A 288,358-nucleotide genomic window follows, 5' to 3' on the forward strand; every position below is an offset into this window, starting at 1 on the left:
TACTGACCATGTTCTCCTGGGCCACATATCTCCCTTGATACCTCCAACCTTGCTTGCACTCTAACTCCATTACATTTCCTCCAGCCGCCCTAGGACCTCTCAGCATTTCTTTTTATCCCTTATAACTTGTAACTATCTCTCTTTGATGTTTAATTTGTTACTCTTTCCCCTCTAACTAATGTTAGGACACAGAGTTTGGTGATCAGAGTACTGTCGGAACCTAGAAGAATAGCACAGGTGCTAATACAACACATTTTGGATTCAGATCATATAGAGTCAAATCTCGGTTCTAGTGCCTTATGTGTCTTCCTGAAATTCTCCTGCCGTGGGCTCTTTACCTGCAAAATGAGGATAATATAATTTTTGTGAGAATTACATTAGGTAATGTTTCTAAGTGCTTGGCATATGGCTGGTACATAGTTAAGGGCTCAATAAATGGCACACCTGGTACATACCACAATTCAGATACTTTTAATGAAATAGAATAAAAGCTTCTTAATAGAGCAAAAGTATTCAATGAAAATAATATTATCTCATTGTTACCATAATATGAATAAAATAATGACAAGGTTTGCTGAATGTATCAAAAAGACCCATGCAACCAGTTACAGATCTCTTTACACTACATTTTTATAACTCTGAATCTGGTGGACATTAGTAGTCAGCAATAAATGACAAGCCACTTTTCAAAGTTATGGAGAGGTTAGAAAATAGGGTAGTTAGCCCTAATGACCCTTGCTTCCTCACGTTCACACCCTTATGTAGTTCTCTTCTGTGTAAATCAGGGCTGGGATGTGATCAATAGAATACAGTACAGGTCATGGCGAGTGACTTTCAAGGCTAAGTCATAAAAAAGAATAGTTTCTGCCTTGGTCTGTTGGAATCCCATTCTGTTGCCATGTAATGGAAGACACTAAGCATCCCGCGGAGGTGCCTGCAAAGGATACAAAGGGAGACCTCCAGCCAAAACCCAGCGCTAACTTGTCAAGCATTGAATAATCCACCTTGGAAGTGGATCCCGCAACTACCAAATCTTCAGATTCTGCAGCCCCAAGTGACATCTGACTATATTCTCATGACAGACCCTTGGCCAGAACTAACCAACTGAGCTGCTCCCAAATCTATCACCCCAGAAACTGCAAGATAAATAAATGATTATTATTACTTTAAGGTACTTAATGGATTGTGTTATTCCATCATCGATAACCAATACAGACAAGGGGGACTTAATGTAGCCACAGTCTCTTATCTCAGTCTTCGTGTTCCTTAATACTTTCAGCAGGAAGGAACTCCATTTCTTGAAGGATCTTTCACCTTTTAGACTCATCTCATGTTAAAGTCTCTCTCTGAAAATAGAATATTTTCAATTAATATCATCACCAGCTGTCTGCTGGATCTTGCGGCTAATACTTCTAAGTCACTATGATTTTTATCTCTCCTCTGTGTTTTTATACAGATTTAGGTGAATTAAACTTTTAACTTCATACTCTACCCATATTCTCTTACCATGTAGCCTTTCTTGGGCCATATTTGCATGGAACATATATCCCCACCAGCCATCATTTTGCTCAGTGGCTCTTATGAGCACATTTAAGAGATGAGTGAGGGCAATATATTACTCCAGGGCTTTAATGTGTTTGATTTGTGGTTATTCTTCCATTCTGTAGGGTTGTGAGTTCTCCTCATGGGCCAGGCAGAGCTCTGTGCTTATTTATGGGTCTCAGTTATTTCCTGTTGGTTTTGGATCATATCAACAATCTTCTTAGATTGTATAGTAATTTTCCACATACTTCTTGTATGTCTAGAATGTTCTAAGGCAGAAGGTTCCTGAAAAGGCCAATTAAGATGCCTTAGGAGTTCTTTAATCACTAAATTTTAGCTGATTGGTCATAAAAAGTATGGGACTATATAAATAAATATAAATACTAAATAGTATGGACAGGGACAAAAAAAAACCCACAGGAGACATATGATCAGATTATCATATGTGACTCTGACCAGGTTCTTTACCCTCTCTCAGCTTCAAATCCTCATCAGTAGAATAATACCACTCAAATTTGTAATGAGGACAGGATTTAAAGTTGGTCTTGGATACTCTACAAGTGGCAACAAGTATTGAAGGGGTTCTTTTGTGACCCAAAGAAGGACGCATTTCCCTTTCATTGTCCCTTTACATGAAAGTGTTTTACCTTTTATTCTTTTTAGAGTGATCAAAGTCTTTTAGAAAATATGTGTGTTTGACTTTTTCAATTAAAAAGTTGGGAATCCTAGATAAGCCCCCTCTAGTGGTCCTAATTTGAGGTCTGTATAAATTACTCAAGGTTATTTACAGGTTATCAGATATCTCAAAAGGTCTGCCAAACCTTGGAATATATCCGTCAACTAAATGCTCTACAATTGTCAGCAGAGCTTTCTGGTTAAGAGCATGCATTTTGAAATTTGACCTGCTAGCTTCAAATTCCAGTATGGCCACATGCAAGCTTCATGATAAGATGCTTACCCTCTCTGAACCTCAACAATACACATGCACACATGTGTGTGAGTGTGTGAGTATGAGATGAAGATATTAATGCTACCTGCCTCACAGGATTTTTAAAGGCATTAAATATGGTAAACATATTGAATACTCAGCACATTTTCAAGCCCAAAGAAAAACTCAGTAAAATCCCAAGAGATGCGTTGCTGTGAGGGCAGTAGGCGATCATGTCACCTTAATAATTCACCTGGCTCACTTTTGCATGAGTAAAGAACCTAAGTTCTCCTTTTCCTTTTCCCATTAGAATAATCCTTCCCAAATAGATTCCTCTACCACATTGGGGTTTGAAATATATTTATGGTGCAATTTAAGAAATGATATTCAGTCTACTTATAGCCCACATTGAAGTGCTCCTCAAAGCAAAGAAATATGTCTACCACTCCATCAGACTACTCAAAGAAGTTAAGACTAGTTATAACTCAGGTTTCTTCAGTGTTTCTTCCTTATTGAAAATCCGTTCTTGTCAAATGTCTTAAAATGATGCATGTCTTCACTTTTGATGACATTGTGCTCTGGAAGTTTGTTCCAGATGGTCTCTGGAGTTGACTCATTACAGTTTATAGATCAGCAAATATATTTCAAAGCATTTCCATTCATAGCTCCTGTGTTAAGTGAATGAGACCTGGATTGACTCCCCAGGTATTTTCTTCACCATCAGCCATCATCGCCAGACCAGATTCCATCAGAGAAATCCTGGTATGCTCAATCAGTGCAGCACAAAACTTCCAAGGGTCAGTTATCTGTCCTGTGTGGAATGTTGTTTTTCACATTCAAAAATTCTCTTTTGCGCAAAATTGTAATTAAGCTGGTGTCCTCAAATCCAAGGGAAATTAACAACTGACTGTGGCTATCACACATGAACATGTGATTATTTATGTAATTAGCATTACTTATCTCCAGCTTGATAAACAGAACTTTGTCGTACCAGTGAGAGTTGAGATAACAGGAAACATGTTTTCATACTGTTCATTGCGTAATTTATGGCTAGACCTAGTATTTGGGACCAGGAGAAGGAAACAGGAAGAGATGCGAGGACAGGCAGCACTTTAATCAGATAAGTTTCTTAAATGTTTCTATTTATAAGCTTATGTTACTACCTTAGGAAAATTAAAACAAAACAAAACAAAAAACCATAACCCCACAAAATCCACATAACCTTTGTTGATATTTTTTGAATCAAAATGAATACATGCACGTGGCTTAGAATTTCTGAGTGTTTACACACACACACACACACACACACACACACATATACACACACAAATACACTCCTATGTATATATAGACAAACTCATATATATCTATATATATATATAGATAATTACATTTATCTATATATATAGGTTATATATAATTACATCTTATATATATATAATTTATATATATTTTTAATTACATATATATGCATATATATTTACATCTATCTATATTAGGTTATATATACATATTATTTATATATATATATATAATTACATCTATCTATCTGTATCTAAATATCTACGTAGGTATTCTAAGAGCATATTATGCTCTTAAGTACAGGTATTTTTATTTTATATACCTGAGGTCAGACTGGTAGGTAATATAGTTAATTGACTCAGGAGAGGTAGAAGATAAACAAATTTGTAGGGAGAGGTATTTTACAAGTCACTAATTTGTATCAACAAATCTTAAACTGCTGAGATTCGCCCAAGGTTCAAATATTTAGTCTGTCATCCATGGGTCTTACAATTCATCATAAAGATTTTGGTTAGCACATTTTTACAAGGGAGGATAATTCAGGAGCAACTTTTTTTGGATACAGGAATTACAAAACCTATAGTAACAGTAGCTAATGCGAGAGATAGTTTATTCGGCTTCAGGTACTATGCTAACAGTTTTTAATTTAATCTTTGAAGCACCTTATGAAGGAGATACTATAATTTTTCTCACTTTACAAAGGAGGAAATTCAGAGTTAAGCAATGTGTTCAAAATCTGATTATCAGGTCCAGGATTTGAAACCAGGTTGACCCAACCATAAAGTCGAAGTTCTTAAAAAATCGCTACAAGAAACATTCTAAGACCTAGTAGGTATCTGTCTCACTTTCCAACACTGAGACTGTGCAGTCAATATGTAATTTTTAGACTGAGTACACATATAGACACTTTATGATTCTCCCTAATCACACATTATGATAGGAATGATGGTCTGTTTCACAAATGATTTTTTTTAAAGATTTTATTTATTTATTTGACAGACAGAGATCACAAGCAGGCAGAGAGGCAGGCAGAGAGAGAAAGAGAGGGAAGCAGGCTCCCGGCTAAGCAGAGAGCCCGATGCAGGAGTCAATCCCAGGACCCTGAGATCATGACCTGAGCCGAAGGCAGAGGCTTAACCCACTGAGCCACCTAGGCGCCCTCACAAATGAATTTTAAAGATGGTTACAGATTATATTAAATGTTTTAATAACGTGAATAGCTTTGAATAAATGTTAAAAATATTTTTCTTTTAAATTGAATCCAGATTATTAAAATAATTTGGTTTTGCAAAACATAGTCAATAGTTTAGACTACAAAATAACAGCATTTTGATTGATCAGATTTTTCTCCTATTTTCTATTTTTTCTAAGAAATTAGGTATTCAACCTGTCAGTTGCTCTTTTTCTGAGGTATCACTAAACAAATACTTTCATGGAAGTCTCCACATCAGTTTCTTCAGCATCTAAGGTACTTTCAAGGGGGATTGATGTTCAGAAGGATGACCTTCAGCACTATGAGATCACCATCATCAAAGATTCGATGATACGCCCACATTTACTAACGTAACCCTTGATCAAAAAAGAAAATCAACCCAATGAAAACACCTCATAACTGGGAAAGCATAACTATTCTCTTGAAAATTTAATAAAAGGATGAGTAATAAAGACAAACTCTGGAGATAGATAGGCATAGAAAGCCATGGATGTGGAACCCAAACTCAACAATGGAGAATCAATCCAGGGTAAAATGGAATGTTCATTGCTTTGGCCAGAAACATCATGCAGGAAAAATAATCACTGTTATGAGAAAAGTAGAACCCTGGGAGAGAATTTTCCAAGTCTTATGCCAAGGTCTATAATGTTACTATTATTTTCTGTATAAATATATGTTCTGTAAAATGGACCTAGAGTGATTTGATACGAAGACCTGATTCATTAGCAATATCCAATAAATCACAGCTGTGACACAAACCCTCACAGAGCATCTAATCATGAGGCATATTTTATTTGCAACTTTGGCTCTAACCAGAAGTGTCAAGTTATTAGTTTTTGGATTTTATAGACCGGTTTTAGCAGATTCAATGTAGCCAGGGGATTTAAGTTGGTATTGGAACACCCTTATGGAATTTTCCATTGAAGCCTGAGGAAATTCCGGAAACTACATGTTATAATTCATGCATATGAAGGTGTATGAATAAAGCTTTCACAGAGAAAGTGAGAGCACCCGGTTAAGGATTCATTTATTCATTCGTTCGAAGGATATTTATTGAGTGACTACTGTATGCCAGACTTCGTTCTAAGTTCCAGAGAAACAAATGAGGAACACGAAAGACAAGGCTTCTGTACTTCTAGAGTTAATATTCTACTGGAAGGAGTTGGGTAGTATACAACTAAGCAAAAAAGTGAATAAGATAACTGCTGACAATGCTAAGATCTATGAAGAAATAAAACACAAAGATGCTATAGAAAGTGACTGGTAAATGTATGAGTAGCTTATTTCTGGAAGAGCTCATGAAGTGAAGACTGTACTAAGATCAAAATGTCAATGAGATCCAGGTACGCCAAAAGCTGAGGGCACAAATTATGCATGCTTCCTTTTGAACATACTCTGGTTTTATATTAGCCTTTTGAAGTTTTATTTTTCATATACCTGTGTATGACTCTCTAGGTCATGAAACCTCATGATGCCTGGATCTGGTCATCCTTTCTAATTCCTCGCCTTAATAGTTAGGTACACTCCCATTGCAAAGCTCCATATCTAGCAAGCCAACTCAAGGAACCAGGCAAGGGCTCCTAGAGTCTTTAGGGCAATGTACATTTTAGAGTGTGACTACCTGACTGTGAGTTGATAAAACTTCAGTTATAACCTTTTGAGAGGATGATACTTTTCCTTACTACCATGCTAAGCTTATAGTGAATATAAAATTGTAGAAAACAGAGGTGCCTGGGTGGCTCAGTGGGTTAAAGCCTCTGCCTTCAGCTCTGGTCATGATCCCAGTCCTGGGATCGAGTCCCGCATTGGGCTCTCTGCTCAGCGGGGAGCCTGCTTCCTCCTCTCTCTCTGCCTGCTTCTCTGCCTACTTGTGATCTCTGTCTGTCAAATGAATAAATAAAATCTTTAAAAAAATTGTAGAAAACAGTAAGGCACAGTTACTCTAAGAAGTTGAGGAACGACAGATTAACTTATACAACTAGAAGAGCACTTCAGTTTTTCACATAGTGGAACATGGATGTCATTTTACCCAAGGGGAACTAAGTGGATTGCAAATCCATTGTTTTACTTCCTTAGAAATCTGCATGGGGTACAAAGAATTTTTAATCAAAGGCAAAATCAAAGCTTCATAGGAAAAAATGAGGATATGAATGGTTTTATTAAAGGATTCAGTTTGGGTATTTGCAGCTATAATATGTATTTCAGAATTGTGGAGTAAGGGTAGTTAGGAAGGGTGTTATCTGAGAAAATACATTCATGGCTCAGATTTGCATCTTAAAATATGATTCTCATTTATCCAGCATTGCCAGTCATGAAGATAGTTAAAATTCCTACTCAGTTATTAGAGAAATCATTAAATCATGAAAAATGAAAAGATGTTCCCAAAAGCCCAGAACTCATCATGGAAAGTATAATGAATAAAAAATATTTTTATTAATCATTCATATGCTTTTCTGTAATGACTAAGGAAGTAGTATACTTAGAAATTGAAACATGTTTCCTATTCTTGGTTTCTGTAATTTTGTCACTGACATTTTCTGTAGCTTTTATTTTGGTTCTTAAATTTCCCATGCTATTTATTTTTGCCAGGTATCCAAACTTTAACTTAATAATTTGACATTTTAGCTTCCTTTAAAGTAAATGAAATAAGAAAAAATAGATGTATAAATATTATGTTTTAATCATTAAAAAATTCTTAGTTTTGCCGCAGGTTTCTCTAAGACTAGCGTAGATCATGTCTTATTCTCTAGATTGACTTACTCAACATCCCTTCCAGCCTTCTTTTATAGTGCTTCCCTGTGTAGAGAGTCTGGAAAGGTGTAAGTGGAAATTCCTAGACGCCCTTGAAACTAGGGCTCCAGATGCGATATTGGTTCTGCTGAGCAGGTAGACTCTGAAGAGAAAATCAAGGCCTGAAGCATCCATTTTATAGGCGCAGATCAGCAGGTAGAGAGCATGCACTGGAAGCCAACCTTTCCTGGAGTTTTCTCCTGACCTCTGTATCACTGCTGAGCAATGATTTCCTGGAGGCAATGATGTAGTAGGTGTAGCAACTTCCTGAATGGATTGTGGATGAGCTAATGTAGCACCAGGGCCAATAGTTGAAATAATGGTTTCCTGATTCCCCAGATTCCTTATTGTGGAAGAGAGAGCAAGTCCCATAATAAGCAATTCTTGTAGTTTATTCTGGGAGTCTTTCTTAGGGCACCAAAGCTATAACTTTCTCCTCTACCCTTTTTAGTTATTTTATAAGCACCTAAGAGGCTGTTTCAAATCTCCTTCTGCTCAGAGACCAGGTAGCATTAAATTTTCAATTTGGATTAAGATGAAAGATGGCGGCTCTATTTAAGTCTGTTAGCTCAAATTAAACTCAATATTCATGAACTTTTAAAGGATGAAAGCAGAGATTAAATCCTAAAACTGGGAGATGTTTATGACTTTAAGGGTAAAATAAGCTACTTTTCTCTTTATGAAATTGTTATTATTATTATTATTATTATTATAATAAATTGTGGGAGGGATCACTTTATAAACTACATGGTCCAGTTTCTTCTCAATATCCTTGATTCAGCTCCTGATTTTATGGAGTTGACCAAATGAAAGTATTTTGGATAAAGATATCAAAAATTCTACTTGAAAATACTGCTGTAATCCTTGAATGGGTGGGGAGGGAATTCTCAGCTGTCCTCCATGCCAAGAAAAACTCCTTGCTCTTCCCAAGGGAATGTTTTATATATAGATACAGATGCAGACATAGACATGAACAGAAATAGATGCATTATGGATACTGATTGGGCCTCATTTACTACTTCTTGGCTACTGGCAGAGTTAAGTGCACATACCTGCATGTTAGACGGAAGGGTAGGTAAACTGAGTCTTAGTTTTTTGAGTAGACTCAACCATCTCACCTTTTGCTCTCCCTTTCTCTCTTAAATGCTCCAGTACCGTCGTTTCTTATGACTCAGAGGCCAGATGGGATAAGTGTTCAACTGAACCAAGAAAAAAGATACTCTAATTTCAAGTCTAAGCTGATTTTCCAACTGAACTTTATCAGAATACCATATTGATTCCAGTCCCTAGATGGGTTAATAAAAATGTAACACCTATTCTGCTATTATTTGAATGTGGGGGTATCTTTGGGGCTTCTTGGGTCATAGACAAGGCAATGGTCAGTCATTCCTAAATTCTGGTGATCATATCAAAAACTTCAGTCCTAGCTGGGGAGTTGGGAGTTTTTTTAATTGCTGTTCTGGTAATCTAGTAGTTGTGTGGACATCCAACAACCCAAGCCTTAAAACTATAAAATGGGAAGAGATAGTCTAGCTGTGTCCAAAATAAATATTCACACATGACAAGATAATATTTGCATAAATCCTTGACCTACTTGGGTGAAGACAGTTTTAGAACTGTCAGGTATTCTGCTTAAGCCACAAGGGAGTTAGTAAAAGCAAGCACAGAAATAACTAGGACTACATCACTTCTTGGAAAAAGTACTGGTTTGTCAAGTTCTCATTATTTTTAATGCTATTCTTCCTCTAAAATAAATATTGAATTTCCATTTTAAGCAGGTATGTCAAGGTAGAAACAAGATCAGCCACTACTAAGCTATGGTACATACATGATCAGCCAGGTACACTTTATCAAATACGTGCAAACGCCAAAATGCTTAAGTCCTTTAAAACATGGCAATTTTGGTCAAGAATCCAAGGTCAGATATATCACTCATTAGCTGTTTTAAAGATTTTATAGATAATAGAGAGATAGATAGATGATAGATGATAGATGATAGATAGATAGATAGATAGATGGAGGCTAAGTGTAGCTAAATCTTGGGTCTAATCTTGCCAAGTTAGGTTCTTTCAACCCCCTGCAGAAATTGGTAGCAAATGCAGGAGGCCCAGGGTTAAGAGGTAGATCTAAGTAAGAAAGCGAGACTAATGAAAATCAGGTTTAAACGTTTCTAGATGTAGATTTCTCCACTCACCATGACCGTCTCCATAGTTTACAGTGCTTTGCACACTGACAATCTGGCTGAGAATCTTGATCAATTTCATCGGCTAACTCATTTGAATCCCAACTCAGCTATAAACACCTTAAAGACAGGAATCAATTTGAGTATTTCAGGCAAGGACAAAGCTTGGCTCTCCCACAGTAAGATGTCCATGGAAGTTTGTAGAATGAATGAACTGTTTGCCAGTTTGACTTCCATCTAGATAGATGGTATCAAGAGCTCTAGCCAAGAGCTTCTCAAAACAAATGTGAATGATGACTTGAATTCCGTCACAATTCTGATTTCTGATTGAGAAGATCTAGGGTAGGGCTGGAGATTCTGCACTTCTGAGGAGCTGCCAAGCTATGCAGATGCTGCTGTTCTTCAGACCATACTTTCAGAAACAAGGATCTAACACACTCCTAAAGGGTCTTACTTCTGAAGGCTACGCTGCTTAGCTGTTAAAACTATGAAATGGAGCGAGAGAGACATGAGTTTGAGTTTATTCCTATACTTACTAATTGAGTAAATATAGGAAAATTATTAATTTCTCCATGCCTTAATTGCTTTATGCATAAAAATTTTGATAAATATATCAAATTTTGTGGGCATTATATCTTAATAAAATAATGTCTGAAAATATTTAGCAGAATCCCTAGCACATGGCAAGCACTCTAGATGCATTCTTACGATTTTTTTCTCCCTGCCTGGGCCTGAGTTTGTATGTTCAAAAATGTCTTTGTAGGCTAAGCGAGGTTAAACCTCAAGCCAGTCTTGCCAAATTTGATTCCCCTGACCCACTGCAGAAATTGATAGCAAATGCGGGAGACCCAGGGTTGTGAGGTAGGTCTGAGGGAGAAGGCAAGACTAATGAAAAGCAGAGACTTAGAGATACTGGACAGTAATATGGAGTTAATTACTGAGAAAAGCAGAGTTTTTATAGTAAAATAAAGCAGGAAAGGGGGCTAAAGAGGAACATATAGAGGGAGAATCTAGTTCACGGGGGGAAATGGAAAATGTTTACAGAATATAAAAATGGCATTTGAAATTCTTCTATTTCCTAAATCTTAGGTCAGTTTGCCCACCAGAACGATGGCAAGGCCAGTATTCATGGTAGCGGTTTTGTAAAGGAGGTTTTCTCAGAGAAAACCGGTATGAGTGTGGGAAGCTGATAAGGGCTGGGGAGAAAGCCAAAGAGGTAGACCAGCTCTCAGGCAACGTCTCACAGAAGGAAACCTCAGCCGGACAGTCAGGGCATTCCTGGAGTAGAAATTCGCCTCAAAGATGTCTTGACTTGAGGAGAGTGAGCTGGCTTTTTATTCAGTGGTTTCAAGATACCCCAGAGAAGGGGCGAGAGACAAACATTTAAACCGCCACACACTTGTAATCCTCTACAAGTGCTGGTAAAACAGGCCCCCGTGCCTGAAAGCAGTGTTTCAATAAAGAGCCACAGGTCCTTCAGGCTTGAAGATAAACCCTACAGAAAAGGAGGCAGAGGACGCAAATGATAGATGCCAGAATACTGAAAATTAAATTATAAAGGCAATGTTGTTGTTTACGCCTTCCCAGGACAACTGCTAACAATGAAAGCAGTTCTTCTTCTCCCTGATTCTTTCAGTGCCTAAAGCATCTTACTGTGAGCCATTAAACAGAAATGCCAATGTTCCCTGCAAGTCAGGTTGATTTTTCAACACGAAGTCTTGTCTTGTTTCATTTTTTATTTCATTTTTTAAAATATTTTATTTATTTATTTGACAGAGATCACAAGTAGGCAGAGAGGCAGGCAGAGAGAGAGGAGGAAGCAGGCTTCCCGCTGAGCAGAGAGCCCAATGCGGGGCTGGATCCCAGGTCCCTGAGATCATGACCTGAGCCCGCTTTAACCCACTGAGCCACCCAGGTGCCCCTTTTATTTCATTAAAAAAAAAAAAAAAAAATCACTCTTCAACACCAGAGCCAGTGAAAGCAAGCAAGATAAAAGAAATGTTAGTAAGCACTAGTTTGTAGAGAAATTAGGATAAAATTTGGATTGAAGATTAGTTATAGGCAAGTTGCTTAAAACTTAGTGTTGTAAACCAGAAAGGAAAAATGTTCAAAAATGATGTACCACAGTGAATCAAATGATGGCACCAAAGATGTTCATCTCCATGATTTTAAAAATTGTTTCCTCCTTCTGTTTGCATTCTTACTTTCTGAGATGGATAAGCTCTCATGAAAACTATAGAGCTGGACCAGTGATATAATGATTGGTGTCCGAAATAGCAGTGCAGTTTTAAATTTCATAACTTGACTGGCAGAAACTTAGAAGTTGAACGTGGAACTGAGTGTCTTAGGATAAAAATAAACTGCGGTGTTCTGTTAATGCAAGCACTCCCATCTAGTCCCCTATTTCCTATGACACACAAACTGAATCGGAGATGAAAAACTAAAAATACTTGAACATATTTTTTGCATTTTTACAGAAAATACTGAAACTGGTGGGGTGCCTGGGTGGCTCAGTGGGTTAAGCCTCTGCCTTTGGCTCAGGTCATGATCCTAGGGTCCTGGGATCAAGCCCCGCATCGGGCTCTCTGATCAGCAGGAAGCCTGCTTCCACCTCTCTCTCTGCCTGCCTCTCTGCCTACTTGTGATCTCTGTCTGTCAAATAAATATATAAAATCTTAAAAAAAAAAAAAAAAAAGAAAATACTGAAACTGGAAGAAAAGGAGTAATTGCCTTTTTTCCAAAGACAAGAAATATAAAATATTTTCTTCTAAAATTTGGAGAGTTCAGTGAGATAAGACAGGCTCTAGGTTAACACTCAAATAATAGCAGTTTAAGAGACCAACAAACATGAGTATGTGTGTCTATGTGTGTGTGTGTGTGTGTATGAGAGATATATGTATATTTGTTGCATGTATATATATATATAATCATTTTTTCAAATTAAAGATTTTATAAATAGTAAGATAAAAATATTACTTATAATAAACGACTAGGAGAAGTAAATGTCTCTTATTTAGGGTCCTTTCAAGTACTTTAGAAACAAAAAGCAGTTCAAAAGAGCAACAAAAACTATAAAATACCTTGGAAGAAACTTAATAAAAAAGGCCCAAGACCTATGAAGAATAAATTAAATAATACAAATGAAAAATAATAACAAATGAAAGAAGAGCTATACAATTTTCCCAGAGAGTAAGACTCAAAAATTACAGAAATGTCAGCTCAAATTAATATGTAAATTCTATATAATCTAAAGAGAAAGTCATTAGATTTTTAGATGGAATTTGGCATGGTAATTCTAAAGTTCACCTGAAGTAGAAAATATGTCAGAATAACAGAGAAATTCTTGGTAAAAACAATGCAAGGAAACCTACCAGATATCAAATCTATAAAGATACACAAATTAAAACAGAGTGGTTGTAATAAAAAGATAGACCTCAAACAGAATAGAGAGTCTAGGAGTATTTGCATGGGGACTTTAGTATGTAAAAGTTAACATTACAAAACAGTGGGAAACATATACACTACTTAATAAATGGTGTTGGGATAAAGGGATCTCCGTTTGTATTTGCTAACAGCAAAGATATATTCTATATGGAATAAAGAGCAATTTTAAATGAATTAAATATAAACAAAAATATACATAAGAAACATAAAAACTAAAAACTACAACATTTTAAAAGAAAACAGAGGGAGATTGTTTTCATAATATTAAGGTAGGGAAAACTTTCCTAAGTGAGCAAATTAGAGACTGTTAAAAAGAAAAACAAAGACAGAAGTGGCTTTTAAACAGCTAAACTATCACTATGATAAAGATGTTATCAAAAGAGTTAAAATAGGGTGCCTAGGTTGCTCAGCTGATTAAATGCCTGGGGTCTTGGGATCAAGCCCCACATCATGGGCTCCCTGCTCAGCGGGGAGCCTGCTTCCCCCTTTCCCTCTGCCTGCTGCTCCCCCTGCTTGTGCTTTCTTGCTCTCACTAGCTCTCTCTCAAATAAATAAATAAAATATAAAAAAAAAAAAAAACAGTTAATCTATAAGGGCGGGTTTGGAGATAAAGTATTTGTAACATTTTTTAACATACAAAATGTTAACATCTCAAATATATAAGGAGGCTAAAAACCTATAAGATAAAACTAGAGGTAAAGGATAAACAGATATTTCACTGAAGAAGAAATACCAATGGCCAATTACCATATAAGTGATCCTCAATGTCTTTGGTAATCAGGAATACATTATATTAAATACATTATAAAATGAGAAGTTATCATGAAGTTATCATGTAAGATAAGAATATGTTTGTAAGAAACTTGGTAGGGTAAATTGTATATATTTAATTAATATTTGAATAGGTAATATTCACTAGTACAAAATATTATATAATACAATTCTCCTTCCTGCCCAGTTCCCTGCCAGCAGTTTCTCTCTCATAGGCAACTAATTCAATTAGTCATCTGTGTATTTTTACAAAAATATTATATGCAGTTACAAGCAAATATACAATACCTGCACTTTAATTTTCACATAAACACACAGAGAGCTTTCTCATTCTTTTTAATGACTTTATCATAGATGTGATGTGATGTAATTGATGGGTATATAGGTTGATTGCAATGCTATAATAAAAAAAAAGCCACTGTATGTAAATTGTATCACATAGATGTGAATAGTTATGCAGGATAATTTCCTAGGAGTATAATTTCTGGATCAAGGAAATATTTATACATTGTAAATGAGTGTAGTCTTTTGTGGAGGATATTTGGAGAGAGCTTTAAAATTTAAAATAGTTATGCGTTGGGCCCCAGAACCTATCCTGTAGATGTACTTTTAATGTTAAAAAATGATGTCTGTGAAAGGATGCATATTGTAGTATTTTAATAGCAACAAACTGGAAATCTAAATGTCCTTACTTTGAAAATGGTTTTACATATTGAGGAAAAAATTACATAATGACCTATTTTCTTTCCAGAATAACATGCAACTATAAGAAGAAATGAGTTAGGTCCATATGAACAAAGATGGAGCTGTCTCCAACAGATAAAAAGCAAATGGCTGAACAATATATATCATGTGAATTTTTTTGTGTGTGGAAGTGTACACACCAAGTTGTTAAAAGTGATTATCTCTGAAAAAGGAAGAGAGACAGGGTATAGGTGATGGGGCAACGAGACAGGGTATAGGGTATAGGTGATGGGGCGATGTGGAGGGGCATTTCATTATTTTTGCTGTATGTCAGGAATTACATTGTTTCTTAAATTTAGAAAAAAAAGGAAAATGTTAAAAACACCCCTTGAGCTGTGAGAGGCCGGGACCTGGGTGAACTCTGCAGGAAAAAAGTCAGCCTCTAAAATCCTTTGCCCAGCAGCACCCTGAGATGCTAATGTGGAGGTTGCAGACGACAAGATAAAAAAGGCATCTGCAAGGATGACAGCCCGCCAAGGCCGGCCCAGGCGGGAAGGTAGACTACCTTTGCCGGTACATATGGTATTCCCATTCTAAAAGTGCCTTTTCAGCTAAAAGTCATAAATCTCATTTTAAACTAAAACACAAAGAAAACGTAGTCAGAATCTTTGCAGTTTTTAAATGATGAAATGTGATCACTTCGGCAATATATATAAAATGCATTTTGTGTAAAAAGGAAAATGTGGAACCAATATAAATAAATCATGTTTTACAAGTTTTTTTGCAACTGACTGCTTTATATGAATCTACCATATGAGTCTATACTTACACCTTATAAACATGAAAAATAACTAAATCAGCAGGAGACATTTCTTTCCCTCAATAAAAGAACCACATGCCAGGTAGAAAGTAAAATAACCACAGACACCAATGTTGTTTCTGAACCTCTATCCTTGTTCAGTAACAGTAAACAGCTACCATCCATTTTACTTAGTGACAGAGAGTAATCTTTACTTGTGATGTGAATCCGTGGAGCGGCCAAGTAGAGACTCTCTGTTCCTGATTCAATCATCTGACAAGTTACACACAGAAATATTCCTTTCTTTTTTTTTTAAGATTTATTTATATATTTATTCGAGAGGGAGAGGGAGGGAGAATCTCAAGGACGCGCCATGCTGAGCCCTTGAGCTCCATCTCAGGACCCTGAGATCCTGACCTGAGCCCAAACCAAGAGTCAGAAGCTTCCCTGACTGAGTCACGCAGGCACCACACCCCCCACAGAAACAGTCTTGCTGGAAAGCTGAATACAGCCCATCATAAAAACCCGGTATAAATGCCCCTATTCCACATCCCAGTGGGGGCGGGGAAGGGGATCAGCAGATGCTGTGACCAAGGAAGTCTCAGAATCCTCAGCTCAGCCCTTCATGAGGCCAAAGTCCCCACCCACCAATCAAAGCCATCAAAAGCCAGGTGAAAGTCGAAAAATCCCCGTTTTCCATTTGAATCTTTCTATTAAAAGGCTTGTAGTTGGTCAAGATATCTAGTTCCGCTGTTGATTTCACTAGTTTAATACTTTTGAGCATTGCAATTGTGTGTGAGAGTAAAAAGAGAATCTGATTGAACAGAGAAATATTTTCACTGTTATTCACACAGGATTTTGTCCTTACACCTACTCTACCGTGTGTTAAGTGGAATGTTAAGAATTTAACAATTAACCCGGTACTGTTTTTAGTATCCTACATTGGAATAAGACAACAACAACAACAACAAAAGTTACATTAATTTTAAGTCAATTTCTTTGAAAAAAAATTTTTGTTTATACTATCAAAGCCAGAAAGATCAGCCTTTTCCTCACTATATTAAAACAAGTCATTAGTAAATATTTAGCATGTAATATCACCTGTCTCCCAAGGGTCTTGACAGGGAAGCATCATCTGTAAATACTTCAGTACAAAAAGCAAGGTTTAATATGAATCTTCGACTTCGTCTGGCTTTTATCATTCCAGAGCCAGTCCTTGGGTCTCCCCTACTCTTTTCCCCTTTTTTCCTTTGCCCTTATAACAGCAATTATGCTTGCTTTGCCTTCATTTTAATATTTTTACTGAAATAGGAAAATAATAGGAAATAGGAAAAGTAATGTTAAAGATTTCAGTGCACTCTATCACTTATGCAATAACAAATACGTTAAGTCAAATTTTAAGAAAAAGAATAGATCAGGGTGCCTGGGTGGCTCGGTCGTTAAGCGGCTGCTTTCCGCTCAGGTCATGATCCCAGGGTCCTGGAATCGAGGCCCACATCAGGCTCCCTGCTCAATGGGAAGGCTGCTTCTCCCTCTCCTGCTTCCTCACTGCTTGTGTTCCCTCTCTGTGTCTCTCTGTCAAATAAATAAATAAAATCTTTTAAAAAAAAAAAGTTTAAATAAGAAAAAAAAGAAAAGGAATAGATCAACTAAGTCAAACTTACTTGATATAAAACTTAACACTGAGCTAATATAAAACTTAGAGTCCTGGTTGCATTTCCACTGTCAAAACTAAATATTCATTAAATTCTGTTAACCCTCTTAGTTTTAAGAGGGCCGGGAGTGGGCAAAATAGCTTTTTATAACTTTTCGTAACAAGCAACTCTAAATTTCATGATTTAGTATTATTGTTGGAATTTAGGGTAATCTAAGCTTTAACAAATTTTTTGTAAGTGAACAAGTCCCAAAGTATACAATGGAAGTGTTTATCTTATGCTCATTTCTTATCACAACCAGAACCTTACCTAGCAGGAGTTCTGGTAAGGTGTCCACTAACTGAATGAAGAACCAACTGCATGAATGAGAAAATAAATAAGGAAAACGGGATTCCTTGGATAAGTAGGTGCTCTGTAAAGGAAGATTCAGTATAGCATATTTTACGTGATTTATAAAACGTATTGTGTGTACATATTATGCATATTGATGATGAGTCACACCTCTCATTCTTTGTTGCCAACACAGACACTCAGCAATTGAGAGAGTCTTAACTGTTTTGTCAGTGAAATAAATACTACTAAATAAAGTTAATCATAAATAAATTCTAAGAAATGCTAACTATGCCTCCTTGATTTAAAGTCACATGTTTCCCATGTGTAATGTGGTGAACCTTTCCATTAATGGCTTATGTAGGTCAGGAAAGAGATCAGCTACAGAACCTCTCTCTACCTTACAGTACTTCAAACACTCGTCTTCAGCCACCTCTTTATCTTAGAGCCATAAAAATGTGTCCAGAATTATGTGTAAACAACACACGCAACATTGAATCAGTGATGAATGGTCTGTGTGGCTTTACCAAAGACCTCTTCTAGCAGTTAAAATATGAAGAAACTTGGCAAGTGGCATTCATCACTAGAAATTTGGGTCCAGAAAGTTTTCTCAATTCTACACCTTGTATTACTCATATATACTCAATAGAAATACATCATAGCTCATGTAATCATTGTTTTTTCCTAAAAAATAGGCGTATTAACCAGAAAAATGATTCAAAAACAAAATATGTGTATAATAGAGAAACAAGTTTTCTTAACTGTATCCTTAAAAATTATGACATTTGTCCAAATGATCTATTATGTTGGATATATTTTAATAAGCACTCAAGCTTCACTTTAAGTGTTACTATTTACGTTGTTAAAATGACTTGGTAATCTATTCCAGACTGATAGGTATGTTAGGAGCACAATTAAATCATTGTAGTGGGAATTCACTGCCATTAATTTAAGTAAAAATGTTATAAAAGATAAAGTTTAAAAGATAATATCTTTTTAAAAAAGATTTATTTATTTTTTATTTATGAGAGAGAAAGAGAGAGAAAGCATGAGCAGAAAGAGAGGTAGTGGGAGAGGAAGAGGGAGAAGCAGACTCCCCACTAAGCAGGGATTCCCAACACGGGGCTGGATCCCAGGGTCCTGGGATCATAACCTTAGCTGAAAGCAGGCACTTAACTGACTGAGCCACCCAGATGCCCCTGAAAGATGATAAACCAATCTATAAAAGTGTGCTTCATATGTCATCTAGGATATTTTTCACATTAAAATTAACATAAACGTAGCAGCTTCATTTTAATGATTTTCTCTGTGAATCTTTTACTTCTATAAATGTTTGCCTACATAGATGTGTGTGTTCATGTTCTTATTTCATATCTGTCTTCCCCATTAGTCTACAAGTTTCCATGATGGCGGGATTCACGGTTATTATATTCAGCCTAACTGACAAAGACTCCGCCCTTGACCAAGCTTTAAGCAGGCTCCTCTGAGCTCACTACTCAACTGGACCCTGACTCTTGGGTTTCCTTGTTCGTCTCTGCATAGTCCAATTTTAACAAGAATGCTGTTAACTAAATTTAACCAGAATTCCCCACCCTTGATCGATGTCTGATTACACTCAAATCTGATCTGCTTGCTCATCTTCTAAAATCCATCGACAGATGGTTGATCACCCTGGCCTGACTTCAGTAGAAAGCCTGCTAATCAGTTGGTTAAGCCAGAGTCCCCCTCACCCCTGATGTTTCCTCTTAGCAATTATCCATCCACTGACCCCCTCCCCCCACCCCCCGCTGCTTGTCTGTAAAATACTTACTCTTCCTTGTTGTAAGTTGGAGTTCTCCCCAACACCTTCCCCTACTACAAAAGTCCATTGCTGTGGTCCCTACACCTATTGAGATGGTGCTGAAGAAAGTCTGCCTTACTGTCTTTAACAAGAGGCATGAATAATTTTTTCCTTAACATAACAGAGCGTAGGCCCATGACGATATCTTTTAAATTTTTTAAATAAAATAAAAATGTCTCTCAGTTGGAAATCAATGATGTGTACTAGCATATTCAAAGTTCTAATGGACTCTTCAGTAAAGGAAACTTTAATTTTTAAATTTCTGTTTTGCAAGTTGTTGACATCTTTTGAAATCAGTGTTCTGGAATTCATTTTGGGAAATTGAAATGCTAAGCGAATGGTAGCTTTCCAACTCTGGCATGTAATGTGGTAGAAATGAAATATAAAGATAAGAAAAAAGTGGCTATGAGGGTAGATATCCAAATCAAGACGTATCTTTAAGGCAGAACTCATATTGCAAGCTATTTGGGCATTAAACAAGCTGTGCTGAATATAATTATTATGTTCCATGGATTTAACTTGGTTTTTCATTATTTGAATCCCATATACACATTGCTATGTATACATAGGCAAGTTACTGCCTTAATGCCATCTTTACTTATATATTTTTCCCATGCGTAAGTTAACAATATATATCTAAATTCTACAAAATGGGCCACATTAAGTACTGCATTCTCCTGCACTATTAGTAGCACCTACATGATAATTGATAGGTAGGCATGATAATAACTTTCTTGTATAAAGTTAACACACCCGTATTACTGACTGGAAGTTATAATTTTCATTTGAACAGCTTATTTTTATGTACATTCAGCCACAGTCTTAATCTTCTAGACTTAGACATAAAGCCATTTAAAATAAATTATGCATACAATCATGTATGTAAAAAAATATATATATATATACACATTATGATGTATATGTAATCTTTTGCCTTTTAATTTTCTATACCTACAGGTACCTTTTACATATTTTTCTATTTAAAGTCTAAACTCCTAATAGTAATAAGTTTATTTATTTCTATTGCTTAAAGTATAAATTCCAGGAGCAAAATTCTGAAAGATAATGCAAAATATTGTTTCAGTATTTCAGCAGAATCTATCAGTGGGTCTCTCAGTCCAATCAGTAAATCCTTCAAAGATAAGAATGAATCATTCCCCCCCTCCAAAAATCTGTAAGTGTCAATTAAGAAAAATTTAATCATAATTCTCTGTACCTTTAAGAAATAATATCATATTTTTCCCACTTGCATGAAAAATACTACAGATGCAGAAAATGTATAGTCTGTATCTTAATAAAAATAAGCTACTTATTTCTGCATTATGAAATCTCTCATAAGAAATTACATCTTTGACTCTTTTTACATAAGCCTTAAAAAAAGGTTGTTAATGGATTACTTAAATATTCGTTATACAAAAGAGTCTCAGCAGATATGAATTATTATCTTTCCATGTTTATATTTCTAGAATGATCATCTGTATAATAATTCATGGTCAGGAATATATCTTTCTGTTTACTGCCTAAAATTTTATCAGTGTGTATCAGTTTTCCATACTTTCTTATATGCTTTTTACTATTCTACCTTAAAATTACTTATGCTATTTTCTTCATTTGATTAAGTGTTTCTGGAAGGAAGAAAATCTCAAATATTACAGTTGCATTGATAGGTATATGAACCAGGAGAGAACTATCTGAATTATTTTTTCTCTGACACCCACTCTCCCCAGTTCTCTGATATTTTACACTGAAACTGTTTCTTAAACAACAATACATACTACACAGCTGAAAGTATATTATAGATGTTAAATTATCATTAGTACTTATGTTGGTTTTGATAATAATTGTCTCCGTTACTCTAGAATTTAGAGATTTATCATTTTAACTTAAACTGGAAATATATGGAAGCATTAGCCTATGTAACAAAAATTAATGCACCTTTGCAAACAAATTGAAACTATAATTGAATCCTAACTATTTTACCTGTTCTTAGATTATCTCTACCATCCATTTGGATTATCTTGGATATTGCATGTGTAATTTTAGAATATCACTAGATGAATAAAATATTTATGGCTTAGAGTTGTACTGTCCAATATATTAGCCACTAGTCACATATGACTCTTCAAATTTTACTTTATTAAAATTAACTTTAACAAAATTAAAACTTCAGTTCCTCAGTCATGCTAGCATCCTTCAAGTACTCAGGAGACCCAGGAAGCTGCCAAATTAGACAGCACAGATTATACATGCTAAAATTATCTTTGCCATTACAGAACATCTCATTCTCACAGAAATTCTATTGCTCAGCTCTGGCTTAGTGAATTGAGATCAAATCATCTGTAAGAACTAGAAGGTATTTTTTCTGAAGTCATAGCCTTACATATAAATAATTCAAGATTCCCCTTTTAATCTCCTCAATATTTCAGTGACAGAGGCAGCTGGTTAAGTAATGTTTCCTGCACCTTTCTCACCGATGTGACATGGAGGTGATTATTTTTCTGTTTCTTTAGGGCATGTTATGCTTGGAGTTCACCATAGTACTAATTCCCAGGATTTCATTATTCTTTTACTCTCAAACATTTTACTGTGACTGAAAATCTAATTTTTTTAACTTGGCTGATATAAAGTAATTACTCTTCACCATCACTGGCTGCCAAAGAATCTGGATTAGTTGAGGTTTACTTATACTGGATGGCTTTATCATGAGAAGAAAACAATAGCATACTCGGTGCTCTCTCCCCTATGATTTAATATGAAGTTTCCCTATCAAGGCCTGAAATTCCTTCTAGTTTTATGAGTTCTCTCTTTCCAAAAGACACCTCATTATGGTTATTTCATACCTTCTTTCTTCTTAATATCCTACTTCCTTCCCTCTGTCCTCACTTACAGCGAGTGACTGTGTAATATTTTCTTTACCAAGATCAAGGTTATCTCGTGGCTTTTTTTTTTTTTTAATATGTGAGTTCTCTCATACACTTTGCTTCCACACACTCTTGTCTACAGTCCTGCTCTCTCTCCTCCAGGACGTTGTAATGCTCTGGGAAACAGAGCCTACCTCCTCTCCAAAATAACTTTTCCATTCATTGTGTTTGAACTCTACCCACTCTTGTCCTTTCCCTAATGTCTTAAATCTCTAACTCCTTCCTGGTTCCTCTTTATATCAGATGGGATTATAGGGTCGCAAACAACAGGGATTATCCCTAGCCAACCTATAAGAAAGAAAATTTATTGGAAGTATATAAATTCCTCACAGATTTACAGGAATCACTGGAAAAAAGAGGAAAGAGCCAGAAACCAGAGAAGCTCGAAGGATCCAGACGATGAGCTCAAGTCGGCCAGGACACCATGATTAAGGTGAATGGACTCCAACCACTTTTTTCATGTTTTGGTCTATGGGAGAGCAGAGCACCTTAACCAGAGTGCCACTAGGCTATATACAAAGGGTCAGGATAGTTTTCCTAAAGCAAAAGCAAGGGCCGTTACCTGAGGCACCGCACACTAGAAGGCATATACTATAAATCTCCACTATACTTCCCTTTCAAACATGCACAAAACCACTTTAGACACACATGTACGCACAAATGCACACCCTAAAATATTATACCTTTGGCCTCTTACAATTATCATTCCATAATAATGTAACCATTAATTGAGCATTTACCATATTGCAAACATTACTCTCAATATTTTCATACACTGTTATTTATCTTTACAAGGACTCCATCAGTAGGTGCTCTTTGATCCTCATTTCTCCCTGAAGAAACCAATTCTGTTGGTCAATAGGGTCTAACTTGCATCTCAAATATTGCATTCTGAGTAAATACGCTGGAATACTTCTATTTGCATTGAGTTTTCCAAGTCAGTCAGGGGGTCTGGGGTCTGTTTTCTGTGTTTTTCTTGCATTGATAACTTCCTTTAGTCTTCTAAAAACTGTCTTATTTTTCTTTCAAACCTTAAGAAACTACTTATTCTCAATTTATCAAAAATCTTTTAGTCAAATGCAAGGCTATTTCAGTTCCTCTCGGCCTTCTGTTTCCAGATGACACCATGGACCATCCTCTTGTTAAAATGTTGTCCTTCAGTTTTTGTGACATAATGTTCCTCTTGTCCTCCTCTCATCTTCCTGTATGTTATCTCTGAAGATTGTTCTTCCTCCTTTTGCACCATAACTGAGTGATTTTCTCAGTGTGTAAGACGTAAGTGTCAAAGAAAAAAGCCAAGGCAAACGACAGAACTTTTTTTTTTTATTAACATATAATGTATTATTAGCCCCAGGGGTACAGGTCTGTGAATCGCCAGGTTTACACACTTCACAGCACTCACCATAGCCCATACCCTCCCCAATGTCCATAACCCAACCACCCTCTCCCTACGCCCTCGCCCTAGCAATCCTCAGTTTGTTTTGTGAGATTAAGAGTCTCTTATGGTTTGACTCCCTCCCGATCCCATTTCGTTTCATTTATTCTTTTCCTACCCCCAAAACCCCCCCATGTTGCCTCTCAACTTCTTCTTATCAGGGAGATCATATGATAATTGACTTTCTCCAATTGCCTTATTTTCCTAAGCATGATACCCTCTAGTTCTATCCACGTAATTGCAAATGACAAGATTTCACTTCTTTTGATGACAGCATAGTATTCCATTGTAGATACATACCACATCTTCTTCATTGATACATCTGTTGATGGACATCTAGGTTCTTTCCATAGTTTGGCTATTGTGGACATTGCTGCTATAAACATTCAGGTGCATGTGCCCCTTTGGATCACTACATTTGTATCTTTAGGGTAAATACCCAGTAGTGCAATTGCTGGGTCATAGGATAGCTCTATTTTCAACTAAGGACAGAATTTTAATGCTAACTTTCTTGGATACCAAATCAAGTCGTACAACCATCATTTCTCAAAGCCATTTAATGTCAAATGCTGTATGCCAATTTCTAACTCTTTAAATTCTACTTTTATATTTGCAGTTGTCAGTGGACCAGTAGACTTTCACACTTATTTATAAAATGTATCTTAACTGACCATCTTTTGGAACAGCTCTATTTCTGTATTAGCACCATTAGACTACTAAATCCTGCCAACTATCTAAATCATTTTAGGATTTTTGCATAGATCACTGAACTTGCCTTTCAGATGCTGGAATGATGATTGCTTCATTAATATTAGTCTTATATTTTTCCCAGTCACTTTGATCTCCAGAACCCAAAACATCTAAATAGCATACACCACTCTGCTCCCTTCCCTGGCTAATCCTCACCATGGAACAGAGCTTAGAAGAGATTCTAGTGCTCATATACTCAGTATCTTCTCTGCCTTTCTGAGTCATGAACATCCACAAATGAGTCCATAAAACTCAACATCTTCAATCCCTGCTAAGGAAGGTGGTATTATGCAGCAGTCATTCATATATATATATATATATATATATATATATATATATATAGTTTTATATATATAAATATATATTATATATATTTATATATATATAAAACTTTGACTGAGTTATTTAATTTTCTATTCCTCAGTTTCCTTATCTGCAAAAGGAGGAAGATAATGAGATCACCTTACATGGTGCTGTGAAGAAATAAATGACTAATCAAATAAATGAACAAGGAATTCCACACAGTGATAAGTGCTATAACAAACATAAAACAGACTTATATAATAGAGTCAATCAAGTGTGCAGAGGGTGGGTGGGAGAGTGAGGGCTACTTCATACAATCAGTGGACCCAACCAACAGCCACCCAGCTCATATTCTTCCATCTGAGGACACAAAGCTTCCCTGAAATATTTTGCCAATATCTTGCCCAAATCATGGTAAGTTTTGCCTATGGCATTTCCAAGAATACTAGCCTAGTAAACTTCACTTAAGTGAAAAAATTTTGGTTTTCATAACTTGTTCTTAGTGAATCTTGGCCAGCTGCTGCTAGTTACTTTCTGCTTTTGCCAGTGCTCATCAAATCATCTGCTCAGTGACTGGCTATGAATTTTAAAGCAAAAAGCATTATACTTGTTTCTGTATCTTCTTACCTATGCTCAGACTATATAGAAAACCACAGAAAACGACATCTTTAAGTTTGATTTATCTGGCTACTGTGACTCTATTAAAGAAAACATTATTCTGATACTTGTAGGGTATCAGATTATGTTTTACATTTAATATGTTTTACATTTAATAATGTAAGATATGTTTTACATTAATATTTAAATTTAAATTAATTAAACTTAAATTTAATTTAATATTTACATTTAAATATTAAATATTTACATTTAATAATGTAAAACATTATTCTGATACTTGGTAAGGAATATTTTACTCAATACTATTGCAGTAGGGGAGATATCAGACTCAAAGATGGCCTGATATCTATAGAAGAATTGTAGGGTGAGGGAGCAACAGGTGGAAAATTACTAAGAGGAGACATCAGACACAAGGAGATTCTTGCTAAACTGGCCATACAGGATTCTTGGTAAAGACAGGCCAAGGACCTAGACATTTAAAGTGGGGGATGAAGAACTTTATCAGATATCAAGGGTGATCAAATATCAAAGGTGAGATTACTTTGCAGGATTATTTGCTAAGACTGGGCTGAGCAGGCCAAAGACAGACCTGGACAGGGGTCAAGTATAAAGATTGGTTGAAAGAGGGTTCAGAGGAGCCTAACTAAAATTTAGTTGAGTAGAGAGTGTTTGCCAACTTGAAGTCACCCATTTTAGTTAATTTCTCTATGACCTAATACGGGTTGGAAATTAAAAACAAAATGAGGGACAGCTGGGTGGCTCAGTGGGTTAAGCATCTGCCTTTGGCTCAGGTCATGATCTCAGAGTCCTAGGATGGAGTCTGCATCAGGCTCCTTGCTTAGCGGGGAACCTGCTTCTCCCTTGCCTGCCGCTCCCCCTGCTTGTGCTCACTTACTCGCACGTGCTCTCTCTCTGGCAAATAAATAAATAAAATCTTTGAAAAAAATGAATCCCATCCATAGCTGGCTATGAACAGAATGAAGAGCACTATTGTCAATGACTAAAGAAAAAAAATCCTTTTTTAGGTGTTTCTGGACTTAGTTAAAGCTTAGCAACTTCCATCCTTTGGAATAGGCTGAAGAAATCACTATGGGACATACAAATAATAACCTGTGTTCAAAATGTTACGAGGGCCCATTTTTTGGAAAGTTATTCTGTAACTCTGTTTTTGTTTAAATTAGTCACCATGCATAATTATACCTTCAAAGAGCCATTGTAAAACATTTATTGTTTACTCACGCAGAAATTTCATAGAATATTTAAGGCATAATGAACAAATTTCAATGTATTCAGTTAATGTAAAATAGGATATTTGAGTAATTATTATATTCTCTCTTTTCTTTCTTTCCTCTAATCTTAACACTGTGTATCTTTATGTATGTATCCATAATTAGGATATCAGAAAAGGTAGAGATTTACTTGATAACTAATAAACATTGTTAACCAAATGTGTTCTCTTTTAAGACATGCCAAGAGTTTGCAACTTCCGGTTGCAGAAATCAGTCTTTTCTGACTCAAAAGAAAGTTTGAGAGGAACTCGTTTGGTACCTCCATCTCAAAGTTACATACAAATCATTTTCAATTAACAGATCTTCTAATTATAAACAAAGTCTGTCACCTCTCTTAACTTTTTAAAAAGAAAAACAACTTCTAGCAAAATAAATAAATTAATAATAAATAAATGAATAAGGAAGTTTGGTTGTTAATTTTATATTATGTATAATTGTTTATAGCAACATATACATACATTTTGTTTTATCATTTATCCAATTGTCTCTTTTCTCTGACTTCTCTTTGTACCTTCTGTTGTTATGTTATGTATTAGTAGTCCAGAGAGAAAATATACCTGATTGTTGCACAATTGCTCTCAAAGAAGACATAAATCAGGTCCATAGAGTCTACAGATCTATTTAAAATTTTTCAAATCAATGCCCCACTGATGAGTATAAAATTGATGTATCTAGTCACCTTGGTGATGGTTACCAAATAAATTAAATGGTGACTGTATTGACGTATTTCCTTAATTGTATTTATAAAGATTATTTTTAAGAAAAATATTTGGTACTCTCATTGTCTATAAAAATTTTGCATGCCTACTACTTTAATTCAACAAAAGCACACAAAAAAAGTAAAAATCTTTCCTATCCTACTACTTAGCAATAACCATCATTAAATTCAGCTAAACTGCCAGATACTTTTTTATGGATAGATCTATGTCTATACCCATGTTGATACCTGTATACATATCTATATCTATACAGATGTATAGATAGGGAGTCAGGTAAGTAGACAGTAAATAAGCAAGCAGATAAATAGTAGGCAGTATCTATTATGTACGAATAGGTAGGTATAAGTAAGCAAGTAAATATTTTGATTAAGTGATTTTTTAATTGAATTATATTTGACATACAATATAACATACAAAAAAATAACATTACAAAAATGGAATTCAACAGAAAAAGTTAATGGACCCTATGCAGAAAGACCCTGATCTTAACATTGTAAATAATATCTTCTACTAGGGCACCTAACTTTCAAGGAGCTACATTTTTCTTTCCCTTAGATAGAAAAAATAAACTTGTCTCATCAAAATATATTCTTGAAAAATGAGATAATACAATCAGCAGACACTACCACCAAAATGACACAAGTGTTGGAATTATCTGACAAGGATTTTAAAGCAACAATTATATAAATGATTCAATAAGCAATTACAAACACTTAAAACAAATGGGGAAAAAGGAGGGATCTCAGTAAAGAAATAAAAGATAAAAAGAAGAGCCATGTGAAAATCTTAGAACTAAAAAATACAACTGAATTAGAAATTCAATGGAAGAACCCAATAACAGTGTTGAGGGAACAGAGGAAAGAATTAGTGAACTCAAAGATAGAATTACAGATATTACCCCCCAAGAAGAAAAGAGAAAAAACAGACTGCAGGGGAAAAAATTATGAGCAGAACTCAGTGACTTGTTAAAGTGTAATGAAATCTTTAGCATTGTGTCATTGGATTCATGGAAAAGGAGGAGAAAGAGTGTGGGGCTGAAAAACATTTTTAGGAATAATGGCTGAAATTTTTCCAAATTTGGCAAAAGACATATAAGTCTATAGATTCAAACATGGTTGGAACTCAAATGTATTGGGCTAAGTGAAATAAGTCAGACCAAGAGAGACAAATATCATGTGATTTCACTCATATGTGGAATCTAAAAAAAAACAAAACAAATAAATGAACAAACAAAAAGCAGAATCAGATTTATAAATACAGAGACACACTGACGGTTGCCAGAGGAAGGGGGTTGAGGAATGGGCAAAATGGGTGAAAGGGAGATTGGGAGATAGAGGCTTCCAGTTATGGAATGTACAAGTCATGAGAAAAAAAGGCAAAGTATAGGGAATATAGTTAATGATATTGCAATAGCATTGTATAGTGACAGATTGTAGCTACACTTGTGGCAAGCATAGTATAATATATAGAGTTGAATTACTATGTTGTACACCTGAAATTGATGAAATATAGTGTGTCCACTACACTAAAAAAAAATTTTTTTAGAAAAGCTGAGCAAATGGGATAAAGCCAAAGAAACCCACAAAGATACTTCCATCAACTATAATCAAAGAAAAAAATCTTAAAGCAGAAAGAGAAAAATGACATTTTATTTATAGAGGTAAATCTATTTAAATGACAGGTTTATCATCATAAACCACAAATGCCAAAAGGGAAGGGCACATTTTCAAATGCTGAAAGAAAAGCCATGTCAAATTCTATAGCTGATCCAAATTATCTTTCAGGAATTAAGGGGAAATCAAGACATTCTCAGATGAAGAAGAATGAAGAGAATGTATCACCAATAGATCTACCCTAAAAGAATGCCTAAAAGAAGTTCTTTAATATTCATGCACTTGGTTATTTTGCTGAAGGAAGATGTAATTATTCTTATCCAAATTGTATAAATGAAAAGTTGGAAGCTTAGAGCAATGAAGGAATTTATCCAAAGTTGTCCAGAGATAGTGTTTTATGATAAAAATCAGTCATAAAGCAAAAGCCATTTAATGAGGTTTTTATTCCCCCCTTTTTGTGTCCTTAGTTGTGCTTTAGTTCCCTCACCATAAAAAAATCATTGTTTTCTTTAATCTTTAAAACTCTTAAATGGAATTATAAATGCCTTTTTAATTGTAATATGAAGTGTAATATTCCATTCATAGAACTAGACTATAAAAATGGGTATAATACCTTTAACAAATTACAGAGGCCATATTCTTCAAATATCCTGCCTTAGCTAACGTCTATAATGACAAACAGTGAAATCATTTTGAATCTACTGGGGCCAATTTACTGGTGCAGCACACAACGTCCAGGGCTTCCAGCTATAATTAGAAAATGGCGCCAGCTCTCGATTAGTTTCGGTTACTATAGTAATTCCATATGCAACATATGCCTGCTGACTAGTGAACTAGATCGTGTATCTTTTGTAAATTGCTCTTGTTAGTCACTTGTAATTTATTTTATGTTCCCAACAACAATTTCAAACCAGCAATGTCAGGAACACATGTTTTTGCAATTATTAGAAAAACAGGCCAGACAATGTGCACCTCCAACCTCATCCCCACTCTTGGCTATCAATATCTATGCAAACTACTGATTATTTTTTAAAATCATCAAAGGTTGAGAACATATTTTTTTAAAATACAAGATAGGAAACATACTGCCTTCTTGGCCCAGAATATTTATTGCAAAACTATGTGATCACTTTATCTCTAAAGGAAACTATAAAATAATTTATAGTCTTCCTTGTTTTCCCTGTTCTTCTTTTTGACAGTCAATATACTAGTAATAGATTATTTGAAATTTTATCTTAACATCCATTGCAGATTCAAATTCATTTAACATTTTTAAGGTAACCAATCTATCTAAGATTAGCAAACACCTTTTACCAATTCTTGTCCATGGCGCATCTATATTCAGTGAAGACCAACAGCGTTCTGTTTTCTCATTCCATTTTGGCATATTGTCAATGCTCATAAATGCATGCATAGTCTCAAACAGAATATCTTACAAAATAAGTATTGATAATATGTCAGATGCTTGGTATAATAATGAATATTTCAACAGCTATTCCATAGAGCTTCGAACAATTATGGGAGGTAAAATATCCAATATTGATTTACACATATATCCATACCTTACATATTGCTTTCCAGATGTACTTTCTTTTAAGAAATAAAAAATTTGGTTCATAACATAAAAATATGTAAGCTAAATAAATTGGTTTATAATCAGTTTTAGTGCATTAAATCACAGACTGACATGTAAGTAGGTGATCAAATGCTATTTGAACAAATAAATGAGTAAAAATTTGCAATGCAAATATGAAACTGAAGGATATAGTGAGGAGGCTTTGTAGTGATAAACAAATAAATATGCCTCCAGGATAAATCTATTTTAAATATTGATGTTTAAAACCCAAATTTCAGTACAAATTTCAGATATGTCCCTAACATTGAGATTATAATAGACCTTGTTCAGAACTTGATAATCCTATCTGTAGTACTTATATAAATGTAAACTACACCTGATTATTCATTTTTTATATCCCTATGCTTACACTTCTGAATTACCTTATATAACATTTTTCTGAGATTAAAGTCCTGATCATTGATGAGATAAAAAGATAAAACCACAATGAGACTTTAAAACCCTGTAAGATCTTTTAAACTCAAATCTTTACCCCAATATTAAGAGTAATGGAGCTTCAAGATCCAGTTGTATACACATTAATTATTGTAATTATTCAAGCTGCTTTCCCTTAGGGCCACCAGATTTCTAAGCCGAAAGGGCATTCTTAGCCCACAATGACAATTAGCACCTGATAAATGATATTACTGCCACACTTCTAAGATAGTGATTGATCACTTCCAATTAATTCCTAAGAGAAATCAATGCTTCTTCCTACACCATTTATGTTAACTAATTTATGTTAATATAAATATCCTATATCCACCATTATCTAGGGAAAATGAGTCATTCTATTTATAACTGGCTACTACTTTAGAGCATCAGTGTACTGTTTCAGAGCTCCAAAAGTGTGTAAAAGAGTTATAAAAACCAAGTGAAACTGAGCAATTTAACCACAGCAACTAAATCTTGACATCGATGAAGGTGGATCCATGTCAAATGCAAGGAAGTAGCTTCAGAAGATTTTTCAGATTGCTGGGTAACAGTTTGAAAATGCTACCACATTTTGAGGTCTGCACTCTTTTTGTTTGGATTTGTCCTCTTTATAGCCACTGGGAAAATTATTTATGTTTCTTAAAGATAAGACCCAAAGGATAACACTCTAAAGAAATGTTTACTCAATTCCTATTCCTATTTTATTGTTTACTCCATTACCGTGCATTCATAGTTACCAACTACTTAATATGCCAGTACGTTTAATGTTGTGGAGAGGACAAATAACTTGATACCAGAAAATTATCCTTTAAACTTGGCATCAAGTATTGAGGGCAGAAGTTAAGTTGCTATGGGTTAAAGGAAAACTAAAGACTTCTACTTCTGGCAAAGCCATAATTGTATGTTTGGTAGGGCTCAACAGCTACAAACATTTAGATTCTCAACAAAACGTACTTTCAAAGCTTCCTTGGAATTTTAGGAAATAAAGGAAATTTCCAAGCCACCTCTCTCACCCTACCCCTCCAACCCCCTGCCAAACGTGTACCTCCAAAGGCATAGATGTGAGGAGACTGAAAACATGCGGCTTCATCTTTGGGCCCACAGCGGTTGTTCCCGTCGCAGTCAGCCATACGATTCAGAGTAGCTCCCTAGAACCATACTGACATTCCAGTTCATTGGAAGGAAGGAACAGGACATAAGGGCAAATGATTTCATATTCATAGAGGGTGAACCCTAAACTGTGCGTATCAATTCTGCTTACCCACTGCTGGTCCAAACCTAGTGTGAGGGTCATACCTAACTGCAAGAGAAATGGGAAATTTACTCTCTAATTGGGTGGCCATTTCTAGCTAAAATGAGGGCTGAGGTATTCTTATGTATCAAAAAAGATATATGCCAAAACATGACACATGTGGTGAAAGCAGAATCCTGAAGACAATTTAAATGTTACATAATAATACAAAAAGAAAAGTTACAAATAAGCTAAATATTCTTGTTTAAGAAGTAAGGAAAGAACAGAATAAAACAAAGAAAATAGGTAAAATAAGAGCATAAACTTTTGAAAAGGAAAAAATGTATGATAAAGTATTAGTTTTCTGGTAACATTATGTAACATTTAACATCTGAAGAGACTAATCAAAAAAAAAAAAAAAAAGCAAAGACAGGTTAAATTAAAATAAAGAACAACAACAACAAAAAAACCCAGAACTACAGACACACTAATGATGAAAAAGCTAAGAAAATACCAGTGATTAAAAAAAAAATCACTTTGTTCCAATAAATTTGAAAAGTTAGATGAAATAAATCTTTAGATAAATGTAACTTACTGAAACTGACTTAAGAAGAAATTGAAGTGTGAATAGCACTTATAACCACTTACAAATTTAAATTTTTTTAGTAATTTAAAAAATCAAGCTCAGATTGTATTAGAGAATAATTCTACAAAACTCTCAATCGGTCATTCCAATTTTGTAAAACCCTTCCATACAACAAGAAAAATAGAAATAGTCCATAATTCTAACAGTATGGACACCATAATTTTAATTTCAAATAAAAGTAAGAATAAAAAATTACAGACCAACTTTACTTATGAACTGAGAATAAAACATCTAAGCAAAATATACATGAAATTGAACAGAATATTAAAAAGTGAATACACTTGACTAAGTTAAATATCCCAGAAATGCAATGACAAATTACCATTAGAAAAGTTAAGATAATAAAGGTGGAAATAGACCTCAACATTTCCATCTCATTAAATTTAGGAAAAGCATTTAACTAATATTTATTCAGGACTTAGTGCAAATCTTCCTTATTTTATTTTTAAAGACTAAACATGAAAATGTTTGATAATTTTATAAAATCTAGAAATAGTATGTATATGTTATAGCTATAGAAATAGTGAACATAGACCAAAAGATAGAAAGGAATACATAGACATTAAAATAGTGCCAAGGTGACAGGATATTCCTTTAATATTGTTATTATGTTATTTATACTATAAAAATGTATTTACTACATTAAACTCTCAAGATCATCTTAACCTCATTTTATTTTTAAACTTAATTTAATGGTCAAATCTAGCAAATTTCATTCTTAGTTATTACATTTTTATGTATAGTTGCTTTTCAAAAATACTAATGAATTAAATGTGGATCATAATTTATAAACACACATTATGTTTATCAACCTAGAGAAGTGAATATGCCTGTTTATAACTTCTGACACCATTTTCATATGTTATCATTTTATCTTTTAATTATGGTAAGTAGTAGAAAAGGTGGCATTTTTCCATTTAACAGATGAATAAACTCTCATTTAGAGAGTGAAATAACGTGGTAAAAGTTATAGCAGGTGGTAATAAGCCAAACTTTAAAAATATTGAAAAAATACAGGGAACAAAAAGGGATTTTAAATTTTATGTATATACATTATATGTCGACCATGGGCCAGACTCTGTGTTAGTTTGGAATTTATAATGATGCTACAGACCTTTTAACTAAATACTGGTTTTCAAGTCACTAATGACCTAAAAGCATCTAGATTTGTGGAGCAATTTAATTTAGAAAAGATCCAGATCTAGATTGACTTTACCACATAAGAGCCATACAATGTTGGGCAAATTGCTACCCTGAGACTAATTCCTGAGTCTCAATAAATTGGAAGCTCACAGCACATTGCCCTTACAGAGGTTCTGCTAGATGATTTAATTGTAAAACTTTGTAAACTATATGACACCATACATGTGCCTTATTTGTTCACCAAAAGCCAAATCTTAGGTTTTTTCCATTGGATTCAGAACATTGTAAGTAGCCCAAACATATACAACATTTAGATTTGAAATGTTCTAATATACTCAATAGATATACTAGCCCAAAAGAAGTGCAAAAGAGAACATTGAGGTGTGTGTCCTCCGATAATAGCAAGAGCAATAAGAGACATGAAGTCATTTTATTTGCTAACTCATGAGAAGCTTGAAGTTATTTACTCAATTTCCCATTTCTCCCTTACTTTTTTTTTATAGTTTTTTAGAGAAGATTGCTATGATCAATAGCATAGTTTATATTTAATTCTGTTTAAAATAAGATGGAGAATACAGATTAAGTTTCTAATCCTGGTTTCATTTATTCAAACATTTGGAGTACCTACCACATGCCAGGCACTGTGCTAGGTTCTGGGGGAAAACAAAACCAAACCAAAAAACCAGATAGGGCTTCTGCTCTCATGTTGCTTATTTTCTGTGTGCCCTTGGGTATTTTACTTGATCTCTTTTAGCCTATGCTGATTTATAAGAATACAGTTGTGTTATGAAAATTAAACAAGATTATCTATGTAATGAACATAGCATAGAGCCTAAAATAAGATGTGGTTAAGTATAGAAATGGATTTTAAAATTTTCTTAAGTCTGTATCAATTATTATCATTTTAAGTAAAGTGTGCAATATAGCTACAGAAATATGGAAATAAGTTTACAAAGTGCCAATCTCCAAAGCTAAAGTTTAGAGTTATGGGATTTAGGGTTATGGGTCAATATTAGGCCTTGCTCCTATAGAACTTCAGTAGGTTGTATCCTCAAAACAGTTCATGTAACTGACAGAAGGAATTGCCTTTCTTCCTGCATTAATGGCAGGCAATCTAAAAAAGACGGTCTACATGGATTAGAGGCAGAAAAAGGAATCAGACCACAGGAAAAAAGAACTTGCTACTGTTAACCCAGGATTATCTATGGGAAAAAAAAAAAAAAAGTGTATATGCTAGTAGAACAGTAGCTTACTCCAGGTTCTACTACAGAGTTAAAAATTCTACATTATTCAACTCATTCTAACTCCATTTCTGAAGTTAGAAATTAACTTTCTGAATATCCCTATGTTTTCCAAAAAATCTTGCTACCAAACTACTTGGGTAGGGACAAAAATATCTTAATGAATGCAAAGTTATATCCCTCTAATAAAACATTTAAATTTGGTGATTGGGAATCACTCTGCCAGTTGTGGAGCATCTGGGTAAACTCACAAAATTAGGTTCTTGCACACATGAGACAAATATTCTTAACTGTCCCCATAGGGCAGCCACTAAGGAAAAAATGAGGAAACTTAACTATTTAAAGCACTTTGTTTAACATATGAGGCAACTGTAGCACCAAGATTGTGATTTATTGATCTAGTCAATGGCTGAAACAGTAAAACCTGGGTCTTCTAATTCACATTTGGTTTCTTTTACCATCAAATGCTAAATCCAAGGGTATGTATTTGTATTTACTACACTTTGAACAATTTTTTTCTCATCCTTAAGTCAGTGCGTTAAAGTACTGTTTGGCTAAAAGAAAAAAAAATAGTTTGGTCTCTGAATTTGAGAGTAGTGATTTGCAGAAATAAAAACAAATTTGTTGAACAACAGAATTTTAATACAGATTGAGGCTGGTTAATTGATTAGGATATTAGGTTTAAAAGGCCAAAGTCCGGCGTTTAAACTCCAAACAGGCCAGTTAGTTCAAACCAACATGTTTTTTGACAACACAGGTTGTTGGTTAAAGAAAACTCTTCACCACTCAGGAATGGGTGGTGGTGGGGGAACCTAAGCCATACTGATAGATAAAAAAAGGTGTTTTGTCACTTTGAAAAGTACATATCTTTCCAGCATTCTTAGAAAGGGGCCTTCTAATAAGCAAACTATTGTTAATCTCATGGCTTTAAGCAGGATGCTTCCAACATCACTCCTCTATCCACAAAAGCCATGACAGTACAAACCAGTTCCTTTACAAATTATAATTGTAAATTATAATTCCGCCTATTATAAATTAGCACGCAAAATAATATTTTGGACACAAGAAGGTAGAGATCTGGTGCAAGCACTGGAATTTTAATTTTGTAAACCATACATATAAATAATAACACAACACTGCCCATAGTGAACTGGGGCCTGGGCTGAGACCTAAGACTCCCCCCACCCCGCTCCGCCCCCCAAAAGCATGATCATGACCCACTCCCAAGAGCTAGCAACAGGTCTGTCCAGATGCTGACACCCGGAACTTGGAAATCTCCATCCTGCGCCTTACAGGCCTCCAGGGCAGTTAGAACTTCGTCTTTCAGAGGTGGAGGGGCCCGACAGAGGCTTTGAAACCGGCCGTAGAGCTCCTCCCAGGACACGTGTTGGGGATCAGCTCCAACCCAAGTGCCCTTCTGGAGGTCGTAGTGCAGGCGCCGACCCCAGTCTGTAAGCAGACCCAGATAGGCCCGGGAGAGCGCGGGGTGGCGGCTTGCCACCGAAGTGAGAAGCCCGACCGGGAGGCTGTGGCAAAAGGCGGCCAGGACATCCGACTTCGCCAAAAGCCAACGGACCAGCTCCTGAGCCCCGTCTCCGGGCGTTTTGGGGGTGCCCAGCTCCAACTCTTCTCCCTGGGGCCGGGGAGACGACGGGGGAAGCAACAGCGCGGCCGCCATGACCTTCAGAAAGTTGTTCTGAGGCAAGCGGTCCCACAGAGTGCTGAGAAACGTGCTGGGGCCCTCGGCTTCGGCCTTCGGCACCTCCCGCAGACGCCCCAGCAGCAGCTCCGCCTGGGTCTTCAGCACTGGGTCCTCAAGCGCCGACTTCTCTCCCGGGCTGCTGAAACGCAGCAACTGGACGGCGGAACGGCAGCGGGCTAGGCGGGCCAGGCTGCCTTGGAGCGCCTCCTCGTCGGTATCCAGGACGCCTGGGCCCGGAAAGAGCTGCTGCAGCAGGTAGTGATAGGCGGCATCCCCGAGGGCCCGGTTCTCCAGCAGGCGCAGAGACAGCAGGAGGTCACCGCGCCCCAGGGCCTGGAAGTTCGTCAACCCGGGGACTGGAGCGGACCCAGACGCGCCCTCCTGTCTCCACTGGTTTTGCAGCCGCCGTTCCAGAGCCCTGCGAATGCGAACATGGCGGCCAAAGCGCCTATGGACGTGGCGCAGGTAGCGAGCCCACTGCAAGGCCCTGCGCACGGTTGCGGGGTCCCAGGTGCTGACGTGGGTGGTGCGGGAGACTGCCAGAAGCTCGGAGAAGCGCTGAAGGTGCTCCACGAGCGATTCCATGGGGGCGTGCTTACTTCCGCGTTCACCTTGGAGACGCCGACTCTCTGCGTGCCGATTGGAGCGTCCGTGTAAGGATACGCCTCTCTACAATGCTATTGGATAAGTTCCCTATCAATCTGACCGCGGCTTTAATCCGGGTATTTTGACCCCGGGAAATTTAAACCGGAGAAAAAGCCCGTCGGTTTTACTTTCTCCCGCCAATGTTAAGGAGGCCCTTAGGGCTGGAGGAGAATAAATGTGGGGCGTCCTAGAGAAAGTTCCCAGAACCACGTGTAAGATGCTGTTAGGTACGAAAGTCTCCATGCTTCCTTTGACTTTGGAAATACTCCCTAGTGGAAATTTCCTGAGCTTTGCCTGAGATAGTCTGTGCTGAAGTTTATCATAATTGGGCAATGCCAGACATGGTGTTAAATATTAAACGAAGGCTTTAGTTAAATCAGTTTAGTAGAAAATGCACTGGCCTCTGATTAATTAATGCCGGGCACTCTTAAATCTGGGCCTTCATGTTGTTCTTTCATTATTAGAACTGAAGCCCAGATTAATTGGAGCAAACAAAAACTTCAATATTAATACTTCATTAAAAATGTTAAAGGAACTTAAATTTTCATTTAAAAATTGCACTATTTTGTGTTTTCATTTTTTTCCATGGAAAAAGAGCTCAGCTGAATTTTATTTCACACAAACAACTAATTGAGCAAAAATAACAGTTAAGAGCCTATACCAAAACCAAATATTGGACTATGATTGTGGGAAGAGGGAGGGAAGAGAAAGAAGGATCTATTTCTGGAATGTCATCTGGATTATTCACTCATTTATGCATTCAACAAATATTTATTTGCCAATTACTAGAGGTTACATTGTTAAATACCCACAATTTTTTAACATTTTATTTTTAAAATTTCTTTTCAGTGTTCTAGAATTTATTGTTTATGCACCATACCCAGTGCTCCATGCAGAAGGTGCCCTCCACAATACCCACCACCAGGCTCACCCAACCTCCCACCCCCTCCCCTCTAAAACCCTCAGTTAGTTCCTCAGAGTACACAGTCTCTCCTAATACCCACAATTTTTAACTTAACTGATACTGATGACACAGCTCATTTGAGGGGAATTTCTTTACAGTTCTAAAGACACTAGCCAAAACTAATTCTAATTCTAAGTAGGCAGAATTGATGTTTTGTTTAAACACAAGGGAAAGAGAAACATTTAAAGGGGGGAGAGTCATGTTTCATTTATTAAAATGATCATTCCCACATCTTTAAAAAAAATAAAGCAGTGATGCTTATTCTGTTAATTCAGTCTTACTGTTTGATATTTATCAGCCCACACTCATTTTGGTCCTGAAGTATTACTAGATTTTATGTCAGGAATACTATATCCCAAAATTCTTTTTATTGGCTACTAGACACTGAGCCCACTGTGCAGTGTGCCTTTAGGAAATGTACAGGCTTCACTAATTCATTCATTTATTTATTCTTTTATTGAAAATTTATGATGTCACATCATGTAGATACTAGGGATTTAGTGATAAATAAAATAAGTAAATAATATAAATAAATAAAATAAATGTAGCCCTTGTCCTAGTGGAGGAGTTTATCTACTAACATTGAAGAGAGACATTGTACAAATAACCTCTGATGTGATAGGAGGATATAATAGAGGTAGGTCAGGAAGACTTAGGTAACAGAAAGACCTTTTTAGGAAAGTGGTTCTTCACCTTAAAGCTCAAAGGTGAGTGCTGAGAATTGTTTTCATGGCCAAGGAAACAGTTAAGTTGCAGATACCTGAGTTGAGAAAGTCTAATCCATTCAAGGAGGTGAAAGAAATCCAATAAATATGCCTTTAGTTCAGGATGGGGTGAGACCTTATGGCAAGAATTGTTCATCTTAACTTCTGCATCTTCAGATCTTTCACTTATCTCTTTAAAATACTATTGTATTTTAGTCCTAACGAACATTATAATGTATAAATTCATACATAGTTCAGATTAGCCTCTTTTCAGTAAACAATGTCTATGAAGTCTGACTTCCCCTTTAGAAGAAAGAAAAGCCTAGGGTTTAGAGCCTCTCCTCAATGTTCCATTTCATTAAACAAAATTCATTGAGCATTTATCAAGGTACTACTGTATTAATGTCTCAGGAATTGAAAGATGATTATGACAGGGCTTTTGCTTCAAGAAACCTACAATCTTGAGGCAGGGGTGGGGAGGGGCAAAAGAAAAATCAACTATAATACAAATCAGATGTTACATGTTTTAAAAATTGCAATAATGATTCTCTGAGAGACCAGTTATAAACTGGAGAGTTCTAGGAAAGTTTTTATAAAGAACCAGTACTTCATTTAGGCCTTAAATTGTTTGAGCAATCATGGAATAAGGGAAAATTCAAATGAGAGAAATAACAATGTAAATCATCTAATAACATGAATGTGTACAGTGTGGGCTCCATGAGCAATCTCCCACTTGTTGGTTATGATCCCTAAGGTCTTGGATACAGTAAATTAGGACAGTGAATGGAAGGCCAAATCTCAGGAGATTTTTTTGTTAAAACATGATAATCATTCAAAACATGGCTGTTAAGAAACATAAACAGCTAAGGTTCAGAAAAGAAAGGCTTTCATGAAAAACCTACCTCACCAAGTCTTGGGGAGGATGAAATGAGATAATAAATGTAAAATGCCATACTTGATATTATGACTATCTTTTAATATCCATTCTATCATCACTTTCACCCACTTTGAATGATAACTGCAATTTGGGATAGGGACTCAGCTCAGTTCAAGGAGTAGTGCCTGGTAATTTTGAGTCATGCATTTTAATCTGCCCCTCTTTTTATTCAGTAATTAAGTTAGGAACCCTATCTGAAAACTGTCAGTGCAGTGTTTCCTAATGAGAGAAATTTGTTCAAAAATAACCAGGTGAATCATTTGCAGTATCTTATCTTGGATGATTCAGAGAATGCTTTCTTCCTCTTGAGAGTTGGTGGAGCATGAACATTGACTAATATGAAGAGGAAGTGGTAGTAGACCAGCTGCATGTATACAATCTGAAGGGCAAGCATGCTTAAGAATTAGTTTCTCTCTTCCTCTTCATATTGTTATATATTTATAGGAAGCCCAAATCTGCCACAGCCATCTCCTTCCCAGAGCCAAGAGAATCTCAGAATCACACAGAATACATTGGATTAAGACAACCCTCAAACTAACCATGTTTAGGATTATAGCCCTGTATGTTCCCAGTTGTGTGGGTGTGTGTGTGTTTGGTTGCTTTTGGTTTTGGTTTTGTTTTGTTTTTGTTTTTTTTTTTTTTTTTGGTTTTGGGTTTTTTTGGCATGTGTACCAGTTTTCCTTTCATTTTTGTCATTTTCAGCTAAATGCACCCAACTACTACAAGCACTGTGGGACTGTATGACATAGATAAACAATAAACATTGGCTGTTGCCATTGTTATTACTATTTTTTTTTTTAATATATTTATTTGACAGAGAAAGATCGCAAGCAGGCAGGCAGAGAGAGAGAAAGGAGGAAGCAGGCTTCCCGCCGAGCAGGGAGCCCAATGCGGGACTTGATCCCAGGACCCTGAGATCATGACCTGAGCCAAAGGCAGAGGCTTTAACCCACTGAACCACCCAGGCACCCCTGCCATTGTTATTATATAAGCCTCCAAAGTATACATCTGCCCAGTTCGCTAAACTCTATTCTTACCAAAGGTAAAAGATCAACCACTGTTATGGGCAGTGGTGAAGAACAGTTTACTGAAGAAAGATGGAGGTTGCTGCTGCAATATTTACTCTTGGTCCTGCAAGTTTTTTAATACAGTCTTGTTCAATGGACTATAAAGACTAGAAAAATCAAACTGGTTTTATTATCTAGATTAGATCTAAATCTTTGGTCCTTTTAAGATATACAATCAGCTGGAAATTATAGGACACTATGAAGCTGAGAGACCAACAAAACCAAAATACTCTGATATCTCTTTTTTCCAGTCTAAACAATGTCATAATCATATGTCACCACATTAATTTCAGCTATTGGGTTGTTGAAATAATATTTTCTATATGAATAGGTAGACCTGGACCCCGCATCTTCAGGCAAGACAGACACAGGGTTTTTTCTTTCATCCAAGAAGCTGCTTCATGGAAGGAAAGTGTTTTGTCCTTTTTACAGCCCCTCAGGGGGCAAATATTATGGGCAATGATTACACCTGATCCTGACTTCATTACCTCATTCAAAACAGAGGTAAGAGTAGGTCTCTCTGGATTCTTTAGTAACAACAATAAATAACAAGCTGGCACACTTTTTAAAAAAATTATTGTTGAAATATAGTTGACATACAATGTTATATTAGTTTCAGATGTACAACACAGAGGTTTGACAATTCCATACATTAAGCAGTGCTCACCACAATAAGTATAGTTACCATCTGTCAAGTTGGCACAACTTTTGAAGAGATATTTCTCATAAAAACTTGGCAGACGCATTTATCATTTTTTTTTTCCAACAATGCAATCTATCTTTCTGAGAAACCTGTCTTGGGTAAAGGGCCCAGGAAATTAGTGGAAGAGTTCCAGATGTCCAAGAAAGACATAGCATTGCCCTGGTGGATTCAGGAAGGTGGGGGAGAAGGGATTAAAAGGTAGGAATCTCATTGTACACATAGGTATAGATGTCTGCTCCAAATCTCTTTTTCCACAAATTTGAGACACTCCTTTCCATTTGTACTGTATGTGAATGTAAGTAGCCTCAAAGCTAACAGTAGAAAGACTACTCTTACAATGCGTATGTATTCTGAAAATCAGAACTTTCATGAAAACTTGAAATACTTGATACTAGAGATTTTTGGATTCAAAATTCATTTGCATCATTATAATAAAGTTTAACATTATGTTGCCTTTATAAGGAAAGAAGAACTTTTCTTTAAATATAATCTCATTTGGGGATGCCTGGGTGGCTCAGACCGTTAAGCAAGCAACTATTGTTCTCAGCTGAGGTCTTGATCTCAGGGCCATGAGTTTAAGCCCCATGTGGGGCTCCACGTTGGCTGTGGGGCCTAGTTTAAAAAAAAAAAAAAAAGACTAAATAAAATCTCATTTCTTTAAATTTTGATTGACTATAAAAATGGTTTTATCTGTTTATTGATATTTTTAGTCAGTGGTGATTCTCAAGAATATGAAGAAAACTTAACGTCTTGATCAAGAATTGTGACTGACCCTGCCAAACATAAAACCAATGTCCAAAAAAATCATGGAATCAAGATTTTCTGTCTAAAAGATTTCAGAGTTTTAAATGTCAGTAAGAAGGTCCATATAAATTTGATATGTAGAATCATCTCTATTCATACTAGCATTCTAAAAGAGTGCAAAAAAAAAAAAAGTTTTTTTCACCCAGTCTTTTATACACGGCTTCTAAATTCTCTTTGTTGACTGCCAGGTGCCACAATGTGGAAAGGGTGGAAAACAGTGCTCTAACATAGGCTTTCTAAACACAGATAGCTAAGGAAAAGGGACAAAATAAAGGGCATTGCAATTCAAATCAGCCTGCCTTCTGTTCTTGTAAATATCATGGGGAAAGAGTTAGTTGGCTCTCTCCTTTTGTACTTCCCATTTCACTTCATCTGTTTTCCTCCTCCTTTTCCCTGCTCTGCACAGAGGGACTGGTCTGATCCTTGACGGGGTCACCCTCTTTTCTTCCCCCTCTTTTTGCTGCTAAATTGACCAGTGAGAAGCATTAGTAAGCAATCAGAAGGAGGAGACACTTGCAGCGTTTTTCTTTCTCTGTTGTCTGCTAAGGCCTCAGGATTTTTGTTCCTTCCTCTAAGAGTTCTAGAAGGCTCCCCTGAGCTTTTGACAGCAACTACGCTTCCTGGCGGCCCTGGAGACTTCCTGCTGTTGCTAATCCCTGGATGCCTTCACATACCTTATTGATGCCCTTAACCCTGGTCATACCTTTGTAAGTAATGCTCTGTTAAATTATTTTTAAAATCCCTGCTGACTGTGCCTGTTTCTTGCCAAGACCTTGACTGACACAGTTATTTGAATTTTGAGCCATTCCTATAATTAACATAAGTCTGTGAGTCATAATACTATCAATCAGTATATGTTTAGGGAATGCTGAGTAGCCTAGCACAATGATTCCCAAATACCTTTCATTGCCACACACTGATGCACATCTATGACAAAGTCATCATTATCACAGTGATACATGACATATGATAGAACAATGTGAAATGTTTTCATAAGCATAATTAAGCAAAGGGAAGAAACATTTCTTTATAAAGCAATGATTAAATTAAATGGCAATTTAATTTTATTAAATGGCAATTTTGTTTTTTCTTTATTTGGAAAGATTAAAGTTTGCTACAATTATCTTAGACACCTAGTTTAGAATATATGTGCGTATATGAATTGATATATGTTTACATCTAGCTATATAAATTATAAATCTGTGAAATCCATAACTCTGAAAATCTCCTGTCTAGTGTAGGAAATTGTAGTAGTGTTCATGAAGATATTGGAATATTATACTAAGTAATAGGGTCTGTGTTCATTTGGCAATCAAACGCTATTCACAGTTTTGGGGCATAAGATTGTCATGATCGTATCTGCTGTAACACAATGTAGACAATTGCTTGTAGCCAGCTGGGGCAAATGGCTAGAAATGGAGGTCCAGTAGAAAAATACTGTTCAGGGTGCCTGGATGACTCAGTCAGTTGGGTGTCTGCCTTTGGCTCAGATCATGGTCCCGGGGTTTGAGCCCCACATAGGGCTCCCTGTTCAGTGGGGAATCTGCTTCTTCTTCTCCCTCTGACCCTCCCCCTGCTCCTCTCTCTCTCTTGCTCCTGCTCACTCTCTCTCTCAAATAAATAAATAAACTCTTCAAAAAAAAAAGAAAAATAGTGCAAAAGTGTATAAAATGACAGTTTCATTAAGGAAGTAGTAGAGGAAACATTAAGGAGTCATGGGGAGAGGGTAGTAAGTAGATTTGAAAATTCTTTGTGAAGAAGCATCAATTTCTTAATGGAGAGGAGAACCAAAATTACCTGGCATATTCTCTTGTAAGTGATCAGTGAAGTCTCTTTACTTTTGGAATGATTAATTTAGACAGATATAGTTTTGAGAAAAAGAGAAGATAATAAAATCTCATAGCAAAACATGGTTAAGCAGAAATTTTTATGAACCTGTTGTTTAATCCTAGACTACGGTAATTCCTTACACTCTTTTGGATCCCCTAGACTAGCATATTAGGTAACAGAATAAATAATTATTGAATAGTATATCCAAAAGACATCTTGGTTTCATGAGGATTGAGTTATTAAAAACATAGATTGAATTATGAAAAGGAAGAATTTAAACAAGAATCTCTCCCTTCCTTAAATAATCTCTAATGCAATTTCCAGAATCTGAATATTTAGCTTAATACCTCTTGGGTTGCTAATGTTCAGGAACAACTTAAATTAATCTTGAATTAATCACACTGGAAGAAACACTCCTGACTTTTATCATTTTGGTATTTTTTCTCCTGCCTGGGACATGTTTTGGGGTTTTGTTTTGTTTTGTTTTGTTGTTGTGTTTTTGCTTGGCACATGTTTTGAAAAGAAATTCTATGTGTAAGGGACAATGATGAAATTCATGTTGACCTTGGTCGAATTTATTATCACTACATCTCAATACATAGATTATGTACCCTTGGTCGGATGGTTTTATCACTACATATCAATACATAGATTATGTACCCTTCTCTATGTATTTGTGGATATTTGTATAGAAGTAAATAAGATGAAATTTCTAATAAGAAGATAGTTGAGCCAAATAATTGAACTATATTTATATTTAAGATTTATTTTTTCTTTTACAGTTGGTGACTTTTTCCCTAATGTCCAAACCAGAGAGAAAAAAAAAAAATGTATGAATCAGTTTTTCTCTTTACCTTCGAATTAGAAGTTTGCTTTCCATGCAGGAGAGTTCTGTAATAATGTCTGGTGCCTTTATTTTTATCCCACAGTTATCAGTATATTGCTATATGACTACCTGCCAGGAAAGGCTTTTTTTTTTTTTCTTTTTTCTGGTTCAATAACTTTTTAAGTGTCTGTTGTTCCCATTTTCAAGTCTCCAAAACTTTTATGTGAATTCTTTCAGCACATTTTTTTCATTATTTCCCAACCTTCTTTTTTTTCTGGATGGCTGAGGTTTCCAGACATATAACCTGAAGTGTCCTGAGAGAATTAATATGTAAAAAAATAAAGCTAAGGAAATGGAAAGCAAAGTATGCATGTATAATACATGTGTATAGATACATAAATTCATTTTAAATTTTCCTTGAGAAAACAATAGATAAATCTAATTTTCCTTATTAATATTCTCTCAACCAAGTAGCAAATATGGTAGAAAAGTTATCAAGAAACTTTCTTGTTCTTAATAACTTCCAGACTTAATCTTAGTTCTTAGATTGGGCTAGTCTGTTAATATCATTAATGTCAAGAAGTGTTTTCCCCAAAGATCCTTAACACTGCAAAATAAACTGGCTGAAATAAGCCCAATAGGTGATTAAAACAAAATTCACAGTATCACAGAGACATTTTATTGGAATGTAAAAATTCTTTCTGGTAATGTTTTTATCAGTTAGTTATAAAATTTTAAATATAAAGGGAGGCTTTAAAGGGAATATTCCACTGTCAGATGTGAGGGAAACAGTCCATTTGAGGGGAGAGAGAGGTGTTTGAAGCATTTTTGCCATAGCTAATATTTCTTTTTTCTTTATTCTATTAAATGGACTAATGAAAGTTGTAGTTTTCTACCAGTTTGTGTATCTTTACTCAAACAGATGCAGTGAGTAAAGGCCCCTATTTCTTGTTTTCTTAGAAAATGATGAGTCTTCACCTTTCCACTAGTTGGTATATTTTGGTATTCATCTGTTTTATTGATACTGACATAAAGGAGAGGATGTATACAATGGAGCAACATCTCTTTTTCCAGGATGTCCATAGTCCTGGATCCATATGAAGACATTTCAGTATTTGGTTGACAATTCAACATGCCAGAAAATGCCAAGAGGGTAGCCTGTGTGGCTCAGTGGGTTAAGCCTCTGCCTTTGGCTCAGGTCATGATCTCAGGGTCCTGGGATTGAGCCCCGCATCGGGCTCTCTGCTCAGCAGGGAGCCTGCTTCCCCCCCCCTCTCTGCCTACTTGTGATCTCTCTCTCTGTCAAATAAATAAATAATATCTTTTTAAAAAAATGCCAAGAGTTCAGAACAAGACAAAATTACTGAGGGAATTGTAGGGTAGAAGGAAAAAAGTAGTTATAATAATAAAAGCAAGGTTTAAAAATATGTATGTAACAAGTTAAATTTGACTGTATAATGGGACACATTGAGAAAGTTTTTTTTTCCAGAGAGTTATTTGCCTGAGCAAATATTGTTATTGAGATATTACAAAGTTAGGACTTGTAATCAATAATATAATTTTAAAAAAATTGAAAATGTCAAATTTTATATTAAAATTTTTTTGTCTATTAAAATCGTAATTTTAAAACATGTCCACCTAAGTAAAGAGGTAAACTGAGGCAAGCTCAAATTACCAGAAATTGTTCAGGAATAGCAGAGGATTGCAATTTAAGAAATGCATACTGTAACGATCTACATGTAGCGGAGTCCATTGAAGTTTTTGGGTGGGCTGCATTTATGGTCCAGGAGTGCAAAGAGTGGGGAGTTCACCCATAGCCCAAGCAGTAAATTCATTGACTTGAGGATGGAGAGGGACTCTTCGTGGGTGTTAGTTGGTCAGGAGATAAACCTCCCTCTTCTGTAAAGCAGGAATTTATGGGAAACCAGTTTCTCAGTTCTTAAATTCAGTTCTTCTGAGGGTGCACTCATGAGATTCCCCATTTCCTCTTTCCTGGTTGAATTGTGGGTTGAAATTCTTTCACCACTGTAATGTTCTTAACTCTTTCTAGTTCAATTAAAATTTTCTGTTGGTGGTGATCTTGGTTGTAAAAATACAAAATACACTTGATTTTATTCATTTAAGTGAGAAAAAAAAGGACTTGGTGCCCAACCAGGAGAATATCAGAATATATTTGCAATTCTGTATGATGAGAAATGATTTACGTGAACTCTGTGTTCTCCTTTAGCTTTGCAATGTGATGATTTTATTTAGCTTTTTAAGTAGATTTTAGTAAAAAGGGAAAAAATAGCTTAATTTAAACAGGATGACTGAATATCTCTACAGTGTGCATTAGGATGGATTTTACCTTTTATTTCCTATGCTAGATTTTCCTTTACTGTCCTCTACTTTTTCAGACTTAAAGTACATTAAATCTAGCTTGCAAGTTCTAGCAGTTCAAGGATTTTCTACTTTTTTTTTAATTTAAAGATTATACATATCTATATATATATACACACATATATTTGACAGAGAGATCACAAGTAGGGAGAGAGGCAGGCAGAGAGAGAGAGAGAGGAGGAAACGGGCTCCCTGCCGAGCAGAGAGCCTGATGCGGAACTCGATTCCAGAAACCTGGAATCATGACCTAAGCTGAAGGCAGAGGCTTAACCCACTGATCCACCCGGGAGGCTCAGATTTTCAACTTTAAATTCATCTATGTGTTCCTGAATTTTGTAATCTTGTTAGGTATGTCGTTGAGGAATATAAACTATGAAAATTAAACTGATACCCAGATGATAGGAAATTGGAAGGACTCTACACAGCATTAAAGGAAATAAGCAATTTGAACTGCCAAAAGAAAAGTCTGTTTTGAGAAAGGCGGGGTGTTTGGGAAACAGTCATAGGACATTTGACTAACTGTGTTAAATTGTTTTTGTATGGCATCTCTTAGAAGGTAATCCAGAAATCAAAACCCTCCTTCATACACCAGCTTGGTGACGTAGTATTAGCACAGCGCCAAGTTTGTTTCTCTTTCTAAACTTTCCTCCCTCTTTTCCCCTTCCTTCCTTCTTTTCTTTGTATATTTCTTTTCTTTCTGTTCACTCCTTTGCTTTTATATATGGTCAGAATAAGACTCACCAGTTTTGCAGAATACAAACTACTCAGAAAAGGGAGGTAATATTATTTTGTGTATATCGGAGCTAAAAAAATGTAGTGAGGAATATATGCAGGCTTTATTTTATGGTATTTTCTAAAAAAAAAAAAATGCACCTTACCTTTAACTTGACGAAAGTAGTCTTATTTCTATTCCAGAACAGTCTTGTTCTTTCTTTTCTCAACCACTTTAGGACGAATGTTTCTTGCACCTGGAATTGTTGTCTTCCCTTCTGCTTTGAGTGAAATACTTCCTACCATGCTACAAAACCTAAGTCAAATCCTACCTTTCATGAAGTCTTTTCTGATAACTCCAGCTGAAAGTAATCTGTTGTGCTTCCAGATTCCTATAACACTTGTGGTTGGACTGTTAATTTGTCATTTACTATTTACTGCCTTTTACTACAGGTTAGGTTCTTATTTATGATGCGAACAGCATAATCATTAATAACATGAACCTACTGGGTCCATTACCAATCCAGGTATATTGCTACTGCAAGGATTCAATAGTCCAGGTTTATTGTACAGGGTCTCTCCTCCACAAAAAAGGCATGAATACACAAGCTAATTAAATTTTCAAGTGGATGTGTGCATTTTAGCTCTAACCTCACCTTTTTGAATGGGATGACTGTGTCTTAAGGGTATTTTTAAAGTCTGCAGTAATTCTTTTTTTTTTTTTTTAAGATTTTATTTATTTGACAGAGAGAGAGAGATCACAAGTAGGCAGAGAGAGAGGGGGAAGCAGGCTCCCCGCTGAGCAGAGAGCCTGATGTGGGCTTGATCCCAGGACTCTGAGATCATGACCTGAGCCGAAGGCAGAGGCTTAACCCACTGAGCCACCCAGGTGCCCCTAAAGTCTGCAGTAATTCTTACAGTACCTTAAAGGATATAGGAATGCAAGATGATGGACTGGAAGGGATATCCATTTTCTTAGATGGTAAGACTTCTTTTCAACAGACATTGAGCTTCTAAAGGGGAGGGACTAAGGCATTGGACCTTTGGTTCTTAGCATAATCACTGTTACATAGTTGGTATTTAGTAACTGTATATTGAGCTCAACCAAATTTTGGAATCAGACAGACCTGGGATTAACATCAGTGTTGCTTTTATGTCTACTCTGGACAAGTTACTTAACTTTTCTGAGTCTGTTCCTTCATCTATAAAGAAAAGATAATAGTATTTGTCATACTGTTATGATGACTCAATGAGATCATGTTTGCAAAGCACCTAGCACACAGTCACTGGTCCACTATCGATATATAATTCTATTAGAGAGTTCTTGGACAGGGAATTGAGAAGGATATTCTAGCTATGAGGACTGTCAGTATGAAAAAAAGAAATAAGATGAGCAAGATACATTTGAGAAATAGTGTATTCATTTTTTCAACTAATACTTTTTGAACCCATATCATGTACCATATTATGTCCTACGGGCATAATGATGAATATAATAGATTCTGCATAAGTAAGACCCAGTCTAAGAGAGAAGAAAACTTCAAATAGTCAATAGTCAGAGTTATGATTGGGATAATGGATATGGCCATTTTAAACAGGGTCCCAGAAATATTTGACACTCCTCCTATGGAAAGGATAGACCAATATTGCACGACAAAGGAAAGGCAATGTGACGCCTAAGGCTAGAGCTGAAAAGGTCACACGACTGGCTTCCATGGTTCCCTTGGACTGCCTGCTCTCAGGACATTCCTCTAGCAACACTTCCTCCGGGAGTCTGGTCACACGCTGTGAGAAGGTCAGTTCCCTGAAGAAGCTCTAGTCATCCAAGCCCAGACACCACATGTGTAGGAGGGGCAAAGTCTGCAGATTATTCCAATCCCTGAGTTTTCCCACCTGAGACCCCTAGGCATTTTGGGACAGAGATAAGCCATCCCTGCAGTGCTGTTTGATATTTTCCATAGGGTTTGTTAACAACATCATGTGGTTGTTGTTTTACACCATTAAATCTGGGGTGGTTTGTTACACAGCAATAGACACTAGAGCATGAGGTGGTACCTGGACAAAAGTGCTTAATTCAAAACCAGGCTAAATAAAGGCTATGAGGTCATTATCACTTAATGGTCCAATAATATTTTAAAACCCCTCCAGTTAGAATTATTTAAATACTTTCCTTCCTAAGTAAGTGTAAAATAACTTGTAAAATAATTCATAGGTCCAAGTGATAGGAAATTAATAATAAATAATGTAAAAGTTACCCATTTTTTTTCTGGCAAAGAGACATTCTTTCCCAATATGTAGTGGCTCCCTGAATCTTTATTATGAAGATAATAAATAGATGATAAAGAGTTAAATAGTTAACTGTAGAACTATTCCTCATGGTTAGAAAATAAAATTTTTCATTAAAGAAAAAAATATACTGTGTGATCCTTACATCTGAATTAATAACCAAATCTGTTAGAAAATTCATTGAATTGAAACTTGAGTTATACTATTTAAGAGCCCACACTTCTTAATTTCTTATCCAACATTATCTAAAATCTGGTCAGATCCTCATCTCCACTGCTAGCCTCTTTGATCTGAACAGCTAGGCTCTCCAGACTTCGTCTCATTCCCCACAGAGCATATACTTTCGCACCCCCACTCCTGGGATCAACTCCCCTATGTTATCCTGTAAAGATCATCCCACTGAGCCACCTGCCCTGATTCCCAGAGACAAATGACCTTATATCACTTTGCTTTTCTCTAGACAGTCATTTGTCTCAATATTTAGCTCTGTGTTAGGCTAATTCTTAGTGTCCATTTCCTTCACCAATGGAAGATTTTTCAAGGGAACAATTGTGTCTAACTCATCTTTGCATTCCCACAGGATCTATCTTAGGTACTTAATAAATATTTCCTACATGATAAGAAAAAATACAAAAAGTACTCTGAGGTAAGTTTGTAATACAGCAAGAAACCTTTCAAAAACACTGTCGGAATCTCTACCTATTCTTTAATTCCAGAATTTGTTCAAGAAACTCAAAACACAAGAACAGCAACAACAACAACAAAATTACTGTACTTTGTTGGAATCATAAACCCCAAACTGTAGAAATTGCCAATTTGTCTTGGAAAAAAAAAATAGTGTCTCTGTTCATAAAGACATCTGTATAATTCCCATACATAATTTGGTTCCACTTATAAGCTCTGCCTCAATGAAAAAAAATTAATGTATGGTTTGGCAGACCTCATAAATGCCTCATCTGCTCATTCAGCAGAAAAAAAATTAAACCAAACCATAAAATGTAAATAATATTCTTTCTTGGTACAGAGCCTAGCTATATTCCCTGATCTTCTCTGTGTCTGGCACAAATGTTAAATATTAAGTTTTAATTAGCAAAATTAGTGCAGTAAGTAAGGGCGAGTATATGAGATTTCATAAGTTACTTAATAATTCCAAGGACGAATCTTAAATAAACTTTTTGTCTGTAGCATACTTTTGTACTTTCTTTTTTTTTTTTTTTTTTTAAAGATTTTATTTATTTATTTGACAGACAGAGATCACAAGTAGGCAGAGAGGCAGGCAGAGAGAGAGGAGGAAGCAGGCTCCCCGCTGAGCAGAGAGCCCCACGCGGGGCTCGATCCCAGGACCCTGGGATCATGACCTGAGCCGAAGGCAGAGGCTTTAACCCACTGAGCCACCCAGGCGCCCCACTTTTGTACTTTCTCTACCTCTTGGATCATGCTTTTTCCCTGTTATTTCATAGAAATATCATGCAGTAAAAAAATAAATATATCTTTATGTGGCGTCGTATTGTCTGAATAAAACTGCAGACCAAAGTTATTCATAAACAAGGAATGAACAATGTTTCAAAATAAATTGGAAATTCATTTCAATCACGTTCGTAATTTCTACAAACCTTAGCCAGAGTTTAGACTAGTTATTGATATCACTTCTGATTCTTGACGTAGAACTTGGGTCTTAAACTTGGCGATATTTACTGAAACTTGAAGCTTCCCTCATCTCCTTCTGAGTTGCAGCAACATGTGTCATTAATGAAGGGAGTTGGGAAACCTCCCCGCTATTGTTCTTAATTCAGCACATGACAGACACCAACCTCCAATTAGGGAGACCTGCCTAAGGCATAGAATGTTGGAAATAAATAACCTGATGAAGCAAAGAGGATGATGTGAGAATAGAAAAAAAAAATAGAACAGAATTATGTAAAGGAGAAATCGAATGAATGTGAAGAGAATGTTCACATGTTGGAGGAGGAAAAAAAAAAAACACCAACAGTGTATAATCCGGGTAAACTATAAAAAACTACTAGAATTAAAAAATAAATAAATAAAATTTATTTTTTTATTCTTTAAAAATAAATAAATAAAATTTTAAAAAATAAATTTTTAAAAAGTTTACCGAGAAGTAAAGCTTATGCTTTGGCAAATCCACAACCAAGTAGTAAAGCAATATTAACAAATGAAAATCATCCCCATACCTTATTCATAAACTATAAGATATATGAGCTAAAGAAAATTGCTGACAGTGGAAAAAGTCAAAGGCAGTTCAAGTTACAGTGGATATCATGCAGTTATTGCTTATTACTTTCCTACTGGTGATGTCTGTCATGAGTGTGTGTGTGTGTTTGTGTGTGTTACTTATAGCGCTTACATACTTTTGTACTCTCTACTGGATGTTTTCATTTTTACTCCATTAAAGTTTAATATTTTTGTTCTTTAGTTTTCACTTTTTTGAAGTATTTAGAGATAACTTAAAAAAGCGCAGAGAAGTATGATTAGTATATTCCTATAGAAAGGAGATAATGAGAAGGAAGGAACATCTAGGAGAGAAGGACAATGAAGCAGAAAGAATCTGGTAATCACGTAAGAAGAATAATTCTGGAAATGTGAATAAGGTCAAGAAAGGGAAATGGGATGAAAACAGAGTTCTCTATCTCTTCCTTCCTGTTTTATACACTTGAAGTTTCTTTTCATGGCAGGACACATCAACATGGTGACTCTAGGAGATGAAAGTCAGAACTCTTTGTTACAGCTCCAAAGAAGAGGAGGGCGCCAGGCAGAGCCACTCCAGGGCTTGCTCCCTGGGACAGGGTAGCAAACTGGAGCAGTGGGGGATGGTTTCTGCATGGCAAGCTCAGTGGGTTTACAAAGTTTGTCAGAACTCCCTGGAGACTGGATAATTTGAATATTTCCTTGTCTCCTTTCTCCTGTGGTGGCTAATTTTATGTGTCAGCCTGACTGGGCCCAAATATTTGATCCAATATTGCTCTGAGTGTTTCTGTGAGAATGTTTTGAGACATTTTCGATGTTTTAACATTTAAATTGGTATACTGACCTCCCTAGTGTGGGTGGGCCTCATCTAATCAGTTGAAGGCTTGCTTGACTAAAAAGACTGACGCTCTGTTGAGTAAGACAGAATGCTTGATGGATTCTGAACTAGAACATGGCCTTTTTTTCCTGCCTTCAGACTCAAACTGAAACACTGGCTCTCCCTGGGTCTTGAGCATGCTGGACCTTATATAGGAACTACACCATCCATTCTCCTGAGTCTTCAGTTTGCCAACTCACCTTGCACATCTTGTGATCTGTCAATCTCCATAATCACAAGAGCCAATTCCTTACAATAATCTCTTTCAGTCTCTGGGCTATTTAGCCTGCTTATGCTGTGGGAGCTAATTAACATGAAGACTTCCCTGACTTCCACCTATCCTCTCCTGCAGCCAAAGTCAAAAGGAAGGAAGATTTTGAAGGCTTCGCTTGACTTTTCTTGGTCAGATAATTTATCACAATTCCTTCTGCTGTGTTCCTTCTGTGAGTTCTTCATACTGCTATAAGGTATTTGACTTAATTCAATGTGACATGGAACCCTCGGCACCAAGGGCAGTTCATCTGGCCTTGAGTTAGGATACCTTACACCAGGTTTCCTCTTTTCAAAACTGGTTCAATTATTTTTCAGAGTATTATATTATCATATTTTAAGATTTGAATATAAATTCATTTGAATTTTATCTCAGAAGTAAAAACTGTTAATGTATAGGCTGTTTCCTCTCCTTAAAAAGAAAGAAAAAAGAAAGCAAGGTCATAAGGAAGGGAAGAAGGAAAGAAATGGAAGGAAGGAAGGTTGAAGGAAGGGAGGAAGGAAGGAACCATGAAGTCATTGGTATAAAGTGGTATAAAATGGAATGCCATAAAGTGAGGAGGAGAGAAAGATTCTGAGAAAGGATGCATAACATTATCTGATCTTCTGTAAATTTAATGATGGTGACATCCTTATCCTGGGATGGGGGAATGGATTGTTGTAATGAGTCAATAAATGATTTAGGTGTTTGATTAGTCATAAAATGCCTAACATTCATTTCACAATTGCTGTATGTCAGACAGTAAACTAAGTATTTTATAGGTGTTCTATAGCACTTGAGTCATGCCTGTGAGAGAGGAGCTGTTGGTTATCCTCTCTTCATAGACGTGGGAACTGATAATTAGAAAGGTGAAGTAATTTGCCTATAATTTTTAGGAACTAGGCAAAGACACTAGAACTTGACCTTGGTTTTGTTTGGCTCCAGTGTGGACTCTTAATTATTATGCTAGTTGTAATAACTATTATTTTTACAATTTAATATGTCTACTCCTTGACAGCTTTGGTGAGGACAATGGCTGGTGAAATCTCTTGAGTCCTAGGGACCACTATGACAGCAATAGTATTTCTCTCTGACAAGAGAAGCCCCTGAGACTTTCCTGAGCTGCTCTCTCACTTGGGCTAAGTGTGCCACCTTTCATGGCATGTTGCCCTGTCTAAGAAAGTCCTTTGATGAGATAACTTTAAGAGCCATTTCTCTAAGTTTAGTGTAAATCAGAGATTGGCAAAGGTTCCATGTTTGTAAACTACATTCTAGTTACAACAATGGAAATTTCAGCAAGTTTTCTCATCCTTCAACAAAGTAATCCTAAGTTTGTTACTATCAGTGTTTATAAAAAATAATGGCTACCTGGACCAAGGTTCACCTGTGAGAGAGTCACAAGAAATGTGACAGTAAAATGTCACTTATAATGTAAATTCTTCCATCCACCATGATGTAAAACCAACAGCTGATGCCATCTCAGCAGAAGAATTTCCATTTAGTTCTCTTTTGATGTGCACACTTCTTCCCATCTTGTATCTGTTCCATGACCCAGAGACCACCCACTTTTTCTTTCTCAGATATTCCATGGTTTATGTTCATTTATTCATTCATTCAATCATTCAACTACAATTGGTGTTGAGTACTTGATATGCAAAGATGGATAACCTGGTTTCTGCTCTCAAGGGACCCACAGTTTAGTCTGTGTATGTGTGTGTGTGCGTAGGGGGGGGTTGATGCATAAGAAAATCACTGTGATGCTATGTTATAAATGAGATATACTAGAAATGGAAAAATTCTCAGAGCATCAGACAGAGAGACACAGCAATATTTCTACCAGAAAGATCAAGAGAACCACAAAGAAGACTATTAAGTTGGTCCTGGAAGAGTGAATCTGCTTTCTTTCAAGGGAGAAAGTAAAAGGTAAAAAGATCATTCTAGTCAAACATGAGCTAAGACATGGAGGTGTGAGGGTGTACAAGATTTGGGATATTGTTTGGGATATTGTGACATGACTTTATGTCAACTCTACCACTAACAATATATATGTACATCTGTTTTAGTTTATAGTGAAATCATCTGTTCACTGATACCCTATCTCCATTTTCACTGATTTTCTCCTTAGTTTAGTTTCTGGGTCAGATTTTTTTTTTCAAACTGTGGGTTGTGAAATATATTTAGCATTTCTTCAACAGCATTTCTTTTCAACTGAATGGCATCAAAAGACTAGAATAAATCCAAGTAGAAAAATATCAGAAAAAAAATAAAAAGGAAAGAAAAATATCAGAGCGCATTAATGGAGGAAAGTTTAATACTGTTATGTGAAATTTGTTTTGGTCCTGTGTGTCTAAGTGTGTGTCTATGTGTCTGTTCCATAATGTATTTTTTATTATGGGTCACAATAAAAAAAAGTTTGAAAGCCACTGAAGTAGTAATTTTTTTCTATTACTTTTCACTGCACTCATATTATATTGGTTATGATTAAACCTTGAGTCCAAATCAACCTTGGTTTTTAATGAAGTGACAAGTGACACAGACTGACCTCATTTATAAGCCTGGCACACAGGCAACCATCTGTTTTACTGAACACTAGTTACATTTTACCAGATGAAATGATTGTAGCTTGGGAATGAAACCATCATTTATAATGTTATTTTAACATTATTTTTCTATTCTGAGATCCAAACTACTAAATTAAAGACAATATATAAAACCTAACCAATTAGTAGTAAGTTTCCTAAGAGACTGGCTTTTACTGTAATAATCATTTATTCATTCAACAATTATTTATCGAGCGCCTACTATATACCCTTTGGCATTCTAGATGCTGGAGATAGCGATGGTATCAAAGACAGACAAGATTATTGAAATAGAAATATTTTATATTAAACACTCATTATTAAATTAGAGCTTCTTGCAATTCAGATGACATGATATTTTAACAAAAGTTTTAGGAACAAGCCACAAAAATATTTAATGAAGAGGAAAAAAAAAAAACAACAAAAACTTCCAACTCAGTTGAAGAAAATCACACAACAGGATACATTGTATACGGTACTTAAAACTAGATGAGACAAATGGCATCATTCATGAAATGATGTTAATCTATCCCCCGTGTAAAAATGAGAAGACATCAGCTTACATATAGCACACATTTTGCAAAAATATGAGCCTTGAACAGTAGGGAATGAATATCAATGCTACTGGATTATTTTGCTTATAAACTTTAAAGTTCTCCGTTGAGAGTAAAGCAATAGATTTTTTTTTTTAAAGTTGCATGTCAAACTGAGTAAACCTTGAACTTTTCCCAGGAAATTTCTCTCATTTATTCTTTGTCGTTTCATACATGAATGGTGATGAAAAGTCACAGCCTTTACTTGTTATCCCTAACAGTGTTTGTAATTACCATACAAGGACTTTGGTCTGCCCTTTGACATTTCCAAAAATTGTATTTCAGTATGTATCTATTGAAGGCCTATCCTATGGGCCGAGATGCTAGGTAGAGAAATACAAGGATATTTGACATAACTGATAAAGTATTTTGGTAAAACGTAAGTACTTCCACGGGTCCCATTGTTTAACGTGGTCTGCAGCACCAGTGTGCGTCTTCAGGCTGCTTTCTGTATCATCACTCTCACCCGCTTTTCCAGCTATCACTTGCCATCTTTAAGTCCTGTTCGCACTCATTTAGGGATATAAGAATGACTTGGTCTCCTTTGCAAATGTATCTTACTCAGCGTCTCTTTCCACATGATTTAATTTCTTTCAACACGCCATCTGATCCCCATCATACAGTGAAGGTTTGCCCCACTTTCCAGAATAAGTGAGTATTTATTATTTCTCTGGGGGAGAGAGAAGAGGGAGGAAAGAGGGAGGGGAAAGGGGAAGAGGAGATGCTAACCTATAGATGAGGAAAAAAGAATTCTATTGCTCATTTTCTATATCTATATACAGAAATTTGTGTATATGTATATTTTTTAAGAGAAAAGGTCCAGTTCATATATGAGACAATATTGAAGATTTAGAATGCCCTTAAAAAGGAAAACTGAACTACATTTTCTCTAACTCTGGCTTAACTTTTCTTCTTTATGCTGTCAAACTTCAAGCATGGATTTAGACTTTTTATTTTTCTTTCCTTGTTAGATGGGGAATTTATTTCCTTCACCTTCACACTGGAGAGTATGTTATAGTTGAGTCTATTGGGCCATGGTTTTCTAAGATGAACATGTTTAGGTTGAGACTAAGGCAAGAAAATTCTTGGACAAAGAGAGGGTCTTACATATGTATCAGCGGCTAACTGGAATACATAAATAAAATTTTGATTCTGAAAATCACAAAATAAGAATCAAACAGAAGTTAAAAATGCTGGACAAATGTTAAGTGAAAACATTTTGATGTCTCTTCAGAAATCTTTTGTATTATCTCTTTTTAAAATATTTTATTTATTTATTCTGAGAAAGAGAAAAAGTGGAAGTGGGGGGAGGGACAGAGGCAGAGGGAGGGAGAGAATCTCAAGCAGACTCCATGGCAAGTGCCAAGCCCGATGCAGGGCTCAATCCCACAACCTTGAGATCATGACCTGAGCTGAAATCAAGAGTCAGACGCTTAACTGACTGAGCCACCCAGGTGTCCTGTATCACTTCTCTTTTGTCACCAAAGGAATATCTAGCACAATTCTTGGATGTTAAGGGAGAAAATATTTATTTCTCCTAGCATTTTCCTTATGGTTCTTGCTAAAAGGACAGAGGATCGGCTATAAAGCAGATACTAAAACTAAAAATACCTGGGAGGAAGGGCCTTGAGGGAGTAATTTGGATGACTACACTTCCCCGGTGCTTCTGTAAGCTTCCTTATTTGTGTTGAGCATGCTCCTTTGCTTTTTATATTATCAACATTGAACAATGTGACAAAATTATTTATATCTGTAGAGAGATAGGATATAAGATTTTCAAAATTCATAGTGTTAGGGTCTTCAAACTCTTATTATATACTGATGATACTTAAATTAACATCTATTGGCCAATGATATTTTGATCATGAAAAATTATCAAGGATGTTTGGCCTTTTGCCTAACACAGATTCAGAAGCTCAAGATACTTTATTGGGGCTCTTGGAATATTCAGATCTGGTTAAATTCTGATAAATTTTATTATTCAGCATCATTTACTCAAAGTCGTCAGTAACCTGCACTTTGTATTTTTTTGTTGTTGTTTATGTCTATCTATACAATAATATAGGCTTTTTATAATACTATTTCTCTTTAAAATGAGGAATGGCTCTTTTCACTGCCTTGTGGGAAGCCAAGGGGGACTATAGAGCTGACAGCTGCAACATCAAATCAAACTAAAATAAAAATCTTGGAGTTCAATGCTACCAAACTTTTCCATCCTTCTCCCTTTCTTCATTATTTGTTCTGCTACAAGCAAAGAACTGATGCCGTTTCTACATGTTTTAGAGCAAATAACCACTTCCAGATGGAAACGTAATACATGCAAAATGCCTTTTTTCAATGATATCTAAAATTAGCCACATCACTTAGCTATATGGATCTACAGGTAGATTTTCTTTTGCGGAGATGGGTAGGGTAAGTTATTCACCATATAAACAAAAACGGTATCCAAGAGAGGATCAGAGTACCTGTGTCGTTGCAACCATAGGCATTGGATGGAGAAGCACAGGGAACTGATGAGCGTGTAAACAAAATCACAACACAAAAGTGTTCAAATTTTCATGTACTTTCCGCGGAAAGTGGTAACCTGCCGCCATTAGGACACTCGGCAAGAGTCAAGATGTGCGGAGGAGGTGAAGCAGACACTTGAACATCTGTCCACTTCATGGGAAGGCTTTTCATCCTAGAATACATGTACTAATAAACAACAGTTGGAGAAAATTGTCCATGACATTCAACATAAAGCTGAGCTTTAGCTGAGAGAAGGAAGGGTCGAATTGTATTTCCTTTTGCAAAGCGAAAACAGCCGTGAGTGCTGCTTCTTCTAAAACCTAACGTTTAAAAAGAATTGTAAGAAATCAAATTGTTCAGTTTGGAACGAAGAGGGACCGAAGTTACTGGAAAGCTCATGCCTCTGAGTCTGCAAAATCACTGGCCAGGAGAGCAAAACTTTTCCAACACCCAATTTTAATACTGTGCTAAAGCCATTGACTCTGTTAAAACCCTGGAGTTAAATATGATCCCCTCCCCGCTGCACCCCCCCCCCCCCAGCCCTTTCTCTCTTAGGTTAGTGTTTGGGGGACAAGGGGGCTGGAGCTTGGCCCCAACCTCGGAAAGGCTGCCAAAAGCTTGTAATACAATCTCTCCCCATTTGAAGGGTAAATCAGTGTCAATTGCGTTTGCCGTCCACCAGAAAAAGTAAGCATTTTACTTCCGCTCGGTCTATGTGGACTGATGAAATGTAGGAAATCTGTTTCTGGCAGGGGGGAAAATCGTTTTCCCAAACAGCACCGAGAGGAGCCATCAGAGAAGTATGAAGAGGGGCAGTGCGGCTGAAGCTGCTGCCGCTGCCGCCGGGCTGCTGGGGTGCGGAGCGCGGCTGCTGCAGGACCTGCGCCGGGAGGGGGCCGGCCCCGAGACGCTGCGGGAGGCGAGCCGGGAGCCCCGGCGCCTCTGAGAGCCGCCTGCAGCCAGCTCCAGACGCGGGGTGAGCGAGGCGGGCCGGCCGGGTTCCCGCCAGGGTCGCCGCAGCCGCCGCGCGCGCTCAAGCCTCCGGGGCAGCGGGAGCCCTGCCTGCGGGTGCGCGGGGGGCGGCGGGGGAGGGCGCTCGGTCGGGTGACCTCGGGGGCGCGGCTGGGACCGGCGAGGAGCCGCAGACGGCTGGACCGGCTCCGGCGCTCCGTGGGTGGGCACCGCAGTGGGTGACTCGTGCGCCCTGGACGCGACCCTGTGTTCCTCATCCCTGTTATGGAACAGCCCACATGATTGCCGCACCGAGAGCCCGCTGGGGCGGCTCAGCCAACCAGGGACGGAAGTGAGGACTTGCAATTAGCGCATGGATTCGAAACGCACACTTGGGCATTCGTGCGCCGGGGGGGGGTCTCCGTGATGCATGCTCAGCGTGGTCGGTGGCTGGGGAGAGGGGGGCCGAGCCGAGGCGGTCTTCCCGGAGTGATCCCGAATGCTCTGCGAGAGTGGAGGAGGCCGGGATGGGAGGAAAGAACACGACACTTAGGATTTGGGGAGATACTCTCTGTTTTCGACTGATGAGTTTCACAGAAATGGACTTTTTTTTTTTTTTTTTTTTTAACGTGAATACACAAACGAATGAATCAACCCTCCTTGGGAAGATTTTGCGCAGTGGTATTGTTCTTTTCATCCGAAGAGCAGGGTTTGGGAATCCTAAGTAGTTTGGGGGAGCCCCGAGGAGCCAACTTTGCTTTGGAGGCATGAGGTATCGCTGCAAAATTAACTTCTGTCAGCCCAGGAAGGTGAATTGCCTAACTTAGCCCAGACCTCCGAAGTTTCTACCGTCTTGACTAGAGAGGGAGCAAAAGCAGGGGTTAACAGACTCTTTTCTTCGACATTCCAGTACAATTGGGGTGGGGGTGGGGTGGGCTGTGCAGTACTTCCCTCCCGTTAACCTTTTCTGAAATCAAAGCCTTTCCTTTTCCGCTTTCTTCATCTTCATTCTCTGAACCTCCTTCCCCTTCATCCACTTCTAGTTAAGAGTCTGCAAAACTTTACCGTCCCTCTTGTAAACTCCTCCCTCGCCCCAAGCACCCTCTCCAACAAAGCTAAGTCAGTTGTTTATAGGAGACCTTTTGTGGGGGGAAATAAGATCTGCATGTGCACAGGAACACCCATTTGGCCTCCTAGTGTTAAAATAAAGGCTCAGACAAGTCGGATGTGCCAGCCAGGCGGGGGAAGTCCACCTTTCCCCCTCACCTAGCGCGGAGGTTCGCAGACGCCAGGCTGGGAAGGAGCCCTTGTGGCTCCTTGCTTCCTTCCCCCAACCTCTTAGACGCGGGGACGCTGATTAGCTGCAGCTGGGGTCTAGTTAGCCCGGCCTTTGAAATCGATCAATGGGTTCCTTCTCGAGGAATGCTCCCCCCTAACTGCGGAGGAGGGGGTGGTGGCTGTGGTGGCCTTCTCCAACATGGGCGTCCTGGTTCTGACCGCCTAAGAGAAGGTAAGGGACAGACAGCTTTTGCAAGCACGTAAGGGCCTTCTCACAAGGCTGCCAGGGTGGGCTCTGGAAGGGGAAGGTAGCTTGAATTTCAGCCTGTGAAACTAAACTTTGGGCTTATTTCTTCACTTTCGTGCTAAACGCCCTGCATTTGTGATGTGGACGGACTGTGCTTTACTGGAGATACAGTCATATGGCACAATTTCTTTCACCTGGTGCAAAAAGGTCATGTGATTGCCACTAAGTTTTCTGGAATCTTGGTAAGAAATCTTAGTTAAAGCTTCAGCTTACAGGTATGGTGAAATAGCAGGTCTTAGATTAATCGCAAGTACCTTATGTATAATTTTAGAATTTTGACTCAAGGCTGCAAATCTGTATTATTGACTTTTGGAGCCTTTGGAAGGCCAAAGTTACCTTGGTTGAAAACAATGAGGCTCTGACGATTTCTTTGCCAAGTTTTTTTTTTTTAAACAGCAGCTGATGTTAAGGCTCTCTTGGTATCTTTGTGGTTTTGATACAGAGACACAAACAGAATCCCAGTATTTCTTTTCATTTCTTCCCAGCAACAATCAGGATTTTCCACTTAGTGTTTTTAGACTAGAGAAAAGACTGGAGAGAAGGTAGAAAATACCTGCTGTCAAAATGAGTAAGGCTTGTGTAGTTTCTCTGTCCTAAATGTTTTCAGGGTCAGTTGGGTTTTTACTACTGTTCTCTCCTTATATGAGACTATATGCAACAAATACATATTCAAGACGGTGTAGAACTCTGCTAGCTCTCAACTGCATTATAGTTAAGTAAAACAGAAATCTTTGTATCATAAACAACATCAAAACCCCCAAAATGTTCTCATGAATTAAGGTTGACTTAATCAACTTAGATGAAATTTTGAGGTAAGCCCTTAGTCTAATTGATTCATGACTTTCAGATGGTTTTCTATTCAAATTGTGTTTCAAGTTAATCTGGTAGGGGTCCCAAAACCAGTGCTAAATCCTTTGGAAGAATGGATTAGTAGGATTTTTAAAAACTTGAAAGAAATTGCCATGAAAATATAAGAATCAATCCCCACTCAGTGTTAACTTTTGGGTCATGATTTGAGAAGGAATTATTACAGTTATACCATCATTTAGTTCAAGACAAATCATCACGGGGTTTGTAGGAAGAGAAATATTTTCTGGGGGGAGAAATAGCATTATTCTAAATTGGAGGCCAGGAGAGCTGAGTAGGATATTTTTAATGACTCTGTGAGTAAATAATCTTGTTACTTTGGGCAAAATATCTTAGGCCTCTAGTCTCTTATTAAAAACAAGGAATTTGGGATTCCTGGGTGGCTCAGTCAGTTAAGTGTCTGCCTTCGGCTCAGGTTATGATCTCAGGGTCCTGGAATTGAGTCCCACATCAGGCTCCTTGCTTAGCAGGGTCCTGCTTCTGCCTCTGCCTTCTGTTCTCCCTGCTTGTGCTCGCTCTCTTGTGTGCTCTCTCTCTCTCTCTGACAAATAAATAAATAAAATCATTAAAAAAATAGAAATCAGGAATTTGACTGCTATATCTTCTAAGGCTCTTTTGAGTTTAAAGATTTTACTACAGACTTAGAAAAATTGATAATGAGTATCATTTTGCCATTATTCTTGGTGCTTTTTTTTTTTTTTTTTTTTTAATTTGTGGACAAGTTGTGCCTCTTAGCCAGCGTGTAGGTCCACTTTTAAGATCTAGAATAATCTTTCTCATTAAATGTTAGACTGTTATTTTCAAATTAGGGCCTTAGGATAAGATTTGGCATTCATGACATTGGTTGAGAATATGTAGCTTTGTAGAGATGTTATTGGTTAACCAAAATGAATCACAAAGGATGAAAGAGCTCAGAATGATGGAAAAGCCATCTAGAGTAGTCCTTGGTTATTGGTTCTTTGAATTTCAGTTGAAAGATAGCATTTTATCCTTCCAAATTTTGAAAGGGTGTTTGGCGTGTGGTGTTCTTTGTTAGTTTAATTTTTAATTTTTTAAAATGGTGTTATTGGCCTATAAATTTTCTTTCTTCATTGTTTCACACTCATAACACACAGAATTGAATAAAGATGAGGTCAGTGCTACAGATCAGAACAAAATTGGTTTTTGGGGATGGGGCCCTTGACTTCGGGTTCATTAGCTTTCTGTTTTAAATGGCTACTATTAAGGAGTCTGTGTGTGTATGTACGTGTGTGTGTGTGTGTGTGTGCGCGTGTGTGTGTGTATGTGTTGGGTGGGGGGGTGTGTAGTGACACCCTTTCTCATTTACTTTGAAGGTACAGCGTTCCCCTATCTCTAACTGGTATCAAAAATGAGGTATAATTTGTTACCAAACTTTACTTTTAAAAACACATGTAAACATCTCATTTTAGAGCTTAACATTTCCTTCATCGCTTGGGGTTTCATCTGCGTCAATATGAAGAAAACTTTGGATTTTCCATTAATTACGTTTTACTTAATCAACACTTTGTTTTCGTTTCTCCTCTTTTGACTTTTTTTAGTGATTTGTAGTTCAATAAAATATTTCTATTTTGTTACAGAACTGTTTTTCTTTTTAAAATATGTCAATAGGAGTTTTATTTTGGTACATTTTCTATGAGGTTGATTTGGGTTTAGCTATTACAGGGTATAAAATATAAACCAAAAAGTAGAACAAATATTTAATCTTCACAATTATATTTGAGGCATTAGCCTCCATTTTACATGCTGGAGAACTCCAGTACAAAGAAAAATTCATCCTACTGGAATAGAACAGCTATTAAATAGCTAGGTAGTAGAAGTATTTGACCCCACCACTTCTGATTCCCAATCTAATATTCTATCCATTAATCAGGCTTCTCAGTGGATCTCATAGTAGACAGTAGTGATATAATATTTATAATTTTACTCTCATTTTTCTTTCTTTCCATTTATTTTCCATGCAGTACATTTTTGGTAACATGTCAGCAAAGTCTAGAGAGAGACTGGAAACCATCTTGATTGTAATCAAAGCACACCTCTAGGTGGCGTGAAAGCATACTTTTTTTTCAGAGTCAAAACTATGATGTCTTTAATGGGGATTCTGGAGCAACAGACTAAACAATCTTTAAACATGTGATATTTTACTTATGGAGTCACTAATTTTTTTTTTCTTCTTCCCCCGGGCTAGTTCAGTCTCATCATATTCATAATGGTTATTCCAGAATCAGTTCTACTATGGAAAGAAAGAAAAAATAATACACACACACATTCTTTGAAGATTTTTGTATTAAGTTTCTGCATGTTTTTCCCTTTAAGTTTTATTTTTCTGAATTCCAAATCCTGAGGGTTGAGTTATTCGTTTTTAGAGAGACCCATACAGCTTGGAGAAGCCATAGTTCAGAGGGTCATAGAAGCATTTCAGTCCTTCTGTCTCCAAAACAATTGGCTTTGCTTAGTACTTATCAAAGTCACTTATCAAGCTTTTAAAATATTTAGATTATCTGAACTTCCATGGTAATATCTTTCAGTGTTTAGATATATCATATAAAATGTTTTTCTTTCCCCCAAACCTAACTTTTTTTCTTCAAGTCTAATAGATCCTTAATCATTTTATTTCCCATTTTTAAAAGCTACTCCTTGGCATCTCTTTTGGTTTTTGAAAACTTTTGAATAATTCAAAGGAGCAGAAATGATCTTTCTGTTATAGTTTGTTCTTTGTGATCTAATTCAACTCATCCACTTGGTTAATGCTGAAAATTCTAAAAACGTTACAATCTTGTACTGATCTTTTGTCTGAGTAATATAAATTTATTTGATTGTTATTCATGCTTAATGAAATTAATGTTATTCATGTTTAGTCATTTCTGTTAAAAACTACTTCACCATGGGATAATTCTTCCAGACTCCAGATTTTGATCCTAGCTGGGTTCATTTCCGTGTTTCTTACTCATGTCTCTGCCATATTTAAAATCGAAGACTTTCATGCAGTGACTTTCAGCTAAACCACAAATTCATGCTAGGTTTGATGGTGATTTGAAATATGAAAAATGGATCAGTGGAACTTGGGTTGAAATCCTGATTTTTTCCCAAGACACGTAAACAGAAGAGCCCCTGTCTATGACAGTGACTCTAGGTCCCCGTATTTGGCAAGTGTTTAATTGTTTAAATTCTATCACCTGCTAATTAACCACTAAACCTTCTTTCTCCCACTTTTGCTTCCTGGGGAAATATAATCTTATTATTTTTCCCCTTTGTATATAATTTTGATTATGTCCAAAGCAGCATAACAAAAATTGCCTAATTACTCTGATTGTTTTTCTTACTAATCATCTATAAAGATCAGAAGATAGTTTGAATTACATTTCTGGCAAAATACAGGACACACTACATGAGGAATAAATGTGCCACTGTCAAGGAAAAGAAAAACTTCACTGTTGGAAGGACTGAGGGGAAGGATTGTGTCCTTCTGGCTCATTGAAACTGTTACATGCCATTAGGCTTACTGTAAACTATCCCTTGATGAATTCTTTGCTAGACAATGAGCTTAAGTATCTGAGGTGTCTTCTTGCTTTTACAGTGCAAAGTAGGATTCTGGTGCTTAAATGGAAGTTTGCAGAGCACATAATAGGATGTAGGTAAAGTTACTGAACTACCATATCTCACTTTCAGGAAAGTAGTGGGAGAGATTGTGTCTTGAGAAGAAAAGCATTTTCGAGGTAACCCTTTTAAGATTTCAATTAGTTATTTAAATGTATGAATCATGTGCTTAAATGTATTATTACTTAAATGTTTGTTTCTGAGGCTAGCTAGCCTATAGGAATCCTAAACAGCCACAGGGAGATGTCTTGTTTTCCTGGGACTGGACCTATTTTTAAAAGAACTGGAGCAAAAATTTTTAGATTTCTGATATTTAATCACAGGGTTTGGACAAAGCTTCAGGACATTATATGAAAAATATGATGATTGACTGCAAAAAAAATAGGCAATGATGACATTCTGTAATGATGATTTAGTAACCTATGACAAAATGTACTAAAAATCTTTCACTTTTGCACTGGTTCACTTTAGATAATTAGATATATACAGATTTATAAAAAATGTTTTCAAAGATAATTAATGACTTTTTTTTCAGAAAGTTATCCGAAAGCATAATTGCTTTGGAAATGAAATTGCCTATGTCTTAAGATTATACATTTATGACACTTTTTAGGTATTGACTCATGTTATCAGTCTTTTCTAATATTACACCAAAATGTTTGGGAAACCATCACATCTTGCAATTTTCTGAACACCAATGTTGTCTTATTTTTTTTTCCAGAAGCAGACTTAAAAGGCAAAAAATTAACCTATGCTAAGAGAATTAGAGTATAATAAGTAGAAACAAATATTACATAAAGATAAAACTGACAGAATTATATACAATTTATGTTGGTAAGTTTAAAATACCATAAATCTTGAAATACAGCTGAAAGCCCCATTATATCTATTGTACTCCTTGCCAGGTGCAAATATTTTCATTTTCATTAGTCATACTATATTTGGTTATTTCATATGCACTATTTGTACACAGAATACAGCCCTACACATTGTTAAACTGATGATATTACTGATATGATATTACTCCTGTAGTCTTAGGTCCGATAAATGATGCATGCAAAGTGCTACATTCAAGACCAAGTATATATTCAAACATCCTTTCTATAACCCACGCAGGGGACTGTGCCATCTATAAGGTGGTCGGGTTAATGAATCTGTTTTGTAAAATATATCATTCTGGAAAGAATAATGGTCTTAGAGTATGAAGTCCCAGGTTCAAGCCTGACTCTGTCATGATCTAGTATATATGATCTTGGTTGTCACTTACCCTCTCTTGTTTTTTATTTTATTTTATTTTATTTTGGTTGTTGTAGTTGTTTGTTTTTTCATTAATTCTAAGATGAGGAAAGTGTAGCAGGTATTCTTTGAAAAAGCATTTCCTTTCCTGTCTCCTCACCAGTTCTCTAAACTATGAGTCCATGATAGCTTACCCATATGCAAAGAACCAAGTGCTCCGCTTAATCTTCCAGGTAATAGTTTTAAGAGTAGGGGTGCCTCTGAAAAACAATCTGAGGGTTTTGGAGGGGCGTGGGATGGGAGTTTGGGTGAGCCTGGTGGTGGGTATTATGGAGGGCACGTATTGCATGGAGCCCTGGGTGTGGTGCATAAACAATGAATTCTGGAACACTGAAAAGAAATTTAAAAAATTTAAAAAAATTTTAAAAAATAATAATAATAAAAAAAAAAGAGTAGGGGCACCTGGGTGGCTCAGTCAGTTAAGCCTCTGCCTTCTGCTCAGGTCATAATCCCAGGGTCCTGGGATCCCACCCCGAATCAGGTGGTAAATCTGCTTCTCCCTCTTCCTCTGCCTACAGCTCTGCCTACTTGTGCTCTCTATTATTCTGTCAAATAAATCAGTAAAATCTTAAAAAAAAAAAAAAAGTAGTGACCCTAGGTTCACAGTAAATCGTGCAAATTATATCATTGCTTGTACTCAGTACTAAAAATTCTGTGGAAATCTATGGTTCAGCCATTAACCCAAATGTTGGGAGTTTACAATTTGGATACTAAAATTTTAATCAAGCCCTTTTTGTTACTTTTGAATAAGTGGAATTTCTTGCCTTAGAAGCTCTTTTCCAGTGTGATGTTTTACATGAGCTTAGCGCTTAGTGTTTGATTTTTCTATTTGACCTCAGATTGCTGCTGTTTCCTACCAGGTGGTTGGTCAAAAGGGATAGGCCCAGTACAGAAAAAGCAAACAATGTCTCGTGGGGTTTAATAATTAATAACCTGACCTGTCATCAAAACACCCATGGACCTGGTTCCTTCCTATGTCATTGGCAGGAAGATTTTAACAAGAGACATCTAAAAAGCAACTGCTCTTTTGTTTCCAAAACAGGTTTTACGAGTGCATAAATAATGTGCACTGCTCTGAGCCCAAAAGTGCGCAGTGGACCCGGCCTATCTGATATGCATCAGTATAGCCAGTGGCTGGCCAGCAGACATGAAGCTAATTTGCTACCGATGAAAGAAGATCTGGCCTTGTGGTTAACCAATCTATTAGGTAAGGTTATAAGATCTCATTTGGGGAGCAAAGATAACAGGGTATTTTTTCCCCCTCGTGTCGTGTCCTTCACCTAGGCATGTGACAGCAACTTGGGAAGAAAGATGTCATTATTTGGATTTTACGTCTGGGAAACCTGAAGAATGTGGAAAATTTAAAGGAATTTCTCAATATCTCTCGCATGAACTGTGCTTAGCAATTCCAGTGTCATGCACTGAAAGGTGGAAATATGTGGCCAGATCGCTTGTTTCATCTAGAAGCTGATCTGATTGATCTTGGATTTCTCTTTCATGCAGCTGACCACTTTGGCCTGTTCTTTCGACATTGTACACAGGCCACAGCCTGTGAAATCAGACTTCTAAAACTAGATTTCTTTGCCCTACTTTCGTAGCACACCTTCTGAAACTGCTGAATGCCCACGCTTGAGAACAAAAACATCTATCCTCTGTCTAAATGACCTAACAGGAGTCACCCAACCTTGAACTGAAATTTTTCTTCTCATTTCACTTTTGTTTTTAAGTACTCTTCCAAAAGTTGTCTCTGAGAAACATGCTACCTCATATTAAGGCTGACTCTTTTTCTTTCTTTCTTTCTTTTTTTCCCATTTCTATAGTGCCAGCATATTCATAGGATATAATTTTAACCCTGTGCAAAATGGAGTCATGCATTTAAAGAGTCGTCATCTAGAGCAGTGCTGTTTTCATTAGTAGATTTTCCCAGAGAACAGGATGAAAACCTGAGGGAAGGACCCTTATGGGCATATAAGAATAGAAGATTTGAATATTGAGTAAACATAGAATTTATATGGTGCTTTATTATTTGCAGAAGGGATTTCACTAACATTATTTTCTTATTTAAAAACTCCTTCAAGGCAAATATTTCTTTTTCTCCCCACTTTCTAGCTGATGGAACTAAGGAGCTTAGTGAGGAGCACCCTGTTTATCTAAAGTCCTAGCAAGGTTTTTAACAAGGTTTGGCAAGATTTTGGCACATTTCAGCAAGATGTTCCTTTTGCTCATCACAGCTCTGGGGTTTTGCATGGTCACTACATTTTTTTTTTTTTTTAAAGATTTTATTTATTTATTTGACAGAGAGAAAGAGATCACAAGTAGGCAGAGAGAGAGGGGGAAATAGGCTCCCTGCTGAGCGGGGAGCCAGATGCGGGGCTCAATCCCAGAACCCTGAGATCATGATCTGAGCCAAAGGCAGAAGCTTAACCCACTGAGCCACCCAGGTGCCCCCGTTACATTTTTTTAAGCCTTCATCATGAGGGTAGATGTCTCCTTTTTCCTCAGTGTGTACACCATTTTGACGACTCTGTGTAGTATAGCCGAAGCTACTGCCTATGGCTGTGCAGGGTTCCTGCCACAGGGTAAGGACAGAAATGCAGAAGACATTCCCGGGAAGACCCTGCGCTATGCTGTGGCACTATATCCACTAGAAGGAAGGGGCTACCCCTCTTAGGAAGACATCTGTACAAAGGAGGAGGTTTTATCTTCATCACATACAGGGAGTCAAATTTGTCTAGGCAGATGGATTTTTTTTTTTCCTCTTCCTCTCCTTTTTTATTTCCTTTTTTATTTTTTTGTCTCTCGAGGTTTCACTAATGTTTGTTATGTATGCGAGTAATTTATTATGAGCTTTGAGCTGTCTTCAACTGTGGGCTACCGCAAGTACAGAAGCATAGAGTGGGAGTTACAAACACGGACATGAACTAGACTGCCTGCTGTGTTTGAACCTAGATCTGCCACTTACTAGCAATATGACCTTGGGCAAGTTACTTGACCTGTCTGTGCCTCAGTCTCCTTTTTGGTAAAGTGGTAATAATGTTGGTGTCTCCTTTGTAGGGTTGCTGTGGGATTAAGTGATTACATTAGGTGTATCTCAGTGCTGGGCATATTGTAAATACTATACAGTTCTTCATTGTTATTCCATTGTTATTCCATTTACAGAGTTCAGTGATATTGTTAATTTGATTGTGCGGGTAAGTTTGTATATTCAACAAACGTTTGAGCATGCTGCAGCGTAATATATTAGTTTAAAAAATGGACTCTGGAATCAGAACACTTGAATTCAAATCTCAGTTCCACCGTTACCCCCCTCTTATACTAGGCAAGTGTCTTAATGCAATGTGCCTCAGTGTTGTAATCCGTAAAACAAGTATAATACTAATAACAACCTCATTGTTTGAAATTTGAATGAGATCCCCAGCTCTAGAACAAGATCTAGCACATTATAATCAACTAGCTGGTAAGTACTAACTATTTCGATTAACTGTGTTTCAGACACAATCCTCTAAGTACTGGAGAGTAAAATAGTGATTGGGAATAGAGTACCAGTTCTTATAGGGCTTGGAATAGATTGACAAAGAAACATTTTAAATAAGGAAGTGAATAAATAATTCATTAATTAGACTTGTTTTTTTATTTTATTTTTTTAAGATTTTATTTATTTATTTGGTAGAGACACAGTGAGAAAAGGAATACAAGCAGAGGGAGTGGGAGAGAGACAAGCAGGCTCCACACTGAGCAGGGAGCCCGATGTGAGGCTCGATCCCAGGGCCCTGGGATCATGACCTGAGCTGAAGGCAGATGCTTAACAACTGAGCCACTCAGGTGCCCCTAACTGGACTTGTTTTAAACTCTAAAAGATATAGGTTGCAATAAGAATGTAAAAAGAAGGAAGTAGGAATGGATTAAAACATCACACGGCTTGGGGTGGGGGATCCCTTTTAAAAAATCTTATATTTAATTGAGAACTGAAGAATAATTAATAGCTAGCTGGACAAAGCATGGGAGAAGAGCCCAAGTGGAAGGAATGGCATATGCTGAGATAGGAAGGAGCTTGGTACCTGGGAACTGAATGAAGACTGGCAATAACAGCAGTGATCAAGAGGGGGGAGAATTTCATGTGATGTTTGGGGGCTGGTTGCATAATGCTTTGAAGACAGTGTTAAGGAGCTTTATAATTTATTGTATGATCAAGGAGGAGCCTTTGAGATTGTGGGAAAGATTGTGATTAGAGTATACCCTGATTGTGTAGGCATGTTCCAATGTCCCATGGCTTGTCATCAAAGGCATTTCAGTTGGTGAATGTGATCATTTACAGAGCAGTTTGATCAGGGTAAGCAGCCCACGACATCCTCAAAGAATAGAGAGTCAGTGTGTGTGTGTAATGGAAAGATCCTTGGACCAAAATCCAGGAGACCTGGCTCCTAACTGGGTGTCAGGAGACCTGGCTTCTGATTCTGGCTTTGCCACTCAGTAGGAAATTTGCCCAGAGTCACTCAGCTATCTTTTTTGGGCTCTGTGTCCTCAACCATAAAATGAAGGCCTTGGAGTGGATGATCTCTAATGTCCTTTCCAGTTCCAAAAGTTTAGGTTTCCAAGAAATCCATCTCTTCAGACCCAGTTTGAGATCATCAATATGCATAAACAAGGAGCAAGTAATTTACATACATGAATACTCTTTCTTTTAAAGAGTAAGAAGAATAATTTTTTTTTGATGCTGGTAGTTGGTGACAAAAAGGCAACTAATGGCTTGTGAATTTTTCTCAGAAAAGGAATCTTCAAGATGCAGTCAAGTACAACCTTGCATTGACTTAAATTCATAAAAGTAGATAGATAATACCTTTCAAGTGAATATCCTCATGGTAACTTAGTAAGTAGACCAATAACTTGAGATGATTTTAAAGTGGTAAAACATATGGAGTTAAGAAAATACGCTATGTACTAGAATTGTGAAAATAAGGAAGGGAGGAAAAAAATGTATGGTTATATTAGGAGATATTTTTATTTTATTTTATTCACATAATTTAGAAATGGAACCATTTTCATGGAACCATGAAAGTAGATTTTAAAATTATTTATTATTGACCATTTTATCACTTCACATATTTGCAAATGTACATTGTGTAGCTCTCTTTCAAGTCTCTACTTGAAAGTTAGAGATGTTTTGAAAATAGTTTCAATGTTGATACTGTCTCCATGTAAAGTATCTGCATTTTTTGGATAGTAGAAATTTATATACTAAATTAAAGCTTTTAATTAGGTAATGATGTGGATCTACTTGTGGAATGGCTTTCTGTCTCTTTTTAGTAATACTTGATTGGAATATAACTTTTTCCCTTTTATATCTTTTAAAAGGAGTATTAATGGTTTTCTAAATTCATGTATTTCTGGTCCTATACATAAAATGTCAACTGGAAGATGTAGTTTCTTAAGGAACACTCAATGTGTATTCAGATTTTTTTGATAGATAAACATGTTTGATAGAGAAGAAATTATTTCATTAGTTCATAGACCAATATTCACATTCATGCCATATATGGAGGTATAATACATAATTTTCAGGTGCTATATACTTACTTAATCAGTAACAATAATAAACACCACTTTACATTCTTAGGCATAGAATTAAGGCAACAATGGCAAATTTTTAAATTAAAATTTGTGTATTACAATATTAAATTCCAGCTATGTTGCAATAAATTAACTAGTTAAGATGAATAAATAGTTATGGTAGTTGGGATTTGTTTATGAAATATCATACCAACTTGAATCATGAGAAGATCATCACATAATGTTTACTGTCTACTCACATATCCTTGGAGATATTTACTAATCTTGTTGAAAATAGTCTTCGTAGTCCAAGTACGTTTTCCGGTGGCTAGCACCATGGTGCATTTTATGACCAACTTTCAGAAAAGACAACAAATGAATCCCAAAGACCCCTTTATTGTTACCTATGAAACATTTCTCTGGCCATTGTCCCCTGCTACATTAAATGTATACATTTCCACTTTATTTTCAGTCTTCTGTTTTGTTATTTTTGTTCATGAAGTTGCTATTGCCCATTTATTATTTAACTGTGCCCTTAGGACATGTTTGAGTATCAAATAATTACACAAATAAGTCTTGGGAGACATTTAATTGTTATTTTGAAAAAATAGCATGTTTTTAAATTAACAGTCCCAGATTATATAGTCCATCATGAGGCACATTATGAACTTCATGGTTACTGATGGAGTATTGAAGATTGTTGTTGACTTAACTTTGAAATGAATATACTAATGTAAATGATCTCAAATTGTTTATTTCACCTGTTGTTTCTTTAATCATTTGAAAATAATGGTCTACCTTTATTTTCAATTAGTATTTGCTAAATAACACTATGTGAAACATATGGCAATATATTTTTGAGAAAAGATTTTAGTTACTAAGCATCAAAGAAATTGACATTGTTTTTAAAGATTATAGATATTTAGAATGTAAGGATATATGTATTTGGATATATGGACTTTGAGTAAATCATAAAATATATTACAAATTACTTAATGTTCAATTGATTTCATTTAAATTTAGAAATGCATCATGGTAATTGATACTATGGTGATTTACCCTTTGTCTGACTTTCCCATATGCACAGAAAGGAAAATCCATTTGTGATATGCTTAATATAATCGATAAATAGTATTTCAAAAATTTCTGTTTTTTTAAAATCAATCATATTTCAACATTAACCAGTTAAGCACCTATTTATTGGAGTTGCTGCTGTCAAATGCAACTGCTTTCTAATAAGTTCAGAACAACTTTTCTTCCTTCTTTTTCCTAAAGCCATTTACCAGATCCTTAGCCAACCGAATTCTCAATATAGGCAATATAGATATAGACAATAAAAATTCCTTAGGAAAGGTGGTATTTTATGCTAGTTCAAAAGATTAAAGCATCAAATTTATGTTCACAAATTAACACCTTTCAGAGATGATAATGCCTCACTTTTTTTTTTTTTTTTTAACCCAACTCTTCCAACAGAAACAGCTTTGTCTTTTCTTGACATTAATGCCAGATAGATACTTTGAATCAGGGGAGAGCAGGTACTGATCTAGGGCTTCTGGATATAATGAATCATTTCCTATCTCCCTATCTTCAAAACCCTGAATAATCTTAAATTAAGACAGCAGATGAGTTGCTTTGAGTTCTCCAATTAGAGAAATATACTGGGATAGAGAAGGGCACTTGAGTCTGCAGTAGAGTTGGGTCCTGTCTACATCAGCTTAAGAGATAATATGCATCAGTTTTCTTCTGCAGGGAATCAGGACTTTCATCAGAGCATCCGGAATGACTTCCTCAGCCATTCTCCGATGTACACAGTGGACTGCTCTTCAGTCTTTAGCAACAGTATCTTTATCCCCAAGTGGTTTTTGTTATTGTTTCAGAAAGGTTTCATTGGAGTTCTACAAAGAAAAAGAGCACAGAATTAGGGAGACTGCTTTATTATAGAAAATAGTCATTGGTGCATTTAGCAAGTATTTGTTTTAAGTAGCCAAGCATAGAGGCTAAGAGCATTAGGCTCTAAACCGAGATATCATGGGTTAAAGATCCAGATTTACTGAGTAATTTTAAACAAATTACTTAATCTAATACCTCGGTTTCATCATCTGTAAAATGGGTACCATAATGGCACCCCCTTCACAGATTGGTGAGGAGATTAAAAACATGGATACATATAAAGCGCCTGGCATACAGTTAAACCTCGAATGTTAAACAGCATTATTAGATGTTACTGTACCTTTAGGAACCTGTGTTTAGTACTGCTAACGTACTGGGAGGAAAACTTTCTTTCTCAGCGAAGTAGAAGATAAGAAGGATTCTTTTTCCAGGTGGATGCAGTCTAAAACATTACTGATTGCTACTTAATCATTATGGAAATTATGGCAAGTGCATACTTCTGGGAGGAATGTACTGATGTCTATAAGCATGTGTGCTGATTTAGTTACTTGACAAAAAATTTCAGGCAGATCTTTGTTTCATATGATTGGGCCCCAGCATTTTATGAGAAAGTGACTAACCACAATCTTTAACCAAATTCCCTGATCTTTGTCTATTGGCAAGCTGCCAGTCGTGACTAAATTGGTGATATGAAGATGAAAGGCCACGATTATGAACTCAAGAAGTAAAGATATTACTACTAGACTGGGCTATTTTTGTTTTTTTTTTAAGTAGGCTCCATGCCCAGCATGGAACCCAGCATGGACTTGAACTCACGACCCTGAGATCAAGACCTATGCCGAGATCAAGAGTCAGAGGCTCAACCAACTGAGCCACCCCAGCACCCCTAGACTAGGCTATTTTAGATAAACCTTCAAGTTAATAATCTTTACATTCCAGTGTGGGTCAGTTTGTACTCCAAGATTACTTAATTGTATCTAGTCATTGCCCTATGTTTTCTGAAATATACCAATAACATGGAAGGACAGAGCTAGGGAAGAAGTGGTCCTACGATTCTAGAATCCTACTGCATCTAGTGGTTATAATCTAATGTGTCAAAAGAGCTACACAATTCTGATTAAAGAAGATCTGGTTTTGCCTAACAGAGATATTTAGCTTTTTATAATGTTTACTCAAGAAATTGTAATTAGTGCTTCATATAACTTGCTCTAATGGACTTGTCATGGTTAAATTGAGCTAACTTTATATAATGATTTTTAAAATTATTTTGGTAATATTAATGTAATAAGAATGAGGTAATATATAATCTATATAAAAATTATATTGACCTCTTACAATTATAAAGTATGTTTAAAATAATTTTATGATTCTTTGGATGGAAAATATGTTACATATGAAGATTAAAAAAACTTCTCCATCTTGCATTTTCCCTTCATTTGAGGCAGTATGTTTCAACTATTATGTAACACTGTCTGTTTTAGCAAAAAAATCCACCTTTTGGAGCTATAAAATATACAGAATTGAAAGCTAACTCCTAATATATGTTTCATTAGATACAGACATTTAATGTGAATTCTTCAAGTAGTCATAAAAATCAGAATAAATAAAAATTGTCAGGTATAATGCAAGAAGCAAAAATCATTCCTTTTGGTAAATTGCTAATAACTTTTTAATGAAAGGCATTTTTCTTTTTATACTTTACAAGTTCTTTTAAATTCATTGTAATCATCTTGTCATTTAACATTATAAATAGAATCTTTAAATTGCCATGGAACATTACGGAATACAAATACCTAAGGCCTTTTTCAAATATAGAGAATCTTGTAAGTAATTTATAAAGGAATCATTCAGCAATTTGGAGTAAAATCTACCTTCTTTACCTTGAAATCTAATTGGTAATTTTGAAAATATTTCTAATTACTTTTCATACTTATTTCCAAAATAACTTTCTTACTAGGGAATGCAGGCCAATATGGTGAATGCATAATACAAATTTTGTTGTGCTGACTTTTTGTATCCTGAAAATATTACTTTCATTCCTGAATTAAGTTGAGCTGTGTACAATTTAAAAATAATAGCAGTTTCGTACAGGCTACCTCTGTGGTGAGTAGTTAGAGCTACTATGTTTTACCACCTGCAGAAGTCATTATCTTAACTGGGGGGGCTCAAATGCAAAGTATCCTGTGGGGGAAAAAGAACATTTTTAAAAAGGTAATTTTCTTTCCTTCTTTACCTGCCCTTCCCTCAAAACGGTCAAAAAAATTTTTCAAACAGATATTTCTTGAAATCCAAATATATTACGTATTGTAAGTTGAACTTTAAGCCAATAGTTTATCTGTTTTCCAGTTGGATTATATTTGAATGTTCATGGGTTTGAGCTGCATGCATTTTTTTCTTAAGATAAAAGCTAATCCCATGAGATTCTCTGTCTAAAACTTTTTCTTTTTGCTTGAACTTAACTACTTTTTCCAAAAATAGTACCCAACATTTTCTCAAAGTTTTCCAGTAGTTTATTTCTTCATTTGTAACTTTATATGCTCACTGAACACATTTTCTAGGTGCCTACCAAGATAACAACATACTTAAATCTGTAGGAACACACAGATACACACACAGACATACAGACACAATATGTCCCAAGAGGTTTGAGGAAGACAAAACTTTACACAAAACATATTACTAGCAATAGAAGAGGTTTGATAAGTTGCCAAAATGAGTGATGCCCTTGGGTGCGACCACATAGAAAAGAGATCAGTATCCACTAGGAAAATCTCTTTCTGGATTTCTGATTAAAGGAAAGAGAGAACTTGGTCAGGTAGGTATAAGGGAGGAGGACATAGTAGGCAGGGGCCATGCCAGGAAGAAAGGCACGGCAGTAGGATTGGGAAGTCTTGCTGGAGGACTCTGAAGCCAGGGTGCTGACCAAGAATCAGGGGGGACTATAAGGATGTTAAATTAGAAAGGTGAATTAGAAGCATAAGGGTCAGTCTTTTGATACGTTCAAGTGGTTATATTTCATATTTTGGGTGGCAGAGAAGACTAGGGACTATACAATGAGGAAGAATAATGACCCAATGAGGCTGGTGTTTAGCAGTCATAATTTTAGCCATGAATATGATGTGTATTGGAGAGAGAAGTTGAGGGTACAGTGAAGAGCCGTTGTTTTTGTTGTTAGAGGTTTAGGTATCAAATCATGAAAATTTTTATTAAGATTATGGTACCAGAAACAGAAAGAATCATGAATCTACAGGACTTGTGACTAATATGTTATAGGAAATTAAGCCAGGAAAATAAAATATGCCAAAACTTAGAAAATTAGAGTACTAGGAAAAGGAGAGAGCTTTGGGGGAAATGAATTTAAGAAGCATATAAGAAAAAAATTAGTTGGTTTATAAGGCTGAGGGAAAAAAAGGAATCAGGAGTGACAGGTATAGAGTAGAGGGTTTCTTTTGGAGGTGATAAAAATGTCCAGATTGTTTGTGGTGATGACTGCACAACTCTGTACTGAAAGCCACTGAATTATACACTTCAAATGGGTGAATTGTAAGGCAGGTGAATTACGTCACAATAAAAATTACAAAATTAATTACAAAATTAAAGGGAAAAAAGAACAAAATATGTTTTGGGAGAATATAAGAAAGAAGACAACCTTTAACTGGTTAAATGTCAGGGATAGACAACTGTGACTAATGTTCAAATGAGCAGTAGTAGAAGCTGAGTGGTTTGGAGAAGAGAGAAGAGCAGAGATGAAACTGATAATCTGTAGTTCAAAGATGGTAGTAAGAAGATGGGTGGTGAGAGAGGTAGACTTTCTTTCAGAGTTTATCCCTTGTATTGGTTTTACCTGTAATATCTTAATCAGGGAAACACACTCGATAGAACTTAGAAGTGCGATTTATGCATTGGCCATGCTAGTACAGTTGCCAATGGTGGCTGAATTTTGATGTACCTTCCTCTATTTCAAATTAAAGAGAAGAGAGCTTTGGTGTCTTATAACCAAAGACATAAGCAAAACACAGAATGTCTGTTCTGCTTTTGTCTTTGCCTTGCTTCCCAGAGTAACTGAACGGGCTATTGAGGATGAGAACTAAATGAATATCAGAGGGTCAAATTGTACAATCATTGACAAAGCTGTTTGGGTTTCATTGACTGGTTGGTTTTTATTCCTCTTGATTGCCAAGTGGTGGGACTCTCACGTAGGATATCACTTTGCCACTTTTACCATGAAATAAAACTTTAATGCAGTTGAAAGTATGTTATGAAAATATAAAATGTTGAGATTCTTGCTGCCAAAGGAAAACATAAAATTCCAAAGAAACCATTCTTTTCCTTGAGTTCCCATCCCAGATATTTGTAACTCAACTGGAATAGAAATTTTGGTGATAAAAACTGTGTCAAATATGCTGGCATGTATGTCACATTTGCACTGGGGAATGATTGTGTATCTATAATGCTTCTCTTTATTACTGCAGGGAAGGAGATTACAGCAGAAACTTTTATGGAAAAATTGGATAATGGTGCCTTGCTCTGTCAACTTGCAGAAACCGTTCAGGAGAAATTCAGAGAGGGCATGGATGTTAACAAGCCTCCAAAGGTAAAAGATCCCCAGGCAAAAATCATTCAGGGAGTGGATTTCATTTATGAAATGAACGGAGTTTAATTTTAGTATTTTTGTTGTCAATGGGCATATTAATATGTCTGTTAACAAAACACAGAGGGTGCATTTTAATTAGACAACATATTATTTGTACTCTACGTAAATTACATAATCCTTTCAGTAAGTCTAATTAACTAGAAGGTTATGGAAATTGATGGTATTGATACAAAACAAGGACTGTGTATAAACTGGTTTAGTCTGATGTATTGATTACAAATTTAGCACAGAAATATTTACGTCATCAGGGGATGAAAAAAAAAATCTGGCCAAGAATGGTTTACTAAATCAATCTTTGTTTCCAAATAGATCATTGTGGCAGATTATTAGAATAAAGTGTCTAGAGTGTATAATTTTTTTGTTTTAAATAAGTTGTAGCATTGAACTAAGTCCTTTGGACAGTTTTTTTCCCTGAGTGCTCAGATTTCTTTTCTGCATATATTCTTTTTTCCTTTCTTTTTGAAAATTTATTTATTTGAGAGGAAAGAAAGAGAGATAGAGAGAGCATGTGCTGTGCTCATGCGCTCTGGGCTGGAAGGGGCCAGTGACAGACAGAGAGGGAGGGAGAGAATCTCAACCAGACTCCCCACTGAGTTCAGAGACCAACCTGGGGCTCAGTCCCAGGACCCTGAGATCATGACCTGAGTCGGAATCAAGTGTGGATCCTTAACTGACTGAGCCACGCAAGTAGTCCATATATTATTTCATGATTATTATAAGCACATAATGAGAGTATGGTGCTTGATACTTTTTGAAGGAAAGAGATAGTTGACACTTTTCCTAATTTTTGATAGAGAAGGAAAAAGGTAAGAAAAAAATCAGGTTAAAATAATGTTGAAAACAGCTTTAAATGAAACGAACAAGAAAATTGAAATCAATGAACTGAGTTAATGAGTAAAAAAAGAGTAAAGAAAAAAAAAAAGAGTGAAAACCTGGTGCTCCCACTGCTTGTGTTCTCTCTTCCTCTCTGGCAAATAAATAAATTTTAAAAATCTAGGAAAAAAAATAGAAAGAAAGAAACTGGCCTCTACTTCAACTTACCAAGGAGAAAATAACACCAAAGAGGAGGACAATTTACATAGAAGGTTCACTGTGAAATGATTCGTAAAGGGATAAAATTTCTGGGCCCAGATTCTTTGGAGAGCTTTATGTTAATTTGCATTGGTCCTAAAACTTCCATTTGATTTGCTTATTGTTAAGAATAGTGGCCATTGGGGTGCCTGGGTGGGCTCAGTGGGTTAAAGCCTTTGCCTTTGGCTCAGGTCATGATCCCAGGGTCCTGGGATCTAGACCCACATTGGGCTCTCTGCTTAGTGGGAAGCCTGCTTCCTCCTCTCTCTCTGCCTGCCTCTCTGCCTACTTGTGATCTCTGTCTGTCAAATAAATAAATAAAATCTTAAAAAAGAAAATAGAGACCATTGCCTCAGTGTTAAGGTCTTAAATCCTTCATAGTAACAGAGAATAAACAACTCTACAAAGGCTAGTGTAAGGTTTTCTGGTTTTGTTTTGTAAGCTTTTGCTTGATAAAACAGAGGCTGAGGAGCACCAGGGTGGCTCAGTCAGTTAAGCATCTTCCTTTGTCTCAGGTCGTGATCCCAGGGTCATGGGATGGAGCCCCATGTCAGGCTCTCTGCTCAGCAGGAAGTCTGCTCCTCCCTCTCCCTCTGCTTGCTCCTCCCCCTGTTTGTGTTCACTCTCTCTCTGTCACATAAATAAATCAAATCCTAAAAACAAGCAAACAAACAACCCCCCCCCCCACACCCAGAAGCTGAGATCCCCAAATAGAATTGTAATCCTAAAACTGTCAAGAGCAAGCCAACCCCCCAAAGCATTAGCCTGTAATTCGAAGGCTTGGGTGTCTTGAGCACATTTTGCTTGGGTTCCAGTTGTGTAATTTACTAATTAGACACATCTATCCTTTGTTTCCGTGCCCATAAAGTAGGAGTAATGATTATGCATATATACTTTCCAGAAAGCATGGCATAAAAGACTCTAGATAAATATTATTTCCCTTCCCAATGTGAAAGATTTAAGAGCTCCCGATGAGAATTTTTGATTTGCTAGAAGAAACTAGAAGAAAAATTTAAGTACTTTGCAAATGTTCATAATTGACATGATATATACAAATAGGTTGAAACTTTGCCCTAAATCTCCGTATGATAATATGTAATATTGACAATAGTTATAGATCAAGATTTTGATAGCTGTTTTTCCTTTGAAACATTCATTTCAAATTATATCATTTTTATAATAAAACTATAAAACATAAAAAGAAACAAATTAAGCTTTCCTTTCAAAGTGAGTAAAAATGCAGCAAAGTTTTATTAAACTCAAAATACTTCCTTGACCCTAAGCCATTTGTTTAATTAAATATAAAGTTTAAATTTATTCTGATTATGATAAATATATTTTAGTATAAAAACTCAACTGTGATAATTGAACAAGTGTAGGTTTAAAAATACTCTTTATGACCTCACTTTCAGTGCTCAAAAAATCAAATTTAATCTGAGTTAGAAGTTGATACAATTACTCTTGACTGAATTACCTTCTGTGTCCTTGGCAGAATTATATATTTCACAACTTACTTCCAACAATATGCAGCTTAAATCAAAATAGCATGTGTCTTACTATATGAAAAAAATTCAAAGAAGGCTAGTTTTTCTTTTTTACATTTTATGATAAATTTTTCAATAGATGAGAAGCCAAATGGCTAATACTTCACAGCTATTATGGGTCATAAATATAATTTTGTCAATCCATTCAGGTTTGACACAAGCATTTTCATAAGTCAAATATAATTTTATTTTCAATCCATCTTTTGCCTAAAGCAGGAATAGACGTTATACGAAATTGCACATTTTGCTATTATTAAATTGAACTTTTAAACAAGAATAAATTTGCTAAAACCCAGATAGTTAGGTGTACATTGAACATTTCCAATAGAAAAAAAGGAGGATTTCAAATTGTGTATAAATAACCTGTAGGCTACAGTAGTATGTGTGTGTGTGTGTGTGTGTGTGTGTGCTCACGCGCATAGGTAATTATTGTCCAGCTGGGCATTTTAAAATCTAGGAACAGTAGTGGTAGAGACAGATAACTTGGTCAATACCTTCGATGAATTAGAGAAACTGTTACAGTTAGGGAGATGTTAAAACAGAATTACTATTAAGAAAATCAACTACGGGGTGCCTGGGTGGCTCAGTTGGTTTGGCGGCTGCCTTCGGCTTGGGTCATGATCCTGGCGTCTTGGGATTGAGGCCAACAACCCGGCTCCCTGCTAGGCGGAGAATCTGCTTCTCCTTCTCCCTCTACGTGCCGCTCTGCCTACTTGTGCTCTCTATTCCTCTGTCAAATAAATAAATCAAATCTTTAAAAAAAAAAAAAAAAAGAAAATCAACCACAAACTTGATCCCACCTAAAGTCATATCACAGGAAGCCCTTTGAAATTTTCTCCTAGCACTTAAATTTCACCCACTTATTCTCACAGCAATATTTTTACTCTTCCTGATTGATCTTTAATTTGGAGAATTTACAGCTGTGTAAACACATTTGAGCAAGGAAGTTATGCCTGGTATGTGTGAAGTATGTCCATGTTAAGAGTGACTTAAACACTCCTAATACTTGCAAGTGTATTTAATAAAGACATTAGACAGTTTACGTATTTAATATTTTAGTTATAAATCCATGAGTCATATCCTATTATGGCTTGATAAAATGCTGTGAATGAAAATAGATGATATCCTATGATTTTTTTCTTTCTAGGTTTCAACAGATAATAGAAATAGACTCCCTACATTTTTAGCTATTAGTAGTTAATCCTAGCCTTTGTATTTTCTCACTTTACATGAAACAATGCAGAATTTTCAAGGAATTAGGCAATGGTTAGGTATATACTTTTGAGCCTGTTGTATAGCAGTTTAATGTATAATCTGATTTTGATTAGTTTAAATGTCCCATAATATGATCAATTCACTCTAACTACAAATGTTAATATTCCTGGAGCTCAGGACCTTAACAGGCAAAAAGCTAACCCAAACTAATCTTTCCAATATCGTATTGGGATGGGAAAACCAAAATAAGTGATAAATCCAAGGTCAGATTTTATGCTTTTTGACCTTTAGTCACCTGACTCAATGTTGGCATCTCTAATCAAGACAGAATAATTGTTACATTGATGTATGACCTTTCACTTCCTGGTCCAGACAGAATTCAACTCTATGAACCCCTTGTTATTGTATATTTATTCTCTTCTTTTTCCACCAGTCATGACTTGCTGATTTGTGTACGAGATACTCTCAAGGATGGGGGCATCAACGTGGTGCATGACATTCAAAGGGTTCAACTCTATTTTTCTCCTAACATTCCTTTCTGTTTGTCTCATTTATCTTGAGAGTCCCTGCCCCAGACATCAGTTTCCCTGGGTTCAGAGCTTCCTTTGAGTTCAAAGAGCCCTGGGTGGTTAGATCAGTTTTGAAGCACATGAAGGGAAAAGCCAAAAAAGAAGTTCTGTTACCTAGTAGAATGCTACATTATGCTCTAAGGAAGGAACTGAACATTCACCATCTAAATGTAGAATCCAGTCCTTGTTTGGGGAAAGAACACCCTAGTCAGATAGAATGTCCATAGGACATTTGCCCATCAAGAATATCTAGTTCTCTGAGCTGCAAGATAATGCTACTTCAGGATATTTTACCATCCAGGAATTAAATAAAACATAGAGATTAGAGTTTTTCCCCTCAAAAATCAATAGCACATTTTGGCTAGAGAACATCTTATCAAGATTGATTTCAGAGAAATCCAGAAATCTGTGTTTACTGCTGATACCTCTGACAGAACAAGAAAGTGTGGTAGAAGGGATAAAAGGTTTTTCTTGAAAAGAAAATCTCAACTGTGATTAGAGTCATCTGTATCTGGCTATGCAACCAAAATAATTGTGTATTCCTTAAGAAATTCATGGTTTTTAAATGCAAATATAATGTTAGGACTAAGCCAACAGAGTGAGTCATAATAAATGGAGAGAATACAGGTGTAATGATGTGGAAATAAATGATTTTTTATGGGTTATTTTGCTGTCTGGGACTGAGAGGAAAAGAAAAAAAAAAAGAAAAGTTAGTAATAAAGTCCAATCCTTCAAGATTTAAAAAATACAGATATCTTCAAGTTTTAAATATATAAAAGTAAGGTATTTCCCAGTATAAAATTAATTCCCCTATCACCATTTCTCTAAGTTCTTGACCACTGGGAAAATCTTTCCTCTTTTAGTCAGAAACAATGAAATATCTTGCTGAGTTTTTTTTTTTTTTTTTCCTCATGGGGAGTGTTTTTCTTCTGTCCATCTTACAAAGTTATGCCTAAGTAGGGTTTTAATACATAGCAATAAATGTTGATGTATCATATAGAATGATATGAAAAGGAGCTTGACTTTTTTGTCTCTACCCATAATCAACTAGTCATAGGAGACTTGAGATGGGGCTTGACTGGGTTGCTGTATGTGTGTGCTAAGGAGCACAGAAGCAGCAGGATTAAAAAGTAAGCATAATAGGGAGTGAATGATGGACTTATGGAATTTACCTGGATCTTAAGGCCTAATTGAACTAGTGCCAAATGTGAGAGAATAGCTCCATAGATGATAGTGTATTGCTAGGCACAACTGAAAATGTGGCAAATTTGATCATCTGGTTCTAATTTCGTAATGAACATTTCAAGTTCCACGGTCCCTCATGTCCTAAGATGGAGATTCAATCTCCATCAGACAATAGCAAGCTAGGAACAATTGCATGGTGTCCTTTACAATGAAGGCAGTGCTCCTACAGGGTTCCTACTACTGGACCCACAAACCTCATTTAGTTAGCAAAACCTCCATCCTGGGTGATTTATCTTCTACCCTCTGGAGTGCATGTCTGTTATGAAGCTGTCTGGTGTGCCCACTTTTCCTGCTCTGTAATATCAAGTCAGCAAAATACCATGATCTAACAGAAAAGTATGTTGTGTGATGTTGACATGTTCCTCTAGGTTATGTCGCAGAGCCTGAGCTGATGTACAGGATAGTAACACACTTGGGTTATTTTTGTCAAGTATATGCAAACAACTTCTGGAATTTTCTATTTATTAGGATCAAGAAAACTGCATTTTTCAGACCAATAGATGCATGTTAAGTGGTAGGATATTTTCCTTTATCCTTTTTTTCCCAAGGTCTGATGTATGTATTTTGAGAGCGAGAGAAAGCATGCAGCGTGCATACGCAGGGGGAGGGGGAAGGGCAGGGGGAGGAAGAGGATCTCAAGTAGACTAAACGCTGAGCATGGAGCTTGGCATGGGGCTTGATCTCAGTCCTGAGATCATGACCTAAGCCTAAATCAGGAGTCGGGCGCTTAACCTACTGAGCCATACAAGCACCCTTAGGATATTTTCTATACTTACTCTTCAGTGGAAACACCACATCTGGAACAGAAACTCTGACTGAAACTGTTACTTCATTATAATTTCCCTGCTGTTGCCCACATCTTATCCATCTTCTACATTGGCTTGAACTGAATGGAGATGTGATAGAAATCACTTTCTTTGCAATGTTGAGGTCATTGACGATAGCATGAACCTCTGATTTTTTCTGAGTTATGATATTTTATCTCATATGTTCGGGAATAAAAGTTACGACAGTTGCTGATATTACCCTTACCAATTACTCATTCAGGGAAAAATATAAAAATAACTTCTATATGTACAAAGGCACAATAGTTATAGTATAATTTAGGCTTAGGTCAAAACTCCATCTGTCACTCAATCTCCATAAGGCACTTCCCTCTCCCTAATGCATAGCAAACTATTTAGGTCCCTTTAAAGATTAGAAGGAAGCTTTACAGGAAAAGTTTGAGATCTATACCCCTTTCATTCAGTGAGCCCTGGATCTATAAATCGGCTGTAGTCTAAGAACAGGGTGATCAGAAAGATTTTCCTCTCCTTTTGTTGCTGTGGCTGTTTATAGTATACAAATCAAGAACTTAGGACGTTGCCTTTCAATTTATAGCTATTAATAAACCATAGTCAGATCTCCTGTGGGGCCGATTATTCTAAGAGATTAGATTAGCCTACTTTGATTCTGGCAACCATGTCCACCTTGCCTATGAACGTTAAGGGTCACCACGCATTCCCGCCACCCTGAGAATCCTCATTCACATTAACAAGAGAAAACTCCTGTCACCAGCATCCTCTTTCTGGAGTGAAAAGTCACATTAGGAAATTCTGGAACATTCCTAACCAAACTGTTCTCCATATCTTAGTTAAAAAAAAAAAAAATAGAGCCTCTTTGGGCCCTGCCGAGGGACTCTGTAAAAAGTAGGCTTAGGTGAAGTGCACATTATCAATTGCATGCAACATTTCTTTTCCAAGTTTTAATTCTTTCCTCTATATTTTACCAAGTGGTTTCTGGCCTTTTAGTGGCATTTAGTGTGCACTAGCTTTGCATCTACGTTTGTGTTAACAAATCTAGCAGACTATTAACAGGATCATCTGTAGCTATCCGTGTTAACACACTGAATTCTAGTTAGTACAATTAAAGTACGTTAATTCTGCCAAATCTAAAATTACATCCTGCTCTCCTCAAACCAACACCCTTAAAGTCTATTACACAAATAGAGAAAAACCCGGCCATAATATACTTAGTGATGCTCAAGATTTTAAACATGTGTAGAGACAGTGTTACCAGTCAGCCGGGAATTCCTGGCTTGGCTAGGAGTTATGCTGTTAGATGGATCTAAATCCCCTGATCTAGGCTGCAATATTTTGGTACCAGGTGGAGATCATCAGCTCTGACTATGGCTAGCTGAGATTTTAAGGACAGAGCAATGGTTCCAGGAATGTTCAGGTTAATTGATACTCCTTTCTTAGTCTGGTCCAGGAGAATACCAGGGGTAGTGGAATCTACTATGTACCTTCCCTACTTCCTGAGAGGGAGTCCCAGCCTCTCCTCCCCTCTTCATATCTCTGCCCTGCCCCCCAAGATAAGAATTTAGCTCTTCTCATTTGGAAACAGAAACTGATCGGGGGACAGGAATTAAGCAAAGGACAGGAGCCAATACCAAATGCAAATCATGTTATTTGAATTCTTTATATCACAATGATTCTGTGGAACATTCTTCTGCATCCAAAAGCTCACATGTAAAAGAAACTTGATCGATTTCTCTAATTAATGTAAAAGAATTTTTGTAGATTTCAAAATTCATGGTATTTATTAATGATGAGCTAAAAGGCTGAGAGAGAATATCCTAAACTATTAAAAAGATTTGTTTGGCTTAATCATGCTAAAAGAAAGATTGGGTTATCTTTCTATTCTCCCTACGAAAATATTTCTAAGTTATTCTTTATGAAGAGGCAGTCAGAAAGTATAGAGCCAAAATCTATATAGAAAAGCAAAATAGTGATCTGTCAGGTGGTTGATTAACTAAAATATTATGTTCGTTTTGTGCACTTTTAATGGTTCTAGTGTTTCTCATCTTTTATTTATTTCATTTATTTATTTATTTGTTGTGCCTAGTTCCTTATCTAATTTTATATTCATAATCTTGTATTCATTTTCATAAAAAGGATGCCAAAATAGTGTAAGCTTAAAAGCCCACAAAAACAGCTTATTCTCCAAAAAAAGAATGTTAGTTTCCCATTTTGGTTTTGTTCCAGTATCAGCCTCAACACCAATTCCAAATATCTCATAGTTTTCTAATGCCCAATGCCTGAACTTTACTCTCTGATGCTAAAGAAATTTAAAAAAAAAAACAACAGCTTTGGAAGACCAAGAATTTATACCAAATCCCAAGGTTATAAAACACAGATACCTGGGGAATCCCTTCAGAGTACAACTGTCAGAATGAATCGTTTGAACACCTTTAGAGAGCTTAGCAAAGCAGAGTGGTTAATCATGTGGACTCAACAGCTGTACTTCCTGGGTTTAAATAATGACTAAATTGTTAATTAGCTTGGGAAAATTACTTAATTTCTCTGTGCCTTAATTTCCTCATTTGTAACATGTAGCTAATGATAGTACCTAACTTATCAGTTGTTACGAAGGCCAGATTTAATCTACATAAGCACTGAGTAATACCTAGTATGTGTGGTGCTCATTAACATGAAGCTATTAAATCCATTTATCATTTCTCTCAAGTTTCAGATTTTAGCAAGAGGGAATCTGATTAGTGTGATTAACAGCCGACTCTCTGGCCAGGTCATGGCCTCACCTTGACTGCCATGTTCTTAGACTGAATAAAATGAGAAAGAGAGATCATTTTCTCAGGAAAAGGATGAGGGATCTTGGAAGAGTAGAGAAGTTTTCAGTGATTATACCATGTAGGTAGTACTTGCCTCCATATTTATGGTTTCTCCATCCATCCGAGCACCTGAACCATTTTGTTATACTTAGTTTGCTTGCTTTTATCCCTTGACTAGAAGCTAAGATCTTCGAGAACATGGTTAATGTTTTATTTGTATATAGGTCTATCCTAAAATCAGGGGTACAGGTGCTCAGTAGATATGTTTTTGGATGAATGAATGAATGAATGAATGGCCCAATGTAGATATTTACTTGCAGATCCAGAATGCTATTGTTAGTGAATTTTAGCAATTCTTGATTAAGAATCATGAAGACTTATTCTCACCAAGTTTGAAATTTTTCTCTCAGTGCTGGTTTTTCTTAACTCAAAAGTCTTTGATGTTCGGAAACGTAAAGAACAAAGCTGACTTTTAGGTAATAGGGAAAATGGAATTTGGGGATGGTTCAGGGAAAGAAAAAGAATCTGAGGACATTTGAAGTGCTGACAAGATATTGGCAAAGTAATAAACCATGGAGGTCTAAATTAGTAAGAGAATTCTGGAGGTTGGTCATTTAGTTAATTGCAAATGTAATTATATAGTCACATGATATGTTATTACTTGAGTTCAGAGTGTTATCTAAAGGTAAAAATGGTGACAAAAATAAGCATATTAATATCCAAATGTTTCATTCCTTTTGAGGATTATTTTTCAAGATCTGTTTATAGTGTTTACCATGGCTCCAATAAAATAAAAACTGGATGAGTGATAACTAGTGGTTCTATGAATTTGTTCATCATGGATAATTAAGAAAAAGGATAATTGTAGGCCTTTTCATGGAATAAGTTCTCAAGAGATACCTTTGACTCGAAATGAGGTTTTACTACAATAATTAAGGGTTCTGTCTTTCAATTACTGAAGGAGCTGTAAAGATGAAATCACTGTAGAGGGTGTTTTCTTTGCATCTTTTCCTCAATAACTGCCCCTTTTGTCCAATAAAATAGTTGGTGAGTGAAATGGGAATATAAGAACCATTGTTTCTTCTCAGAGCCCCTAATTAGCCATCTACCAAAACACTCTTTAACAACAAAGGAAAAAATACAGTTTCTATAAAACTGCAGGAGGGAATCAGAGAATTCCAGTGTGTAGGAACAATGAGCAGTAAATGCTGCTACTGGCTTTCCAAAAATATGTTACTTTATTAACTAAGGGATAACTGAAAAAGGAGATGAAAATGATCATGGAGTATAACATGTTCATCATTTCAGCAACCTTTAATATAGAATATTATGAACTACAAATATTTTATGACAACTGAGTCTTTTATTATATATGTTATTTTAAAGTTTGAAAGATGATTGATGAGTATATATTAGGAACAAGAGATGATGCTATTCACTGTGAATATTTATATACATAGGTGTTGTTGGTAAGAAAGGTAGTGATGCAAAGGTGGACCACAGTCTCCTCAAGGAATTTACTCTCTACTGGGGAGAAGTAAGATGGATGTAGTATTACTTAGGTGTGGAGATGAAAGTCACAAAATGATTTGAAAAAAATTAATTTTAAACAGTCACAGGTTAAATAAAAGAGAGGCAATATTTTATCATGTGGTTGAATTTAGAACAGAACTTAAAATATACAGTAGTATATGGAAAAGTTTTTATAAACATAGTTGTTTAAAATTTTTTATTTTGAGTGTGTGTCATCTACTTCTTAAACCAAAAGGCACACCAGTGAAAAATAATAATACCTACTTCATAAAATACAATGGCTGTGCACACATCTCAGTGCCCACTATGCTTATTTATGAGGCTATTGGAATGATTTAAGTGGGTTTCAGTATATTAATTTGACCATTCCTGCTACCCATACATTATTATTTCATCTTTTTCCTTTTTTATTATCACAAAGTCAAAATTTTAATTAAATTATTCTCATTTGGTCATCCTCAGTAAATCATAGAAGAATCGCTACAGTCTCTCTTAGATAACTCTTTCGGTGAGTGGCCGAGATAGCCACCGTCTAAGAAGGTGGGCTGAGGATTTGCATACTTACAATTATTTGGACAAGTGTACAGGTTCTAGCTAAATGGATTATAACCAGGTGCAAAGCACGGAATTAACCTTTGTGAAAAGCCCTCATGTTTGAGATGGTTTTCTTTTTATGTATAAAGAACCAAAGGAAAAGAATCAGAATTGTTATAGAATGTCCCTCAAATTACAAGAGAATAAAATATCATCACCCATTATCATGTTTGGCTCCTTGCCTGTTTGTTACAGACCAGTAACAAACTGGTCCACCTTCTTACATGAGCGAGAGGAAGTCATTTTCCCACATTCTATTGATCTTTTCATATCAGAGCTCGCTTCTGATGACCTAGGCAATGCAGGAGGGCATCTCAATCCCCACTCAGTACTCTGCTAAGAACCCCCACATTCCAGAGTGAGGGGGAGAGGAGAAAGACTAGGTAGCAGCATCTAACCTAGACATTTACCAAGCGTCAGAGGCTACAAATGTATGGGAGTCTGCTGATAAAGCACCTTGCTTCAAAACTACTCAGCAGTTCTTTCCTTTCAAAGTTAAAACCGTAAGCTGTTGTTGGGTAGTGTAAATAATGGTTGCGTTAGAAGCATACGAAGCATAGGACTAAAAATAAAACATGTTGAACTGAAATTCTGAAAGCATGAAATAAATTAAAACAAATTCTGGATTAGAAGAAGGAGGAACACACACACACACACACACACACACACACACACACTCACGCATTTTTCATTTACATAATTTCAAAGCATCAGCAGAACATTGCCCCTGAGCGAAAAAGTAAACCTGATGGAATTTTTCCACAGTGACATCATCTCTCCCACTTACAGGCTCACATCCTGCATTTAACCACATTCAGGCACACGGGCAAGGAGTGTAACTGGGGAACTGTTTTCCTGATATTTGATAGCACTGACTGTGGCCACTGCTGTGTCAAAGCACTCTGGATATGGAATTCCATGTCACGAAAAGTCACTCTCACCATATGGAGAATAGAGAATTAATTACTTTAAAATGAGCTGTTACTCCATGCTTTGGAGAAATTCAGATCATTTAAAGAAATCAAGTATGAACACGCATGCCATTTCTTAAAGTAGAACACTTACAGATTTTTATAACAAGAACCTTTTTGAAGGGACTGGAAATTTGAGGGAAAATGTTTCTTTTTCAACTTGAAAATGTCTGAGGATTGCTAGAAGACATAAAATGTAAGTTCTCATCATAGGTATGTGTGTGTGGTCCAAAATATGTGGTATTGGCACATTACAGAGTAATGGCATCACGGTTTTTAGATGAGGTAATTGAGTTTGTAGTATATGGAGCTCTTCAACTGTATCTTAAGCTTTTAGGGGCTGACTACATGAATACCTGCTTTTGTTCTGCTTAGTGGTTTGAAAATGCTTTACATATCATGCCTGAAGCAGTCTAGTGTGTATTTTGTGTTTATATTGCTTTGCTAGTCATGTCTAATTTCACACAGTGTAGACGGTTCATCTAATGGATACCTTGCTAGTATGTCACTATGCCATGTAAGAAATAAATAATGCACCAATTCCTGTAACTAGAAGCCAAAGCTAAAATCAAAATGAAACAAAAAAAACTTACCTCTATCAACAGTTGGTCAAAAGAAACCGTCTGAAGTAAAAAGAAAGAAAGGAATCTTAAAATGGGAGTGAACTAACTTCTGAGTATGAACTCTGTTGAGTGTGCAGGAACTCTGTGGAGAGTCTGTTTTGTACTAGATGTTATGCGGGACGTGAAGGCAAATACGTTCTAGACTCTTCCTTTTAGATCAGGAATACTTATTTCTCTGCCATGCCTCCTTTAACCATTGGCTGAAGCCTGCCAATCCTTTTTCACAGTGATGTCTTTAAGAGTATAAAACACAAAATAGAGAGAATCAATTTTATTGAAATACGGTTACTACAGTATTAAAAATAAATATTAAAGCACAAATTAAAAAATAAGCAACATATTTGCTTATTTTATTAATCTGGCATCGGTTTTACAAGTATTATAGTTTTAAATTTTTTAATTTTAATCCTAGTATAATTAACATACAGTGCTATATTAGCTTCAGGTGTACAATATAGTGATTCAAAAACTCTATACATTACTCCGTGCTCAAGGTAACTCTTTACCCGTTTCACTCATCCCCTCCCCACCTCCCCTCTGGTAATCTTTTGTTTGTTCACTACAGTTAAGTGTCTGTTTTTTGGTTTGTCTCCTTTTCTTTTTTTTTTTCTGCCTTTGTTCATTTGTTTTGTTCCTTAAATTCCACATAGAGTGAAATCATAGGGTATTTGTCTTTCTCTTACTGGCTTATTTCACTTAGAATTACACTCTCCAGATCCATCTATGTTGTTGGAAATGACAAGATCTCAATCTTTTTACATTTTACATGGGAGATTTATCTCCTGCTTTCTGAGAGACAAAGTAGGATGTGTCCTTTTTCTTCTGACTGTTTTCAAGTACTTTTAATTCAAAATAATCAGTGTGTCAAAGTAGCATATGTTGGGGTGGCATATCTTCTCCCCTTTTGTTGACTTGGTGGGCGTGGTGATGAATTGGATAGGAAAAATGAGGGAGATTGGTCCAGGGTTTCATATGTGAAGAAATGGATGGTGGTGCTTTATTTTACAACTGGAAAGACAGGAGAAAAGTAGAATTGGGGGAAAAATCATGGGTTTCTACGCAGTATATCCCCATGATTACCCAAGGATTATGAGCCCTGTGAGTTCCCTCTTACACCACTCCTAACATTTCTGCTCAAAAAAATTTAAGCAAACTTAGTTGGGCAAAGAGTTAAGGGAAAGTCAGAGAAAACTCTTATATGTTGGGCTCTGCGGTGGAAGGGAGCATGGGGAGCAGGCAAGAGTGGCAGCAGAAGCTGGTGGGACGATAGGGGAAATTGAGAGGTCACGTGCTAGCTAGGTCAGCAGGGGGGACCAAGACTAATACAAACCGTAGAAGTTGAATTATAAGCTTTGTCTTTATCCTAAAAGCGCTGGAAAGTTAAATTTGCCTTTTGAAAAATCCACTCTAATTAGAGTGTGGAGAACAGATATGAAAGCACGGCATAATAATGAAAAAAATTAGAAGGTGGATAAAAAACAAATTGTAATTAAATCACCATGAAAATATGGAGCATCTGTTCTAAATTTTTTTCCCCTAAATGCATGTGGGCTTATGACAGTAATTACAGATGTGACGATGTAACTTGTCTCTATTTTTCAGCTCTCCTTGGAGCCTTCTTTGCAAACAGACCAAAAGGAGACATGTATTTGTATTTGAAAAAATTAACACTAATGGAAGATAAGCAATCATCTAGAATTGGTATTAGGCACTTTCCAAAACATCTTATTTAATTCTCAAAAGATGTCACGAATGATAGATCTGAAGTTCCAAAAGCTTAAATAGTTGAAGTAACTATTTCTGAAGGCTGAATCTTATTGCTGGTCAGTTGCAGTTTCAAGGCATAAACCTTGCCTCTTTGATTTACTATAAGTTTAACATTCCCATCTTTCAAATATACGGAGAGTCTAGGGAGATATCCCTATTGATGAACACTTACAGTGTACCCGAAATCTGCAGTGCAGTGATTAAAACAAAACAAAAGAGAGAGAGAGAGAGAGAGAAAGTCTTTGTTCAAAAGGTGTTTGGAAGTATGTTAGCCACTGAAACAAATTAGGTTTCCTGGAATCCATTCAGGAGACAATCTTGGGACTTCTGATAATGCTTTTCTCTGTTGGATATTTTACACATGCCTACCAAAAAGTCGCCTTAACTAAAATATTAGAATCGGTGACTCTGTGAACTCAGAATTTGCTGCCAATAATTATAAATTATTATGTCTTAAAATGTACAAAATATTTGTGGGGAAGGAAAAAAATTTGAGACACATTTTAAAGGAATTTTCTTGCTTGTTTCCTTAATGTAATACCTTAACTTTAGAAGGGACCCAGAAAACTAACATATATTCTCAAGAATGTCCTTAAAACTATCATCATTTTGTTTGAGCCACTATAATTAATTAATAATTGACAATTACTATTAATTTTGTTGAGACTCTGAGGGACTACTGTGCCTGATAGCCAACAGCCCTTTCTCTGAGAAATCTTTCATAGTCACAAAGTTTAAGTTTCTCTTATTCCCATGGAAGCCTTACTCTTGCCATCTTGCTACTCTTGCTATGAAGATGGAGGTGGTAGAACAAAAAGAAATCACTTGTTTTTTTCCTTCCACAGAATTACCTACATCTTTTTCTTTATTCCTTTAATTTTCCCTTGAGAATAAATGACATAATTCTTTTTCCAGAGGACACATACAGTCGGATTCCTTCTTAGTTTAAAATGTTAAAAATCTTTTCATACTCCCCAGTAGGAACAGTGAGACTATAAGCAGACAACCGCATGCATCTGTCTACACATTCAATTGTTTAAAGTCAAGGAATTTTCACATGAAAATATCTGGATTTCCAAATTCATCTAAAAAATGGAAGGTCTAACAACATTCTAACAACATTGAGACTATATTTTTTTATGGTAATGACTTAGAATTAAATAAATATGGCTGCCCTTCCTGGACATGGCATGAGCTCTTCAGTTTTCCACAATCCCCACCACGCCTTATAGTCCCCTGGAGCTAACCACTTCATTCTTTTATTTGATTTGCCTGGCCACTTCTGGGCTTCTGAGTTTAGAACCCTGATTGGGATTACAATATTGGTAATCCTTGTTAGGTATAAGATACCCTTTGTGATTCTGGCCCAGTTGGCTTTTCTGGTCTCATTTTCTCTTCTACATACAATCTGCACTCATCCATAACACCCAATGCCTGTTCAAGTCTCGTCAGATGTTCCACTTTATGGAATGTACTGCCCTTCTTTTCTATGCCTGTTGAACATTTGAGATCCTTCAGTTCTGTACATTGCTGCTCCTCTGTAAAGCCTTCCTATAATGAATTCCAGTTAACCTCTCCCCAAAGTTAAAAGCATACCCTGAAATTTCCCCAAGAGCTAAATTTTAACTTCTATTTAAATACTTAAGCTTCCGTTGTATTTCTCACCATATGAAATGATGATTTTAAAGCCTTTTACTCTATGGTGACGAGCATAACACAATAAAAAAATAAACAAATAATAAAGTCTTTTTCTCAAAGATACTGAGGGGCTCCTGAAAGGAAACTTGGCCTTCTCCTTTTTGTATTTCAATCTGCAGTGCCAAGTGTCACCCTGATATGGAGTTGTGATGTAATAATGATTGGTTGAATTGAATCAGATTAAATGATTTCTTTTTAAAATCACCAGTTGACTAAATTTTAAAGTGTAGGACTAGACTTTTGAAATTTTTAAGAAGCTAATCTCTGTCTTGTCATATGTGAATAATTAGTTGGGAGAACAGAAGCTTTCCATAGTAATGTAGCATTTATATAATGATTACTGTATGGGTATATATGTAAAATTAAGCATAATGTATATAAAATGTACATGAAAATGCAACAGAATGCATTTTCTGTTTAACAGCATTTTTTTTGTCCTTTGTGAAGCATTTGGTGCTTTTAAACAACTATCAATAACATAATAATGCTCTTCTATGCTTTAATTTTTAGAGCAGTTTTAAGTTCATAGCACAAAGAGCAGGAAGTACAACAGAATGGCACATTTGTTACAAATGATGAACCTACGTTGTCACATCACCATCACTCCAAGTCCATGGTGATGTTAAGATTCAGTCTTGGGCTTATGCACTCTGTGGGTTTTCATAAATGCATAATGATGTATATCCACCATGATAGTATCATATAGAATGGTTTCACTGCCCTAAAAATCCCATGTGATGAATCTTGTGATGAACCTCCCTCCCTTCTCCCTAACCTGTAATTATTTTACTGTCTCTAACACTTTACCTTTTCTAGAATGTCATATAGTTGGAATCATGTAATATATAGCTTTTTCAGATTGGCTTCTTTCACTTAGTAATTTACATTTAAGGTTCCAACATGTCTTTTATAGCTTGATAGCTCATTTCTTTTTAGTGTTGAGTAATATTCCATTGTCCGGATGTGTGACAGTTTCATTCACCTATTGAGGGCGTCTTGCTTGCTTCCAAGTTTTGGCAATTATGAATAAAGCATGTTTAAATAAATACATGCTTTAAATAATAAAGCATGCTATAAATATCCATGTGTATGTTTTCATGTGGATGTAAATTTTCAGCTCTTTTACATACCAGCTTTTCATTATCCATCTCATCCTTTAAGCCTGAAGTTTGAGCACCAAGCTCAACTTTCATTGCCAGCATCATTTTACATTATGCCAGAGATAATTTCAGATGATTCAAATCTTAACGTATTTTTCCATCTTTATTATTCAAGTGATTTCCTTATGATTTTACCAGGTATACCAGAATTGTGATATGAGGAACCTTTTTTTTCATATTTTTAAAATTTATGTGACTGTTTGTATGGTGTTACAGCATGAACATTACACTAAACTTTGCTATAAGACCTGTTCTCTCTACAGTGGGATATATCTGGAGAAAGAAAGGAGAGGCGAGGTCCATTCTGAATTCAATCCAGTGAACTCAACTGCTACTGTACTAAATCACAGCTCACTCTGTCTGAGGCATGAGGTCCTATTACAGAATCCCCAGGAGAGGCTGGTGGTACCAGAAGGAATTTTCCCCCTATTTTTCATTTTAATAATTTTGATCTTAAAGAATACATTTTCATCCCTTCTAAAGCCACTTGGTAGTCATAGTTAGATACCTTGATACTGTGAGTGTTCAAATAATTTTATTGAGAGGTTTTCTTCAGGAAAAATATATAGTGAAACTAAAAGCAGCAAGGGGATGCAAGTGGAAACATTCTTTCCATCATGGAAAGAGTGACTTTATTGCCTGCATATTTGAACAGTACATTCTATATACCCTTTGGAAAAAGAAAGATATTAGTTCTTGGCAATTTCCACATCTTCTTTTATGTATCTCTTCTGTTTTATATCTGAAATGTCTACTCGGTGTAATCAAAGGGAGTAGTTTGTCTCAAACTTTTGTGAAGAATGGATTATTTAAACTACTAGTATTAAATTTTCAGTTCGCTGCATATAGAAAAGTAGAGAGGGCATTCTCTCAATTTCCTTTGTAGTTTGAGTAGGGGAAAGAGAGTACATATCTTTATTTTAATGTTACCTGGCCAAAAAATGAGGAAATAAATCAACTGCTGAAATATATTAACTTCCAGGCATTGGTGAGTGGTCAAAGAACAGTTAGAAGTATATTGGTATAGGAGATTGAATGATTTGATTTAAACTGTGTATGAGCTCAATTTTTTTTGTCTTGGAAAATGGAGAAAGTATCACCTGCCTAATTCATTTTTTGATAATTAAGTAGGATAATTTACATGAAAGTAAGTTTTGTGTGCCTGAAGCATGATTTACATTTACAGTGTTAATTCCCTTTTTTCCCACCCACCATATGGTCCAGAAAAAAATTAAAAAAGTCAGTTCTTCTTATAGATAAAATAGTATACTTGATGCTATGGCAATATAATGGTTAAATAAGATCTTGGCTCCCTAGGTGTAGGCTATTATAAAAATTATAAATAGATCTATAAGTACTATAAATAATCACTAATGCTCTTTTGAAGCTGTAACACTCACAACCTTAACTAGGACATACACAGGTTGAACTCTGCAGCATATAAGTAAACTCTTTGTAAATGACCAACATAGTTTTGTGTCCCAGTAACTATATCCAGGAGAACTACTGAATTTGAGGGTAGTTTGAAGACATAGTGATGGTATTAGTTCAAGGGAAACTAGTCAAGAGGTCAAATATTGCACTCACAAACCCCAAATAATGGCTTTCCTTTCCCTATTACACATGTACTAATAGGATGGCCACAAGCCACATGTAGTTATTTAAATTTAAATGGATTTTTCCCTATTTTCATGAGAAATACTTGACATACATCACTGTATAAGTTTAAGGCATACAGCATGATGGTTTGATTCACATATATCGTGAAATGAATCCCACAATAGTTCAATGAACATCCACTGTCTCACATAGATTAAAATGAAGTAAAATTGACAGATTAGCTCTCCAGTCACACCACAGTTCAAATGTTCAATGAACACTAGTCAGTAGTGGTTATTAATGGAGATACAGAATATTCCCACCATCACAGAAAGTTCTGTTGGAAAACTATTGTAAGGTGAGGTTCAAGTTTAGGATGAAGATAGAAGTAAATTATTTGTCAGTCTTTTCCTGAGTTCTGGTACCCATAACAACAACAACAACAAAAACAAAAAGAAATATTTGAAAGAAAACACAAAAGAGGGAAATCAGGTAATTTGGTATGTTTTCATATGCATTGATACCAGAGATAATAAATAACCTGTGTGGAACACTTACTTCTGTACTTGGGTTATCTTATTTAATTCACATTCACACACACATAGCTGATGACATGCATTGCTTACTATGTGCATTGAATAGGAGAGTGAGGCACAGAAACATTAATTTGCCCAAAATATCATCCCAAGAAGGTGATATAGCTCAGGGAATTGGGCTCCAAAGCCCCAGCAGATAATGGAGTAAATTAAAAGCCTTTAGAAGTAAATTTAAATTCTTCTTATTGCAACTTAAGTGTGCTTGTTGCATGAAGGGAGAGGGAAGGCACATTTGGAATTCAAAACATTCCTTTGTACATCAGTCATCCAGTCTGTGGTGGGCCCTGAATACATATCCTGAGTTAATCCCAGTGAGAGAAAAAACAGTAAACATCAGATTCTTGATATTAGAAAAATTAATGTACACCCATGTGATGGTATACTGGTAGTCACTTCTCATTTTGCTAACACAAACTATGGAATCTGAAACCATGGAGATGGATTCAGTGGTGTGACTCTTTTTTTTTTTTTTTTTAATTAACATATAATGTATTGTTTTCTTCCAGGGTACGGGTCTATGAGTCATCAGTCTTAACACAATTCATAGCTCTCACCATAGCACATACTCTTCCCAATGCCCATCACCCAGCCACCCCATCCTTCTCACCCCCTCCACTCCAGCAACCCTCAGTTTGTTTCCTGAGATTAAGTGTCTCTCATGGTTTGTCTCCCTTACTGGTCCCATCTTATTTCATTTTTTCCCTCCCTACCCCCAATGACCCCCTGCCCTGCCTCTCAGATTCCTCAAATCAGAGAGATCATATGATAATCGTCTTTCTTTGATTGACTTATTTCGCTTAGCATAATACCCTCTAGTTCCATCCAAGTCATTGCAAATAACAAGATTTCATTCTTTTTGATGGCTGCATAGTACTCTTATGTGTGTGTGTGTGTGTGTGTGTGTGTGTGTGTGTGTGTACACCACATCTTCTTTATCCATTCATCTGTTGATGGACATCTGGTTCTTTCCATAGTTTGGCTATTGTGGATATTGCTGCTATAAACTTTCGGGTGCATATGCCCCGTCAGATCACTACATTTGTATCTTTAGGGTAAATACCCAGTAGTGGGATTCCTGGGTTGTAGGGTAGTTCTATTTTCAACTTTTTGAGGAACCTCTTCACTGTTTTCCAGAGTGGCTCCACCAACTTGCATTCCTACCAACAGTGTAGGAGGGTTCAGTGGTGTGACTCTTGGGAGCAAGCGTACCTAAATTTTTACCCAATCTCAATTCAGCTTAGCAGTTATTCTCTATTCATCATTCTCTCTTCAGTAACTTTCAAAAATAGCTCAAAGATGTCACGTAAATTTTTAATGTCTTGATTAATGGAAATCATTAAACATTTCTTAATTTATAGAAATCATTTAATGTAAAACTTATGCTATGAATTTCATGAATTCTGAAGGCCCTGGAAATATGTCTCCTGGGAATGTGAAAACTCTAATACAGTGTTTATGTCTGTCCCATGCTGATTATAATCTAGTTTGAGGGGTCGAGTCTTACCATTCATGCATGCATTCTTCAGTCAGGTTTTGAAGCCTTAATGTGTAAAAGCACTGTCTGGAAAAAGTTACATAGTAAATAACTGAAGATGGTCTATAATTTAAATGCTGTAAGAGTTGCTTGAAGAGGTGAGCAGTAAAGGGAAAACTGATATGGAAGATATATCTCAGATGAGTCATGTGGGGAAGTTCCCTTTTGCATCTCCAGTTCTTTAGATCAGAAGTTTTCCTCTTCATATCTGTGGTCGATTTCCAGCTTTTCCAGTATATACATCCATTAAGGCAGTTCTCTATTCTAAAGCTCTTCTTCAGGATATCCTTGGCAAGGAAATAGTTGTTATTCAATCTATTGTTTTTATTATATTTAGCGATAGGAAAGAAGAGATGCAGAGCTGGGCTCCCCCACCCCAGGATTTTCATAAGAACCTAGAGAAATTAACAATTTAAAAAAAAAATCACAGAACTGGAAGTGGTCTAATTGCCAAGGCTTTCAGAACTTTAAGAACACTTTTGTGTAAAAGATGTCAGAAATACTTTTAAGTTCTACAGTTACTGAGGGCTGATATTCTTGAATCATTTGTTCTTTAATTCAAATGAAATCAAATTTATGCCCTAAGACTCTTCATTATAAATGGCAAGGTAGCCCTGGAAAGACCTTTGATTTGGGGTCGGTGTTCAACCAGGAAGGAAGAATATTAGATCCCACAACACGCTACTGCTCTTAGCCAATGCAGAGAGATCCTTACTCCTGGTTATGCGTGATGACCTTTGTTAGTACTATGTGTGAGGGCTCAGTTCGTTAGTCTTCTGGATTAATGAGGATGACTTTTTAAAATTTTATCAAATAAAACATTTCATCTGGATGAGGACAGGAAGTTTCCACTCACTCGGTTTACAGTGTCCTAAGTCTTTAAGTGACTGGAAGCAGTAAATCTGAGAGGTCCAGAACAGAAACAGATATCCCATAAATCACTTAACTACTGCCTTGTTCAACTGCTGTTATTACTGAATTCCACTGCACTAGGTATCCCCAAGATACAAAAGATCAATAGCCAGCTTTCATTTTACTTGTCCTATAATAACTTTTATGTCTTTGAATAGGAATGAATTTTAAATACTTATCCTCAAGTATATGTTACGTAAATGACTTCATAAAGACCAGAAGCTTGTCAGGGAAAATGCTGTTTTCACTTATATGCTCAGTGCTTGTCCTTGTAAGTTCTTAAAGAGTAGGCTGAATGATTTCTGAGGGCTTGTTGCTTGTGGGTATTCTCTCAAAATGTGTCCCTTGGTAGATTAAGTGTCACATCAATCTCTAGCTTCTTCAAATACAATATGGATATTGTATTTCTTTCCCCTATGCAAGCCTTGAAACTTTTGTCCTAAGGTGCCCTTAGCGTTGTCAAATAGTTTTTAATTTCTAAGTCATACTTCCTATATGCAAACTCATTCCTGGGTTTTAAGTGGTTTTCCACGTTTTATTCTTTCACACTCAGGGATAAAGGTGGCAAATCTGAACATGGCTCAATATTTAAATGTATTTATGTTCTTTTCTTAGAGATGACCTTTGCTTTTATGATGACCTCATCATAAAAAAGCTTTATGGTCATCTCTTGGAGATTTTTGTTTCCAGCAATTCCTCTTTTATGTTTCGGCTGACACAGTTTACCAATTTTGATTATTTAATCTGAAAATATTGATAGGATATAAAAGTCATTAAAAATCCTCCTACCTGGGATGCCTGGGTGGCTTGGATGGTTAAGTGTCTGCCTTCAGCTCAGGTCATGATCTCCAGGTCCTGGGATCTAGCTCCATGTCCAGCTTCCAGATCAGCGGGGAGTCTGCTTCTCCCTCTCCCTCTGCCTCTCCCCTGCTTGTGTTCTCTCTATCTTTCTCTCTCAAATGAATAAACAAAATCTTTAAAAAAATTAAAAAATAAAAACAAAATAAAATAAAATCCTGCTCTTATTTTAGAATTATGTCAGTGTCCTGGGATCAAGCCCCATATCAGGCTCTCTGCTGAGCAGGGAGCCTGCTTCGCCCTCTCTCTCTTCCTGCCTCTCTGCCTACTTGTGATCTCTCTCTGTCAAATAAATAAATGAAATCTTTTTTTTTTTTTAAAGTCAGTCACCAAGAAAGAGCTAGACCTTTGAGACAGGACAGACATAGACTTTAAGTGGTATAGTAACTGAATGTTTTAGTTATGGGGCCATAAAATTCTCAGACATGAAGAACTCTATTAATATTATGATGTTAGCAGAACTTCACCCGTACTCTAAGACAACTATCTCATTTTTTTATAACCATTCTTGCCATTGAGTTCAACAATCAACAATGTTTTGCTTCTAGTTTTTGGCTCCCAGTGAATGAAGGAAACATTCTATTTATCAACTTAAATCACAAAGTGTTTCTCCCTTAATCTTTTCTCTCTTTAAAGTGAAGCTCTATGTAGCCCACATCAACCAAAACCATTGTTTAGTCTTTCAAGTCACAGAGAACTGCATTCTGTGACTTCCTGGAATGCCATGGAAACTGATTATGTTCTATTAAAGAAAATAAGACCACACAACTCTCTAACTCTTGGTATGGTGCTAGTGGAGATTTCCTATCTAAAATTTTATGAGAGACTGTTAATAAGAAAGTCTGTCCAGGTTCAGGCCCTCCTATATCTTAAACATTTCCTTTTCTTCTTTTTTAAGTTATTATTTATTTATTTGAGAGAGACAGCATGAGCAGGAGGAGGGGCAGAGGGAGAAGGAGACTTCCTGCTGAGCAAGGAGCCATAGGGAGAGGCTCCATCTCAGGACCCTGAGATCATGACCTCTTCTGAAGGCAGCTGCTTAACCAACTGAGCCACCCAGGTGCCCTTAAGCATTTTCTTATCCCAGAAGAAAAATGATGCATAATGTCAATATCTTTCAGGGTCAGATGGCAGAAATCCAACAGAATTATTTTATATTATAATGTAAAGTATTAATAATGTAACATATTGATGTGTGTGTATGTGTGCACATAATACAGGTTTGTGTCTTACATATTGTTTATATTCATGTAGTATATTTATGTTTCATTCTTCTTTCACAAATGAAAATACATTTATAAATAATTTTTGAGAAGTAATGGTAAAATACTTGGATGGAACATAAGGCCAAAAACAAAGAAACAAAAGACAAAAAATACCAAAGACACACCCAAAATAGAAGAGAAAGAAAAGAGGAACACGAGCCAGGGAAGGGACTTGCTTGTATTACTACAAGATGGTAAGAAAAAAAAAAAAAATCCAGGATTTGTTTATATGCACAGATTTTTTTATAGTTTCTTAGTGACAACTAAGTTTCATGTACATTTCACTTCCTTTTCTATACCTTTTCACTAACCTATTTATTGACATGAGGTCATTCCAAAACATTTTGTTGAAAACAACTGTCTATTTAATGTGTCCCTGTGATGACTTTGTTAGATATAACCACCAGAGTGAGATTTCTTTGTTTTTCAGAATCTGCCCTTGAAGAAGATTCCGTGCAAAGCCACTGCACCCTCAGGCTCCTTTTTTGCCAGAGACAATACAGCAAATTTCTTATCCTGGTGCCGAGATTTAGGGGTAGATGAAACGTGTCTATTTGAATCGGAAGGTTTGGGTATGTATTTCCTTCAGAATTTTAGCTGATCAAATTGTTACGTGTCTTTGTCAGTAAAACTACCTACACTTTTTTTATGTGATATCATTTCATAGATTGGTAACTTTAAAAAATTCAAAGTGTTGTCAGCTTGCAGGTTTGTTGTAAACTGGAATCTTTGAAGGTAGAAAAATGCAAGTCCTTTTACGGTTGGTCATTTTGTGCATGAAAGTGTAGGGATATAAGTAGCACAATTCTAAGCTAAAATCAAATATATATAATGCAAAATGGGTGCTGCTTGGAAAATGGAGTTTTACATTTTACCGCCAAGCTCTGGCCTGGACTAGAAAGGGAGCTGTATATGCTCCAGCCATAAAGGCACTATTGTTTTTTACCTCTACCAAAGGCTGAAACACCATTTCCTGTAAAGTCTAGCTTTGTTGAAAGAGAAGTTTATTTATGTATCTATTTTTAGTGAATTCAAAATCAGGTAAGCAAGCAGGAAATTGGAATAATTGAAGATGGAGAAATAAAAGATAGATACCTTAGTGTCTAACGCTACCCACATAATTGTGGGGTTCTTGTCTTGTTTTGCCTTATGATTGAATATTGGCAAATCCACTTCCAGACCATAGAACAAGCTTTTGTATTTCCTTGGGACAAAACATACGTTGTTCAGTGTTTCAACATTACTTGATATGCTACTGTTAAATGTTCAGTCCTCCTGTATCCGTTCTGCCAAGAACAGCTTTCATATGGAGAGTATTGGAATTAAATTCCTATTCTAATGAAATAGGACTGAGTGAAGAAAGGAGACCTCGGTATGGGAAGGAGGGGAGCCTTGGTTCTTTTGCTTGAGGCTTTAAAAAATCAATTCACAAAATCACATAATACCAAATATTAGTATCAAAGAAAGCTGAGCGTCCTTCAGAGAGAACAAGTATACAAATTGCCTTCTAAACAGAATACCCTTGCCCCTAGGCCTCACAAAACAACATTTCCCAGCTGAACCTAGGAAATGGATGGTAACAGCTAAAATCTTACTCATTTTATGTGCTTATGGAAATTTGTATTTCTGCTAAGAGCAGTGAATGTGATATGGAAAAGATGGCCATCAGATTTCTGAGAATTCTCTCAACAGAGAAGAAAATTATGTGAATTTGCACTAGGAGAATATTTTATACCTGAAGGGAAAAATAAACTAGAGTAATTGCCCAGGAGCCTCCAAGGTACAGTAGGGTGCCCCTCCACTGATCGTTATGTAAATGGACTTTGATAGCTCTTACTATTTCCTCACATTTAAGTAAACCAAACTTGGTGGAAGAGGTGTGTGTATGGAGATAGTCCTCTTTCAGTCTGATGGCAACTTCAGAACTGGATTTTAAGTTTCATGTGTCTAGGAAACTGTATGAGTGAAGAATTATAAGAAGGGAGTATGATGGAATTTTTTGCAAAAAAAAAAATTTGAAAGATCAAATGAACGGATGAATGAATGAATAATAAATAAATTCAGATCTTAGATCTTAGTCACAAGGCGTATACTCTTCATGTGTGGACAGACAACATCATGATTTAAAATTCTCCAGTCCCCTGCATCCCTTAAGGAACTGCTACACGGGGAAAATGCCTTATTATCTGTGAGTTTGCTGATTGAACAGGTTTTCATTTAAGAAGCATCTTTTAAGAAACAAAACAGATGAACACAGGGGAAGGGGAAAAAAAGAGAGAGGGAAGCATAAGAGACTTTTAACCACAGAGAACAAACTGAGGGTTGCTGGAGGGGAGGTGGGTGGGGGATGGGCTTAGTGGGTGATGAGCATTTAGGAGGGCACTTGGGTTGAGTACTGGGAGTTATATGTAAGTGATAATCACTAAGTTCTACTCCTCTAACCAATACCACATTATATATTAACTAACTAGAATTTAAATAAAAATTTGAAAAAGGAAAATAAATAAGTATCTTTTCCAGTAACTACCATAGACCACAGTGGATGACTAGAAGCTGTCAATGCGAAAAAAAATCTTGAATCAATTTTCTCATTGCCTCTGAGTTCTTCTGTTAGTTGAACTAATAAAGCTTTCAGTTGGAAACCAAAAAGCTTGGGTAGCTTTTTAAAACCCCATTCAGATAAGTAGTGCATTTTATCTTGAAACAATAAAGCCTAAAGCCACTGTATAATAATAGTCCTGATACATAAATACATACTCAGCAGAATATAAAATTATGTCAAGATGAATGTTGAGATGGCCTAGTTCTTCACTCTGTTTGAAAAAAATAAAAAAACACCTGACTTCATAAAAAGAAAGTCCTAGATAATTTATACATAATAGCTACTGAGTATTTGGTTTAAACATCTTTCATTTTGATCATCTTCTTTATTATATCTTGGCTTATAACTTGCAAAGAAACCAAGTTTTCAAGTAATTTTTAATCCTCTCAGCAAAAGCAGACAGTTAGGCTTTCTGGTTTGTTGCTCAATGAAAAGAGAAATTTGAAATTTCTGCTGCTCAGAATAGGACATGAGGTGAGGTGAGGTTTAATACCCCCATGGAGACAGCAGAAGGGAGCCAATATTATAGCATCGACTTCAGGATTATTTGGAGAAAGAAAACAGCTGTGCCCGTAGATGTTAATCATAATCAAGAGGAAGGACAATGAGAAATTCCATTTCTCCAAGTGGAACCCTTTCTTCTTGGATTTTTTGTATGATTCACTGTGGGTAAGGAAGTGATTGAGCTAGGGCTGATGGCAGTGGTCTCTGTGTTGCAGAATTGACTTTCTCACAACAATAACACTGTGTACTCTGCTTGATGTCTTTTCACACTTCACTTTTGAAAGGGAATTTAGGGCAAGGGTTTTTCTTTTTTTTCCTACCTCAAGATTTCATTTCAGTAGCGCACAAGATGAAGTGCGTCCTTTGTGTCCCAGTGTTTTGAACAGCAAATAAAATGAAAAGATGCCCTGATGAAGGGGGAAAATCTATTTGAATGAATGATAAAGTAGATCACTGTCCCCAGTGTGTATCAAGAGGCTTCTGTCTTTAGCTGTTCAAAGGTCTTTGCCTGCACAGAGCATCTTATCTTTGTGGCAACTGATAGGCTACCCTCTGTTGCAGAGCTCTTTTGTAGTTATTTGCAAGGGGATCTTGATTCACAACTCGCTCAATCTGTTCTCTTTCAACAGCTAATGACAAGAAATCTCCGTGGTGGGGAAGGTATGCTAGGGAGGAACTGCGGAGCATGGATAGCAGCTTATCCATATGCTTCCCTCCTGTTTCTTGCCTTTTGGATTCTTGGCAGATAACTTTCGATGCCACACGACACAATCACATACAGAGTATAACCTGTAGTTTATCTTCTGTGAAATTCTTGATAATTTTTTCTCTGAGAAATGTCAATTCTCAGATTGTAAATTCACTATATCTCGAATAGTGTTTCAAAAAAGAGTCGATAGAAAAACGGACAAAGGTCATGAACAGCCTTGTCGTAGAAGACATAAAAAAACCTAGGATGGCACATGATGTGGTGAGCCCCGGGTGTGGTACACAACTGATGACTTCATTGAACTCTGCAACTGACGCTAGGGATGTACTCTGTATTAGCTAATTGAATTTAAATGAAAAAAAAATCTAATAAAAATATAAAAATGTTGGACAGCTTAGCAATAAGGTAAATGCACATATAAGCTATGAAAAATTAGCAAAGATTGAGAAAATTATATGCTTAGTGTTGAGTATGTAGGAAAATAGGATCTTCTATACTTTGCTGAAGAAAACTGGAAATTGGTATGCCTTCTTTAGAGGGCAATTTGACATTGTGTATCAAAGACCTTACAAGTATTTAATGTTCTTTTGTCAAATTGGTTTCTAAAATTTTATCCAAAGACAGTAAGTAGTGGTAGGCATCAGAATGTCTACTGAAAATTTTTTTTCTAACAGTAAAACAAATGGAAATGAAAGGAATCTATAACATTTAGTGATATCTTAAACCAACTCGAGTCATCATCCTCAGATACCAACCAAAAATAATATTCTTGAGACTATTTAAGAATATAGAAAACTCACAAAATGCTATGAACATGAGGCCACCCATTTATATCTAGTAAACAACAATAAAATATATTCCCAGAATTTGAAGGAAAGATAAATAGTAATTACATTGTCAATGATGTCATTTTCTTTTTCCACTACCTGTTAACAAAATTGAGAGAGCAAACAGGTGTGGCATGTAATCTAAAGCGTGAACAATTAATTTTCTTTATATTAAGATACAATTTGAACCATTTTGTATAGAGCATTATTTGTTGACCTAAAATGTTACACATTGAGAATTATAATGGCAATTTTGCATTATTGAGGTTAAACGGACATTTCAAGGGACTGTAGACTTTTACACTGCTGTAAGACCAGATGATACAGATCTTTGTGTGCTCTGTGGAACATGCTTTAACACTGTGGGTCTACACTTTATGCTCAGCAATAACCCCCACTGTTCAAATCAGGCTGATACATATGCCAATGACTAGAAATCGGTTTTTATCATGTCTCATAATTGATTTCATTGGATTCCTTAAAAATATTTAAGATTGTTAATTGTAAATTAACAATTACCATCCTAATTGTAAATCCTGATTGTTTAATCAGTTTAAAAAAATGAACATGAATGTTTCCTTGAATTTAATAGTATATAGTTTATCAGCCTAAAGGCAAAATATTCTTCTGATAAATTTTTTGTAAGAAATGAACTTTACTTTTAATAGTGGAGTAAAAAAAAAAAACATTTAGAAGATTTCTAGTGTGAAAGCAATTTCTGTTTTCAGGTATAAAAGTTAATAGAATGTATTAATAGTCTCCCTAATAGTAAATATAATGATTTTTCCAGGATTAAATACTTTAATAACCTTTTCTAACATAATGCTGAATATTTTGATATGGCCCATTTTTATCATTTAAATTAAGACCAAAAATCTATGATTTATTCTCAATCTTAAAAAGTTTTAGGTTATGAATCCTAAAATTGATGCTCTTATATGTGACTTTAAATAAGAAACTATTTCCTTCAATTAATGATATACTTGTGTAGGGATTTATTATTTGTAATTTACTTTAGTATACTAATTTAGATATTGCCAAGTGTCATGATTTTTCCAGAGTCTTGTTTATGTTGCTTAATTTGTAAGCATTCTGCTGAGCTGGGAGATGGGGGGGAAAGAAGGTTGGGGGGAGAATACTTTAAAAATGCGTAATTTTTGTTTGCTGTAATTGTGTCAATATCATTATGTTATTGGATGATTGTAGGATTTGGAAGCCAGTGACAATTCTTCATCTATTTCTCAGAGAAAGAATCTACTCAGCGAGAAAAGGGTTTGCTATCTGCTGTGCTAGCATGCAAATGTGTGTGATTTTTTTCTGTTTTTATTTTCTGTGTTTGTGTTTGCTGTGTGGCACTGTTTTCTGTTGATGCATGACTCTGATGAGTAGTTTTACAAAATCCTTTGTTTTCCGAATGTTGGTCAAGCACCGGTCTATCTGCAGTGTTAGTTTGATGCTTCTGTGGAAAATTAAAAAGGATTGTGTGTGGATTTGTAAACATTGTTTTCCATTTTATACTTGGAAGTCATCTGTTACATCAGAAAAAGAATCTTTGTCTACCTTCCAGTGTTTGATAAGTCATCTCTTTTCTGTATTGAGGACTCAAAAAGTATTTCTGTGGGGAAAAGGCAATAATTACTATTACTAGGTATAAACAACAATTTCAAGGTAGCCATTCAGCACTATGAGTCATTTATATTTATTTTCTTTGCCAGGGACAATTTATTTTAGGCTTTTGGTTTTTTAAAACCTGTTCTTATACTTACTTGGTTAGCATCTCAATTCTGTTTTTTCCTTTTGAATTCAGATAGTCTTTCCAAATTTAACCATTTGCCCTATGCCAGAGCAAATGTAAGAGAAAACAGTACAGAATCTGATTGGGAGAACTAAATGTCTCCCTGGAATGAGAATTAAGTCAGGATTCAGCAGAGTCAGTGTTGAATTAGGGAAGCAAATGGCTTTCTAGCTTTCCCAGAATCAAATTTTTGCTGCACCATATTCAATAATAATAACCATGTGCTCCATACTGTTGGCTAAGTAGTACACATGTTACCATATCTAATCCTCCAACAACCAATGTTTTATAAATGAGAATGACCCAGAGAATTAAATAACTCGCCCCAAGTACACTTCCCAGCTGCCCAGCCATAATAGGAATTCAGCTCCATTTACCTCCAGAGATCATGTCCCTGTGTTACAGAAAGTGATGCTCTGTTTGAATAATTTTAGAAGTTCATATGATTATTCCAAGTAGGAGGAAAAATAAATCATAAATGTAGACAAAATTAGAAAAAATTCTTGCCTCTTGTTGCTGTTCTGAGTGTTAGTGATGTAATCTATTAATTTCACATAAGGTTCAGGTACTGAGGAAAGGAAGGGCATACTCATTCTAGGACATTTCTCAACTTAGTGGCAAAGGCAATTAACTAGAGTTTATTCTTTTTTTTTTTTTAAGATTTTATTTATCTGTCAGAGAGAAAGAGAGAGAGAGAGCACAAACAGGTGGAGGGGCAGAGGGAGAGGGAGACGCCCTCCCTGCTGAGCAGGGAGCTTGATGAGGGACTCGATTCCAAGATCCTGAGATCATGACTTGAGCTGAAGGCAGATGCTTAACTGACTGAGCCCCTCATAGATTTTCTTCTATATATCATACATAATTAATGAGATTATGAACAAATTATCTTGGTTTGCATGAATATGTGGATGTCAGATTGAAAAGTGAGCAGTGATTCTGAGAAATCTGGATACACACAAACTCAGCATTCATGAGCTGGTGAAAATCTTTGCTTTGTCTTCTCTTTGGCATCCCTGATATCAGTTTCAAATTTAAAGGTACCTAAATTTCTGTGCTACTCCTAATTGCCTCTTACCTTTAAAATCAAAGGTTTCTGCATGGGTCTTACCAGGAGTGACATGATGAAGGGAGTGGTTTGTGACTAGCCCTTCACTTTTTGGGAAGCAACTTTTGTGCTTTATTAATCTTGGCACAAGAGAAATGCTCATAATCACCACTAAGGGCTAATCCAAAGCATGAATTATTTTTCTTCCAATCATCATCGTCATCACTGTTATCTGAAACATTTGTAGAGTGTTTTGAGAATATCTCTCTATCTACATAGATAGATAGATATCTCAAAGCACATTTGAATGTTTTTAACAAAACACAGGAATTATAACTGGTGTTTACTATAATACACAACATTGGTTAATACAGTGCTTCTCCGACATTAAAGTGCGTACCCATCACCTGGAGAACTTGTTTAAATGTAGGTTCTTGTCAATAAGTCTGGGGTGGGACCGAATACTTTGTATTTTTATCCAGCTCCCAGGTGATGCCAATGCTGCTGGTCTGTGGACCCCACTTAAGTAGCAAGGGAGTAATATTTATTGAGCACTTGCCATATGTACCAAGTACTTTTAACCATAAATCACCTCAAAAGGAGAGCAAGTAGAAGGCAAGATGCCTGTTTGGGAGATGAAAAAATGATGCAGCTTAGACTAGAACCCAATCCTTCTGACTTCTCATTTATTGTGTTTTCTATCACACCTCTCTTTCTGAGTATTAGAACTTGTTCTCTATTCTGGGAAGGTGGACAACTATTAATTTATGGTATTTTCACAATTAAATAATAATCAGCCAAAGTGTATTTTTTTCAAGTTTCCTTCCTAAATTTAAATCTTAATTAGCCCAGTCTCCTTTAAAACCAGTGTTAATATTGTAGTCTCTATTGTACAGACACCAAACAGACAACACACTTTTTCGTGTTTCCATTTCTTTGCCCAATGTGTTAAAATTTAATATATTTAGCTAAATTACATTTATGGTGAAATGCATTTTATCCTTGCAGATTTTGTGACATTGAAACTCTATCCTTTGCTTTAGTGGAAGACCTCATTTTCTATTCCTGGAGCTAGCAGCACTCCATTTGACATTTGATGCCCATGAGATTTTTATAGAATCTAGGTTATAAGACTGCGTCTCTTGCCACATATTTTTGAATAGGGATCTGTCTTACTTTTCTCAGAGCTGTTCTGCATTATGATTTTCTTTGAGGTGGTTTTGATTATTTTAAAAAATCCAATGATAAAACCCTTCACATAATAATTACCATTGGCTGGAGAGCTTTCTATTTTTTAAAAAACAATTTTTTAGATGAAAGAAAACAATAGTGATTCCCTCTTCTCCTAACTCAAAGCAAAAAACCATATGAATATTTCAATGACAGAGTGAAAAAAATAGTGTAAACTTTAGTATAAGGAGAAGTTTTATTGTTTTTTTGAAAAGGGGAATCATTAAAATGATTTAAGATGAGTATCCTTATGACTCAATACAAAAGCTTTCATTTAAATGTAATATACAAAATTTGTCTTTTATAATCAACTTAGGTAATTTACTAAAAATAGACTCATCTAAATTATTTTATTGTCAGAGACAGAAAAATTAATGGTAAGGTGTTTGCTGTTTCACAAAACGACACACTTTTCTTAAGCTTTATACTTAGCTCAAACTTGTAATAACTATCGGCTATCTGCTTTATATTTCTGAATATGCTGATTAAATTGACCTACTTAACCTGGGATTTGATTTAGATTGATTTATAATTAGTGGTCTCTGATATAATATAAATGATAAAATATTCAATATATACTCATTGTAATAGACCATTTTAGATTATACATATTATACCAATAGTAATTTTTTTATTCCAAAGTTTTTATCATGCCTAGCATAGTGAATGACGCCCGATTGTTGCACACACACAAAAATGTTTTTAGGGAAAAAAATAAGTGAATTATTGTTGACTAAGCCAAATGAAGACAATCTTTAAACAAATAATTTATAATAACAAAAATTTTAAAAACTAATAAAGCTAGCGTTGGGCTAGTCTTTCCTATTTGCCACGCACTGTGTCAAGAATAAAAATAAATATTACCTTGTTTGATCCTCACCAAAACCTTCCAAGATATGCAGTTTTGTTTTTCCTCAGAAAAATGAGATATTGTAGAATTACCTCCCAAGATAATGCAACCAGTAAGCCTTAGAGTTGATACTCACACCCAGATCTTTGTGGTTTGAATCCCCTGGCCACTATACTCTATCAACTTACTTTAGAAACTTGCTTGAGTGCAAAAACCAAACAAAGTCACCTCCTTGGGAAATTTAGATACTATTTAAAGACTCTTGAATTTCGTTATATACCCATAAAGCAAGAGTATTTGCTTTTACAATTAAATAAACATTGACATCATTTGTGCTTTCTCAAGACACCAGGTAAGATGTTAGTCTTTATTTAGCTTGTTCATTGTCGAAACCACGATCATCACTGGATGATTGTCATCATCCTTGATTTTTGAGTTGTAATGCTTAATGGGTAGTTACTGTTTTGTGCTAAATTATGCACCTCTACAGCTTCATCTCATTCATGGCTCACTGGTCATCAGACCAACTTGTTTTTTGTTTTGTTTTGTTTCATTTTTGTGGGGTTTTTTGGTCGTTTTAGGCCAGGTATAATATACCTGCTTTTTAAAAAGGCATTATTATGTGAGACAATAACACAGGGGTTTTTTTGAAGCAATTTATTTTCTTTATGAAAATTAACATTTCTAAGAAAATGGGGAAGTACAGTAATCATCCTACTAGTTTTTCCTAAGAAATGATGCTGAGGGAGAGGTTCATTTGTCTTAAATTTTATAAGCTTGTTCTTTTAGGGATATGAAAAAATTTTATGTATGAAATTTACATATATATATACATATATATATAAAATACTCTTTTAAGGATGTAAAATGAAGAATCATGCAGTTACTTCCTAGTTTGCCAAAATTGATTTGCCAAAATGAGTCCATGGTAGATTCAGCCTTAGAGTTGGGCATTCCAAAGCTGTTTTAAGTCGCTAGCTCAGTTGAGGAAGCAAAGAAATACACAATAGTAATGTGTCTCACATATGTCTTTGTTACTCACATTATCGTTTTTCTTCAGGATGAATTTTATTCTCTGTAAAATGTATCTATTCAAATACTTACATAGTCCTCAAGCTATAGATAATGAGTTGGTTAAGGAATCTTTATAGGTGGGTCAGGTATTACTTTTTGTAACTGGTTATTGACTGCACATTGACACAATTTGGTCAGGTTAGTAGTAATTTTTTATATTTTGACCCTATTTCCATCAAGAAATACAGGAGATTGTGTCCAGGACTTCCAGAGCTATAGCCACTTACTTTGCATAGCGTTCACTGAAGATGAGGTTATTAACAGGGCCTAAATAAAATCTTCCTCTCAGTTCTTATATATTCTTTTTTCCATTCAGAACCTATGTTTATTGCTTTGTTCCATGGATGGGGTTTTTTAAAGGCCTAAATCAGAAAGAATTTATTATCTAGACAGAAAGATTGATTTTCATTGTCTGCTTCTGTTTTGTGATGTTTGTGATTGTTCTCTTTTTGAAATTGATGCCTTTGTGGTATTATAGTCCATTTGTTATATGGCACTGTAGTTGATTCAATGAAGTTGTGAAGTTTGTATCATTCTAGCCTGAGTCAACCGGGTGGTGCCTTTGAAATTGGAGTTATTAACTACCCTTATTTTTAGATCCTTTAATTAGAAATAACTTAAGGCTTCCTGATGAGGGGAATTCACTCAGGGTCACCTAAAACCAAACTTTATATTACCAAGAATTGGAATATTCTATAACTGAGATTTTTCCATAATTCTTTTTTAATGAAAATTGTTGATGGGAATAGAATTTATTTTGTGAGCTTCAAAAGTGACATTTTATAACAAAATAATAAAATTGTGTCTGTTTAAAGCCAATTATGACTTTTACACTCCAAGTAAATGTTCTATTTCTCTTCACCACAAACTCCCAATAAATTCCATTCTGATGTCAGTGGACCAATATTGCCAGTACCATAATCTGTGGAGTGAAAGAATTAGATATTTAAGTTAAAGGAATAGAATAATTCTGGGAAGTGGAATTATTATAAAATTCTATGTTTAAGAATTAAAGCAATATTACTGTTTTTCTTAAAATTGATCAGTAAGCTAGTATTTTCTTTTATCAGGATATTGTCTATATAAAGACCATTCTTAATGCATCATATTTTTTTAAATATCTGTTGGCTTTATTAGGTGCAGTACATAACAATGTATTTAAAATGCTCTATCTTGTTAAAAAGAGAGCAATATAAGCAGGACATACACTTTTGGTAGGCTCAACGAATGCAAGTATGATTTGTCAACATTACTGAATGCGTCCAAACCAATTAGTAAAGCAAGATTTATTAAGCAATCAGAATATATTAGAATCTGATCAATACAAAGAACAGTCTTGTAATTTGCTCATTTTATGGACAAAGTTGACTATTGGTGTATATTGATACATATTTACAAATCCATTCTGTTGAAAGAATATCTTTCTAAAGTATCATTTAATCAGATTTGATTAGCAGAGGACATCAAGTTTCAGAGTCTCACTTGATGTCACTGCTTGGAGTATAATGAAGGACTGTGGTGTATCATTTTTATCCTTATTCATTGCATTATTTCTGCTCAAATCACTAGTGAGGTAGACTCAGGATTTTGCAAAGTCCAGCTTTGTTCCACGGTCTTCCATGTGCTGCATATTTTTAAATATCAACTATTTATATTATAATGACAACTACATATATTTCCAAGATCGACTTACTAATATTATTTAATAAAAGAAAACACTTTCAGGGTGAGATTAACTCAGGGTAAGATTTCCTGAGACTCATGACTTTGAGAAGGGAGGTTAGGCGGAGAGTTTTGAAAGCTGCTTTAAGACTTTGATAGAGCTAAGTGTATGTGGGATGGGATGGCTTCTGTGAATGTGAGAAAGAAGACTAGCCCATTGACGGGAAGCATGAGGGATGAGAGATCATTGGCAAGCCTGTTCGCTATTGAGCTGCTTTACAATCCCTTCTATTGTAAAGATGTCCACCTCTGTCTTATCTTTCAGTCCTCCACAAGCAACCCAGAGAAGTGTGTCTCTGTTTGCTGGAGCTTGGCCGGATTGCAGCCAGGTAGGTCAAACTGCTGTCACTATTTCAAGACGTGGACCATCTCAGCATTGAAGCAACTGAGAAGCTTGCTGGCTTTTCATTGCTAATTTAACCTGGGCATTGAGAAGCTATTTTTTCCAAATATAATTAGTACAAACATCTCAAGAGCAATTGTTCAAACGAAAAGCATGCCACCAATATTCCTAGCCCTACAATCTTGTCAAAGCCACTATATCTAATAAGCATTTACTAAAAGCGTATCCTCTCATCTAAGACATTTGCCTTCCAGTCTTTTCTTGGGGGAGTGGGGGAGGGTCTTGTACATCAAGTTGTGTGTGACAATTACTCTTTCTGCTAAAGTCTATTTCTGTTATGTCTCTCTCTCCCAACTCCTCACCTCCTCTCTTTCTGTTTATTTTTTATAATTTAATTCTTAATATAATCCCTAATATCATCTACTAATATTTAATAAATTTATTATTAAATAAATTTCTTTTTTTCTCATTATCCTTCATTCAGCATCCCATGTCTTAGGTCTTTTAGCTTCTACTGCTAAGTAGAGGGATAATTTTTCAGTTATTTTCCGTATTTTCATTAGAGAATGGCATAGAATATTTTCCTTCATATGTGAAGATACATTTGGAATCATTTTCTTCTAGGAAAAGAAAAGTAATTGTAAAAGTCAAAATCATAGCTAAATAGACAGAGAAAGGGACTTTATTACTTCAGGTGACTTGCTTTGGTTTCATGTCTTATCTTTCATTTTCTTGCAAATGACCAAACAGAACTTCTGACAGTTCTATGAAACCCAAAGAATTAGAAATGAAGATGTAAGTAGTCAAAGAAGACATGATTCAAACTAAAAATTCAGAATTACTTAGATGTTTTTCATCAAAATCTGGGTTCACTGTTAGGAGAGAGATCAGATGAGCCAATAAGATAAAGTGAGAGCTAGCTCTGGGTGAGAATTCTCAAAGAAAAATTTATAAAGAAAATCGGGGTAAAGAAAATACGAGGCATACCCATCAGAAAATTATAGCAATGGGTAGAAAGCTTGCTGCCAGTGAATAGACCTGGGCTTTTTTGTTTGTTTTTATTTTTGGTTTTGATCCAATGGGAAATTAACCTGCAATCAGAAGTAACTCCAGGTTCCGTAAAACATGATTGACAACATAATCTCAATAAATTGTATATCAAGTATGAATTTTACTTTACCACAGTATGTGGGTATGATGAAGATTCTTTAATTAAAAAAAAAATCAAATTAAGTACGACTGAAGCTCCACTCAAAATGAAAAAGCCAATTTGAGACATTTGGAGGTTTCCCTATTCTCTCCCATACTGTGCCCAGATACTGTGTGAAGGCCTTGGGATAGGGTCCCTGGTCCTCTGTCCACTCAGGCCTCTACTGCTGGAGCTTAGTTTGAGCTTGGAGGGTCCCATTCTTTCTTTAGACCCCCCCCCCCCACAGAGCTGTCACCTTCTTGGGTTCTATGAGGGAGCGAGACAACGGCAGACTCTGCTAAACCACCTAGTCTTGGGGCTTCTGACCTGTAGGGCAAACGACCTTGAGTCAAAGGAATGGTATCCTTTGAACTCTACAGATATCCCCTAAAAGGGGGAAAGTGAAAAATACAAGGGGAAGAAAAACACACAAAGTAAAATTTCAATAAATGAGCGGCTGCCACTGAAATGTTAGAGTGAGAGAAACATGGATGGTTCCTACTTAAGAGATAAGGCAGAACATTTTTTGTTCAATTTTTTAATTTTAATTATACTGCTAGAATATTCTAAAGGGCCAGATTCCATTTTGTTGTTTTAATAATCTAAATACATGAATCAAGTCAGCATCATGATTCTGAAAGTCACAATGTATAGGTAGAGAGAAGGCGGTGTACCATCTGCAGAATTAGTCACGAGATGTCATTATCCTCTTGTTAGTTTATAATATTTGCCTATTTTCTAGGTTTATTTTTTTGATTATGCTTTTTATTACTGGAGCACTCAGATTAGGAATCCTGCTGGACCAGACTTTTTAACTATGACGGAGTCATTAAAGGAGAAGACATGACACCCAATGACAAAATCCCTTTAGAAATCCCCTTTCCTTCAGTTCCAAGTCTGGCATAAATTATCCCTTGCCATGGTACATAAAACAAATTAAAATCTTAATTTTAATGACAGAGATCATAAGGGCCTGGTCAATTTCATGGTGATGGATCATGTCAAGTTTTATGTGTTTTTTTTCCCCCAGTTATTTTGAAACTGAGAGTCTGGGTTGCTCTATTTCTTTATCATTCTTTTTTTTTTTAAAACCAGTTTATTGGGTGACATACAAAAAGGTGTCCATATTTAATATATACGAGTTGATGAGTTTGGAGATGAGTGTATATCTGTGCAACCATACCACAGTCTAGGCCATTAGTCGATCTATCACCCCTCACATTTTCATCCTGCTAGTATTAGTATTAGTATTATCACCATTGTCATTGTTATTTATGATACAAATGGGTTGCTCCATTTCTGACCATACTTACAACCATGTAAGCTGGTGAAAGCAGTAATTATTCATATTACAAAGATATTACTAATTTCAAAAAGGAATTATCTAAGGATTAAGATAACCCTTATGTTACAATGCTCTATTTATAAACCTTTCTTTTATTTTCTTCACTTACCTGAGTGACGTGAAATACTGTACTTACACTGAAACCCAGAAAACATGCTGAGATCATTCAGGGTGTTATTTTGTTGTGTGCAGCATAAGGTAAAACAGTTGAATACCAATCGGATAGATTGAACATTTAAGTATACCTGTCTACTTAAGTTTCTATCTGTACACATTTGAAGATCTTATCTTTTTTTTTTTATTTGAAGGGAGTTCAGTTGTTCTTTACAGACAGCAAACCAGTAAACCCAAATTTCACTCCCTAAGCTGTATGTTGGAACATATTAGTTAAAGGGGAAAAAAAAAAGGAAAATTCATCCACCTGACTTCATTTTATTCCTAAATTTTTCTTTGAACATATTGAAACTATGTCTGCATCTTTACCTTCTGCTTCCTCCTCTCCTTGTGTCTCCATTAGAGAATTACAGAAATTACTGAGTTAAGACATCATTGACCAAAACTAGAAGTGATTTGGGGAAAGCTCTTATGAATCAGTACATTAATTTGTACACACGCTGGATGAGTTTTTTACTATAATGAGGTCCCCAGCACAATCTTATGAATTGTGAACGTTTTTCTAATAATCACTGACAGTTGATGTTTTTAATATTTGATTCTAAACATTAACTCCTTGAAATTACATAAATGTCATCTTAAAAGTATCCACATCACTTCAGATATGATTCTCAAGATGTTTCTGATTCTCTGCCATCTTCTCCTGACTGGGAAAACTCAGTGACACTCCTTTGAGAGCTGTGGGCTTCTCTGAGTTCTGACAGGGGAGAATGAGACCACTTATTTTTGTTCTTATGGGTAAAACTTCCTTTTATTTTCAACTGAATAGAGCTATCATCACTGGAGAGTGAAATCCCACTGTTAATATTTCAGAAACCATGTCAGTTTCTGTGTGTAAAATATGCATGTTTTCCTTTTGAAAAGTAAAACCCTCAGCAAAAGCAGGTCAGTAAAACCTGAAAGATCTTTTTAATGGCAATGCTTTGATATTCATTGCTGAAAAGTGTCCCTATGAAGTCAACATTTTACAGACTACAGAACTAAGATTACCTTTATGCTAGAAGTTAAAAACTTTTGATATTTTAGTCTGGGGCCATAATCATTAATATCTTAGTGGAGCTTTTTATATTATTATTTTTGAGTGCTTCCTTAATTTTGAACAACACTTATGACCATTTGAAAGAAATACACTTGGTGAACATTTTTGTTAGTCTATTTCAATGCATGGCCTAATGAAGTGTTGCTTAAAATAAAAATATTCTTATACAAGGTTTATTAATTAACACATCCTACTTAAAACACTTGACTCTGCTAAGAATATCACATGTGCTCATGTGAGTGAAATTTCCTTCCAAATGCAAATCTGTCTTTAAATTACTTCAGAACAGAATAAAAATAGGGCAAAACTATCTTGCAAGAATCTATAAACTGTCAACTATAAGCTCATCTGTTTACCTATAAACTTATCGGCCTTAAAAAGGGGGAGTTTCTAAAATGTGTCCCCCTTACTCTACGGACCCTTATTCAGTGTGAAAACAATAAATTCTCTCTCCCAAAACTCAAAAAATCTCATAGCTGGAAAGGAGTAGAAAACAGTATAGATTTGTGACAACCTCACAGAGTAGAAATGTGAGGTGGTATAGAATTAATCATGGAAACCAGTAAAAGCAACCTTTTGGAGAGTAGAAAAAAAAAGACCTATTTGGTGACTAAGTTGGCTTGCAGGTGTGAGCCCCCAGCCTCAGGGGAATGTCATGATTTACAGCCTGTTGACATCTCCAGACAGACAGGAAGCCAATGAATCGTATTTAAGTGTGCATTTTGGGACTGGCTGACTCTACCCTAGGCAGCTTGAAGTATTTAAAAGCCAATATAAGCAGAGATTTGGAGCTTAGTGTTGATTCTCTATGTTCAGTGGCAGAGCTAATTTTCAGCATTCCCAGATAAAGAAAAATCTTCAGGGCAAGGCTTTCCATGTATGACTTTGTTACCAACTTCATTCAAACTTAGGCTAACTTTGGATCAGACATGGTGAAGCCTATTGTTCCTCTAGTAATACATTGTTATTTTACTTGTAAAAAACAGAGAGAGAGAGAGAGAGAGAGAGAAGAAAAGTAAAAAATTATGCAGCCTGTTCCTGAAAGGTGGCCTGAATCCACCAACAATTACGAATGAAATCATATTTTCCAACTGGCTTAATTTATACGTTCAAATATGATGTTTTTACTTGTGATTGACTTTTAATTTTGGCTGTGAATTCCAGTGTGTTAAATTCCTCTAGGTTCACTGCCCAGTTTGTGTTATTCTCTTAAGAACATTAAATATAATAAAATTTTATACCTTGATGGACTAAGAATTCAAAGAAGTCTGGGGAGATGAAAAAGAGTTGCCTGCTGAAGTTCATCCAGGAGTTAGGAACAAAGCTGAATTTCTAACTCGTTTGGCTATATCCAGCACTAAGAAATTTCTGCTGCTCTATAATTCTAGGAAAACGAGTATAAAGAAAGCCTATAAGGAGTTCCTTTGTAAAGGATACAAACAGGAGTAATAATATAAACCGTAGTGATAATACTCCATTACATCTTAATTTTCAGGCCCTTACATTATTTCATCTGGTGGTATAATACATTTTTCAAAAAGCTTCGTCAAAAACACTTTAGTGCTATAGTTTCCTAATGGTAAAACTTTTGATTCATCAATTATCAACACAATTTCAGAGGCTGTGCCATGTGTTAGACACTGTATTGAGCATATAATGGATACTCTTTCTTTTTTATAATGATTTTATTCATTTGAGAGAGAGAGAGACAGAGAGAGCACTCGCGCACAAGCAGGGGGGAGAGGCAGGGGGAGAGGAAGAAGCAGACTCCCTGCTGAGCAGGGAGCCCAATACGGGGCATAATCCCAGGACCTGGAGATCATGACCTGAGCCAAAGGCAGATGCTTAACCATCTGAGGCACCCAGGCACCCCTGTGAAGGATACTCTTTTAATTTCTCCTAACAACATTAAAACAGGAGTTAGAATTTCCATTTTACATTGAACTTACAAGGAGCCTCAGAAAGAATGTACGTCAGGATGCCCGACCGTGCTGGGGACCCTGAAGATGTTCAACAGCAGCTACCGTTCCAGCAACCTCCCTCCCTCCCTCCCCGCACCATGACATCAGACCTCCGGGGCAGGCCAGTTTCATGTCTACTTTCCTGATAGAAAACAGACTTCTCGAGGTTAAGCGACTTGCTAAATTTTAAGAGTAGGTTAATGACACAGTGAGCTCAAGTCTACCTCAGGGAAGAAGGATACTCAAATCTCCATGTGAGTGTTGTTGGTACTTGTCAGCAGTAATGAGATGCTGGGTTGACCTCAGTGTAACTAATGAAGTACTGGAAAGAAAAATAATGTATTTGGTTTAGTTTTGGATAAGGTTTAAAATCTGCTGGAAAATTTTTTGGTAAAGCATTTGTATGCACTTAATATTGACATGTTTAATTAAAGTGATATATGCAATTGAGGCACCTAGATGGCTCAGTTAAGTTGTTGGACTCCTGGTTTTAGCTCACGTCAGTATCCCAGGGTCGTGAGATCAAGGCCCACCACCACCAGCTCGGCCCTCATCAGGGGAGTCTGCTTAAGATTCTCCCTCCATCTTCCTCTCCCTCTGCCCCTCTCCCCACTCATATGTGCTATCAAATAAATAAATAAATAAATAAAACCTTCAAAAAAGATAAAATGATATGCAATTAAAGATCCAGGACAATGAAACTAAATTCATATTTGGATCTCAAAATTATTGTTGTATGATACAATGGGATTTTTTTTTTTTTTTTCATTCATATGGCAGCCCTTAAGTACCTGCTGTGTGCCAGGACCTATGCTTGCTCTGGAGGGTGCTGTGAATTAGACACTAGTCTCCACTGATACAGATTTGCAGTCTAGTGCATGTTTCCATTATGTCCCATTAACTGGATAATATATATAAAACATTAAATATATGATGAATGGTGCATAGGTCTTTTAGCTAATGATTTATTTAACTAAAAATTATTCAGTTCATTAGAGATGGTTCTCAAGAAAGCAGTTGTTCTGTGGAGTTATGACAGCCTAGACTGTTTTGTACTAAATTTCAAGTTTTCAGTTCTCAAAGAGCTTCTGACACAGCATGCATCCTTACCCTCTAAATTCTGGGAAAAAAATATTAGAAAATGGAATAAAAGAGTTCCAGATGGAACATTAAATATCACCTTTACTACTGATAAGATCCAAGTTGATGAAACCAGGGAGGGAGAAAAACCATGAGACCCTTAATCTCAGGAAACAAACTGAGGGTCGCTGGAGTGGAGGAGGGTGGAGGGATGGGGTAGCTGGGTGATGGACAGTGGGGAGGGCATGTGCTCTGGTGAGTGTTGTGAATTGTGTAAGACTGATGAATCACAAACCTGTACCCCTGAAACAAATAATACATTATATGTTAATTTAAAGAATTAAGAAATAAAAAAAAAGATCCAAGTTGGCAGACATGCTTAGTGTCTTTAACTGACCTCCAGAAATAGGGCAATTAACTACCTAATTACAAACAAAGATGGAGTTTTCTATGGAGGCCTTTCTGGGGACAGCTGCTTCCCTAGAAGAAAGGTGAACTGAGTCAAGCAAGTTTAACTGATTCTTAGATTTTACAGTTTGATAAATCCCTCCGTCTTGCTGGAGAAGTGTGAGTAATGAAAGAGAGAGGCCAGGAATTAAATCGAGTACCCTTGACAAGAACAAAAACATCAAGAGTGGGGAAGTTGCTTCCTCTGGAAGTGTATCCTGAACACATGTGTGATGATGTGAGTTAAAGTAACAAGCCATTAGAACAGGACAATAATCTTAACTTTTGTATTCAATGATCTTTTTAATATATTATTAACTCTAAGGTAGTAGACATACCATCTACGTATTTATTCTATGTAGATTATTTTCTTTGTAGATTATCCATCACCTATTTTTTTAACTTTCCAAATGACTCATTCCTCTCCTTTCTAACATGTAATCACCTGATTAAAATGTCAGAGAAAAAGAACCTCAGCCCTACACTGAAAAAAATCTGAATTTGCGTCTTTGTCTTGCTCCCAGTTGATTCTGTATCCTTTCTGGATCTTTATTCTTTATTTTGTAAAAATTTAAGCTATAACTAGATGATCCCAAAGATCCTTTATAACTCTCACATTCTGGAATTATCTTTGGTCTTCTTCACCCAGGTATACTAGATAAGCATCTAAGAAACCGAACCAATTTTAAATTTAGCTAAAGAAAATTACATTTATGGGAGATAAGAATGCCAATAACAACTATTACATCTCTCTTTTTGAACTTCTAGGGTATTAATAATTTATAACATAATTTTTAACATTGTTATTCTAAATTATTTCTCTATTTGCTTTTGTTCATTTTCTTTTACGGGACCCCATACCTACTTTCATTACATTGTTTTTAAGCGTATAACCTAGGACACAGTACAATCCCACACAACATTGTTCTGGACTCAAAGGAGGTATACAATTAACAGTCATTTCTTCTCTGTTAAATCCTTTAAGGATGTTCATTTTGGGGATTGCTATTTTCATCTTTAACAAGCTTGTCTTCAAAATAGGAATTCAATTACAAATCTCAAATCTAATAAATCTAAAAGCTGAAGACTAAAGTTTACATGATAACTCATGTTATTGCCTCAATGTATTACATGGAGTATTTTTATTCTTAATATGCCAGTTGTCTATTCATGTGTCTATATGCATATCTGAACGTAAGTGTATATGTATATATCTATATCAAAATCAGATATATGTGCTTTTTCCTGCTTTAAAGGAGGCTAATTTTAGAACGTACCATTTCAGTGCCAGAGAAAGTTAGTTTTAAAAAGTCAGGAATTTGGTCCTATGGTGCTCATGAGCAAAGGTAACATATGGTAAGTAAATCATTAGAAGTTATGCATGTGTACTGATCTGGTGTCTTTTAAAAGGTATGGTGTGGAACCTCCTGGTTTGATAAAATTGGAAAAAGAGATTGAACAAGAAGAAACACTTTCTGCGCCCTCTCCTTCACCTTCCCCTTCATCAAAGTCTTCTGGAAAAAAGAGTACGGGGAACTTACTGGATGATGCCGTAAGTAAAATTGGTTGGATTTCTTACCAGCACTTACTCTTTTTTGAACTTCAAAACTTATTCTGTACAATCTCTCGTCAATCTAACCTTCACCTATTTCAATTTCATTCAAATTCATTTTTAAATCCTATGAAAAAGTTTGTAGTCCTGCAACAGTAGAAGTAGTCATTTTGAGATTCCAAACTGAGCCAGTCGTTTAAAATAAAGTGACCTGATTTCTACTGAGTAGTATCTGAAATTTTAGGATAAGCTAACTTCCTAAAAATTATCTTTGCAAACAGTTCAACCTTGATGTTTTGGGTTATGGTTTTTTGTTTCACAGATAAGAAGCCTGAGGTAGGAGACGGGAACACCAACATTCCACAGGGAACAGAACTGCCCTTTGCTACCTGCCTGCTATGGGCCAGAATCTATCATTGTTTTTCAAGTGCTTTTGCTATCATGGGGCTCCTTTCTTGTTGAAGAAACTGAAGCAGAAATTAAAATGCCTACTGAGGGGAGAGGAGCTTAGATCCCAACCCCGTTTTGCTGTCTGTGGTCCCCACCCCTCTAACTAGCAGAGTCCTTGAGTCATGGTCTTTGGTAGAGTAGGGAATGTTTTCATAGACCCTCATAATCATGGAGAACAGATTCTGGGAGGATCAGCAACCTGGATGAATTAAAATTCTCTGGCTCCTCTGTTGTCTGTTAGAAGTAGTTCTTGGTTATAAGAAGTGTGTTTGGCTGTGTGCATGCATTCACCTCCCAGCCCATAACCTTTGAGTGCAAATTAAAAAAAAAAAAACATGGGCAGTTTTTCAAAAATAGTTACCTCAGGGATGTTAAAGTACATCTCATACATGGGGAAGGTACTTAGAAACCAGCACCAACCATAATGCCATTTTGTGGAACAGGCAGGACTGAAAAGCCGTGCTGGCCCATAGTTGAGTTTCCTTCTCTAGGGTCTGAGCTGTGAAGAGCTGGGGTAAGGGCTGACTGACCCTATAGGAAGTGGAAGAGAGATTGCTCATCTTTTGCTTTTCCCTGTGTAACATTACAGCCTATATTGCAGAGTCACAGAAGCAGAAGTACCACAATTTGACAGACTGAGAATTTCCATTTCTAAAGTCAGCAAACTTAAAACTTAGCTTGTCAAGGTATCTTAGCCAATATCGATTTAATTTAGTTTCTTTTGCTCAAGTTGCTCAAAAATTAAAGACTAGGAAGGACATTTGTATCCAATGCTATCTAAAAAAATTTTTAAATCACAGGACAGTTTTTAGGATTGGTCACATGCCTTACTTGTCATATAGTATTTCATTTTTATTGTGTAAGGAAATTGAGCAACGTATCATATTAACAGTAGGCAATGACATTATTTATACACTGATGAAAACGATGTTCCTTCTCTCCAAGTTATACTTTTCTGATTCAGCTTACTTTAGAATAAGATGTTCCTTTGGTTTTTCTTATACATGTGTTTCTCTGAGGCTACGGCACTTGATTTTTGTTCCTTTTCTCTTAGCTGTCACCTCTGTTTACTTTCTCCATCAGAGGCAGAGCTCTGGCCAACATCACCCTAAGCCTTTCAGTGAATGGATCACCAAATCAAATGAATTTCTTTAAAAGATTTTATCTTTATTTATTTATTTTAGATGGAGGGGATGGAGAGAGAGAGAGTGAGTGCTCGCGGGGGAGAGTAAGAAAGGGGATGGAGAGGGACAAACAGAGTCTGTGTTGACCCTGGAGACCCAGACTAGGCTGGATCTCAAGACCCTGAGATCATGATCTGACCAGAGATCAAGAGTCAGGATGCTCTACCAACTGAGCCACCAAAGGAGCCTCTCAAATGAACTTTTTTTAGTTTGCAAATTAAGAGAACACTTTCTGGTGTTTGATAACTATTTACTATTCTGTTCTTGAAATTATACCCCCTGAACATTATTGCTACCAGAATGATCAGCAAAAAATGCAACTCAGATTTGATTAATATTATATAGGGGTTCCCTGTCACATTCCAGGTTAATGCCCAAACTCATTGACACGCCACATAAGCGCTCCATGCTCTGGCCCATTTTGTCTTTCCTGGACTTTTTACCCTGTGGACTTATTCTTGCATTCTGATGTATCTATTGTAAACATGCCCGCTAATCCCAAATTTCCAAGGCAATTTTATATCCTGTGTTTTTCCTCACTTGCTTTCCTCATCAGACTTCTGCTTACTCAATCTTTGAATATTCATATAAGCACTTTTTCATCTTATAAAATTCAGATGGCACAGCCTCCTATATAAAGTTTTTGTCAGCATCTCTTATCCCAGGAAAAATTGAAAAGTTAGTTCTTGATGCCCCAAAGTTTTGTGTATATTTAATAAAGTATGTGCCTTACTGGACATAAATGCCCATTCTTCTCTAGGTGTGGCTCCTGGTCTCCACGACAGTATCCTATTTTATTCATCTGTATCTATCCAGTGGCATGCGTGGGGGATAAATTACCAATGTAGGTTATAAAAGTTTAAAAAAGCTTCTGCCTTTTTCTGTTTATCAAGCAAAGCCATGTGCTCTGGAAATAGTTGTACTTAATCAACCTTGCTGAAGCTTTGCAGATGGTGGAAATGTTGCCCCTTGAACCTGGGAGAAGTAGCTAGAAGGAACCTGGTTCCTTTCCTTCACCATCTTGTCCCATGTGTGGCCATCCCTTGCGTAGGGGGAGTAAAAGGACAGGAGAGAGAAGGTGGAGCAAAAAGCACTGAAGGGATTTTGGAAAAGTCTTGCTGATACTCCCATTGAGGAGCAGAACGAGACAGGTAATCTCTTTAAAGTGGCCTGTTGCTCTGTGGTTGTTCTCCCTCCTCCAAGTTCTGTTCTCTCAGCTGCAGACCATGAAGGGGATTTCAGAAGAGCTTTTAACCCCCTGTACGTTTTTACCAAGTGAAGTTTGGGAACATAACCGTCTGTTTAGTTAAGGGGTTTTAATTGAATGTAGGAAATGTGTCAAGTGGATGTTTCTGTACTATTGTACTCTGTTCTGAAAGCCTTTAAACCAGCATTTCTCAAATAATGTTTAATCAAACATACTGCCAGAGGCCCCGTGGGGGAAAGAATTCCATGGTTACATTCCTTTGAGAAATACAGTTTACTATATAGTCCCTATCTAGAGTTTGGCAATGCGTGCATTGACAGATCAAAAGCAGTAGTGAGTTCTCTGAGAGAGTCTTGTTTAATCTGGAATTTTCCAGACTTACTTGGACACAGCCATCTTTTACAGGCTCTTTCACTCTACATTGGGGAAATTGCTTTGAAATATTCACATTCTGGCTAAGTGATAGTTTTTTACTGATGTGTTTTGTTTCAGGGACAGTGGCACAAAGAGAAAAATAATTTGGGCCTCACCCACGGTTTAAATCAGAGCTTCATATGTCAAACATAAAAAGGAAAGAGTTCCTATGGCAACTGCTCTGCTGTGTGTGAGGCCTTACTAGCCGTAGGAGAGTTGAAATTCTTGAGCAGCGGTGTGTGCTACAGAATAGGGGTATTAGATAGAGAGATAGAGATTGCTTCCAACTCCCTATGTTTTGTTAATAATATTGGCTATTTTTACTCTGGCGAAGTTATTATTTCACCAACCAAAAAAAAAAAAAAAAGAAAGAAAAGAAAAGAAAGGAAAAGAAGGAGAATAAAAAAGGGGAGCAAAAGAAGAAGGGGGAAAAAAGGAAAAAGAATAAAAAAAGAAAAGTTGTCCTAAGATATCATATTCCATGAACAGTTTCAAAAACAACTACCAGTTTGAAACTTCTTGTGTATCCTCAAATTTGTAGGGGAATTGTGGAAAACAGGAAAAAAAAAAAAACCTTTATGCAGATAATCCATGCCACCTTCTTTATCAAGATATCATTAGAGAAACCCACTGAATGTGGAGTTCGTTCAGATTAGTATATTCTCCAGATGTCCTGATAGAAGGAATCAACTATAACCAAAATAAATAAATAAAAGTAGGGTTGTGTTGAGTTCTCGGTTTGCCTTTGCTCAGTGTGAGCGTGTTCCCACACAATGAATTGAATACAGTTCTACATTCTTCCTCCTCTCCATCAATTTCCTCAGTCTGGGGATGAGAGATAGTATAATTCTGAGTAATCAGGCTCCTCTTGAAATCCTACGTTAGCAGAAAATTGGCTGAGTTCCTGGCCAAAAACAGAACACCTGCCAGACTGACTTGTCCCAAGGTAATGGAAGAAGCACAGATGTCATCAGTCACTGTTGACTTCACAATATATTTCCACTACCCACAGTCTGGCCTTGTCTCTTCCATTTCTGCCTCCACCTCTCACACAACTACAAAAAAGCCCTTGATTTTAAAAAGCCGGTCCATTTTCAAAGCTAGGAAGGCAATGGAGAAGGGCAGGTCACTTGAGAATATGTTTCTTGTACTTTCTTTCTTTTGAAACCAGTAATTTCTGTGTTTCATCTAGGAACACTTCAAGATGGAAACACTTTCCACGCATAATCGTGATTGTCTTGTCTTAGAGGAACCACTTGAACACCAATTTATGGCTTTGCCCAGTTCCTATGCAGCACTGAAGCTGTGCCAAGCATGGCTCTTTTAAAGTTTGGACCATGTGTTTTTATGTTTCTGACTGTCTGATTTTCTGCTAGATGGCCAAAGTCCTTTCTCCATCCCTCCCTTCCTTTCCTCTCTCCCTTCCTTCCATCCTTCCTTTTTCATGGAAGCCCTTATTGTGGTGAAAAGATATGTATAAATTAGCAATGGTATAAATTGAACATAATTGATATATATATAATATATTATATATTTATATTATATATAAATGTATATTATATTATTTATATATATACTTTTACTTTAAAAACATGTGTGCATATGTATATGCACTTTTACTTCAAAAACATTTTTACAAATACACTTAGAAAGAAATACACATAGAGGAACTCTGAGAAGTTCTGACAGAACCGAACACTGACCCCACCCTACCCCAGAATGTGGTTCGTATCACTTAGATTATGTATTTTTTTTAAAGTAGAGAGATAGTTAAAATAGAGATAAAATCTGATATTCAGACAGGGATTCTATATGACACGTAAATTGTGAGATTCTGCCACAAAAATAGGTTTTGGTAGGTGAGAATTACTGACATGGAGTGAATTGCTGGTTGACTCTGGGTGAAGTAGAGATGATTTCCTAAAGGAAATCTTAGAATTCAAAATAATATGGAAAGAGTAGGCTCGTTTTTTAAAAAAAAATAACAATTTAATTCTCATTTATTTTGAAAATGGTAAAATTAATATCATTAAAATTATAATGAGGAAATTGTACCCTGTGAACACACATTCTATTCTAGCTTTCAGTGTATTTATCTTGGCAACTCAATGTACACGATCTCGTCGGTACTCCCCCAGTGAGAACCTAGCTCGTTATTTCTACACTGCCAATTGATTTGCTCATCATTATCCTCTGGCTTCATTTTTATTGTCATCATCCAGCTTATGCCTTAGTGCAGTTACTGGCCTTCGGAAAATGCCTTCAGGGCCTGACTTTTATATAGTTAGGATTTAATGTGATATTCCTGTGCTCATATCGTGTCCATAGTTTGATATAGAACAAATTTAAAAGCATTAATGGTCCGGGGGCCTTTGAACACATAGAACAAATTAATCTAAATGGAACCTGATTAAGGAAAACTGAACTTGCCTGCTCTTCTCTTTTAGGTGAAGCGAATTTCTGAAGATCCTCCTTGCAAATGCCCAAACAAATTCTGTGTGGAGAGGCTCTCTCAAGGAAGATACCGAGTGGGTGAAAAGATCCTCTTCATTAGGGTAAAGTTTTACTTTTCACTTGATATCTTGTCCTTTCTGAGGCTATTCAGGACCTGAGTTGGGAATTACAGGGGACATGTGACCCATAACTAAGCAGGAGCTTTATTGATGCTACATAGAGTTGGATTTGAAGATAGGAGGTATGAACATTTGTTAATATATTATACATGATTACTACTGAGGGCTAAATAAATAGAACTATCTTGCTCTCTTTATATACATACAAACACACACATCAACCAGATCATAGAGACCAAACACAATGAGAAAAGAAAAATCAAATTCCTTTTTTTGTTCACACATTTCATTTCAAAGGAACTTAACACCTCCCTCTGCTCCCCAGACCCCACACCCCATAGGAAACAGCAATAGTCTCCTGCCCTGGTCTTCCATATCCCAAGTTTGGGACATGATCATCCTATCGGTCCTGGTAACTTTTCAGATGATTTGAGCATGATTTTTTCAAGATGTTTGGGTCATGAACCAGAATGAAAATGCAAACTCATTACAATGGCATGGTTAGCTAGTGGCTGTCATTTCTTACTGTTTTCTGGGTTAGAATAAAGAAGCATGGTCGGGTGCTAATGAATGTTCTGGTCGTCTTTGTCCATTTTATAATCATTTACGATCATTAATGTCCACTTTACTAATGAAAAATCAGACTAGATACCATGAGAAGTTTTAGGTTGTTATTAGTGGTTCCAAGTAATGTCTCATGCTTTTCACTTGTGATCTTTTTTGGTGAATAATCAAGATAATTTCATCTCAAAATAAATTTGTGACATTTTCTAAGACCAAGATTCTTCTTTTCAAAATTAAAAAGGTGAAAATACAGCACTCAGCTATTCCTAGAAATTAATAACTATTTTCCCCCCATATCTTTTAGTCATTTCCTAAAGAACGGGGGTTATGATTCAAAGGAACTGCATTCTCTCATTCGAATAAGTTAAAATATCTTGCTGGTTAATCTGTTTTGTGGAACAAAATAAACGTGTGCGGCAAGTACCATCAATGAAAATTCTTAACAAAACTCAAAATCAGTGACGACCCAGTATAAATTTTGTCAATGTAAAGTTTTCTTAACTACAACTTTTGACTGAAAGTTATTCATAAGACAAATTTTTAAGGCTCTACAACATGTTATTTGAAGAAAACCTTGATCATAATTAGCCTTTAAAAAAGTGTTCATCATTTCATTTTTTAATCCAACTTTAGGGTCATGTTTATTGATTTAAAAAAAAATTTCCAGGTAATAATTGTTATTTTGCATTGTAATGACAATGAGAAAAATATAATGATATATGATGATTAAGGGTTTGAGAAAAATCTGAAGAATGCCCTCACTAAGATAGACAGTTGCCCTAGTATTTGCTTATTGTTCTCTTGGTTTTTATTAGAAAAAATAACATCTGTGTTTATTTTTGCCAAACTGCCTTCTTTTGCTTTAGTACATTAAAAAATAATAAATTAGCATCTCTGCAGATGTGCTTAAGTTTTACTAGGTTGACTTTTCTCAGGTCAACCTTTTTTGAGACTCAAGACTTCTTGAGAACATTAGGCCCTAGAGCCTAGAATCAAAACCTAGGGCTTCATTTATCTACGTAATTATTGCTTCCAATTTTAGAAGTGTTAACAAACACATGATTGATAAATTAGATACTTTTCCCTATAATGTAGCCTAATATCTTTAAGTAAAAATATGTATCACATATGTCTATTTGTGTCAGGTCTGCCATATTTAGTCAATGGTCAGAGAATTTGATATCCGTATTTATGAATATGATAAATTTATATCATATTGGAAATTTAAGGTATTTTTTGATGTTCTGTTTTTCTATTCAGAAAATGGTTTCCTTTTGGTGAAATTCTTTTCATGTATTGTTTATAGAGTAAATGAGATTTGCTTTACTGAAAAAAATTTCATCGAAGTCCTGAGTGAGAGCATTTTAATTTAATATCAGTTCCCACAGAATACACATATTGCATACATTCTGTTTCATGCTTCTGGTGTTACAAGGGAGCCTGCAAGAGAATTAACTGGAATATGGTTTTCCTGATTGGCCCAGCAAGTTATGGCATCACTCAGCCATGCCAGGTGCTGTAGAACAGTGTTGTGATTACCTGTACTAATCCCCTTCTCTTTTTACACTGTTCATGGGTAATTTACACTGGTTTTTTTTTTTTTTACAACAGGTTTTACTTTATTTTTGATTTTAGTTTATTTTTATCATTATATTCAATTACCAGCATGTAGTACATCATTAGTTTTTGATGTCATATTCAATGATTCATTAGTTGCATATAACAGGTTTTACTTTGAAAGTGATCCATTTTTTTTTTCAAATCCTTTTGAAAGGAAACTTGCTATCACTGCATAAATTGGAAACTAAAACTATTTGTCAAAAAAGGAAAATATCCACTAACGTGTATTCATTGAAATTCTCATCCTTTGGCTTGGTAGGGGTCCATTCCCACCATGATGGAGTAAACTGATTTTAAAAAAGCCCCTCTCCTTGTCTCTGTTTTCCCTAGAGGCCTTCACCACCCATTCTACCAAGTTTAGGAGCTGAAATGTCACACGAAGACCATATGCACCTTTCATTACATGTTATCTCCCTATTTCTTCTTCTAAACTGAATGGAAAAGCTAAAACAAAGTCTTATTGATGAGTATACACTTTTACTAGTACTTTTTGATTTGTGGCTTGGACTATAATTAATTGTCATTCTGCACTCATTCACTGTAAGGAACTGACAAGTTATGACTCAAAAATACTTAGAGATCATCGTTCTCAAGGGATCTTATGGTTATTGCTGTTAATATCTTTAGTTTGCTCTGAACACCTGGTACTAAGTGCTTATAGTCAGTACTAAGTGCTTATAGTCAGAATCTCAAACATATTAGGGGAGTGATTGCCTTACTGTCTCTCTGCATTGCCGTCCTGTGTTTCTTATGCTTGCATTTTTAACATTGGCATGTTTTAAAATTTGCCATATTTCTTTTTAGGCTACAAGGTGTGGACATATGTACTACATAATATAAGTAGATGCATTTCTGCACATTATTATATAAAACATACATACAGTGAAATATACATGGTGCAGTACATTAGTGTTTATTATCCCCTAGTTTTCTGTCCATTCTGAGAGCAGCAGTGTTTTCATATGGCCATAATGAACCTGTCCACACAAAGAACAATTTTGAGTCATTTAAGGCTTGTTAGGACTGTTGACTTAGCTCTTACTTAAAGATATCACAGTTACTAAAACACTAACTCAGAAAAAATCATCCCTTAGAAAGTCATAAATACAAGATTTCCTTAATCTTAAAAGGTTCTTGTATTTTTACTCTTGATCTACTCTTCTCCATATAAGCCAGAGCTAACAAGTTAATTGCTAACTAGATTTCAAGGTTTGTTGACAACACCCAATCACTTTATTTATGTATGGTTTTATGATTATTATGTATCTGAACACAACTTCTCCTTACACACTCAAAGAGATACAATAATAACAGATAAGAACGAAAAATACAAGAATGTTTGCAGATTACAGAGAAAGAGGTGGGAAGACATTTTCTGCAGCAGATATCTTTGCTAAGCATATGTCTTATCTGTGGGCTTCTAGAAGCTGGTGTATGAATAGCTACTTTGCATATCTGGCTATCTAATATTTATTTATATACACACATCTATATGCTTACATGGGCTTCTTTATTTATATGTGTGTCTCCATTTAATAGTAAGGCATTGTCTTTACCCAAATATAAAGAATCCTTTAGTCCAAGGGAGAACCTCTGAGGTTTTTGATTGTGGCTTTTAGGCAAACACGCTAATAATCCCCTGATAAAGTCAGAATGCTCTTTTTTCCAAACAATTTGAAGCCAGATTTTTGCCCTACATCTTCCAATGAGTGACGTGGTTTCTGAACTATCTGTTGGACAAGCAAGCTAAGTGTACTAATATGTATCTGCATGGTAAAGATACACATTTACTCTGCTCCAAGGTATAAATATTTCAGTTAGTTTTCAGTGACTTTTGAAATTGGACAAAGATGATAAATGCTCTTCGTTAATTTCCATGGTAACAGATGTTTGGATCTTATCATTTAACCATGATCTGTATCTTTGAAATATAAATAAATGAATCTGAGGCCTCAAGTTGTGATTTTGAGGGAAAAAAGTATGAATTTTCCATTGTCTTAGTTCTTACAGTTAGTTGGTTTCTACCCACACTTCAAGTATCAAGAAGTCAGGTGGCAATATAAATCTGTACAAACTTGTAGGAAAGGTTTTCAGAAATATGTCATAGATGCCATAAAAATATACTATTTAATTTCTCAATCTGAACTCAATGATGATAATTTCTGTATAAATAATAAGTAATTATTTAAAGTGATCTCTCTAAAGTGCCTGGCTGGCTCAGTTGGTAGAGCATGTGACTCTAGACTTGGGGTCATGAGTTCGAGCCCCATGTTGGGTATAGAGCTTACTTTAAAAAAAAAAAAAAGAAAAAGAAAAAGAAAAATTACAGTAAAGAAAAAAAAAAAAACAACGATCTCCCAGATAATCAGCATTTGCATTATCTGGGAACTCGGTGGAATTGCAAATTCCTATCTGAGGGTCTCACCTGAGGTGGGCCCCAGCCACCTCCATTTTAACAAGCCATCAAAGTAATTCTGCTGTGTGCTGAAGTTTGAAACTACTCATCTAAAAGATGGGAAGGAAGAGATTGTTGTACCACAGTACAATTAGAAATAATTTGCATGTCTGATCATGGAAAAATATAACCAGATGCTAGAAATGATCATTTTGAAGACGTCTATGTATCACTGTGAGGAAATACTGAAGATATGATGTTAAGTAGAAAAATTAGATTTTTGAACTGTATTTACATATGAAATATCTCCCTGTGGAAATTACATATAATTATGATTAAGACTTGAAGGGAACAGGAATAATTATTAAACAGTTTTTAATTTTTGAGGGCATAGAATTTTGAATGAACTAATTTTTGTTCTGCTTTTATTCCTAATGATGACATTAAAAATATGAACTCTTTAAAAGAAGATAAGTCAGCAACATGATACAACTGCAGATTTGAAAAGAAATAAAGGGACTTCTAAAGAGCGTCAGATTAATTAGCTGACTGCTCCTTTTTCTGATCCTTGTCTAAGCTTCCCATGTTCTGGAAAAGGGCAAGGAGGTTTATTGGAATTATGGTGTTATCTAGATTAGGAGGAACTTTGCATCCTGTAGACTTGTGGCCTATTGTTTCCTTGGATGAAGCTCTTAGCTCTTCTTATCTTTCTTTACTATTTTCCCTCTCCATTTTGAAAACTGACTCAAACTCTTTTGGGGTAGCACTAGGAAACATATACACACCTGGATAATGCCCCTTCTCTTTGCAGACCCATCAATAAACCATATATTCTGTTTTCTCTCTCCTAGTCATTAAAGCCTTGATCCATTGACATCTCTTTCCTTTATGGCTCAATTTTCAGTGACATGCAAATGGCCCAACATGACATACTGATCTCTCTTAATGCATGAAGTAGATGTAAATGGCTCTAATGAATAGAATATCCATGGGGCAGGATCTTTACACATAACAGAGTTGCTCTAATGTCCTGGTAGTAGGACATCCTGGCAAGAAATAGAAAGTCAGTGGGATCTATCGAGAGGTACCTGACTTTCTGTGGTGCTTGATTTGGGCACTATTTGCTGAATAGTCTTTTACTTAATTAGAATTTGTCTCTACCCTAACATTGCACTTGAGCATGGTTCAAAGTGTGTTCCAAGGAAAGGTGTTCAGAGATATTATCTGTAAAGAACAGTTATCAGGATAAAGAGTTTAAACAGGTGTCTTTAAGAACTCTTGTTATTGAATGGACTCTATTAGCCTCTGTATGAACACATGGTAGATCTCATTTTAACCTCTCCTCCTGGTGTGGTAGATACTGTTGCTGTTCCCATTTTACAGATGAGGAAGCTGAAACATGGAGGTGGAATAACTTCCCAAAGTGATAAGCTAATGAGCAGCTGAAGTGGCATTCACAGGCCTAACTCCCACTCAATGCTATGGACCACAAAGCAATATTGATTTCTTTATCGGAGATTATCTGAGATTTCTTGGAGGGTTGAATATGTTCATGTGGTCTAACTCCTAGAGTGAGATGTACTATGTAGCATTTTCTTGATGTATGTGACCATAGAAATGTTCCCTCTCCTGGCTTTTCCCCCCCCCCAGAGCATCATCCTGGGCTAGGAGGCCATGAAAACATACTTTGGGAAAAATATTATCAACTGAAGCAAGTGAAAAAAGTAACATAGAATTATATTGAAAGTTTTCTACCTTTTGCCAGAGTTAAAACCCATCTATCTTAAAGTACTGCTAAGAATTATTGAATTTGTAGTCATTTTTACCTTCAAGTTCCGTTTGGAAACTATGATTCAAGAAAATGACTGGAAAATCCTTAAAAGGAAAAACAGCTAAAATGTAAGAAGTATCATTCCTACCAGGCGTTTCAGCGGGGATCTTTCTATACATTGTTTGTCTGGATTCTCTCCATCTCACAGCTGGTTTTGAAATTACTTTTATCTTTCTGTTACAGATGAAAATACAAAGTCTTAGAGGGTTTAAGGTTTCAAGTAAGCAGTATGATGAACAAATTGAAGTCCCAACTGCCAGATGCTCCACTCCATGCTGCCTCCCTGGGGCATGTCCATTGAATGCAAATATGTTATTCACAAGGCTAGTCCTCTAAGAAGGACATGCACCTTTCACAATATATTTAAGTCTCAGCTACACAGTAGTGTATTCCTTTTATCATTTTTACTTTAAAAATACTCCAAATGCAGACGTCATTACAATTGCGTTATCAGTAGTGCCTGCTATAAAGAAAAGGATATAAGGTGTTTGCCTGACTGTATTACAATAGTGATACTATTATAACAGTATTTATTAGGATGAGATGGTTACTTGTATGCCAGATGCTGTTCAAAATGCTTTATATGTTTAATAGGCAAAACTAAGCAGAATTCTCTATAAGATATATTATCTGTCCTCATATCTTTTTCATAGAAATCAGAATTTAGTTCTTCTGTTACCAGTAGAGTCTTGTGGAATCTTCTTGCTAATTGTAGTTATTTTTTTAAGTGGGTTAATACTATTTCAAGACCTCTTTATACCAGACCTTCACAGTTGGGCAAAATCTTCATATGAGGTTCCATGCTAACATGCTAATGGTTCAAGGTATTCCCCCCACCTCCCCACATTTTGAGAAATGTGACTACTTAAGGAGCCTAAAGAAAAGACAATGAATAATTTAGTTGGAAGTCGGCAAAGGAATTTGAAATCTTACGGAGTCACCTTCTTTCTAGTACATTTGAATTAGATCATCTCCGATCAATGGAAAGGTCAAACACCTTGTTACTGATTCTTTATTATTTCTTATTTACCGTATAAATTCTTCAGGTTTATACCTGTGTGGTAAAGATCAATTCGCTGTAACAAACCAAGCAAGAGAGACACACAAGCTTGGTTGCCATAGCAACCCAACCTGGCAGTGTCTTCTGGGACTGGCTGTAAGGGAAGGTCCAATGATAGGGAGTGATACTACTTTCTTTTCTGCGCTTATGACACATATTGATTTACTGTGAGTAAAAAGTAGCATAGTTCGATTGCATACCTTTCCTGGTAATGAAAAATGACCTGCCATATAAAAATGCAAAGGAGTTTCAAACAAGTAGCAGGGAAAATAAAACTTTCATTTATCTTGGTGGAAACATTGCAGAAACAGCCATTAGTCAGCAGCTGGATGTTTAAAATTCATTTTTTGAGTGACATGATTCTAAACATTTTATCTAATTTAACAATTTATGTGAGCAGTAATTATGATTTCAAAGCTATCTCATAGCTTATATTTCTTTTCTATGAAAACAATATGGCCATTTTTTCTCTAATGTATGTAAAATCTTAGGCAGCATTTAGTGTTCTAATCCATGGTGAGAGAAGGGAGGCTGTTATTAGAACCCAAATCGGATCCCTTTCTTTGTGCAAGTGCCCAAAACTGAACACTAATTCAGGAAAAGCAAGCAATAGCATTTAAAATGTATTCAAACACTTTAATTTCAGATTTTAAATTCTTTTTTGGGGGGGTAATATTTTGCTCTATTAAAGACACTTTCATTTGTTTGTAATTTATTCATGTGCAATGAGGCTGAGCGAATAACAGGGATATAATGTACTCTTTGGTAACACATCTCTCGAAGGACTTTGCAAATGTTAATAAGTCCTCTTCACCTCTTTTTTCCTGGGAAAGGCATAGATCTTGGTTGAATGCAAAATAAATAGTGATTAATCATTACTGTAAAAAATTTACCTGATGGAGTACTCTCTTTCTGAGATTTATCTCTTGAATTTGAAAACCTTTAAACATGGAGAAATTCAAACTTGACTTTGTCCAAGATTGCACCCAATACAACATTTGACACCACTTTTGAAAGCAAGAAAAAAAATGCGATCTGGTATCTTACAAGAATGAAAAGATTAGTTAATATATTGAGATAGTTCTCTGTATTCTTATTGGAGAATTCACTTTCCCTTCATTGAAATGTTAAAAGGTGTATCAAGTGTGAAAGAACAATAAATAAAGAAGACTTAGAACCAAAAATCCCTTTCCCCTGAGAATTTGTCAGTATTGGCCACTTAGCATTGAGAAGGTTTTAAAAAATTGCATGTATTTTTCAGCTGACATGATAAGCATTTTTATAATCTCCAATGGGATTTACCGTGCCTTTAAGTTGTACAATACATGTGTGACTCTATTTCACCTTGAATCATTTTCTTTTGCCATTGTACTGCAGCTAAATAAATGGACACTCCCCCCCCCCCCCCCGCCCCGAACTGGCCACAAATCAAAATTATTTAAACTTACAGAAGCATTGGAAAATTAAGCGGCTTCATTGAAGAGAAGCATAGATCCTATGATTGCATTTCTAATTTCTGTATTGCTATAGCCTTCCTGCTATTAAGATAAATTTGCCTTTGTGTATGTCTTATATAGAATATGTGTGTGTATATGTGTATATACACACACATCTATGTATATGTAATGAAAAGGCACAATATTGATATTCAATTTTGATATTAAATATCAATATTGAATATTGAATATCAATGTTCAGTGATTTGGCATTTTGATTGTTAAAAAGTTCTCACATTGATTTTTTGTGTGTGTGTGTGCCTAATAACTAGTTAAGGATTTTGTGAAAAAAGGTAAACGTTTTATTTTGTCTATATTTCTTTACATATACTATTTACCACTCACTAAATGCTTGCTGTGTGTCAGATGCTTTTCTAAGCACTTTCCTTGAATTCTTTTATTTAGCCCTCACAACTGTTTGAGATAGGCACTATGATTATCTCTGCCTTAACAGTAAGGAAACCAAGCATGTGTGAGTTAATTACTTCTCAAAAGTCACAAAGCTCTAACAGTCAAACTTTCTTTGAATTCAATAGATGTGATTTGAAGGCCCATGGTTTTAACTCTACATTATTCATTCTATTTCAGACCACCTAGTCTTTTGGCAAGTCATGTTGTGAGTATTGCTGCTCAACTTTTCAGCATCCATTGTTAAGTGACTCACACTTCACATACAGCTCCTAATTTGCTTAGGCTTTTGTGGGTGGGCTCTGACAAATGGAATTGAATAGCTAACCCCTGTTGCAGTGTCAGAAGAGTACCCAGGAAGCAAAGAGTCTTATAAGACAATGACACCCCCCCTAAAAAGAAAAATCAGAAAAACTAGCCAGAATGGTTTTCACATCGTTCAACATATTCATTGATTTTCTTTTCAATATATTGACCAGATTTGAGAAGTCTTCCGGAAGCCAAAGTTTATTCTGGGAATGAGGATACTAAGGAGTATTTTCAATTTACTGCAATTATATATTTCCATATTTCCATTTCCAATTTGCTTTTATGCAGCTAAAATTAAGACCCTTAACCTGATCATGTATGAAAGGATTTCCTACACATGCTATGGTGGAGTAGGGAGGTGAAATTGTCTTTTGTACATTTTTATATTTTTATTGAAGGGTCTACGGTAGACTTATGAGGAAGTACAATCTGAACATTTTTGTGATAGCAAATGATGTTTTTGAAAGCAACATCCCTAAAAATGGATGCCAAGTGAGTTTTAAATAACATCTGTCCCTAATTTTTTATCCTGGTACTTCATGGTGGTAGAGTATATCTTAGCTTTGTATGACTTGTGAAGTATGTTCACCTATACATCATCTCATTTTATTTTCATTACTTTGTGAGAGAAATCAGTGTGATTGTTAATTTTTACACCTCTCTGATGAGGAGGAAACTATAGGTAATAGAGATTTAACAACTTTCCCGACGTAATCCAGCTAGCAAGTGGTTGATCTAGGATTAATAATATCATATTTTTATATATTAAATTTTGTATATTTTAAGTTTCATACAATAAAATGTTTTGCAAAAGGGAAAGAAATGAAGCAATTATACACAATGTGTCATGTTTGAATCATTGATGAGTCTTCTAGAAGCCAAAGAACAAACCAATGTACTATCTATCATTGTAAATTGTACATAATTTGTGGTGCCTGGCTGGCTCAGTCAGTCAGTAAAGCATGGAACTCTTAATCCCAGTGTCATAAATTCAAGCTCCATGTTAGGCATGGAGCCTAATAAAAATAAAATACATACATACCTAAAACACAAATATCCCATGGGTTCAAGTGGCATAAATGGTTTGTAGCAAGATTCTTAAGAAACACTTTGCAAATGTGGCCATCTTGAGTTTGGACTGAATGTAGTCAAGATGGTGGAAGGTTTTTATTGCAACATTGACTATAATAAATTAAGAGTCATTTATTTAGTGTTATCTTTTTCATAAAATCAATTAGTTAACTGTCTGCATGACTCAGTCATTTTAGATTGCCTTGCATTTCTCCTCTAAACTTGGCATTTTGAATTTCAGTTTCTCAGTAAAAACATAGACTTTTAGTCCTAGACCCAGCAGGTGCCATCATCACCTAACTGCCAAGACTTTCATTGCAAGAACCTTACTCGTTCAGATTTTAGTTCACTGGAATGGTGTGTTTTATTAGTATTTTATTAGTATTAACATTTATTAGTATTAACATTTTCATTTGAAGCTGGGTTGTGTGTGATTTTAGAATATATTTCAATTCCTGCCATCTTGTTAGAAGCATACTAAGATCTTGAGGAAATCTTTGTGTAAGTTTAGGAGGAACAAGGTACAAGAATTTGATTTTAACATCGGTCTTAGGATATATACTCAATTTGCTTTATAGCAAAAATCCTGATGTTACCAAAAAAATCCAAATCCTGGTGAGTTATTTACCAATATTTTCCCTAAAAGAACACCAGCAAGAAGTCATTACTTAATGACATTAGTCTTCTAGTTGTAGCTTTCTTTTACATTGTCATTTCTTCTACACACTTTCTTATCTTACCAACTTCTAATCCTCCCACACTACACTCACACATTGTTCTTCTAATGCTCTTGGCTATTATAAAGAAAGGCCTACTTTTTACCCCAGAGTTCTTATAATCTACTTTGTGTTATAGAAAAATTTTAGGTTACTATAAACTCCATGGGGAAAAAATTATAATTACTTGAGATAGCTCCTTGTAAAGGAGTTTTTCTTCCTCTTTTTAAACCAACCCATCTAATGGTAGATCCATTGTTTCCCTTGGTTAACAGTCTCTTTTGTTCTGAACATGCCATTTGTCATATATATATATATATATATATATATATATATATATATATATCTAAATTTTTTTTTTTTTTAAATCCAGCCTCAGAGAATCTGTGAGGCAGAGATAATTAAGTAGTATGTCTGAAGCCTCATTTGAAGGCATGTAAAGGGCAGGGATGATTTCAAATCTCTCTTTCAACTTTGGCATTAGGCATAATATCTTCAAGGGTCACAGTCTAAAATGGCAACACCCAGACAAATAGTTACCCATTAACTTGTCATCATTCACCAGTGTGTTAGCCATGATCACGTTATTCAGTCTGGGACTTTGTTTTTAAATAATCATGATGTTTTGAAGTCCTGGGTTGACAGAAAAATGATGGAAACTTATATGGCACACAGAACCTTAGGAGTATTGTTAATATCTCGTTGCCTGCCAACTTGATAGGAGTAAGGTGGGCTTCAGCTTTGCACAGAGATGCACTTTAAACTGCAAAGTATAGGTCAACACATTCCTTTTCCATCATGATGTCCACAAAATGCCTTTCTACCCCCTCTCTACCTGCAGTCAACATGACAAGGAATTAGAAGTGTTCTCAGAAGCAAAAAGAGGAATGTCTCTCAAAATTAACCTTGAAAATCTTATCTATCTCCTGTATTTACTCAATATCTTAAAACAAAAAGAAATTTCCCAGTGAAGACTGAAAGAACTCCAGAGAAACCTGAATTTTAATTGACATCTTGGCACCAAAGATTGACTAGGATCTTCCTTCATGTACAACATCCTTAGATCTGATGGATAACATACTCGTATATATCAACTAGAGGAAAGGTAAGGTTGGAATATTCTAGACATAGAATAGTTCCCCCTTTGAATAATAAAAAAATTTACAGCCATGATAGTATCCAATCATGGGAAGGGAAATAAGTATTTCCCAAGAATGACTTCACTTTGGAACTCTGATGCTTAGGCAGAGAATCTGGATACGTCCTTCAATTCTGATTAAAGAATTTTCAATAAATGACTTTTCAGGTAAACTAGGTGTCTTCTTGTGAGTATGTGAACATAGTGAGATTAGAATTCTACATACATTTTAAACTACAACAGAAGGAAGTGTAGGATAGCTTGTGTGTCACACAATTTTCTGAGGGTGAACAAAATGGTAGTGCCTTGATAATAAAAGCAAGTGCCTTGGTAATAAAAGCAAGAGGCCCAAATGAATAAGGAGAATGGGCACCAGTGAAGTCAAAACAAGATGGCAGGATTTTCCCCTAAAATAGGAAGTTTCATGCGGAAAATAAACATTTCATTTACTTAATTTTCTCTCGTATTTCATTAGATCTTTCGTAGAGTGCGTATGCTTTTCTTATGGAATCGAGACACAGACTTAATGTCTGCTTCTCCAGCAAAATTATTACCTTGCATGTATCACATGTTTTTAACAAGAGCTCTGAGCAAGGAGCAGAAGACCGAAAGTCTCCAGGAAATATATCGTTCCAGCATGTGTGTTTTAAAATGACAATGGCCAGCACAGTCTACAATTCCCAGTCTGTGTACACTTCCGTTATCACTGACAGTGGATTATTAGGCAAGAAAACTTCCCTTCACTCTAGGATACAGGGAAATAGAGGAACCCTTCTTACTGCAGCTTGAGAACAAAGGTTTTCGCTAATCTTCTCACAAAAGATCCCAGTTTGCATTTTCAGGTGATGTTCCTGTGCTTCTCTGCAAAGGCGACGAAGAGCATTTTATGAACTTTGTATCTTCTTGTTTCAGTAGGGTCTTCATGGTTGTTACTATGTCTCCACAGCCAAAGCAAAGCAGACATTTAAGGTAATTACTTAGATAATTAAGGGGGAAACCTCACCACTTTGCTTTCACTGTGGAGCCTGGGCCCAATAGTTGGGCACCCATGCGTGAATATTGTACCTGCTTTAAAATTTCCAATAAGGTCTTAAAATGCTGTTTCTTCTTTGGTTTTCCCATAATACTTTGTAAAAATAGCAACGTGGGGCTTATTGCGCATGGGTCACAGGCAGTAACCCAGCGATTTCTGTCTTTTCTTAGTACAATTTCCACGCTCCAGTGTGTTCCTTCCTGAGCTTATTATTAGAATTATTTGAAAGTATAAACCTGGATTTGGCTTCTGTCTCCCATATCAGCTTAGTCTTTGCTTTAAAATATTTAAAAGTAGGTACTTGTGGGATAAAAATGAAACACAATATCATTTCATTATATTTCCATCCTATTCACTTTGTACAAATTGCCCTTTGTGGCTTAACACATGGAACCTCATGGGCCCCTGCCAGATTTTGGCTTCTGACACCACACCTAACTTCCCCGTGTATTAGCAGTGCTTTAACAAACACATGTGATTTACCACTTTAGTACAATAAAAGTTAAAGAGGTGGGGAATGGAATAGGGCGTGAATTTAATGCCTTGAGGTTGCCAGTGTAAACAGAAATGTTGGCTCATTTTTTAGTTTTTAAATATCAACAATTATGATCTAGAAAAAAACAGCTTATTCAAGTAACTCATCTATTCCACATTACCATAAAATGATTATTAGAAATGCCCCATTTTGGGGGTGCCTGGGTGGCTCAATGGGTTAAGCCTCTGCCTTTGGCTCAGGTCATGGTCTCAGGGTCCTGGGATCGAGCCCCACATTGGGCTCTCTGCTCAGCAGGGAACCTGATTCCCCTGTCTCTCTGCCTACTTGTGATCTCTCTCTCTGTCAAATAAATAAAATCTTAAAAAAAAAAAAAAGAAAGAAAGAAATGCCCCATTTTGTAAACTCAGCTTTATACTGGATGACTATATTTTGAAGCTAATTATGAGAATGAGTCTAGATTTCTAAATATACTTAGATTGTTAAATACATGTCTTTATCCATAATTTGTCCCATGATTCATTTACCAAATACCTGAAGGTGCGCTCTGTGCTAACAACTACCAGAAATCCTGAGGATGCCCTTGCTCTGTAAGCTCTGTTTCATTGTAAGGACCGTATTTTACAATGTAAATAATGGTCATATACTGCTAATAATTCTGACGATGAAACAGAATTTAATTTGTTACCCATACTGATAATTGACAAGAGACAGAGATGAGTTCCCGTGAAGTCACTTCTAAAGTCTTCTCAATTAACTTGGGAAAGTTACAGAACATCAGTGTGGGGGACCCAGTTGGGGGTCCGAAACACCGGGTGGAACTTTTCTTGGACCTGTTGGAAGACGTTGTGTAAGGACCTTGTGAGGCAACTTATTACTAAGTGAAGGTGAAATCTAAATCAGGTGCGCTAATCTGGCTGTGACAGCCTTGACTCCCATCTATTACCAAAGATGACTGAACCACTCTTGCTGTCTGGGTGCAGTTTTCCCTTGTCACTATTCAGATGTCACTTGGTAAAAGAAGAAGACATTGTCCTGTGGGTTTTCTTTGTTTGAAGAATATGAGTGACTATGTTTCTTTTACTACTTAAATCGTTGCACCTCTCCTTGCTTCCCTGAAAATTGAATAGTTAAAAAAAAATCCATGATGCCTCCTGAGATCACTCTAACTTCAAAGATTTTTAAAGGAGCATGTAGATTGCACTAGAAAGTCAAGAATATGATTACCTGCTAGTCCACATCATGATTCTCATAACTTAAGGGTGAGTATCTAAAGAAAATCTTTGAAGTTAGTGTGATCTCAGAAGGCACTGTGGATTTTATAGGGGAGTTTTGTATTGAGGCTGGCATGCCAGTTCTTTGGGGACAAATTCACATATCCCTTTGGGGAGGCTAAAACCTGTGCAGAATTCTCTTCTTGATTTTTCTCTGCCTTCTCGTCTTTCCCCAGAGAAGATGCATAGAGGAAAGGAGTATAATTTGCCAAGTTTTTTAAGGTGACATCCTTATCCTGGTTCCCTTGTTCTTTGTAAGTACAGACATAGAATGACAACACTGGCATTGTCCTCACTGGAGTGAAAGGAGTTAAAATCAATATCTAGACTTGCTTCCTGGAGGCATTTCTCAGAGATCCTATAATGCCCAAAGAAAGTGTTTGGAGCTAAACTTTATCATTTGGTAAGCATGGTTCTTCCAGGAGTTATTTCTTCTTTGACTCTTGAACCCAGGAGGTTCTGGGAGAGTACTAAGATCTTTCTAGACAGTGCCAAACAGGATTTAGGAAGTTTTGTTCCACCTTGGACCCAAGGGCTGCCATCCCTGAGGCTAGCAGAGGCCAACCCCCTAATTCTTCCTCCTCCTGGAGGCTGTAATCTACCTCTTGTGGTTCCACTTTGCTTTCACACTGTTCCCTGGAGGAAGCTCAAGCTGTGGGCTTTCTGACTCCTGCAGGGGAGGCTGTTAGGCTATGCTCTTTCTTGAATCTCATTAGCCAAGTCAGTACCCAGTTTCCAGTTTTCCCTACCTCATTTCAAATACCTTTCCACAGGTGGGACTTACGTTCTAATCCTCTTCCCTCTTAATATCCACGGCTGTACCTCAATCCTATCTCTCCAATTTAGACCACCTTCGAATCTGGCCATGTCTGTATAGGCCTAAAATTGGCCACCCACCTTGGGACTTATTTAGTTTTAACTATTGTTCTCTTTCAAGCAAGATTATATTTTCTGCCTGCTGTCATCAGCACTTATTACATCAATTCTTTTTACTCCCAAAATGTCACTTGCTACAGCAGGTAATAAAAAAGATGGCAGACATCATTTTAACCATTTAGATTATAGCACTTTCCCCACAACCAGAGGCTAGCCCAGGAGGTGTGGAGGCACTTAAAAGACCTCCACCCAGTGTTTGCAGTCTGGACATTCCTAGTTAAATACATCAAAGTTCCGTTTTCATTTTTTGCTCACTTTCATATTCAGTGGTCTTCAAACCAATTTGCTTTGTAACCAGTATCTCTCTAGAATAACCCAGTGCTTTCTCATATTGCCAGGTTTTGGAGCTACCACAAGGAGCTTATCCTCATCCATGTTCTCTCCTTGACTTCTTTAAAATGAAAAATTTCAAAACAAGAGTTTTGAAAGAGTTATGCCTTGGATTAAAATATATTTAGTGTGCCATTTTGAACAGAACACTGCTACCATATTTTAGAAGACCAATTCCTGGACTGTTAGTTTGTTTGGTAGCAAAGCATTTGAAAATTTATCTAAGAGACTCAGTTGAATTGCTTTGGGACAGTGCTTAAAGCAGACCTTGTACCTTGACTTTAAGAATTTAGACCATGTTAGGGGTGACATCAAAATAAGTTAGAAATCTACCTTTCATTAATCTTTCATGTGATATGTTTCTTGGGGTTAGATTTGGAGTTGGAGTTCCCAATAGAGTGTTACCTATCTTGGAGCTTTTCCTGTTAACCTGGACTTCAAGAATCCAGAAAGGCTATCAGGGGAAAGAGAAATCTGCGATGAGAGTCAGAGAACAAGCTGACGTTAGCAAACAAGAGTAGAAGGAAAAGTGTTTCAAGCAGAATCAGAAAGGAAAGAGCATGCACAAAAGCTCAGAAGCACCAGAGGGAAGAGAAATGGAGAAAGAGAAAGGGATAAAAAGAGGAAGAATGAGACATTATCAGAATTCCTAGAAGCGCTGCCTTCAGACCAGAAGACAAGGGGAGGAGAGAGTAAAGAAGGGCATGTGGGCAAGGGGAGAGTTGGGGTAGGCAGGCACCCAAAACCAACTCATGAAGACCCTCCTATGTTATGAGAGCTTTAGCTTTCTCCTGAAGGCAGTGCAGAGGTGTGAAGCACTTTTCAGTGGGGAGAGATAAGAATAGATTACATTGTAAATCACTCAGGCTGTAGTGCAGAGATGGAATAGAAAGGGTGTAACACCGGACCAATACCCTCCAACCATGTTGGCTTGGGAAGTGGGTGGGTCATGACTCTGGCAGCTCAGCCTGGAGACCTATCTGATAAAAACCTGAAATATAATGCATATTATGGTATACTGGGTGGGACTCTCTATCTTAGTATATAGGTTACTCAGAATTGAAACACTGTCCCTTAAACAAAATATCTAAAAAGCAGCACGTTGATTTTGGCTGGGTTTCAGTAGGTCAGAATTTCTGCTTGTTAATAAAGAGTTTCTTTGGTGAGAATTTTACATTGAATAAAATTGTAAGTTACTTGTAGAAACTAAAAGAGAATGACAGGAAATGGTGTTTTTAGATCTTACAACTGGGAAGTTTAATTTTCTTTTCCTTCTTTTTTTCTTTTTAACCTCTGGGTGATATTAATCGACAGGAGTCAAGTAAATTCATAAAAAAGGCACAGGTTGGTGTTCCTATCAACAAGCTTTTAGAAATCTGTTACCCTAAGCTCTTATTTTCCAGATGTTCCCTAGTTTCTCAGTCCAGGTCTGCCTGATGATTTAGTGTGTATTTCATTTAGCAGAGCAGGGCTATTTAAAAAAAATACAGTGCTCTGCCCCCAGTAAGCCCAGCAGTGAGACCAAGTCCTTTTCAATGAAAACTATTCCTTGGGCCAAGAATGGTCCCCAGAGTATTCTTTGGCCATTTACAAATTTCTTTACATGAGTTCATTATGTTTATGCCCAGAAAGCAGTGATTCCAGATGTGGGATCAAGTTCAGATCTCTCAGAGGTACATGTTAATGCAACTTATCCTCTCTGGTTAAGTTTGTGAGTGGTCAGCAACAGATATGAAGCACCTACTATGTCCCAGCTACGAGCTTCCTGGTTAGAACAGTGAACAAAAGTGTTTCCCTTCACATTCTGCTGTTGGGAGAGAGACAATAAACAGGTAGGCCAAGGGTCAGATAGTAAAAAGCCATATATAAATATCTTAGGTTTTGGGGGTCCTACGGTTTCTGTCACAACTACTCAACTCTATTGTTTTAGCACAAAAGCCATTTAAGACAATGCAAAATGAATTAAGCATGGCTGTATTCCAATAAAACTTTATTTATAAAAGTAACATGAGTGCTAGATTTGTCCTATGGGCCCTATTTTGCCAGCACCTACATAGGTCGATAAATAAGTGGGCTATTCTCATGTACTAATAAGAAAAAGGACAAAACAGGATAATATAGAAGAGAGGGACTGGATGTGGCTATTTTGACAAATGATCAAAGAGCAAGTTGATGGTGTTATCTGTCTTTCTCTTAAAGTATATATAAAGCTATTCAAGTGAAGTTGCAGATCATAAAGGTATAGAAGGTCAAGACTGTATAGATTAGCCAGACACATACAGGGACCTAATAATAGTTGTACTCTTGCTGAAGAGAGTTTCAGATATCTTCCCATAATGCCCGAGTCATCATCAATTCGTATTGCCTCTGAATTTCCATGGCTTATATTAAATGATGGTACTAACTGAACACCGAGAAAATACAACATTGGCCAATATGTCTTTTGTGGATGTTGCCTTTTGCTGCTCTGAGGTGTGTGAACCTTGTTTTATACTAGTTTCTATCTTAAGTGCCTAGTTGGTGTCCTTATGTCATTGGCACATGATGAACCATTAGGTTATCTTATCATGAGGTTCGAAAAAGCTAAAAAGGAATACAGCTAGGTATTCCAACAACAAGGGGCCCCACTTGATAATTTGCTTTCACAATGTGTCAATGATGGTAAGACATTAATTAAAGAAGAAGGAGGGACCTACCTTTTAATCTGAAGTGATATCTCTGATAGGGTCTGTAGGATTGATCATTTTCTGTGCAGTTATTGTTAAATTCTGAGCCATACCACAAATCAGAGAGTATAAGTTTATCAATAAGACTATTGACAGTTAAAGCATGTGGAGTAATCTGTCAGACAAAAGATATAAGGAGTTGAATAGAATTTATGGCTCATAACTCAAAAGATACAGTTGGGAAGGGATCCAAGGATTAATAACACAAATAAAATTTTAAAAAGACAAAATAAAGGTTGCCATAAGACAGGTTATGATTTCAACTACAGATCCAGCCATTCATTTGACAAAAATTTGCTGAGCACCAGCAATGAGCTGGACACAATTCTAGGCACCGAAAAATTTAGAGACAGGTGGATCCACGTGCGTTGGATTTATCTGGAAAGCTTTCAAAGAGAAGGTGGAAATTCACCAGTGTTTTGAGAAATGAATGAAATCTGGGTGGGGGAGAGCATTTTTGGAGGACAATAGGATCAGCATGGTTGGAAGAACAGGAGGAACTCAAAGAGTTGTTTAAACAGTGAAAAGGCCAGGTTAGCTGGAGCTCACGTGAGACTTTAAGTAGGGAATAACGTGATAAAGGTACAATGGGGGCAACTGTGGAGGGCCTTGAAAACAAAGTCAAAAACTGTTCCTTTTGACATTAGACAGCAACTGAAGGTGTTGATCAATAGCATGATAAAATTGAAATGTAAGGCAATTAATTTGGGAGAGGTTTATATACAGAATTATTGATTGCTGTAGGAAGAAACTCAAGGCAAATGCAACAAAGTAAGAGGTTATTCATAGGATATGAGCATCAATTAAAATGGTGGCAGAAAGAATGGAAAAAGAAAAAATGTGAATAGTATTTGAGGGTAGGCTTCATTGGATATTAATAGAATAGAAGAAAGAGGCAAAGAAGAAAGTAGATTTTTGAAATGGTGATTTTCTTATAAGAAATTACCCCCCCCACACACAAAAAAAGTCATAAAAAGAAATACAGTTTACAAGAGTCTCTGAGGTCAGTGTGATTCTGCCATCAACTTGCTGCATAACTTTGGCCAAGTTTTTTAAAATCTCTGTAAGCCATCCGTCATGTGAATTATAATAGTACTCGTTTCAAAGAACTGAGTGTTCTTCATTTATTTAGCGGATATTACATAAATTATCTTCTAGCTTCTGAGAGGGGAGTGGTGAGTAGGACACAGGCCCTCACTGCCTTTGAGGAGAATGCTCTGCAGTGGAGACAGATTATCTTCAAGTAAGCAAATACACAAGGTAATTGGGGGTTCTGGTAAATGTCAAAGGAAACATTTTATGCAGCAGAGAATAATGGGATTTAGGAAGGGTTATTTAGGTAAAGCTCTGAAGGATGGCCTCTCCAAGGAGGTGATCTTTGAAGTAAGACCTAAACCAGGAGAAGGAGTCCGACTTGAGAAAAACAGGGAAGGGATGACAGGGAGAGCAAGTACAAAGCTCAGCTTATTTGAGGAGAAATGTAGCAGATTTATTTATTTTATTTATTTATTTTTTTTTTACCTTCTATTTGAACAGTTCTGGAAAATGAGACCACTGAAAGTGTGCATCCCTACAGTCCTAGTGGTGGGTTGTCAGTCTGTGGGCGGAAATCGCAGCAGAGGTAAAGGGAACACCTGCCCTCTAGTGTCCTCTCCGGGTTATTTAATCCTTTCATAGGATTTTCCCACCTCAGTGCAGCGGGGAATGTAGAAAGAGGTTATGCATTCACTGGTTCAGTGGAAGGCATTAATGTATGTAGGAAACAAAGGAAAAAAAAATCTGAGAAGCCAGCTTCTGTCAAAGAGCAGATTTATATTTATTTCTTTATATTTGCAAATGAGAAGGCTTGGAGACAGAGGGGAACAAGAACTGTTCTGTTGAGAGAGATGACTTGCATATTTTGGTCTGGTGTGATCATTCTTATATAAACTAGGGCAAAACAATGATCCCATTAAGCGTTGTCTTTTCTCCCTTCAGTATTTTTCCTTTTGGGGAGTGGGAACGAGAGTCTGGGACTACTTTGATTCTCTGGTGTAGGTGTAAATTCTAACTCCTCACCCACGAGAAAATTTCTGAAAAAATGGGCCCTGGAGTTTTCTTCCTGATGAACTCTTGTCCTCTTTCTCATTTTTTGGTCCATCCTCTTATCTTAGAAAGTAATGGGGAAACGATGGAGAATAAAGTGGAAGGTTCTGGACCCTGACTTCCTCTAACCTTACCTCTGGTGTCCTTTTTGTTCTGTTGTAACCACTGGACTTCTTTCAACACGTGTGTTGTTTCCTCAAAGGTCTTTGGAAATATTGTTCTTTTTTCTGAAATGCACCTCCACTCTCTGCCCATTGCCTAACATCTCATTCATGTTAAGTCATTGTTCCATAATGTCCTGCTGTCCAACAAAACTTCCTTCCTCCCCACGTGTGGCCCCTGATCATTCAGTTTCTATGTTAAGGTGCACTGGTCCCAAGCACCCTATAGGGACTTTAGGGGTACGTCTCGTGTTGTAGTTGCCCACTGATTTCTCTCAGTACATCGGACTCCCAGTACTTGGTCTTGCATGTGAGAGTTGCCCAATATTTTCAACTGTATTGCCCTGAAATAAACAGATATTGTCAAGACATAATGCAGAATTCTTGAAAGTCGAGGGACTCTGAAAACGAAGATGTGGAAAAGTAATTTCATTGGTTGGCTGTAATAGAGACAAACACAACATGGGCGGCTTAAAGAAGGTAGATGTGTATTTCTCTATTGTCAAAGTCCAGGGTTGCTCGGATGATGACTCTGCTCTTCCAAGTCCTCAGGCACTCTGGGTTTCTCAGCTCAACTCTCTGCCATCCAACACATGGTCTAAGATGTCTCTGTGCCCCAGGCAGAAATATGGAAGAAAGGATGATGAAAGGGGCACAGTGCCTGTGCACTTAAGGAAAGTTCCGGACTCACTTGACTCACCTCCCTGCAGGGGAGACGAGGTAGGTGACCTTTATACTAGGCAGATGTGTGCCAACTATGTTTCTACTACTCTCAAGGAAGATAGGAGCTACCGTGGGTGGACTGTGTCTTTCACCAGAGATCAGAGTAAATGTCACAGAGATCAGGTGTGAGCACGGTGACCACACAGCTGATCAGCAGGCATTAATTGCAGCCTTGGATTTAAGGCTTTGGTTCTGTAATTTGTAATGAAAACGAAAGGCACAAGAGTCACGGATACTAAACCCATCTCTTCTTCTGAGCCGCGGCTTTTGTTTTTGTTGTGCTGTAATCCATACAGGAGACGTATGCATCCAGGGAGGCTTTTAAAAAGAAAGAGCTCACTTTTCTCATGAAATGTGTTGACATGCAAGCAGTTTAATTGTCACTTGGATTCAGGATTAAATTCAATCAACCACGTAAGTCTCTTGAGTTTCAAACAGTGGGATGAAAGAGAGCAAGTGAAGTTTAGAGACAAAGGAAAAAAATGTCACGGTGCTTGATGTTTATTTAATGCATAATGATTGACAAAGCCCTTTGAATTAAGGACATTTGACCTCCTGACAGCCTCCAAAGCGAGAGAGATCTATGGGTAAGAACCGTAGACATTAACAGACCGGGCCAGTGTCAGGCAACTTACAAGAAATGGAAGTATGGATGAGAAAAGACCCACCTCCTAAATGCCCTTTTGGTAAAGCAGGCAATAGGAGAAGGAACCGTTCCTCTTTATGATCTTTTCATGGATAGTGGTTATCCTTTAATCATAGTTCTTAGGGAAATTCTTTGTGGGATCTTCCATGGTCAGGGCTTTTTGTTACTTAATTACTGCAGCAAAGACAGCAGTGCTGTCTGCCAAGGCACACTGCCTTTCAACAAGGGACAGCACGCACACGCACACACACACACACACACACACACACACACACACACTGAAGATGCTGGGGTCTACACTCTGCTGTCACTAAGCAACCAAGAGCAGATTTCTTTGTAATCGGAGTTATTCACTCAGCTGGGGCGGGGTGGGGGGGGGAATCTCCCAGAAGCCCCTTCAGAGCTAGACCTTATGGAGCGCTGGATTAAATGAAATTCAAGGATATTATGGCTGTTCTCACAGGATCTCCATTTCCTGATGTGGGTCCCGCCTCTGCTTTTATAGCAGGTCACGTCTGAGTGCAGCTGCCACTTGGCCTGACTCAGAATTTTTCACTCACAGGTTTAATTAAAATTTCTAGCAAGCACCATCTATCATTTCTCTTTTGTAATTTTTCTCTCTCAGAGAGAAAAGCTTGGTGCTCATTACCTCTCATGTGTTTATGGTGCCCGTGTTTCTGTAGGAAGAGATTCATAACCCCTTTAACAACTCACAGATTTTCACTGGGAACCTTAATGGAAAGCCAATTATCACTGTTGGTCTGTGCTTTTAATTAAAGATGTATGTGTAAACTCCCTGAGGTTTATTTGACTCAGTATAAAATATTATAAAATATAATACAATATGGATGGGTATTATTTTTATATTAATATGACAAAGTAGTTCCCACCTAGATCTCCAGGTCTTTGCTTGCTGACATGGGGGTCCATAGGCTAATTTTAGCATCTCAGAAAGGAAAAGTGGAACTTGTATCTTCACCAACGGTGCCTGGGCTCACCAAAATATCAGGGCTTAGGTCAAATTAGTATACTAATTGTTTCTTTATGCTAATCAGTTTGTGTTCTGTAGAGCACAGCTTTGTTTTTGATTAATTAGAATGGGATACATTATTTCTTAATATGTTTTGCAGACAGACTTTCTCAGCACGAGATGTGTAAAGAATGTAGGTTTTAGAATAAAATACACGCTGCAGCCCTGGTGCTTCTATGTCCCTTTGAGGAAGCCTTGCAACTACTGTGAGAAGGAATTCCCTCATCTGTACAAAGTGGATTCGTGGCATCTGTGACAGATTTGCTGGGAGAACTAGAGATCATACTTGACCACGTAACTGGTGCACAGTAGCCTCTGTTTGAAGGCTCAGCAAAGTTAAGACTCAGTCAATCTGGGTAAAGCCGACGTGGACAAGCCATGCTATCATTTCAGAGCTCCTCGTCTGTGGGAAAAAGAGGGAAAGCACTGGATTGCTCATCTTCGAGACATACTTTCTAGCCTAGAATGTATATGTTCCTCACCACCCAGTCTAGACTTTCCCTCCCCAGCTCTGCCATATTTGAACAACGTTGTCTGGAACATCACGGCTCTTCTGTGAGCCTATCATCTATTAAATGGAGATAAAAATATCTACTTTCTGGGGTGTACAGGAAAATCCTGGCATATATAAAATTTGCTTAGATTAAGTAGCAGCTAATAGCTCACAGGCATTCACTCAGCCCTTCCCACCAGCAAGGTGTCCTGGGTTCTGTTCCTCACCATCCTGGCCGTGCTCTCTGGGTGCGGGCCACATGACCCATATCTTTCCTCCAGGGCCTGTAAACCAAACCCAGTCCTGCACACATGTTCTTGTAAGTCATCTTCTAGCTCTACTCTTGTAGGAGGACATTTAACCTTCATCTCTGAGACATCTCTCTTGATACTCTTTCTACCTGGTTTCATCAACTGGTGGTTGATTCTAGAAGCTCTGAGGTCACGGGTTAGAGTCCCTTGTAGACCATTTTGCATCATCTGGCACGGCCCCAGAATGCTCTGGTAAACCTGTCATAGGCAAAAGCCTGTGGTCCCATTGCAAGGACATCCTCTCTCCTCAAGTACAAAAAGGAGAAAAAAATTAAGACAACTTCAAAGTTCCTCTATCACATTCTACACCGGGGACGGCTTGGTTCACTTGTGCGGGTTATTGCTGTGTCGTCATCTAGGTCCGGCCTCCACTATGTATCACAGGCCCATGCTTCACAGTGTCATTGCTGCGGGAAACAAGAAAGGACCCAGGGCAATCAAAAAGTTCCTCCTGGTAGGCTGCATGGGCAAAGAAGGTCAGGGGCACAGAGCATTTGGTAGCCTACCACCTCCTCTTTTTCTATTCATCCTGAGTGAGTGGGTCTTCAGCTTCTCCCACACTCTCACCCGGTTTCCCTGACTCATCCTGACACATTATCGGCATTGGAAACTATCTTCCCTTACTCCCGACATGCTCATACTGTATCAGAGCTGTGCTTACCAGGGAAGTGCCAGATGGCACTGAATCCCCAGCTGCTTAATATTCGAGAACGATATTATAGATAGAACAGAACAATGTACGCGCTGATTAAAGGACTTTGCTGGTATTGGGAATCTGGGAATGCCCCAGTCACCTCCACAACTGCGCCTTGACAATCTGTATGGATTACAAGCTTCTTTGGGCACTCTTTGCCAAGGTGTTTCCACCTTGACTTTTGTCACCGCACCTGCACGCAGCACTTGGATTTTTCGCTCTGAGCTTTCTGCCATTCAAAGCTGGATAATGTGTTACCTTCACGGGAAGGGATATTAGCCTCCAAGTGCAGAGTGCCGCTCCTCAGGATGGAGGCTACAGGAAGACAGATACAAAAACAAACTATTAACATAGATGATTTTACTTTAATGGAGAAGTTGGCATTGTAATTCTGGAAGCTGCCAACATGCCAGCGCATCCACAAATTGCTTTTACGCTGAGTTACAGGTAGCGATCTCGACTGATTCCGAACACAAAGGAGGACGATATGTAACAAGGCAGACCTCCTCTTGGGTAAGTCCTGCAAAAGGACTTTGTTTCCCATGAAAACTTTGGTTAAAAACCAAAGCAACACAAACCAACCAAGCAAACAGCAACATCAAAAAAGCCCCACTCACTTATTATTTTGTCTTTCCAAAGGCAAACCACTTTGGCTGTGGTGACTTCAGAACAGCAGGAAGTGGTCCTGATTATATTTCACAGTTAGGTTAAAACAATCATAAAGCTTTGCCAGACCCTTGTTTCTGAAAATGGATCTGCATTTAAATCAGTTTGTTTAAAAAAATATGTAAAGGAGAATCTTATTGGAGGTGTCAGCATCAATCTTTATTATTATTTTAAAAGATTTTATTTATTTATTTGACAGAGAGAGAGATAGTGAGTAAGGGAACACAAGCAGGGGGAGTGAGAGAGGGAGAAGCAGGCTTCGTGCGGGCATGGACCCCCACAAGGGGCTCAGTCCCAGGACCCTGGGATCATAACCTGAGCCAAAGGCAGAGGCTTAACGTTGAGCCACACAGGCACCCAATCTTCATTATTTTTTAAACAATTGGCTAGATAGGGATGCTGGTAGAGATTATCGAGTATCCCTTGTAGTGGGCTTTGAAGATTAACCAAGAAGACCAGGCATGAATCTTCTCCTCACTTAGCAAATCACTCTCTTTCCACTTTTCCATGTACTCGTATAGTGATTGGTTACCACTTGTCCATTGTGTGCAAGGATCTGTGTTCAATAATTGTGATTTAGAGTTGGTATTAATAAAAAAATCACATCTTAAGATACATCTTGAACATCTTGCTGAAATCCTAGAAGGTAATCAGTAGTGTAGGACAAAGAAGATTCTAACTGTAGGTACCACTAACTTCTGTGAAGTTTGGCCTTGCATGAATATGTTGTTAATGAAAATAGACAAAAAAAGATTCCTGTCTTTGTCACTGAAGTCACAAGATTGATTACATAACAGAAGACAAGTGGGTGTGATGTTCTCAGTGTGGGTTCTCCTTTAGGGCCAAACATCATTTTCATAACCTTCTCCATGCTTTCTCACATTTTCCATTCTGTATTTGAGGGCTCATCAAAAAGAAGCAAGAAAACTACTTAAAACTTTACTCTCATAGTCACGACTATAGAGTGTCAATGATAGCTGCATATTAGAGTCAACTGGAGACTTTTAAGAAAATTTCTCTCTTTAAGAAGTTCTGGTTTAATTAGTCTGGGGCAGAGCTTGGTAATCTGCATTTGAAAAAAAAAACATTTTATTTACTGGGGCACCTGGGGGGCTTAGTTGATTAAGCGTCTGCCTTCAACTCAGGTCATGATCCCAGGGTCCTGGGATGGAGCCCCACATCAGGATCCTTGCTCAGCAGGGAGCCTGCTTCTCCCTCTCCCTCTGCTGCTCCCCCTGCTGTTCTCTCTCTCTCTTTAATATAAATAAATAAAATATTTTAAAATAATATATTTATATTACATTTAAATTATAATGCATAAATATATAATATAAATTTCTATTATATAAATATAATAGAAATAAAATCTTTAAAAAAAAAAAAAAGAGGAGGCAGGGAAGGAGCAGAGGGAGAGGGAATCAGAAACCCAAGCAGACTCTGCTCTGAGCACAGAGCCCTGCGTGGGGCTTGATCTCACAACCCTGAAATCAAGACCTGAGCTGAAACCAAATTCGGGCGCCTAACTTGCTGTGCTACTTGGGTGCCCGGGTAATCCGCATTTTAACATGCATCCAGGAACTGCTTTCATTTTCCCACATGAATTATATTTCCTTAACACCATCAAATAATCACAAGCTATTCTCACAACTGACATACTACATTAGTAGCACATACCCATGTTTGGTGAGGGAAAATAGAAATTAAGACGAGATTCCTGATCTCAAAAATCTTGCAGACTTGGAGCTCACTGAAGTGTACAACATGAATCCCACTTACTTACGTAGCTACTATACTGCGTGAGTCTGGCCAGGTTTTCCCATCTCTGTGATTCTTAGCAATTAAACTGCAAAGGGAGAAAGCTAATACCTTCGCATAAAGTTGTTAAAAGTATTAAATGAGATAAAATGCTCAATAGAAAGTGACTGACATTATCATTTCATGTTCGCTATCATTATTATTATAGACTGAATGTGTATCACCTTTGCAATTACATGCAATATATATACAACTTATGTACATGAATATAATTATATGTATATAGTGTATGTATAGAGAGTGTGTGTGTACACATGCACACCTAGCATTTGTTACTCTCACATAAGCAAATATTCTAGAGTCGAAAAAATATATCTATTCGGAAGACAAAGCAACTGCACAATTTTCAGTCCAGTAAATTAAATAAAAGGCAATGGTGAGAAACACTGGGAAAAAATCATGTTTACCTCTCTTGTTCAATTGGATTTAAACAAGATCAACACTTAATTTTTCAGGTGGGGATGATCTCACATTTGTGTGCTGCTGCCACCTAGTGCCAAGATTCATAACTGCAATTCTGCTACATGTTACATTGACCGGTATCCGAGGTTGGAAACAGCTTGGTTCCTTGCTGGTCATTCATTCATTCATTCATTCATTTATTTGAAGATTTTATTTATTTATTTGACAGAGAGAGACACACAGCTAAAGAGGGAACACAAGCGGGGAGAGTGGGAGAGAGAGCGGGAGAAGCCCCGATGCTGGGCTCCATATGGGACTCCATCCCAGAATCCGTGGATCGTGACCTGAGCCACCCAGGCACCGCCTTGCTAGTCATTTTGAAACAAATGTTAAATAATGTTGAGATGTGTCTGTGGGAATTTATGCATTTCCCTCCCCTTTTCAATTATGTAATAGGGCGTAGCTGCTGGCCCAAGTGGAATGCCTTCCTGACTTCTTGCTTGTCACGTGGTCATCTGTCTTTAAGGTGTCCTAGTGCCTCTGCCATATGAAATGGTGCACATTGCCTCCTCGAGTCTGGTTGTAGCAAGGCACTGCTGCCCCGCAAGAGAAATGAATGTTGCCACCACCATCATCTCTTCTTTTATTCCTGTAGTCAGTATTATTTAGTGAATCTTGCATGTTAATCTCATGTTGAGTGAAACAGCAGGAGAAACGAGAAATTATGGCTGAGGTTGGATAGATGATTAAAACGTGTGTGTGTGTGTTTTACAGGAATGGTTTCGGTATGATTTGACTTCATGGGAACAGCCATATATTATAGAACAAGGTTTTTCAGATTTGGCACTATTAACTTATAAGCCTGATAATTCCTTGTTGGGCGGGGGTGGGGGGGGTGTCCTGTGCCAGGTAGGAAAGTTAGCAGCCCCCATAGCCTCTACCCACTAGAGGCCAGGGCAACTCCCCCTCCCACTTCTGAAACCCAAAAATGTCTCCAGAAATTGCCAAATGTCCCCTGAGTTGAGAACAACTAATGTAAAAGCATGCGATGGTACCTACATAAGAACACATGATTTTTAGACTTGTTCATTATTCTAGGGTTTGTACTAATAGGGGACAGACTTATAATGCCTCATGAATCATCAGAAAATTCAATCAATCTATTCATTGGCTTACTCATTCATATATTTAAGAAAGGCAGTATCATATATTAATAAGTGCTCTGAGTTTGAATCCCAGCTCTGCGACTTACTAAATATTGTGATTAAATAAATAACATCTCTCAGTTTCATTTTCCTCAACTCTAAACTGGTAATTATATCTGCTTCATAAGATTAATGTGAAAATTAAATGAGATGTTGCATTTAAAGTCTGTAGCACAGTGTTTACTAATTAGTAATTACATGATAATTATTTGTTATTGTTTAATAGATATTTTTAATTAATGCTATATACTGGGGATTGTGTCAATCACTAGGGAGATAATTCTAGCTAACCTATTTTTCTAAAATAGATGAAGTTGTGGTGGAGAAAGTAGTTAAATAAAGGTATATGTAATTATTTTGATTACTATTGTGATAGAGGAAGAAGTACAGGGCCTTATGAGGTGTCATTTGTCTTGGGATTGCCAGTAACGTGACAGAGATACTTTTAGAAAATCACCTGCTAGTCAATAATTGATCAGCTGAAGTAGAAAAAAATCTGACAGCCTGGAGCAGTATTATGACCCCTAGATTTAAGAAAATTATATCATTTTACACAATTAATTAACAGAAAAGAAATATGCTTTACCTCTGAAATATGTTTTATCTGTGTTTATAGCTTAGTTATAGGTTGTTATAAAATATGAAGCAATTTAAAGTAAAGGTCAATTGTGGCACCTGGGTGTCTTTGTTGGTTAAGCGTTTGCTTTTGTCTCACTAGGGTCACGACCTCAGGGTCCTGGGATAGAGTCCCACAAATAAATAAATAAATAAGTTGTATTTATTTAATTTTTTAAAAAGATTTTATTTATTTGTTTGACAGAGATCACAAGTAGGCAGAGAAGTATGGCAGAGAGAGAGGAGGAAGCAACCGACACAGGGCTCTATCTCAGGACTCTGAGATCGTGACCTGAGCTGAAGGCAGAGGCCTTAACTCACTGAGCCACCCAGGCATCCCAAGTTGTATTTATTTTAGAGAGAGAGCGCAAGTGAGAGCAGGGGGGGAAACAGAGGGAGAGGGAGAGAATCTCAAGCAGACTGAGGGCGGAGCCTGTGGTGGGGCTCGATCTCATGACCCTGAGATCATGAGCCCAAATCAAGAGTCGGAGGCTTAACTGACTGAAACACCCAAGTTTTTCTAACATGACATACAGACTTGGATCTGAGTGCCTGTTCTGGAAGTTTTTCTAAAGTCATGAAGTGTTTGGTAAGGCATATTGCCTTCTGTGTCTCACTTTTCTCCATTAAATGGGGAATGTGTACCTTCCTTCCTCCACCTTCATGTCAGAGAGGATGACATGATTCCCACCTGTGCATCAGTGGTACATTCTAGGAAGAAGATAATGTCAACCCTGGGGGTGTAGTGAGGCGAGAATGAGGTCATCGGGACACTGTAAGAAATATTCTGGCAGCCATCCATCACCTTGCCCAGGCAACCATCTTTAGCCTGGACCACCGCTCTGGCCTCCAGACTGGTCTACAAGATCCACTCTATCTAGTGATCACCATGCAGCTAGAATGAGCTAATAAAAGTGTAAACACATTATTTCCCCCCTCAGAGTCCTTAAAAGGTTTTGCATTGAATTTAGATACCAGAGTCCTTAAATGGCTCAACAGGACTCCTGCCTGTTTCTTCCAGCTGGCATACTGACACTCTCCCCTTTGTTTTCGTCACCATCATCACCGCAAACGCTTCTGCAGCATCTTCAGTGAGCCAAGGACTCCACATCAGGGCCCACCTTGACTCCTATGCTGGAATGTTCTCTGCCTGTTGCTGCCCCCAACTTCCTTTGACAGAGGAACACACACACATCCTTCAAGGCTCATCTTCAGGCAGCTTTCTTGGACTTTCCAACACTGTCAGTTTTCCCCTGGGGCCATTTGGATTGCCTTTGTAACAAAATTGTGATGTAACAAAAAACTGTGTTGACAATGGCTTGAACTTCACAAGGAGTGAGGTTCAGAGATTGGTTACTCCTGCTTTTCATTAACCAACACACTGATCCCATCAGGGGACAAGGGCTTCTCTCATCCTTAACTCTGCTGCTCTTACTGTATCGGCTTCCTTGTTCACGTTTCTTCCCTTGTGGTTCTAAGATGGCTGCTGTGAGCTGGAGGCAGTGAGTCTGAGTTTAAGGCAGGAAGAAGGTGGAAGGAGTGGTGCCAGTCATGGCCTCTTTTGAGATCCCCTTAACCACTTGTTGGCCAACAGAGTTATAGCCACCCCTATTGCAAGGAAAACAGAGAACATGAGTATTTTGATTTATTAGTCTCTATTTTATTTATTAGTCTCTAGCATAGAAGAGACCATTGAGAATGGTCGCTGAGTCTGTTAATCTAAATTGACTTTCTGAACATGGTTTTTGATCCCTTAGCTCCCTAGAATTGTCCTCTATGGCACACATAATATTTGCGTTTGTTTGGTTCAGTGTCTGTTTCTTCAGTAGTTTCTAAGCTCCATGAAGGCAGGAAATGTTGGATTTATTCTATATGATAGATTCCCAGTGGCTAACATATTATCTTCCATATGATAGTTTCTTGGTGAGTATTTTATGAAAGAAACAATAGAAAGGACAAAGGACCTAGTGTTGCCACTGTGGAGGATAAAATGTTGGGTGAGATGCCATGTTTACAATAAGCATTTCTTTTCCCTCTTCTTCATTTTATAAGAGATGAAGGAAAAAAACAAGTAATTACAGTAAAAAATATTCCAAGAGAGTGATTCAGAGGAGGGGAAAATGGCATCTGATTTGGAAATAGGAAGGTATAGAAGCCATGAAGGAACAGATTTAGGATAAATTTTTATATGTTATTAAGGAGAACATTTTGTATACAAAAAAATGGTAACATCCAGGAAACAACAATGTTTGGTTAATGACTGAGTAAGGTAGGTATTAGGGGGAAGAAAGCTAAAGAGTTGGGTTCAGGCCAAAATTGAAAGAACCTAAAATGTACATGTCAAAGATTCTCCAGTATAGAGTCAGTTCAATCTTGCAGCAGTGTGTGCATGGGCCCTGGAAAGAAAGGCAGAGCAACTGGAAGCCACTGTCAACACGGTTTTTTGTGACATCTAATCAAATGCAATCCAAATGGCCCCAAATAAAAACGAACAGTGTTGGGAAGTCTAACCAGAACCATTGCTTGTTCAAGAAAGAGAATAAAGTCTTGACAATGGCCAATGGGAGTAGGAAAGCATGGACTCAATTTAAGAAAGAGCAGACATGCAAGCCTGTTGGGCTTGGCAACTGCTTAATGTGGGCTGGCTTTTCAGCTTATGGGTCCTGTTTTGAGTCTGTTCCACCCATCCCCTGTCCAGAGCCATGTGTCATGATACACTCCCTAAATTATCCTTTCCTCCTGAGATTTTTTTCTAGTTCATCTCTATGAATAAACTCTTTCAATTTCTGGGATCCTGTAACTATGTGGTGTCTAGCCTCGGGCCAGAGGAGAATTCAAGATAAAGCATGGAAAAATAATGCTCACCATCTTCTGTTGTCTCCCGTAAAGCAGAATGAATGTCAGGAGCTGGAAGAGATAGCTTATGAAGTTACTTGCCAGTGAAAGTACAACAGACAGTTTACCTCAAGCAATCCCTTTCTCTTTATTTCAATCAAAATCTTGGTCATTTTCACCTCTTTCCTACATACTGTGTCTCTTATCTTGCTCCAAGCAAGTTTTGATTCTTCTGTGGGTCTCTGATCTTTGTGCAGGAGACAACTTGTCATGCCAATCCCTTGCCTAAAACGTGTCAGGGACATTTTTATCTCATGTGCATGGAAAGGGATTCATGGTCTTCTTACTCTTGGTTACTTTTTAACTCACTGGACATATCTCCTAGATGTCTCTCTCTATCCTTCTTGCATCTCAGCTGTGGAAGTAGTGAACCATTTAGTGTTATACATAGACTGCACTGTATTATGTTCCTGTCACTTTGCACCTGCTTTTCCCACAGACTGGTATGTCCTTCTATTGCTTCTTTATCCAGCAAGATCCCAAGACAGCACTCTTTGAGCCTCAGATGACTTCCTCCAAGAAATATTCATAAGAACCCTTTCTCCTCAAGGTATTTCCAGAGGGCTTTCATAGCATCCTTTGCAAACCTTTATCAGAGCAAGCTTGATGAAGACATGTGGGAGATGGCTCAAATTATGTTAGAATAAAAAGAAATTTAAAACATGGTGTACACAGAGAAGACCTGCTTTTGCTCCAGAGCATCAAAGAACATGGAAATAAAACAGCCTATAAAAATTTACCTCAGGGGAGGAATAAAAATAACATGAGGACATAGACAACAGCAAGACTCGTACAAAGGTGAAGACATTCTAACAGGAATAGCTTCCATCCAAGACCAAATAGTCTCTGAATTAAAAGCAAAGACAGATCAGGTGAGATTAAGTCCCCTTCCTGAATACTTCTTAGGATTTGGGAGAGAAGAAATGGAGTAGGTTTGAGATTTAAGAATGAAATGAACAGTGAAGGTCCAGAAGGCTGGATAATGGAGTTTTGTCAAGCTGTGTGAAAGTCTAGAAAAGATAAGGAAGGAGCATTCTCCAAATGAACCAGGCAAGGAGGGCAGTAAGGGCAGGAAGGGGAGAGGGTTAAGTCCTGATGTCACACTTTGAAGACCCTGTCATTTTGGTGTTGAGGGATAGTACATCCCAGCCGGAAGGTCCTGTGCCCTTCAAGACCTCAGACAGTCATGCTTTTAATAAGTACTTTAGAAGCTAATGAGCAAAATATGGAGTATCCACTTCCATTAAATTATTTGTATGAATTCTATTATGTACAAATGAGAAAGGAGAGATCTAAATTCTGGAGGCCACCGATGGGACTTTAACATTAATTATGAAATGTTTGTTTTCATCTTGCCACAGAAGTTTGTTAGATGCTAGAGAAAATGAGTCACCAAGTGACAGGAAAGAGCTCTGGGTGGCCTTCAAAGATATGAGAACAAACAAAAGAGGACACTGAAAACAAAAAGAACCAGAGTGAGTTACACTGTTGTCATCTCGGCTGTCTTGGGCCCATACTTTAGAGACGGGGATGGCCTCAGTCTGTCAGCCAAGGTGATAATTCTGTTAACAAGTAAGGATGGAGTCTGGGTACAAGGTCCTGACATAAACGAGCATTTGACTGGAGGTTTAGCTGAATCTGAAGCAGGGTGTTAGGAAGTATAGATTCTAGTTGCTGGTGAGGAGTATAGTTGTCAGTGAGTAGATAGTGCTGTTTGTCCATCATAATTGAACTTAGAATTAAAGGGACACAGGAAAGTGTTTATCAGAAAAACCATAGTTTCTTGTCGACATGAAGAGATAGAGCGATGCTGGAAAGTTCCTGAAGTATATCAAGATATTTGTAAAAACAGGAACATGCCAGCACATGCTGTGGGTTGTTGAGAGGAAAGGAAGTGGCCAGAAGACCCAAATGGCTGAGGATGTGTTCTGTGCACTTTGTCATGAGAAAATGTACTTTCTTATTAGAGTAGGACTAAAGAAATATATAGTCATTCTGTTGGGCCAGCCAGGCCCTCATTAGACAAACAACACCCCCTCTAATAGTTGAAGGAAAAAAAAAATACGTGGGTATGCGGATGCATGTGTGTCATTTACATGACATGGAATAAATTTATGTAAGTTATTTCTCTAACTATATGTGTGTATATAACACACCCACACCACCCCTCAACACAGGCACTGATGAAAGACTTTAAAAATCAAAACTACAGAAAGGAGAGAATAGGGCTATACAATTATAGAAACAAAGAAGTAAAAGTTGATCTGGTGAAAGTTTCAGTATAAACTCTGACATGAAAGGTACCAGCTTTCTGGGAGGCGAAAGTCAATTTAAAAGCAAATTTAAAAGCAGCCTGGGAGTTTGGAGAGTTCATGCCTGGAAACGGTGAATCTGAGCAAGCAGTTTTTGGTGATAATTTTTTAAGGCAGGAGTTGTGTGCGGCTTTTATCAAGACCGTTTGTGTCGTCCTCTCTAGTGGGATCTCTGGGTGGCCCCAACGGAACAATAGACTCCTTTGTAAGTGAGCATGTGACTCATCCCTGAAGCAAGAAGGAATAGACAGTCTGTGAAGAATTGTTCGGTTCTTCTGGACTTCGTTTTGAAGACGACTGGATAATCAGAAGTGAGCTCCAAACTTCACCTACTCATTTTGAAAAATGAAAGATGAACATTTTTATATTATTCTTCTATATTCTTGAATGGTTTAAGTAGCATAAGAGTTAGAGGGACACCTGTGTAGCTCAGTCTGTTAAGGGTCTGCCTTCGGCTCAGGTCATGATCCTAGTGTCCTAGGATGGAGCCCCCTGCTCAGTGGGGAGCCTGCTTCTCCTCTCCCACTGCCTGCTGCTCCCCCTGCTTGCACGCTCCCTCTTTCTCTCTGACAAGTGAATAAATAAAAATCTTTAAAAAATTTAATTAAAGGAAGAAACTGAGTTAATGAAAGAGAAGCACTTTTGTGCCTCAGAGAAGTTTTTGGGAGCCAATTAGGATTACAGGAATGCAGCAACTGAGCCATGGAAAGTGTCTGGCATTTTATTAGAGTGGAGAATGAAATAGAAAGAACAAGCAATCCTGATTTAGAAAGTTTCTAGAAGAGAAATGCTGAGATTTATCATTGTTCAAGACTCAGGAATGTGGGAAAGGGAAAGATAAAACAAAGGAAAACCATGCAAATTGCAAAGCTTTGCATTCCTAAATTCATGTCATGGTCTTATCTGAGGATATTGTGATGATTTTGTTTGATGTTGGGAGAAATCCAAATATGCGTAATCTGAAAATAATTTGAACAGTGACTTTAGAGGATAACATGAAATGATGTTAGAAAGGATTTTGTAAACCGTAAATTACAATTAAAATGTTAGAACACATTTGATATTAGGTAGCCAGGTTGTGCCTAAGGTCTGAATGTTCTCCTATGAAGTATGTCAAAGGGGAAAAAAAGACCATCATTAATTTTGCAGTGATTTGAGTTAAAATTGCATCCTTATATCAGGAAGTATATGAGAGTCTGCCAGCTAGTTTGCAAAGAGGAAGAAGGTTTTCATCGCAAAAAAACAATTTTCTGGATGATTAAATATATATTTTTTCTTGTTTTGGAAATTTGATTTTTTTTTTTGCTTTTGTTTTCTTAAATTTAATTTTCATTTTTATACAGAAATACAGGTACACGGGTAACATAATGGTGCTGTAAGATTTGTGATCCCACACTGCAAGCCTGCCCTGCAAGCCACACAGGGTTTTGAGCAGTTGTAGCATGAGGTAACTTCTGCTTTAACAAGATCCCTCTAGTTTCTCTGTTGAGAATTTGCTAAGGGCCAAAGGCAAAGCATGAGGAGCAGTTGCAGGATTATTATAGTCATTCAGGTAAAATGGAGGGAATTTGCACTTAGGGAGATAGGAGTAGAGATGGAGAGAACAGATGGGATTTAGGGTGAACTTTTCCTCTAACATTTCTTGTGAAACATTTCAAACATGCGGAGAACACCCGCAGAACTCCCATCTGGGCTGTATAATGAACACTTTGCTGTATTTGCTTTATCATGTATTTACCCATCTCTCCATCCAGCTCCTGTATCATCCCCTTGTCTGGAGCATCTCTGATTCAAGTCATGCAAAGATAAAGCTTCAGGGTCTTGCTGGGATAACAGAGTCATTTGCATTGTGGGATACTCTCAGGCAGAGCACATCGGGAGTGGGGCACAGGAAATCCAAGGGGCTAGCCAGTCCTTAGACTGACTTTCAACCAGTTCTCCTTTCTTCAGCTGCCCAGCTCTTCTCACCTGATGGAAGTACCTGGTGATTCTAAAATCTGAATTTCCTATCATTTCAAGGCATGATTTGACTTCCTTCTTTTCAGCAAGCTTTCATTTCAGGCTTCGAGGTTCAACTCTCTCCACCCTTGGTTACGATTCATCCCTCTGTTGTCCATCTTCTAAAACTGTGTTGACCTTTCTGATCTACCATCACATCCTCTCAATTTCCCTTTGTCCTGTGATTTTAGAACATTTTTATTCCTGGCCTTTCACTTGAATGGGACTTTGAGAAGAAAGAGACTCATGTTTTCAAATATTTTGTCCATATAAAAGATCTAACTCTAACTGTATTTATTCATACTCTGTTCCATTTTGATGGATCCACCCATATGCTAAAGATACATTAAAAACAGTAGCAAATTAATAGTTTTTCCAGTGTCTGCATTATAGGCACTGTTGTTATCTTTCAGGACCCAGGAGGACACCAGGTTGGGAGCCACTGGTGTGCATCATTCCCATGAAAAGTTAGCCTTTGGCTGTCTCAGTGCTGTTGGGGTCTGGGGTCAGTGTTTAGTTGAGAGAATGGGAGCTCAAATTGAGTCAGACAAAGGTGACCCCATTTGATGAGTGAAAGGAACAAGTTTTCATGGCCCCCTGGAGCCCAGCTCCCTTTCTGAAGTTACGTCTTTGGGGTGGATGAATCCTAGTTTCAGTCGAGCTATACCAGCTACAAATCCTTCTTCTAGTCAGCTTTCCTCTTGCCGCCACCTCATTGCTTCACTCTGCTGAGTGTTCTATGAAATATTTATCATAACTGTGCCTTTCCTGCCTGAAATGGTGCTGTAGACTGGTAATTAGACTGCAGCTAAGGCTTCTTGATTTCATTTGGTGCAGAGCTGGGAGAACGGAGACCTTATGTAACAAGTCGCTAAGAACTGACAGGCAGTTGGCATTAAGTGCTCCTACACATATTTCCAAGCAGAGGCAAATGGAACTTTTCGCCATTCGCTTGTTACATTCATCTGCAGGCTGCTCTTCTCATGTGTGCTTCCAGAAAGCAGCTACTGAGAGTCGTTTGTCTACAATGAGCCTGGGAAAGGAACTCTTCCCTCCCCCTCTCCCAACAAAAGCAGGCTAGAAATTTTTTTCTGGCCAGTCTCAATAGCCAGCTTTCTGACTCAAGGCTCTGTTCCTTTTGGAGGATTGTTTGTCACCATCAAGGCCACAGTGATAGTTCAGCCTTCACATGAATGGGTTTGAGGATTACATTCTCCCTAATGTAAAATTTTATTTTCAAAGGCAACAAATCACAAAACTGGGAATCAAAACACCAGGGCTACATGCTTGCTGTGTGTCTGTGAGCCACCTACCAGACCTTTCTGAGCCTCAATTTCTCCATTGTGCAATGGAAGCAGTAATAGTAGCCTGCTGAACAACTGGGCAGATTGATAACAAAATGAAATAATTGAAGAGAAGGTATGTTGTAGACTGTCAGGTGTCCCTCCTCTACAGTTTCCCATTAGAGTATGAGATCCATCGCTAAGCACTCTGGGTGTACCTAATTTCAACTTTTCTGTATGGGTGAAACATCAGGCTCAAATTCAAGTACGTTCTTCCAAGCATGAATTAAAACACTTTGTTTTTTTTGGTCCAGGACACATTTAGAGCTGAGCAATATGATCATCTGGGAGACGCCGTAAAATGTCAACATGTATTCCTTGAAAAAGAGAGGCGTTGTCCATGGACATAGTCTAGATAAGAAAGTAAACAATCATAACCCCTAACAAAGCCCCTTTAGGGTATATAGTTAAGTGATAATGAATATTGTCTTTGAAGTGGGGGAGACTCAGGTTCAACTCTAAACTCGGTCGCTTCCTAGCTAGGTGACTTTGAGTGATTTACTTCCTCTTTCTGGAGCTGCCATTTTCTCATCTGTCAATGCAGATAACAATGCAATCCACTTATAGCTGCTGAAATAAAATCTGTGAGAAGCTTCCTATCATCATCACAATAACAATATTAATATTGTAATAATAATAACAACAAAAACAGTAGCAGACGACTGTTGGATATGATGTACTAGGCAATGTTACTACATGCTTACACATTCTTTGTCCAAAAAACTCTATGGTATAAACATTCTGCAGATGAGAGATGAGGCACAGAGAGATTAAATCATATCTTAGGGCTATCCAGATAGTCAGTGGTAACCATAACTAGGCAGTCTGGTTAAGGACAAAGCAAATGGCAGCTTCTCTCTGCTGACTGTTACATGTATTTCTGAAGCTTCATCTAAGAAAAGGGCAGACAGGACTATTAGGAAGACAAAAGTGAAACAATAAATGTGAAAAAATGTTTTGCAAACCAAGTGATAATTCCAGCTTGTCTATTGGGGTAATATGTAACCATTCATAATTTCAACTTAGAGGGGCTGAGTTGAATCTCCAGCTTTTGACAAGGAAGCCTTCACATGGCATCTGTGGCCAGCAAAACCTTACTTGCCCTGTTAACAGGTGACCTTTTCAGTTACCTTGAAGATGCAGGGAGCAGGTTTCAGCATGCAAACTAGAAACTAAACACCTGCCACCTTACCCCTCCATGTGTCCACGTACCTTAGGCAGGCAGCTGAATTCCCTGCTGCCTAATTTTGAGCATATGCCATTTCAGGATAATATCAGTTGATGACAGATTCTGTTGTCCTATAAATTAATTTAACACTCTTTCTCTGGAGAGCAGGTAACTGCATTGTAAAAACAATATTTTCACTCAAGTTACGATGGCTTGTAAAAACACACAGCGAAGGGGTTGATGAGGAGGTGTTAGGAAGCATATGATATCCCAGGAGGCTGTACTGATTTAAATTTAGGTGGCTTGCTCTTTGAGGCAGTCAGTGTCAGGGACAGTTGTCTCTTAAAGCGATGGCTGTGGTGGAGAGCAGTTCACAGACTGGGCAGAAATAGGAGCCATTGTGGTCAATGTTGTGGGGAAGGGCTTAATGAGACCCAGAGTTATGCTGAGGGACCCAAGACACTGAAGCATTAAAAGAGAAAAAAGGATTGTGGGTCTGTTCAAATTTTCTATTTCTTCCTGTTTCAGTTTTGGTAGTTTCTAGGTTTCTGGAATTTATCCATTTCTTCCAGATTGCCCAATTTGTTGGCATGTAAGTGTTCATAATATTCTCTTATAGTTGTTTGTATTTCTGTGCTGTAGGTTGTGATCTCTCCTCTTTAATTTGAGTTCTTTCTTTTCTTTTTGGTAAGTCTGGCTAAGGGTTTATCAATTTTCTTAATTCTTTCAAAGAACCAGCTGCTAGTTTTGTTGATATGTTCTATTGTGTTGGTTTTTTTAAAATTTCTGTATCATTTATTTCTGCTCTAATCTTAATTATTTCCCTTCTTCTGCTGTTAGGGTGTATATTTGTGGGGAGTGAAATTTTTATTAAGTGATTTTTTACTATGGTGAATGGTATATTCTAAAAACTGCATTCCACATGTAATGAGAATCTGTGAAGAGAGATAATGAAAAGAATAATATACTTGATTCTGGATCCATTCAGGACATTTTCTTATTCTCTCCTCCCTCCCTCGTCTCTTTTCTGTTTGTCCTGCCCATTGCTCTGCTGCTTCTTAATTCAATTCCCTCTCTCCTGTATGATTCTTGTTACTTTATTCTTTGACCCAAAATGTGTCTTTCTCTCAAAGGAATTGTCTAATAAATACATAAAACCTTAAAAGAGCGGGGGGCAAGGGAAGCACCTGGGTGGTTCAGGCAGTTAAGTGTCTGCCTTCAGCTCAAGTCATGATCTCAGGGTTCTGGGATCAAGCCCTGCATTGGGCTCCTTGCTCAGCAGAGAGCCTACTTCTCCTTCTCTCTCAGTCGCTCCCTGTGCGTGTGCTCTCTCTCAAGTAAATCAGTAAAATCTTAAAAAAAAAAAAAAAAAGGAATTCTCTAAGCAGTGGTTAATGTGGATTTTCATTCACATCCTGGTTTTCTCAGACTCTCCCTCATAAAGACAAATCATTTCATCTTTTCCTTTTTCTTTTCTGTAAATGATAATGTCTTCTACATATCACACATTATAATTGTTGCCAGGTATACAAAGCTGAATAGGATGTTGACCTTTTAAAGAGGTCACAGGAAATTAGAGAAAGATGGGCAAGAAAATAAGGCAACAAAATATAACAAGTACTGTGCTTGACGTCTGTGGAGGAAAATCTCAATGCCCCCCCCCCCCAAATAATCTAAAGGTTGGAGAGTATGAGAATATTCCATAAAGGTGGTGATGGCTGGGTGGAACATTAGTAGGCTTTAACATTGTTTCTTCATTCATTTAAAGGAGCATTTCTTGAGTGCCCATTGTGTACTTGGAACTGTAGTAAACGCCAGGGGCTGAAATTTACTAAGGAATAACCTTGCCTGGCACTCAATAAAAACTCAATAAATGTTTGTTAAATGTCCAAAGAAAAGGACTCACTTTAATTTACCTGGTGAATATGGAACAATTCTCTGCCTTCTCTCTAGATCGTCATGAACTTTTAGGGGATTCCAAGGAGTCCAGAATATTTGTGGGTTAGGTAATTTGGAGTGTAGGCATGGGCACTGACAGGCAGGGCCATATAATAGCTGCATCGTTGTGTAATGCATAACTCGGACAACAGTATGTGGTCATTAAGGCATAGCGAGGAAGAAGGTGGGAAGGAATAGTAGCTGAACCATGAAATGCTTTGTGTGAGATAGGAGATGGGGTTTCAGAATCACTAGCAAGTTGTTTCTTCACATCGAGATGCAGATTCTGCCCTGTCCCCGCACACGTACATACACGCTTACGTGCGTTCACCCCACTGCTCTTCCACAATCTTTGCCACCGGCTTCTTGTGCTAATGAGAATGAGTCATATTCCTCAGGTGAGTGGGAGCTAAAAATGGCTAAGAAGCACTACAGACAATGGAGACAATGGAGACCCATGCTTGGGTTTTTAAGCAAGGCAGTGGCCTGACCAGATTTTCCTTTTAGAAAGACCAGTCTGGCACTGGAGTAGAGGGTGGAGTAGTGAAGAGTGAGAGATCATGAGGGCTTCCTGCTGGGAAGCTTTCACATCTTGAGGGGCTACTGACAACAGTTTTCAGAGAACTTGACAGATCCTCCTGTTGCTCTGTTTTCAAGGTCAAGGACCTAAGATTCAAATCAGAATAAAAAAGATTTATCAGTGTTCTGCTGAGAAGGAGGTGACACCTAAAATGTTTCATAAGAATTATGATTTAGGACAGATGCAAATATTCACACATATTTCCTGGGGGATTGATAAAATAATGCTATCAAATATGAATATGAAGCATATAAATTATGTTTATCCAAAGACACTTCTTTTACTTATTGTTTATTTTTGTTGGTGCCTTTTTTGTTTATTTCTTGTATAATATAGCTCTAGTTAGCTTGATCATCTTAAAAACAGATACATCATCAATAAACCCATAATATTTTGGGGGGGTTTCTCTTACATGACCTTTTTTTTCACTTAGTGAAACACAAGATTTTCTATGGTTTACATAGATATCAGCTGTGCCTTGTCAACAAAAAGTGAGTTGATATTCCCAAGAGGAAGAAAAATACGAATTTTCCTTGCTTTAAGCTCCTTAATACCAACACATAATGTAATTCCAGTCTGTCTCTCCAAGCTACAAAACTAAGGGGAGAAAAAAAATATCCTTCCTGAAATCCTTTTGTATTATAAGAGCCAGAGCTCTGAACCCCTATACCACAGTCACCCCAGTGACGCCAGCATTTGTAGGGAGCTATTGGTGAATCATTTCTACAACTTTAAAATTTTCTGTTGTGTTCTAACTTGATACGGGAGAATTACCTTATTTCCTTTCAGCCATTTTTTTTCCCTTTGAATTAAGTGTCTGGATGAGCTACAGAACTGGTTGGTTATGAGATAGTTTTTCACCTTATAATGTTAGGAAGATAAGATTGAAAGGTGGTGCTAAGGAAGCCGGCCTTAGATTCCACATTGTAGCCTTACAAAATGTACATTGTATCCGGTAAAAGAGTTTACTGGACATGTTACCAACCCCTGCTGGATCAATATATCAAGTGATTCATCCATCTTGAAATATTGGATTCATTTTTAGAATAATAATTTCTGGAAGACTACAGCTCTTTAGTTGTAAGTCCCTGTGCTAGATGAGAGATAAGGGAGATGCGATTTCTAGTGTAGCTCTCTCTTCACTGGTTTGTACACCTGTGAAATGAGAGCATTGCCAATGGTTTGAGTGTTGTTTTTTTCTTATTTTAACAAGATGTGTTTGTAGGTCACCAGACACCTAGTAGGTGCTCTAATATTATGACTCTGTGTCATCTAAGGGAAAAGGGTTCCCTGCTGCTGGCACATACGAAGAGGCCTCCTTGGAAAATGACACATAATTGCATCGTAAGAGAACAAGTCATAAGACAAATGCCCTTGATAAGGATGGGAATTTTTTTTCCCATTACCGAAAGAAATTATTAAAAAACATAACTTTTGAGACATGTGGTTCTCTACTTGGGCAAGGAATGTATACTACTCACAGCCACCAAAAAAGAAAATATTTGCATGTCTCCAACAGCCCAAATCTGCTTGAATTTCTCGGGGCCATTGAGAGAAACGTGGAGACAGATTTTTTGGTATTGTGGGTTTTTTTTTTTCCCCTCTTTCAGCATTGAAAGATGTTGCTAAGTCAGTAATGAATCCTCTTCCTTTCAGTAGGATCAAAGGCACAGTGAGGAGTGAGGTCCCCTGGAAAAACTAGTATCAGCCAGAATAGGCTCAACGTGCAAACACTATCGCTTTGCAACGTGCAGTCTTGGAGAAGATTTGTAGCAATTCTAACTTATTTTTCTCTCCTTGAGAAGACACACACCAAAGAATAGTACAGAAAACCAATACTAAATACTCAATTGCATGTGCCCTTATGCTACCAGTCAAGAGTTGTCGTCTTTTGGAATGGAGAACGCAAAACTACTCAGTATTGTGAAACACAGAAAATAAAGGCACTGTAACTGAACAGACAATCAAAGCCTAGTCCTACTTACACTGACAGCTATCTGGCTATAAATATATTCTATCCTATTACCTGAGCTTGACACAAGTTTATTTCTGAAGTAATTATAGGACCATTGCAAGATAACCTTCTGAAATGAAATTCAATGTTTATATGGGGTTTATTAGAGCATAGCACCATAAATCATTTTACATGGGCATTTAATTTGCTTAAGCTGCTGATTACTGTTTCTGACATTGACAGTTCCTTGCCTGTGCTAAATTTCACTAGCAAGTAACTAAGCAAATATTTTATAGAATCAGTGGGTGTGACCTAATGGGAGAAAATAATTCTTATTCAGCTCTGCCATTGATTTGTGGTGTGATCATGCACAGGTGGCTTGAGGACATCAGTCCTTCTTCTAAAAGCACCAGTTTTCCCATCTATAAAATGGAATAATTCTGAAAATGACATCATCAGATAAGCAAAGTTAAGTAGAGCCTGTGGAAGCATACACGGAAAGGAGTATTAATACGATAACAGTATTGATACTGTTCTGAGCTTGTATATGGGAAATTTAAGAAATGAGATGCATCATCACTCTCTCTGGAGAGCTCACACATTATTTATTTTTAAAGATTTATTTATTTATTTGACAGACAGAGATCACAAGTAGGCATAGAGACAGGCAAAGAGAGGGGGGAAACAGGCTCACTGCTGAGCAGAGAGCCTGATGTGGGCCTGGATTCCAGGACCCTGAGACCATGACCTGAGCTGAAGATGGAGGCCTAACCCACTGAGGCACCCAGGCGCCCAAGTGCACACATTATTAAAAAAAGGCACGCAGGTAAATTGACAGTTACCGTAGACTGAAACAATGAGTTGCGGGCAACCTATAGAGCATACAGGAAGGAAGCATTCGCTTATCTGGTAAGGAAGGAGATGGTGAAGAATTTTTCAGGCAGAGGTGATGTTTGAATTAGTGTTTGTGGTCCTGGTAAGTAGGGACGGCAAAGCAGAAAAGACACTCCACATTTAGGGACAAATATGCAAAAGCATGAAAGAAAGGCTGTGCCATCTGGGAACATAGAACTAAAATAATGCATGGGTCCCAGAGCTCAAGGAAGGGCAGGTGAGGCCGGCAGGAGTGGTCTTGGTGTAAAGGGAACTGAATATTAGCCTGTAGGGGGGGAGGGAGCTAGTGAAGGCATTTAGGCAGGAGACAATCCAACAGGCACTTGCGGAACTCCCTTCGGTGGGAATGGATTTACTAAACCAGACTCAGCAAGGCTCGAGGCAGTGAGATCCTTACAGTGGCCCACGGAAAAGGATGAGGCACTGAAATGAATAACAGTAACAATAACATAGACCCTGAGAATCATTTGGGGGATAAATGAATGTTTTTGGTGTCTGACTAGTTACAGAGAATGCCCACCCTATTGACTCTTTTAGGAAAAGCCTGTGGAGCCTTCTAATTGAAGGGGGAAAGGTGGTGGGCTCGTTATGCCCTTGCATTTGGAAGCTCAGGGAAGAGGCAAAGGCCAGAATTATAATTTGAGAGATAAAAGTAGATAGTAGAGAAAACCATGAGGTTCCAGATATAGAGTGATCAGAGTGAGAAAAGAAGTGGAGAAACGACAGAATCCTTCAGAATCATTTGCTACAACAAAACTTAAAAGTAGGCAGAAGAAATAGCACCTATGAAAGAGACAGAGAAAGTTTAAGGAGAGAGGTAGGAGGAGGTGCAGGAGAGAGAGTCTTGTCCTAGAGAATAAAGCAGTAGGGAAGGATTGGTCAGTACTAATCAGATACCTTACCTGAGTGATCATGAAAGATGCAGATTAAGAACCATCCATTGAATTTGACAATTCGAGAAGTCATCTGATTCCCTTCAAAGTTTAGTTAGTAAACAGGTGGGGGAAGAATTAACTAATTAATAGGAAGGTGGAAGCAAAGACATCAGGTGTAAGCTTACCAGAAAGCTTACCAGAAAGCTCAGTTATAAGGAAAACGTTCGAGAACAAAGAAGCCTGGTATGGAGGGAGCAGAGTTTTGCTTTGTACAAGAGTGAGAGAGGCTTGGGTATGTTTATCCCCTGAAGGCTAAGGGTACAGTAAGTTGGAGAGAGAGAAGAGAGATGTGATGTTTGATTCAGGATCTTCTGCATGGTGGTAATGGGAATTAAGACATATGGGGAGGAGTTGACTTTGGACAGGAGGACTTCTTTCTGTGATGAGGAAAGTAGAGAAAATGATAAATATAGATTGGAGTAAATTAGCCAGTGAAGGTGCTGAGAGAGGAAGCCATGCCCGATGATGGTGAAGCCGTCAGTAGAATGAGAAGGACAGAGATGAGTAGTGTGTTTGAGAATAATAGGGAGGAATAAGAAATGGAGCTAACCAAACCAAAAGGATCAATTAATTGCAACTGGCCTAACGTCACTAATCCCTGAGATGAAAAGAGTTCTTCCAGCAGGAGTTCAACTTCTCTACTGTGATTTAGAAGATTTTACATTTAATTCAAGGCTGGGGTTTTGTAGAGTAAGCACTGTGGGGGGTGGGAGGGAAGAGTTGAGAGTAGTGTGGTTTATAGCAGGTTAATTTGTTATTAGGTTAAAATAGTAGGGGTTTAGTTTGTGGAGATGGGGATGGGCGTTATTATTATTACTTTTTTCTTGAGACTTAGCATATACTAAGATAAGGCATGGAATTTAAATCTCTGCCATCAAGGGTGTAAGTGCTTATGGCCATGAAATCTTAATCCCATGCTTGAAACCGTTGTTCAGTTTGACCACTGACCTTCTTAGAGAATTAGGTTACTGCTTAACTATTGAAAGGATATGGAAGATGAGGTGGGCAGAAATTTAATTCCTATGTTCTTCACATTCTGCAGAACAGTTTCATGTTGGATCCACTTTGCACACGTGGATTCATTAAAGAATCTGCAAGAAGGGTTTGTATCTCAATGATCATATATGCCAGGCAGAAAAACATTTCTTTTCACTGTTTTCCAGAGTTAGCTAATTATCTAAAAATTGTACAGACTGGTGGTTCCTTCTGGTTGAAATAGTCCGCTCATAGTCAGTTGAATTTGGGCATTTTGCCAGGCATTCATAGCTAGGAAGCTTAACGACAACTCTTAAATGTAATTTGCAGGGTTAGGAAGTGCCAGAACATCAACAATAGGCAAAACTGTTTTCTAAAACAGTGGGAGAAAGGGTCAGAATACTGTTTGGATGCCCGCCTTTGCAATTTTTGTCCCAGTAACTCCAAGTTTTGGAAGCAAGCAGTAGAGACACACACAGAAGCTTGTGGGAATGGAAATGGGTCAGTCCAATTATAAAAAGCCTTAATGGATTTTGCTTTACAAAGAAGAACTGTTGTGGGGCAAGTATTAGACTGGAGTCAGGAAATCTGGGCACTAGTCTCAGCAAATCACACCAAAGATCTGGGCCTCAGGATCTTCATCTGGAAAACAAGATCATGGTATTATTGGCAGGACCAGGGGAGGCGAAAGAGATACAGCTGAATCCTGACTCCTTTTGCCTGTTTCATATGACAGGGCTTCCTGTTGAGATTTTGTTTAACGAGTAGATCCTGATGTCAAAATAAGTTTAAAAACTTCTATCTAGATGTTTCTGAAGGTCTTTTATTCTAATTCTATTCTAATTATAGTTCTTATTCTCTAAATGAGAATAACCAGTAGAGTAAAATTTAACTTCATCTTTTTCATGAGTCTCCATTTTTATTGATATCCAGTACATTGTTACTTTGCACAACATCTGAAACTTCTTCACATCAACTACATGCATCAGGATTTATCTTGAGTCCATGGGTGGATTTCTGGGTGTCTGCAAAGCCCCTAAACACACATGCAGATTTTTGTGGATACAGGGATTCAAAAAGAGTCCAGAACTTCCATCAGAGTCTCAACAGGTAAATGAAAGCAGTAAGCAAAAATCATCTTCCACTTGATGGGAGAAAAAAAAAAAAAAAAAAAAAACAACAACAACAACTCCAGATCTTAAACTGACACAGCAAGAGAAATTCAAGTAGATTTGATAGCTTCTGTGATGAAAATGATTCCTCAAATTCCCTCACGCATCACTATATGTCCTTCCCAAGATTATATTGCTTTGCGGGCAGTAAACAGAGTCAGCAGGGTCTTTGATGATAGAGGAACATCTCCCCTTAACCTTACATTTTCTGATATTTGAAAGAAGCCAAGATCAAATTCTTTGGCTCTCCATGCCAAACCTCTGCAGCTCTGACATGGTTTTACTAGATCAAAAGAACCATATATTCTTCACTTTTTTAACCGGCAGCCTTGTTAATCTGGAACTCTAGATGGCCCATGGGCCTGGAAGGTAAGTTATTCTTTTAACTAATTAGGAAACAAAAAGGAAAAGTGTAAAGGGAAACAAATGGCCATTCAACAACGTCTGGCCTTGAAGGGCTCAGTGCCTGGAGAAGACTTCAGTTTTGGGGAGGTACTTTTCCTTTCTATTTCATATTGAGTATTTGTGTGACTATTCACATGATAGTCAATGGCAGACATTTCCATGGTCTTTTGGATCCTGGTTCAGAGGGGAATAACGTGGTGAGAAGAATGTAGCACTTAACTGAGGCAATGGGCAGAAAATGGGGGCAGTGATGAGTCTATAATGGAACATCAGAGAGAACTTTCCAGACACATTCAACCAAACAAGGGGTTATACATAGATCCCTCAGATTCCCATAGCAGGGTGACGCTGGATCCACATAGCATGTGCGCCCATGATCCACTTACATGGAAAAGAGAAAGTGTCTTTCACAAACTGTATGTTAACTCAGTTGCTGGGCACCAAGTAGGAAAACAATGGGGCATGAAAAACAAGACAGGCAAAAAACAGTAACAGGGGTAGAAATGAAGGTGGATTTGAGATACTGTAAGAATTCTCAGAATGTAATCCTTTTGCTCTTCTTTCATTTCAGATGCTGCACAACAAACATGTCATGGTCCGTGTGGGAGGAGGATGGGAAACTTTTGCAGGGTATTTGTTGAAACATGACCCCTGCCGGATGCTGCAGATCTCCCGTGTCGATGGCAAAACATCCCCCATCCAGAGCAAATCTCCAACCCTTAAGGACATGAATCCAGATAATTACCTGGTGGTCTCTGCCAATTATAAGGCTAAGAAGGAGATTAAATGAAACTAGTTGGTCGCTATAAGGGGACTCTCATAATGGCCTGTACCCACTTCTCCAGTGTAGTCAGTTTAGTCCACACGCTCTGAAAATTACTTTGAAAAAAGGAGTAACAGACAGAAAAATGTCATTACTATTGAAAAATGTTCAGAGAGTAGCACTATTTATTTTGTTGCTTCTGTAGAAAACAACCAATTAAATTCTAAACTCAGATTTAAATTAGAAAAAATGTAGGCGAATTATTATTTTTCAGTATGTGAACACAGTATTTAGTACATGTTAGAAATACAATCCTAGCTAGAGATAAAAAACTGCTCTTAGAAGAAAATATTTAGGATTTCTAGATCAGTCAACAGGAAGTGCCTGCCTTATGTCTACAAAAAGCACCCCAGACACTTTTATAATTGCAGGATTTTTAAGCTAATTTTTAAAAAGGTGACAATTAGTGTGATATTATGTACTAAAAAATCTTCAAACGCACCATAAATAAGTGCAGAGCATTCACAACAGTAATACTTTATTGGAAAGGTCACTTCAGAAAAGTTTACATTCGCTTGGAAGATTGCCTTAAAGTTTATTCCTTATCTATGACCAAATATCTGGGGTACTTTTGGAAGTTTTCAGTACACCCTTTAGAGAATCGCTTATGAAGTATTTCATACATTCCTAAGTACATGGTGGTGAGACTGACTTAGTGTAATTCACACACATAAGCTGACATACGTTTATATTTTGACACTAAATTGTACAGTCAAGTGTTCATTGACTTCATGTTATTTTAAAGCATTTTCTTATGAAAATATATCTTTAGTTAATCCTACTTTGCTATGCTGTCTAGTAAAGTAAATACACTGTAGCTGATGTTGTTACAGACTTATGTATACCCTTGTATACCTAGGACAGGGCTGTTTTGTACCCATAAGCAGCAAACTATTGTCCTCACTGATTCAATAATTAAAAAGATAAATTAAAAAAAATTATCTGTCTCTATATCGATGCTTCATTCTGAAATAAAGATTATCTTCAAGTGGCGACTTTCCCTGAGAGTTCTAGGAAGGGTCAAATTAGGGTTAGCTAGTGCTTCTTCACTTTGGGCAGCTGGGTGGTGGCATTGTTTGTTCCCCTCAGCAGATAACCTAGATATTATCATAGGTAATCCCTTAAGTGCTATCCTGAGTATCTTAAGTATAGGCAGAATTAATTTGTCATTTCCTCATTTTTCAACAACAACAAAAAATCCACCTTTCCTGCTCCAGAAAGTCAGAGAGGAAGCGTCTGTCACATGACTGATTTAGTCAAAGTATATACAACCTGTTATTTGTGAAGTTTTTAAACAACAAGCATTGTATAATTTGGTGGTACTGGAAGTAGTGGTAATCGTTCTGGGGGAAAAAAATTAAAGTTTTGTCAGAAATAAAATCACCTTGGAACAGTAATAATTGTAGTATATTTTAAAATACATTGAGTGATTTGATTTTTATGTTCCTAAACTAATATGAGCATTGAATTTCTCTCTACAAATAATGTTTTCATCAAAACTTTCTCCAGTGCTTACCTTTTTCCATAAATATATCTATGTCTTTTTTTTTTTTTTTTTAGATTTTATTTATTTATTTGACAGAGATCAAGTAGGTAGAGAGGCAGGTGGGGGTGGGGTGTGGGGTGGGGAAAGCAGGCTCCCCGCTGAGCAGAGAGCCCAATGTAGGGCTCAATCCCAGGATCCTGGGATCATGACCTGAGCTGAAGGCAGAGGCTTCAATCCACTGAGCCACCCAGGCGCCCCTATATCTAAGAATTAAAATTAATTTCATTAATTTAGTTTAAAAATGTATAGGTTAAAAAAATCATTTGTTTTCTATGCTAATGTACCAAATTACCAGAAACTTAGTGGCTTAAACAACACAAATTTATTGTTATAGTTTCATAGGTCAGAAATTTGAGATGGTGTGACTGGGCTAAAATCAAGGTGTCAGCAGGGGCCTAGGAGAGAATCCGTTTGCTTTTTTCCGCTTTCTAGAGGCTGCCTGATTTCCTTGGCTCATGTCTTTCCTCTGTCTTCAAAGCCAGCAATATAGTATCTCAATGATACTTCTTTATTCACATCTCTTTGGAACCACAGGTTGGAAAGATTTTCTGCTTTTAAGGATCTACGTGATTAGATTTGATCCATCTAGATAATACAATATAATCTCCCCCATTTTAAGCGCATTAACTGAATTACATTTGCAAAATACCTTTTGCCATAAATATGCAATGGTGTCAACCATTTAGATTTTTTTCCCAACTTCTCAACTGTGTTTTATAGGTTTTAGTTCAAGTCTTTTACTTCTTTTTCCCAAGTATTTTCTTCTATGTGATGATACTATCATTGAAATTATTTCTTAATTTTCAGATTATTTATTACTTGCACATAGAAATAGAAATGACATTTTCATATATTGGTTTAGTATTCTGGAACCTTTCTAAACTCCTTAGTTCTACAAATTTGTGTGTAGATATTTAAGGATTGTCTGCATGAGATGCTTGGTATTTTTTAACCTATTTTAAGTATGTCTGTTACTTATACCCTAGCTATCTGAGAAATGTAGAATGACAAAGTAACATCTTAGGAAGTAGGTATAGAGTAAGGAGTTAGGATAACCTGACTTCTGACTTATGTGACAAAACCGATTTCAGAAAAATAGCTTAGAAAGAGTCAATATGTGTGCAAAACTAATTAGGTCCATTTGAGATTATATTCGAAGTACTTGCAAAAATGGGCTCAAACCTGTCTGTAACTAAGAGGAGATTATTTGAAACTTAAGTATGGTGCTATAAGAATAGGCAATGTAATCAAAGATATAATAAAGTATAATATCCAGGTCAAGTAATTTATGAATTTTCAGTTCTCAGGCCATAATAATCATATTTAGAGGCAATATTTGCAAAATGAGACATATCTAGAACAAGGAGAACAGGATAATAAAAAAGTTATGTCATATGAGAAATTTAAACTGTTTGAGTTGTTGGAACAAACTTCTCTGAATCAACCTAAAACTTGTTCAAAGTTTGTGAAATATACAAATGCCTTCTAAGTGGCTTTCGAGAAAATCAAAGAAAATGGCTATGGAGCCACATTTGCATCAACTTAAAGCACATGTGATAGTCATGGGGATCTGAGATGCTTGTTTGAAAATGTTAAAAAAAAACACCGCACACCTTAAATGTCAACACTGAGAGAGATGCCTAGCTACCTACCTCTCTCTTACTGACCTATTTACTCAGATATTACTCGAAACTAAAACTGACAAGTTACTTTTTCTTCTAAGGGAGTAGAATAATTCTTAGCGAAGATAAACACATTGAACTGTTGGAGGAGAAAAGGAAAATTCAAAGCCGATGTCAATTCTCCTGGGGTACCAAGGAGGAAAGTTAGAAACTTTGTATTATTTTGTTATTTCTCTGTGAAAACAGGAAGCTAACAATATCATCTCTCCTTTCGAGTATAGAAAAAGAACCATGCCTAGCTATAAATTCAGGGATTTTATGAACATACCAAACGGCCATTAGCTCTGTTGTTCTCATTCATCCCAAAGAGAGAAGTGTCATGGTTTCCCAACCATTCACCTAACTTCTAATTATTTAATACGTAGTGAAGATAAAACTTGTTAAAGAGGGAACCTGCGTGGCTCAGTGGGTTAGAACCTCTGCCTTTGGCTGGGGTCATGATCCCAGGGTCCTAGGATCGAGCCCTGCATTGGGATCTCTGCTCAGCCAGGAGCCCTCCTCCCCCCCTCTCTCTGCCTGCCTCTCTGCCTACTTGTGATCGATCTCTGTCAAATAAATAAATCTTAAAAAAAAAACAAAAACAACTTGTTAAAGAGACAGCCAAAGTCAATTTCTATATAGGAAAAATGTATATTTGTGTCCGCATAAGGCAATACAGAATTTACAATAAACCATGTGTGTGAAAACTATTAATTACATTCCAAATACAATCGGTGGAACCATAGTAGCACGTATAGATGTTTTAAAACAACATGCAGCATGTCAACAAAGGGGCTGTGTGATGATATACAGCTTTGTTACCACTCATGTTAGCATGATTAGAATTAAGAAGCCATAGTTTTAGCATTTTACATCTGAACATGATAGTTAACATATATGCATTTTACTGTTTCAGTTATATTTTAGTAATTTTTTGAGGGTTTGGGTCACATATTAAGTATTATACTATATTTTCCTATTTAAATGATGATTTATGGGAAATTGGCTCCAAGTTAAGGTTCCCATCAGGAACTGATTCATAACTTGATGAGGGAGATGCTTGGATGTATATGTACAATTATTATTATTTTTTTTTTAGTAGTCACTGATTGGTTTTCTATCAAGCATCTCATCTCCTCTTTTCCCTTCCCCTTCCTAAAACTATTCTTAGCATTTTAGTATCACGCCTTAGCCGATGCATCCCTTGTGGTTTTGGGGAACGCGGATTAAACCCACGGATGCAGGCCATGCATGACTGGCTAGAGCAGCATATCCCATTGTTCCCAGAAGGCAATACACCAACATACATTCATGGTTCAAAAGTAAATAAGCATGCTATTTGGATATAAACTCTATTAGAAATAGGGCATTATCCCCTGTATATAAACCTTTGTTTACACCAACCCAAGTTGTAATTCTTAAGGTAGTACAGATAAAATTGTTCTTTATATATTAAAGCAGAATGATTTGCACAGTTCAAGGATAATATGATTTGGTTCTATATCTATTCAGCTATTGAGGATCTTTCTTCCTTTCTGCCTTGGAAAAATTAATCATGTTCATAAAGTCAAGAATTTTATTTCTAAAATAAAGTTTAATGATTTCACTATCCTTTGTGAACAAAAATATCACTAATATTCTAAAGGATGAAAATTGAGCCTGTTTAAATATATGTCTTGGCTGGGTATTCACAAACTATTTTATACATAATAGAAAAAGTAATTTTTCCAAACAAGAGTCAAGAGACTTACACCATAGTTCAAACTCTTTAAAATTAACATATACAATATACTGCTATATAAGGTAAGCCTTGTGGGAGGGATGAGCACAATAACGGCTCAGTTTCTTTCCATAGATCAAATGAGCTGGTCTATTTAATTTATAATCCCTATTGGTACTTACTATCTATGAATTCTAATTTAGGGCTCAGATTGTGGCCCTGTCATCCAAAAGAGCAAACAAATTAAAAGAGAGAAATTCTTGTATGTTCACTTATTATACACAAGAAAGGAAAACTCAAAAAACAGAAATGCTATAAACTCATGTTTCTAATAAACACAAATGTGAAAAGTTTATGACTCTGAATCCCACAGAATTAACCTCATAGTACTTTATGCTTAAAGTAGACCTTTTAAAATACAGTACTGACATGTTTCTATTTCATACATTCATGTTTGTACTGGCAATTTCACATCTGTACACATCTTATGATCATTCTTTAATAAATACTAATGAATAAAAACACCTGTGAAATTTGGAAAAATATATTACTACTCAGTATAGCCTATCCAGATTCTTAGTTTAACTCACTCAGTTACTACAAAGATCTTTAGAGCTGAATCTGATATTGTGTAACAGTCCATCACTGCCCTCTGATGGCACTACTAATATATAATTTTAAATTCAGCAAGCAAAAAACCACTTTATTGCAATGTAAAACACCATATATTAATTTTATAAGCCACAGAAATAGAAAACAAATTAGGAGAAATTCATAATTTTCTACAAATATTACTAAGTTATAAAAATTTAGTGTTCCTTCTCATAAGCCCTTCAAATGATTTTTCAAAATTTTCCCTGATGAACAGTTTAAAGGCACGAAGTCCGTATGTTTAAGCAAAAGCCTTAATAAATAATGAAATAAAAAGAGATACAAGGTTAAGCAGAAAACTATAGATTGCAAGGTCATTTTATAAAGGAGAGAAAATACAACAGCAAACTTGAATGTCTGAGATGTAGGCAGACTTTTTACATGCGATATACATTTATTCACTATTTAGGTCCACGTTTTAACTCCTAAATAAGGGCAAATCGCCTGTCTGCAGAAGAGCAAATATAAGAAAATAAGTATTTAATGAAAGGTCTGGCATTTTCTAAATTTGAACATCAAAAGCATTTTCAGTATATCGATAATGAAAAGTACTGACTGCATTTAATGGCACTAAAATTGCAAAGTCTGAATCTTCATTTATTCAAAGAGAAGAAAGTAAGCGGAGGACGTCCACTTGATTGCAGATATTCGTTACTGGCAACAGACTTTTCCACCCATATTATGCTCATGAAACTGTCCACTAGAAAAGAAAAATACATGGAGAAAAGTAAATTTTATTTAAAGTTATGTTAAATTATCCTTGTGAACAAAAATAGGAATGTGGGCTATACAAATGCAAAATGATTTCTGTGCATAGTAGTGATAAGTATGATTTTCCATTATGGTCAAACATCTGAAATAAGATATATAATTGTTTAAAAACAATTGTTTAAAAACACGAAGAAGTGAAACAAAGTATCTGGGCAGATTAATGGGTAGTTAGATCCTAAGTATCTAATAATCAGTTCAGGAAAAATAAAACAAAACACCACAAAATAAAAACAATGAAACCAATACAATAAAAATAGAGGAATTCTTGTTTGAGTCAGGGAACTAAGAACTTGCAGAAATTAAGTAATGGTTTGTCCAAGTTTTTTCCTTGCTTGACTTGAGAAACTTTGTTGTTCTGTTCAAGCAACTCTATAAAATCTGCAGTAGTAAATTCTGGAAAAAGCCACTGGGATGGTACCAGGTATTTACCAGTCTCTTGAGGAGTGGTTTTCATGTACATCCAAGGAATTTTACTGGGTGTTACGTTTTCTTTTAAAAATCTGTCCTTCAGTTTTGAAAGTTCAGGGTTAATCCAAGTAAAGATGCTTTCGTTTATTTTAGGACTTCTTAGAGACTTGAACACTGTGCCTTTTTTTAAATTTCTAAGAAAAGGATTCAGTGTACAATATAGGATCCAGGATTTAAATTTGTTTGTTTTTGTTTCGTTTTTAACATGGGACTCTATTTCCCACAATGTATCTCTGAAGACCAGTGTTAAAAACACTAGAGCTGGCATTAGGTTGAGGAGCTTAAAAACGTCTTGGTGACTGAAGTCCACTCTTGCACTCTCGGAAATTCCGATTGGTATGAGGTGGGACCCAAGGGTCAATCTTTTTAGAAAAGTTCCTCCTGAGTTCCCACCACATGGCTAGGGTTGAAAGCCACTGCATGAGAGTACATGCACTACTCCTGTACTGTTAGATCCTATACTGTATTAGTGTGCACCCGGATGTCAGCACCACATTCACTTCTTAAAATAAGGCTGCGTTGCCACTATGGAAGGCAGTATGGGGGAAGGATCCTCAAAAATTAAAAATAGAAATACTGTTTGATCCCGTATTTCCACTACTGGGTATTTACCCAAAGAAAATGAAAACACTAATTTGAAGAGATGTATGTACCTGTATGTTTATCACAACATTCTTTACAATAACCAAGATATGGAAGCAATCTAAGTGGCCATCGATAGAAGAATGGATAAAGAAGGTGTGCTGTGTGTGCCCTCCCCTCCCCCCACAATAGGGAGTACTACTCAGCCATTAAAAAAAGGATGAGGTCTTGCCATTTGCAACAACATGGATGGAATGAGAGGGTATTAAGCTAAGTGAAATAAGTCAGAGAAAGAAAAATACCATATGATCTCACTTACATGTGGAATGTAAAAAACAAAAAAAATTTAAAAAAGCAGAAACAGAGTCATAAATACAGAGAACAAACTGATGGTTGTTGGTGGGAGGATGGGCAAAATGGGTGAAGCGTAGTGGGAGATAGAGGTTTCCACTTATGGAATGAATAAGTCATGGGGAAAAAGCATAGAGCTTGGAGAACACAGTCAATGGTACTGTAACAGGGTTATGAAAGATGCAGCTACACTTGTGAGCATAGCATAATGTATGGACTTGTGGATCACTATGTTCTATACCTGAAACTAATGTAACATTGTATATCAATACAAAGAAATTAAAAAGATAAAAAAAAAATAAAGCTGCCTTTCCAGAAGATACTGAGCATTGCCAATGCCAATTATCCTAGGCAGAGCTAGTCAGGAGATGAAGATGTAGTGTTCATGAACACAGGGAAAGGACATGTTTTCTTCATACTATGGAGTCTGGTTAGGAAGAATCTAGCTACATAATAGGACACTCCAGGCCAGTCTGTAGAACAGGCCTGGCAGCGGTCTTTACAGGCCCCTAGGCCAAGAAGGGTTGAAAATTAAAGTCACACTTGCCTTATGTTCCCCCTTCTGTTAGTTCTGAGCCTCTAAAAATTGATTTTGAACTTCACTGTACGCTTTTGATGATCTATATAGATGGTCAAGGAGAAAGGAGCATGTCCCTTAAAGCTAATGTATTTATGGTAGAAGTGCTTAGGAATATTCCAAAGGAAAATGACACAGTGCAACAGTTGTGGTTTATCAGAATGAGCGACTGTCCAACTTTGATGGCCTTGAGGGTGATTTTTATTAACCAAACCAGAGAGCTCTCTTGTAAGAACAGTACACAAAGACAAACAGGTACTTAATTTAAAATTGGGATGATTCTAATTTTGAGCACTTCTGAAGAGACCAGAAGCAGTACATGGCCTAATTTATTTCTAATGTGTAGGTTTCAGGCTATGCTTCAAGTTTAATTAAGAAAGGTTCTTTCTTTCCCAGAGTTTAAAAGCTGATGTGAAACTGGTTAGGTTAGAATATGTCAAATAAGTACCTTCTTAATTCTGGCTATATGTAAGTATCGTTTTCTTATAACCTTGTATGTGATTTTAATTGCTGCTCAGTACCTCAGCATCATTTCCAGTCCTACAATTTTTCATAATTTTTTGTTTTTGAGAAACTTCCATAAAGTAAACCTAGTAGCAGAGACCTATATCTCAGTGGAATAATTAAACTTCTATACTTCTGATAAATATCTGACTTTGTATCAACCAAGTATTTTACTTTATGGTAGATTTATTCTACTCTATTGTAGAAGTATATAAAAAATATAAGCACAATGGTCACAATTATTTACCTTACCACTGAAACCAATTAATTTATACATTGTTAAAAGTTAAAGATAAAAAATTTGTTTTCTATTAATTTTACTTATTAAAAAAATTAGATGAATATACAATGATGAAACACACACAGATAAATCTTATTTCTATGTTATAGCACTGAGCCAGAATCACCTCTGATCAGGAGGCTCCTAAGTGGCCTACTCCACAGGTTAGGAGGATATATACATGTATGTATTTACAGATATAGTTTTAGGAGGAAAAAAAAAAGTCAGTAGTATTGTGATAGTGTTGTATGGTGATAGGGTAGCTACACTTGAAGTGAGCATAGCAAAATGCGTCAAGAAGTTGCATCACTATGTGGTACACCTGAAACTGAGGCAACATTGTATATTAACTAGATTTAAAAAAATAAAATTAAATTAAAAAAAAGCAAACCATTGAGAAGATAGTAAATCAGCAAAATAAGTGCTAATAAATCATTGACAAGTTAAATATAAACAACTAAAATTCAGGATATTGATTTTCACAAATATACTTAACCCACTTTTTTTTTTTTTAAAGATTTTATTTATTTATTTGACACAGAGAGAGATCAGAAGTAGGCAGAGAGGCAGGCAGAGGGAGAGGAGGAAGCAGGCTCCCTGCTGAGCAGAGAGCCTGATGCGGGGCTCGATCCCAGGACCCTGGGATCATGACCTGAGCCGAAGGCAGAGGCTTTAACCCACTGAGCCACCCAGGCGCCCCGATTTTCACAAATATACTTAAGAAATTTATTTTCTTTAAAAATGGATCAAAGAATAAAATCTTAATATCTGAACAAATATTTTCTTGAACTTTAATGTGTAAAATAAAAACTTTATAGTTTGGCAGACAATAAAGATCCCCAAGTTCTGGGACCTGTTTAACTTGTCCATCATTATATTTCCAGTGTCAAGAACTGCAATTGCTACATTGGGAGGTACGAGGTACATGTATTACACTCCCCACCCTCCCATACACCCCACTGTCCAATTTACTTAACCATGATAATGACTGACAATAGAAAACTCAAAAACCTCAAATCACTGAGTGAAAAAATATAGGTTATATATAAAAAAGAGAAACCATAGTGTAATCCAATTTAATAAGATTAATGAATAAATGGATATTAGAAATGATGCCTGTCAAAATGACACAGAATTGAGGTGATTTTTATGTTCCTCGTTATACTCTTCATATTGTTTCCGATGTATTAGTATTAATTATATCAATATAAAGTACTAAGATGTAGTGTCAAGATAATCTGGAGAAACAATCTATTTTCCTTTTGGGAAAAAGAAGGCAAATCTATTACAATGAATGTTGGAATGTCCAAATAAATTGGCACTTCTCCCAATCTCTAAAAAGGATGAAAAATCTTTCATGCTTTTAAATGTATTCAAAACTTCCTGATAATCCACTGCAAGAGGGAATTACTCAATAGACTGTTACTGAAGGTTTTAAGAACTCCAGGTAAATTAAACCTTTAGTAAATTTTAATACTTACCCTAAGTCCACCTTCTGGTGGGGGCCTGGATTCAGCCATTTGTTTTTCTAGTTTTTCCTTTTTCTTTCTCTTTTCTTCCACAGACCGAACATCCAGAATGCCCCGAGATGCAGCCTTTAGAAAATTCAGTAAGTGGTACAGAAAAACAACAAAAATCAGTATTCAGTATCCAAAAGGTGTTTGTTACTTTTTAGGTTTTTCTTTGGAGGTGAGGGGTTTTATCTTTGGTTATAAAGCACAAGACTATTTCTATAACAGCTTTATATAAAACATATTATCATTTCCTCATTGGGTATTTTTTCCCTAAATTTCACATCTGTCAGTGTTTTATAAGGCATCATCATAAAATCCCAAGGAAGAAAGTTATTAAAGGGACATCTCACATTACAGAAGACATATATAATTTTCATGCATTAAATGATATAAATGCATTAATAGAACCTATAGAAATCTAGAAATCATTTTGAAAAATGATTACATGTAAATTTACAGGTTATCAGACACCATTTTCTTTAGCAATGCTAGTAATAAATAGAATGAAGTACCCAATTATCTACATGAGCAGAATTTTATATCTACTCTTACCTCTTTCTGTCTTCTCTCTGCAGCCTCTGCAAGCTTTGCTCTTTTCTCTTCCTAAAGAAAACGTGTCAAAAAAATGTTTTAAAATAAAATGGAATTTATTTTATTTATATCTTAGAGATAATATAACTGATTTACAAAAATATTTATTTATGGGTAATTTATATCTTAGAGATAATATAACTGATTTACAAAAATACTTAGTACTTGTTCAAAATGTCCCACTAAGACTGCCACTATTTACAGTGTTTGTGAAATACTTAACTTCCTGAATTTCATTCTTCTAATCGATAGGTCTTCAAATAAGCACAAGATAAGACACATATACATAATATATATTACATGTGCATATATCTATATTCAGGTTAGCCTGTAAAATAATTCATTTGCTTTTTTTTTTTTTAAAGGTCTTACAAGCTAGTCAGGGCAATAATACAACAAATGACATTTAATAAGGCAAAGGAAGGAAATACGTGGTTTGAAGTAGGCTGGTATTTTCAAGAAATGTTCATGAATGAAATGGGCTAATCTCATTATATAGGACATGAAGCCCTGAAGGGAATTTGTAAGAGGTACTGCTCCATGTTGGGAAACAGTGGATACTACTTTTATACCATGTATTGCTACTATTAACAATTATAAGTTACAAATTCTTTAAATACATAAGACAGTAAACAATTCTCTTGGCAGCTGTGTTAATAGCTCCTTTGTTTTTCATACCACAATACATCCATTCATTCATCCACTGGACAAATAGTTACTGAGCAGTTATCATGCCTCAGGAACTTTTCTAGGTGCTGAGGTTGCAGCAATGAAAAAACACAAACATTTCCATACACATGGAACTTACATTCCTATGAGGGGGACTCAGGTAAATATAATCAAGTAAATACATGTCTGTTAAATAGTAGTAAGTGCTTTGAGAAAATATAAAGATGAGTACAGTGGATAAGAAATGGAAGGATGAGTGGGTGGTGTAGTAGGGGATCTATTTTAGTTAGGGTGGTCCTTAATAAGCTCCAAAGATAAAGTGACATTCAAGTAGTGAGCCATGTGTTTATCTGTGGCGATGAGGGGCAGGGCTTAACAAATGCTAGTATATTGGTATTTTATTAACAGCCATATAAACAAAGTTAACAACATTTAAAAATAACCGTACAAGAAAGACCAGGTAAATTTTCCCATATCGACTTCCAGGTCATTTTTAGTACCCATAATCAAATGGCTGAAGAGTTAATGTACTTCCCTAAACAACTCAGTTCCTTCAACGAATTTTCAGATAGGAGAACAGAGGAATTCAGCTTTTCTGTTATCAACAACCTGTAAGGACTATTAATGTAAAGATACTGTTGTAAATAGAAAGCTACAAAAAGTATAAATGGATTGTACCACCAACCACCTACTTAAGTAGAAATTTCATCTAGACAATGACAAATTTCTAGTCTAAGTTTGTCCCAAATATTACATGAGGCACATCTATTTTTTAAATGTATTCTTTTTTATCTAAAATTTATCTAAAAATTCTAATTTAAGTAACTTAAAAATAGTGGGCACCTTGCATTTTTATTTGCTAAACATGGATTACAAATTGTACCCTCTTTACTACGTAAAATCCGTATTCTTTTAAAAGGAAGAACTTGAAAGAGAGAAATAGTAATGGGAAATCATCGATTACTAGGATATCCAATAAAGCACAGGAGGAGCGTAAGAGACTTTATTGAGCATTTTCTTTAAACAGTTGGTACAGACGCAGGAAAACGCACATCTCCTAGAAGGTTAAACACGTCGGGAGACGGAGTGAGGAACTCTTTCGCACCCTGACCCCATCCACCGCACCGCCAAGAATGGCCCGTACACCGCACCGTCTGCGTACGCCTGCGTCTTACGAGCTCCCAATTTCGCCCAAGTCTGCGAAAGGTAAACACCGTGGTGCCGCCTGTGGGCAATTTTTTGTAACGGAAGTGGAGAGAGCGACTCCGAGGCGGCAGCGGCGGCCGCGGCGGCTCAAGTCCCGCCGCCTGACCCGAAGTGCCTCGGAGCGCGTCCACACACACGTTTTCGCCACCAGACACCCACCAGCGGCTAGCTCTTCAGCCCGCGCCCCCGCTTCCAACGGCCCCGGTGCCCACAGCGCGGGGCCTCCTGGCGCGCCCCTCCGGAGAACAGGTGCGCGCTGCGCGGGTCGGCCACACGGGAACTGGGGGACATGGGGACGCGGCCTTACTCACCAGGTCCGGCGAGGGAGGCGCGGTCTCCCCGGGACAGGGAAAGCACAGCCCCATCGGGAGCACGGCTGGGGGTCCTTTTCTGGACCCGCCCCAGACCCGGCAGTGCCAACTGCGCGGTCAGATGGGCTTCCCAGGTTCGCAGCGCTCGTCCCGCCCCCACCCGGGACCTGCGCGTCGGCTCGGCTCCGCCCCGCCCTTCTGCGGCAACGCCCCGCCCCGCCCCCGGCTCCTCCCCGCTCCACCCCCTTCCGAGGCTCCGCCCCTTCGTCTCTCCGCCCCGCCTCTGCCTCGCACCACCTCCCTCCAGAGGAGGCACCCCACCGCGCCCAGCCCTGCCCAGCCCAGCCCTGCCCAGCCCAGCCCTACAGCGCCTGGCCGGTCCCAGGCGGGCAAACAAGACCTCCCTGTGAGGAAAAGCCTGCTGCTTTGGGGCAGAGAGAGAGATGGGGAGAGAGAAATAGATATACCGTATTGTATTTATTCATTTGTTAGTGGACACATTAAGTTGTTTCCCTACGTTGCTATTGTAATAACTGCAGTGAACATGGGGTTACAGACATCTTTTTATGATAATGCTCTCTTCCTTTTGACCTTATACCCAAAAATGGGATTCCTGAATCATATATAGTAGTTTTAGTTTCTAAGGATTCTCCATATTTTCCATGGTGGCTTAGCCAGTTGACAGTTCCAGCAATTGCACACAGGGTTCCCTTTTCTCCACATCCTTGCCAGCAATTATCTGGTCTTTTTGGAAATAGACATCATAGCAGGTGTGACCTCATTGTGGTTTTGATTTGCATTTCCCTGATAATTGATGTTGAGCACCATTTCAGTCCATTTAGGTTCTTTGCCCATTTTAAAAAATTGGTCATTTGTTTTTTTGCTCTTGAGTTGTAGGATTTACTTGTATATTTTAGATATTAACCCATTATCAGATACGTAATTTACAAATATTTTCTCCCATTCCATAGGTAGCCTTTTCATTTTGTTCGTGGTTTCCTTTGCTGTGCAGAAGGTTTGATGTAGACCCACTTGTTTATTTTTGCTCTTGTTGCCTTTGCTGTTGTTGTCAAATCCAAAATATCACTAAGACCAATGTTAAGGAGCTTACTGCTTATGTTTTCTTCTAGTTTTATGGTTTCAGGCCTTATGTTCAAGTTTTTAATCCATTTGGCTTGATTTTTGTGTATGGTGTCAAGAAGTCCATTTCTGTTCTTTTGCATGTGTCTGTGAAGTTTTTCCAACACCATTTCTTGAAGAGGATACCCTTTTCCCATTGTGTCTTCTAGGATCCTTTGTCAAAAATTAACTGAACGTATGTATGTGCATTTATCTCTGGGTTTTCTGTTCTGCTCCATTGATGTTTATGTCTGTTTTTATGACAAACTGAACTGCTTTGATTCTAATAGCTTGGTAATATAGTTTGAAATTAGGAAATGTGATGATTCTAGCCTTGTTCTTAAGATTGCTTTGGCAATTCAGATTCTTTGTGGTTCTATACAAATTTTAGGATGTTTTTCTATTTCTGTGAAAAAAGACATTGGAATTTTGATAGGGATTGCATTGTATTTGTAGGTTGCTTTTGGTAGTATGGACATTTTAACAATATTAATGCTCATCTTTGAACATGGGATATTTTCCCATTTATTTATTTCCCATTTATTTCCCCATATATTCCCATTTTCCATAAACACTGATTGCTTTCTATCTCTATAGGTTGATTATATTTCTAGAGTTCCAGATAAATGGAATATCATATGTGCTTTATCTTTCCATTAAAATAAAGTTTTTAAAGTTCATCTGTGTAATTGTGTGTAAGTTCCTAAATCCAGCATATTAACAAACAGTATTGGTTTCTATAGTGTACCATATAGTGATTTGGCAATTCTATACAGTACTCCATACTTATCAGATAAGTAACTATATATTTTATTTTTAGTTTTTTTTGAAGATTTTTTTTTTTTTTTAATTTACTTGAGGGAGAGAGAATGGGAGCGGGGGGCGGGGAGGGAGAGGAAGAGAGAGAATCTCAAGCAGACTCCATGCTGAGCACAGGGCCCAGGGCGGGGCTGGATCCCAGAACTCCAAAATCATGACCCAAGCCTAAACCAAAAGCCAGTGCTTAACCAACTGAGCCACCCAGGTGGTCTGATATACACCATTTGAAAAATCAGTTTTTTTATCCGTAGACTTAATGAGCTGTTTGCACTTTCAGGCTGTTATGAACAAAGCTCTATATAGTCATGTACAATTCTTTGTGTGAACATGTTTATTTCTCTTCAGTGAACAACTGAGTGGAATAACTGGGTCATATTTCACATGTATGGAAAACTGTTAGGAATTTTTTTTGTAAGTTACAGCGCTTTTACCATTTCCATAGCAATAATATAAGTAAGAAAGTACCAATTGCTTCTTATTCTAGCCAAAGTTGGTACCGGCAGCTTTTTTTTTTTTTTTTCCGGTACCATCAGCTTTTTAAGTTTCACAAATTCAAATGGGTGTAGAGTGGTATTAATTTGCATTTCCCACATTTTCATGTACATCTTGGCTATTTGAATATCTTTTTAGAAATAGTTAAAATCTTTTGTCCACTTTATGGAAAGTTTATATTCTATAATTAGTTCTAAAACCTTTTTTTGATTGTGTGTGTGTGACCAAAGTACATATTATCACTTCAATCCTATGAAATCCCTCTAGAGTTACTTTTGGCCCAGTATATGGTCTATTTTATTGTCTCATGGTGTACTTTAAAAGTTTATGTGTTCTGTTTATGTTGGGGTATTCTTTAAATATCAGTAAGATAATTGGCTGGTAATGTCATTTGATTTTCTCATCCATTTCTAGGAGAGGAATGTTTATATTTCAGTTATAATTGTGGATTTGTCTGTTCTTTGAATTCTTCCAGTCCAGTTTTTGCTTAACATATTTTGATGCTCTGTTATTGAGTGCATATGTTTATGATTATTATTTTGTGTGAACATTTTATCACTATAAAATGTTCATTGAGCTCCAATAATATGACTTGTTCAGACAACCAACTTATGTTTTGAATATAGCCTTTTAGTTTTCTTAAGATTTTTGTTTTCTCCAGTTTGACAATCTCTGTTGGGGGAAATTTTTCTATGGGTCTTTCATGTTTCTGTTTTGTAAGCAAAGGTTTTAATATTTTTTATTCTAGACTGTCTTTTCAAGGATGTTTGTACAATAAGCAAACTTGGAAGATATATTCTCCTCTGGGGCAGGTTTGTTTGCTGTTTAGCGTAATAGAGATTATGTCTCCTCCAGAGCAAAAGTTGGGTAGGTTTGCTAGTAACCCTTTATAGAAGATTGGGGCTTCCTTAGCTGTGATACAAACCCACTGTATGCACAGCATCCACCTGGGCCTCCCTGCCCCTCCATGGGGCTTGGGAGTCAAAGGAAACCAATGTAAGCATGCACTTGAAATAACAAAGTCCTTTGTTTTCTGCCAGCGTCTATAAAAGTATGGTAGTCTAACCTGTTATATTGCGGAAATAAAATAGAAAATCCTTCACAATTCTCACTACTTCCTTTTAGTTGGAGTGTTTAGGCCATTTGCATTTAATGTAGCTATTGATCAGTTTGGGATCGATCATCTTGCCATTTGTTTTATTTTCAAATCTGTTTTTTTTCTTTTTCTTTGGATGAATTTTCAGCATTCCATATTTATCTTCACAAGTAGCTATATCTCTTTATGTGTCAGTTTCTCTAGTATTTATAGTATGTATCCTTAACATCTGAGTCTCCAAACAATATACTTTTTTGTGTAAAATATAAGCTTTCAAGGAATTGTATTTCCATTAGCCCTCTCCCACCCCTTATTGTTGCCATATATTTTTATCACTGCATGTTATTAATACCAAAATGTTAGTTTTGCTTAAAACAGTCAATTATTTTATAAATTAAAAATTGGAATCCTTTCATATTTACACATATGTGTCATTTCCAGAGTCTTCATTGTTTCATGAAGATCCAAAAATTTATCTGATATCATTTTCCTTCTGCCTAAAGAAATTTATCCTGCAAGTCTGCTAGTGATATATATATATATATTTTTTTTTTGGCTCTTCTTTTCTGGAGAAAATATTCTGCATTTTTCCTTTCAGTTTTGAAGGATATCTTTGCTCCATATAAAACTTAAGTTGACTTTTTTTTTCCTTTAAAGATGTCATCCTGGTTTACTTGTTTTCTGATGATGATATACCCCAGTCCCCCATGGTGTTTCCTTTCCCTTTTTGGTGTTTTTCAGTAGTTTGACTATCAGGTACTTTGGTAAGGTCCGGTCTTTATCTTGCTTGGTGTTTATTAAAATTTCTGGATTTGTGGGATTCATGTTCACCAATTTGGAAACATTTTGGAAATTTTTTTACTCCCATCCTACTGCATTCAGACATTCCTAATTATTCATATGTTAGATCACTTGATATTATCTCACAGTTCATCAAGGAGCTAATCATTTTCCATTTTGCTTCAGTTTGAACTATTTCTATTGCTATAGTCACTATATCTTAAATTTCAGTGACTTCTTTTTTTACACCAAATATACTGTTACTATCACTTGGTGAAATTCAAACTTTCAGGTATTTTCCAGTTCTAAAAGTTCCATTTAGTCCTTTTTAATATCTTTCATTTATGACACATTTTTCTTTAAACTGCTGAGCATAACCAACATATGAATAATAGATGTTTAAGTCTGTCATCTCTTTTCATTTTGGATCTCTTTCTATTGACCTGATTTCGTTTTGATTATATGTTACAATTTTCTATTCCTTGGCAGGCCTAAGAATTTTGATTTGGTAATAGACATTGGGTATTGATAACAGACAAAGAGTAAACAGATCTGTACAGATCTGAAATACTCCTCCAGGCAATAAATGGGGTTCATTTTGTTTCTTCCCTCTTTATTTTGGAAACTGCAAATCAGTCACTGAATATAATATCTTTGTTAATTCAGTAGTCAGTAATATATAAAATAATTGTGATACTTGCATTTACATGTTAGAAATTACTTATGGAATTAAGACAGCATTTTACAAAGACAGATGTGATTATCATTTTATATGTAAAAGTAAAATTTAATTCAATATTCAAATTTTACCTTAAACAAAAATTTTAATTACATGATAGCTTATTTGCAATATAAGATATAACATAGTCTTTAGTTATAACTCTTTCCTAGGACTGTGTAAAGATTTTAAACATTTTGTTTAAACATATGTCATAAATATATATCAAAGGAAATCTCTTTTCCTGTATTATTTTTTGGGTTTTTTTTCAGATTTTATTTAAATTTAAGTTAGTTAACATATAGTGTACTGTTAATTTCATGGGTAGAATTTAGTGATTCATCTCTTGCATATAACATTCAGTGCTAATTACAAGTGCCCTCCATAATGCCATCACACATTTACCCCATTCCCCCTACCCACCTCCCCACCAACAACCCTCAGTTTGTTTCCTATAGGTAAGAGTCTCATGGTTTCCCTCCCTCTCTGTTTTTATCTTATTTTTCCTTCCCTTCCTCAATGGTGTTCATCAATTTTGTTTCTTAAATTCCATATATGAGTGAAATTGTATGGTATCTGTCTCTGATTGTCTTATTTCACTTGGCATACTACACTATAGCTCCATTCATGTCATTACAAATGGCAAGATTTCATTCTTTTTGATGGCTGACTAATATTGCATTGTATATATATATGGTAATATTCCATTATATAGATATCTCATAGATGTTACACACACACACACTACACATTATATGTAATATAATATATATACACACACCACATCTTCCTTCATTAGCTGATGGACATCTGGACTCTTTCCATATTTTGGTTATTGTTGATAATGCTGCTATAAATACTGGTGTGCATGTGTCCCTTCAAATCACTATGTTTGTATCCTTTGGATAAATGCCTGCTAGTGCAATTGCTGGGTGATAGGGTAGTTCTATTTTTAACTTTTTGAGGAGCCTCCATAATGTTTTCCAGAGAGTTATACCAGTTTGCATTCCCACCAACAGTATAAGAGTTTTCCCCTTTCTCCCCATTCTTGCCAACATCTATTGTTTCCAGAGTTTTTAATTTTAGCCATTTTGACTGGTGTGAGGCGGTATCTCATTGTGGTTTTGATTTGTATTTCTTTGATACCAAGTGATGATGTACATCTTTTCATGTGTCTGCTAGCATTTGTATCTCTTCTTTGGAGAAATGTCTGTTCATGTTTTCTGCCCATTTCTTAACTGGATTTTTTATTTTTTGGAGTGTTGAGTTTGATAAGTTCTTTATAGATTTTGGATACTTGCCCTTTATCGAATATGTCATTTGCAAATATCTTCTCCCATTCCATAAGTTGCCTTTTAGTTTTATTGTTTCCTTTGCTGTGCAGAACATTTTTATCTTGAGGAAGTCCTAATAGTTTATTTTGCTTTTGTTTCCCTTGCCTTCAGAGATGTGTCTAGTAAGAAGTTGCTGTGGCTGAGTTCAAAGAGGTTGCTGCTTGTATTCCCCTCTAGGATTTTGATGGATTCCTGTATTACATTTAGGTCTTTCATTCATTTTGAGTTTATTTTTGTGTATGGTATAAGGAAGTGGTCCAGTTTCATTTTTCTGCATGGGTATGTCCAATTTTACCAACACCATTTATTATAGAGACTATCTTTTCTCCATTGGATAATCTTTTCTGCTTTGTTGATTAGTTGACCACATAGTTGAGGGTCCATTTCTGAATTCTCTATTTTGTTCCATTGATCATAAGTGTTTTTGTGCCACTACCATACTCACCTGATGATTACAGCTTTGTGATGCCATTAGCTTTAGTTTTCTTTTTCAAAATTCCTTTGGCTATTCGGGAGCTTTTCTGGTTTCATACAAATTTTAGAATTTTTTGTTCTAGCTCTGTGAAAAATGCTGGTGGTATTTTCATAGGGATTACATTGAATGTGTAGATTGTTTTGGGTGTTATAGACATTTTAACAGTATTTGTTCTTCCAATCCATGAGCATGGCATATTTTTCCATTTCTCTGTGCTTCCTCAATTTCTTTCATAAGTGTTCTATTGTTTTCAGAGTACAGATCTTTTACCTCTTTGGTTAGGTTTATTTCTAGGTACCTTCTGGCTTTTGGCGCAACTATAAATGGGATCAATTCCTTAATTTTCCTTTCTGGTGCTTCATTATTGATGTGTAAAAATGAAACAGACTTTTGTGCATCTTATATCCTGTGAATTTGCTGAATTACTGTATAAGTTCTAGCAATTTTTTGGCAGAGTCTTTTAGGTTTCTACATAGAATATCATGTTGTCTGCAAAGAGTGAAAGTTCGACTTCTTCCTTGCTGATTAGGATGCCTCTATTTCTTTTTGTTTTCTGACTGCTGAGGCTAGGACTTCCAGTACTATGCTGAATGACAGTGAGCATGGGTGGATATCCCTGTCATGTTCCTGACCTTATGGGAAAAGCTCTCAATTTTTCCCCATTGAGGAGGATATAAGCTGTGGGTCTTTCATATATTGCCTTTATCATGTGCAGATATTTTCCTTTTATCCCTACTTTCTTAAAGGTTTTTATCAAGAAGGGATGCTGTATTTTGTCAAATGCTTTTTTGGATCTGTTGAAAAGATAATATCGTTCTTATCTTTTCTTGAATTAATGTGGTATATCACACTGATTGATTTATGGATATGAGCAGCCCAGGAATAAATCCCACATGGTCATGGTGAACAATCCTTTTAATGTGCTGTTGGATTTGAATAGCTAGTCTCTTGTTGAGAATTTTTGCATCCATGTTCACCAGGGATATTGAGCTGTAATTCTTCTTTTATAGTGGGGTCTTTGGTTTTGGGATCAAGGGAATGCTGGCCTCATAGAATGAGTTTGGAAGTTTTTCTTCCAGTTCTGTTTTTTGGAAGAGTTTCAGAAGAATACATATTATTTCTTCTTTAAATGTTTGATAGAATTCCCCTGGGAAGCCATCAGGCCTTGGACTCTTGTTTTTTGGGAAATTTTTGGTTACTTTGCTGTTTATGGGTCTGTTCAGGTTTTTTATTTCTGCCTGTTTCAGTTTTGGTTTATGTTTATGTTTCTAGGAATTCATCCATTTCCAGATTGCCTGACTCATTGGCATATAATTGCTCATGACATTCTTTTACAATTGTGTTTCTGCGTTGTTGATTGTGATCTCTTTTCTTTTATTCATGATTTTATTTATTTGGGTCCTTTCTGTTTTTGGTAAGTTTGATTAGGGGTTTGTCATTTTTGTTAATTCTTTCAAAGAAACAGCTCCTAGTTTTGTTGATCTGTTCTACTTCTTTTTTTTTTTTAATTTGTATATCATTTATTTCTCCTCTGGTCTTTATTATTTCCCTTCTCCTGGTGGATTTAGGCTTTATTTACTGTTCTTTTTCCAGTTCCTTTAGGTGTAAAGCTAGATTGTATATTTGAGGCTTTTCTTGCTTCTTGAAGAAGGCCTGTATGGGTGTATACTACTTTCTTAGGACCCACCTTTGTCACATCCCAAAGGTTTTGGACTGTCATATTTTCATTTCATTTGCCTCCATGCATTTTTTTAAATTCTTCTTTAATACCCTGGTTAACCCATTCTTTAGTAGGATGTTCTTTAATCTCCATGTATTTGTAGTCTTTCAATTTTTTTCTTGCAGTTGACTTCAAGTTTCATAGCATTATGGTCTGAAAATATGCATGGTATGACCTCAATCTTTTCATACAGGTTTAGGCCTGACTTGTGACCCAGTATGTGATCTATTCTTGAGAATGTTCCATGTACATTGGAAGAGAATGAGTATTATGCTGCTTTAGGATGGAATGTAATGAGTATATCTATTAAGTCCATCTGGCCCAGTGTGCCATTGAAAGCCCTTGTTTCCTCATTGACCTTCTGCTTAGACAATCTGTCCATTGCTGTGAATGGGATATTAAAATTCCCTACTACTATTGTATTATTATCAATGAATTTCTGTTATTAACTGATTTATATATTTGGCTGCTCCCAAGTTAGGGGCATTTTCCCTATTATTAAAGTATAATTCTAAACTTTTAGATAAGTCATAAATTTAATTGCAAAAATTTAAAGAGGACTATATAATTTTTAAATGCCTGTATAATTGTTTGTTGAAAAGTAGCAGATCTCAAATTTACCATAGAAAAGAAAATGATAATGAGTTAAGTTATTTAATAAAATTCTAGACCCTCTGGCTTGGATGTTAGATGGTTGTACTGCATTTATTTTGTTGAAATGGCAGAGTATGGCTTTTATTTTTCAAATGAAGTCAAATTAAAAAATGCCACTTGATGTTATTAATCTGCACATTTTCATCTGGCATGATTTCTTCCACACAGACTCCAGCTTTATGTCCACTAGAAAAAAATTAAAGTACATAAAGAAAAATAAGTTAAATTAAAATGTATATAAGGAAAAATTTATACAAAGTTATAAATTATCTGGGAAAGATATCAACGGGAGTAGACTTTCTTACACAAAAAGAATTTCATAAAGAGCTAAAAATGCTATTCTAAATTATCACAACATTACATTCAGATAGTAGTCAGATATGAAAAACAATATTATGAAATAATTCATATGAATATGATATAAAGTGTTCTTTTTTTTTTTTTCCTCTGAGTCAGATAACAAACACCACAAGCAGGAAGAATTTGTAGAAACCAAAAATAACAGGGGAGAAAGGGTTAAAGTCACTTCTAACCATTGTGGATGTGATAGAGTTTTTAAACATAGGGGTTTTCTTTTCCAGTCTTATGGTCTGTGGTGGGCCAAGAAAGCATGCTATGTGTATCTGTTGAGAATTTTTTAATCTTGAAATGAATTAAAGTAAGCAACAGCAACAATTAAGTAAATATAGAAAGGGTATATATATCAGTATTGGCAGGAACTTAACTATAAAATAATATTTCATGATTATTTTAATGTCCATGATAATGATTACTAATAAAATAATTAGGAGACAGTTTTGTTATAGAGACTTTAAGCAGACAAACATCAAAATAAAAATACTTTTCCAAAATTTTTACTAGTTGCTCTAGCCTAATCATACATCCTCTTTCCTACTGGGCACAACTCCTATATGAAAACTACCTGTATATATGGACCCATGTTTTTATCTTCATCTCAAGCCATTTAAGTTGTACAAATACTGTTGTTATATTTTTTCCTGAGGCAAAAAAACAATTTAAGAAGAAAGAAAAAGAGAAGAGGGTATTTAGTAGGGACACTGCTTATAACACAACAATTTGCAAAAGATGTAAGGGGAAGAAAGTGAAAGGACCAATACAATTTAAAGATGTGTTATTCTGTGTGGTCTGGTTTTAGTCTAGCCTAATAGTCATTACGCCTTGCAACAAGATTAGTTAGACAAATTGAGAATGAACATTTATGTTCATTTATAATAATTTGATACTGCTATGACATTTTGATCATATGTTACAAAATGACAGTCCACAATGATTTGAAAATTAAACTGAACCAAACCAAACCAAATCACACAAAATTGGTCCTGACCTCATTTGAGAAGCACTGAGAGTTCAAGCTTAAATATGATACACTATACATCTTGGTCAATATATAGAAGAAACACTAGAATAAGATTTTCACAGTAGCTCCTTGCTATTATTACTCTTCTGTGAGTCCTGAGAAGCCTGTTAGCATAGTGTGTACTTCGAGGCTTTGAGCCCCCTGATGTTCTTTCTTGGGCGAAGGGTTTTATTTTCTCTTTTAAAGGATATCATAACTCTCATGACTGCCTAATACTGCCAGGGCAAAAATATCTAGCTGTTTTGAAGACAATTCTAAGAATCCTTATAGTAAGGAGAATAAGTACTAAGTACCAGACTGAACTCCAGCTTCTCATACATCATGCTTTTGTATATTTTTTGTATATTTTTTATATATTTTTATTTATTTGGAGATATTTTGTCTCTGAAAGCTCAAGTGTGTTCATTGAATAATTGATATAGAACAAGTCTGTAGGCATTTCTATAAAAACCATCTAGTAAATCACGGAAAAAAAATTGGTGGGGGAGCTTTTTAATGGAAGAATCCTAAATGGTTTGGTGTTGAGGGGCAAGTCATGAAGCGAGAAGATTGATGGCCCAAGATATCTGAACTTGCAGTGAGATAGAAAAATTAGCCAAACTAATGTGTAGAAATGAATCAAAATTTAAAGGGCTCAGAAGTGGTGGTAATTGCCTTAGAGAAGGGTGGTCTCAGGAATCAATGCTCCCTTCCCCCATCCCATATAATTATACTTTACTAAGGGATAACTATTATAGATGTAGAATATGTTGTGCAGACATATTTTAATGCATATCTCAGAGGCCATGATTATGTGGATGGTATTTCAAACACTAGCATATCTGCAAGAGAAGAACTTCGTAGATATTTAACTATAAGTTTGAGGATCCTAAGTTTCTGGGTGGCAATGCATAGGCTCCCTTGACTAGGCAAAGGAACACAGAAGGGGAAAAAAAAAAAAAAGCCGAAGAGTGGAACTGTTACTCATAATCTGTATTTACTCCAAAACTAAAGGAGGAGGGTGAATTATAGGAGGAGGACCATCACAGCCTGAGAAAAGAAAGTACTTTCATCCACACTAATGGAAGCTTAATTCTCTTCAGAGCAACAAAGAAGCCAGGTCAGCTTTTCACCACTTAAACATATTGCAGCTTTGGGTGGCTGTTGACTCAGTTTTGAGCAAAGACATATAAGTGGGGGTTTCCAGTCTGACACGTAAAAGAACTAGGGAATCATCAGTCCCATCCTCACAAGAAAAAAGCTGAAGTAAAAATCAACAACTTTTCTTAGATCCATTGGAGAATTGAGGTCATGGGACAAACAAGACACAAATGATGTTGTTGGAGCCAATACTGTTCCAACAGAACACTCAAAGTTTAATGAATGAATTGCTGAAACTCACCGTGGATTAGCTTAAAGGTTACAGACTTAGGGTGGGGGATCTGTCTTATCAAGGACTGCATATTCCTTGAGTTTTACCTCTAGAAGTCCCACCAGGTCTTATTGTGATTATTAGGGGGAAAATCTCCTTTTGCTTCCAGCAGTGGGAGGGGAAGAGTAGCTATTTTGAAAGTCTCCTGAGCTCGCTCTCCTCTTCAACAGGGCATGCCCTCAAGGGAAACTATTTTATCACAACTTAACCAATTTGGGTTTTATTAAACCCTTACTGATGTAGGGAAGGGAAATAGAAATATGCAACTCCAGTCCCCTATAGCCTTCCTGTTTCACTTAAGGGTAAGGGTAGCTAAGTAGTTGTTGGGAAAATCATGTCCTAGGGACACAGGCTCTCTAAAAGACTGAGATCTATTCATAGGTCTATAGGTGGTAAGTTTTTGTCCCCTCCACAAAAACTTACCACCACATTAATAAGGCTCCTAGGGACACAGGCTCTCTAAAAGACTGAGATCTATTCATAAGTCTATAAAATGCTCCCCTCCACAACAACTTACCACCACGTTAATAAGGCTTCTATATAACATCAGGGAAGTTAGCTTAAAGAACTACAAGCCTCAGATCTTATTTAAGAGGCTCTAGGGGAACTAAAAGACAAGAGGAGACACAAAAATCCGGAGTAAATTTTCACCTCTTATGCCACAGCTACAGCAAACAGACAACACAGCCTAAATCCTAGCCAGATATACACAAAACCTACACTAAAGGTTTATGTATCTCAGTTTCTAACTTACTCAGTATATCATGTCTGCCTCTTAACAACATCAAAAATAGAAGACATGCTAAAAAGTAAAAACAGTCTGAAGAGACAAAGCAAGCATCAGATCCAGACTCAGTTAGGGCAGAGATTTGGGAATGATCAGACTGGGAATTTAAAATAATTATTATCAATATGCTAAGGGCTCTCATGGAAAAGTGGGCAAGATGCAAGAACAGATGGATAATGTAATGCAAAATTGTAAAACTCTTAAGATAACGCAAGAGAAAAGTCTATGTGAACTTGGGAGTTTTTAGATACAATACCAAAGGCATGTTCCATGAGAGAAATAGTTAATACGTTAGACTTCATTAAAATCAAAAACCTCTACTCTGGGAAAGACACTCTTAGAAGAATTAAAAAAGGCAGAGACTAGGGGAAAATATTTACAAAAATGCATATCTTATAAAGAACTGGTATACAAAATATACAAATGGCTGTTAAAACTCATGAGAAAGTGACTTCAATTAAAAAGTGTGCAAAATATTGAAACAGACACTGTGCCAAAGAAGTTATACAGAGAGCAGATGAACATATGAAAATATTTTCAATAGTATATGTTAATAGGGAATTGCAAATGAAAACAATGAGTTATCACTACACACCTGTCAAAATGGCTAAAATCCAAAACACTGATCATATCAAAGGTTAGCAAGGAGGTGGAACAACAGGAACTCTCATTCATTGTTGGTGGGGATCCAAAATTATACAGTTACTTTGGAAGACAATTTTCCAGTTTCTTATAAAACTCAACATAGTTTTACCATATTATCCAGCAATTGTATTTAATTTACCCAAATTAGTTGAACATTTATGTTCATGCAAAAACCTGTGCACCAATATTTATAGCAGCTTAATTCATGATTACTAAAAATTGGAACCAACGATGGTGTCTTTCAGTAGGTACATGAATAAACTGTGGTACATCCACACAATGGAATATTATTCAGTGATAAAAAGAAATGGGTTATCAAGCCATGAAATGCATATTGCTGAGTGAAAGAAGCCAATCTGAAAGGTTACATCCTGTAAGATTCCAACTATATGACATTCTGGAAAAGGCAAAACTATAGAGACAGTAAAAAGTTAAGTGATTGCAAAAAAAAATGGGGGGGTTGCACCTGGGTGGCTCAGTTGGCTAAAGGTGTGCCTTCAGCTCAGGTCATGATCTCCAGGTCCTGGGATAGAGCCCCAGGGCAGGCTCCCTGCTCAGCAGGGAGTCTGCTTCTCCCTTTGCACCCCTCCCCCTCTTGTGAACAGGCTTGCTCACACTCGCTCGCGCTCTCTCAAATAAATAAATAAAATCTTTATAAAAAAAAATTCAGTGATTGCTACTGGCTTGAGGCAGGTGAGGAGGAAAGAAGGAGGGAAGAATAGGTAGAACACATTGGATGTTTGTGGCAGTGAAACTATTCTGTTTTTTACTGTCGTGGACATTATGCTTTGTCAAAACTAATAGAATTATACAACTCAGAGTAAACCCAATGTAACACATAAATACATATATATTGTCTGCTTTATTGAAGTACAGTTGACATACAATAAATTGTGCATATTCAACTTGCACATTTTAGGGGCGCCTGGGTGTCTCAGTCAGTTACACTTCCACCTTCGCCTCAGGTCATGATCCCGGGGCCCATGCTCCTTGCTCAGCAGGGAGCCTGCTTCTCCCTCTCTCCCTCCCCACTTTCTCTCTCTCTCTCTCTCTCTCTCTCAAATAAATAAATAAAATCTTTAAAACAATAAAAATAAAGTGCACATTTTAAAGTATTTTGGCACGTGTACAACATGAGACCATTACCACAACCAAGACTTTATTTATAAATATATTTTATATATATATTTCATATATACGTATATGAAGGAGGCTCTTTTCCTGATCAAACGGGAGTTGACTTAGCTGCTGGCATATAGTTTTTGTCCTTAGTTCTGTACTGTTTTCTATTGGAATGTAGACACATCTACTATTGTAGAAGCGTTCTGAGACCATGAGGATGAAAGTCATGTGAAAAGTTTGAAAAGAGGAACCTGGAACTTCTTTAGTGATTTTTGGAACCATCACGTCAGCTCTAGGTCTAGGTCAGGAGCTTTTCTTTGGAGAAAAAATATACTTCCATTTGGTTAAGCCACTAAAGTTGAGTTTCTCTGATAAGGAGCTAAGGTTAACAATAGCTACCTGCCATAGCTATTCGTTAATTGTGCTTATAAAACATTTTCTTTCAAAAGCAAAACCAACAGAAAAAAATCTTAATTACTGGAAATATATTTTTTTCCAAATCTCTTTTTATAATAAAATATAATTCTAATCCTGAAGATTGCCTAAATAAGGCCAGGACTTACTACTAAGTTAAAGAGGAATGGATGAGGAAAATGGGGATTTTCATCCTGAGGAAAAGCTGAATATGAAGGAAGATAATAGTTTTCCTCAAATATCTGAAGGCCTTTAAAATGGAGGGCCATTGGATTTATGTTTGGCTACAAGAAATATAATTAACACTACATATAAAAGTCTCATGGAGGTCATATGATAGGTTATTTGGAAGCGCTTTTAAATCCATGCCAAAGAGATGCAAAGATGACTGTTGGTGGGAATGCAAACTGGTACAACCACTCTAGAACAGTATGGATGTTCCTCAAAAAATTCAAAATAGAGCTACCTTATAATCCAGCAATTTCACTATTAGGTATTTACCCAAAGGATATAAAAATATAGATTCAAAGGGGCACATGCACCTTGATGTTCACAGAGCATAATAGCCAAAATATGGAGAGAGCCCAAATGTCCCTCAAGAGAGAAATGGATAAAGAAGATGTGGTGTGTGTGTGTGTGTGAGTGTGTATTCAAAAAGAATAAAGTCTTGTTATTTGCAGTGATGTGGATGGAGCTAGAGTGTATTATGCTAAGCGAAATAAGTTATTCAAAGACAAACACCATATGATTTCACTCATATGTGGAATTTAAGAAACAAAACAGATGAATGTATGGGAAGGACTAGATGGGTAATGGGTATTAAAGAGGGCACTTGTTATGATGAGCACTGGGTGTTGTATGTAAGTAGAGAAACCCTGAGTTCTATTCCTGAAAACAATATTGCACTGTATGTTAACTAAAATTTAAATTAAAAAAAAAAAAGATGTGCAGAGAGGCAATAAGCTGCGATTGGTGTAGACTTTTATGATGTTGCAAGTGATCAAGCCTAGGTTGCATAACTATTTGCCAAGAGATTTATTTTCCAAGTAATATAATCCAAAAGATTCAAATAATGATTTTGGGCAGTCAAGATCATATATGGTAAAGCAAAAACTGGAAACCAGAATAATGTAGTTTCCTCAGATCTTGCTCTTTCCATTAAACCATATCATCTCCAGGAGACTGTTGGAAAGGAGATTTAAATAGGCTCTGCCCTCCTCTGCATTCAAAACCCAGCCACATCTTTTTGTTCAGTGCCACCCAGGTCCCTGAGACACAATGGCAAAGGTTAAAGTAAATGGATGGATATAATGGGTTCCTGGTCATCAGGGCTGCTTTTAACTCTGAAAAACTGGATATTGTCACCACTCATGACCCTTTCATTGATCTCAACTACATGGTTGCATGTTCCAGTATGATTCTACCCTGACAAATCCAATGTCACAGTAAAGGCTGAGACCTAGACCTAGAAACCCATCTTGTCATCAGTGGAAAGCCCATCTCCATCTTGCAGGAGCAAAAGTCCACTGACATCAAATGGGGTGATGTTCTTGCTGAATATGTTGTGGAGTGCACTGGTGTCTTCACCACCATGGAGAAGGCTGGGGCTCACTTGAAGGTCATTATCCCTATCCCTTTTGCTAATGCTCCCATGTTTGTGATGGGTGTGAAACATGAGAAGTATGACAACTCCCTGAAGATTATCATCAATGCCTTCTGCATCATAACTGTTTGGCCCCTTTGGCCAAGGTCATCCATGACAACTTTGACATTGTGGAGAGACTTAAGACCACATTCCATGCCATCACTGCCATCTAAAAGACTGTGGATGAGCTCTCTGGGAAGCTGTAGTATGATGGCCGAAGGGGTACTCAGAACATCATTCCTGCTTCTGTTGGTATTGCCAGGGCTATGGGCAAGGCCATTCCTGAGCTGAATGGGAAGCTCACTGGCATGGTCTTCCATGTCTCCACCCCCAGTGTGTTAGTTATGGATCTGATCTGCTGCCTGGAGAAAGCTCCCTGGAGAAGGTGGTGAAGCAGGCATCAGAGGGTCTCCTCAATGAAACTCTGGGCTACACTGACCAGGTTGTCTCCTGCAACTTTAACAGTGACACTCACTCTTCCATCTTTGATAATGAGGCTGGCATTACTCTCAATGAGCACTTTGTGAAGCTCATTTCCGGGTATAACAATGAATTGGCTACAGCCATGTGGGTGGTGGACCTTATGGTCCATGTGCCCGCCAAAGAGCAGGAGTCCCCAAACCTGGAGAGAGCACAAGAGGAAGAGAGGAGCCCTCAGCTGCTAGGGAGTCCTTGCCTTAACTCATTTGCCGACACATTGAGAATCTCCTGGCCTGGAATCCATCTCTGACTCTCTGAAGAAGAGAGACCTACCTTGTCACATACCATCAATGAGGTACAGTTTATCAGACAAAAAAAGAGAGAAAGATTTAAATAATAAATGAGAATTTGATTGGAGGAGTTTTAAAGTAATTTCCCAGATTACAATTACAGATTTTTCAAAGGAAAGAGGAAAAACAAAATATAGAGTAATACATAAATTAGAAACGAGGGTGTCTTTTGTATTTAAGGACCTGTTAATTTTAGTGAAGTCTCTATATTGTACTTACTAGGAGTCCTGGTTCTGGAAGAGGAGCAGGTCTTGCAAACCGTTTAGTAAATCTCCTCTTCTCTTTCCTTAGGTTTTTCATATTCTCAATACGTTTATCTCTGGACTTTTGGAAAATTAAAAGGAAAACAAATCATACTTTTTAAAACATAAAAATTTAACATCCTGATTATATTTTTGGTTAGTGTCAATAAAAAAAGATAAACACAATCAGTGGATATGGTTTACATAGCTACATAAAAGTAGGAAAAATCTTTCTTCAAATATGTGGTTTATAGATGAAGAAAACACATTGGAGCATCTCTAGAGTTTTCTAATGAGACTATTTACTCTTGCTTCCCACTTCACCAACTGTGGGATCTAAGGCTCATAGATATATATGTTTACTTTTATTTTAAAAATAATGTTAATTAAAAGCTCCAAAGGAATTTTCTTTGTAGAAATAAGAAAACAAAATTTGTGCACATTCTTTAGTTCCCTTAAATGCTGCATATGTCAAGCAGAGATTTTTATGTCCCTATTATATGGCAACTATAAGTGGAAGAGACCTAAGGGTTCAAATTAGAATGCTTTGAAGATAATGGAGTATTAGGGTGTAGAGTGTATGAATGAAAGAAACTTTTATCCACTTCCAGGGGAGTGCAGTTGGTATAATTGCTTTGAAAACTATATGGTATTACTTCATAACTATGAAAAAATTGCTTTCTCTATGATCTAGCCATTCAATTCCTATTACATTAAAAAATAAGAACATAAAGCATTTAATAGTGGTCACATTATTCTAATAGTAGTCACAAGATCCCAGATTTCCATGAAAGATAACACAGAAGTGTCTAGCTAATAAAAGTTCTATCATATAGAGACCACAACACATAAAAAAAATGAAGTTACAATTTTGAAATACCCAGAATAATTTATTTAAACATTACCTGCCTTGCAGTGACCTCTGAAGGATGTTGCCATCTTGGCCCTTCCTACATAATATGTAAAATTAAATTAAAACAAAACAAACCATAAAAAACCATGAGCAAACAGAAATACTAGTTATTGTAATAGGAATCCTATGTTACTGTTTTTTATTTATGTAATATATGCATATTTTCTTAACTACAGGAGGCAGGAGAGAATGAGAACATTAAGGTAAAAGTCAGGGGGAAGGATGGCAATTGTTTGAGAAAAAAGAAGCAGGCTTGAACCACATTACAGGAACCATGTAGAACAATGAGCTTTATCATGAAAGGAAAAGGTGTACAAGAAATCAAATAATTACGTTTCTGCTGGTGTTTGGGGAGATTGAGGAACCCCAGCAAGTGGTATGGTTTTCTGAGACACAGGGATCTTGGCTGTTTGGTTTGTAGGGTTCCCACAGCTTCCCACAATTTCTAAATTGTACCTTAAATACCTCCTCCTGCCTTCAGTTTGATTCAGTTGTTCAACCCCAAGACCCAGAAGCAGTCTCCTCCCTGTCTTTCCCGATATTGGGGAACTTAAACTGCCCCCCAACCTCTGTAAGCCCCATCCACCTCTGGGGCAGATTAATGGGTCAGTCAACAGATGATTGTGCCTGGTTTCTAGAAGACGCGGGGGTGGGGGGCTTTTCCTCCTCCTAGGTGGGTCTGCTGCTGTCCAGGATCTAGTCTGTCTACTTCACCCGGGATTCCCAACCCTCAGCACCCAAGCCCTCATTGGCCACGATCACAAGCGACCTTAATCCCAAGTGTCCCAGTAATCCCAGTGCAGGGCTCAGGGTAGGTAGGGGCTGCCGAGGCAGGGTTAGGGACTTGGAAAACTCACGGGGTTGACTTGGATGGCTTCGTCATCCGCACAGCACAGGCACATGCTGCTTAAGCTGCAGAGGCCCCAGTGCCCCCTGCCCGCGCCGTAGGGGACTAGACCAGGTACTGGATGGGCCACACCCCACCGCCCGGTAGCCCCGCCCCGGAGCCCAGCCCCATCCCATCACAATTCTCTTTATCTTCCCACGTGCGCCCCGCCCTGTCCCTGTCTTCCAGTCCCTTGCAGGGAAAGGTCAAGTTCTTGCTGTCCTGAGCTCACCTGTAGAAGAACTAGGGCTGGCAGGTTACCACAATTCTTCAACAAGCACAGAATACATTTCCATCACTTTAAGTTCTCAACTCTCTGGCCTCCTTCAGTGGAGACCCTTCACTTCTCAAGACATCTTGCGTGATTCCGTGACCCTTCACTGCAGCCTGTCCTCAGGGTTCTCAGCTCCATCCCTTCATGGTTCTTCCATCACCGCTGTCTGTTGGATCCATCCAGCTCTCTGCCTTCCCCCTGTCAACACCTGGGCTGAAGGTGGGGAAGGGGGTTTGGGAACTGCCCCAATGACATGTTGTACACGATTTCCAACTAAACTGACTCTTCATCACTGCTTCCCACCCTTCAATGTTTGCCTGGCTCCTTCGTTTTTGTACCCCGCAGCGTTCCCTTCAAACTGTCTCCTCTGTGGAAATCTTTAGAGCCCACAAGTCTTACTTCACACAGTGAGGGTAGCTCACACTTCGGGAGAGCGCAGGTCTGCACTGTTGGCTCCGTGTGTATATAAGAAGTCGTGAACTCCTTACAGCAATCCAGGAGAGTAAGAGCATGGTTATTATCATGGGGGAAATCAGGCATTAGTATGTTAAATACCTTGCCAGAGGTGACACAATTAGAAGGTATTCTGGGACTTAAACCCACAAAGTCCGTTTTCAGGGCCGGTGCTCTTTGATCTCTCTACTCTGCCACCAATTGCTTGGAGAAGCCCAGACTGGAGCTACCTCACTTCCTTACCATATCTAAGTCTGTTGCCTTGTTTGTATCCACATTATTCTTTTCCCTGTATTCTGCTAAACTGAAAAAGTTGTTGCCCCTCTTTCTGTCTCCAATAAATCTGTTCATTTCTGTTCCCATGCTATTTTCCTCCTAGGAGCCTCCTCAGGGGTTGTGCTCTAGATTGTTCCCTCCCCTGGTTAACCTCACTATATTTTCTGTTTTCTTTAAGCTGTTAAATACAATATGCTCAAATCATCCCCCAATAAACTAATAAACCAAAGCCCTTTGAACAACAGCTAGTTGTAACTTGTCCATCCCTTATATTTACGGTAAATAACCCTGAGCATTGTCTGTGGTTTCCGTGTCCTCTTCCCTATATCCAGTGCAATATTTGGCTCACTGCAACCTGCTTCAATGCTTACTACCCCCATTGGTACTTGTTTCAAAGTGGTCACTGGTGGACCTTCCTGCTAAATTCAATGGACACCTTTTATCAGGTGACTTTTGCATAGTGTTAGTAACTGCCGCCTGTTCTCTTGGAAGAGTTAGGCTTAGAAAAATTAGATAATCTTGCCCACTGCTAGTGCTGGAAACCACTGACCACTTCCTTCCTGAAACTTTCCTCTCTGGGAAGAACAGAACTTAGAAAAATTATGTAATCTTGCTCGTGATCACAGCCCAGGAACTGACTTGAAATCCTGTGGCTTCTCCACTATCCCTTGTTGCCTCAAGAACATGTGTTTTGGACACTTACTATTCTCTATCTTGCTAGGTCCTGGGAATACAAAGATGAATAATCTGAATTATTCAAGGAAAGCCAGATAGAAAAACAACGATAAAATAGTAAAACTGTGTGTCGGGGGTAGTAATAGGCCACATGTGCAGAAATTCTGTCTAAGGACGAAGCCTTCAAGGTAATGCCAGAATCCTTACCAGTGGAGAAGCCAGCTTGGCCGCTGATATTGGTTCCATTCTTCTGATTTTCTCATCTACCTTTGCCTTCCCAGGATGATGCTTCCATGAGTGGATTCACCTGTTAGCCATGTAATTCACCCCTAGCTTATGTAATACCTCTAAAGCAGGTACATTAGCTTAAGGACAGAACCCGAAAGTGCATCTGGAAGTGTCTGGGCTATACTTTAAAGGGTAGATAGGAGTTATCCAGTAGCTAAAGACAGAGCATTCCTGACGGTGGTAGCAAGCATTTCCACGTGGCAGGGGGTAGGGCTGGTGGGTTTGATGAGTAAGGAACTATTGTCAAGTTGTTATCACTCTTCATTCATCACTTCTCAATGCCTTTCCTCTTCCTTTATTCAGCAAAACATAAAAACAAGCAAAGCAACCCACCAGGGCTGATGCTGAAATGAAACAAGGATTCAACAATGATTCTCCGGCTTCAGGCACACTGAGAGTGCTGTAACAGAATGCTTCAGAGTGGTGTGGCTCGAGGCTTCTTAGGAAGCAGGTGGCGGGACTCACAAGTGTCCACATTCTGCCTTCACTACCTTCACTTGAAAACTGGGTGATCCTGGCTGTTAATGATCTTACATCAGCTACCATTCTCCTTTCTAATTTATAAAATGGAAATGATAATATCTAATAACATAGGTACTGGTTCAGAAATGCGGGAATTTCCCAGGTGAAATCTGAAACTGACCTCTGTTCATGGGGGGCAAGGTGAGACAGAAGAAAGAGGCAGACCACTCCATGTTGGTAGGTGGCAGGTTTAATATGCAAGAAAACTTACATATGAGGCTTGTCTTGGGCATTCAAAAGAGGAGTAGATCTCTGTACCTGCCCACTTGAATCTTAAGTTTGAATCTAAGTTTATATAAAGTTTACATAAACTTTATAAACTTTATGTAAACGTGAAGTTTATATAAACTTGAATCTAAGTTTAAATAGAGGACTTAACTGGGTTTAGTTACCTATTAAATCCATATGGTCTCAACAACACACCTCACTCTACCAAGGCTGTGTCCTTGAAAATGGCCCCCACTGTGGAAGCAGTAGGCAGAACATACATTCTAAGGACAAGGGAGGGGGTGAGAAGCCTCTGACGTTTTCAGGGTCCAGCACTCAGGTCCGCTGCAGTCACATCCTTTCTGTGACCTCCTCCAACAATAGCATTGTTTATGAGTATTAAGAATAATAGAAGTAAGGAACGGGGGAGTTAATTCCTTGCTAACTGAGGAATTACTCAGTAATTGTAGTTATAGTTACATTTTACTATAGAATCAAGCAAATGGAAAAAACCCTGTATCTCATCCAGTCCCATCTCCCACCTGATACTTTAAGTCCTGTCAATATGCTAATTTTGTGGCAGATTCTTCTTTTGATTAAATTAATGGATAGGAAATTCAGTACAGTCCATTCCGTTTTTTGGCATCTCTAATGATCGTGACCTGTTACTTCAACCGGTGAGTTCTAGTTCTGTCCTCACGGGCCTCCCAAAAGAAACTCATTCTCCTCTACCTGATGATAAGGTTGGGGAAGAGGCTGAAACCGTCAGAATCTACAGGTTTGGAGAAGGGACCCCACAAGTTGGGAACCGGATCTCCGAAGATGGGAATTTTGCCAGGCTGGGCTGGTACCACAGCACACTGGATGGGGTGAATCAGAGCAGGAGATCAGAGATCTCTTAGGAGGGGGCGCTCTCTGGCAGGTGTTGTGTGATTAAGGACGAGCCATAAAACCACCTCTGGGTGTAGAAAAAAATAGAACCTGGGAAAAACTGCTGCTGAGATAAATGCTCTCACCAAGGGATGTGTTACTGCTGGGGTGACATTGAGGGCGAGGAAACAAGAGCTTCACGGGCTTGGCCTCCCACAGGGTTCCCCGGGCTCCTCTCGTCACTTCCCTGAGGGCAAGCACAAATACGACCCTTCTCCACTCCACTCATCTTCCAGTCTTCCTCCAGCATCCTCGACACCTCCACCCCCCACCTGCCATTGGCTAAACCTACCAGGACCTGAGTTGGCTAAATTTCCAACTTTTTATTTCTAAAGAGAAATAAAATGTATAAAGTCCCAGCTCTGGCTTTACAAGGGAGAATAGGGAAGAGCAGGTTTAGAGCTGAAAGTCAACAGGTTCCTGTGGCCCAGCAACCATCATGCCTCAAATCACCCACAGTGTTTCACTTCGATGCCTTCCAGAATGGTTTTGGATCTCCCCACTATCCTGGCTGACAGCCTGTTACACTACAGTCAGGCAATGTCCTGCACCAGGCACAAAGCTCAGAGTGTGATGTGACCAAGAGTGAAGGGGCAAGAGCATTAACTTCCCAAGTCTGGAGAATATATTTGCATAAACATTGTCTTTGCAAAAGAACTATAAAATAAGTTATGAGAACTCAAGAATACTAAATGCAAGCATAGTCAGTATTCCTGTGTTTTATGTTTGATTGGTATAGAGCTACATTTCTCAAAGTCAACTCGGGAAACCACCAGCATTCCAAAATGTTTATAATTTTAAGTGAAAAATAAAACAAGTAAACAAACCACCCTTTATGTAAAAAAAAAAAAAACATACCAAGTTCAAATAAGTTTGGGACATTCTAGGTTAAACAAAGTTGAACACCTATCTTTACTGCTAGACAACTCAGAACCTATAATATGCAAAAGTGGTTATGAACTTCTAGAAGGGTGTATATTATATGGTGTTTCTCCAATTTATTTGCTTGTGGGACTCTCTTTTACGGTGTGCCATCTGATCTCTCTCATATAGAGAGGCTTCTAGATTAAAGATAGTAGTTATTTCTGAATAACTAAGTATTATTTCATATTCCTTTAAGCATCACCTTGTTATGTCATAAACTACACTGACACCTCTGGAGATCATTATTGAAATCACAATTTTTTTCACATCCTATTATTTTTCTCATTTTCTAAGGAATGTTTGCTGGCTTTTTTCGCTCTTAAATATCTGTTTCATGATGTAAGTCAGTTGTTGTTATGATGCATGTTGTCATGATGTCATGATGCAAGTTAGTTGTTAGAGTGTCCCCATAATGTACCTGGTGTTTTTATTCTCTTTCTCTGGGTATTTGATAAATAGATATATACAGATGAGATCAGTTGAAGCTGCATGATGCTAATAGAGGCTGTATCTGCCCTGGGTAGATAAATAAGATAGGATTTGTGAAATTGAATAGTCACACATTTTTCCTTCGTTTAAATATTAAGTATTTTCTTTCATTTTTTGCTGATGAAAGCATTTGAGGTTTATGTCTCTTCAGCTTTTCTTCTGCCATCCCAGTATTTAAAAACTTGGATATTTAGCAACAGAATTTATAGAAATATTTAAATATTTCACTTACATCTTAGGAAAAAACAGCTCATCCTGTTTGTTTGATGTTTCCATAATTAGATTCTATCTCTGTAAATTCGTACAAAAACAACACAGCTTCTTAAAGAATTAACTTGTAGGCTTTTCCCCATAAATGAAACAACTTATGCAGAAATACAAACGGAGTACCAACTTTGGTTTATTTTGTACCATTATTCACAGATTTTCTGTTTTGTTCATTTTCTGGGTTTCCAGAGGGTCATGGAATCTACTTGGGGGAATTGAGAAACTTCAAGTGTTTACTTTGATTTCAATGCAACCATTTATCGTTTGATTTGAAAATATTTTACAAAGTAAATGGGACATGTGTGACTAATATGTGCATTTAGGGTTTTCCTGTGACTTTATTTTTTATTTTTAAATAGAGTTTGAGGGAGCAAATCCTTTTCAAGTCCTAAGAATCCCTAAACACTGAAAATATTTCTTATGATTGAAGTCTGTTCCCTTTCCATGATAAAATGCTATTTTTCTGTTTTGTAATTAGGAGGTGGACAGATTCACTGCTCTTTCTTTTGACCATTCTTTCATTCAACTGGGGTCTGTATCCACTGAGTCCCTCTTTTGTTCCAGGTTCTTCGCCTTGTGCTCAATTTTTGTACTGAGCAGGCAAAGATGAGTCTTCTGTGAATGGGTCTCCTTTAAAAGAATACCAGTGCAAGGGCCAAGTTCATGGTTGTAGGGTCTTTGCAGATACATACAGAGTCATTCTTAGAAAGATTAATGCTCATTCTTGTTGTCTTAAACCTTTTGATTTTTAAGTAGCTCTACGTTATTATTCAGCACTATGGACCTACAAATTCCATAAGTGGTCTTGAATCTACCCCTCCAAAGTTTGTGAGAAATTGTCTGTCAGTCTATCACTGCCATGTCTGAGTTTTTAACAGATTTTCTTTTTTCTGTGCTTGGGCAATTCAATTGTGAAATCTAGGTTAGAGACTTTAAATTTGGCTGTATAGTAAGTTACATGCAGATTCAACTTATGCCATCCTGTTATAATAGATTCAACTTATTCCCTCCTGTCAAGAGAACTTTTTGTTCTTCTTTATAGCACAACACCATGTCATTTGCCATGAACCTTGCCATGAACCCTAAATTAAACTTTCTCCCGGGGCTCCTGGGTGGCTCTGTCAGGTCAGATGGAGCCCCATGTCAGGCTCCGTCTTTGGCGGGAAGCCTGCTTCTCCCTCTCCTACTCCCCTTGCTTTGTGCGCCCTCGCTCCCTCTCTATCAAACAAATGAATAAAATCTTTAAACAAACAAACAAACAAACAAACAAACAGACTTTCTCCTAAGTTGTTTTGCATTTCGTCTGGATTTCTGCCTCCTTACCTTTGCTGGCTCTGCACCTATCTATCCTGACTGTATATATATATCCTGTATCCATATAAAGTAAAGCCACTTCTTTCCTCAAAATTATTCCTCAGAAAAGATTAAGTCATTTTATACCAGAAACTTTATGAAGTCTCTGTATTTTAGAACCTTTATGAAGTCTCTGTATTTAATACAGAACCTTTATGAAGTCTCTGTATTTTGGTCTCTTTTTCAATTACTTGAATTTGAAAATGTAAAGTTTCTCAGAAAAATATATTAGTTGGGAATGGCCTTAATGAATGCCAGTTATCAAGGTGACCTTAGACTTTGGGTAAATTTCCAGTAACAATGTAACCGGATCAAACTAGAATTTAGAAAGGGCTGTATTTTTGAGACATTGAGATGGAATGAAAATTAACGTCTGAAAACTGCTCAAAAAGTGGCTCTGGCAACAATTAAGCCAGTGCCATTCAAAATGCATATCAATAGGTTGAATAAAACTGTTTAATGAAATGTGGGTATGGAAATAAAAATATTTTTAAATGAATATATTGTTTATATAATGTGGTTTCAAATATGGGTGTGTAAGAAAATTAACAAATTAAATATTATAAATAGACGTTTAGCTATTATAGCTACATCTCTGTAAGTATTTAAATAGTTACGTTTACCAAACCAAAAACAAAACCAAAAAAACTTGGGTTTATTTGCCCTCCTAAAATGTATCTTTCTCTTATTTGAAATATTTTAACTTTTTATCATCCTATATTATAAATCAAAATATTTGAAAGAGGCAAAGCAATTTGTTATCAGAAGGAACCCAATCTTACTATTAGATCATCAGACACATTCTCTCTCTCCAAAGAATGATGCTGTTAAAAGGTAAACTGAGGCATATTGAAATTTTTTTTTTTTTTTAAACTTATTTGAGCAAGAATCAATGCGAATGAGACAGTGGTTAGGGAGAGGTTAGCAGGATACCATCTTACAGGAGCAAGAGTAAGGGGAAAGAGTTCTATATAGCAAATGCAGAAGCAAAGAAAGGAAATTACTTGCTTGGTTATAGCTTAAAATGTTGGCGGTTTGTGATTGGTTGTCTTCGAGTCTTGACTTAGTAAATCTGAGACTTTTACAGGGTTAGATTTGGGGTTGCTTAGGTAGGTTGTAATGGCATTAGAGTCACCTCAGTCTACTGGCCTCCTTGTTTAATTAATTTAACAGAATGTAAAACATTTTCTCACCTGTCAAGTCTAGGAGCAGACTTACTTTCCATTACATACAGCCAGCCTAGAGAAAAATGTAGGGTCTTGTCTTCTTATCTCGGCTCTGATTTATGGAAGTCTGGGTTATAGGATCCTTGGTCCCTGCCTCCATCACCCTGAAAGGCAGATCTTCACGCGCAAGAATAGGCTGATCTTCAGCATTTTCCAAATGCTGAATCAACAACACGAAAAAGACTCCTCGTGCTAATGGAGATCAGCTTGCACAGCAAAATTAAAAGAATCTTTTCCCTACAGGGATGATCTTCAGAGAGGGGCAGAAAACCCCCTTGTGACCTAATTTCTAACTGGAGAAATCTTCTAGAAGTGCAGATATTTTCATGTTTTCTCCTGGAAATGTTATGAATATAAAGGTGACCTATTCGTGGATTATTTAGCTGGATTGGCTGTTAACTCTCTATTGGGAAAAGCAGCTCTGAATTTAAGAATCTAACACTAGTTTTTAGGCAATTATCAAGCGGAATGACTGATGTATAGTCAGACTTTTCAACTGTTGAGTACTTTTAATCTTACAGGGCATGCCTTCAATGGCGATACTGGATCCATCTTTATTAGATAGAATGCATTTCTAGTGATTGTCTTTTGAAGGTAACGATGTGAGGGTTAGTAATGTTCAAGACTCATGGTTTTTTATAGGAGGTCGTAGCTCCTTGTTACTCTCCATTTCCTCTGCGTTCCCACTGTTTTATTTGAATTTACAGGAAGAAAAAATTAAAGACTCATTTGAAGATTCTTCTTATTCAGTTATTTTTTCTTTTGCAGTCTTTGGTTTATTTAGGTCATTCTTATTGGGGAAAAGCACAAGCAACTTCACAAGCAATTTTTTTTTAGTACAAAGATTAATTAAGAGTTAGGGTGTAGTGATAAAGAGTGTTTATAGTATTTAAAAAGTCTTAAAATTTCCAATGGGCGAAAGTTGGATGGGAATGGTGAGTATGCTAACACCGTTGTCCTGTGTAAGAGGAGATAATTTTATTCAAGTTCACCGAGATAATAAATCTCTTTTTCATATATTCTCTAGTTTTGGCTGTCATACAGTTTTCTAGACTAAGTTGCTATTTTGAGAACACACAAAAATATATAGTATAGAATTGGAGATTCAAACAGAACATAGACCTATTTGTTAAGCTAGAGAAATATAATTCTTATTTAAGTTATGCTGAAGACATAGTTCTTTTAAAATATCTGATTTCATCTTATCATAGGTCTTTAATTACTCTACTGAAACTGCCTTGGGTACTTAACATCATAGGAATACATATGAATTGCTCTTATAATTCTTTATACAATCACAGGAACATTAAGAGTTGAGTCAGTATTTCATAGAAGATGTTTTCCAGGTAGCAGGAACTGAAAAATCAGTGTGGCAAATGATCTTCACTTTGTACTGACAGATGCAATGATTGGGCTTTTCTACAAAGGAGAAAAAAATGTAAATGCAATATTGTTTCTTAGAAAGCATTTTCTTTCAAGTGCTTACTGTATGACAAATACAGTTGTCAGTGACCATCCTGATACACTAACTTATTCAACTTACTTTCTCATAACATTGAGTGACAGTGCTATATTAAATAACAAGTCCTTTGGCAAGCTACCCGTGCCTATCTTCATATGTTAGAACTGACATAGTGAGCAGATTAAACTTTATTGAACACATACCATGTTTAAGAAGCAGTATCCTGGGCATGTGGATTGATTTCTTCAACAGTATGGCAGGTTTATATTTACCTATCACATTTATAATCAGTTTCTAAGTTTTTCAATTAGAACTCTTTCATTTCATATGGTATTCATTCATTTGACCTCCATCAACCTTGGAAGGAAAGTAAAGTATGGATGAATCCCCTTATTTTAGAGTTGAATTTATTTATTTATTATTATTTATTTTTTAAGAGAGCATGTGATTATAAGGATGGGAACAGAGGGAGAGGGAGAGAGAGAATCTTCAGTAGGCTCCATGCTTAGTGTAGAACCCCATGCTGGTCTCCATTCCATCACCCTGAGATCAAGACCTGAGCTGAAATCAAGAGTTGGATGCTCAAACACAGCCACTCAGGCGCCCTTATAATTGAATTTGAAAAAAAAAGGAAGCTCAGAGGACTTAGGAGAACTAATGAAGGTCATTCCATTCAACATTTATTAAGTCAATAAGCATTTCTGGAGCATTGTATTATTTAGTATTCCCTTAGTTGCAAGAACAGAAACAAAGTGAAAGGGATTCTTTTTCAGTTTACGTGACTGGGAAATACAGAAGGAGACTTCCTTCAGTTGAATAATAATTATTCATTTCTATTAGCATTGCTTCCCTCTGTAGATTGGCCTTTGTCTTTCTGCAAATGGGGTTTTCTGCAGATAATGGGGACCTCTACCATCCTTTACAGTTTGATCCACAACCTGCGAGGAAGTCCTTATTGTCAGCTTTTGGGGAGGACTCTGATTGACATACATGATCAGTCAAGAGAACATTTGAAATGCCTAATTAAAAGCTCAGGTTAAATCACATTAAATATGGCTAATGTTAGCAAAGTAATAGAGCGCCTTTTTTTCTTTTTTTAGAAATTTTAGCATTCTTATTCTTAGGTTGAATCTAATCAACACTCTAGAAAAAATGACAAATTATTATTTCTTTCTTTGTACTTTTCTGTCCAAATACTAATATGGAAGATTTGAATTCATGGTTGGTTTTGGAGATACCCAGGCAGAAGGAAGCCAATGGTAACAAATAGAAAGTGTGTTATTCAGACTGTGGAAAAGTTAATAAAATGCTATAAAGTGATCTTGACTGAAAGCTGTACAAGGAAACATGTTAAGGGAGGTTAGAAAACCTTTTAATAAGCTTTAAATATATTCATATTTATAGACAGTCTGTATGTACCTGAACTTCATTAAGTAGCAATGAAAACAGGTGGGGAAGAAAAAGCAGAGACTTTGGTAAAAGCAGGCCTTGGCTCAAAACTCTCTGTGTTTCATTTTGATATAAGGTATTATAGATGAGGACAGACTATATCTCTGTTTTCCAGGGGGGCTAATGGGTCTAATACTATTACAGTTATACAGTTTAAGGAATAATGTACTCAGGTGTGCTCAAGTATTCTTTTATTTTCCTCTTAACCAATGGGTGGGTGATTTTGCATGGGTCTAAAGTTTGTATGGGGACAGCAAAAGAAGAGCTAGAGAATGAGTTACCAAAGGGATGTATAGCCTCTTTGTCCATTAGTAGAATACATAATAGTTGCTTAGAATATTAGAATATTATGTGTGGATAATTTATTATAATTCTTAGAATCAGGAGGTCTAGTTATCTGCAAATATCATTCTTTTCTAGGATGAGTAGAAGTCATGCCCTTGACGGTAATTACTTGGTGTCTCATCAACTCATCAGTGTTACGTTTGTTTTTAGACCAAAAAATTCCAGCAGGTGGCGCCACAATCATAACATTTACACAGTAACTTTTTGAAGGAAGGGAGAAAATACAAAAAATCATGTAGCCAGAAGATGGTGCTAAGTGATCAATCTTAAAAAAAACAAACAAAAAAACACTGTCTGCATTTGAAATAGGCAACTTCAATTTTACTATTTCCAGGATTTATAATGAGGGTATTATTGACACCATTGTTTGGGATTCTTCAGTATTTTCTTCAGTAGCTTCAACTTTAAACTTCCAATGTGTTACTTTTACGATAAAAGAACCCTGATCAGTTCATGAAAGGAAGAATACTTTCCGGCTCTACTTTTTATCATTCAGTCTTTGTGAAGAAATAAGATTGTGTTTAAAACGTTGACTTTTTTTCCTTTTTACTGTTCTTCTATTTTCATTTGTTTCATGATTATACCTTTTTAAAAAATATAAACACTTATCCATCTCTAAATTCCTTGTTTTCCTTTTATTCTTCCTCTAAAATTCTTTCAAGATGAAATGCTAAATTAAAATCTGCAGATACACTTTCTGATGTGTCCAAATTAGAAAAAAAGAAATGCGATAAATGTTTCTTTTGTTGTACCTTGTTGACTTTTAAAAACTATGGTTTTATTTTCATATCTTTCTATATTCAGTATTCAAGTCTTTCATCCTCCAAAATAATAGGAAATTAAAATTAAACTGTTTTGTTTTACACTTCTGTATTAGCAAGAACTTCTAAAAATTGTTACTGGTTCATTTGGCATTCTAAGCACTTCTCTGCTAAATATCTCTTAAATCCATTTTTTCTTGCCAGCCATTCTACCTCCTTCATCCTCTAGCCTTTGCTATGGAACCATTAAAGTAGCCTGATAATGCTTGACTTTCCTTCCTTCCTTCCTGCCATCCTCAGATCTCTTTTCTCTTGTGGGATCAGAGCCGTATTTGTGAATGCAAATTTGGTTATTCATTCCTGTTCTTAAAACCTTTCAATAACTTTCCATGGCTCCTAAACACCCAGACAAACCTTGACCACACCCAAAAGACACTTCTCCCACTTGCTGTACCACTTTTCCTCAGACTATGCTCCCTCCGCCTAAAAATTGGATACAAGTCTTCTTTCAGTCTGGAAAGCTACTCTCATGCATCTCCACCTATGTGTCTCCTAAGTGTTCTTTGGATCAGAACTCAAACATCACTTTCTCTGGGAAACCCACCAGATCCCCGAGGTCTAGGTCAAGGCTCTGTCCTATGTGCTCCCACAGCGCTGAATATCTCTCCTTTATGGCACTCCCCTCTGTAACTGGACACAATTTACGGCAGATACATCGATCAATGTCTTTTTTTGCCCTAACTCTCATGTAAGCCTCATGAAGACAGAAGAGTGTTTTCCTTTCTCACTACTGTATTCCCAGAGAGTAAGAGTGTCATACTTGACATGTGGGAAGCTCTCAAGCAATACTAGTAGATAGATAAAATGAATGACCAATTATAAAAGTCAGAGGTTTTTGGAAAGTGTAACTGACTTGATGGGTTCAGAACAGTTTCCATTGGCAAGATGCTTATCCTTAAGAGACTGACAGGATGCGGGCGATTACTCTCTTTCAGATATCTGCAAGGCTGTTCCGTGAAGGAGGGATTCCAAAGTTCATCTAAAATGAAGAGCTTACAGGAGGATCTAAATCCAAGATTTGAAAAATAGAGTATCTGAAAATAGAACCAATTTCTGCTGTAGGTAAGGAACTGCCTACAACATAAGCTAGTAGTCCTTTGGTGGGGAGCAGAAAAGGGAATTCCAAGGCCAACCTGTCTGGTGGCCTTCAAAGTCCCTTTGAGCTTTGAGATTCTATGGAGGTCTGATTTGTTATAAAGCTGATTTGCCTTTCCCCGTGCTGATTGCATTCTGAGACCAGCGTTGACTGAGTTGGGGATTAGAGTTCTCCTTAAGAGTTTTTGGGATTAAGTTTCATTGTATTTAGGACTTTAAAGAATAAGGGATTTCCTAGCATGGTCTGTACCATCAATTTCAGCTTAAACTCTTATTTTCAAACTTTTCTTGGGATACACTTCAAATGAAATATAACTAGAACTTGTTTCAGATGTATTACTTCCTCTGATAACTGAAATTGTCTATTTCAAATTATATTTTAAATCTAACTTTTATATGCAGCCTTTTAAAAGAACAAGGTCGTATAATTAATACTGACATGGAAATATGTCCATGATATATTACAAAGAGAAAATATAAAATGGCAAGTGGTATGTACAGTGTTTTCACATAAAAAAAAATACTAATGTATGTAATTGCACCCAAAAAGGTCACAAAGGTTTTACCCAGACTGGTAGTAGTGGTTATCCCTGGGCAGAAGGATTGCCTGGGATGGCTAAAAATGTTGAGGGGTCAGAAGCTCCCTTTTTACGCATTTGGTATACTTCTTGGTGGACCACATTTTCCCCACATGCATTTACCTTTAAAAAAATAAACTTAAGAAGGACACAAAATAATACCATCTTCTATCAGAAGAAAGAGGAGGAAATGAATCATAGCCAAATAGACATGGATGATTTTCATTTCCAGTGTGCACTGTCAAAATTCAGAGTTCTGTTGGGAGAAGAAGAATAATGAAGCCATACGTACAGATCAGAATATACAAGCACATGCTTCTGAATCATCCTTGCTCTTGTTTTTATCTGCTCAAGGAGAAGCTCAGAAAAGCTCTGAAAAGTCTCTTTCCACCTCAACTTTTTATGGGCTCAGGGGATTACCTACCACACCATCTCCCTCTGTTGCTGTCCTGTCTGATTGAACGCTACAGTTTCCCTGCATAGACTGCTGTTGCTTTGCTGGGCATTGGGGGAAGTGGCAGGAATGTTAGAACTCTTTGCTGCCACAGGACATGTCATGGTTTCTTTCAGCTGGAACAGAGCAAAGGAAGACACAGACCATGCAAATGCATACGTAGAAGAATGAGCAAAGGACATTTCTGGTATGGTATCTGGTAAAGAGACCAACTTAATTTAAATGAGAGGTTTGTCTTGGAGAGGCATGGAATGAGATTGAAAAGAAATACTTTTGTTATACAAGGCAGGTGTATACTTAAAGTCAGAGTACAGTGAAATGTAGGTGAATCAGTAGGGTCGCATGCAGGAAACAGAAATTAAGTATTTTAAGCAGGAAGGCATTTAATACAAGATATTAGGGACCTACATGATTGTTGGAAGGGCTGAAAGATCAGTTTCTGGGCTAGACTTCCTGGAATGGTTTCCAGAGTAATACAGAGCTGATCTGTAAGGAGAGCTCCTGTCTCTGAAGCAGCCACTACTACATGCCGGGACAGCTGTCTCTCACACTGGAGAAACAGCAGCTGAAGCTGTGACCCAGATATTAGCAAGTGAGAATGGGAGGTCTCTTGGTGTTTTCATACCCACAATTGTGGGACAGGCAAAGGAGTGCAGCTGCAGGAAAGTCTCCATTTTCTATGTTGTCAGCAACAGCAGCCAAGAGGTGTAGGGAAGTGATGGTTTCTTTATTTTGCCTTCCAAATCTCTCCCAAGTACTCATGGCACATAATTTGCATCCAGAATGATAGCTGCAAGAATACTGGGGGATCTAGATGATTGCTTTCCAGACCCTCCAGATTGAAGAAGAGTGGAATGGGGATTGAGAGAGTATCCACCACCCACAGAGAACTTCCAAGAAAGAAAAAAGTCACCAACAGAATCAGTATCCAGATAGAATAGCTGTTAGTATTCTGTCCCATATTCACTATTTTTTCCATTTTTGCTCATCTATTTATTTAGCCATCTATCCATTTCATCTATTGAATTAGAACTAGATATGATTTTTCTGGCTTGTTCAGCAGACCTTCCTTCCTTTCTTCAGATAAAAACAGGATCCATTTTTCTTTTAAGAAACTCTACTTCAACCCATCTATGTTTTTCTGGCCAGCTAGTCTTGCTGCCTCCAACACTAGCATCCCTAAGTGCCATTTATAGGTTACAGGAACCAAAAAGTTCATTTTTTTTCCCCTAGTCATTATTCACTAGTTCTAGCAAGTGGTGTCTGACAACTGATGTGTGATGTGTGATGTGATGTGATGTGTGTGTGTGTGTGTGTGAGTGATATATATGATCATTGACTAGGACATATTTTGCAACCTGTGCTTTTCATGTATAAATATGGGAAGAGAGAAGAAAGAGTGGGGGGGAGATAAAGGAAGGTTTATTATGAAGAACTGGCTCCCATGATGATGGAAGCAGAGATTTCCTAGATCTGAGGTTTATAAACTATAGAACTGGGAGAGTGGATGCTCTAATTCAGTCCCAGTCTGAAGCTCTAAGAATTAGGGTCCAATGGCTTAAATCCCAGTCTCAGTTCCAGAGAAGATAAAATGAGATGTCCAAACTCAAGCAGGACGGCAGGAAGCAAAAAGACATGAATTCCTCCTTCCTCCACCTTTTATTCTATCCAGACCTTCAACATATTGGATGATGCCCATCCTTCCTGGGGAGGACAGTCTACTTCACTGAGTCCCCTGACTCAAATGGTATTCTCATCTGAAGACACATCCAGAAATACCCTTGAGATATTTCTGTCCTTTAGTTAGACTGAGGAAAATCTAGAACTTAATGTAATGATATGAATTGCTCTGTGGATATTGCCTATGTTAAGATTCAGCAGCAAAAATATTACGTGTTGTTTTCATTTTCCTGATTTACTTTTCCCCACTATTTAAAACAGCATTTCTCAACAGTTAGTCCTCATGTTGTGGGGACTTTTTTATCAGTCTTTTACCCCTGCGCCTTTCTGTGCCTCTCACAGGACAAGATTCAACTCCTCTTCTTTGTGGCTCTGTCCTCTTTCCCTTGTCCTCATGCTTGGCATTTTTGATGTCCTGAAGGATCATTGGTTTTATTGGCAATACTGGCACATATGAAACAGTGTGTTAGGAGATAGCAAATATAAAAGCTTTAGCATCAGACAAACTTGGGTTTGAAGACCAGCCCCATCTCTTATTAGTTGCATAGTCCTGGGAAGATCTCTCTGAATCTCATTTAGCTATTCATAAGGATTTTTACAACCAGAGAATCTATAAAAGCAAGATGTTTAGCACACGAGAGGTTAACATTCAAAAGACAGATTATCAATATGATTAGTATCCATTCTTTGCAGTCTGTTGAATAAAACATTAATGGAAGCTTTCCCTATACATTATTATAGTGTTACTACTGCCCTCGTGTTCTGTCTTCAAAGAGCATTTGCTACTCTCAGTGTTGAGCTGTTTTTTTTACATCAGGATGTATAAAATGTACTTCTTTGAGATGAGAAAAGGCTGGCAACTCAGGTTCAAGGTTGTTTTCTGGAGTAGTTGATCACAAGAAAAGTAAAGCTTTGCTGGGAAGTTTCTATTGTGTGGGGGTGATTTCAGAACGACCTATTCCATTCACACAGACAATGGCAAAGTGTGTTACGTGGGCATGGATATTGACCGAAGACTGTCGGTGTCGGTGCTGTGATAAATGCTGTTTTAGAGGTCTGTCCGAAAGCCTTCTATTTTAGCAGATAGCCCAGCATGTCAGCATTTTGTGTGTGTGTGTGTGTGTGTGTGTGGTGCCATCAGATGTGTTTTCAGCTGAGTCCCTCTTTCTTCTTCCACATTTCTCACCATGGGTTGCTCAGAGTTGCACGCCTCATACAGAACAAGGTTTACATCTGTCTGTGACTCATTTCTCTCATCTTGCCCCAGAATGGGCCATGCTGTGTTCCAAGATCCTGCAGAGAGAGCGCTGGTGTGGTTCTCCTCCTTCCTGTGGGTGTCTCAGCCCTGCGGCCGCTTTGTCACACCTACCTTGTGTTGCAGCCCAGATGTGGTGAGAGAAAGTAAGAGCAGACATGTTGCTTATAGGAGCTGAAGATGATTTCTCATGGGAGAGTAACCAAAGGACTCTTTCTGTAAGCAGGAGATTGCAATTTTAGGCTGCATACTGCAATTTGCAAAGGTATAACTATTAACTATCCCTTTTGGATTAGACTCAGATGGTTTCCAAACTTCTGATTTCTCTGGTAATTTTTTGAGAAAAAAGAAAGAACAAGGCTAGTGCGTGCACCACCGTGCCGTTCTCTAATCCTGCTCAGTGCTGGGATGGCAGACTGGTTTGGTTGTGCATCCAAACGCATCTCTTCCTTTCTTGCTAACAGGATTCCAAGTGGGCTTGGCCGGTAGGGTGCCCAGCATTGTGATATTTTTTGATCTGGGAGTTGGAGGCCAATGAGATGTAGTCTAGAAAACAGTGAATCTGTGGGGGAGGCCCTGGGAATAATTTGCCTTCCTGGGGAAAGCTATGTAAACAGAAACCTATTTTGTCCATGCTGTTGTTTTTCTTTTTTTGTTAGGGCCAAAAGATTCTTTTAAATTAATTTTAATTACAGCATAGTTAACAGGCAATGCCATACTATTATTTGACAATTCCATATATTACTTATTGCTCATCAAGTTCAGGGCATTCTTAATCCCCTTTGCCTATTTCCACCATTTCCCCCACCCACCTCCCCTCTGATAACCCTCTATTGGCCATAATTGAGTCTATCTTCTTGGTTTGTTCCCTGTTTTTCCTCGGTTCATTTTCTTTTTTTCTTAAATTCCACCAAAGAGTGAAATCATATGGTATGTGTCTTTCTCTGACTGACTGACTTTTCTTAGAATTGTATACTCTATGTCAATCCATGTAGTTATAAATGGCAAGCTTTTGTTCCTTTTTATGGCTGAGTAATATTCCATTCTCTGTGTCTGTGTACCTCTTCTTTATCCATTCATCTATCAGTGGACACTTGGGCTGCTTCCATAATTTGGCTATGGTAAATAATGCTGCTGTAAACACAGGGAGGCATATATCCTTTTAAATTAATATTTTTCATTCTTTGCATAAATACCCAGTAGTTCAATTACTGGATCTTAGTGTAGTTCTATTTTTCACTGTTTGAGGAACCTCCATACTGTTTTCCACAGCAGCTGGACCAGTTTGCATTCCAAACAGTGCACAAGGGTTCCTTTTTCTCCACATTCTGACCAACACCTGTTCTTTCCTGTGTTTTGATTTTAGCCTTTCTGACAGGTATGAGGTGACATCTCATTGTAATTTTGATTTGCATTACCCTGAAGATGAGTGACATTGAGCATCTTTTCTCGCATCCATGGCCATGTATATGTCTTTAGAGAAGTGTCTGTTTATGTCTTCTGCCAGTTTTTAATTGTATTATTGGGGGTTTTGAGTGTTGTGTTGTATAAGTTCTTTATATATTTTGGATAATAACTCTTTATGTGATATGTTATTTGCAAATATCTTCTCCCGTTCTGTAGGTTGAATTTCAGTTTTGTTGGTTGTACCCTTTACTATGCAGAAGCTTTTTATTTTGGTAGAGTCTCATAGGTTATTTTTGCTTTTACTTCCCTTACTTCAGGAGACATTATCTAGAAAGGTATTATAATGGCCAATGTCACAGAAATTACTCCCTGTGCTCTCTCCTAGGGTTTTCATGGTTTCAGATCTCACAATTAGGTCTTTACTCTATTTTCAGTTTTTTTGTGTGTGTGTGTATCCATTTCTTCTAGGTTGTCCAATTTTTTGGCTTATAATTTTTTTGTAATATTCCCTTACATTCATTTGTAATTCTATGATGTTTGATTGTTATTTCTTTCATTTCTGATTTTGTTTGAGTCCCCCCCCCCACCTTTTCTTTACTTTCTTTCTTTCTTTTCCTTTTTTTTTTTTTTTTTAATGATTCTGGCTACAGGTTTGTCAATTTTGTTGATCTTTTCAAAGAACAAACTCTTGGTTTCTTTCGTCTGTTCTATTGGTTTGTTGTTGCTGTTGTGTTTTTAGTTTCTATATCATTTATTTCTGCTCTAAACTTCATTATATCTATCCATCTGCTGGTTTGCATTTTGTTTGTTTTTCTTTCTAGTAAATAAAGGTTAGGTTGTTTGTCTGAGAATTTTCTTGCTTCTTGAGTTAGGCCTAGATTGCTATAAACTTCTCTCTTAGAACTGCCATTGCCACATCCCAAAGTTTTTGGACTGTTATGTTTTCATTTTCATTTGTTTCTATATATTTTTTAATTTCTTCTTTAATTTCTTGGCTGATCAATTCATTATTTAGTAGCATGTTATTTAACCTCCATTTACTTGTCCTCTTGCCAGGTTTTTACCTTGTGGTTGATTTCTAGTTTCATAAAGAGTTGTGGTCAGAAAAAAATGCATGGTGAATTTCTATGTTTTTGAAATTGCTGAAACTCATTTTGTGGCCTAATATGTGATCTATTCTGAAGAATGTTCCATGTACACTTGAAAAGAATATGTATTCTAATGTAGTGATCCAAAGGGGCACATGCACCCGAATGTTATAGGCAGTGTCCACAATAGCCAAACTATGGAAAGAACCTAGACGTTCATCAACAGATTAATGGATAAAGAAGATGGGGGATGTGTGTGTGTGTATATATGTGTATGTATGAATATATATATATATATATATACATATACATATATATATATATATATATACATATACATATATATATGATGGAATACTATGCAGCCATCAAAAGAAATGAAATCTTGTCATTTGCAATGACATGGATGGAACTAGAGGGTATTGTGCTGAGTGAAGTAAGTCAATCAGAGAAAGACAATTATAATATGATCTTCCAGATATGAGGAAGTTGAGAGGCAACGTGGAGGGTTTGGGGGATAGGGAAGGAAAACATGAAACAAGATGGGATGGGGAGGGAGACAAACCATAAGAGACTCTTAATCTCACAAAACAAACTGAGGGTTGCCGGAGGAGGGGGTTAGGGAGAGGGTGGTTGGGTTATGGACATTGGATAAGGTATGTGCTATGGTGAGTGCCGTGAAGTGTATAAACCTGGCGATTCTCAGACTTGTACCCTGGAGCTAATAATACATTATATGTTAATAAAAAAATAAAAAATTTAAAAAAAGGGAATATGTATTCTGCTGTTTTAAGATGGAATGTTCTGAACATATTTGTTAAGTCCATCCAGTTCAGAGTGTTATTCAAAGCCATTGTTTCCTTGTTAATTTTCAGTCACCATAGTTGACTTTTGCCTTTAGTCAAGGCATCTGTAGTGGCTCTCTTTGCCTGTTGGGGGCAGTGTTTGGCCCCTGAGGTGTTAGCCAAGGCTGCCTTGGGCTTGAGTTGAGGCAGAGTAGGCATTTACCAGAGATGTAGTAGCACCATACTTTAGGGTGCTTTCCCTGTGTTGTCCTCTGAGAAGCTTTTGGTGGGCAGGGCCTAGAATCAGAAAAGCTGTCGTCCTCCAGTCCACAGCTAAAGCCACAGTCTGACTGATGTGTGTGGTTGTCCTTCCTTCTCCTCATGGCAAGAGTCACTTTGGAATGCTGCTGGCCCTTGTTGGGGCTGTCTGCATGTTTCCAGGCATGTGGCCCTGGTTTGAATGGGCTCCGGCCAAGGGCATATTGGAGGGGGCAGATCCAAATGTGCTGGGGGGGGTGGGGCACACAGGAACTGCAGGGTTTGTGCACCAGGAAGGGGGCATGTGCCACCATTGCTGAGATCAGGGCCAGCTGTTTGGATTCACAAAGTGTGTGTGGGCAGGGCATGCAATTTTAACAAGGTGCATGCCTGTCCTTCATGGGAGGGCATCCACAGCTGCAGCAGCTAGAATGAGGTTTGGAAAAGTGTGTGTGGTGGAAGTTACGATGTTTGCAAGGTTTATGTCGGTCTTCTGAGGGAGGGGACTCATAGAGCTGGGACTGAGGCAAATGTGAGTGGAAAGGGTGGATCCACAGGGAGTAGTGGGGTAGGGGGTGAGGGAGCGGATAGCAAGTTAGGTAGTGAGTATCAGCACCAGGATGGATTTCATAGGTTGCAGTGTGTTTATGCTGAGCAACTGCAGAAGGGAAATTGTGCCTGCCAGCTCCTTTTAACCTGAAGAGTCTCCCAGGGATTTCTGTCCCTCTGAGACATGCTCTGAGATTAGTAAATAACTCTCCTTCCTATATGCCCCAGACCTACTTCAGACTGCTGCTTCTATGCTTTATCTCCATAGATTATTTGTTGTGCTGTATCTTTAAGAGCAGGGACTCAGGTTCCTAGGCTGTCCCTGCTCTGCCAGATGCAAACTTGATCATTTTTAACATTCTAGACTTTAAGTCACTCTGGTTGTAAGAACTCAAGAAATTCAGCCCCACTAGTTTTCAAAGCCAGACGTTATTAAGATTCCTCTTCCTTGTGTGAGCTCCCCAGTGTGATGGTCTTTTTCTCTCCCTTCTCCATGCCTTTGGGTCCCTCCCTCCAGAGGACAGTCCCAGGGTCTGTTTAGCTCCCCACTGTGCCTCTGCCCTTCTTACCCTCTTTGATGTGGCCTCTTCCCTAAATTTAGTTGTGGAGTTTGTTCTGCTAGTCTTTGGGTTATTTTCTGGGTTATTTACACTGATGTGCGTGTTATCTAGTTATATCCTTGGGATGATATGGGCTTAGGGTCCTCCTATTCCATCATCTCCCTGGCCACCAATTCACCCAGGCTTCTTTTGTTTCTGCTTCAAATGCTCTTGTGCCCCAAGCTGTGGCAGTAGCCTCCCGGCCATGTTGGGATTCATTGTCCAACACAGGAATGGCAGAGAACAAATCTGGAAAAAGTTTGGATCTTTGATAACAATGCTGAATGTCTGCTCCATTGCTAGCCCCTCTTACGTCTAGACTTCTGATTTGTATGATAGAAAGTGCCAGTGTTGTTTTAACTGGTTTTAGTTGGAGATTTCCGGGGCAGACCTTCTCATTGATGAACATGGTATTTGATACCCTTTTTGATTTTTGGAGCAGGCTGGGTCATCATCTCCCCAAATTTGTACCCAGATGTGGTAGAATAAAACTGAATCAGGAGGGATGGACATCCAGATGAGGGAAAAAGTGTTTGCATGAGTGCAAATGAATTTCCAAGAAGCTTAGAGATTCAAAGCCAAGGAAAATCCTAATATCCAAGTGTACCCGAAGCTGAAAATAAAACATTTAAAACACGAAAGATCAGAAGTCCCTGGGTGGGACAGCAGAAGTAAGAGTATGGGTCAAGTGGGATAATTAAGTGTATTTCCATGAAAAAGATAGGATGCCCAAGACTGGTAGTTATTGGATGCTTTCTTGCCCCCCTAAGGAATGTGTGATCCTGGCTTAAAAGCACAACTTCAGAGAGATAAATGAGTCTTCTTTCTAACATCCCAGAATCTTTCCAATTCCCCTTTTCCTAAGCTCTGAACTACAGAAGGCATCTTGTGTTAAGAAGTGGATTTGTAGGTTTCTGAATGAAAAGTTCTGCTATGTGATTTTCTACAGAATAGCTCTTATTCTAAAATCACCAGCCAAAGCAACATTCTGTTCAGAAACTGGTAAAAATATGATTAGGGAATGTTCATATACTGTGCTTCATATAGTCAAATTAAGAAGACTTTCCCAAGAGGCTTTTATGAGTCTGGCACTGGACCAGCTACCATCTTTCAAGGATAACAGTGCCATATTATACAGGAGCCTTATAAAATTCACAACAAAATATAGCGAACGGCACACTTTCTTTTTCTGTCAAGATAGCTTTCCCTTTCAAGGCAATCTTTATCTATTAGAATCAGTAGAATCTGCTTTTCTAATACAACATCAAATACCTATCTATGATGTCTCTCTTCCAACAAGTAGATATCAGTAAGGGGTTGGTCAGTCTCTCTAGAAGACAGAGCAAAAACATTCACCTGGAGACAAATTATATATATTCCCTAGTCATTTGTCAAGGCTTCCTGAAACATCTGAATTTATGTATTAGCTGCTGTATTAGGACTGTTAAGTACAAGTAACAGTAAAAACTAACTAAGCAGAAGATTTATTGAAAGCTTATTGGCAGCTGTCAGAATCTCTGAAAATGGTACAAAACCAAAGTTAGAAACTACGTAGCCAACAAGAATTCCCCAAATGACACTGAAGAACTGGTCTAGATACCACAGCACTGACTTGTTCATAGTTACTACAGTTTACTCTGCAGACACCATCAACGCTGGTCCGTGGCACTGTCTTTAGATCTGCAGTGTAGCTTATCAGTGATGGAACTGTTCTGCTGATGGCACCCTCTGCAGAATAGACTCTCTGTAGTTACTGGTTTTGTTTTGCATTACTGATACATGATTCAAAATCTAGGTTGTGCATATGAGATTGGAGGAGAATGGGCTATGTCCCTGAGCCTCGATTGCAAGAAAGGCGGGGAAAACAACCATTTGAAATTTTCTCTTGTTATAATAGAAAATGGGATTTGTCTAATTAGGTAGGGATCTCCTAAACCAGTGATTTAAGGATGCTTTTAGTCATGCCTGTAGACATTTTTACTTTTATTGTTTATGCTTTGGCTTGTAAGGCATCTGCTATTTTTTCCAGTCAATCTCTAAATTCTTAAACCAGTAAATGTTTGTCACCTGGAGAGTTCCCATAAAGAATATGCACCTACTGGCCACAACTTGGATCTGAACCAAGTCTACTTGACTGTAAAGTTTATGAATTTTCACTGGAACAGTTTATAATATTTTACATGTACCTAGGCTGCTGGAAATATTTTTGGCTACCATAGTTTGTTCCTGGATTGCTAACTTCTCAGATCTTTCATTGCCAGTCTATGTCCTGTTTTATGCAGTGAAGTGAACGATGTACTTGTTCTCTTCAAAACATAGGAAAGAAGAAGCACTTGGGGTTTATAGAGAATGGCTGATACTCAGAAAGCATAAGCATACTTCCGTACTTCTGAGTCTAAGTCAGGGTAGAGCCTGCTAATTATCTAGGCTCTGGTGTTGGTGCTAGTATTCCTGGTTTCAAATCCTGACTTTTCAGGTCATTAACTAGGTAGACTTGATCAAATTACCTATCTTCTTTGTGTATCGTTTTGCTCACCTATAAAGTGTAGATACGTATTCCTTTCATGGAGTTTGCTGTGAAAATTAAATTAATTGATGCATAAGAAGCCCTCAGAATAATGTCTAGAATGTGATAAATACTCAAAGAATGCTGATTATTATTATTTTCTTAAAGTTCTGATTTTCATCCTTTACTTTTTTTTCATAGTGAAAATCTATCTTCAAATAGAATCTTCCCTGAAAGCCCCAAATGGAAACCGAGTAATAGCAAACCTGCTTTGGGAGGTAAGGTGGGAGGGAGTCCTCATTCCACTCAGTCTCAGGTCTCCTTTAAGGCATGTCCAGTAGATGATAATAATTTGGGTTTGTCAAACTTTCACTCGGTACTATGTTCTGTGCACAGTTTGCTTGCATTTTTTCACATACAAGTACAATGACCCTGTGGGGTAGGTATGTCCCCATATACAGATTTGCTTGTATAGGGGTGGTGAAACTGGGGCTTCTTGAATATCAGTAACCTGCAAGAGTTGTACATCCAGTAACTGACAAAGTCAAGATTGGAGCTACATCTGCCTGATGGCCCTGAGTTAAATGTTCTTAACCATCTTATTGCACTTCCTCCCCTTATAGCTTAGGTGTGTGGTTTTAAAACTGGTGCTTTGATGAATTGGGTCATTCTTGTGCCTTGCAATGATGAAATATTGGTTGGACTCCTGGATTTTACCCAGGAATCAATTTGGAGAACACTTATTTTTTTAATGTAAGTTTGGAAATCTCTACAGTATTAAATTATATGAGATATGAATCCAGAGAAGATGGATCTACTGGGATGAGTATAACTATTAGGCATGGAAGTGAAACAAACACTATACATGATTATAAAAGATAGCTAATTAACAAAGAAGCAATAAAATGCCCAGTTTAGAGGAGTAAAATTTATTTTTGGGGGGGTCAGTGTTCAGCATCATAAAAATCACAGGAACCTACTAGAAACTTTTGTGTGGAGAAATTTCTACTTGTCTGAAAGCCAGAACATTTGTGATATCTGGGTGATGGACAACCTCCTGCCCAGAGCAAATGTTTTCATGGTAGTCCCCTTGATAATCATTTATCTCCTTTTTATAATGAATCATTCAGCAAGAAGGGACTCCCTTATTCTGGTGTTGCCATCTTGTATTCTCTTTCCCACTGATACCTGGAAACTTGTCTGGGGAAGGTACTGTTTTTCCCTTATTCCTCCTTCATACTGCTACTTAGGTGGCACACACACAAAAAAATCCAGATTTCCTGCATCATAAAGATTACAAAGTGTATGGCCATCTCCCATTTCCGTGACTCAGGCCTAAAAGGAGAATTGGAAGAAAGTGTTACAGGACTACGGACAGAGTCAAATAGGCTGTTCATTATGATTGGAGAAAAGATCTTTTAAGAAACACAAGTTACTTGAAAGAAGGTAGCTAGTAGAATCAGTGCCATGATCTGACTCTCCTCTGGCAACTCCTGGGGAATACCCTTTGGTTAAATCCAAGTGGAAGCCAGAAAGTACCAAAAGCTGTCAATGTAGCTCATGCAAGTCAGCATCTGAAGGCAGCAATCAAGAAGATGGGTAAAAAGTAGACCAAATGAAGGAATGTGGGTGCATGAACAGCATATACACTTACTGGAAATCCACTTCATGCTAGTTATTAGTGCAGAACTCCCTCCTTGGCTGCAATAAAGGAATTTTTTTATTATCAGTGGAGCTGGCCTTGGCAAAAAGGTTTTTTTTTTTGGCATTTCATTGCAATTAGTTATAACTCTAAATCAGCCAGGTAGAAAAATTGAAAAGTAAGCTAATTTACTTCTCAAAGTTTGCAAATAATTGTATCAGATGCAATTGCAGAACAAAAATCTCAGTAGTCTCCCGGGAGACAATTTTTGTAATAACATAATTAAAGCTGGAAGTCACAGGTACTGGAGCAAATGATCAGAAATACATTATCCCTCCAGTCCTTCAGCATGGATGCTTTTCAGACCGACCTATACCTTTTGCATAAATTGGGTACATTTTTATTCCACATACTAACTTCAGTGATCTGCAGTGGGTCTAGCTGTATAGTGAACCAATGAATTTTTATCATGAGGAGTAGTGCAGCTAATTTAAATGCACTTCCAAGGGAATTCAAGCACATAGTCCCTAAGGCTGGGAAAAATGTGTTCCTTTCTGGATATCATGTATATATTGCTGCAGGTTTGCACTGAAGGAGATTTTTAAAGTTCCTGCTAAAGGGACCTAAGTTTTACAAGTTACATAATAACAGTGCATTCAGCTTCATGGTCCCTGAAACTTCTAACATTTTCCAGTTTTTAACATGGTCCTTAATGGATATGCACGGAACTTGTTAAATGGATTGTGAGAGAACCTTGCCTCTGACTTTGAAGTTGTCAGGGATAATTTGGTGACTTGTTTATTGTGGTGACTGTAATGTAGATTATCAGCTTTCCTGAAACACTGCCCTCCCTGGTCAACTTTTGGAGGGAGGCTGTACAAGGGAAGTTCTTAAAGGATATTCAGATCTGCCCTCCAGCTCAGACTCCCAGCTCTTAGGTCGTATGGACATCTCACCTGGCTCCAGTCCCTGAAGGACATAACCCCGCTCATTACAACCAGTAGCACTCTATGTGGTCAGAAACAGAAAAGGGACCCTTGACTTAGAGGAGCTGATCTATCAGAGGAGCTCAAATAGGAAGAGCCAGGTTACTTGTTACAACAGCACCCCAACTTCTCAGAACCAGCTTTCTTGGTCTATAACAAAATACCATAGAAACAACAGGGAGAAGTAACTGTGACAAAAATGTCTTTCTCACTGTTCTAAAGGCTGGAAGGCCAAGATCAAACACCTGTTATGTTAAGTAATTATTTGTTAAGGTTTCAGTTGTTTATAGCTAAATAAATTATTAAATTTCCATGAGTCTTTTAAGACCACTAATTCTTTACTTTAAAAAGTCACGTAAAGGTGATCGTGCACCCAAAATGGTCACTTGTACTAATTATAAGAAATATTTAATTGATAAATATCAATGTAATTGACAATTTACATTAAGAAAGTATTTTTGCTGTTGAAGCCTATCTGAACCTCTTTCAACTGATAAAAGATGACTACAATAAATGTCTTTCCACAGGCATATTTTGGAAATTTCATTGATATGTACCCCTTTATGAATGAATAAAATGGTAATAAATATAACTGTAGAATTTACCAAAACAAAGTTAGAAATATCCAAGAAACAGTTTGATCCTTGATGAGGAAGTGAACAGAGATATAATCCCTAGGCATATGGGAACTGAGATAAAAATCTAAAAAATTCCCTAATATCGGTCATTGATTTGAGCATTGCTTTTTTGGATATCCGTGTGCTATGCACCTGGCCATTGTGATATGTAATAAAATGAAAGACTAAAAATCGTTGGACTATATAGTCATTTGAGTGCTTTGGTTTCATATAATCAGATATAAAAGTAGATAATTTAATTATGATATCTATTAACCTGTGCTTATAACAAAAGCACCATTTCCCAAACAATATATTAAGAATTAAATGATTTGACTATTTTGATCATTAGGGTACTTAAAATTATTTATTCAAGCTTTAGTTGCATTTTTGTTTAATAATGAACAGATAAGGAAAGAAGACCTATGCTGCAAGGAAGTCTCAGTTGTGTGCAACCAAGACATTTTGTTCAGTCAGGTGCAGCTGCCAAGAATATAGGGATAGAAATGATTCTCTTTGACTTTAAGTATAGTTTATACCTTTCATTTTGCCTTCTATCTCCAAATATGAGTATGTTCCACAGTTGGATGTGCTTTTTCTAGAGAATGACTACATCGTGACCGATATGCTATGGCTCCTTGCCAGCTTTCCTACTCCATTGTTTACCAGAGCTGTATGATGAGGCTGCCTTTTTGATTTTGCCCAGTAGAAACACAGGTATCACATTCTAGTATTTATTGGGATTCTAGTAACAAATGCCTAATGGAAATTGAATGCTTGAGTGACAGTATCATTTTATTCCTTTAAATGGGTTTAGTTTTTCATCTCTTCATTGTTTGTATGTAAGGCAGGAGAACAAAGAGGGAGAGAGAGAGACAAAAAGAGAGAAAGACCGAAAAGTGAAATAATTAGGAGGGAGAGAGGCAGTTTTATTCCCTTATGAGCAAGTGAACTTGGGAAATGTTAGAAAGGGAGCCTCGCTATCCTCCTCTGAGAAATGGAGAATATCGTACTTACCTCAGAGTGGTTGTTTAGAAGAATTGGTTATCATGTGTTCAAGATAGGAGGCTTGTGATGGGTACTCTAAAATCAATCACTTCCTTTCTCTCTTCTGTGAGGGGCCAAAACGCATACAAGTGGAGATACTTACACCCTCCTTGGGTTTCAGCTGCCTCAACTATAGGGGGTATATTCTGGGGGAATGAAAGTGACCCAGTGTTCACCTGTTTCACCAGGCAGGACATAATCAGGCTCAGACTGCGAAGCTATTTCTATTTTAGATCTAAAATTTCTGTTAAAGCTTTACCATGTTTTAGTTTGCATGACTAATACAACTTCTGGCAATATACATGATTGAGGCATAATTATGAGAGAGAGAGAGAGAGATTCAGCATAACTGGGTATGCTGAGGAGGTATGAGAGGATTCTGAGTTTCCATTGGGTTTTCATGTTCTGTCTTCATGAATACACACATATATTGAATTGCGGTCTTGTCTGCTCTATGTTTTAATCTTTTTATATCACAGAGTTTGGCTAACCTTTATATATCACTTTCTACTTCCACATGTAGGTATGAAAGTCACTTCACAAAGCCCTGGAGGTGCATACTCTTTCATTTTTCTCTCAGTTTACAGTATATTGAGATAGAGCTTGAATAAAAGTAGCTAAAATTGAGTTTTATTCATTCATTCATTCATTCATTCATTCATTCATTTACTCAGGCTTGCTAGCCTTTTACTTACTATTTTGATGTCAGATATGCTATCAATTGTATCCTATCATGGGCAAATGTTTTTTAAAACTAAGTCAGTTATGTATAAATTACATTATTTAAGTTTATTTTCTTTTTACTAAAAATGACTGTTTTGCCTGTTGATATCCTATTAAGGAACTCATTTTTAAGAATTTATTTTAAAGAAAACTATTGTAATGACCATGGTTTTCAAGACAAAATAAACTGTGTATGCAAATTTATAAATTAGTCAGCCATGTATACTCTAAACTGAAGTGCTTTCTTTTATCACCGAAGATAGAAATATAGCAAGTTAAAAGAAGAAAAATGCTTCCCTAATTTTGTTCACCTGATGACATTCTCACTTTTGCAGAAGAAAGTCAATTTCCAATCCACATACATATGCATATTTTAAATAGTTGCAGTCATCATGCAGTCATCTGCAGCATTTCTGATTTTGAAATTTTATTATACTTTCTCCTGAGTCTTAAGAGACTTCATAATTATGAATGATTATGTTATAATACACTCTGTTGATTAAGCATATCCACTTTTTCTTTTTTTTTCTTTTTTATTAGACATTTATGGGGCTTTTTGTTTTAGTTTATCCCTTCCTCACTCTCCTCTTCCTCCCTTACACCTATTAATAAGTTAATTAATTTTTATAGTTTATACCTTTAGAAGTCATTGATAAATGAAATATTTGTACTTTTTTTTAATGCTTCATGTTATTTTATTCCCATAAGCTTTAGTTCAGAGTGTTTTAACAGAATATCACAAAGTGGGAAGCTTATAAACAACAGAAATTTATTTCTCACGGTTATGGAGGCTGGAAAGTCCAAGATCAAGGCACTGGTAAAGTTCCTATTGGATGAGGACCTGCTTCTAGGTTCCTAAATACCCCCTTGTTGCTGTGTCCTCACATGGCGGAAGGGAATTTAGAGAGCCTCTTCTTTGGGGTCTCTGTTATAAGGATTAATCCCATTTATGACAGCTCTACTCTCAGCACCAATTACCCCCCAAAAAACCCCATCTCCAAATACCATCACTTGGGGATTTGATTTCAACATATGAATTTGGGGAGAGAACTTGAACATTCCATCTATTGCATCTTATGAAGAAGTCTTGAGTGGAATTACAGCATCAAAGAGTTTGAATGCCTCCATAGTTCTCTCTGTGTTTTGTGTATTTTTTTCCTAAGTTAGGAATAGTGCTTTTGAAAAACTTCTAAGTTTGGAGAGGGCAGTGAACATACAGAAATAGTCTTGGTTTTCACATCTTATGTGCAAGTCTGGCTCATGTGTCAGTAAATAAGAAACACAAGAAATGCTGGTCTTTGCACCTGAATGTTATCATAATTTTTATTCATGTTGTTAATGTTACTGTTATTTTGTTGTTAAGTTTAATATTTAAAAGAAGATTTAAGTCCTGGAGGCATTCACAGTAGTTAGGCAACATTTCTGTGGACTGATTCACAAATTTGAGAACAAAAAAGTCCCTTGTCTAAAAAGATGTGCTTTCAGTACATTATTATAGATTATACTATCTCCTTTTTCAATGGTTTTAATTTTACTTTTAGAAATTTAGATACAGGAAAAGTGTTCTTTTTTGGTCATACAGTTCTAGAAATTTCACTATATGTACATATATTTGTATAACTATAACCACTATCAGGATACAGGAAAATTCCATAACCTTCCCAAGTGTCTTTGTGCTATAGCTTTTTATTTACACTCTCCTGCCAACTTTAACTCCAGATGATGACTGAAGTGTTCTCTGGCACTGCAGTTTTGTTAGCTCAAGGATATCATAAAAATGTAATTATATAAAATGTAACCTTTGAGACTGACTTCTTTTATTCAGCATTAGATTTCCTGTTTTTTTCTATTTCATTTGTCTATATCCCCTTTCTTTTTCTTTTTCTTTCAATTTGAAAGACAACCCTGAGGTCATGATATGAGCTGAAATCAACAGTCAGATGCTCATCAGACTGAGCCACCCAGCTGTCCCTGGACACAGCTTTTTAAAAGAGCAGGTCTGCTGGGAACAATTCTTATCATTTTCTCATTTAGGTTTGTCTTTATTTCATCTTCAGTTCTGATGGATGTTTTCACTGAATATAGAATTCTGCGTTTACAGTTCTTTGCATTTAAAATTGTTTCGCTCCCTTCTGGCTTCCATGGTTTCTGATGAGAAATTCTAAGTCATTTGAATAGGTTTCCCCTATGAACAGAGTTTCTCAGCTCTAGCATTATTGATACTTTGGGGCCAAACTATTCTTTGTTTTGGGAGACTATCCTGTGCATCCCAGGAAGTCTAGCAGCAACTCCTGCCTCTAACCCCAAACGGCTGTAGTACCTCTCCCCCCAAGTGATTCTTAAAACTGGCTCTAGAGTTTGCCAAGTAAGTGGTCCCTGGGTGGGTGAGAGGACAGAAACACCCCAGTAGAGAACCACTGCCACTAAGTGATATGCCTCTTAGCTCTGGTGACTTTCAAACATTTTTTTCTTTGTCTTTAGTTTTTGGCTGTTTGATTGCCATGTGTCTGGATATGGATTTCTGCTTTTCTTTTTGTCTTTCCTGTTTGGATTTGTTGAGTTGTTGTCTATTGCCAGATTTGGGCAGTTTTTACAAATTATTTCTTATAATATATTTTTCTGCACTGTACAGTCTCCTGGGACTCCAATAACATGGATGCTATTTTCTCACAGGTTCCTGAGTCTCTTTGTTTTTTCACTCTCTTTTTTTTCCTCCCTGTTTTCAGCTCACCTAATTCATCTGTCTTCAAGTTCACTAGTTCCTCTGTAGTGTCCATTCTGCTGTTGAGACCATTGAATGAGTTTCTGTTTCAGTTATTGTATTTAGTATTCTAAAATTTTCATTTCTCCTTTTATATCCTACATTTATTGCTGATATTTTCTGTTCTTCCATTTATTTCAAGGGCTTTTACCTTTAGTTCTTAGAGAATTTTATAAAAGCTACCTTAAAGACTTTTTGTGATAATTTCAGTATTGATGTCATCCAGACATTGGTGAAATTTTCCTGGCTCTTGGGATGGCAAGTGATTTTGAGTTGTATCTTGTACATTTTAAATATGGCATGGAACTTGGGTTTTTGTTTATATCCCATGTTTTACATGTGCTAATCAGAATTCTGTGAGTTGTAGTGTCAGGGTCACTTATAGTTTAAAATATTTAATGATGTCATTCTGAGCTGTCTCCTGTATGCACACCACCCAACACTTAGTTGGAATCTTGGCAGTGATCTATCCTATAATTCAATTCTTGATATCTTTTTATGTTACTTAGTATCTTACCCATGCATGCACACCACAAAAGTTTATAGGGTGCTTTCCTGAACTTCTCTATCTCAGTAATCTGTCCAGTGTTTTCTGTTTCTCTGGGTTTCCCTTTTCTATCATCTGGCCAGAAATATGGGCTTTACCTTACTCAAGCTGTACTCTTTCCATAGCCACAGCCCCTGTTCAGGGTCAAACAACAGGAAGATAGAGAAAAATGGGGGCTTATCCTACCCCATTAGGACCTCCAGTCAGGGAGAAAATATCCCTTTCCTTAAAGATTTAGTCCTGTGGGCCCCATCATCACCACTGTTGTTGCAGGATTGCTTGTGAGTTGAGAGACACTAAAGGATGAGAAAAGAAACAAACAGGGGGAAAAAAAAGCAAATAAGGGATTCTTACCCCCACCCATACCTCTGCCTATACAGCCCCTTTTCCCATGCAGCATGAAAAAAACCCTGTTCCAGCTCACAGAGTCAGACCCAGAGAGTGTATTGTGGAGCTATCACTATCCACATCATTGCCGGGTTCCATGTTTAAGATTCTGATGGGTTAGGTTGGGGATAGATCAAAGGGGGAATCAATAGTAAACTACCTCAAGTTTCCATGGTACTTTAAATACGGATATTCTTCCTCAATCCACCTGCTACTGTGTCTTTTTCAGAGTCCTCCAATAACTGTTCCACACATTCTGTACCTATTTTATAACTCAGTGTCAGTAATAGTGGGGGTTATGTTATTCCATTTGACTTGGAACAGGAGCATGTGTTATCTCAGTAATTTTGATGTAAATTATCTTTCTGAAATAGATTTTTAGAGTAGACTGGCTAACTAAATTCATACCTGTCAGATACATTGTAGTCTCTTTCTGCCAGAGAATAAAGCTGTTAGTACTATTGTTTGATTCCAGAATGCCTGGACCTGAAGTAGCATTTCTTGCAGAGATGTTCAAGGCTTACCAAATAAACATAAAAATCTTCTTTATTTACATTAGTGTCTCATTAATAGCTCATTAATCTTTATCTATATGAGGGATGGCAAACAAATTTCTTCTCATGTTCTACTCAGCTCATCTAGTTGTGGCTACCTGGATTGTGGGTCTGAGAACAGGAGGATCCATATTGCTTAGCAGGAAGGTGTGCTGGGACTGAATAGTTTCTCACATCTTCCATGAGGAGAGTTGTGGCATATGCATTTCACATTCTTGCCTTCTTGGATCTACATGAATTCATGGTAGTCCAACATCCATAAACTGGTGAAGCAATAATAATAACGATTAATTTGTACTTTCTGTTTTTTTTTTTTTTAAGATGTATTTATTTATTAGAGAGAGAGTGCAGGGGTGGGGTGGGGAGGCAGTGAAGGGCAGAGGAAGAGGGAGAGAGAAACTTAACAGACTCCACGCTGAGCAGGAAGCCTGATGCAGGGCTCGATCCCACAACCCTGAAATCTCATGACCCTGGTTGGGGTCGATGATCTCATGACCCTGAGATCAGATTGGAGCCAAAACCAAGAATCAGGCCCTTAGCCAAATATACCACCAAGGAGCCCCTGAATCATTGATACTTTGTAATCCTACTAAAAATAAAGTTCTGCTTGGTCAGAGGGAAGCATCCCCTGATCACCAATAGCTCCTTTGTTGTGCAAAAGTGTTGATAACTATTTCTGACATTCTTAGAGGTGTAACTCAATTATTTTATCTTACTAGCTTAAGTTTAAATGCAGCTACATCAATGCTAGTGTTTAAATTTTATTTTTTTAAAGATTTATTTAATTATTAATTAATTTGAGAGCAAGAGACAGAGAGAGCAGGGGGAAGAGCAGTGGGGGAAGTAGAAAGGATCTCAAGCAGACTCCATACTGAGCATGGAGCCCAGCTCAGCACTTGAACCCACAACGCTGAACCCACATGACCTGAGCCCAAACCGAGTCAGATGCTCAACTGATTGATCCACCCAGGCATCCCTAAATTTTAATAGTGCTTAGCTCTAACTTTGCTCACTCTAGGAGACAGCACTTTTCAATGCAGACTGTAAGACCAAGTGGGAATGTTGAGGAAATCTTTGGGAATCTATGTGATTGCCCAGATGATTGGAGGTGCCTCTGTCATTGGGTTGGTAGGTTTTAGGAATTCTAGAAGGTCTTTAATGTGAGGGCAGACCTGGTTAAAAAAGAGTATTATTCTGTTCAGCAGGACTCTAATATCCAGTGAAAGAAAATTTACAGATACCCTTAGGTTGGTGCAAGAGGTGTTCATACACCAGACACTTGTGAATAACCATAGGTCCTACAGAAATTTTTTTTTTTTAATTATCTGCCTTATGCTCCTGGAATAAGATTATAGCTTTCATGCTTTAAAGATACATAACTGTGCTACTGCTGCTATTAAGAACATGTTGTTTTGGAGGGCAAGAATGATTTAAGAGGCAGAAAGCTTCCTTAAGAGAAAAGACAAATCAATTAATCTATCGAATTATTTCTCTAAGATAGCATTTATGCAAACAATTCTTGCATATGTCAGTACAGTTTCACAGTAGTGCTGAATGTCCATTTTTCCCCTTCTGTTTGTGTTCCAATTTGTAATTACTTACAATCTGATACAGTTTTTACAATCACTATACATTTAAACCAAGGACTATTTTGCAATATTAAGGAGTTTGTATCACTCTTAAATTTGCATATAGCTATAGAAACAATGCATATTCAATGACATATGTGTATTGTTTACGTTGGCAATGAGACAATGAACAGTATAATTGTGAGTAGTAAAAAATACTTAGTAAGATTTACTTTAAATTAAAAGAAACAATTTTACCTTTACTCAGTTTTTGTTTAAAATTTTAATGTTATTAATTATAATTAGTGTGTTATTTCAATTTATTAGTTTGAGTATTTTAGAAAACAGTAACTTTTTATTCTATTTAGGTTTCCTTGACAAAGTAAAGACAGAATAGAAATCGTCGAAATTGACTTGGATCTCCCCAAACTTATTAAACCTATATGTACTACTCATAGATCTTTCAAAGGATAGAGTCAAACCTTTATGCAGATAATTCATGATATTACTTATAAAATAAAGGGAATTTCTCTATCAATGAATCTGGCCTTACCTCACTGAAATTTCATACATGATTATATTCATCATCGTTGTCACGATTACCTGGAGGCTTATAGTTAACTTTTTGCACACGATTACCTTATCCTAGAAAAAAGAAAGTAATATCGTTTCTCTCCAAATCTCCACACCCCCAGTTTTATTCTCTTTAATTTTTTTTGTATCCGTTGTTCAGATCTGTCACACTTTGTTTTTATTTTCAACATCAATCTCTTTTGGAATTGGGCAGGATAAGAAGTATTTTATTGCTAATTAATTATCTGATTCTACATATTATCTCACACCTTAATGCTTATGACTTCAGAGGCACACGCATATAAGAAACCTGGCAGGAAGCATTTCAGAATTAGAGCCACCAAATCTGCCTACTCTGGCATTAAAGCTTTAACTACAGAACTGAAAAGAATTCTGCATGATCCACATAAATATAAAGATTCTTCAGTTCAGGCTTTACTAGTGATTGGCTCAAGTCCCACTCTACACTGAGGACACTACGTTGGTTCCTAAAGAATTGGCTTATACATAGTCAGACATTCAGAACTATAACATATAGGATAGGGTAATAACTTGAATTTCCAGGGATTCTTCTCCCCTGAATAATTGATGAAATCCATTCACTAAAGTGGTGAAGAAAATTATTTTTCCTTTAGTTTTCTAGATTTTGCTGATCGCCTTGTGTGTGTCCCTTGCTATGTTTGTCCCAGGGCATTCTGTACAGTTGCTTAAGATTCCCTTTAAGAAGAGAAATGATCTTTTACAGCTTTATTGACAAGAAGGTATAAGTTCTTTTCAGCATGCAGATCATTACTTTCTAGGGGAGAATCACTTCATTTTGTTTTACATGGCCCTGGGATTTCCTGTATCTCTTTAACTAAGTGTTCTGTGCTTTATATTCACCAAACTAAGTATTCCGTCCCAAGGTGGTATGCATTCATAACTCCATGTATACAATTTTTGAAAAGTATCTGAAAATTAAACGATTTCATGGCAGAACCTGAAATGAATCGATCTGAATCTGTCAATGGCCTTTATTTTTCCCATTTATTGTGAATGGTCACACATCTCACTGCAGTAAGATTTATGTGTTTGGTAGAGGCTACTGCCTCAGACCCTTCTGGGGTAGAATGTAATACCCAGATTATGCACTTTACTACTTTCCTAAAATCATAAAAGTTCCAAACTCCAAAACAATCTGCCTTCAAGAATTTCAGATAAGGGATTCTGAATCCATAAAAGGAAGAGCCTCTGTTTTCCAAATCAGATTGTACCTCCTGTTGAGAAGCAGTAGAAATACTAAATGTGTTAAAGGCTGTAATTTTACTCTTCAACTATTTCAGTGTCACTGTTTGGTGACTTCTGATGACTTTAAACAACATGGACCAGCCTTCACTAGAAACTATTATAAGACAATCTTAACAAAACTATACTAAGAGAAAAACTTTGATTGCCTGGCTCTCTTCTTGATCTATGACTTGCCTATAAACATCCTTTTGCTTTATAAGATTTTTATCAAACTGATTTCAAAAAATTACTTTGGATTTTTTTTATCCTACTGGGTACAAAAAGGGGGAGGGGCTAGAGCCCAGTGCTGATATTTAAAAGGATAGCTCTGAAAAATGCTTTCTTTTTTTTTTTTTTTTAAGATTTTATTCATTTATCTGACAGGCATACAGATCACAAGTATGCAGAGAGGCAGACAGAGAGAGAGGGAGGAAGCAGGCTCCCTCTTGAGCAGAGAGCCCGATGTGGGGCTCAATCCCAGGACCCTGGGATCATGACCTGAGCCGAAGGCAGAGGCTTTAACCCACTGAGCCTCCCAGACGCGCCCAAACACTTTATTTTCTTAACTTTAATGTGTTTGAATAATCTCACAATGTCAGAAACTTCTGAAATACATGTTTAAATTCGTATTGTTTGGATTTAATGTCAAATTCTTATGCAATACCGTGCTTGAAAGGAATTCCTCTTGGCTCAGTTTTAGATATTTTAAGAATACAAAAGTAAGTGTCAGACCAAAGGCATCCCCTTCACCCATAGATCTTTTACAAAGGGAATGGAACCAAGCTGGTCTATAGCATGTGAAACCCTTTACCCACTTCTAAGATTGAAAAAGATCAAGAGAGGAGAGGTTACTGGTGAAAAGCTTTCTCTGGAGAGCTGTGGGAATATTACAAGTGTCCATATGGTGGTGGGTAGGGGTGGGCAGTTTTCTGACTCCACATTTGATCAAAAGTTGCTTTTGGAGAACTTTAAAATATGTTTCCTGCAGTGCGAGTCATAGAGAATGGATGCCTGACTCAGACTTGCGGAAGCCAGCCTGATCCGACTTCCTCTTCTGGGAAAGCGAAGCAGCAAGATGGGGACTTCCAGGCATTTTGTGTATGTGTGGTGGTGGGGGGGGGGGGGTCATGGAAATGACTGCTGTGATGAGATTAGCCTGAACTGCCTGAATGAATGGGACAAGGTCTCTGACTGCGGCACTTGTGATCCTGAATGCTATACTACAGAGTAATACTTAACTCCACGTGAAAGAACACTGTTTGAAGTTGGATTAGGTTAAAATAAATGGAAATTATTATACAAAGTAATAGATTTTGCCTAACAGTGGGAGCATATCTATATCTGCTCTAGGTAACAAGAAGAGACAGAAAAGAATAAAGTTATTCAGGCTTGAGGAATTAGATGCTAACAAGCTAGCAGATTGGAGAATAGAGTTTCCTCTCAACAAGAACCCCCAAGATGAGTGGTTGGAAGACCTTTATGTATCCCTTAATTCATAAATAGTCGCAAACCTTCCTGTCTTTCTCCAGAATCTATTTCTATCTCCCCTGTCTCTTCACCTCTTGTTCTCTCTTTAAGAGTTATGTTTCCAGGGAATATAGTCACAAAATCAATAATCATAACTTTTATTATGTTTATCTGAAACTCCTAAAATGTATTTTTATTTCACAAGGATATTTATGATCAATTAGATACGTATGGACAAAAATAATATGAGATATAGCTCTTGGGCAGTAACTTGGACTCTCTCACAAGCTAAGTAACTGGTACTCCCCCCACCTCTCCACACCTCCTGCCTGCTTTTTGTTTAATAGTTCCATCTCATCAGAATTACATTTTGCCATAGGTCAAACTTATTCTTACAAATAACCCAAATCATTGCTCTACATACTGTTTCCTCTGCCTGGGATGCCAAATACTACACCCATACCTCCACACAAATTCTGTCCCTCACCAACACTTTTCTCCAGTTAACTAGCATTTGGTCCTTTATGTGTTCCTTAAACAGGAAAGCCTTCTAGACCCTCCTGGTCTGATTCAGATGGTCCCCTTTTGGAATTTATCCTGCGGCTGGTAGATTATTTGTCTGCCTCCCCCATTAGATTTTACGGTCTATGAAGGTGTTAGCTAGGTTGCAATGAGGAATTCTCAGGTCAGAGGGTTGAAAGCCAGCAGCAAAAGGTAGGAGGGGGATGGGACAAAAGGGGGAAAAATGTGTCTGCAGAATGAGCAGTTCACAACAAGGAGAGGGATGGCCAGGAGTTTCACCAGGTATCTCTGTGGGTGAGCTGGTTTGAGTTTCACCAGGTATCTCCGTGGGTGAGCTGGTTTGAGCCAGACTGGAGCTGAGGACCTGTGCTGAAGCCTCTTGACTTGCCCTAAAGTTACCTTTTGGTCATTATAATACTATAATCTCCTCCTATTGGTGGGGTTTAATGCCATTTTTTGGACATAGGAGGTATGCTGTAGCATGTTGACATGCTAAGTGTGCAGTGTTAAGCTTAAGTACCTAAATAATAGAATATGTATAAGCTTCTTAATGTATATGCAAGCTCCATGCCCCTGCCCTTTAGCTCCGTGAATAAAAGCTCCCAAGGGGAGACAGTGCTTCCAGAGGTATTTCTCCATCTCCTTACTTGTAACAAGTAATACAATTATTTGCTTTTAACACTTTCTTGGGTTGAGTTCAACTTAAGGCACCCTGACCAATGAAGCCCTTGAGTTTGGTTACAAAGGAAAAGAATGTGCATGCGTATTTGTTGTTTTTCTTTATTTCCCAGTACAGTGCCTTGCACAGAGCAGAGGCTCACCAAGTATTGGCTGAATGAATACATAATAGAATTAAATGTGAAGGAACTAACAAGGACAACAGAACAAAGAGCCCATCTGTAAAATGAAGCATACTACCTACGTCATAGGTTTCTTATATCTTAAAGGAATTAAAATACTTAAGTAGTGCAGGGCACATAGCAAGCTTTATGTAAGTGTTAGCTACTATCATTAGCAGAAAATGTAGTGAGTTGAGACATTGGGAATTAGCACAGCATCCAAATTTAGATATAATAGGGAGTTAGAGTTGAGGATGCCACTGGGTGGCTAGAAAGAAACTGAGAAAATAGAGGTATGAACATAACTTGCTGTCTATTTCTGTGATCTTTGTTTCAGGCTTGGTCCAAAGTGGCTTTGGAATCCATTAGTGGAGCCCGAATATTGGATACTGTGATAAAGCTGTTAACTTTAATAAATGGAACAGTAAAAGCAAAATTTGAATCAGTGGGCCCAGGTCCAAGGATGCTTTTCAAACTAAATAACCTGAACTTAATGCAATAGAATAATGATGAGCGATGATGTCTTGTTACAAAGACCCAGACTTAGGAGGACAGATATTGTTCAATATCAATGCATCTGCGTCTAACTAGACAGTTAAACTGGACCGTGAGACAGCAGCATGCCCAGAAGCAGGCTGTAAGGGGAGAACAGGCGGAAATCTGATTTAGCATTCTAGTTGGCCCTCTCCCTGTATAATCTGGATTGTTTTTAAAGAACTAGATATGAACATCACTTCCATTTCACCTTCATAAAATAAGTCTTTTAATAGAAAAGCTATTCAAAATGATCCGATAGAAAACTTTTTAATGGAGTACTTAAAGTTTCTGAACTTTTAAAATCATTGCTCTTTCCTTTCCAAAGCGAACGACTTTAATCTACTGGGTTGGCTATAAGTTTCATTTTACTCATGTGTGACCAACACTTTCAAAGTCCATTTTTCAAAATGGAGGTATATTAATTTACAATGGAAAGTCTACTTTTTTCATTGGGAGTTTGGTCTCTAATAAGAAAGTTTGACCTTGCATAATTGTCTTTTCTTCTGTATTTTTTGTGGCCAGTACTAGTATGTTTCAATCCTTCATGTAGTCCAGCTAAACCCTGAGCTAATATAATATTGATTTTTCTCTGAAGTTCTGTTTTGCTGCAAATTGTAAGCATTTTTCAGATCAACTTATATACTATTTCTTTACTATTACTAAAAGATTTTGAGTAAGATAGATTGCTACTATCATGGGATACCTAGGAAAAGTTTGATACCTTCCAGAAAAACATAGTATCACAGAAATTTGTAGGAAGGGCATTTCAGTTGCCAGACTTCCCAAATACTACTTTGTGAAACTGTGAAAGAGGAGCAGAAGAGCATAAAGATTAGAAATGTGTGCTTATTGGAATTAGACAGATAGGTCCACTTCTAAAATTTGTGGGGCCCAGGCAAGCATTCAAATATAGGTCATGTATCCAAATAGGTAAATGTACAAATTTAAGAATTTAATAAAACATGTCTTATTTTCTTACTTACATAACTATTCCTCATAGTGACATGGATGACCAGATTATCAAATTTAGAATGCTTAAGCTTTTATTGAGTTTTGCACTGAAACATGGTGACATGGAGAGAGGAGGCTGTTGGCTTGTGGACCATGGCTCCACCCCTTTTCTTCTCATCCCTGAATGTGTTCTGAACTGCAAGGTGTCTCTTGTACACATACATGGAATTCCTGAGCATTCATATCTAAGCTGTGCCTGTATTTCTTTCATACCAGGGGGTTCACTTCTAATAGTACAGAAAGATCTTAGGAGATACCGAAGAAGGAGTATACATGCTTGGACTGGAAATGGCAATTCTGAGTGCTAGTTGCTAGTAATTTAGTTCTGAAAGATGGGGTAGGATCAAGGTGCATCAATGGGAGCCTAGTCAGAGGAGGACCAGAGAGGAAGCCCTTTAAAGTACAGGACCCAGGATAGAAGCTTCTCTTACTTGAGTCTAATGGTGATACTCACACTTAGACCTTGGTTTAAATCTTGTTCATCCATTATCAGCTGTACATTCTTAGACAAGTCACTGAATCACTGTGTTTGTCTGGCATCAGAAAGCCATAGTTTAAATTCCTTCCCTGACCCTTAACTAGCCATATCACCTTGTGTGAAATAATTAACCTCTCTGCCTCTCAGTTTCCTCATCTAAAAATTGAGGATAATCAAAGTCCCTATCTCAGAGAGCTGATACGAAGGTTAAGAAAGTTAATATTTCTAAAGTGTTTAGTCTGCTTTCTAGTACTAATAAGCATTGTTGAAAAAGTAAAATGGCTTCCTCATTTTTAAAAACTAGTAATATGCCCATGATCATGCATAGAGTTGTTGCCATGATTAAATGAGATAATAACTACAACATACTTAGTGTCTGGAATCTGGTTATACTATGTGTTCCCAAGTGTTACATAAGAAGAAAAAGGAGAGAGAATGGAACAATTGGTTAACCACATGCAGAAAAAAAAAAATTAATCTAGACACAGACTTTACACATACTTCAAAAATAATTCAAAAATAATCACTCAAAATGAATCACAGAACTAAATATAAAAGGCAAGACTGTAAAACTCCTAGATGACATAGGAGAAAAATCTTAGCTTGATCATTGGTATGGCAATAAATTTTTAGATCCAACACAAAATAATAAAAGAACAAATTGATAAACCAGATTTAGTTAAAATTAAAAACTTCCGCTCTTGAAAGGCAATGTCAAGATAATGAGAAGACAAGCCACAGACTGGGAGAACACATTTGCAAAACATACATGTGATTAAGGACTACTATCCAAAATATACAAAGAACTCTTAAAACACGGTGATAAGAGAACAAGCAATCTCAAGAAACAACAAATGGGGGCACCTCGGTGGCTCAGTGGGTTAAGCCTCTGCCTTCGGCTCAGGTCATGGTCTCAGGGTCCTGGGATCAAGCCTTGCATTGAGCCCCGCATCGAGCCCCACATCGGCCTGCATTGGGATCTCTGCTCAGCAGGGAGCCTGCTTCCCCCCAACAACTCCTCCTCTTTCAGACTGCCTCTCTGCCTACTTGTGATCTCTCTCTGTCAAATAAACAATATCTTAAAAAAAAACAAAAAACAACCAATTTTGGCAAGGATGTGGAGAAAATGGAACTGTTATGCTACTGGCGGGAATACAAACTAGTGCAGCACTGTGGAAAACAGTATGGAGTTTCCTCAAAATATTAAAAATTAAATTTTAAAATTAAAAAAATAAAAATAGAACTATGCTATGATGCAGCAATTGCAGTACTGGGTACTGCACTAATTCAAAAGAGTACATACACCCCTGTGTTTAATGCAACATTTTTTTTTCAGCATTCTTTGCAATAGTCATAATATGGAAGCAGACCAACTGTCCATTGGCAGATGAATGGATAAAGAAGGGATGATATATGTATAATGGAATATTATTCAGCCATATAAAAAACAATGAAATCATGCCGTTTGCAACAATGTGGATAGAGCTGGTGAGCAGGATGTGAAGCGAAATAAGTCAATCAGAGAAAGACAAATATCATATGACCTCACTCATATGTAGAATTTAAGAAATGAAGCAAAGGGAAAGAGAGAGAGACAGAGAGAGACAGAGAAACCGAGAAACTGACTCTTAACTATAGAGAAGAAACTGATGGTTAGGACAGGTGGGTGAGGGAGTTGGGGAAATAGGGGATGGGGATTTTATTTATTTATTTATTTTAAGATTTTATTTATTTATTTGACAGACAGAGATCACAAGTAGGCAGAGAAGCAGGCAGAGAGAGAGGAGGGGGCAGGCTCCCCACTGAGGAGAGAGCCCGATCCGGGGCTCGATCCCAGGACCCTGAGATCATGACTTGAGCCGAAGGCAGAGGCTTTAACCCACTGAGCCACCCAGGAGCCCCGGGGATGGGGATTTTAAAAAGTACACTTATCATGGTGAAAAAAATAAAATAACTAAACAAATGAAAAAAACCTGTTTTAAAAAAATGAGCCAAAGATACCTTAACAGACACCTCACCAAAGAAGATACACAGATCAGAACAAGCAGATGAAAAAACAATCCATGTCATGTGGCATAAAGGAATTGCAAATTAAAAAAGCCAATGAGGTACCATTGTATACCTACTGGATTGGCCAAAATATGAAATATTGACAATACCAAATGCTGGCGAGGGTTTGGAGGAACAAGAAATGTCATTTATTGCTGGTAGAAATGCAAAATGGTACTGGAAATTTGGAAGATGATTAGGTGGTTCTTGCAAAACTAAACATACTCTTACCACACAACCCAGTAGTTAGACATTTTGATATTTACTTAAGGGAGTTGAAAACTTATATCTGCAGAAAAACCTCCACACAAGTGTTTATAGTAGCTTTCCTCATAACTTCCAAAACCTGAAAGCAATTAAGGTGTTCTTCAGATAAATAAACTGTGGTACACACAGATAATAGAATATTATTTAATGCTGAAAAAAAAAGTGAGCTGTCAAGCCATGAAAAGACATGGCAGAAACTTAAATGCATACTATTACTCAAAGGAAACAATTTTTGAAAAGGTGAAATACTGTGTGGTATCATTCCAACCATGTGAGATTGCGGAAAAGGCAAAATTATGAAGACAGTAAAAAGGTCAGCGGTTGCTATAGATCAGCGGGGAGGAAGGAATGAATAGGGGAGCAGGAGGAATTTCAAGGGCAGTGACTACTCTGTGTGATACTATAGTGGTGGACACATGTCATTACCATTTGTCCAAACCCTTAGAATGTACAACACCAAGGGTAAACTCTAATGTGAACTATGGACTTTGAGTGATAATGGTGGGTTAGGTTTACAGTTTTAACAAATGCACCACTTGTGAGATGTGTTAATATTGGGGGAGGCTAGGCATGAGGGGGGCAAGGGTTATATGGGAAATCTCTATATTATGTTCCTTTTTTCTTTGAACCTAAAACTGTTCTAAAAAATAACATCCATTCTAATTAATGAGAATATAGCTCCAGAAGCATATCAAGGTATCAAAATTATAATATTGTCAGTTTTTCACTATGTATTGTATGTGTATATGTGGTCTTTTCACTGACAAGCAATACTATTGCTGGCAAGTTTGTTTGGTTTTGCTTAAAAGCTTAAAAATGGAATTTCCTTTTAAAGGTTTATAGGATTTTTCATCAACAACAATCTTAAGAGCTGTAAAGTCTCATTTTATTCTCGTCATTGGGAACAAAGCCATCTGTTTAGTCCATTGATACTTGCTACATGTCCAACATACTGAGAAAACATTGGGCATGTGGCTTTATAGCAAAATGCAATGAGCTAATAAAATACATGAACCCATGTTAATTGTCTCCAAAGCAGCCCTTTACCCAGTAGAACTAATATCCTAAGACATTACTTTTATCTTAGAGAAAAAGAGTCAGTGGATTAAAAGAGTACATGAGAATACATATCTTCTCTGTTCTTCTGGAAGTTGTTTTAGAGAAGAACCTTGAAAGCTTAACATTTTCTTGATTCTGCTATATATTCTCATAAAAAATTTTAAAAATACAGAATTTATCAAGTACTTAATGTCCAGAAATGGCAGGTGTGATTCTTGATTTTAGATGATGAAAACTGAAAATCTGTCCTTCTCAAGAGAGTTCCTAACATTGTCCATATCTTTACATCAAGCATATATATGATAATTCATAAAGTCATTTGTGGCCTTGAAAATACTGTTCTTTTATTATTGACAGGTTTAAATCAAAATATCATTCATAATTTATTAGATGAAAGTAGAAATGTTATGCAACCTTTTAAAAAAGCTATTTTTTGAGAAAAGACCAAGTGTGGAAATGAATTATTCATATATGAAATGTATGCTGATGTGTTTAAATGAGTCAAGGCTTCAGCCTTATAAACTATAAGTAAGGTTACTTTAAATAATACATATATGTATCTTTAAGTACTCACTTTTTTATAATTTTTAATTTTTTATTAACATATATTATTAGCTCCAGGGTACAGGTCTGTGAATTGCCAGGTTTACACACTTCCCAGAACTCACCATAGCACATACCTTCCCCAATGTCCATAACCCAACCACCCTCTCCCTCCCCGATCCCCCAGGTAACCCTCAGTTTGTTTTGTGAGATTAAGAGTCTCTTATGATTTGTCTCCCTCCCCATCCCATCTTGTTTCATTTTTTTCCTTCCCTACCCCCCAAACCCGCCACATTGCCTCTCAAATTCTTCAAATCAGGGAGATCATATGATAATTGTCTTTCTCTGATTGACTTATTTCACTCAGCATAATACCCTCTAGTTCCATCCTTGTCATTGCAAATGGCAAGATTTCATTTCTTTGGATGGCTGCATAGTATTCCATGGTATATATATACCACATCTTCTTCATCGATTCATGTGTTGATGGACATCTAGGTTCTTTTCATAGTTTGGCTATTGTGGGCATTGCTGCTATAAAATTCGAGTGCACGTGCCCCTTCAGATCACTACATTTGCATCTTTAGGGTAGTGCGATTGCTGTATCACAGGGTAGCTCTATTTTCAACTTTTTGAGGAACCTCCATGCTGTTTTCCAGAGTAAACACTCACTTTTTATAACTACTCTTGCGGGCAACTGTGATCTGAAGATCATTCCCTTTCTGTCCTCAAAACCGTGAATGTCTATATATTTCAAATTAAACTCCAGTTTCTTTGAAATGCCATCAGCTAAAGATCACATACAGAGCACAGTAAAGATGTAAATATACAAAGATTGATAAAGTCAAGATAGATATATTTGGGACAATGGATCTATTTCTCATATCAAGAGTTGACTTGAATCTAAAGCCTATGGTATATGAAAAGTTCATCTTTCAAAGATTCATAAGACATTTTAATATAAACTTTTTAGATTTAACCTTTTTGATATCTTAAAATTTAAAATACAAAAAAAATTTTCAGTTTTGTGTTGCATAGCATTTCTGACTAGAATGGAATCAATAACATGTGGCATTGCCCAATTAAAAAAACAAAACAAAGCAAAACACTGCTGTCATTCGTAATAATATGTACCCCAAAAGAGGAGGACAGAATATAATAAATTAAAGCATCTAAACATAATATAGTGCTTGGTAATTGTTAATCCAATTTTCCTACCCCTACTTTACCTGCATTCAAGGGCTTATCTCCTCTCTTTTTCTCTCTTTCTATGTATCTCTTTCTCTGCGTCTCTGTTTCTCTCTTTCACACACACACACACACACACACACACACACAAATTCTTTTCTTTTTTGTGCTTTGTTTTGTTTAACCAAAACCTTCCAGTCATATTAACCATTTAGTTAATTTATAGCATCATTTATTTTCAAACACCTTAGGTCTTAATCTTTTAAAACACCCAGTTTAGGACTGAAGGAAACTTACTTTTCCTGGCCAGAGGAATATTTAAAATTTGTTTTGTAATCTCTCTAAAAGTTTAGGAGACTCAGTTATTTATTTCCTTTAATACAAACTATTTGAAGCTCAAATCTTATCAGAAATATTATATAAGTTTATAAAATCAGAAATAATGGAGTTAGTGTGTGCATGTTACCTCCTACGATTAAAAGACATATGAGTGGTTTAGTCATGCAATCTTTGTACAATCTTTATTCAAGTCCAGAGATTTTTTTTTTTAACTTGAAAGAATCTACTAATATCCATTGTCTTTATGACCTCAGGACATCACAGCTAGACCTAATGTCTTGTATATTCAAATCTCTGGTTATGAATAGACAAAAACAAAGAAGATATTCAATAATTTTGTTTGTTCTTCTTTAACTGAAAAAGAATAACATGTCAAGAACAGAGTTGGCAGATTAGAGTTGGCAAATACTTGAAACATTTGATACAGACTTACAGTAATAAGTTATTTGTTGTTTTTCTGAAATTCTAATTTAACTGGGCACCCTTTATTTTCTTTATTGAGTCTGACAACCCTAGTCAAAAAGATGCTTGGGATCTTGAAATTATGAAATATTTTAAAGTGAAGTAAGCATAGCTGAGAAAGTCATTCAAAAAAATAAGGCTGGGAGGATCTTGAGGAAGAAGGGGCCTTTCTCCTGTTTCCATCCTGGCAACACCATGGACTTTTGACTTTTGGTAATCGCCATTTGTCAGTTGCAACTCAGCCCCTTCTGGAACACATTTTTCCACTTTACACTGAAGTTGGATAATGTAACATCTATTAGCTAAACACCTATTTGTGTATTAGATAGCATAGCTGTCTATCTAAGGAATCATAATTCCTTCAACACAAGTTGCGTGATATTGTAGGTTTTGCCTTTGTAAGCCTGTACTCCCTGCTTACAATTCAAAGCACACTTTCGATTTCGGTCCATTTTGTGTCTCCCTGATTGCGAGCTCTAAGATCCCAAATAAACACTTTGGATTGCTTTACAGCCTCTTCTTCTTGGTCAACAAAATTAATGAATGAACCATCAGTTTTAATAAACTTTGAATATTTGAAATGGAAGTACACAAATGAAACCAACCGTCCCATATTTTAATTATAATTATAATTTCTTAGAATTCTTTCTTCTCCCTGCCCCACTTCTCAGTGAAGAGTTAAAAGAAAAGGGGGGATTTTGTTCAAGAACAGCAGTTTTTCTAAGAGTATTTAATAGTTGATAAAAGGCAAACATTTTAAAACCACATGATATTTGCAATATAAAAATTAAACATCTGTTGCAGTCCAATGAATAGCAAATTATAGAACATATCTCTAAAAACATGAAAATAGGGGCACCTAGGTGGCTAAGTTGGTTAAGCATTTGACTCTTGGTTTCAGCTCAGGTTATGATCTCAGGGTCATGGGATTGAGCCCCGTGCAGGGCTCCACATGTGGTGGGGAGTCTGCTTGAGATTCTCTCTTTCCCTCACCCTCTGCCCCTCCCCCTACACACACACACACTCTCTCTCTCTCTCTCTCAAATAAATTAGTAAAAATCTTTAAAAAAACATGAAAATATTCCTTTTCCACAGCTTTATTAAATATACACATATTTTCAGGATCTGTATCATGACATCATCTTTAATTTCTTTCTGTTATTTTGTAAATACCAAGTGTATGTAGACTTCCTTTAAGGTGTATCTTCTCATAATTATCTTTTTTTCCCCCTCATTGCTCTCATCATGAAAAATTGCCTTTATTTGGATTGGCCACCCTTCCCACATTTAGGCTTTTAGCCTCTTCTTCTCAAATATATTCTAGTAAACCACTGTAGTTAATCTTTCCTTGGACTTATATTTATCATTCTGCTTCTCCAACTGGTGGTTATTATTGACTTCCCAGTTCTGTCTTAGCTTCTCTTCCAAACTGTATCACCTTCAAAACAATTTTGATGTTTTTGTACCTGACCAATATTATTTCCAGTTGCTCTACAACACGTATTATTCTCTTACTTCCTGCGATGCCGGTTTTAAGCTCCATCCAGTCTGTCTCTGGTGCAGGAACCCCCTTCCTGAAGGACTGCTTGACTCTCACAGCATCTTCTAAGCACCTCTAATAAGCAACATCACAAATCTAGGAAGGAAGCTATGGGAACTGAATCCATTTCTGCTGTCTAATCTTGTCTCTTTGTCTTCATCTCAGGCTTTTGTTCATTTCCTCCATGACCACTCTCCTCACCTTTTTAAGAGTCTACTGATATTCTGTCCTAGAGCCAAGTTCAAAATTTCAGTTTTCCTTTCCTAGAGCTCCTTCCTCTTCAACAGCAAGCAGGACTTGCAGTTTGTACCACTGGACTCAACATTTAACAGTTATAAATACTTCCCTCCTCTCTTCTTTCCAGCCACTCTACCTTTTTGACAATGTCCCTTGTCCCTAGTTCGCTCTTACCACTTTTCTTACTGTCTTCCTAAACAGACTAAGCTTTTTTTTTTTTTTTTTTTCAAGATGCTATTTATTTGACGAAGAGAGAGCGAGCACAAGCAGGGGGAGGAACAGAGGGAGAAGCAGACTCTTCACTGAGCAAGGAGCCCAATGTGGGGGCTTGAACCTAGGACCCTGGGATCATGACCTGAGCTGAAGGCAGACACTTAACTGACTGAGCCACCCAGGCATCCCCAGACTAAGATTTTTGTTTTTACTTTGTGTGGAAATCACTCCACAAAACTTAGAAAAAAATGCTACAGTTACATGACATTCTGAATACATAGAGTTGCGCTGTGGTCCCTGATGAATTGTTTTGAAATCTGCCTGAGATGGTAACTTGGTGACAAGCACTTCTATTTATTCTTTAAGAAGTATTTGTCAACCATCTAATGTTGTCAGGCTTTTTGGATTTTTCAATGAAGAAGACAGACAATGATCTGTGCCTATAGGACATTAAAGGTGGTGTGGCTCTCCAGCCACCTGTGACTCTCCCTGGAGTACTCAGTTTCCATAATAGCAACACTTCTTACTTGTCTAAAGAATACAAAAGGATCTCTATTGATATAAATAGGGTATTTGTGTATCTGAAGGTTACAAGAGTAGGTGATACCGATTTCACTATCTTGCTGCCCAATACTCTGATGCTCAATGGGTATTTTAAGATAGAATTCAATAAGGTGTGTAGTAATAATATGATCTTCTTTATATCAGAGAGGAAGCTGTGTACTCAGGTTCATGAGCCCATGTTCAGTTTGCCATTGACATTATATTGGGCATTTAGACCCAACTCTTCTAACTTAAAATTCCATATCCTTTGTCCTTAACCATGTTTTGAGCTGTCCATTTTTAAAATTTAGCTATTTGGTTTTATTTTTCTAAATAATATTATAAACCTGGCAAGAGTAGGGATTGTGTCTCATACTTCTGCATTATTCATATACACCTTCTTGAGGGATCAGAATATAGTAACTGCTCATGAGTGCATATGATTGATTATTCTTTTGCAGTTTATTTTTTTTTTAACAGAGAATGCTTTTAGTACACAGGAATTACGCTTAAGTAGCAGTCAAAGTTTGCATATTGTGTAGTAAGCATCAAAGGCAAATCTTCAAGAGACAGATGTTACCATTTCTCTGCTATCTCCCTTTCCATTAACCAGATCATTTGGATCTGCAAACAGATGTTCACTGAACAAAATAGCTGCTTACATGTACAATGACCAATTCTGTATGCACCAATGAATTCTCCAACTTAAGAAAAAGTTGGCTAAAAACATTCAATTTCACTGAACCGTATTTTCTGTAAGGGACTAGAAGTCTTCATCTTGCTCTCTCATGTATTAAATAGATAAATTGCTTCCAATTTGTCTCTTGGATTGGCCTGCAGCTGTAAGTTATCTGTTGAAACAGGTGATAGATCTGCTGAAGACTCTTAGGCATATATTCACTGTCTCATAGTTAAGTACACTAAATTTTCTTTCCATACTAAGAAGAGAGTAGAGTTCCAGCCAGGAATAATTTCATTTACACATTTTTTGTTTTGTTTCTTTCGGGTTTTTTTTTGCATTTCTTTTTTTTTTAATTATGTTCAGTTAGCCAACATATAGTACATCATTAGATTTTGACGTCATATTCAACAATTCATTAGTTGCATACAACACGCAGTGCTCGTCACAACATGTGCTCATTTGCACATTTTACCTACTACGGTGTTTTCTTCAATGGAAAGAACAGTTGTAAGACACCAGAGGCAGAAATGGAAAGTATCAATTCACCCATCCATTCTGACTCTCCTAACCTATCCAGTCACTGAAAACAATCAGGCTTTGGCAATCATTTCATAGCATTTGTGTAAGAATTAATTTTAATGTAAATTATAATTTTTAATCATTCTTATGGAATTTTTCATCTTGACAACTTAGAGAAAACCTGGTTAAAACAACACACATGGTGGGCTTTAGGGAAGGACTGCACCTAACATCAATACTTTTTAAAAGTGGACTTCAATGTTTGTTAGTGTTCGATTAGTTTCTATTTAACTATTTTTTAAAAAATATTTTATGAAACAGTTTACTTCTTCCGAGCTGACTAATTATAGACAGACACACACACATAGAACTTTAAAGACACCTGGAATGAAAACAGAGTTGAAGATAGTTATATTTCTGGAGTCGGTTTTTATTTTGATTTGGTATTTTTGAACCAGTTTGTGTATGGAGGAGTGCTATAACATTTATAATCTTTCAGAAAGAAAAAGAAGGCATTTCTGTCAATGAACTAATGAATTTACCAATTGTAATAATTGCAAAGCTGTTACCTAAGAATAGCCAATTACTGTAAGCTCTCAGAAAATATTAAGCTCTGGTTATATTTTAGATTGATATAAAACAATATACAGTCCAGATGGTAATTAATAAGATCTGAAGATAAAAATGGTGGGTGTTCTGATTAAGAGATCCACCAATAGCACCAATAGCTGTTTTAAATAGAAACTCTGATAGAGTAGAATGGTGGCTGCCAAAGGCTGGGGAGTGGTAGAGAGAAATGGGGAGATGCTAGTCAAAGAGTACTTCTTCTAGTTATAAGATGAGTAAGTTCTGAGGATCTAATGTATAGCATGGTATTGGAGCTAACAATACTGTGCTACATTCTTGAAAGTTGCTATAAGCGTGGATCTCATATGATCTCACTACAAAAAAGAAATGGTAATTATGTGAGGTGAGAGAGGTGTTAACTAATGCTATGGTGGTAATCACTTCACAACATATAAATGTACCAAATCAATATATCGTTTACCTTAAATTTGTAATTAAACAGATGGATTAAAAACACTGATAAAGAGAGACCCTTTTTCCTTAGAATTGATAGCTCTAACAAAGTAAGTTTAAAATAAACCCAAACAAAAGAAATATGAGGTTATTACTTTGTTTGGAAGTATAGATTCAAAGACGTCATTTTTATTTATTTTTTTTGTTTTTTGAAAGTCTTTATTTTTAGAAAACAAAATTTATTTTAGAAAAGTTCTGTGTTTAAAGAAGAATTACAAAGATAGTACAGAGAGTTCTCATGTATACCACACCCAGTTTCTCCTATTATTAACACCTTGCATGTGGTACATACTAAGTACCATAAGTCTGGTACATTTGCCAGAATTAATGAACCAATCCTAATACTAAATTATTAACTAAAACTTATATGTTATTTACATTTCTTTAGGTTTTACCTATATCCATTTCATGTCTCAGGATGCTATCTAGGATATGACATTATATTTCACATTATATTTAGTCTTCATGTCTTCCTAGGCTCCTCTTGACTTGAGAAACACAATGAGAAACTTGTTCTCATCACTAAGCATTCACTAAGTTACATGTTCAGTTCCCATTTATGTGTGTAGTAATTTCAGAATGTTTAATCCACACCTCAGTTTGAAGCAACCTCATCAATTATAGTGTCTTATGTGCATTTTTTTTTTTGCTTTTACTCTCACAGACTTTACATATTTCCAAAGTTACTTAGGTAAGAACCTTTTCCCCACCCCCTTCAATAATGTTGTTTCAAGTTTTTATAATACAATTACAGTATTTTTTCACAATATACATCCCAGCTAAGACTCTCTGGATTTCCCAGATGATTTAAAAAAAAAAAAGATTTTATTCATTTATTTGACAGATAGAAATCACAAGTAGGCAGAGAGGCAGGTCAAGAGAAGGAGAGGAGGAAGCAGACTCCCTGCTGAGCAGAGAGCCCAAAGTGGGGCTGGATCCCAGGAGCCTGGGATCATGACCCGAGCCGAAGGCAGAGGCTTTAACTCACTGAGCCACCCAGGCACCCTTCCCAGATAATATTTTAGATTTGCGTACATTAAGATTCACTTTTAAGCTGTAAAGTTGAATGGGTTTTGGTAAATGTATAATGTCATAGTTATCATTACAGTATCACACAGAGTGGTTTCACCACCCTAAAATATCCCCTGTGCTTCCTCTATTCAACCCAGGGACTATCTACTTGATAGTAACTAAATTGTTTATCATCTCTATGGTTTTTGTTTTTGTATAAAAATTGCATATAAATGGAATCTTATGATATGTAGCATTTTCAAACTCTTTTCATTTGCAAATATAAGTGAAGATTCTTCCATGTCTTTTCATGGCTTAATAGCTCATTTATTATCATGGAAAATATTCCAATTTATGAATGTTAATATATTTTAATATATTTTATCTGTTCGTATATTGAAGGTTGTCTTTGGTGTTTCCAGTTTTTTGTGATTATGTATAAAGCTGCTGTAAATATCCATGTGCTGGTTTTATGTGTACATTAATTTTCTTATCAGTCTGATAAATATTTAAGAGAACAATTGCTGGGTCTTACTGTGAGACTGTTTAGCACTGTGAGAAACTCCCAAACTGTCTTCCAAAGTGGCTGTACCAGTTCACATTCCCACCAGAATGAATGAGAGTTCCTGTTGCTCTGCATTCCTGCCAGCAGTTGGTAATGTCAGTTTTGGAGAATTTAGCCATTAATAGCTTTGTTGTGGTGTCTCATTGTTTTAACTTTGATTCCCTGAATGACAAATGATGTGGAACATCTTTTTATATGCTTATTTGCTATATGTGTATCTTTTGGAGAGAGATTTTTTTCATACCTTTTGCCTATATTTTAAAATGGGTTGCTTGATTTCAAATATTGTTTTTTTTTTTTTTTCCCCCAAATATTGGGTTTTAAATGGTCTCTCTCTCTCTCTTTTTTTTGGTTTTGGATTCAAGTCTTTTTTTTTCCCTCTCTCTTTTTTAAAATTAACATATAATGTATTATTAACATATAATGTATATAACATATAATGTATAACATATAATGTATTATTAGGAGTACATGTCTGAATTGTCAGACTTACATATTTCATGGCTCTCACCATAGCACATACTCTCCCCAATGTCCATAACCCAACCACCCTCTCCCTTCCCCCTCCCCCCGCAACACTCAGTTTGTTTTGTGAGATTAAGAGTCTTTTATGGTTTGTCTCCCTCCCGATCCCATCTTGTTTCATTTTTTCCTTCCCTATCCCCCAAATCCCCCACTTTGCCTCTCAAATTCTTCATATCAGGGAGATCATATGATAATTGTCTTTCTCTGATTGACTTATTTCGCTCAGCATAATATCCTCTAGCTACATCCACGTCATTGCAAATGGCAAGATTTCATTTCTTTGGATGGCTGCATAGTATTCCATTGTGTATATATACACCAAATCTTCTTCATCCATTCGTCTGTTGATGGACATCTAGGTTCTTTTCATAGTTTGGCTGTTGTGGACATTGTTGCTATAAACATTCTTGTGCACATGCCCCTTTGGATTACTACATTTGTATCTTTGTGTGATTGCTGGGTCTTAGGGTAGCTCTATTTTCAACTTTGTGAGGAATCTCCATGCTGTTTTCCAGAGTGGCTGCACCACCTTGCACTCCCACCAGCAGTGTAGGAGGGTTCCCCTTTCTCTGAATACTCGCTAGCATCTGTCGTTTCCTGACTTGTTAATTTTAGCTATTCTGACTGGTGTGAGGTGGTATCTCATTGTGGTTTTGATTTGTATTTCCCTGATGCCGAGTGATGTGGAGCACTTCTTCATGTGTCTATTGGCCATCTGGATGTCTTCTTTGCAGAAATGTCTGTTCATGTTCCCTGTCCATTTCTTGATTGAATTATTTGTTCTTTGGGTGTTGAGTTTGATAAGTTCTTTCTAGATTTTAGATACTTGCCCTTTATCTGATATGTCATTTGCAAATATCTTCTCCCATTCTTTCGATTATCTTTTGGTTGTGTTGACTGTTCCATTTGCTGTGCAAAAGCCCTTGTTCTTGATGAAGTCCCAATAATTCATTTTTGCCCTTGGTTTCCTTGCCTTTGGTGATGTTTCTAGGAAGAAGTTGTTGCAGCGAAGGTCCAAGAGGCTGCTGCCTGTGTTCTCCTCAAGGATTTTGATGGATTCCTGAATTGCACTGAGGTCTTTCATCGATTTTGAGTCTATTTTTGTGTGTGGTGTAAGGAAATGGTCCAGTTTCAGTTTTCTGCATGTGGCTGTCCAATTTTCCCAACACCATTTGTTGAAGAGACTGTCTTTTTTCCATTGGAGATTCTTTCCTGCTTTGTTGAAGATTAGTTGACCGTAGAGTTGAGGGTCTATTTCTGGGCTCTGTATTCTGTTCCATTGATCTATGTGTCTGTTTTTGTGCCAGTACCATACTGTTTGGTGATGACAGCTTTGTAATAGAGCTTGAAGTCTGGAGTTGTGATGCCACCAACTTTGGCTTTCTTTTTCAACATTCCTCTGGCTATTCGAGGTCTTTTCTGGTCCCATATAAATTTTTTGATTATTTATTCCATTTCTTTGAAAAAAAATTGGTGGTATTTTGATAAGGATTGCTTTAAACATGTAGATTGTTTTAGGTAGCATAGACATTTTCACAATATTTGTTCTTCCAATCCATGAGCATGGAACATTTTTACATTTTTTTGTGTCTTCCTCAATTTCTTTTGTGAGTACATTAGAGTTTTCTGAGTACAGATTCTTTGCCTCTTTGGTTAGGTTTATTCCTAGGTATCTTATGGTTTTGGGTGCAATTGTAAATGGGATCACTCCTTAATTTCTCTTCCTTTTGTCTTGTTGTTGGTGAAAAGAAATGCAACTGATTTCTGTGCATTGATTTTATATCCTGATACTTCACTGAATTCATGTACAAGTTTTAGCAGATTTGGAGTGGAGTCTTTGGGTTTTCCACATAAAGTATCATATCATCTGCAAAGAGTGATAGTTTGACTTCTTCTTTGCCAATTTGGATGTCTTTAATTTCCTTTTGTTGTCTGATTGCTGAGGCTAGAACTTCTAGTATTGTGTTGAATAGCAGTGGTGATAATGGACATCCCTCCTGTGTTCCTGACCTTATGAGAAAAGCTCTCAGTTTTTCTCCATTGAGAATGATATATGCTGTGGGTTTTTCATAGATGACTTTGATGATATTGATGTATGTACCCTCTATCCCTACACTTTGAAGAGTTTCAATCAAGAAAGGATGCTGTACTTTGTCAAATGCTTTTTCAGCATCTATTTAGAATATCATATGGTTCTTTTTCTTTCTTTTACTAATGTATTATATCACATTGATTGATTTGAGGATGTTGAACCAAACTTGCAGCCCTGGAATAAATCCCACTTGGTCGTGGTGAATATGGATTCAAGTCTTTTATCACCTGTATATTTTGAAAATAGCTTCTCTCAATCCATTTGAGGTCCTTTTATTCTTCTAACAGTTATTTTTTCACAAGGCAGATGCCTTAAATTTTAATAGATTCAGTTTTTTTCTTTCATGGATCATGTGTTATATACAAAAACTCATTACCAAATCTAAGTTTATGTAGATTTTATCCCATATTTTCTTCTAGAAGTTTTAGAATTTTATATCCTATATTTAAACCTAGAATCCATTTTGAGTTCATTTTTTGTCATTGATGTCAGTTGTGTCTCTAGGTTCATATTTTTACATTTGGATGTCCATCGTATTAGAACCATTAAAAAAAAAAAAGGATGATCATTTCTCCATTAAAGTGATTTTGTACCTCTGTCTAAAACCAGTTGAGTACATTCGTGTTGGTCTATTCTTGGGCTCTTTATTCTGTTCTGTTTTTCTGTGTGGCTATTCTTTTGTTGATACCACTCTGTTTTGATTACTGAAACTCTGCATAAGTCTAAAAATATGAATCCTTCAAATTTATTGTTTTCTGCAGTATTTTTAGGGTATTTTAGAGTCTCTTATCTTCCCAGATAAATTTTAGAATAAGTTTGTTGATATCTAACAAATAGCTTTTTGGGGTTTTGATTGAGACTTTTTTGAATCTATAGTTTGTGTTGGGAAGAATTGACATCACCTGGTATGCCAAGGTACAAATTCTACTGAATGAGGTAAGTTTATGGATGATTTTGTCATCTCAAAAGTATTTTGGCTGTTTTACTTGCTTCGTCTTCACTAGATATCACTTTAATCTCACTATTCCCCAGGGCATGTACAGCATTCCTTAAGTAGAGCAGTTATGCTGCATTAACAAGTACACCCTGTATTTACTGGTTTAACACAATGAAGTGTTAAGTTTTGCTCAAGCAAAGACAGTTGTGGTTCAGGTAGCTCTCCTCTTTCCTGCAGCAACACTGTCTGGAATATGAAATTGGACACGGGGCATCCACATTTACCCTCAGCTGTTGCCAGGATCTTTGTGTCTCCTTTTCTTTATCCATCCAAGGTTCCTGATAATCTTCCTCTTCTCCAAAGTGCCAATCACTTTTACATCAATTTTTGTTTGATTCTTTGTTTCAGTCACATCTCTGCTTTACTGGCTATGCCTTGAGGTCTGCATGTGTGTTTTGCTTCAAAGTGGAATCTATCTATATTATGAATAATATATGCCATTGATATCAGAAGTAGAAGGGGGTGCAATCAGATCAATTGTTTTTTTTTTCCTCCTGAAAATGGACTAATATTTTAGAGCTTCTTTATTTTACTGTTGTAGAAATATAAAACAGACTTCAGTAATTTTTTTTTCAGGAATATTATGCTAAATTTGAGATATGCTAAAAAAGGTCTCTAAAAGCAAAATATAATAATTATTATATTTGAGATTACTCCTTTATTCAATAGCAAAAATATTCAAATATTTTAACCACTCTAAATTTAAGACTAGTCACAGCTTTATTAACTAAGCTAATTTTGAATTTGTTAAAATAACTACAACTGAATGGAAATGAAGTAATTAAAATGTGAAGTAAAAAAGCAGGAAGCAATTCTGATATCTAATTATGTTAATGTTCATGTTATACATTGGTATCTAAAATCTACATATATTTTGTGCTTCCCTTTTTCTTACTCCCCTACTGCTTTCTCAGAAGAAAAGCTTAACTAGCATTTAAACAAAGACTATTTTTTAGAGAACTTTTGGGTTCAAGGCAAAATTGAAATACAGAAATTTCTTATATGCTCCCTATCCCCATGTATGCATAGCTTTTCCCATTATCAACATCCCTTACCAGAGTGGTACATTTGTTTCAATTGATGAACCTACACTGACACTCCATAATTACCCAAAGCTCATAGTTGACATTAGAGTTTCTTTGTGTTCTATATTCTATGAGTTTGAACAAGTATGCAGTGATGTATATTCATCAATATGATAATTCACTGCTCTAAAAGTCTTTTGTGCTCTGAATGTTCATCTCTGTCCTCCCCAATCCAAATCCGGAAACCAGGTTTTGTTTTGTTTTGTTTTGTTTTGTTTTTTACTGTCTCCATAGTTTTACCTTTTTCAGAATCATATAGTTGGAATCATATAGTCTGTAAACTTTTCAGATTGACTTCTGTCACTTAGTAATAAGCATTTGCATTTTCTCCATGCCTTTCATGGATTGATAGCTCATTTCTCTTTAGTGCTGAATAATATTCCATTGTCTAGATGTACTGTAGTGTATTTATCCATTAAACTATGGATATCTTTGTTGCTTCCAAGTTTTGGCAATTTTGAATAAGGCTGCTATAAACATCTGGGTACTGGTTTTTATGTGGACCTAGTTTTCAGTTCCTCTGGGTACCAAGGAGCACATTTGGTGGATCATGTGTAAGGACATGCTTAGTTTTATAACAAACTACCAAACTGTTTTGCAAATTGGCTGTACCATTTTGCATTCCCATCAGCAAGGTATGAGAGTTCATGTTGCTCCACATCCTTGTCAGCATTTGATGTTGTTTGTCAGTGTTCTGGATTTTGACCACTCTAACAGGTTTATGGTGGTGCCATGTTGGCTTTTTGCAGTTCCCTGATGATAAACAATGTGGATCATCTTTTTATATGCTTATTTACCATTCCTATATCTTCTTTGGTGAGATGTCTGTTAAGATCTTTGTCTCATTTTTTAATCCGTTTCTTTCTTATTTTTGAGTTTTAAGAGTTCTTTGTATATATTATATAATAGTCCTTTATCAGATATGTCTTTGCAAATATTTTCTCCTAATCTGTGGCTTATCTTCTCAATTCTTTTAACATTGCCCTTCATACAAGAGAAAACAAATAAACAGAAACAAGACAAAAAGATAACAGTGTTGATGAGGATGTAGAGAAACTGTAACTGTTCTATACTATTGGGAATGTAAAATGGTATAACTACTTTAGGAAACAGTCAAGAAATTAAAAATAGAACCACCATTGACCCATTAGTCCCATTTCTGGGTATAGGCTCAAAAGAATTGAAGTCACAATCCCTAAAAAAGTATCTATGCTTTCATGTTCACTGCAGCACTATTCCTAATAGCCAGGTTATGTAAACAACCCATATATCCATTGATGAATAGATAAGGAAAATGTGGGGTATATCAAACGGTGGAATATTATTCTGCCTTTAAAAAGAAGGAAATTATGTCATTTGCAACAACATGGATGAACCTGGAGGACATTATGCTAAGCAAAATAAGCAATATGAAAATTATAGAAGTCTACTTATGTGATTTATCTAAAATAGTCAAAATAAAAGAAGCAGAGAATATAATAGTAGTTACCAGGGGTTAGGGAAGGGGGCAGAGATGGGGAGTTGTTCAGTTGGTATAAAGTTTTAGTTATGCAAGATGAATTTATTCTGGAGATCTACTGTACAACAAGGGACCTAAGTCAACAATACTGTATTATGTACTTAAAAATAAGTTTGTTAAGAGGGTAAATATCATGTTTAGTGTTCTTATCACAAAAAAAAAAAACAAAAACAAAAATTGATGTAAGGAGACTTTTGAGGGTGATGGATATGTCTGTTATCTTGATTGTGGTGATGGTATCATGGGTGCCTGCATATGTCCAGGCTCATCAAATGGTATTTATTAAATATGTATAGTTTTTAATATACCAATTAAATCTCAATAAAGGTCTTTTTAAAAAGAATCCAAGAAAAAGAAAGATATTTGATCTAGTAAGCTATATTCTTAATCTAGGAATTCAGGTGTTGAATATTTCTCATGAGGACTTCTCCCTTTTTAAGGCCATAGTTCTTACTGTTTGTACCATTCATTTTGTTTTACAGTTACAGATGCTCTTTCTATATTGTTTATTGTATTCATTGTTGATTAACATTTAAATTTTAATAAATTTGTATCTTGGGTTCTTCAGGCTACATATATTCTTTGTAGTTACATGGTCTTTTATGTATTTCTACTGCAGAGAGTAAAAAGAAGTAATTACTGTTTACTTAAAGAGGTTTTTGGATTAGATTTAAGTGTTATCCAATCTGTTCCCAATTTATTTGTTTTTTGAAACTCAAATCTAGCTAAAAAATTTGTTTTACAATAAAAATTGTTAGATTGTTTCACAGTAACTAAATGTTAATGAGATTTTTTTTTCTGGATATAAAACAATTCCAAAACAGTGAATCAGAGATCTTCAACTCTCTCATATAACCCACTACTTAGAGAAAAAGTTCCTGAAATGCCAGGAAAAAGAAGCATTACTAGTGACATTCCACAGTCCTTTGTTTTATGGAGAGATGTTATCTTTTTAACACATTATTTATTTAAAACCAATCATAAATATGCTTTATTGTGTAGCTTTTAAATTATTTATTGTAACATTGCAAGTGTAACCTCTATCTTACCCTTATTTATTTTGATACTTAAAGCAAACAAGTTTGTTTGTTTAGTGTATGTAGGGATTTATCGATTTACAAAGCAGGACTTTATATTAATCTCTAAGACTGATTAAAAAGAAACCAACATTTTTCATCAGTGGCTATGTCTGTCTAGAAGTGCTTTATTTTAGTTCTGTAAGAAATTCATCAAAATTTCTAAAGGTTCTGTATGAAAATGAAATTTAAAAAGCTGACATAGATGGGTGGTTAGTGAATGTCCAAGCTATAACACAGCTACTGTCATGTGCTTGGGAAGACAGGAGTCAGGAGACGTTACCTTTACAGCTGCTGCTGTTGTTCCGGACTGGGGAAATATGTAAACACAGAACAAAGTAGCAGAATCTCCTTGCTTATAGCCAAGGAGAATAGATCTGGCTCAAAACACGAGAACGTATCTTTAAATTCCACACCACTGGTGGAAAAGAAATTATAGAAATGGATCAGTGGGGTTGAGGAGTGGGAAAAGAGATGCAGAGTCTGTCATTGCTTCCAATATACAAACCTACACAAACAGTGACAAATATGTGTTGATAAAACAAATGCTTATTGCTTCTTCTTAAACATATTTTTCATAAACTCCTCTGGATGCATGCATCCAATTAGTTGATGCCTCAAAAAGACCATAAACAGCATCTGGAGAAAATGACACCACGAAACATGGCCTGCTCATTTCAGTAGTTGAACCTGAAACAACAGTGGATTGTGAATAATTACACACCTGTGGGCATACAATTATTGGATTGGAGGTGCAGACAGGGATCAATGTTAAATTTTCATACTGGAGTTGTAAGTCTTCCTTTACTGTGCTTCAATGTCAAGGGAAAGACCCCAGAATCTTCTATAAATGTACTGTTGTAAAAAAACTGCAGTATGTGCAAGGCAGTGTAGAAATCATTTTCCCAAGAGAGAATACAGCCATAACAAAAAAGAACACATTTTCTTCCTATAGAAACAGAAGAGCTCCTCTGGGAAATTTAGACTGTTTCGTTAATGACTTGCTATAGAATATTTTTATAAAAAATGCTGTGATTAGCAACAATTCATTCTAGGAAGTAAAAGCCTTAAATAGATGAAGGGGTCCAGATTACATAATAGCAACTACATTGCCTATAAATGAAGTGATAGATCAAACATAGAGAAAGAGGGACAGAGAGAGACAGAATTCAGGAAATCTCCTGATTGAGTAATGGGGGGAATCAGTGGTACAACCTTGTCCTGGGAGTCCTGGGAAACTTAAAATAATATACTCAGCTCAGGATTCTGAAGTTCTGTCACTTAAATAGTGGTGTTTGCTGTTGTTTGGATAAATATTACCTTTATCCTCATACTGCTTGCCAGCTAGGGTTAAGAATAAGAATGGTATGAACATTTGTATCTTTGTTTGATATTGTTAAACTTATATAATACAAATGAGGACAAAGGGGTAAACACATCCAGTCTGACGGAGCTATGTTCCTAGGGAGAACTCATATGATGGCATCAGTTGCATGTGTCTTTGGGGGGGTGCACCTCACCCTTTCCTTTTAGGGCATACAGAGATATCTAGTAGGGCCAGATGTTATGGTCTAAGAAGAAACCTTGACCCTTTGAGCTCTGTGGCTTTCAAACTGCATGATAAGACAAAGTTCAGACCCTTCCCTGTGGAATTAGAGCAAAGATTAAGTAGCAATTTTACTGGTAGTACCTGGACTCCAGCTGTCCATAACCAGCTCACATTCATAGCTATTCTTAGCACTAGCTGCTCTTTTGGAGTGAGGGCAAAAAGGCCAAGTTTCAAGACTTAGAGTTGACCAATATCACAATTGCTTTCAACACTTATCTCCAGAACTCTGCAAGAGGTAATTTCTCCTCTGAGAGGCCAGCATCCAGGAAATCAACCCTGATAAGTTAAATCTACCTCTCATCTTGTAAACTTTATGTAATTTTTTATGTAAATTAGGTAAATCTTTCCACCCTTTCATAACATTTTTGAGAGACATGATCTAGATTTGGGATTTTATTAATATAAAACACAAGTTTTAGCAACATTGGTTCAGTGGTTTCTAGATTAAACTGGCAAGATTTTTTCCTTAGGCTAGTATCTTGTTTAAAAGATGACCATCCACTTGTATTTTTTTGTCTTAGGGGGCAAGGCCTCCTTATCATTAATGTTCCAACCAAACAAAGGGTCAAAATTGTATTCTCTTCCTCTTCCCATTCATGACTTAAACATTGTTTATCTTCCCATTTCTTTTATTTTTCTCTCTAATCCTTAAAAGCATAGAGAACATACACAAATTTTATGAATTTACCTACGTAAAGTTGTTTCTCTGATTGTTATTATTTTCTTTCTTCTTTCTCAACTGTCCTCTTCACTGTGGCTGGTGTTAGTCAGGGAGTAACTTCCTTCCTCTTGACAACTTGGCTTTCACTGTGCACCCTGATACTTCCTAAAGTGACCCAGTTTGCTCATGAATATGCTGGGCTGTGTCTGCATGAAAATACGGTAGGCGTGAGTTTTGGGACAGGACTAGATAGAAACTTTGAAATCCATTAGTTATGTGATCTTGAACAAATCCCTTCACTGCTTTATAACATAATTTCCTTTAATATCAAGTAGAAATAATCATATGTATTTCTAGGGATTTCTGTGAGAATTATATGAGATACATAATATGTGGTCTTTTCCTACCACAGTTTCTAGCCCTTAGTAGATACCGAGAAAATGTGAATTCCTTCTTTATGTTCACATTATAAATGTGCCATGGTGACTCTCTACATTTTCTGCAAAGTCTGCAGCAAAGAAATAGAGAAAAAAAGATTAAAATGCAGGAACATGGAGAGCATCAGTGGAATTCCAAGAAACAATGGGAGTTTTAATCTCATGCCTATTAGAATTTTCCAGCTAGTCTTCATCAAATAATAATCCACATTCAAGGTGTCCATTAAACCTCAGTGCTAAGAGAGTATTTTGAAACATTTATTTGTAACATGAATTTCAAACACATCAAGATAAAAGACAGAAGTATATTCTGATTTTTCCTAAAAAAAAAGAAAAAGACATATATGCATATCAAAGTTTCAACTCTTCAAGAGTAGGAATTATGTGATATTCACCTTTGTTCCCTAAATAAATATTTCTGGAAGAATATATGACTCCCTACTGGTTTCTTTTATATTCAAAAACTACTAGGGATAGAAAGTAAATGGTCCCTAGACTCTGTTACTGGCCTTTTGAGAATAATTATAATGTCTCTGTTCTTCTTCAGTTTAAATAAAACCAAGACTCTGAACCCTAAGTTAAAAAAAATACCTTTTTTTAATCTTTTTTAGAATGTTCATGCCACCAGTAAACTAGAGAGTATATCACTGGGTAGAAGTAAAAGAGATTTAAATGGAAATTTCTTTAACAATTTTTTATCTTTGCATTTTAGTCAATAACATTTTTTTTTAATTTTATTTTTTATAAACATATATTTTTTCCCCAGGGGTACAGGTCTGTGAATCGCCAGGTTTACACACTTCACCGCACTCACCATAGCACATACCCTCCCCAATGTCCATAATAACCCACCCCCCCTCCCAACCCCCCTCCCCGCAGCAACCCTCAGTTTGTTTTGTGAGATTAAGAGTCACTTATGGTTTATCTCCCTCCCAATCCCATCTTGCTTCATTTACTCTTCTCCTACCCCCTTAACCCCCCATGTTGCATCTCCTCTCCCTCATATCAGGGAGATCATATGATAGTTGTCTTTCTCCGATAGTCAATAACATTTTATTGAGCAATAGTAATTGCTATTTAGAAACAGTATGCTAAGGTGCAGTCCCTTGATCATCTTCTGTAATGCTGGCATAACTAATATATATGCATTGAGTCAAGAGTTAAAATTCTGTTTTATACTTACTTTCTCCTGGTCAACCTTAAAGTAGAGAAGCAGTATATTGGAGAGACACTGCACGGTTTTATTTCTGGGGTAAGGGTTGTCCAGATAATATTGTGTAGGAAATTAGTCATTTTCCCCTTCTATGGCAAAAAGCTTCCTTTGAGAAATATGTACGCCACTCCAACTGTGACAAAACCATGTATGAAAATAATGACCAACAGAGATGGCACTAGGGTGAGGCCAGTGAGGCACTCACCTCAAACACAAGATTTAAGGGGTGCCCCAAAACTCAGTAATTGAGATAATATTTTACCCAATTCATCCAAGGGGAACATCAGTATTTCTGATTTGTTCTTTTCTTCCAAACTGTAATGTAGCACTTACTGATCTTGTCTCTATTTGAAATTTTTATATTTTTGTTCATCATGGAGTCTTTGCATTCATTTTTATTTTTAAAAATTGTGCATTGAAATGCAATTTGTCTCGAGTGAGTTTTTTTTGTGCTCCCTTACATTTATGCCTGAGATGAGTGTTTCACTTGCCTCACCCCACTTCCAGGCTTTCTGCTTCCTGCAGTATGCAGAACGCTCTGAATGTGAATGCCGATAGCATAAAAAGTGAGTGAAGCATGGAGGAAACAAACCCAGAGTTGCACCCATGGAGCTGCACAAACCTATAATAGTAACAGGAAATTGTTAAAGATTATCTAGCTCAAGAGGCGCCTGGGTGGCTCAGTGGGTTAAGCCTCTGCCTTCAGCTCAGGTCATGATCTTGGGTCCTGGGATCCAGTCCCACATCCGGCTCTCTGCTCAGCGGGAAGCCTGCTTCCTCCTCTCTCTCTCTGCCTGCCTCTCTGCCTACTTGTGATCTCTCTGTCAAATAAATAAATAAAATCTTAAAAAAAAGTATCTAGCTCAAAATAGAAATAAAAATAACTTAATTTGAAGTAATACATGTACATGCCTAGAACAATGCCAGGTGCATTTAAACTCTTTGTACTTTGTACATTGTAAGCTTTTGTTAGCTATTACTCTTATCATCTTTAGCATTATCATGGTGTTCATACGGCTGATTTATAAATTCTTGTGCTATATTACTAAACCTGCACTCTTTCCAACATGTCCAGTAGTCTTTGCAGGGCCAAGTTATAAAAGTTCATTGTCTTTAATATCTGGTTAACAGAATTGCTTTCATAATTTGTTTTATGTTATTAATTGCATGAGTTACTTTAGAGAGAATTATGTTGAAATAGTTTTCGCTCATCCTCCCCTATTTAGTGTTCACTTTATCCTTTGAAGTGTAAGGACCTATTTAGCCAGAACGCTTCCATCCGGTTAAAAAATAACTTTGTTGTTTAACACTTAAACTGTCCCTGCTCCCCTTCCCCCAGGGGACTTAACTTAAAAACAAGTCCCAGAAACCAGTCCCAGGTAACAAAGCTCAAATACAAGGGTGGGTCAGGCCAGGTGGAGACATCCAATCAGTTGGGGGGGGGCACATACTGTCTTCCTAGTTACCAGGGAGTATGGGCTCCACCCTTTGGGGGCCTTTTGGGTGCCAATTCTGACCAAGGTGATAGGCTGGTTCAAATATCTACTAGGGTAAATTGTAATTCAATTGGTCACTTATGTGTGACCTAGCATGACTGTACAGCTTTCTCTGTATGTTACAATTTCATTGGCCACCTGTGTATGGCCAGGCCCAACCACATGGCCTTTGCCCTTAAAAGCTAGTCTGTAAAGCAGAGAGGGGTCGCCCTCTCTGTAAGAGGTGTGGCCCTGGCCAGTTGGTTTGATTCTTTTTTTTTTTTTTTAAAGATTTTATTTATTTGAGAGAGAGAGAGAGCGAGCATGAAAGGGGCGAGGGGCAGAGGGGGAAGCCTGCTCCCTGATGAGTGGAGGGCTTGATGTGGGACTAGATCCTGGGACTCCAGGATCATGACCTGAGCCGAAGGCAGTTGCTTAATCAACTGAGCCACCCAGGTGCCCGGTTGGTTTGATTCTTGATGCTTGGCACGAAATAAAGCTTTGCTTCACCTTCGCTTTGTATCAGTCTTGCTCCTTTAATCATGGACCCATTATTGGGGGACCTTTCAGAATGGTTGATATCCACATTTCAATAAATTCCATGAAATTTAAGAATATCAAAACTATCAGAAATAATAAAGAGTAATGTAACTTATTTTTCTTCTTCTAAGTTCTTAAAATACAAAGTAAATATTTTGGAAAATGAAATGGGTATTTTCATGCTTTTGATAAATGTGTTTTGGATTTAAACTACACTAAAAGGCTAAATTAAGTTAAATTTAAGTACCTAATACTAAGAATTACCACAATTTGTATCTAATAATTAAAAGCATGAATTTTTAACTTTCAGAACTTTTTTTTCTATTGAACAAGATCTTCTAGTTCTTCTAGTACTATTACACTTCCTGAAATTTACCTTTAAACTAATGTTACCCACAAAATTGAGATCCTGGTCCAGGGAAAGGTGACTAAGACAGAAAATCTATAGGGGAAGAGAATTCATCCAACCTTGCCAGCCTTTGAGTAGGTTTTTTCTTAGATGAGTAAATATCAGCCAGCAAAAATAGAAACTAAATTGTCTATTAATTTAAACTCAGATTGGATTGTAAGCCTAGAGAGGCTCTGTTGTTTTTCTTCTTCAATACTTTTCCTTTCAAAAGTATATATCTTATGGAAGGCCCAACACAATATCTAATTTCCATGAAGAAAGAGAAAAATAATATTTTGTTGATACTGAACACTGTGCTAGGCATATCTTGCCAGGCAAATGGCTGAGTACTTTCAAGGCAGGACACTAAAATGGGTGGTGTATCCCCAGATATGCTTTTATCAGAACTCTGAGGATCATAGATGCTACCTGCTCTACCCAAGTTAGTAAATAATAGAGGAGAAATTCAGAGACTCATGCTTTCTTCCATCAAGATCATGACCCAACTGAGCCTAAGTAATTCTAATTACTTTTTCTCAAAATACTTTTTCTCAAAATACATCTTTGTATCAAAGCCAATAATTTGCAATAGTACTTGATATAGGACATAACTGCATAACTGTGCCCTGATAATATCTATTTCCACTACATATTTCATAGTGTCCTCTCTGTGCTAAGTTCACAATGAATAACACATTTTTAAATAAATCTTTAGGGGGAGAATTGTATTGTATAGGCGCCTTTAAAAATCTTTTCTGTTGGTAATGACATTTTCATAGAGAATTATTTGCTCTTGGGTCCAAAGGATGTCTCGGCTTCTCTCTGCATTAGACAAAATTGTATAACCTCAACCTATGATAACTTCATGTCAACCTATGATAACTTCATGTCAATACCAAAAACAGTAACAATGCATTCTTGACTCTTCACCATTAGTCCTTCCCTTATTCTAGTGCAAATTACTTTCTTGAACTTAGGGTTGCTTTTTGTGAGTGCATTTAAAAAATACATACTCCTGTGATTTCATCCTCATCCTTCTTTCCTCCCAAATTCCCATTACTTCTAACTCTCAACTCATATCCAGCTCGTATGATAGAACCTATGGCCTAAGCAGAGGATAAAAGTCTATATTTAAATATATTATCTGCTTGATATATCTTTATTTGTAGTATTATCAAAAGGATAAATATTTTGAACAACTGAAAATTTTCAATCACCAGACTAATATTTTTGAGTTGCCAAAATCAGTCAGAGCTTGTAAGGTAAACCAGAATTTCTTACTCAGCTGTCTAGAATTCTTCAGTAGGCTCCTTCTCTCTGGTGTGCTGTATAATCTTTCAAAGAGAAAACAACTGTCTGCCTATTCAAAACATTATAGACTTTTTTTGTAGTTAGACAAATTGAATCTCAGACAAAATAACACAAAATTAAGATTTTTTTAAATAAACCTTTAATTCCAAGAGATACTTAAAATATTTTAAAAGTCCTTTTTTGAGTTTATAAGCTTTTAAAGAGATTTATTATTTTCCATATCTTGAATTTTTTTGTACTTGAGACCTTCTGATCTTACATAACTCATAATACCCATTGGAATGAATACAGGCCTTTGAAAAATGAAAACAAAAGCAAAAAACCTTGGGCACAGATAGATACAAATATAATGCATTATTATGTTCAAAATATTAGCTATTTTTTAGTGTGAAGCAGGTAAAGTAGTGGATAAAAGCAAGGACTTTCAATCAGATGGACCTTATTTCAAATCTCAGCTCCTCAAATTTACCTAAACTTGTAATCCTGGGAAAGTTACTTAGTTTTTCTCTGCCTCTGTTTCTGTGCCATAAAGCGTACGTGGCAGTAGTAAAGATTGAGAGACTATGCATACAAATGGACAGTGACCAGATCTTCTATGATATCAGGACTCTGACCAACAACGTCAGTAGCAACCAGCCCCGGGTGATCAGGACTTGGTCCATAATTGCCAGTTGTCCTATTTTTTTGCCCCTGTTTCCAAGTCAGGAACTTTAGAAAGCCAAATACAGGCCTTAAACAAATAACTGCTTCTAATGAACCCACTCCCTGCTTCCCCATGCTGGTGACCTCCAATCAGAGCATACCTAAACCTTCCTTTTTTTTTTTTTCTTTTTCTTTGTTTTACTCTAAAGCTTTCTCATTCTTCTGCCTTCCTTTGAGTTTCTGCCAAATGCAGTTGACATGGCTTGAATAGCAAACTCTGCAGGCATAGCCTGTTTGTTCCCATTTAAGTGGTCTTCATTTAGTGCCACAAGATTCAATGACAAATGAATGTAAAGATCCTTTCACTTTTAGTATAGGGGTGCTCAGTAAATGGGCAGAAACACATGTTGCATGATTGACTATATTCTCTTTAATTCTGCTAAGGATGATGCTTCAAACATGTTTAACATTTTATAATATATTTGGAATATTTTAAGTCACAAATATTCTTGCTCTCTGGCAGTATGTATACACGTTGACTATCTGGGACTAGTAAAACAATTATTTCCATTAAAACGATATATTATTTTGTAGAGTAGTAAGTCACCTGAAGAATCAAGCACATGGGGGGTCTGGGTGGCTCCGCCGGTTAAGCTTCTCGCTCTTGATTTTTGTTCAGGCCACGATCTCAGGGTCATGGGATGGAGCCCTGCATCAGTCTCTGTGCTGTGCGTGGAGTCTGCTTGATGATTCCCTCTCTCCCTCTGCCCATCTCCACATGGTCTCTCACTCTCTCTCCCTAAGACAAATAAATCTTAAAAAAAAAAAAAAAATCAAGCTGATATGGCAAAGAACCTCTTTAAGAATAGTATGGAAGTCTGAGCTAAAAGAGGCACATTAGAATTCAACTAGTAAGCATTTAAAAAATACAGATCACTTGTTCCAATTATATTCTCATCATAACCTTAAACATTCTTCATTTTTCCTTCTTTCATGAACAGAAAATAAAATTGCTTATATTTATTCAGAAAAGCGTCCATTTCCTCAAATCATTTCGTTGTTGGTTTCTAAAAGTAATCACAAATATTTCCTAGAACTATCAGAATTTTTTCTGTAATAGTTGTAAATGTCAAATTTTTAAATTAATTATTTTAATTAACATGTAATGTATTATTTGCCCCAGGGCTACAGGTCTGTGAATCATTAGGTTTACATACTTCACAGCACTCGCCATATCACATACCCTCCCCAATGTCCATAACCCAACACCCTATCGCTACCCCCCTTCCCCCCCCCAGCCACCCTCAGTTTGTTTTGTGAGATTAAGAGTCTCTTATTGTTTGTTTCCCTCCTGATCCCATCCCGTTTCATTTTTTCCTGATGGAACTAGAAGGTATTATGCTGAGTGAAATAAGTCAATCAGAGAAAGACAATTATCATATGATCTCTCTGATGTGAAGAACTTGAGAGGCAGGGCGGGGGGCTTGGCGGGTAGAAAGGAAAAAAAAGGAAAAAGTGTCAATTTTTGTAGGCCAAGTAGAAATGTGAAGAAAAGTAAGAAATTCTGGTTCAATTTATAAGCTGTTACTGATTTTGGCAATTCAAAAATTTTAGTCTATTGATTGAAAATTTTCAATCATTTAAAAGTATTTATCCTTTTGATAATATTACAAAGAGATTTCAAGCAGATAATATATTTAGTAAATGCGCATAATTATATAATGTAGTGAATCTGAAAAACAGATTCACTGTGGGTGGGATCTATATTAGGATTATGAAAAATCTCTTTGGATGATTTCAATGAAATTCATCTATAAACAACATTGGTAGACACCTAAATTAGAGGATTTTTCCACTTTTTTTAAAGTTAAAAATACAAAAAAAAATCCCCGTATTACTGTATTAAAAATAATAGAAACTAAGACAAAATTTCAGTTACATCAATTAGAGAATTCCCTACATTAAGATTAACATGAAAATATAGTTTCTCCATTCCAGTCTTGCATCTTCTGTACTGGAAAGGTGATCTGGCTTCCAACCATCAGGAAGACAAGACTTTTAATTTGAGTTCAGGCTGCAGCTATGTTTTCATTCACACACACAATAAAATTATAGGAAACCTAGTAAGAGCCAAGTACTGTTCTCTTCTGTTCCCTCATACCTGAGTGTCATTACTCTATAAATTCTGCCTCTCGCTCCTAGACTCTCCTAAACTCTTTTCTTTTTCTGGCACTCAGTCTAGGGAAGGGGTGATCACTGCAAAAAAAACCTCTTATGACTCAAAAACTCCATTTCTTATGACAATAAAATATATGGGTGAGGTGGACAACCTACCCATAGGCAGGAACTCTGCCTCTTTTGGGACATCTTTGAGCACCACATGGGGCCTGAGCCCTGGGGGGCCATTGCTTAGTAGACAGGAAATGGAGACAGTGGGCCCTCTCAGCCCTGACTCAGTAAGGTATCTACCTTTCTTTAATGTATTTGCAAAAATGAATTCCAGATACTTAACTGTTAAGAGCATTTGTTGGGGTTGGGGGGTTGCTGCCTGGATGGCTCAGTCAGTTGAGCATCAGACTCTTGATTTCAACTCAGGTCATGATCTCAGGGTCCTGGGATCAAGCCCTGCATCAGTCTCTGTGCTCAGTGGAGTCTGCTTGAGGATTCTTTCCCTCTCTGCCCCTACCCCCAGCTCTCACACACACACTCTCTCTAAAATAAATAAACAAATCTTAAAAAAAAAAAAGTCTGTAAGGGAAATCCAGAATCTCTGGGCCAAACATGCAGAGATGCTAAATGGGGAGGAGAGCATTGCCAATAACTTGGCATTGCTTCTAAGACCAAGAAAAAAAAATGACGATATGGGTAATGTAAAATAACAGATGCCCCCCTAAAAATAGAGTAAGTAACTTCTCATTTAGTCACCCGTGGTCCAACTTGCTTAGCAGGAAACTGGCATTTACAAAAGGATTTACTCCATTTCCTAAGGACTGGCCTCAAGGTGCTTGCATTTATGCTGCCATATGTATCTCAGCCTTCTACCTGGAATTCACTGAGCTAGCATGGGTCAAAATCACTTAGTTTGAAATAGGTTGATTCAATGAGATCAGGCAGAGCATCTTTGCTTCCTCAACTCTCTCCATTCATACAATCAAAAGCTCTTATTCATTGCCTATAACCTCATTTTGCGTGCCAGCTCCAAATGGTGCAGTCGCGCAGCTTGGGCCACAGCGCTGAGAAAGATCAGAGACCAGGTCCTGACTCAGCAGAAAAAAGAGCCCCACGAAAGACTGATGTCTTCTGTGGGCCTGGGATCAGCATGACTGCATCTCAGAATCATTTGTTTACGTATCTATCACCGCACAAGTACAAGCTTCTGTAACACAGAAATAATACCTTATTCTTTGCTGCATATTTGCAAACACAGTGCCTGGCTTGTAGTTGCTAGTTAATATATGGTGAATGACTCTTGTTTCCTACCTACTGGGTAGCATCACTGAGTGTCAAGAGCTATACGCGGTAATTAGGGTGTATTTCTGTTCCTTCAAAAGGTAAGGTTTATTATGATGACTGGAATACCACTCCTAGTCACTGCCATGTTCATCTCTATCCAACGTTTTGCCTCTGACTGGATATCAAGACTATTCCCAATTTCTTCATCAGCTCCATATTTTGTAAATGGCCTGTTATAAATTCCTACCAGGAATTGATATAGCCAGCTGTGCCTGGGTGTCTCCGTCAGTTGAGTGTCCAACTCTTGTTTTCAGCTCAAGTTTGATCTCAGGGTCCTGAGTTCCAGCCCTGTATCAAGCTCCATGCTGGGCAGGGAACCCACAAAAACAAAAACAAACAAACAAACAAACAAAAGAATTACTATACCCATTGAGCCATAAAAAAGAATGAAATGTTGTCAACTGCAACAACATAGATGGGTCTAAAGAGTATAATGTCAACCAAAAAAGCCAGCTGGAGAAAGACAAATACCATATGATTTCACTCAACCATGAAATTTAAGAAACAAAGCAAATGAAAAAAGAAAAGAAAAGAGACAGACCAAAAATTAGACACTTAACTATAGAGAACAAATATGATTAACACAGGGGAAGTGGGTAGAGGGATGGGTGAACTAGGTGAATGGGATTAAGAACACTTATTTTGATGAGAACTGAGTAATACATGGAACTGATGAATCACTAT

The 288,358-nt window shown here is 36.9% G+C and overlaps 4 protein-coding genes across 5 annotated transcripts; 1 reads left to right on the forward strand and 3 right to left on the reverse strand.

Annotated features, from left to right (window-relative positions):
* Positions 1-36,517: 36,517 nt before the first annotated feature.
* FANCF (FA complementation group F) lies at positions 36,518-37,774 on the reverse strand. The gene has a single exon (XM_032881220.1). The coding sequence runs from the start codon at positions 37,724-37,726 to the stop codon at positions 36,650-36,652; it is 1,077 nt and encodes a 358-aa protein (XP_032737111.1). The 5' UTR covers positions 37,727-37,774; the 3' UTR covers positions 36,518-36,649.
* A 23,183-nt stretch (positions 37,775-60,957) lies between these two features.
* GAS2 (growth arrest specific 2) lies at positions 60,958-182,951 on the forward strand. Of its 2 annotated transcripts, none has more exons than XM_032881222.1 (8): positions 60,958-60,985; positions 69,366-69,530; positions 80,233-80,354; positions 105,209-105,350; positions 117,402-117,465; positions 126,125-126,266; positions 131,969-132,076; positions 181,481-182,951. In XM_032881222.1, exons 2-8 carry the CDS (start codon positions 69,386-69,388, stop codon positions 181,697-181,699), a joined length of 942 nt encoding a protein of 313 aa, XP_032737113.1. In that variant the 5' UTR covers positions 60,958-60,985; positions 69,366-69,385; the 3' UTR covers positions 181,700-182,951. The 2 variants fall into 2 exon arrangements, with proteins under 2 accessions (XP_032737113.1, XP_032737112.1); XM_032881221.1 differs by lacking the exon at positions 60,958-60,985 and adding an exon at positions 62,121-62,470.
* A 4,505-nt stretch (positions 182,952-187,456) lies between these two features.
* On the reverse strand, positions 187,457-195,321 carry SVIP (small VCP interacting protein). Its single transcript, XM_032881223.1, has 4 exons — positions 195,135-195,321; positions 192,910-192,960; positions 192,325-192,438; positions 187,457-188,010 (listed from the first exon to the last, which is right to left on the reverse strand). The coding sequence occupies exons 1-4, from the start codon at positions 195,186-195,188 to the stop codon at positions 187,996-187,998; spliced, it is 234 nt and encodes a 77-aa protein (XP_032737114.1). The 5' UTR covers positions 195,189-195,321; the 3' UTR covers positions 187,457-187,995.
* Positions 195,322-204,438: 9,117 nt separating this feature from the next.
* On the reverse strand, positions 204,439-214,603 carry CCDC179 (coiled-coil domain containing 179). Its single transcript, XM_032881117.1, has 4 exons — positions 214,526-214,603; positions 213,661-213,705; positions 212,733-212,837; positions 204,439-204,527 (listed from the first exon to the last, which is right to left on the reverse strand). The coding sequence occupies exons 1-4, from the start codon at positions 214,568-214,570 to the stop codon at positions 204,519-204,521; spliced, it is 204 nt and encodes a 67-aa protein (XP_032737008.1). The 5' UTR covers positions 214,571-214,603; the 3' UTR covers positions 204,439-204,518.
* Between the last annotated feature and the right edge of the window lie 73,755 nt (positions 214,604-288,358).

The sequence above is a fragment of the Lontra canadensis genome, unplaced genomic scaffold (genome assembly GCF_010015895.1).
Source record: "Lontra canadensis isolate GAN:19392208 unplaced genomic scaffold, GSC_riverotter_1.0 scaffold74, whole genome shotgun sequence".
Taxonomy (NCBI): domain Eukaryota; kingdom Metazoa; phylum Chordata; class Mammalia; order Carnivora; family Mustelidae; genus Lontra; species Lontra canadensis.

Bases quoted from the DNA above. Each gene is read 5' to 3' on its own strand.
- FANCF (XM_032881220.1), bottom strand. From the start codon at position 37,726: ATGGAATCGCTCGTGGAGCACCTTCAGCGCTTCTCCGAGCTTCTGGCA.
- GAS2 (XM_032881222.1), top strand. From the start codon at position 69,386: ATGTGCACTGCTCTGAGCCCAAAAGTGCGCAGTGGACCCGGCCTATCT. The intron at 80,355-105,208 runs GTAAAAGATCCC...TTTGTTTTTCAG, and splicing joins ATGTTAACAAGCCTCCAAAG to AATCTGCCCTTGAAGAAGAT. The intron at 117,466-126,124 runs GTAGGTCAAACT...GTCTTTTAAAAG, and splicing joins CTTGGCCGGATTGCAGCCAG to GTATGGTGTGGAACCTCCTG.
- SVIP (XM_032881223.1), bottom strand. From the start codon at position 195,188: ATGGGGCTGTGCTTTCCCTGTCCCGGGGAGACCGCGCCTCCCTCGCCG. The intron at 192,961-195,134 runs GTGAGTAAGGCC...CGTTTTCTTTAG, and splicing joins CGCCTCCCTCGCCGGACCTG to GAAGAGAAAAGAGCAAAGCT. The intron at 192,439-192,909 runs GTAAGAGTAGAT...AATTTTCTAAAG, and splicing joins CAGAGAGAAGACAGAAAGAG to GCTGCATCTCGGGGCATTCT.
- CCDC179 (XM_032881117.1), bottom strand. From the start codon at position 214,570: ATGTGCCTGTGCTGTGCGGATGACGAAGCCATCCAAGTCAACCCC. The intron at 213,706-214,525 runs GTGAGTTTTCCA...CATATTATGTAG, and splicing joins AAGCCATCCAAGTCAACCCC to GAAGGGCCAAGATGGCAACA. The intron at 212,838-213,660 runs GTAATGTTTAAA...ATTTTCCAAAAG, and splicing joins CAGAGGTCACTGCAAGGCAG to TCCAGAGATAAACGTATTGA.